At 45.9% G+C, this 288,358-nt stretch overlaps 4 protein-coding genes across 7 annotated transcripts in view; 2 read left to right on the top strand and 2 right to left on the bottom strand.

Annotated features, from left to right (window-relative positions):
• Positions 1–14,367: 14,367 nt before the first annotated feature.
• LOC139233898 (transformer-2 protein homolog alpha-like) lies at positions 14,368–46,602 on the top strand. Of its 4 annotated transcripts, none has more exons than XM_070864551.1 (8): positions 14,368–14,497; positions 20,879–21,030; positions 27,382–27,544; positions 31,677–31,865; positions 43,775–43,890; positions 44,036–44,068; positions 45,956–46,017; positions 46,116–46,602. In XM_070864551.1, the coding sequence occupies exons 1-8, from the start codon at positions 14,462–14,464 to the stop codon at positions 46,124–46,126; spliced, it is 762 nt and encodes a 253-aa protein (XP_070720652.1). In that variant the 5' UTR covers positions 14,368–14,461; the 3' UTR covers positions 46,127–46,602. The 4 variants fall into 4 exon arrangements, with proteins under 4 accessions (XP_070720652.1, XP_070720651.1, XP_070720650.1 ...); XM_070864550.1 differs by having other exon boundaries at positions 44,003–44,068; XM_070864549.1 differs by having other exon boundaries at positions 44,000–44,068.
• Positions 46,603–73,119: 26,517 nt separating this feature from the next.
• On the top strand, positions 73,120–221,219 carry igf2bp1 (insulin-like growth factor 2 mRNA binding protein 1). The gene is made up of 14 exons (XM_070864046.1): positions 73,120–73,134; positions 185,719–185,767; positions 193,321–193,372; positions 198,933–198,996; positions 201,904–202,170; positions 205,286–205,420; positions 206,257–206,379; positions 208,628–208,763; positions 211,231–211,353; positions 212,197–212,316; positions 216,608–216,682; positions 217,904–218,035; positions 220,205–220,318; positions 220,851–221,219. The coding sequence occupies exons 2-14, from the start codon at positions 185,756–185,758 to the stop codon at positions 220,944–220,946; spliced, it is 1,449 nt and encodes a 482-aa protein (XP_070720147.1). The 5' UTR covers positions 73,120–73,134; positions 185,719–185,755; the 3' UTR covers positions 220,947–221,219.
• Positions 221,220–232,750: 11,531 nt separating this feature from the next.
• On the bottom strand, positions 232,751–260,392 carry LOC139233897 (coiled-coil domain-containing protein 157). The gene is made up of 10 exons (XM_070864548.1): positions 260,324–260,392; positions 258,590–258,680; positions 257,466–257,586; positions 252,557–252,720; positions 248,271–248,321; positions 247,704–247,852; positions 246,508–246,703; positions 238,342–238,469; positions 234,408–234,582; positions 232,751–232,909 (listed from the first exon to the last, which is right to left on the bottom strand). The coding sequence occupies exons 1-10, from the start codon at positions 260,341–260,343 to the stop codon at positions 232,838–232,840; spliced, it is 1,167 nt and encodes a 388-aa protein (XP_070720649.1). The 5' UTR covers positions 260,344–260,392; the 3' UTR covers positions 232,751–232,837.
• Positions 260,393–265,072: 4,680 nt separating this feature from the next.
• kpnb1 (karyopherin (importin) beta 1) overlaps positions 265,073–288,358 on the bottom strand; it is a 47,647-nt gene continuing 24,361 nt past the window's right edge. The window contains exons 10-22 of the mRNA XM_070864547.1: positions 287,124–287,348; positions 285,650–285,841; positions 284,192–284,322; positions 283,629–283,776; positions 278,028–278,099; positions 276,735–276,879; positions 272,900–272,982; positions 271,144–271,251; positions 270,856–270,999; positions 270,369–270,474; positions 270,163–270,277; positions 269,651–269,812; positions 265,073–267,043 (exon numbers count right to left, since the gene is read on the bottom strand). Of these exons, the coding sequence (XP_070720648.1) occupies position 267,043; positions 269,651–269,812; positions 270,163–270,277; positions 270,369–270,474; positions 270,856–270,999; positions 271,144–271,251; positions 272,900–272,982; positions 276,735–276,879; positions 278,028–278,099; positions 283,629–283,776; positions 284,192–284,322; positions 285,650–285,841; positions 287,124–287,348 (1,632 nt within the window). The 3' untranslated portion in view covers positions 265,073–267,042. The remainder of the gene's footprint in view (positions 267,044–269,650; positions 269,813–270,162; positions 270,278–270,368; positions 270,475–270,855; positions 271,000–271,143; positions 271,252–272,899; positions 272,983–276,734; positions 276,880–278,027; positions 278,100–283,628; positions 283,777–284,191; positions 284,323–285,649; positions 285,842–287,123; positions 287,349–288,358) is intronic.

Raw genomic sequence — 288,358 nt, 5'->3', positions numbered from 1 at the left:
CCTTTATTACCAAGACCTCAAGTGATGAAGGTGGGTGGAGCTTCCCCTTTTATACCTGAAAGTCCAGGTTAGGAGTGTCTCCCACAATGGTCAATGTTCTCAAGGTGTACAAATTAGGTCAGCTTATACATGGGTTACAATGATAGTTGAATACATGACATCACCTCACCCCAAAGTCTTATTGGGATCACAGGTTGAGTCTCTCTGGTGGTTTACGCTCCCTTATAGAGCGCCTGAGTTGGGGCTCCGGTTGTTGGGCGCTGGCCTGAGTGTCTGCTGTTTGCGATGCCTCAGGCCTGTCCGGACTGTCCACAGTGACTGGGCTCTCCTCCACTTGGTTTCGGTGTTCGGTCACCTGTGGTGGAGTAAACTCTACGTCGTGTTCTTCCTCTGCTTCTTCTATGGGGTTGCTGAACCTCCTTTTAGTTTGATCCACATGTTTGTGGCAGATTTGTCCATTGGTAAGTTTAACTACCAAAACCCTATTCCCCTCTTTGGCAATCACAGTGCCTGCAAGCCATTTGGGCCCTGCAGCGTAATTAAGGACAAAAAAAGGGTTCATTGACATCAATACATCGCGCCCTTGCATTCCTGTCATGGTAGTCACATTGTGACTGACGCCTGCTCTCAACAATTTCTTTCATAGTAGGGTGTTTAAGGGATAACCTGGTTTTGAGCGTCCTTTTCATTAGCAGCTCTGCGGGTGGAACCCCTGTGAGCGAGTGTGGTCGGGATCTATTGGCCAACAGAAGGCGTGATAAGCGGCTTTGTAGGGAACCCCCTTGGATTCTGAGCATCCCCTGTTTGATTATCTGCACTGCTCGTTCCACCTGGCCATTTGAGGCCGGCTTGAACGGTGCCGTTCTGACATGGTTGATTCCATTTCCTGTCATGAAGTCCTGGAATTCAGTGCTTGTGAAACACGAGCCGTTGTCGCTGACCAAGACATCCGGTAGACCATAGGCGGCAAACATTGCCCGTAGACTTTCTACCGTGGCAGAGGATGTGCTTGAATTTAAAATGGCACACTCAATCCATTTGGAGTAGGCGTCTACTACAACCAAAAACATTTTTCCCATGAAAGGACCTGCGTAGTCCACATGGATGCGTGACCATGGCTTGGCGGGCCAGGACCAGGGGCTAAGGGGGGTTTCCTGGGTGCGTTGCCCAGCTGGGCACACGTGTTGCACCTGCGAACACAAAGTTCCAGGTCTGCATCTATCCCTGGCCACCAAACGTGAGACCTGGCAATTGCCTTCATCATGACAATCCCCGGGTGCTCATTGTAAAGTTCTCTGATAAACACCTCTCTGCCCCTCTGGGGCATGACTACTCGGTTTGCCCACAGTAGGCAATCGGCCTGAATCGAGAGTTCATCCTTGCGCCTATGAAACGGTTTAAATTACTCAGGGCATGCCCCGTATGTGGCTGCCCAGTCCCCATTCAGGACACATTTCTTAACTAAAGACAGTAGCAGGTCTTTATTTGTCCAGACTTTAATCTGACGGGCTGTCACAGGTGAGCCTTTGCTTTCGAAAGCTTCAATACCCGTGACCATCTCAGCATCATGCTCAGTTGCCCCCTCAGTGGTGGCTAGTGGGAGCCTGCTGAGTGCACCTGCGCAGTTTTCAGTGCCCGGTCTGTGCCGAATTGTGTAATCATAGGCGACTAACATGAGTGCCCACCTCTGTATGCGGGCCAATGCATTCGCATTTATGGCCTTGTTGTCGGCCAAAAGAGACATTAGGGTTTGTGATCTGTCTCCAGCTCAAATTTCCTGCCAAACAGGTACTGGTGCATTTTTTTTACTGCATATACATATGCAAGCGCTTTCTTTTCTACCATCCCGTAGCCCTTTTCTGCCTGGGACAGACTTCTGGAGGCATAAGCTACCGGCTGTAACTGACCATTGGCATTCACATGCTGCAACACACACCTGACCTCATAGGACGATGCATCGCACGTTAGAACAAGTTTCTTACACGGGTCATATAACGTTTACAGTTTGTTGGAGCATAACAAGTTGCGTGCTCTATCAAAAGCCCTTTCCTGGCTGTCCCCCCCAGATCGTGACCTTTGCGTAGGAGCACGTTTAGCGGTTCTAACAGCGGGCCCAATTTGGGAAGAAAGTTACTAAAATAGTTCAGGAGCCTGGGTGCTCTCTGGATCGCTTCCGTTTTGGACGCAGTGGGTCTGATCTTGTCTGCTGCTACCCTCCTCCCCAGGAATTCTACCTCTGGAGCTAAGAAGACGCACTTCGCCTTTTTCAGTCGCAACCCTACCCGGTTCAGTCTGCGTAGCACCTCCTCCAGGTTGTGGAGGTGTTCTTCAGTATCGCGACCTGTGATGAGGGTATTGTCTTGAAAAACCACCGTTCTTGGAATCGACTTGAGGAGGCTTTCCATATTTCATTGAAAGATCACGGCGGCTGAACGAATCCCGAATGGACATCTGTTATACTCAAACAACCCCTTGTGTGTCGTGATGGTGGTCAGCTTCTTCGACTCACTCGCCAGCTTCTGGGTCATGTAAGCTGAGGTCAGGTCCAATTTTGAAAAAAGTTTGCCACCGGATAACATCGCAAAGAGGTCCTCCGCTCTCCGTAGCGGGTACTGGTCTTGGAGTGACACCCGATAGATGATGGCCTTGTAATCGCCACATATCCTGACCGACCCATCCGCCTTGAGCACTGGCACAATCGGGCTCGCCCAGTCACTGAATTCGACTGCCGAGATGATGCCTTCGTCAGCAGACGGTCCAATTCGCATTCTATCTTTTCCCGCATCACGGCACTGCTCTGGCCTTGTGTGCACTGGCCTGGCGTCCGGGTTTATGTGAATCACCACCTTGGCCCCCGTGAAAGTGCCGATGCCGGGTTGAAATAATGAGTCAAATTTGTCCAGGACCTGTGAGCATGATACTCGCTCCACAGAAGAAATTGCATTGACATCGCCCCATTTCCAGTTCATAACAGAAGGCCAACTCCTCCCCAGTAGTGCGGGACCGTCCCCCGGGACAATCCAGAGTGGCAACCTGTTCTCCGAATCTTTGTGGGTCATGACTACCGTGGCGCTGCCTAGCACCGGAATGATCTCCTTTATATATGTCCGTAGCTGTGCGTCAATCGGCAATAATTTTGGCCTCCTGGCCTTGGACACCCACAACCTTTCGAACTGTTTGATACTCATCGGGGACTGGCTGGCCCCCGTGTCTAACTCCATTAATACTGGGATGCCATTAAGGAGCACTTTCATCATTATCGGTGGCGTTCTGGTATATGAACTGTATATGTGCTCCACATGAACTCGCTGAACTTCAGCTGCCAGTGATTTCCCCCAGTATTCATTTGGCCTCGTAGGGCTTACATCGGGCCCGTCCTCCTCGTGCATCAACCTGGCTGCAGGCTTCCTGCACATACGCGCCAAGTGACTGCTGACGTTGCAGTTTCTGCAGGTATATTGCTGATACCTGCAAGCTCTGGCTGGGTGTTTGCCTCCACACCTCCAGTATGAGCTGGAGGCCCTGTTGTTGGAAACAATAGGTCCATTACCAGTCGATCTTCTCTGACTGTCTCTGTAACTGTCCTTAAGTGCACCATTAACAGGTGTTGATGGCCCCATTACTGGCTGCATTGTCCATTGCGATGGCATGAATCACCGTTCAGCTAGCCATTGTCTCTGTTGAATTCCCCCTTTGGGTTCGATTACATGCTGGGGCATGTCCGATTGCCCTTGTCTGCCTAGAGAACTGTGTACCACGTTAACAATGTTGACTCCCTGGTCGTTTGCCGCATTTGAGCCAAGATTTTTGTCATACATCATTCTGGTCTTTTCCTCCCCTGAGATAAATGTCTGGGCTATCAGATCCGCCGCTTCCAAGGTCAAGTCTTTGGTCTCAATCAGTTTCCTGAAAACCCCAGCGTGCCCGATGCCCTCAATAAAAAAGTCTTGCAGCATCTCCGCTCTGCATGCATCTGGGAACTTACATAGGCTCACCAGTCACCGGAGATCTGCCATGAAGTCTGGAATGCTTTGCCCTTCTCACCGCCGGTGCATGTAAAACTGGTGTCTCGCCATGTGCATGCTGCTCGCCGGTTTAAGGTGTTCCCCGATCAACTTACTGAGCTCTTCGAATGTCTTGTTCTCTGGGCTAGAAGGTCCTTCATCAAGGAGTACGTTCTGGATCCACAAACCGTCAGGAGATGAGCTCTGCATTTGTCAGCCGAATCCTGTCCCAACCATTCCTTAGTGACAAAACTTTGCTGTAGTCTCTTAATAAGTCGTCCCAATCATCACCAACACAGTACCTCTCTTCTGTGCTGCTAGTGGCCACGCTCACGTGGTTTAAATCCCAGTTTCTCGTCGCCAATGATATGTCCTTACTATACAGTATAAATGCACATGAGGCCCATACTTGAGAGAAGGTCACTCTGTGACCAGTTACTTTTATTACCAAGACCTCAAGTGATGAAGGTGGGTGGAGCTTCCCCTTTTATACCTGAAAGTCCAGGTTAGGAGTGTCTCCCACAAGTTCACCCCGTTGTGGTCAATGTTCTCAAGGTGTACAACTTAGGTCAGCTTATACATGGGTTACAATGATAGTTGAATACATGACAGCTGTATTTAAAACATTTACAACCAAAGTATGAAGTAACAAAGGAACCGAAAGAAACTCCTGACAGATATTTAGTACATCGGGTTAATTGATCAAATAAACACGAGATTACAAAGACAGTTCAGTTATATTACAGTAATTTGATATTAACTGCTGGCTGACAGTTGAAATCAGTGTCTGAGATTGATATAAATTGGAGAAATTAATTTAGGATTAGACTCACTGGATAGCTGGCAAGTTAACAGCATTAGAAAGCCAGTCTAGTGAATAGATTAGTTAACAATGTTTACAGAACTTATGAGCTGATGTGGATGAACTGGTGACTTCGCTTTCCTCTGGGAAGATGGTGTTTGCCTTCTGAGATGTCAGAGTGATGAGCCCCAATCTTAGAGCTGCTATCCATTCCTTCTGGAACCTCTGCTCCTGATAAATTCATCTTTCACCACCACCGGATATCCCGGTGCATTTTACAGCCAATGAATTGTAGTCACTGTTGTAATGTGGGAAACGCAGCAGCCAATCTGCACACAGCAAGCTCCCACAAACAGTCATCATCAAACCGAGGAAGACTTGCTTCCACTCCAAAAGTGAGTTCTCGGGTGACTGTTCAGTCCAATACGGGAATTACAGTCTCTGTCACAGGTGGAACAGACAGTGGTTGAAGGAAAGGATGGGTGGGGAGTCTGGTTTGCCGCACGCTCCTTCCGCTGCCTGCACTTGCTTTCTGCATGCTCTCGGCGACGAGACTCGAGATGCTCAGCGCCCTCCCGGATGCTCGAACAGTAATGTGATGATGCACAACTAATCTGTTTTGGTGATGTTGACTGAGGGATAAATATTGGTCAGGACACTTTTAAGGAAAATCGGTCTATGAGATTGAGCTGCATTGTATCTGTTTCGGGATCATTATGCAAATTCATTTCAAAGGGCACGAATGTGGCTGTTAGATGAGAACAAGATAAGGCTCGGCTTTGATATCCCCCAGGGTTAAGTGACCTGTCGATATTCACCATCCAAGCACACACATCAAAAGGTGACCAACTTGGAGGGCTACTGGTGCCCAAGGAACTTGGCTGTAGGATCATAGAATCATAGAATAGTACAGCACAGAAGAAGGCCATTCAGCCCATCAAGTCTGCGCCGATGGGTAACCACTCACCACATTCAGAGAAGGAGGGGAGAAAATTGGGGAAAAACAAACCGGCTACAGTAGTGGTTATGTTACAGGACTAGTATCCCAGGCGCCTGGACTGATAATCCAACAAATGGAGATGGAACAGGGGCTTGCTCCGTCCACTCCACGCATCGACCTGGTATTGCAGTGTTTCCAGGAACGGTGCAGCTTCCCCTCTCGACCTTTTGGCTAAGATCAAGTGTAAATAGCGCAAAGTGATCTTTGGCGCTGGAGTTGATCTGACAAGAATGAACAAAAAAAAAAAGATAATCCAACAAATGTGAATACTAATCTCAATTCTAATCAAATTCTAATTTGAAAATTTGTATTCAGTTTAAATAACAGATTTGGAAATAAAATATCAGTAAGGATGACCATGAAACTGACAGATTTATTGCCACTGGTTGAAAAATAGGATCCATTTCTGCTATACCATGTTACTAAAGGGTTCTGCTCTCATCTGCCAAAACTGCTCACTATTCCAGGATCATTCTGGAATGCAAAGATAACTTTCAGCTTCTTTTCTCTACTGCAAATAAACCGTCTTCTTAAACCGTCGTCACCATCAACAAAAAGTGTGAGGAGCTCATGATCTTCTTTGTCACTAAGATTGAGACCCACTGTTCAGCTGCCTCTGCCTCTTCCCTCTCTTCCCCTAACCCACTGGGCCAAACTTCCTCTGAGGCTCCCCCCTGCCCAAGCCCTGACCTCACATCTTTCTCCAGTTTCTCTCCGATCTCCCCTCATGCCCTCTCCGAGCTCATCCTGTCCATAAGACCCACTTCCAGCTCCCTCGACCCTATTCCCACCAAACTGCTGATCACCTAACTTCCTTTTCTGACTCTCATGTTAGCTGATATTGTTAACGGTTCTCTCTCCTCAGGTACTGTCTCCCTCTCCTTCAAACCAGCCATCATCACCCCTCTCCTCAAAAAACAACCCTCGACCCCTCAATCCTTGCAAACTACTGCCCCATCTCCAACCTCCTTTTTGTTTCCAAAGGCCTTGTACATATTGTTGTCTCCCAAATCCATGCTCATCTTTCCCAGAACTGATGTTTGAAACCCTCCAATCAGGTTCCTGCCCCTGCCCCAGTACTGAAATGGCTCTTATCACAATCATAAATGAAATTCTTTGTGACAGTGACAAAGGTAAACTGTCCCTCCTCATCCTTCTTGACTTGTCTGTAGCCTTTCACACAGTTGACCACTCTATCCTTCTCCAATGCCTCTCCACCAATGTCCAGTTGGCTGGGCTGCACTTGCCTGGCTCCATTCTTATCTATCTAATCGCAGCCAGAGAATCACCTACAACGGCTTCTCTTCCCGCCCCCGCATCGTTACCTCTGGTGTCCCCCAAGGATCTATCATTGGCCTCCTCTTATTTTTCATCTACATGTTGCCCCTTGGCGACATCATCCGAAAACACAGAGTCAGTTTCCACATGTACGCTAACAACACCCAGCTCTACCTCAATACCACTTTTCTCGACCCCTCCACGGTCTCCAAATTGTCAGACTGCTTGTACGACATCCAGTTCTGGATGAGTAGAAATTTCCTCCAATTAAATGTTGGGAAGACCGAAGTAATTGTCTTCAGTCCCCACCACAAACTCCGTTCCCTAGCCACAGCAACTGTCTGAGGCTGAACCACGCTGTTCGCAACCTTGCTCTTTTTGGACCACATGGCAAAGCAGGAGTCCTCCCTCTCCACAGACCAGACCAAGAAACAAGGAAAAAGGCCTGCGAGCACCATCGGAGCAGGCCGGGCAGCGGAAGGAGCAGTGTGGCGGCGTGCCACTCCAGGGAGCAACACGTGCTGAAGCAGGAGAGCGGCAGTGAAGAGGGCGACTGGATTGGACATCACCAAGATCTAGGTTGGTGATTGCAGCGTGGGCAGGTATAGCAGTTGCGGAGAGGTCGAGGAGAAGGAGCGGTGAGAGTTTGTTGAGCAACGTGATCGGGATCCAGGAGAGGCGTGAGTTCGGGGCCCAGAAGAGGCAGGAGCCCAGGGCCAGCACGGGCCAGCCCACACTGCGACATGTGCGTGCACTAGGTCCGTGCAGCAGAACTGGTCTCCAGTCGTCTTGGTTAATCCTTGCCACTGGACCAAGACCTAGCTCTGTCAAGCCCGTGTGGTCACCACATGCTAAAAAAAATCCATGCACCACCATCTTCCACCCTTCAAGATTTGGTTCGGAATCTGGAATATTAGGTCCATCATTGAAACACCTGTGAACTTTTTGGCGTGGAAGCAAGTCATCCTCGAGGGACTGCCTATGATGATAATTGGCAACGAAATGATCTTCCGACCATATATCTGTGGCATAACTAAGACCGCCTATTTCCACCTCCGTAACATCGCCCGTCTCTGCCCTTGCCTCAGCTCATCTGCTGTGAAACCCTCATCTATGCCTTTTTTACCTCTAGACGTGACTATTTTCAACCCACTCCTGGCCGGCCTCCCATGTTCTACCCTACGCAAACTTGAGGTCATCCAAAACTCTGCTGCCCCGTATCCTAACTCGGACCAAGTCCCACTCACCCATCACCTCTGCGCTTGCTGACCTATATTGGCTCCCAGTTAAGCAACACCTCGCTTTTAAAATTCTCATCCTTGTTTTCAAATCCCTCCATGGCCTCGCCCCTCCCTATCTCCGTAATCTCCTTAAGCCCCACAACCCCCCGAGACGTCTGCGCTTCCCCAATTCTGGCCTCTTGAGCAGCCCCGATTTTAATCACTCAACCATTGGTGGCCGTGTCTTCTGTTGCCTGGGCCCCAAGCTCTGGAATTCCCTCCCTAAACCTTTCCACCTCTCTACCTCTCTTTCCATCTTTAAGACACTCCTTAAATCCTACTTCTTTGACCAAGCTTTTGGTCACCTGCCCTAATATCTCCTTATGTGGCTCGGTGTCACATTTTGTTTTATAACGCTCCTGTCAAGTGCCTCGGGATGTTTTACTATATTAAAGGTGCTATATAAATTCAAGTTGTTGCTGAGAACACAGATTCATCTCAATATGCATAACCTCCCGCTTGATGTGTATTTTTACATAGAACGTACAGCACAGAAACAGGCCATTTGGCCCAACTGGTCTATGCCGGTGTTTATGCTCCACACAAACCTCCTCCCACCCCATTTCAAAATCCTGATTTAGTTGGGAAGGTATCCTTTTGTTTTGATGGCACTTGATGCTTATCTCATATTAGAACAAAAGAAAGACTTGCATTTCTATAGCACCTTTCACGACCATTGGACGTCCCAAAGTGCTTTACAGCCAATGAAGTACTTTTTGAAGTGTAGTCACTGTTGTAGGAAACGCAGCAGCCAATTTGCGCACAGCAAGCTCCCACAAACAGCAATCTGATAGCAACTAGAAAATCTGTTTTTTTTCATGATATTGATTGCGGGATAAATATTGGCCAGGACACTGGGGAGAACTCCCCTGTTCTTCTTCCAAATAGTGCCATGAAATCTTTTACATCCAGTTGAGAGAGCAGACGGGGCCTCGGTTTAATGTCTCATCTGAAAAACGGCACCTCCGAAAGTGCAGCACTCCCTCAGTACTGCACTGGGAGTGTCAGCCTAGATTTTTGTGCAAAAGTCTCTGGAGTGGGATTTGACCCCACAACCTTCTGACTCCGAGGCAAGGGTGCTGCCCACTGAGCCTTGGCTGACACATTGTGCCCTAAAAAGAGCACTTTTTGCGATGATGTTTGTATGGTGACCCTGGGGCAACCCAGTGTCCACCTTGTATTGGCCCATCAAAAAAAATCCACCCCTCCACCCTATCAGCATAGCCTTTTACTCCTTTCTCCCTCATGTTTTGATCTAACTATCCCCATAAATGACCCTTGCTCCAATCTCTTCCCAACTTAAAAAATATTTGTTCATGGGATATGGGCATCACTGGCAAACATAGAAACATAGAAAATAGGTGCAGGAGTAGGCCATTCAGCCCTTCGAGCCTGCACTACCATTCAATAAGATTATGGCTGATCATTCATCTCAGTACCCCTTTTCTGCTTTCTCTCCATACCCCTTGATCCCTTTTGCCATCAGGGCCATATCCAACTCCCTCTTGAATATATCTAACGAACTGGCATTAGATGGGATGTGGGCATTGCTGGCAAGACTGCCATTTATTGCCCGTCCCTAATTGCCCCTTGAGAAGGTAGTGGTGAGCGGCCTTCTTGAACCGCTGCAGTCCGTGTGGTGAAGGTGCTCCCACAGTGCTGTTAGGATTTTGACCCAGCAACAATACATTACATTTCCAAGTCAGGATAGTGTGTGACATGGAGAGGAACTTGGAGGTGGTGGTGTTCTCATGCGCCTGCTGCCCTTATCGTGCTAAGTGGTAGAGGTGGCGGGTTTGGGAGGTGCTCCCAAAGAAGCTTTGGTGAGTAGATGGCATACACTGCAGCCACGGAGTCAACCACATTGCTGTGGGTCTGGTGTCATATATCGGCCAGACTGGGGAAGGACGGCAGATTTTCTTCCCTAAAGGACATTAGTGAATGAGAAGGGTTTTTACAGCAATCCGGTAGCTCCATGGTCACCATTACTGATACAAGCTTTTTATTCCAGATTTATTTAATTAATTGAATTTGAATTCCCCAGATGCTGTGGTGGGATTTGAACATGTCTCTGAATCATTAGTCCAGGTCTTTGGATTACTAGTCCAGTAACATAACCAGTATGCTACCATACACCTAGAGCTCAACTAGATGTCAATAATCTGATGTGAAGCCAACACTCTTCCTGCTCATGGAGGTTAGAACATTAGAACAACCTTAAACACTCCCTCCATTACCTGTGCACTGTGACTGCAGTGTGTACCATCTATAAGATGCACTGCAGCAACTCGCCAAGGCTTCTTCAACAGCACCTCCTAAACCCACGACCTCTACCCCCTAGAAGGACAAGGGGAGCAGGCGCATGAGAACACCATCACCTCCACATTCCCCTCCAAGTCACACACCATCCTGACTTGGACCCATATCGGTCAGTTTTTTTTTGTTCTGGGATGTGGTGTCGCTGACAAGACCCAGCATTTACTGCCCATCCGTAATTGTGCTCGAGATGGTTGGTTCTGAGCCACCTTCTTGAACCCCCTACAACTATATTAGTAGAAACATAAATCAAATGCCCCCTTTTGGCAAGGGCACCAGAACCCACAAATTAACAATTTAAACTTTCATGAAACCATAAATCAAATTAAAATTTGTTTGCCGGGGGTAATGATGCACTCCAGTCTTGAACCCCTACAGTTCTTGTGATGAAAGTGCTCCCACAATGCCGTTAGGGAGCGATCTCCAGGATTTTGACCCAGCAGCGATGAAGGAACGGCCGATACCTTTCCATCTTCCTTCATCGAACAGTGGGAGCGCCTTCACCCTACGGGAAGGCGGAGGACCACCACCGACCTTCTCGAGGGCAATGAGGAATGGGCAATAAATGTTAGGGCCTTGCCTTTAAATAAAAACATAGAAACATAGAAAATAGGTGCAGGAGGAGGCCATTCGGCCCTTCGAGCCTGCACCGCCATTCAATGAGTTCATGGCTGAACATGCAACTTCAGTACCCCATTCCTGCTTTCTCGCCATACCCCTTGATCCCCCTAGTAGTAAGGACTACATCTAACTCCGTTTTGAATATATTTAGTGAATTGGCCTCAACAACTTTCTGTGGTAGATAATTCCACAGGTTCACCACTCTCTGGGTGAAGAAGTTTCTCCGCATCTCAGTCCTAAATGGCTTACCCCTTATCCTTAGACTGTGACCCCTGGTTCTGGACTTCCCCAACATTGGGAACATTCTTCCTGCATCTAACCTGTCTAAACCCGTCAGGATTTTAAACGTTTCTATGAGATCCTCTCTCATTCTTCTGAACTCCAGTGAATACAAGCCCGGTTGATCCAGTCTTTCTTGATATGTCAGTCCCGCTATCCTGGGAATCAGTCTGGTGAACCTTCGCTGCACTTCCTCAATAGCAAGAATGTCCTTCCTCAATTTAGGAGACCAAAACTGTACACAATACTCCAGGTGTGGCCTCACCAAGGCCCTGAACATCTGTAGTGACACCTCCCTGCCCTTGTACTCAAATCCCCTCGCTTTGAAGGCCAACATGCCATTTGCTTTCTTAACCGCCTGCTGTACCTGCATGCCAATCTTCAATGACTGATGTACCATGACACCCAGGTCTCGTTGCACCTCCCCTTTTCTAAATCTGTCACCATTCAGATAATAGTCTATCTCTCTGTTTTTACCACCAAAGTGGATAACCTCACATTTATCCACATTATACTTCATCTGCCGTGCATTTGCCACTCACCTAACCTATCCAAGTCACTCTGCAGCCTCATAGCATCCTCCTCGCAGCTCACACTGCCACCCAACTTAGTGTCATCCGCAAATTTGGAGATACTACATTTGATCCCCTCGTCTAAATCATTAATGTACAATGTAAACAGCTAGGGCCCCAGCACAGAACCTTGCGGTACCCCACTAGTCACTGCCTGCCATTCTGAAAAGTACCCATTTACTCCTACTCTTTGCTTCCTGTCTGCCAACCAGTTCTCAATCCACGTCAGCACACTAGCCCCAATCCCGTGTGCTTTAACTTTGCACATTAATCTCTTGTGTGGGACCTTGTCGAAAGCCTTCTGAAAGTCCAAATACACCACATCAACTGGTTCTCCCTTGTCCACTCTACTGGAAACATTCTCAAAAAATTCCAGAAGATTTGTCAAGCATGATTTCCCTTTCACAAATTTATGCTGACTTGGACCTGTCATGTCACCTCTTTCCAAATGCACTGCTATGACATCCTTAATAATTGATTCCATCATTTTACCCACTACCGACGTCAGGCTGACCGGTCTATAATTCCCTGTTTTCTCTCTCCATCCTTTTTTAAAAAGTGGGGTTACATTGGCTACCCTCCACTCCATAGGAACTGATCCAGAGTCTATGGAATGTTGGAAAATGACTGTCAATGCATCCGCTATTTCCAAGGCCACCTCCTTAAGTACTCCGGGATGCAGACCATCAGGCCCTGGGGATTTATCGGCCTTCAATCCCATCAATTTCCCCAACACAACTTCCTGGCTAATAAGGATTTCCCTCAGTTCCTCCTTCTTACTAGACCCTCTGACCCCTTTTATATCCGGAAGGTTGTTTGTGTCCTCCTTAGTGAATACCGAACCAAAGTACTTGTTCAATTGGTTTGCCATTTCTTTGTTCCCCGTTATGACTTCCCCTGATTCTGACTGCAGGGGACCTACGTTTGTCTTTACTAACCTTTTTCTCTTTACATATCCATAGAAGCTTTTGCAGTCCGTCTTAATGTTCCCTGCAAGCTTCCTCTCGTAATCTATTTTCCCTGCCCTAATTAAACGCTTTGTCCTCCTCTGCTGAGTTTTAAATTTCTCCCAGTCCCCGGGTTCATTGCTATTTCTGGCCAATTTGTATGCCACGTCCTTGGCTTTAATACTATCCCTGATTTCCCTTGATAGCCACGGTTGAGCCACCTTCCCTTTTTTATTTTTACGCCAGACAGGGATGTACAATTGTTGTAATTCATCCATGCGGTCTCTAAATGTCTGCCATTGCCCATCCACTGTCAACCCCTTAAGTATCATTCACCAATCTATCCTAGCCAAATCATGCCTCACACCTTCAAAGTTACCCTTCTTTAAGTTCTGGACCATGGTCTCTGAATTAACTGTTTCATTCTCCATCCTAATGTAGAATTCCACCATATTATGGTCACTCTTCCCCAAGGGGCCTCGCACAACGAGATTGCTAATTAATCCTCTCTCATTACACAACACCCAGTCTAAGATGGCCTCCCTCCTAGTTGGTTCCTCGACATATTGGTCTAGAAAACCATCCCTTATGCACTCCAGGAAATCCTCCTCCACCTATTGCTTCTAGTTTGGTTAGCCCAATCTATATGCATATTAAAGTCACCCATGATAACTGCTGCACCTTTATTGCATGCACCCCTAATTTCCTGTTTGATGCCCTCCCCAACATCACTACTACTGTATGGAGGTATGTACACAACTCCCACTAACGTTTTTTGCCCTTTGGTGTTCTGCAGCTCTACCCATATAGATTCCACATCATCCAAGCTAATGTCCTTCCTAACTATTGCATTAATCTCCTCTTTAACCAGCAATGCTACCCCACCTCCTTTTCCTTTTATTCTATCCTTCCTGAATGTTGAATACCCATGGATGTTGAGTTCCCAGCCCTGATCATCCTGGAGCCACGTCTCTGTAATCCCAATCACATCATATCTGTTAACATCATATCTGTTCAAAATAATAAATTCTGGGACCTCCCTCCCCTGCCTGTCACTCTAACGTGACAGCTCAGACAGCCCCGCCCCCTCACTAAGAAAGGGGGCGAGGTCAGCCATGCCCGTCGGAGAGGATGCTGAACGCCGATTGGTCGGTGGGCACGTCAATCAGCGCCAGGCCGCGCCGCCAGCAGGGGGCGGTTGTGGCGCGGTATAAAAAGGGCCGGCGGTTGCCAGGGCGCCATTTTGTCAGCTGTCCGGCTGCGCGAGCGATTGCTGTACCTCTTAAACTCTTCGGGGCTTTATAGTGTGTGTTTAAAAACAAAATATATATTGTTTTATTTGTGTGTGTTTTTTTTGTTAAAATGAGTGACACGGAAGACTTGACTGACGAGGAAAGGGTGAGTTTAAACGGTGCAGTGCAGAGTCTGTGAGTGCTTGACATCCAGGCTTTGACATCTCGGGGTTTACAGATTCTCTGAAAATAATTACCTGCAAAAATAATTCCTTTTATGCACCAGCAGTAGATTTTATTCCCCTGTACCCGTGCCTCAGTTGCAAGGAGGTAGGTGTGTATCTGTAAAATATTATTTCCCTCCATGCTCACTTCATGTTTTAAAAATACATTCTTTTTTATTTCCAAATAATTTAAAACATAAACTCGTCTCTTCCCCCCCCCCCCCCCCAACCGCAATATTTTGCTTCCAGCCTCAAATGAAAGCAGACGGTGGGTTTATTTATTATTGTCAGCCATTTTTGTAAGGTGTCTGACGTTTCATTTTTTTCAAATTTTTTTTTTACAAATCTCTTTTTTTGCAAGAAATCTTTTTCCGAAAAGTTTAATTTAGCAACAATTTGTTTTAAGCAGTTGCCAATACTTGGGAAGGTAGTTTTTGTATCATGCATTTTAAATTGTTACTTGCAAGAGGTTGCTTTGCAAGTAGGTGCAGTGCAGTTGGTCCACAGACAAGTCAGAGCTCGTATCCGATATAAATTGTGCAGTAGATGCAAATATAAATGTTTATACTGGAGAGAAGAACTCAAAACTGCATATGTTTTTATATAGTATCCCTTTTAGAAGCAAAATATATAATGTGCAAAGTAGATGAGAATATAAATTTTTATATCCGAGGGAGCAACTCAAGATTGCTATATTGTATTGCTAATTTATATAGTATCCCTTTCAGGAGCCAGAACTTGATTAACATTCCTGTTAGCTAGGTTGATAAAACACTGGTACTGACTCGTTTGGACCAGAAGGTCCTCCGTCTCATTACAGGCCTGTGTTGAGTGAGGGGTCAGGGCAACAGTTGGGGTGCCAAAACTGGCCAGGGTCCCACTTTTGGCTAAGGGATGGGTGCGTGGGAAAGACCTCGATCCTGATCGCTGTCCAGTCACCCTTTGGAAAGTGCACGCATATGAGCAAAGGGTGAGAACGGGATGGTCTCTGTGATAAAATAGATGTTGACATTTGCACGTGAAGTATGGCGAATGGGTGAGATAAAGCGGATAGCTGATGTATGAGGGACTTGTACCCAAGTGCCTTTAAGATGAGAAACATGCTACAGTAGAACCTTGTAGCTACAAGCACTGACTTTAGCTGGCATTTTCACTGTTTTTAAAAGCACTGTACCGTACTTGTCTACTGTTTCCTTTAGTCACACATTATTCTTTAACGATGCATACATGTGCTGTACAGTGAATTGAAACAATGTGTGCAGTTCATAGTAAAATGGTCTTTAGAGCCAAATCCTTGTTTAATTGTTTGAAATTACATTTCAATGTTATACCTATTTGAGCCAACTTCAAAGTGTTTTGTATTTTTGAAGTCCTATTGTACCCCTTGTAACTAACTAACTTTTAGTATCTTTTCCTGTTTTATTCTGAACTGTCTTGGAAGAGATGCTGAGTCTGACATTGAGGGGAAACTAAATCATCAGTCATATGTCCAGGTTATTTGAAGTTTTTTTTAAGCAGCACCTTCAATTAAGCATGCAAAATTTTGCTATGCAATAGCCTGTGATGGAGGGTGCGATAAAGTAGGCTGAGGCGACTCTTCCTATGCTATCTTTTCATGCTGCCAGGATATCAGTAATGAACTGTACGGAGAATTGTGCAGATAAACACTGTGGTATAACTAACTGAAGCTCTGTCTTGTTCTTTAAGTATATTATATTGGGCACATTTAATGCATAGTCACAACATCAGTAGTTCTGCAAATAATGGTGTGAAATAGATCCTTCACATTGCAAGTGTTAATTCAGCACACTCTGTGTTGGGTGCAGTTATTTTTTAAGATCTTTCACCTGATATCCATGCTCACCACTTAGAAAATATTATGGTAAATCTACTGCTTGGTGTTGATGGTGAACTGTTCAGATCAGGAATGTACGAGGCCCAATCCCCAGTTTCTGCTGAAGTAGATTATCTTAGCTGGGCAACAGTGAGGGAATTGCAATTTGTCTGATGAACCCTGGGCTGAGGATAAAATTCAGCTCCTGCTCCTGACTGCCACCCAGTAACTGCTGCTGGAAAGTGCATGCCTCCACTGTTAGTGTTTTGTTTTTAAAAGAATGCCACTTTGCAATGAAATTGAAGATACTATTTTAAAAGTGGGCATTACTTTTACATAGAGTAGGATAATTAATATCTAAGAATTGTTTGCAGGGAAAGTGCCAACAGCTTACTATATTTATCAGATATTCAGCTCTGTCCGGCACAGTAATTCCCTTCAGCTCTTTCCCCTGATGTTTAAAATGAACAACGACAGACAAGTATTGTTTTATTCCTTTCTCACCTAATTTCTTTGTCTTGTCGGTTGTGGCTCAGGTGGGTAGCACTTTCTCCTTTTGAGTCAGAAGGTTGTGTGTTCAAGTCTCGCTCCAGAGACTTGAACACAAAATGTAGGCTGACATTCCCAGGAAGTGCTGCACTGTTGGTGTTGCGGTCTTTCAGATGAGATGTTAAATCAAGTCTGTCCTCTCGGGTGGACATAAAAGAACTGCGTGGCACTATTTGAAAGACAGCTGGGTAGTTCTAGCTGTATCCTGGCTGATATTTGTCCCTCAACCAGCATCACTAAAAAAAAAAAAAAGATTTTTTAATAATTGATCTCATTGCTGTATGTGTGATAATGCTGTGTGCAGATTGGCTGCTGTGGTTTCCTATGTTACAACAGTGACTATCTTCAAAAATACTTAATTGGCTATAAAGCACTTTGGGGTGTCCTGAGGTTGTAAAAGGTGCTATATAAATGCAAGTCCTTCCTTCCCCCCCCCCCCTCAGCTGAAGGTGTTGAGTCCTGTATCCTGCCCAATCATTCATACGTGAGCTTCCTCAGTGAGTTAGGCTATTTTACTATGTGGGGCATCACAAGCGCACCCATTCTGGCCTCATCTGTTACACGCAACTATGTGCTTCCAGCCAAGTTGTTCAATAACATTGAATAGAGGGAGTCCTGTCCAATTCCACCCGACCTAACCCAGGAGCCAATTGTAGGATCAAATCTTGGTTTGGCTGGCACAGCACAGATGGTTTAAACCTGTTGTCCCCCTGGTCTTTGTGGCTCGGGTACTAATTGGATTAACTCTGAACAATTGGGAAAGCTGTATTTAAAACATTTACAACCAAAGCATGAAGTAGCAAAGGAAACTAAAGAAACTCCTGTATTTGAATATGCAAATATTTAGTACATCATGTTAGTTGATCAAATAAGCACAAGGTTACAAAGACAGTTCAGTTATATCACAGTAATTCAATAGTAACTGCTTGCTGATTATAAATTTACAGTTGAAATCAGTGTCTGAGATTGATATACATTGGAGAAATTCATTTAGGATTAGACACATTGTATAGCTGGCAAGTTAACAGCATTAGAAAGCCATTGTAGTGAATAGATTAAAGTCTACATGTCAGCAATGTTGCCAGAACTGATACGACCCCATCCTTATGAGCTGGTGTGGATGAACTGGTGGCTTTGCTTTCCTCTGGGAAGATGGTGTTTGCCTTCTGAGATGTCAGAGTGATGAGCCCCAATCTGTAGAACTGCCGTCTGTTCCTTCTGGAACCTCTGCTCCTGATAAATTCACCTTCTGTGGTGATTGCTGTACCTGGATTAGTTGGCTTAAATCCCACTTTTTGATTTTGAAAACCGGTATGTCTAAGTGGCACATTTATATCTGCTTGTATCTAGATGACAAAGCCTACAATCTTAACTTCTGTATTCTCTCTCTTCCTCTGTTGGAAAGAAAGAAAAGAAAGACTTGCATTTCTATAGCGCCTTTCATGAGATCCGGACGTCCCAGAGTGCTTTACAACCAATGAAGTACTTTTTGAAGCGTAGTAACAGTTGTAATGTAGGAAACACGGCAGCCAATTTGAGCACAGCAAGCTCCCACAAACAGCAGTGTGAAAATGACCAGATAATCTGATTGTCATGTTGGTTGAGGGATAAATCCCCTACTCGAAATAGTGCGGTTGGATCTGTTACATCCACCTGAGAGCAGACGTTGGTTTTAACGTCACATCCGAAAGATGGCACCTCCAACAGTGCAGCACTCCCTCTGCACTGTCAGCCTAGATTCTTGTGCTCAAGTCTCTGGAGTGGGACTTGAACCCATAACCTTCTGATTTGGGTGAGGGTGCTACCCACTGAACCATAGCTGGAGATGCAGTTTCTGATTTTGAGACGCCCTACTACATATTACCAGACACAGAACTGGTACACCTTCTACTATAAAGAACTAGAGCTAAATTAAGATTGAACTTTAGTGTCAGAACACCACTTCAATGTTTAAATACATTTCTACCATTCTGTTGACTAATGTGAGTGATATTTTTGTTAGCGTTCAACCCTTCTGGTGTCAATCACCTCACAGCCTTGCTGACTTCCAAATCAATGAAACACCAGCACCTAGACACTTCATTTGCTACCTAACTTCTCGGGTCCTTTCTAGCAAAGGGATCGCAAATTGGTTCAGTTAATGCACCTTTATGCTCCCTGAATGAGCTGCCTTGTGGGCCAGTGGGCTTGATAGCTTCTTTTGTATCTCTGGTAAAGAAGGTTTTATTTGTATAAGCCATTATGGTTTTATTTGTATTCGCCTTGTCCTTTCCTAGCATTCAGTCTGATTACTGACTCCACTTTTGAGGACATATTTAAGGCAATTCTTAGAGCATTTCTCCAGAGAGGCATGACTGACTTGGTACCATTCTGTTTCTAACTGATCAATTCAGAACTGCTCTCTTAATAATAGTGCTTTGTCATGTTTATTTCATACTTGTGTTTTACTGTTCTGAGGAATTGCTGCAGAAAGACCAAGATTTATGTGAATGCAATAAAATCATAAACTGCTCAGAAAAATTAGGTCTTGGGACTTGTAATACTGAATGTTACAGTAAAACAGAGTGCTGATCTCCATATAGTCCCCTAACCTGTCCCTCCTTTCCCACCCAGTTTGTTTATAAGAGGAAAAAGATGATTCATCCCATTGTATTTTGTTCCTTTTTTATGATTTTGTTTTTGTGGATCAAGGCAGAGGATGTTAGTACAGGAAAATGAAAACGTTTTCTCATTGTAGTCGGACAGTTTTTAACATTGCAACTGTAGCATTGTTGCAGAATGGTTTAGCTTTGCGCTAGCACTTAACTTGTAATGTAACTCAGAGTTGCGGCCAAAATTGACTCCAATGAAATGGAGTTGCGGCAGTGCTACAGTTGTGTAAGTGCAGTCTTAACCCCAGTAGGAATTGAGTTGAAACTAATTTCATGAGGGGGCCCTTAAAGCCAACTGAGACAGGAGACTGTTATGCTGGATGCTGCATTTAAACCCTTGTCTTGTAAGTGACAGGGCAGTGTGATCACGCATCTAGTTCCCAGTCTAAGGTGTTAAAACCTGTGGAAATAATTCTGTTTGGGTGATCACTGGAGGTTTCTTGAATTTTTGGTTGTAGCATCTTTTTAAGAGAACATTTTTACCACGTAGTTTTTCTTAGTGGCTACTTCCTTCACCGTAGCGCTTGACTTTGCCATCTCTGACCCAAAGGAGCTTGAATACTGTCCCTAATTTATATAAAATAAGTAAAGGTTAATTTGCTTATCCCTGACCCGATAGACACTCCAAAAAAAAATCCCCAATGGGTGGGGGAAGTTTAATGGGAAAAATAAGATTTACAACAAGTTTTAATCTGAACCCATATACCTCATCATACTGAACATTCTTTTTCCATTAAGGTTAATGTACATGAAGAAGGTGGAATAATGGAAGATAATCAAGATAATGACTTTTCACACAAGTATTGCAGATCAGTCAAATAAATTTCAAGCTGAAATAAGAGCGAAGAATGGTCAGATAGAAGAGCATGCATGGTGTAAGGCATTAAGTGGTTTGGAAGGTGAAGAATACTCGGTGTGAGAAAACTGAAAAATGAAGAATGAAGAAAAGAAAAAGTAAAAACGAGTGAAGTAAATTTAAAAGAAGGTGTCTGGAGGAAAGATACCTAGGCCAAGTAACGTATATAGTCTATTTGTGTCTATGCTACAGTTCTAGTGTAAATTGCATGCTAAAATTTATAATTGGACTGATTTGTGGAGAAAAAAAAGAATTGGAACAAATATGATTTTAGGGAAGATTTAACATTCTAGCTAGGTTAATTGGGGTTTGCTTTATTAGGGAGGTGGTTGAGGAGGAATTAAGTGCTGTAGTTGAGAAGACGTTTGCCTGATTAGGGTATAGTTGGATGTGCCTGGTTTCTGTTTGGTAATGAAATGTCCTGATGCACTAGGATGGGAAGTCGACATCAAGATCACGGAGCAGGAGCCCAGCTGAGCAGGCCAAGTCCAAAAGCCGATCTGCTTCTCGTTCTTTGTCAAGGTCATCCAATCTGTCAGGATCTCGGACATCATTCTCACGTTCCAGATCAAGGTCCAGGTCACGGTGAGTGTTACAGAAGAACTTGTATATGTTTAAGACGTGTGTGTGTGTGTGTGTGTATATATGAAAATTATAATTCTGAAGTTTACAATCTTGTCAGAATGTGCACGCCCTTTAATTCTGTCTGTCAGATGTCCATTGTAATGTTGAACCCAAACACACTAAGGGCTGGATTTTCGGGGCCTTTGCGATCCGGGTTTTGCTGTGTTTTGACACCCGCAAAATAAATTTGGATTTCCAAATGGCCTTTGACAAGGTAGTAGACGCTGCTGAGTCGGTGCTGGGACCACTGTTGTTCATCATTTACATAAGCCATTTGGACTCTGGAATTGGAAGTACAATTTCAAAGTTTGCAGACGACAGCAAATTGGGGGGTGTCGTTCATTCAGAGGAGGACTGCGACAAAATGATGGAAGACGTTAATAAACTTGCAGCATGGCATGTAATTGGCAAATGAACTTCAATATAGATAATTGTGAGGTGGTAGGAAGAAACAGGAGGCCACATATTCCTTGGAAAATAAGTGTCTAGATGAGATAGAAACATAGAAAATAGGTGCAGGAGTAGGCCATTTGGCCCTTCGAGCCTGCACCGCCATAGAAGAACAAAGGGATCTGGGGATACAGATACACAAATCACAAAGTAGTGATGTAGATTAATAAGGTCATTTAAAAAAAAAAAAGCAAACAAAGTATTGGGATTAATTTCTAGAGGGATAGAATTGAAAATCAGAGAAGTTGTTAAATTTGTATAGAAACTTGGTTCGGCCACATTTGGAGTACCATGAACAGCTCTGGTCTCCATATTGTAAAAAGGATATAGAGGCACTGGAGAAGGTGAAAAAAAGATTTACACCAGAACTGAGGTTATACCTATCAGGAAAAATTGAACAGGCAGGGGCTCCTTTCTCTAGAAAAGGGAAGACTGAGGGGTGAACTGATAGAGGGCTTTTAGGATTATGAAAGGCTTTGATAGGATAGACATACAGAAGATATTTCCATGTGTGGGGAGACTGGAACTGGGGCCCTAAATACAAGATAGTCACTAATAAATCCAACAGGGAATTCAGGAGAAACTTTTTGACCCAGGGAGAAGTTGGAATGAGGATTTCACGACCATAAGGAATAGTTGAGGTGACTCGCACAGATGCATTTAAGAGGAAGCTAGATAAACACATTAGGGAGAAAGGGATATTTTGATGGGGTGAGATGAAGAGGGGTGGGAGGAGGCTCGTGTGGAGCATAAACACCGGCACGAACCCATGGGGCGAAATGGCCTGTTTCTGTGCAGTAGATTCTATGGAACCTAGCGTGTCCAATCAATTCTGACGCAATTGTGGCAGTCTTTTATGGTAGAAAAAGCACCTTTTATACTTTGTTCGCCTCATTTGATAGTGCTCTTGCCTCTGAATCAGAAGGTTGTGGGTTTAAATCCTGCTCGGGACTTGAGCTGAACATGTAGGCTTCAGTACATACCAAGGGACTGCTGGATTGTCAAATGTGCCACCTTTCAGATGAGTTGTTAAACTGTGGTCATGTCTGTGGACACAAGATCCCAGTGCATTATTTGAAAAGGAGCTGGTTGATCTAGCGTCCTGGATAACCTGCTCCCTCAAACAACACCCCCACAACAGATTAACTGGTCATTCATTTAATTTTATTTGTTGTTTGTGGGATCTTGTGTGCATATTGCTTTTACCTACCTTAGTGAATACATTTCAAAAGTACTTCATTAGATGTGAAGCACTTTGGTATGTTTGCGGACATGATAAAGAGCTACAAAAATGCATATTTTTGCTTTCCTTCATTCGTTTCTACAAGGGGATGGCTAGAGAAGATATTTATGAAGATCATTTTGAACTAGTATGTGTTTGATCCTAAGCCAACATAAGGCAGCACGTGTGTAATGCGCCTGGCTCACTATTCTGTTTGTAAACCTTATTTTTAATCCCCCCATGGCCTTGCCCCTTCATATCTCTCTCATTTCCTCCAGCTCCATAACCCCCTGCCCCCGATATGTCTGCGCTCCTCTAATTCTGCCCTCTTGAGTATCCCTGATTATAATTGCTCAACCATTGGTGGCCGTACCTTCTGTTGCCTAGGCCCTAAGCTATGGAACTCCCTGCCTAAACCTCGCCACCTCTCTACCCCTCCACACAAAGCAAATGTTACCTGGGTGGTAACTTTCCCACCCCAAAAATGGCAAACCCGAAGATCCAGCCCGTTACCTGACAATGCAAGGACACAGGTTTCTGATCGCTGGAGACTTGGCCTTGGTACGGAAAGCACCTTTTTGTTGTGAATAGAAGAAAAAGTGTGTTGTGGGAAAATTTTTGAAATGCAACACCACCCAACCCCAACAATGATGCAAGATACCTTGAACTCTTAACGGGAAGGTTGCTGGTACTCATGGAACCACACACTAAAGTATGAATCACCATCTTCAGGAAAGGGAGAACATTTAAAAAATGCAACAGAAAAATTTATCAACACTGCAGCACAATATTAGTTCTCCAAAAAGGGGATTTCTTGTTTTTAAGCAAAGAACAGTTCGTTAAGCTTCTGTTAATTTCAACCACCTCAATTAATAGGACAGAATTAATATCAACTAAAATAGTACTCGGCTCAAGCATTTAGAAATACTTATAAACTGGCTTAAAGAAATAACATATCCAATACAAGACACCTGGACACTTGGCATACCAGCAGACAGACACTTAAATCTTCAACTGTCCCCTTTCCTTCTACCTGCAGTTACCATATTTATGCTGGATATCTGAACTATGGACCTTTCCACAGAGTCTGTTAAAGCCACCTCAACATCCAGTACCCAGGTTACAGCCTCACCTAGCTTTTTCTCTCTCTCCCCTCTCTGCCACAAGATGCTGTGTTCACGGCTATAGACCATATTCATCTACACTTGCCATTTAATTCCAGCTGAGACTAGAACTCAAACTCGGGGCCCCATGGAAGGAATATAGGAGGAAAGCGAGGTGGGAAAGTTACCGCCTGGGTAACGTTTGCGCTGTGTAGACATTTTTGCCATCTGGGCCCTGCACCAGGGCGCAGCGTAAAGGGAGGTGTTATATGACTTTGGTGGCGCAAAAATGGGAACCTTGCCAACTAAAGTGCGGGGCCGGGAGTGCTCCGAGAGGGGCCTTGAGAGGGGGAACCCCCACCCAAAAAAAATCTCTTCCAAAAACATTGCCCACACCACCACAGCACAAATTGCTACAAATGAATAAGCACTGGAACTTGCCTTTTTTGCAGTTTATCCCCTTCACTGCCGCTGGCAGAGCTGGACCACTGTTTTCCCTGGCGGTCATCACAGGGTGCGCTTTGGGGCGTACGGGCTGGGTGCGAGTCCAAACTACTGCTGGTGTTGCAACCAGTCTCGTTGCACACCCGACTCCGATCTTCCCGCCGGTGCTTTTAAGCGCCGCCGCAAAACCTGACCAGAGGATCGCGACCGGATGCAAAAGACCCCACCGCCCCATTTCTCGCCGAGGGAGTCGAAACCCGGAGCGCAAAGGACCTGAAAATCCAGCCATTAGTGTGTTTGCGTTTAACAAGCTCCCAAATGTATATAATTCACTGGAGATTATGGAAGACTGATCAGAATCTTCTGTCTCTCCCGAATGGTGGAGCATGCCAATGTTACAGGACCAGTTCCTGCAGGGTAAAACAAATAGTCAAATTTATTTACATTTTACAAAAGCCAAATATTGCAGCAAGATATTGAATCAACATATAATCAAAAATAAGGAAATTAGAATCAGTCCATTGGAGATAATGTCTTCAGTGTCTGAAATGCTGACGGTTTTGGATGAAAGTCAAGTTTGTCTGTCTATTTTTGTAGACTTTCCAGATGTATTGTGAGGACAATTAGAATTTCAGTTCATCCATGGAGTAAGGATTTCCTGTCAGAACTAAAGGGAAAATTGCTGTGCGTTTCTAGTCCAAAATCCTCAAGTTAGATCCATGACTAAAGATAAGAGAAGTTTGAATTATTGCATGGAATCGGCAGATTATTTCATGTCATCTGGACTTCAAGTACTTGTTAGTGCCTTGACTGTGTACAATTCAATTAGCACCCTGCATCCCCTACTAATTTCAAGATCAAGCAATCTAGCTAGACCCTGTAGACAACATCTCTCCAAGCCTTTCATTTTGTAACTTGATAAGGGAAAGAAAACAGCTTCCATTTTAACTCTAGCTATTTTAAAATTGTTCGAAATGTCGCTCTGCCGCATCTCTTCAATCCTACCACACAGATACTGTTCTGAAAACATTACGGCTAACTTGCTCGCACACCACTGCTTCAGTGTACTGTGGCTTGCTCAGCACATTATACCTGGTACATTCCTTGCTCAGTGCTGCACTGGCACATTTATGCAATGAGCTATTGGGGGAACTTTCATCACTCGTGCTTTGATTTTACTGTTTAAAGAGAATTATCAATAATTACAATCACTGGCTGTCTATAGAAATGAGTTTAATTTGAGCTCTGCTCTTTGTATTTAAAGAAAGATTTGCATTTATATAGTGCTTTTCACAGCCTCAGGATGTCCGTTTACAGCCAGTGAAGTACTTTTGAAGTGGTAGTCACTGTTGTAATGTATCCTTATCTCGGGAGCCTTCTATCAACAAGAGCAGGCATTGACGACGAGATCCAACATCGCCTCCAGTGCGCCAGCGCAGCTTTCGGCCGCCTGAGGAAAAGAGTGTTCGAAGACCAGGCCCTCAACTGTCACCAAGCTCATGGTCTACAGGGCCGTAGTAATATCCGCCCTTCTGTATGGCTCAGAGACATGGACCATGTACAGTAGACACCAAGTCGCTGGAGATATACCACCAGCGATGTCTCCGCAAGTCCCCTGGGAGGACAGACGCACAAACATTAGCATCCTCGTCCAGGCCAACATCCCCAGCATTGAAGCACTGACCACACTTGATCAGCTCCGCTGGGCAGACCACATAGTTTGCATGCCAGACACGAGACTCCCAAAACAAGTGCTCTACTCTGAACTCGTCCATGGTAAATGAGCCAAAGGCAGGCAGAGGAAACGTTGCAAGGACACCCTCAAAGCTTCCCTGATCAAGTGCGATGTCCCCACTGACACCTGGGAGTCCCTGGCCAAAGATCGCCCTAAGTGGAGGAAGTGCATCCGGGAGGGCGCTGAGCTCCTAGATACTGTCGCCGAGAGCATGCAGAAATCAAGCGCAGGCAGCGGAAGGAGCGTGCGGCAAACCAGGCTTCCTGTCCACCCTTCCCCTCAACGACTATCTGTCCCACCTGTGATAGAAACTGTGGTTCTCGTATTGGACTGTTCAGCCACCTAAGAACTCATGCTAAGAGTGGAAGCAAATCTTCCTTGATTCTGAGGGACTGCCTATGATATGAAATAAATGTAGTTATTAAGGGTCTGTTTGAAACAATTGCTTCCCACTATCAGGGATGTTTATAATCTCCTTTTAATAGGACCGTGTAAGTTGTGAGGAGGATGCAAAAATGCTTCATCATAGGCAGTCCCTTGAAATCAAGGAAGACTTGCTTCAAGGGGATATACTCAGGCTAAGGGAGTGGGCAAGAACATGGCAAATGGAATATAATGTAGAGAAGTGTGAAGTTATCCACTAGGAAAAATAGAAAAGCAGAGTATTTTTTAAATGGTGAGATTGGAAAACGTTGGTGTTTAGACCTGGGTGTTCTTGTAAACAAATCACAAAGTTAACGTGCAGGTACAGCAAGCAATTAAGAAAACAAATAGTATGTTGGGCTTTATTACAAGATGATTTGAGTACAAGAGTAAAAACATCTTGTATAGGTCCCTGGTGAGACCACACTTGGAGTATTGTGTACAGGTTGGTCTCCTTACCTAAGGAAGGATATACTTGCCTTAGAGTGCAACGAAGGTTCACCAGACTGATTCCTGGGATGGGGGGATTGTCCTATGAGGAGATGGAGTAGACTAGGCCTATATTCTGAGTTTGGATGATATTGAAATGTAAAAAATTCTTGCAGGGCTTGACAGGGTAGATGCAAGGAGGATGTTTCCCCTGGCTGGGGAGTCTAGAACTGGGGGTTAGAGTCTCTGGATAAGGGGTCGGCCATTTAGGACTGAGATGAGGAGACATTGTTTCACTCCAAGGGAGGGCTGTGGAGGCTCGGTCATTGAGTATATTCAAGACAGAGATCGATAGATGTTTCGATATTAAGGGAATCAAGGGATATGGGGAAAATGCAGGCAAGATCAGCCATGATATTGAATGGCGGAGCAGGCTTGAAGGCCGAATAGCCTACTCCTGCTCCTATTATGTTCTTATACAGTTAATTAGATTCCTGTTTTAACAGGTCAGCATCTCGACGCAGCTCCAAGTACTACTCCCGATCCAGATCACACTCTTGGTCATACAGGAGAAGATCCAGAAGCCGATCTTACTCGCCTGTGTATCGGCGTCGGCGAAGCAACAGCCATTCTCCCGTATCAAGCCGGCGACGCCACATCGGAAACAGGGTCAGTGTACATTGTTGGCCAGCAGGGTTTTGTTTGCAATCAGTGTGTAAAATGAGTTTAATTTGCCAAGAAAACTTGCTCTTTGGGAATTCACCTTTCCACTAATGTGTGGATCTCTCATCCAATGCTTCTGGATCATTGCCGCTCAATTTTATAGAGCACAGAAACAAGTTGCAGCGGAATATATTAAATTAGGTCCTAACTATCTTACCTCTTTTCTTCTAATGTAGACCCATGGTAACATTCATAAGATCACCAATCTAGAATTGAACCTCAATGAAATGAATGAGCTAAAATCTGTATGGGGAGAAAATGTGGTGCTAAATAGCACTTGCTCCTAAATAGTCTTTACTTGTACCTCCTTTTTCCTCGAAAAAAGGAGGTAGGAATTTGCTACCACATAACTGTGACCAGTATAAGGCTTTCTATGTCGTAACTAGCCAGGGCCATAGAATGATTGGCTGGCAGCAGCATTCCTTGACAATTTGAATCTCTGCTTTTCACCAGTTCTGGGGGGTTAGCTAAGGTAGGTGACTTGGGTGGTTATATGTTTAGTACTGCTTGTCTTTCTGGGGCTGTCGATTGATTTTGTTTTTGGTTTTCCTCCCTTTTTTTAAAAAGGCTCACTCACCCCATGCCATTCTCTGGCTGCGATGGGTGGGACAGAGACCTCCCCTTGGGTCTCTGCTAGTGCTATTTTGCAACTGACTACTGTTGGGTGCATAAAAATGGCCCAGATCGACTCAGCAGCCAAGTGCAAAGTGTCTGACCTCTGTTCAACATCTTCCTAACAACTCATCTGAGATTTGCCAAACTGCTGATACAGCTCACTCCGACACTGATAGATTCCGGTGCACACGAGGCTACATTCCCACTCAATGGTTAATGTATCAGATGTGCATTCTATATGCCTAATATCCAGTATTTATTCAACAAATGCAAGTGAGTATTTTTTTAATATTCAGCCCAGTTTCTAATGGAGATTAGCCAAAGGCATTAATTTTACCTAAATTAGTGCTGTCTCAGTATTTTGAGGTGGTGGTTCAGCTTGGGTCTTCTGTTATTTTTCACTTCCCTTAAGCCAGGCATAATGTTTCGGTGGGTATCTAACCTGATTCCAGGCGTGCTGATCTTGCTCCAGTTGACCACCACAAGCAACACAAAATGCTAATATTTAGTGACACTTTTCCCTTTCCCCTCGCCCCCTGCGCCAAATTTTGGAACAGCTATTGAGTGTCTATCTGGCACTATACTGGTAACATGGCAGAGATTTTAGAAAAATAAATTTCCAAAGAAAATGTGCTGCCTTGTACTCAAACCCTTTATTCCCAGGAATATGACACGACGTGCAATTCTATTCTCTAGGGACTACAACTAGGTGTCCAATCTACACCCAAATCAATCAATCACTGTCATTACAGTTGGCCAATCAGCATCCTATTGATTGTGTATCTTAACCAATCATGGCACACCACAATACAAATGCTATCAATCAGGTTCAGAGTTCCTGACCAATCAGAGGTTGTTATTTCAAAATCCAACATGGTGCCTGGCCACAGTGTACATCTGCTATGCCTAAAACAATTATTTTCCCATGTTTTTTTAGTTATTTACATTACAATATACATGAAACCAACAGCACTTTCCAAAAAACGACAAATAAAATTGAGGAATTTCTCCAGAGATGCCGAATTGTCAAAAGTTGCAGCTCCAAGCCATGACCCACCAGTCTGAATCTCAATCCATGCAGCCTCTGGACCTCACTTCCAGTTTGGGCTTGTGTATTTGGGAATGATAACTTTCTTCTCCTCTCCTGTAGGTAATATAGTTAGTTTTATTTTCCCTTGTACTGCTACATTTCTCTTCTCTCCCGTTGCTGAAAATGTTGACGACTGGCGTATGGCTCCAAGGGCAAAGTCTCTCTCGGTTACCTTACCTGAATGGCCATTATCCACCTGCGGACCTTCATGGAGTGTTGAGAGGGTCTTTGATCCAACCCCAATTCCGCCCTCGCTTGAAATCCACATATGTATTTGTAGCAGGGGTTGTGCAAAGCCATTAAGAGCAGGAACTCTGATGTTCCCTTCTTAAAATTGGGTTGCTGGAACTAATTTTAGCACCCTTATCTTGGTCTGGCTGAGATTGGGTAATTCAGGTTGGAAATGAAAGTCGTGAGCTTTTGGTTTTTAAGAACGTAAGAAATAGGAGCAGGAATAGGCTATACGGCCCCTCGAGCCTGCTCCGCCATTCAATCAGATCATGGCTGATCTGATCATGGACTCGGTTCCATTTCCCCACCTGCTCCCCATAACCCCTTATCCCCTTATCGTTTAAGAAACTGTTTTTTTCTGTCTTAAATTTATTCAATGTCCCAGCTTCCACAGCTCTCTGAGGCAGTGAATTCCACAGATTTACAACCCTCAGAAGAAATTTCTCCTCATCTGTCTTAAATGGGCAGCCCCTTATTCCAAGATCATGCCCTCTAGTTCTAGTCTCCCCCATCAGTGGAAACATCCTCTCTGCATCCACCTTGTCAAGCCCCCTCATAATCTTATACATTTCAATAAGATCACCTCTCATTCTTCTAAATTCCAATGAGTAGAGGCCCAACCTATTCAACCTTTCCTCATAAGTCAACCCCCCTCATCCCCAGAATCAACCTAGTGAACCTTCTCTGAACTGCCTCCAAAGCAAATATATCCTTTCGTAAATATGGAAACCAAAACTGCACGCAGTATTCCAGATGTGGCCTCACCAATATCTTGTATAGCTGTAGCAAGACTTCCCTGCTTTTATACTCCATCCCCTTTGCAATAAAGGCCAAGATGCCATTGGCCTTCCTGATCACTTGCTGTACCTGCATACTATGCTTTTGTGTTTCATGCACAAGTAACCCCAGATCCTGCTGTACTGTGGCACTTTGCAATCTTTCTCCATTTAAATAATAACTTACTCTTTGATTTTTTTTCTGCCAAAGTGCATGATCTCACACTTTCTGACATTGTACTCCATCTGCCAAATTTTTGCCCACTCACTTAGCCTGTCTATGTCCTTTTGCAGATTTTTTTTGTCCTCGCGCATTGCTTTTCCTCCCATCTTTGTATCGTCAGCAAACTTGGCTACGTTACACTCAGTCCCTTCTTCCAAGTCATTAACATAGATTGTAAATAGTTGGGGCCCAAGCACTGATCCCTGCGGCACCCCACTAGTTACTGGTTGCTCAACTACCTACCACACAGATGAAAAAGTGCCAGTTTCAATTTCCAATCTGTACTGAGTTTGCTGATCTCAGCCAGGTGGCAGTAGAAGTGGTCCACTTGGCATTCCTGCACAAGGGAACAGGAAATCAGCCAAAGTCCCTGCTGCTGATCACTATCCAGTGACTCCCAAAGATGCTCTTGTCTGTGTACCTCAGGTGATGACTGAGACTTAATTTTGACACCTTCCTTGAATAGCTTTCACTGTCTATGTTCACACGTGGAGAAAGGCCACTCGAGCAAGGTAGAAGATGCCCACCAGCATTCGCTGGTGGAACTATGCCCCAGGAAGTGCCATCCTTTCAGGAGCAGAGAAGTGCAGAAAACTTCTCCAGTGCAGCCTGAGATTATACAGATAATGCAGATAGACATTCAGCAAGTATAGGTTTAATCAGGCCCATTCTCATGGGTCTCTTGGTTTCGATTAGTTTTATTAATGAAAAGTCATTTTCTTCGTGCAGTTAAAATAACTTGTGAAAATGGGCTTGCTAAAGGAAAAATAACGAAGGGTATTTTGGTAATGGAAAACATTAAACTGCTTCCTGGTAGCACTTGTTTTAATAGTTTTACCACTGTGTACTCAGCCAGTGCTGACTTGCTCAGGCATTTGACTGGCATCCAGAACCAACTGGACACTGATCTGCAGGATTGCAGATGAAACCAAGAGCCAGTGGGGCATGTTGTTCACAAGAGTGGCTCATAGCTGAGAGGAGACACCTGAATATCTCCCAGCAAGTATCCATTACATTACAAGTTTGTTCCACAGCAGCTACACGGAGGGAGGATTCTATATTTCAAATACTAATGTCTGTATTGTTCCCATTCTAAAATGAAATGTGAATGTTATCATTGACCTGTTTTGGTTTCCTCTCTAGACCAACCCAAACCCTAATAATTGCCTCGGAGTGTTTGGCCTGAGCTTGTACACCACCGAACGGGATCTGCGCGAAGTATTTTCTCGATACGGACCACTTGCAGGAATCAATGTCGTCTTCGATCAGCGGACAGGAAGATCAAGAGGATTTGGATTTGTCTACTTTGAAAATGTTGAAGACTCTAAAGAAGTATGTTTACACAGCAGTGTGGATATCCGTTAGGGTACAAGCTAAGTGTTTTTTGGTTGCCACAGTTCACGTTCAGAAGTAAGCAGAAAAACGAGGCTTTTTTTGTCAATCCAGTCTGAGCTGTAAAGGCTGTAATTTCAGACTGTCCAAAGTGAAGCAACCTCAAAAAGCTTAAAATGTTGCCTTTCCATAGTTTTTTGCTATGAATAGGATAACCAAATCTAGTACACTATTTGATAACCTTGCAAAAATCGGAAATGCAATATCTATCGCAACAATTTATTTACAGCCTTGAGGCAAACCAACTTGTATATTTAATTGTTAGTAAAAACTTCCTTTTCCTTTTTGACTTTAAGATTAGATTTTTCATAAACAAAAATATTTTTAATCGGATAGCCTCTAGTACTTGGAAGCCATGCTGTGTAGGAGATTCATTGCCAGCAAGACTCTATTTATTAGGAGAAACTATTACAGAATTATCCCATTTTTTTCCATCCTTTCTTCAAGGCACTGTTTGTTGCTTTTAGTACAGTTCCACAGGTGACTACAGTTCTTTGGTATTTTCCCCAAGTGACTACTCTTTTCATGTTCTTTCCAAAGTTGTCTTGATTCAGGAAGCCATTCAGCTCATCTTAACTCATCCATTCAGTAATCTTCTCTTTCCTCCCCCCCCCCCCCCCCCCCCCCCGTTTTAGCCCTTAATAGTTTACAATAAACCGCTCATTTAGATTGAAAAATTGCGCATGTCACTCCGCTATTTAAGAATAGTGAGAGGGAAACCAGGGAATTATAGACCAGTTAGCCCAACATCTGTTGTCGTGAAATTACCAGAGTCTATAATTAAGGATAGGGTGACTGAACAGCTCAAACTATCAGTTGATCAGAGAGCCAGTATGGATTTGTGAAAGGTAGGTCATGCCTGATAAACATAATTGGTCACCTCCTCAAAAAATTTAAAGTAGTGGACAGGGGAATGTCTATGGATGTTATTTATATGGATTTCCAGAATTGACCTAGTTAGGAAATTGGCTGAGTGGCAGGAGACAAACAGTAGGGATAATGGGTAGGTACTCAAATTTGCAGGATGTGACTAGTATCAGTTGTGGCTCAGTGGGTAGCACACTCTCCTGAGTTAGAAAGTTGTGGGTTCAGGTCCCACTCCAGGGACTTTAGCGCATAAATTTAGGCTGATACTTTAATGCAGTACTGAGGGAGTGCTGCACTGTCGGAAGTGCCATCTTTCAGATGAGACGTTAAACTGAGGCCCCGTCTGTTCTGTCATCAAAGATCCCATGGCACTATTTCGAAGAGCAGGAGTTATCCCCGGTGTCCTGGCCAATATTTATCCCTCAATCAACATAACCACAATAGATTATCTAGTCATTATCACATTGCTGTTTGTGGGAGCTTGCTGTGCACAAATTGGCTGCTGTGTTTCCCACATTACAAGTGACAACACTCCAAAAGTACTTCATTGGCTGTAGAGTGCTTTGAGACATCCGGTGGTCGTGAAAGGTGCTTTATAAATGCAAGTCCTTTTTTCTTTTAGTGTTGTCCCGCAGGGATCTGTGTTGGGGTCTCAACTGTTCACAGTATTTAATAACGATTTTGATGATGGCATAGAAAGTCATATATCCAAATTTGCTGAAGACATGAAGATAGGTGGCATTTTAGATAGTGTAAATGAAAGCATAAAATTACAAAGGGATATCAACAGATTAAGTGAACGGGCGAAACTGGCAAATGAATTTCAATGTTGGCAAATGTGAGGTCATCCACTTTGGACCTAAAGGAGATAATAGGGTACTTTCTAAATGGTGAAAAGCTAAAAAGAGTGGAAGTCCAAAGAGACTTGGGGGTGGGGGGGGTCCAGGTACATAGATCATTAAAATGTCATGAACAGGTACAGAAAATAATCAAAGGCTAATGGAATGCTGGCCTTTATAGCTGGAGGTCTAGAATACAAAGGAGATAGAAGTTATGCTGCAGCTATTCAGAACCTTGGTTTGACCACATCTGGACTACTGTGAGCAGTTCTGGGCACCACATCTTGAGAATGATATATTGGCCTTGCAGTGAGTGCAGCGTAGGCTTACCAGAATGATACCCAGACTTCAAGGGTTAAGTTACGAGGAGGTTACACAAATTGGGATTGTATTCCCTAGAATTTAGAAAGTTAAGGGGCGATCTGATCAAAGTTTTCAAGATAGTAAGGGGACCAGATAGGGTAGATAGAGAAACTATTTCTGCTGGTTGGGGATTCTAGGACCAGGGGGCCTGGTCTAAAAATTAGAGCCACATAGTCTTAAAAAAATTAGAGCCAGACTTTTCAGGAGTGAAATTAGGAAACACTTCTACACACACAGGGTGTAGAAGTTTGGTATTAACTTCCGCAAACTGCAATTGATGCATGCTAGATCAATTAATTTTAAATCGGAGATTGATAGCTTTTTGTTAACCAAAGGTATTAAGGGATATGGGTTAAAGGCGGTTTAAACGTGTCCACAGATCCCTGAAAGTAGCAGGCCAGGTGGATAAGGTGGCTACGGAATGTTTGCCTTTATTGGCCGAGGCATAAAATACAAGAGCAAGGTGGTTATGCTTAAATTGTACAATACTTTGGTTAGGCCACAGCTGGAGTACTGTGTGCAGTTCTGGTCGCTGTATTATAGGAAGGGCGTGATTGCACTAGAGAGGGTGCAGAGGAGATTTACTAGGATGCTGTCTGGAATGGAGAATCTTAGTTATGAGGACAGATTGGATAGGCTGGGTTTGTTCTCATTGGAACAGAGGAGGTTGAGAGGAGACCTCATTGAGGTGTACAAAATATTGAGGGGCCTGGACATAGTAGATAGTAAGGGCTTATTCCATTGGTGGAGGGGTCTATTACGAGGGGCATAGTTTTAAGGTGGTTGGTGGAAGGTTTTGGGGGGATTTGAGGTGGGGCTTCTTTACACATAGAGGGTTGTGGTAATCTGGAACTCGCTGCCTGGAAGAGTGATGGATGCAGAAACCCTCACCACTTTCAAGAGATGGTTGGATGAGCACTTAAAACATAGAAAACAGGTGCAGGAGTAGGCCATTCGGGCCTGCATCGCCATTCAATGAGTTCATGGCTGAACATGCAACTTCAGTACCTCATTCCTGCTTTCTCGCCATACCCCTTGATCCCCCTAGTAGTAAGGACTACATCTAACTCCTTTTTGAATATATTTAGTGAATTGGCCTCAACAGCTTTCTGTGGTAGAGAATTCCACAGGTTCACCACTCTTTGGGTGAAGAAGTTTCTCCTCATCTTGGTCCTAAATGGCTTACCCCTTATCCTTAGACTGTGACCCCTGGTTCTGGACTTCCCCAACATTGGGAACATTCTTCCTGCATCTAACCTGTCAGAATTTTAAATGTTTCTATGAGAACCCCTCATTCATCTGAACTCCAGTGAATACAAGCCCAGTTGATCCAGTCTTTCTTGATATGTCAGTCCCGCTATCCCGGGAATCAGTCAGGTGAACCTTCGCTGCACTCCCTCAATAGCAAGAATGTCCTTCCTCAGATTAGCGGACCAAAACTGTACACAATACTCCAGGTGTGGCCTCACCAAGGCCCTGTACAACTGTAGTAACACCTCCCTGCCTCTGTACTCAAATCCCCTCGCTATGAAGGCCAACATGCCATTTGCTTTCTTAACCGCCTGCTGTACCTTCATGCCAACCTTCAATGACTGATGTACCATGACACCCAGGTCTTGTTGCACCTCCCCTTTTCCTAATCTGTCACCATTCAGATAATAATCTGTGTCTCTGTTTTTACCACCAAAGTGGATAAGATCACATTTATCCACATTATACTTCATCTGCCATGCATTTGCCCACTCACCTAACCTATCCAAGTCACTCTGCAGCCTCATCGCATCCTCCTCGCAGCTCATACTGCCACCCAACTTGGTGTCATCCGCAAATTTGGAGATACTACATTTAATCCCCTCGTCTAAATCATTAATGATTTAATGTAAACAGCTGTTAACATGTCAATACATGTTAAAGTGCTGTAACCTGCAGGGTTACGGACCTAGCGCTGGTAATTGGGATTAGACTGGATGACCTTTTGTTGGACGGCGCAGATATAATGGTAAGTACTGCAGGAAATCGAATACGGCCAGGGTGATCTCCTGGACTAATTTCGATTGCCTGGATGGGTCGGAGAGGAATTTTCCCAGATTTTTTTCTCCCTAAATTGGCCTGGGTTTTTATCTGGTTTTTGCTTCTCCCAGGAGATCATATGGCTCCGGTTGGGGTGGAGTGTAGAATGTTTCAGTATAAGGGGTGTTGCAGTTGTGTGAGGCGGACTGGTTAGGCTGGGTGTTCTTGCCTTTCCGTCATTGTTCATAGGTTTATATGTAACCTTTCGGGCTGCTAACCAGGGGCCATGTGGCTCTTTGTCGGCCGGCGTGAACACAATGGGCCGAAATGGCCGCCTTCTGCGCTGTAAATTTCCATGTTTCTATATGGAGTTAGGTCACAGATCAGCTGCCGCCTTCTTAGGCGGTCCCTTGTTTCGAGGGTGAGTTGCTTCCACACCAAAATGTTCATGGGTGTTACAATGAGGGATCTGAGATTCCAGGTCCTGAACTCCATGTTGAAGGGTGGAAGATGCCTGTGCGTGGATATTTTTAACGTGTGGTGGCTTTCGCACACCAGTCACCACACGGGCTTGACCGAGCTAACCATAATCTAATTGAATGGCAGAACAGGCTCGAGGGGCTCAATGGCCTCCTCCTGTTCCTATGTGTGAACCAAGAATGGGATTGTAGGTTGTTGTGTGTACCACAGTTGAGCCTCATAGAAACATAGAAAATAGGTGCAGGAGTAGGCCATTCGGCCCTTCGAGCCTGCACCACCATTCAATATGATCATGACTGATCATGCAACTTCAGTACCCTATTCCTGCTTTCTCCATACCCTATGATCCCTTTAGCCGTAAGGGCCACATCTAACTCCCTTTTCAATATAGCTAACAAACTAGCCTCAACAACTTTCTGTGGTAGAGAATTCCACAGATTCACAATTCTGAGTGAAGCAGTTTCTCTATCAGTCCTAAATGACTTACCCCTTATCCTTAGACTGTGACCCCCTGGTTCTGGACTTCCCCAACATTGGGAACATTCTTCCTGCATCTAACCTGTCCAATCCTGTCAGAATTTTGTGTTTCTATGAGATCCCCTCTCACTCTTCTAAATTCCAGTGAATATAAGCCTAGTTGATCCAGTCTGTCTTCATATGTCAGTCCTGCCATCTGGGGAATCAGTCTCATTCAACATTCCCAAGCAGGGAAAGTTACTAGCTAGCCATCAGTAATTGGACCCCTGGGACCCTAAGGCTAACTATAGTGGCTCCATCCATCTTACAAAAGACCAGGAATTGAACTTTTATAACTCAGGACTGCACCAAGTAATGCAGTTACCCACCAGACCACCATGAGTTGTACAGCTTTTAAGTTCCATTTCTTCCTGTTGCTAGCTCATTCTCGAGTAGCTTCCCCCATTTTTAAACTGGAATAGTTTGTAGCCACCACTTATCATGTGATAAGTTTTCCTATTGCTCATGGGGCTATAGATTTCCTAGTGCCAAACAGATTCCCAGGTGTTACCCCATTTTCCTAGAGGATTCGCCCAATCACCGAGCAGTACCTAGTGTGGCCTTGGAGCTCTGGAAATGGATCGGCAGCCTGGGGAACAGTGCAAGGAGATGCTAGTAAGGAACAAAGAACCTATCCAAAAATTATTTTTGTAATTTCTTGGGAGTTGGCTTCTCTCCTCCAATGCAAAATCACGTGGTCATATCTAGTAGCTCTTAACAGATTGGCCTTAGAAACTTGTGTAGGGAAATGATGTGGACCCTACCAATGTTCACTGTACGCTGCGCTTTGTTCTGCGCGGACCCTTTAAATTTCTGCACACGCGCAGTATTTACAACAGCCACGCAGCTTAGAGGGAATGTTAGACCCTACATCCTATCCCATTGTAGTGCACATTGTTAGCAGTAAAAAAAAAAGCATAGTGCCACAGTCTGCAGATTTTGTCAAATCATTAATTTTGCAATGGTGCACCTGAAATGGAAATATCATACTGCATTATAAAATGATGGAAATCTGGCTGATGATGGCGAAGGGAATGGGATAATATATCTTTTGTCTCCCCTCTTGCTCAAGGGAGTCCTGAGTTCAATCCCAGCACAGGTGACCAATCTGGCTTATTTCTACCCCCCTCCCCTGCTCCTGAGTACAGGAACATTGAAACTCCAGAGATCAGCAGGGACTGGGTATGTTAATGTAGTGGTTATGTTACTGGAATAATATTCAGAGGTCTTGCCAAATTTCAGAGAATGGGAGCTCAAATCCCACCATGGCTGTTTGAGAATTTGAAATCTGTTCTTGAAATAGAATCAGTAAAAGTGCCCTTGAAGCTGTTGAATTGTCATTAAAAACCCAACTGATTCACTAATGTTAACCCGGTCTGAATTTCTCTCCCTTTTGTCCTTTACACTGTTACTATCCCAGTTTATATTGGGATAAATGAAGTTCCCATTATAACTACTCTAGTTATTGTATCTTTCTGTAAGTTGCCTGCAACTTTGCTCCTCGATCTTCTTCCCACTATTTAGTGGCCTATAGTATACACTAAGTAGCATAATAGGGCTGTGGTAGCATAGTGTTAATCTTACTGGACTAGTGATCTGGAGACATGAGTTCAAATCCCACACCAGCTTGCAAGTTTAAATTCAGTTAATTAAAAAATAATAAAAAGCTAATATCAGTAATGGTGACCATGAAACTACCAGATTGTCGTAAAACCCAATCTGGTTCACTAATGTCCTTTTCGGGAGAGGAATAGGCCAGACCAAGACGGCAGATGTGTGACTTACAGACCCGCAGCAATGTGATCGACTCAACTGCCCTCTGAAATGGCGTAGCAAACCACTCCATTACATTCAAGGTGGCGGCTTACCACCTTCTCGAGGGCAATTAGGAATAGGCAATAAATGTTGGCCTTGCCGGCAGCACCCACATCCCATGAATGAATTTTTAAAAATAGCTCCAGTGCTATAATAGTTTTTTTGATCAATATTGTCACCCCCTCCTTTTTTTGCTGCTAGGAATATTTCATTCCCTTCTTTGAGCCAGGTCTCTGTTATTGCCATTTGGGATATTGTAACTGGTATTTAGCACTGCTTATAAGTGACCAGGACATGTTTGGACGAAGGAATTGAATGTAATATCTCCAAGTTTGCAGATGACACTAAGCTGGGTGGCAGTGTGAGCTGTGAGGAGGATGCTAAGAGGCTGCAGGATGACTTGGCCAGGTTAGGCGAGTGGGCAAATGCATGGCAGATGCAGTATAATGTAGATAAATGTGAGGTTATGCACTTTGGTGGCAAAAACAGGTAGGTGGAATAATATCTGAATGGTGACAGATTAGGAAAAGGGGAGGTGCAACGAGACCTGGGTGTCATGGTACATCAATCATTGAAAGTTGGCATGCAGGTACAGCAAGTGGTGAAGGCAAATGGCATGTTGGCCTTCATAGCGAGAGGATTTGAGTATAGGAGCAGGGCGATCTTACTGCAGTTGTACAGGGCCTTGGTGATGCCACACCTTGAATATTGTGTACAGGTTTGGTCTCTTAATCTGAGGAAAGACGTTCTTCCTATTGGAGTGCAGCGAAGGTTCACCAGACTGATTCCTGGGATGGCAGGACTGACATGCAAAGACTGGATCGACTAGGCTTGTATTCACTGGAATTTAGAAGAATGAGAGGGGATCTCATAGAAACATATAATGTTCTGATGGGATTGGACAGGTTAGATGCAGGAAGAATGTTCCTAATGTTGGGGAAGTCCAGAACCAGGGGTTACAGTCTAAGGATAAGGGGTAAGCCATTTAGGACCGAGATGTGGAGAAACTTCTTCACTCAGAATTGTGAACCTGTGGAATTCTCTACCACAGAGTTGTTGAAGCCAGTTCGTTAGATATATTCAAAAGGGAATTAGATGTGGCTCTTCTGGCTAAAGGGATCAAGGGGTATGGAGAAAGCAGGAATGGGGTACTGAAGTTGCATGATCAGCCATGATCATATTGAATGGTGGTGCAGGCTCGAAGGGGCGAATGGCCTACTCTTGCACCTATTTTCTATGTTTCTATATTTACTGTTGATAGTGAATCCCTCAAACTCGGGTCATCGTGAGACATAATAAAAAAATTCATTTGAAAGAATCCAAAGTAATTTTTCAGCAGTCGTGTTCTGTATATACTGCGAACACTGCACTACTGTTACACTAGGGTTGAGGAAATAAAGTAACATCTCCCTGGAAGGTGCTGATTGTTTAACGTTGGCTGCAAAAGATGTTAAAATGCAGTCTACCTGGCTGCAAGTAGAATGAAAGCTATGTAGTGGCATAGCAGGTTGGGTGTGCAAATGTAATGCTCTGCAGAACAGTGGGATGAGAATGCTTGTTGAGTGCTCAACCTTGATTAGAGAAACATTAAACAGATTGTACGCCTTTCCCCATAGGTAGCAGAAATGGAGAATGAGACATTGGGATAGGCCCTGCCGTGTTTTGCCTGCCTATCCAATTTGAGCTGCAGTATGGTACGGGGGGGCGGGGGGTAAAATTGTAAAGCTCCACTCGCGCGGAAGTAAATATTTAACTCAATTGTATGCAGTGCCCTTGACAGGAGACCCTGGGCCTTGGAGGTAGAAGGTGGTGCAATTGGTCCAAGACCTTTCAATAGCAGTGTGTCTGGTCTGGTCCGGCGCTGCGGATGTGCGAGCACGTGATTTATCGGGCACCCCCTCGATTGGCTGGAGTGGTGGGGCGCTCAGATTGTTGCAAAGTGGAGCTTCCTGATTGGCCGGCGCGGCTGGATTTTTATTTGACAATGGCGCGCGTGACCCATTCAAGAAGCGGCTGCAGGGCCACGCCTCGCCCTCCAGGGGACAGACAGCAAAGCATCACAGGGAGCTGGGGTGCACATGTAGATTGTCGATGTTTTAAGTTTGTTTTTGCTGTAAGGCGTTGGCCCTGCTTGTATCTTGTTTTTTTTCACCCAATCCCCACGTGCATTTACTAGTTTTTGTTCTTTAAAAGCATCTAATTGTCACCAATCAGCTGAACAACTTTTTTAAACTTCACATTTGGAAAACAATTGAGTCCCCACTCCCCCCAAAAAATACATTTGAAAGGTTTATTTTCGGTTGCAGTTAGTTAGAACTGAAAACACCAGCGGGCGACATAATGGCAACTTTTAACTGTTGCAACAATTTTTCTGTACACTATAACGTGTCTAATTTGTCCAGATGTGTAGCTTGTTTTTATCTTGTGGGGAGGAAGATGAGTAGTAACAAGTCAAGGATGAGCAGAGGAGTTGAAGCGGAAACCCAGAAGCCATGTTGTGTTTTGATAGAATTCACTGAAAGGCGCGTTTTGTCCTTGCTCGTCATAAGGATCCGGACAAGACGCGGAGTTTCATAAATACATGTTTTTGCCAATCTGCTCGTTATTATGATTGCCCCAATCAGATGCTTTTTAAAAAAAAAAGAAACTAGTAAATGCACAGTGCGTGATTTTTAAAAAAAAGACAAAATCTTAATGGAAAAATAGACGATCTTGAAAAAATAACGTCACAGGATGGAAATGTTCAGTTCACGTACACATCGACAAAGGAGAAACGGCCCTGTGGTTTATTTTTGTGGTATCTACAATTTTGGAACTTTTTGTGTTGTGATTAGCAACATGTTCAGCATTTCCGTATTTTGTGAAACTGGGAGCGGGCAAACTGCTGAAGTGTTTCAATTCGACTTCCAGAATTCCAGACTTCGACATTTAATCAGAACTACAAGTAGATCTCCAGATTACTGCATGCTTCCCGAGCTAACGTGTGCCGAACATAAATAGTTTAATCTACAAATTCACGTTATTTATTGTGTTGGAAGAATGTATTCAATCGTGAAATTCCAGATTACACTTATCCTGCTGTTCTGTAGTTACTTTGTCTAATTTTAAATCGCTTGTACATTTTGGGGGAGGGGTGATGACCTTTATTTTCATAACGAGATATACTAGGTGGAATTTGAAACCGTAGGCCTTGGTATCAATTTTTAATTGTGTATAAACCAGAAAAATGTCTTCAGTCATTTTCCCTTCTCTTTTCTCTTTCCCCTCCTCCATTTTATAACACATAGGAAAGAGCAGTTCTTTTTAATTAAATGATTTTATTGAGTTTCCCAGCACCACAAAGTGGTCATAATGCTTTAAATAAATGACCTTATTCCTAATTTTACCATTTTCAATCATAGAATCTTAGGTTACAGCACAGAAGGAGGCCATTTGGCCTGATAAGCCTGTGCCGCCTCTCAGCTAGTTTCACTCCCCCATCCTTTCCCTGTAGCCCTGCAAATTTTTTTTCTTCAGATATTTATCCAATTCCCTTTTGAAAGTCATAATTGAATCTGCCTCCACCACCCTTTCAGGCCGTGAGTTCCAGATCCTAACCACTCGCTGTGTAAATAAGTTTTCCTTCATGTTGCCAATCACCGTAAATCTGAGCCCTCTAGTTCCCAACCTTTTCGCCAATGGGAACATTTTCTCTATCTACTCGGTCTAGGCCACTCATGATTTTGAACACCTCTATCAAATCTCCTCTCAACCTTCTCTGCTCGAATAAGTCACTTAAGTCCCTCATCTTTGGAATCATTCTTGTAAATCTTTTCTGCACCCTCTCGAAAGGCCTTCACATCCTTCCTAAAGTGCGGTGCCCAGAATTGGACACAATACTCCAGTTGAGGCCGAACCAGTGTTTTATAAAGATTCTTCATAACTTCCTTGCTTTTGTACTCTGCCTCTATGAAGCCCAGGATCTTGTATGCTATTTTTAACCACTTTCTCAATCTGCCCTGCAACCTTCAATGATTGCACATATACCCTCAGGTCTCTGTTCATGTACCCCCTTTAGAATTGTACGCTTTAGTTTATATTGCCTCATTTTTCATGTAATTTAATTTTAATAATGTCTTTCTGCAAATTTTACGCATTTCAATTGGACTAAAAGGAAAAGCAGGAAAGATGTGGATTTATATAGCGCCTTTCACGACCACGATGTCTCAAAGCGTGTACAGCCAATGAAATACTTTTGGAGTGTAGTCACTGTTGTAATGTAGGAAATGTGGCAGCCAATTTGCGCACAGCAAGCTCCCACAGCAGCAATGTGATACTGACCAAATAATTTATTTTTGTGATCTTGATTGAGGGATATATATTGGCCAGGATACCGGGGATAACGCCCCAGCTCTTTGAGATTGTGCTTTTGGATAGAGAAATAATATCACAATAAAGGACAATGCAGCTCAGATAGTTTTGACGACATTTTCCAGCATTTTGTTGTTCATGCTAACATAATATTGGCTGCAGGATCAATTCCAACCAGATAATGTCCTGGTTATACTCCTTGGCTCCAGCTGCGGTTCTTCTATGCCAAAATAATATGCCTGTTCAGAATGTCACTCCCAGTGGTTTAAAATTTGAATGTAGAGACTCCACACACTAAAACATTTAAGTCAACGCCAGGTAAATTTGTAAAGTGGCCAGCATGAGCATTTTTTAATCTGATGTGATTGCACTGAAGTTAGTCTATGCAAAGTTGGATCCAAACACCGAAAGCGTTTCACACCACTTCTTCCCAGTTACGGAGTGAGCACGCCTTACATTACATGGATCAACTCCAGCCACATTACTTCTGTGAAAGTTGCAAGTTTTTCAGTTAATCATTGAGATCTACACTTGATTTGTTTTGTTGTTGTTGCAAAGCACAACATTGTGAATAACTGCACCAAGTAATGCTTAGTTTCTCCTCTACAGGCAAAGGAACTTGCGAATGGGATGGAACTTGATGGCCGACGCATTAGGGTAGATTATTCCATTACAAAACGACCCCACACTCCAACGCCAGGAATCTACATGGGCAGACCGACAACGTGAGTGCTGTCTTTTTTCATGTCGTACCTATTTTTTGCGCAGTGCTTTACTTTTATAGCAGTTGCATATTGAATTGGGCGCATGTCCCCATTTTGTGACATTTTACAGCAGTGTTGGTTCTTCCCATTACAATGACTCTTACAGTGACCGATACGATGAGCGGGATTGCAGCTACAGGTAATGCTTGATTCAAACTAGATATGGTCTGTTCATGGACATTATTGTCACTAGTTTTGACATTCCAGCGCATGCCTTCCACTATTCTGATTCTGGCTGCGTCCCTCCCTCTGCTCCACTGTTGAATTCTCTTCCTAAGCCTTGCTGAATCTCTCCCCGCCTTAAAGCCTCCTGAAAACTTTCTTTGTTGTTGCGTTTGGTAAATTCCTTCAACCCTTCTTCTAATTCCATCTTGTGCCTGACTTCCCCCATCCCTTTGGTAAAGCACTTTGGAGCATTTACCAAGTTAAAGGTGCTTTACATATGCCTATTGTTCTTCTCAAATCTTAATTTGAAGGGAAAAGAGTGAATTAATTGGATCATTAGATTTTAGTAGGACTTTCTCAACGGTTGTCATCCGTGCCTTTGTCACTTCCAGCCTCAAATACCAATGCTATTCCGGCCAACCTCCCACCCTCCACGCTCAATAAATCTCAGCTTATCCTAAACTCTGCTGCCCATATCCCATTCTGCACCATTACACTCACCCCTGTCCTTGCTGTCTCTTCCTCTCTCTCGCTCTCTTTTTAAGATGTCCATTAAAACCTATCTCTGACCAAGTTTTTGGTTATCTTGCATTGCTCGGTCAGATTTTGGTAATAATTTTGGTAACTACACTCCTTGTAGTAACTACACTCCTTGTAGTTTTATATAAATGCAAGTTATTGCTGATCTCCATTGGTTCTTGGTCCCCAGTGCTTTCAATTTAAAGTTTTCATCCTTGTATTTAAATCCCTTCATGGCCTTGGCACTCCCCTCATACCTCTAACTTCCTGTAGCCTTGCAGCTCCCCACACTTCCTCTGTCCTTCCCACTTTGGCCTTTTCATCCCCTTCCTCCCCTTGACCCACCATTGGTACCATTGTCTTCAGCGGTCTAGGCCCCACACTCTGGCATTCTCTATACTCTGAAATTCCCTTCTTAAATCCTTCCGCAATTTACCTTCCCCACATCCTTTAAGATCGAACTTAAAAGCCAGCTCGTTTATCAATCTTTTATTAACCCCCTCGTAATATCTCTTCCTTTGGCTCAGTCATATTTTTTGTCTAATTGCACTTCTATGAAGTGCCTTGAGCTTTGTTCTACATTAAAGGTGTGTACATTAAAGGCCATTTAGTACTGAGGTGAGGAGAAACTTCTTCACGGAGTTGTTAACCTGTAGAATTCTCTGCTGCAGAGAGTTGTTGATGCCAGTTCATTGGATATATTCAAGAGGGAGTTAGATATGGCTCTTACGGCTAAAGAGATCAAGGGGTATGGAGAGAAAGCAGGAAAGGGGTACTGAGGGAATGATCAGCCATATGATATTGAATGGCGGTGCAGGCTCGAAGGGCCGAATGGCCTACTTCTGCACCTATTTTCTATGTTTCTACCATATAAATGCAGCTGATTGTTGTTGAAATTGATCATTGTGACTCATTCTTCCAAAAGCCGAAAGTGGAACATGATGCCATAGAGATCAATTTTAATTTCATAATTATTAGGTGGACCTCTGGCTGCATGTCAGAAATACTCACTTTAACCTTCAAATTGGCATTGCACAACTGTAACTTGGAAATTAAACACAAATTTTCACCTGGAATCAAACCAGCTTGCTGAATTATGAGGGAAAGTGAAGCAGTCACATTTGCATGGTAAAGTTCATTTTCATACAATTTGTATTGTAACATTGCAGCAACAACTGGATATCTTCTGTTGTAAATTTCTAAATAAAATGGATGTGGGCAGATGTTTCTTTAGCTTGCCTGCCTGTTTGGTGTTTGTAGGAAGTGAGGTTGTGTGCTGATAGTAATCAAATTGCTGGTTATATTCTGGATTTATAAAGTAAAACGTTTGTGTTCTTCCTAGAAAACGTTCAACTTCACCCTGTTACAGCAGATACAGATCTCGATCTCGTTCTTACACCCCACGTAAGTGTTGTTGCCTGTAATTTCCCCCCTGCCTTGCAAGTCTACTTTATTTTAAAAAAAAAACAGATTTTGAAGTGATGTGTATTTTCTTTCTCCAGGTCGATACTGATGACACCCACCAAGTATTTCCTACCAGTTTAAGCGGATGGGAACCTTTTCAAACCTACAGGGATTTTTTAAAATCTAAAATGGGGATTCTTGGGCATTATAGTGCTTTTTTTTTAAAAAAAAAAGCTTTTAAAATTATTTTAAGCAAAGCGCTATAATCAGAAGTATCTCTCATTTTAAGATATAATAGTTTTTGGGTGCTTCACCAAGTGGTACTGCTTTTATGGTGAGGGGGAAGCCTGTCTTTTTAATGGGAAACCTTCATCCAGTATTGTGTTGCATTAAATCATCATTGCAGCACAGGTAGTATAATTTCTACTATGTATGTACTCAAAATTACTTTTGGATATTAAGCAAAGTGTCTTGACTTTCTTGTGCACATTATGTTTGATTATGCAGTACTTTATAAGGAAATATTCAATTATAAAGCTGCTTTGTGGGAAGCGGTGACATGCAATAAATGTCTTGGACACGGAATGTATGATCTGATTTCCTTCTGCTCAAAGGGTGGTGAAGACTATCTGATGCAACCATAACCCTTTCGGGCTGTAATGCAGCTTTGTGAAAATTCTCGCATGGCTCATTTTAAAGAACCTATCTTGTGACCATCATACATTGTATCATTTGGTGTTCCAGTTTATCGAAAGTGTACCAGATGGGGAGGTAGAATCCTTTTTTATCACCCTGAAATATTTTGTGCCAATTTCAAAGGGATGATCTAGGAAGCCAGTCACCACTGCCTACTCCCTCAGCATGGCTTAATGTATTTTTCCAAGAGCAGCGGAGTGCCACGGGTAGGAAAGTCCCAGATTTCAATCCTAGTTTGTATTGAGTTGACGGATCTTGGGCAGAGTATACCTCTATCATTGTGGTAAGGATGGGGAAGGGGGAAATTGGCCAGAGGTTTCCCTCCTTGCTATCCTGCACCCTTTGCTGAAAGTGCGCATTTGTTGAGTTGGGTCGAGGCAGATCAGGCATAATCGCCTACTGGCACTCATTGACCCAGCCTACATGTGAATAATGACGACCTGCCTGGGCGAGCAGGGCAACCGGTGCCTATGGAATCTTATCCCAGCAAGGTGCCAGTCAGGGAGGAGAGAGGAAAAAATTGGCAAGAGGGAGATACAGGAACTGAATAATTAAGTGGTTCCATAGCAGCGTAAAAGAAAAGTAGTTGCATGCAGAAAATAAATCGCTTGTTCGCAAACAAAACGGTGAAGCAAATGATTAGGTAGGTACTTTGTTTTTCTTCCTTAAGATTTGAGGCTGTAACTTAGCTTCTTTGAAAAGATCTTTAAAATGATGAAGAGATAGGTTAGATGTTGAGATGATTCCACTTTTGTGGGTGGGGGGTGGAAAGAGAGAATTCAAAACCAGGGGTCTCAAATACAAGATGGTCACTAATAAATCCAAGGAAGGAATTCAGGAGAAACTTTTTACCCAGAGAATGGTTAGAATGTAGAGGTTGCTACCACATGGAGTAGTTGAGGCGAATAGCATAAATACATTTAAGGGGAAGCTAGATAAATATTGGGGAGAAAGAGATAGAAGGATATGCTGATACGGTGAGATGAAGTAAGGTGGGAGGAGACTCGTGTGGAGCATGAACAACTGCATAGACCAGTTGAGCCGAATGACCTGTTTCTGTGCCGTACATTCTCTGTAGTTTCAAAAAAAAGTAATTTGCCACAATACCTAGGAATTTGCATTGGGAAACTTTTGAGTTTGGCATATTTATAAGTGCGATATTTAATTATATTGTATCATAGATCACCTGACGATCCAAGTCACGGTTTGAGAAACTCCGGACTCTAAACTAAGTCACACAATATTAAACAAACAACTTTTATTTATATCGCACCATTAACATAGTAAAACATCACAAGGTGCTTCACAGGAGCATATTAAGACAAGAATTTGATACCGAGCCATATAAGGAGAAATGAAGGCAGATGACCAAAAGCTTGGTCAAAGAGGTAGATTTTAAAGGAGAAGAGGTTTAGGCAGGGAATTCCAGAGCTTGGGACCTCGGCAACAGAAGGAAAGGCATCAGTCACCAACACATGTTACATTTTATAATGTGACTATTACAAGTGGAGACTGAATAGTGCTCTCCCCAATACAAATAGTCATAGTCTCATAGTATTTGTTTTTTTTTCCCTCTTCATATTGCTCTGTAAAGCACCAGAACTTAGATGAATTTAAAAGCATGTTTTGCTCCACACTACAGCAAAATGTGGCTGACAACCAATTCTCCAGAAGGACACTTGTACCCATTAACCTAGTAAATGAGAGGGAGGTGGGAGGGCAGGTTTGCAACTTGGAACATGTGGAATGTATAATTTGTTCATAAATGAACGTGATAAAGATTCATAACTAATACAGATTTCACTTTTTAAAGCATTCTTTATTTCTGTGCCGTGAACAGATGTTCATAGAATCATAGAATGGTTATAGCACAGAATAAGACCATTCGGCCTGTTGAGCCTCTACCGACTCTCAGCTAGTCCCACTCCCCCACCTTTTCCCTGAGCCCGCCGATTATTTTTCCTTCAGATACTTATCCAAACTCCTTCTGAAAGATAATAGTCTGCCTCCTCCACCCTTTCAGGCAGTGCATTCCAGATCTTAAACACTCACTCTGTAGACAAAGTTTTTCTTGCATCTTCCTTTGGTCTTTCGCCAATCCCCTTAAACCTGTGTCCTCTGGTTTTCGACTCTTCAGCCAATGGGAACGCTCTCCTCTCTCTCTCTCTCGTCTCTCTCTCTCTCTCTCGTCTCGCTCTCTCTCTCTCGTCTCGCTCTCTCTCTCTCGTCTCGCTCTCTCTCTCTCGTCTCGCTCTCTCTCTCTCCTCGTCTTCGCTCTCTCTCTCTCGTCTCGCTCTCTCTCTCTCGTCTCGCTCTCTCTCTCTCGTCTCGCTCTCTCTCTCTCGTCTCGCTCTCTCTCTCTCGTCTCGCTCTCTCTCTCTCGTCTCGCTCTCTCTCTCTCTCGTCTCGCTCCTCTCTCTTCCCTCGTCCGCTCTCTCTCTCTCGTCTCGCTCTCTCTCTCTCGTCTCGCTCTCTCTCTCGTCTCGCTCTCTCTCTCTGTCTCGCTCTCTCTCTCGTTCTCGCTCTCTCTCTCTCGTCCTCGCTCTCTCTCTCTCTCGCTCTCTCCTCTCGTCTCGCTCTCTCTCTCTCGTCTCGCTCTCTCTCTCTCGTCTCGCTCTCTCTCTCTCGTCTCGCTCTCTCTCTCTCTCGTCTCTCTCTCTCTCTCTCTCTCGTCCTCGCTCTCTCTCTCTCGTCTCGCTCTCTCTCTCTCGTCTCGCTCTCTCTCTCTCGTCTCGCTCTCTCTCTCTCGTCTCGCTCTCTCTCTCTCGTCTCGCTCTCTCTCTCGTCTCGCTCTCTCTCTCTCGTCTCGCTCTCTCTCTCGTCTCGCTCTCTCTCTCTCCTCTCTCTCCTCGTCTCTGCTCTCGCTCGCTCTCTCGTCTCGCTCGCTCTCTCGTCTCGCTCGCTCTCTCGTCTCGCTCGCTCTCTCGTCTCGCTCGCTCTCTCGTCTCGCTCTCTCTCTCGTCTCGCTCTCTCTCTCGTCTCGCTCTCTCTCTGTCTCGCTCTCTCTCTCGTCTCGCTCTCTCTCTCTCTCTCGTCTCGCTCTCTCTCTCTTCGTCTCGCTCTCTCTCGTCTCGCTCTCTCTCTCTGTCTCGCCTCTCTCTCGTCTCGCTCTCTCTCGTCTCGCTCTCTCTCTCGTCTCGCTCTCTCTCTCGTCTCGCTCTCTCTCTCGTCTCGCTCTCTCTCTCTCGCTCTCTCTCTCTCGTCTCGCTCTCTCTCTCGTCTCGCGCTCTCTCTCGTCTCGTCTCTCTCTCTCTCGTCTCGCGCTCTCTTCTCTCGTCTCGCTCTCTCTCTCTCTCGTCTCGCTCTCTCTCTCTCTCGTCTCGCTCTCTCTCTCTCTCGTCTCGCTCTCTCTCTCTCTCGTCTCGCTCTCTCTCTCTCTCTCTCTCGCTCTCTCTCTCTCTCTCTCGTCTCGCTCTCTCTCTCTCTCGTCTCGCTCTCTCTCTCTCTCGTCTCGCTCTCTCTCTCTCTCGTCTCGCTCTCTCTCTCTCTCGTCTCGCTCTCTCTCTCTCTCGTCTCGCTCTCTCTCTCTCTCGTCTCTCTCGTCTCGCTCTCTCGTCTCGCTCTCTCTCTCTCTCGTCTCTCTCGTCTCGCTCGTCTCTGCCAGATTTCCATTTTTTCCTCTGTCCCTGTGGGGAAAGTATCCAACCATCTCTTTAATCCTTTGTAAAAGTACGGCTGAGATTGTATGGTGTTTGTGTCACGTCATGTAGGTGTGAATCTATGTTCTAATGGTGTACAATAATGGATCTGAATTTGTGGTTGGAGGCTTCTCGCGCCGAACCACAAGAAAAATGGTCTTGGAGGTTCGTAGACTTGTGTTTTTGGGCCTGCAGGCATAGGCATATGGAAAGGCGCACGTATTTCAGGAACACACAGTTCGCAAACACTCCTGGGATCACGTGGGCCAGCCCAACCAATTAAAAAGGGGAATCCCCATTATGCTTATATGGAATTTAAACATTTTAAAGGGGCTAAAAATAACCTATAACTTTTTTAAAATGTTTGTTTAATTATTTTCATAGTTAAACTCTTGTGCTACACTGGTAAAAGAAGGCCCCATGCCTGCTTTTACCAGGTGTAAGTGTTTCATGGGCATTTGCTGGGCAGTAGTTGGGCAAATAGCCCAACTCTCTGCCAGCGAATGTCCATTGCCCAGGGATGAGGTGGATCGCTCGAGCTGAAACTTGATGGATTGTAATTTCCGGGTTTTCACACATGTACAGTCCGTGCAGAAACCCGGAACTTGCAGGGCACTTGAGGCCATGTACGCAGTCATAGGCCCCAGAAAATCAGGGCCAATATCTTGGAGCACCAGTGGTTCAATTACACAGAACAATCTATATTTAATAATATAGGAGTTTAAAACTCCTCAACGGCTCTGCCTGTTTAGTAATCAGGTGAGGTCATGATTGAGCTCAGCTATCAGTTGTGGTCGAATAGTCTGCCTGCATTCTCTTTTGGGCTCATGTGAAGGATGGCCACTTGGGTGAGGTATGGGAGGGCTACTGGTGCCTGCAGAATCTTGACCAGCACAAATTGATGCCTTCTGGGTGAAAATTATAGGTCAGTGTCCCTGGTGCAAAAAGAAAACCTTTCCATTTGGACAAAGGGATCCATCTCCAGAAAACAAGAACAGGAGTAGGCCATTCAATAAGATCATGGCTGATTTGATCTTGGGCTCAGCTCCACTTCCCTGCCTGCTCCCCATAACCCTTCACTCCCTTATCATTCAAAAATCTGTCTTATCTCCACCTTAAATATATTCAATGACCCAGCCTTCACAGCTCTGGGGCAGAGAATTCCACAGATTTCAGGCAGAAAGAGGGATGAGGTCCTGCAGGCAGAATTTAGGAAGCTAGGAGGAAAATTAAAGGGTAGGACCTCAAAGATAGTAATCTCTGGGTTACTACCGGTGCCACATGCTAATGAGTAGAAGGATAGAGAGGATGAACGTGTGGCTGGAGAGTTGGTGTATGAGGGAGGGCTTTAAATTCTTGAGGCATTGGGACTGCTTCTGGGGGAGATGGGACCTGTACAAACCAGACAGGTTGCACCTTAACAGCGCAGGGACCAATATCCTCGCGGGGAGTTTTGCTAGTGCTGTTGGGAGAGTTTAAACTAGTTTGGCAGGGAGATGGGAACCTGAGAACAAATTCAGTAGGGAAGGAAGTAAAGCTGAAATTGGATAGCAAGAATATAGAAAGTGAATCTGTAAGACAGAGGAAACATGGGTTAGTATGTAGTAATCAAGGAGGTCTTCCTGTGCCAAATGGTGTATACTTTAATGCAAGGAGTATAGTGAATAAGGTGGATGAGCTGAAAGTACTTGGGAGTATGACGTTATAGCCATTAGAGACCTGGCTGAAAGGGGCAGGTTTGGCAGCTCAATTTTCCTGGTTACTGGATTTTTAGACGACAGGGGGGGTTTAAAAAAAGGGGGTGTAGCGGTATTGATTAAAGAATCTATTACAGGAGGGATGATATGTTAGAGGGATCATCAAATTAGGCTATATGGGTCAAATTGAAAAATAAAGGGGCAATCACACTACTGGGCTGTATTATAGACCCCCCAAACAGTGGGAGGAAGATAGAAGAGCAAATATGTAAGCACATTTCTGTCAAGTCCAAAAACCATAGGGCAGTAATAGGGGATTTTAACTATCCAAATATTGATTGGGACAAATATAGTGTGAAGGGTATAGAGGGTGCAGAATTCCTAAAATGTATGAGAACTTTTTTTAGTCTGTATGTAACGAGCCCAACACTGGAGGGGGTGGTTCTAGATTTAGTTTTGGGGAATGAAGTTGGGCAGGTGGAAGGGGTATCAGTGGGAGAGCACTTGGGTGCCAGTGACCATAATTCAGTCAGATTAAAGGTAGTTATGGATAAGGACAAGGATAGACCAGGAACAAAAGTCCCAAATTGGGGAAAAGATAACTTTGCTAAGTTGAGAAGTGATTTGGCCACAGTGGACTGGAAACAGCTACTTTTAGGTAAATCAGTGTTGGAACAGTGGGAGGCATTCAAGGAGGAGATCCGGTGGGTTCAGGCCAAACATGTGCCCTTAAAGGAAAAGGGTGGGAATAACAATTGTAGAGTCCTGTGGGTGTCTATGGACTTAGAGGAGGATAAAGAAAAAAAAGAAAGCTTATGTCATATACCGACAGCTAAATACTGTAGAATCTTTGGAAGAATATAAAAAGTTGATGTAAAATTAAAAAGGATATTAGGAATGCTAAGAAAGCATGAAAAATTCTTGGCAACTTAAAATTAAGGAAAACCCAAAGATGTTCTATAAATATATCAAGAGCAAGAGGCTAACTAAAGAAAGGCTCGGGCCTATTGGAGACCATGAGGGTAATCTCTGGAGGCCGGAGATTACCCTCATGGTATGGTTCTTAATGAATACTTTGCGTCTGTTTTCACAAAGGAAAGGGGCAATGCAGATACTGCTATCGAGGAGGAGTGTGAAATTCTGGATGAAATAAACATAGTGAGAGAGGAGGTATTAAGGGGTTTAGCAGCTTTGAAAGTAGGTAAGTACCCAGGCCCGGATGCAATGCATCGCAGGCTGTTGAGCAAAGTAAAAGAGGAAATAGCAGAGGCCTTGACCATCATTTTCCAGTCCTCTGGATTTGGGCATGGTGCCGGAGGACTGCTAATGTGGTACCCTTGTTGAAGAAAGAGATAGGCCAAGTAATTACAGGCCTGTCAGCCTAACCTCAGTGGTGGAAAGAAATCCTGAAAGACAGGATAAATCTACATTTAGAAAGGCAAGGATTAATTGGAGACAGTCAGCACGGATTTGTTAAGGGAAGATAGTGTTTGACTAACTTGATTGAATTTTTCGAGGAGGTAACCAGGAGGGTTGATGAGGGTAGTGTGTACGATGTGGTGTATATGGACTTTAGCAAAGCTTTTGATAAGGTCCCACATGGTAGACTGGTCACGAAGGTAAAAGCCCATGGATCCAAAATTGGCAAAGGGTAATGGTTGATGGATGTTTTTGTGACTGGAAGGATATTTTTAGTGGGGTTCAGCAGGGCTCAATACTGGGTCTCTTGTTTTTTGTGGTATACATCAATGATCTAGATTTGAATATAAAGAGAGTATGATTACGAAGTTTGCAGCTAACTAAAATTGGCTGTGTGGTTGATAATGAAGAGGAAAGTCATGGACTGCAGGAGGATATCTATCTTGCTGGTCAAGGTGCAGAACAGTGGCAAATGGAATTTAATTGAGAAGTGTGCTAATGCACTTGGGGAGGGCTAATAAGGAGAGGGTATACACATTAAACGGTAGGCCACTTAATAGTGTAGATGAACAAATGGACCTTGGAGTGCTTGTCCACAGATCCCTGAAAGTAGCAGGCCAGGTGGATAAAAAGGCATACGGAATGCTTGCCTTTATTGGCCAGGGCATAAAATACAAGAGCAAGGAGGTTATGCTTAAATTGTATAATACTTTGGTTAGGCCACAGCTGGAATACTGTGTGCAGTTCTGGTTGCCGTATTATAGGAAGGACGTGATTGCACTAGAGGGTGCAGAGGAGATTTATTAGGATGCTGCCTGGAATGAAAAATCTTAGCTATGAGGACAGATTGGATCAGCTGGGTTTGTTCTCTTTGGAACATAGGAGGCTGAGAGGAGACCTCATTGAGGTGCATATAATTTTGAGGGGCCTGGATATAGTGGATAACAAGGGCCTATTACCCTTGGTGGAGGGGTCAATTACAAGAGGGCATAGTTTTAAGGTGGTTGGTGGAAGATTCAGGGAGGATTTGAAGGGAAGCTTCTTCACGCAGAGGTTGTGGGAGTCTGGAACTCGCTGCCTGGAAGTGTGGTGGATGCAGAAACCCTCACCACATTTCGAAGGTGCTTGGATGGACACTTGAAGTGCCGTAACCTGCATGGTTACAGACCTAGAGCTGGTAAGTGGGATTTATAACCTCTTGGCTGGCGCAGAAACGATGGTAAGTATTGCAGGTAATCGAATATGGCCAGGGTGATCTCCTAGAATAGTTTTGAATGCCTGGATGGGTCGGAGAGGAATATGCCCATATTTTTTTTTCCCGCAATTGGCCTGGGTTTTATCTCTCTTTTTGCCCCTCTGGTTCGCTTGGAGTGTAGAATAGAAACATAGAAAATAGGTGCAGGAGTAGGCCATTCGGCCCTTCGAGCCTGCATCACCATTCAATAAGATCATGGCTGATCATTCACCTCCGTACCTCTTTCCTGTTTTCTCTCCATAACCCTTGATCCCTTTAGCAGTAAGGGCCATATCCAACTCCCTCTTGAATATATCCAATGAACTGGCATCAGCAACTCTCTACGGTAGGGAATTCCAGAGGTTAACAACTCTTGAGTGAAGAAGTTTCTCCTCATCTCAGTCCTAAATGGCCTACCCTTTATCCTTAGACTGTGTCCTCTGGTTCTGGACTTCCCCAACATCGGGAACATTCTTCCTGCATCTAACCTGTCCAGTCCTGTCAGAATTTTATGTTTCTATGAGATCCCCCTCTCATCCTTCGAAACTCCAGTGAATACAGGGCCAGTCGATCCAGTCTCCTCATGTCAGTCCAGCCATCCCGGGAATCAGTCTGGTGAACCTTCGCTGCACTCCCTCAATAGCAAGAACGTCCTTCCTCAGATTAGGAGAGCAAAACTGAACACAATATTCCAGGTGAGGCTTCACGAAGGCTCTGTACAACTGCAATAAAACCTCCCTGTTCCTATACTCAAAACCCCTAGCTATGAAGGCCAATATACCATTTGCTGCCTTCACCGCCTGCTTGTACCTACATGCCAACTTTCAATGACTGATGTACCATGACACCCATGTCTTGTTGCACCTCCTTTTCCTAATCTGCCGCCATTCAGATAATATTCTGCCTTTGTGTTTTTGCCCCCAAAGTGGATAACCTCACATTTATCCACATTATGCTGCATCTGCCATGCATTTGCCCACTCACCTAACCTGTCCGTCATCCTGCAGCCTCCTAGCGTCCTCCTCACAGCTCACACTGCCACCCAGTTTAGTGTCATCTGCAAACTTGGAGATATTACACTCAATTCTTCATCCAAATCATTAATGTATATTGTAAATAGCTGGGGTCCCAGCACTACCCTGCGGCACCCCACTAGTCACTGCCTACCATTCTGAAAAGGACCCGTTTATCCTGACTCTCTGCTTCCTGCCTGCCAACCAGTTCTCTATCCACGTCACTACATTACCCCCAATACCACGTGCTTTAATTTTGCACACCAATCTCTTGTGTGGGACCTTGTCACAAACCTTTTAAAAGTCCAAATATGCCACATCCACTGGTTCTCCTTTGTCCACTCTACTAGTTACATGGAGGGAAAGAGAGGTGAGAGCGAGAGCAGTGTTGTGGGGCTGGAAGAGATTAGAGATAGGGAGGGGCGAGGCCATGGAGGGATTTAAAAATAAGGATGAGAATTTTGAAATCTGGACGTTGCTTAACCGAACTGGGAGCCGATATAGGTCAGCGAGCACAGGGGTGATGGGTGAGTGGGATTTGGTGCGAGTTAGGACACGGGCAGCCAAGTTTTGGGTCACTTCTAGTTTATGTAGGGTAGAATGTGGGAGGCCGGTCAGGAGTGCATTGGAATAGTCAAGTCTAGAGGTAACAAAGGCATGGATGAGGGCATCAGCAGTGGATGAGCTAAGGCAAGGGCAGAAACGGGCGATGTTACGGAGGTGGAAATAGGTGGTCTTAGTTATGCTGCGGATATGTGGTCGAAAGCTATTTTCCGGGTCAAATATAACACCAAGGTTGCGAACAGTGTGGTTCAGCCTCAGACAGAAGTTGGGGAGAGGGATGGAGTCAGTGGCTTGGGAACAGGATTTGTGACTGGACTCTGATCCTTCATAAAGTTCAGTTCTAATAACCTGTTATGAGGAGTACAGCTTCTAAAGATCGGTATGGTTAGTGTGTGACTCTCTCAATTGAAGAATAGTGACAGAGTGTTGGGACAATTATAGATAAGATGGGATTAAGCGGCAATGTTGGTTTTTGTAATTCTACCAACGGGCAGCAGGAAATTGAAGAGATGGACAAAAATCAACTCATCTGAGAGCGGTGGGAGAATCCAGCACTAGCCACCAGGAGGCCTAAATAAATGTCGAGTGCTGTAATTGGAATAATAAAAAAGCACTGAGTCATGAAATGGAGAGAGCGAGTGAGGATTGTGTTGAGGAAATGACTGGGGTTAATGTCTTAGTTTTACATTGTGCAATTCCATAAATTATGCAGTGAAAACCATATTGGATGGTTTCCCATGTAATGCTGTTGTTTTTAACCTCTGCTTCGTGTCACATCATGTTTTAAAACTAAGTGAACATTTTTGTTTGGAACATAACCAGCTGAGCACTCTACTTATTTTAAGCAGTTATATGTACTGTAATCTCAAAATACTTCAACTACTTTTTAATGTATTTAAAAGGCGGTGTGACAATTTTTCACCTCATTCATTTGTGACTTTACATATTTGGGCTATTTTTGTCTCCTTGGGAAGCTTCCAATCTTAAGAAACAATTTCTATTTATACAGCACCTTTCATGCCCTCAGGATGTCCCAAAGCGTTTCGCAGCCAATGAAATACTTTTGAAGTGTAGTCACTAGTAATATAAAGAAACATGGCGAGCAGTTTGCACACAGTCCCACAAACAGCAATGAGTTGAATGACCAGGTAATCTGTTTTAATGTTATTTGAGGTAAAAAAATATATATTATCCAGGACACTGGGAGAACTCCCCTGATCTCTAAATAGTGCCATGGGACCTTTTACACTACTAAGAGGCAGACAGGGCATTAGTTTAAAGTCTCATCCAAAAGAGAGCACCTCTGACAGTGCTGCACTCCTTCAGCACTCCACTGTCGACCTAAATGATGTGTTGAAGTCTCTGGAGTGGGGCTTGAGCCATAGACCTGACTCGGAGGCAAGAGTGCTATTACTGAGCCACGGTTTGTCAAAGATACTAATATAAATACAAGTTGTCTTGTGTAATAAAATTGTCCTAGGAGTTACGCAGTTTGTCCAGTTTCAGTTGCAGATCAATGGAACTTTTAAATTAATCAGTTTTTCTCCAGCATATTGTGCAACTTAATAACTGGTCACTGAATGAACACAAACGTTTATAAGCAAGTTATCTGTTAGACATAGATTGCAAACTCACCAAATTCTTAATATTTATCTCCCTCTGGCCTAGTGAGTAAAGCACTGGTGTAGCTCAAAGGCATCTGGAGCAGAAAATCCCAAGTTTGACTCCTGCCTGGTCTGTGCTGAGTTTTTTGGTCTGTCAAGGCAGCAATTGGAATACTACAGTTGGCTTCAGTACTCCTCATTCGGGGCGAGAGGAAATCTGTCGTCTTCCTGCTGTTAATTGCAATCCAGAAACTCCTGGAACATTTCCATTCATGATCACAAACCAATGAATCTTAGCTGGAAAGTTGCATTTCCAGCGAGAACCAGATCAAGCTGAGCTATGATGCCTTCCACGATCAAATAAATAGTGAGGACAGAAGTTAGCAGTAATCTTGTGACAGTTGTTGGAGCAACTGAGGGGGATTGACTGAGAAGCTATTTCCCCTGACTGGAGAGTCGAGAATTAGGGGGTCACAGTCTCGGGATAAGGGGTCGGCCATTTAGGACTGAGATGAGGAGGAATTTCTTCACTCGGGGTTGTGAATCTTTGGAATTCTCCACCCCAGAGGGCTGTGAATACTGAGTTGTTGAGTATATTCAAGACTGAGATTCATTTTTTTGAATTTGAGGAATCCAAGGATATGGGGATCAGGCAGGAAAATGGAGTTGACGTTGACCATCAGCCATGATCATCTTGAATGGCAGAGCAGGCTCGAGGGGCCGTGTGACCTACCCCAGCTCCTAATTCTTATGTAATACTTTGCCACAACGAGTGTTTGAGATTGAGGCCAAGACTATTTGGATAAATATTTGAAGTGGAGGCAGATATGGGACAATGGGCAGTTGGATTATTTTTGCATGGCTTTAGTAAAAAGCAGGCATGTGTATGATAGGCCAGGTGGCCACCTCCTATGGTTTAAACTGGTGTGATTCTATGGGTTCACTGTCTAGACCTGTGAAAAATGGTCAGTTATGTGAGCTAGTGGAGCAATGCTAATGTTTGTGGAGGATTTCCAAAGTAAGTCAGTCCTTGGGTAAGAAAATGATGGGGGGAGTGGGTGGGAAAGAAAGACATGGAAATCTAAGGTTTTACTGAGGAAACTGTTCATTAATCATTCTCTGGAAATAATTGCTGTTTACAACCAATGGTAAATAAGTATGTAAGTATACAGTCATTGTTTTCCGCCCCCCCCCCCTCCCCACCACCCTGCTCCAAAGTTTCCTATCTCTAGCTCTCATCTCTAATACCACTTCCCCCCCCCCCCTCCCCCAATATAGAAAATAGATTCAGGAGTAGGCCATTTGGCCCTTTGAGCCTGCACCACCATTCAGTATGATCATAGCTGATCATGCCACTTCAGTACCCCATTCCTGCTTTCTCTCCATACCCCCTGATCCCTTTAGCTGTAAGAGCCACATTTAACTCTCTTTTGAATATATCTAATGAACTGGCCTCTACAACTTTTTGTGGTAGAGAATTCCATAGGTTCACAATTCTCTGGGTGAAGAAGTTTCTCCTCACCTCGGTCCTAAATGGCTTACCCCTTATCCTTAGATTGTGACCCCTGGTTCTGGACTTCCCCAACAGCGAAAACATTCTTCCTGCATCTAACCTGTCCAATCCCGTCAGAATTTTATGTTTCGATGAGAACCCCTCATTCTTTTAAATTCCAGTGGATAAAAGCCTAGTCGAATCAGTCTTTCTTCATATGTCAGTCCTGCCATCCTGGAAATCAATCTGGTGAACCTTCGCTGCACTCCCTCAATAGCAAGAATGTCCTTCCTCCGATTAGGAGACCAAAACTGTACACAATATTCAAGGTGTGGCCTCACCAAGGCTCTGTACAACTGCAGTAAGACCTCCCTGCTCCTATACTCAAATTCTCACTATGAAGGCCAACATGCCATTTGCCTTTTTCACTGCCTGCTGTACCTGCATGCCAACTTTCAATGACTGATGTACCATGATGTACCATATCTGCACTTCTCTAATTCTGCCCTCTTCAGCATCCCTGATTTTAATAATTTCACCATTGGCAGCTGTGCCTTCAGCTGCCGAGGACCTAAGCTCTGGAACTCTATGCCTAAATCTCTCCACTTCTCTACCTCTCCTCCTTTTAAGACGTTCCTTAAAACCTACCTCTTTGACCAAGCTTTTGGTCACCTGCCCTAATTTCTGTGTGGCTTGGTGTCAATTTTTTTGTCTGGTAACATTCCTGTGAAGCTCCTCAGGATGTTTTACTATGTTAAAGGCACTATATAAATACAAGTTGTTCTTGTTGAAGGTTCTGACTATTTGCTGGCTGTGGTTCAGGAATGTCACTCGTGGTCCAGTACTTCACCCAAGTGGCCATCCTTCATGGGTGAACCTGGAATGAGTGTCAGCATTTCACAGCCAAGCCTGCTGCTATCCTCACTGATGTGTTCACTGTCAGTTGTGGCTCAGTGGGTAACACAATTACTTGAGTCAGAAGGTTGTGGGTTCGAGTCCCACTCCAGGGACTTGAGCACATAAATCTAGGCTGACACTCCAATGCAGTACTGAGGGAGTGCTGCACTCAGAAATACTGTCTTTTTGATGAGCTGTTAAACTGAGGCCCCATCTGCTCTCAGGTGGACGTAAAAGATCCCATGCCACTATTGCAAAGAAGAGCAGGGGAGTTCTCGCTGGTGTCCTGGCCAATATTTATATCTCAGATTATCTGGTCATTATCACATTGCTGTTATGGGAGCTTGCTGTGTGCAAATTGGCTGCCACATTTCCTACATTAAAACAGTGACTACACTCCAAAAGTACTTAATTAGCTGTAAAGCACTTTGCAATGTCTGGTGGCCATGAAAGGTGCTATATAAATGCAAGTCTTTCCAGCAGGTGTCATGGTTGATTTATTTTCCCATAACCCAGAGAGCGAGAAACCAACTGTAATTGCACAACTGCTGATCAACTTGCAGCAAAGACCAATGGTTCAACCTGGAGTTTTCCGGTCCAGCTATCAGCTATGCACACTGCCGTTCCCAACCAAGCCAATAATGGAGCTGAGGATTTATGAGGAGGAAGGAATTGAGTGTAATATCTCCAGTTTTGCAGATGACACTAAACTGGATGGCAGTGTGAGCTGAGAGGAGAATGCGAAGAGGCTACAGGGTGATTTGGACACGTTAGATGAGTGGGCAAATGCATAGCAGATGCAGTATAATGTGAATAAGTGTGAGGTTATCCACTTTGGTGGCAAAAACACAAAGGCAGAATATTATCTGAATGGTGGCAGATTAGGAAAAGGGGAGGTGCAACGGGACCTGGGTGTCATGGTTCATCGGTCATTGAAAGTTGGCATGCAGGTACAGCAGGCAGTGAAGAAGGCAAATGCCATGTTGGCCTTTAGATAGGGGATTTGAGTATAGGAGCAGGGAGGTCTTACTGCAATTGTACAGGGCCTTGGTGAGGCCTCACCTGGAATATTGTTCAGTTTTGGTCTCTTAATCTGAGGAAGGACGTTCTTGCTATTGAGGGAGTGCAGCGAAGGTTCACCAGACTGATTCCAGGGATGGCTGGACTGACATATGAGGAGAGACTGGATCAACTGGGACTTTATACACTGGAGTTTAGAAGGATGAGAGGGGATCTCATAGAAACGTATAAGATTCTGACGGGATTGGACAGGTTAGATGCGGGAAGAATGTTCCCGATGTTGGGGAATTCCAGAACCAGGGGACACTGTTAGGATACGGGGTAGGCCATTTAGGACTGAGATGAGGAGAAACTTCAGAGTTGTTAACCTGTGGAATTCTCTGCCGCAGAGTGTTGTTGATGCCAGTTCATTTGATATATTCAAGAGGGAGTCAGATATGGCCCTTATGGCTAAGGGGGTCAAGGGGTATGGAGAGAAAGCAGGAAAGGGGTACTGAGGTGAATGATCAGCCATGATTTTATTGAATGGTGGTGCAGGCTCAAAGGGCCGAATGGCCTACTCCTGCACCAATTTTCTATGTTTCTATTGAGGGCAATTGCTACCCACAAATCTGTAGCCCAGCAAGGAATCTATCTGAAAATTGGTGATAGGAACTTTCAAAAAAAGATTTCAGCAGAAAAAGGGGTTAGAGACCAGAATGCAAGAAAGGTCATCTAGGCAACAATCGTTTTTTTAGTTCTAAGCTTGTGACCAAGGGATTCGGCTCTCTGGGTATGGGAGCAGCATCCAAATCTTGGGCAGGTGAAGAATCAAGATTTGAGAGGAGGGGAGAAAGACCAGCTTTCTGAAGGTAACTTTAAGCAATGGTGGAGATGTGCATTTCAGCTCCTAGAATGTTAACAGAGGAAGGGTGATGAATGGAGCAATGAAAGGTAATATATGGCACCTGTTGGTTGACATAGAGCAGATTGGGCAATTTAAAATCTTGTTTCTCTCAAAGTCTGTTGTAAAACAGCACACCCCATAGCTCACTCCATGCAGTATTTACTCAACAGATCACTGATGCCCATCTTCTTCTGTTGTCCCCATCTGCCATCTTCTCTGTCTTCAGTGCCAAAATATGAACCGTTTTATGTTGTGAATTAAAAAGAAAGACTTTCATTTATATAGTGTCTTTCACGACTACCAAATGTCTCAAAGCGCTTTACAGCCAATGAAGTACTTTTGAAGTGTAGTCACTGTTGTAAGGTGGGAAATGTGGCACCCAATTTGTGCACAGCAAACTCCCACAAACTGCAATGGGATTACGACCAGATAATCTTTTTTTATGATGTTGATTGAGGAATAAATATTGGCCAGGATACCGGGGATAACTCTCCTGCTGTTTGAAATAGTGGGGGATCTTTTACGTCCACCTGAGCAAGCAGACGGGGCCTCAGTTTAACATCTCATCTGAAAGATGGCATCTCCGACAGTGCAGCACTCCCTCAGTACTGCACTGGGAGTGTCAGCCTAGATTTTGTTTTTATGCTCAAGTCCTTGGAGTGGGACTTGAGAACCACAACCTTCTGACTCAGAGGTGAGAGAGCTGCCCACTGAGCCACTGTAAAGAACTCAATGAGGTGGTTTTGAGCCTAGTCCTGAGAAATGAATGGACCAGTTAGCCAAAGATTTAAATTCCTTTACCTTAAATATACTGCAATAGGCATTTCTAAATCATGTCCTTGTTCATTTCAAGTGAGCCTGGGAGATGTCTCTGATGGTTGAGCTGACAGTTACCCCAGTGTCCTGTGAATATCCCTCAATGCCACCAAAGATGGACCAGCTAACCCCCTCTGCCGTCGTTCTAATGTTGCTGCCCCTAATGGTGACCGCTTTTGCCTACATCACAAGAGTCACTGCTCTTTAACAAAAGTGTGGCATTGACTGAATCATTTTGAGATATTTCGACGCCTTGAAGGGCTACCTAAATTTGTCTTTTCCCCGATTCCCACTCTCCCCGACCACCAGTCAAAAGTGGCTTCTAGTGCAGTACCTCAGTTCCACCTGTTCTGTTGCCTCGTCTACCACACTTGCACGGATGGATAACTTTTAATGTGCGTGTGGGACATTCCCTTATTCCTTCCTCGCGGTTTTGTATTTGGGTTTTACATAACGTGCCCTCCGTAGAGAAACGGTAAGTGATTTGCGTGAGAGTGACGCCCGCGGAGAACATCTGCCGCTATCGCCTGGGATCGGATGACAAGTGATGTCCCCAAAACCACGGAACGACAACGCAACGGGTGCTCGACCTCTATAACCACCACGTTTTTATAGCAGCACTCGGCATTTCATTTGTGAGCCTAGCCAATAAAGAGCATTTGTAGAAGGGGACGTACAAACATTCATTTTTTAATAATTATTTCATTTAAAAGGGGTTTTTAACTTGCCCCCTACGTTATGCTTAAGATCTAGGCTCCATTGGGAAGTTCAAGAATTACATGGAATTTACAGCCAGAAAGAGGCCATTCGGCCCCACTAGTCCATGTTGGTGTTTAAGTTCCACAGCAGCCTCCTCCCGCCTTATCAGCATACCCGACTATTCCTTTCTCCCCCGTGTATTTATCCAGCTTCCAAATCAGAAAAGAGCTTCCGATTAATAATTTATTCGCGAAATATCAGCATTTTTCTCACCGGTGTCATTGTTGCTGGCCTCGAGCTCTGTGGCGCAGGTTAGGGAATGGAATTTTGGCAGGAGTGCTCGATGCTGAATTGGGACAATTCGCCCAAAGACTCTTAACAAACGGTGATGGGCAGAAGCGAAGTGGAGCATCGGTTAAAGTTTAATCGTTTATATGGCTGAGAAAATTAAAATATTTCCTGCACAATGCAAAAATAATTAATCTCGCCTAAACGAAAAAAAGGGGCACAGGAGGAGGCCATTCAGCCCCTCTAGCCTGTTCTCTCATCCCCCCCAATTCAGTTGGCTGAACTAAACCTGAACTCCATTTACCTAGAGGAATACATTACACCGGATATATATTGTAGAAAACTCTATTCGCGCCCCCAAGTCTCAGTCCCAGTTTACCCAGTGGGTAGGTGAGTCCACTGATCAGGATCATCCCGGGCCTGTACTGCGTTGCATGATCTCGGTGAGGAGCCGGGCAATTTAATCCCCGGGTTGGATTGGGGGATGGGGGTGGAGTGGGGTTGAACAGCGGCCGGGGTTCTTGATCCTGATGGCGATGCAGTCACGCTTTGAACCTGTTTGATTAAAGCTGGAATAATCTGATCCTCCCTAACTGGCGAATCTAACAAGCCATCCTGGACAAGAGGTCCTGGCACCCGCAGATTGGGAACCAAGGAACACCACCAGTTTTGGAGGAGAAGGGAGGAACTTGGTCAGAAGAACGAGAGAGCGGTGTGTGACACAGCTTGTTGCTGCGATTAACACATCTGTTTTGTGCGATTTCCATCATCATTGACACTTTTTACACCCCGAAATTTTGTTTCAAAGTTGGTTATTTTCAAACTGAGTTTAACCTGTTCAGTCTCACCCATTTTGGTTTAAAATGTGACCCATTTTAATGTATAAAAAATAAATAAACGCCGCTCCAGGTGGTTAGCTGGGTTTCAGATCTCCCGCGGAGATTAAACAAAAATCTTGCACCTAAAATTTCCCCAGTGTCGAGAACTCTGTTCAATTCACTAAAAAGTGTGTAATCTTACTTTGGAGTGTGGTCTGAATGGGAGGGTGGGTTGGAAGTTGGGGAAGAGATGTTGTATTGTTGGAAACGCGGCAGCCAATTTGCGCACAGCAAGCTCACACACACACAACAATGTGATAATGACCAGATCATCTGTTTTCGTGATCAGATCCTTGGCATTCAAAGAGTGAGAGCTCTCGCCTTTACAATGAAGGTGGAATGTTTTAATGTCTCCTTTTTGAAGTTCCTTGGCAAGTTTTTTTTTTCTTTGTTACTTTGAGATTTTAATTTTGAATTTAAAACAATCTCTAGTATCCCATCCCAAATGAAAGCGTGAATCTCCAATCCTTAAATGTTTATCGAAAGTTCAGAATTCCGATTGCAGTTGGTCTGTTCTGCGGCGCAATTGTCGCCAATTATTGATCTATAAAACATAAAGAGCCCTCGAAAATTCATGTTCAAGGTGTTCCGGGTGAGATCTTTAGCCCCCAAAAATAGGTAGTTGGGGAAAAAATTGCTCAGGCGGGTTTAGAAGATGATCACAAAGCGAGAGACCAGAGTAAATCCGTCGAAATAGTCGCTCTACCTGCGCCAAATATTCCTCAGACACCACTACCTATCGTAACGAAACGGCTCGGAGTCTCTCTTCTAAACAGCGTCTGTTCCAGAGGGATTACACTTGGTGAAAGTTTATAGATTTTACATACAAAGTTGTTAAAAACTTGAATGCAGTCACAGTGGTTTCTTCCAAGTCCGTTCTGTTAATAATAACGGTCAGTTTAATTGCACAGTTCTACAAGTCAGACACACATTGTGCCTTCAAGTAGCAATCACATTATCTCGCTGTGACTTCTGCAGATACTGACCCAGACACATCAGTCAGTATTCCCCAGCCTCCAAAGTACCGTTCGTGTAAATATACGAAGTTGTGTTTAGTTAAACTGGTCAAGGTTTGATGCAGAAACTCGCCTCTCCCTCACTGCCCCAGCACTGCTCTTCAATCCCAACATTCCGCCTGATTTTTACACATCCCCAGTTATAGGAAATGTGATGTGAAGTCATTGAGTCACTTTCCCAAACCCATTTCACTCAAGATCTTTAATAGAGCAGAGAGAGAATGAAGATGTAGACTTCGAATCCTACTCCCCTCCCATGTACAACTATTTTAAGTTGCACCTGTAAATCAAGTGCCCCCTGGTTAAAGGGGAGGAGGGGCACTAAAACCGACACAATTAAACTTTGGATAGTCAACTGGATCAAATTAAAATGTGGCCTCCCATGTACGTCCCAATTCCCATCCCCAATCAACCAGGAAACAACACGTGTCTAACTAACCCTTGCACTATAGCAGATGGCGTGCACTCCCAAGTACAGAACCCCTCTAATCCCGGAGCAGCCAATGGTTCCGTTAAGCACTAATTAACCGGTGACACAATTATTCCATCTGCAGTTCATTTGCTGGTTTAAGTACATGATGCAAATGTGTAACCATGCACAGAGGGTGACGGTCAGGGAGGCCTGACATGGGTTGCACTGCCGCCTAATCGCCCAATGAAACAGTTTGCGGCGCCAGAATCCAAGGCTGCAGACTCGATTACACCGGCCCTCCAAAATCTCGGTCCCCTTAAATGCCGAATTATAACTGGAGAGAGAGGCAAGGGGGAATGTTCCTTCATAGAGCGCATCTCTCCCTCCCCAAATACCAGATATTAAGAAAGAATTTGTATTTATATAGAGCCTTTCACGATCCCTGGACACCCCAAAGCGCTTTACAGCTAATGAAGCAGTTTTTGAAGTGTAGTGACTCTTGGAATGTCGGGAACCCGGCAGCCAACTTGCGCACAACTCTTTTGATAAGACAAAATTAAACATTTAAGTCAAGTGCCCCCCCAATCTGGGGGACACTCGAAACACTTTTCACATGTCCTTTTTTTTGTTGTTTTCCAACTTGCGCACAGCAAACTCCCACAAACAGCACTGTGATAATGAATCTGTAGTCATGTTTGGTTGATTTAGTGATGATGACGTTGATATACAAGACATTTAGCCCCCAATTGGTCTGAATGACCACGCCTGAATAATGTAACTGGTTAAAGAAAGAAATTAAAAATGAGGCTGTCAGAAAAACAGACGGGGGGCACTTGATTTACTGTTTATTTTGTCTCCTAAAAAGAGTTGCAAGAACAACAGAAAATGCTGGAAATACTCAGCGGGTCAGGCAGCATCTATGGAGAGAGAAACCGAGTTAACGTTTCTGATTGATCAGAACAGCGATCTGGAAATAGGACTTATTCTCCATTAAAAGTCTAAGCAGAGCGCGTTTGGAGTTGGCACTGGTGCTAGAGCCTGAAACGAGTACCCTTTTTTATTAGGTTGAAGAGCCGGAGAAAGCAGCTCAGAGTTCAGCTGACTCAATGCAAAACAGTGTGTTTTATGAGGGAAAAGGTTCAGCCTAAACGCCAGAGGTGTAAGCAGCGTCTGTCGCAATTCTGCCGATTCAGCGGCGAACAGATTATTCACCAGCCCTGGCAATTACTTTGCAACAAAATGTGACATGAACCAGAACTCTTTTGGGAGGAAAAACTAAACATTAAATCGTGCCCCCCCACCCCCGATCTGGGGGACACACCAAACATTTTCAAGGCCCTATTTTTTGTTTTTTTTTGGATTTTTTTTTTGTGTTTTTTTTGGGCACTAAAATCATTTTTTCCCCCCCAAGTGCCTCCTATAAAAGGGGTGACATGAACCACAACTCTTTTGGGAGAAAAACATTAAATCGTGCCCCCCGATCTGGGGGGACACACCAAACATTTTCAAGGCCCTTTTTTAATGTTTTTTTGGGTTTTTTTGTATTTTTATTTTGGGCACGAAAATCAAATTTTTTTTTTCCAAGTGCCCCCTATAAAAAGGGTGACATGAACCACAACTCTTTTGGGAGAAAAACTAAACATTAAATCGTGCCCCCCCCTCCCCGATCTGGGGGACACACCAAACATTTTCAAGGCCCTTTATTTTGTGTTTTTTGGGGGGGGGGTTTTGTATTTTTTTGTTTTTTTTGGGGCACTAAAATCAAAATTTTTTTTCCCAAGTGCCCCCTATAAAAGGGATGACATGAACCACAAGACAAGGGGTAAGTGTGCAAATGGTTCACTAATGAGGGCGTCGCCAGAGAAGCTGGTGGGGACCTAATAGTGAGATGTCACACGTGACAGCTTGGTTTGTGTGGTTGCAGTGTGTGGATAGATCACCAGTTGCAACCTGTACAGCTGTGAGAGCCCCTGCACTGTTGATAGCTCCCGCTTTCCACCAGTACGCTCGCGGCCTTCCATGAGAGGTGGGCGCCGGAGGGACTGGAGTGCATCATTACCCCCGGCAACCAAATTTTAATTTGATTTTATGTTTTAAAGATTAATTTGTTTTATTTGCCGGTGTTTTTAGTGTCCGCCTCCACTTTTATAGGGGGCACTTGGGGAAAAAAATTGATTTTAGTGCCCAAAAAACCCCCCCCAAAAATACAAAAAAATACCAAAAAAAAACAAAACAAAAAAAAGGGCAGTTGAAAAATGTTTGGAGTGTCCCCCAGATTGGAGGGCACTTGACTTAATTGTTTTGTTTTCCAATCAAAAGAGTTGATAGCTCCCGCTTTCCACCGGTACGCTCATGGCCTTCCGCGAGAGGTGGGCGCCGGAGGGACTGGAGTGCATCATCACCCCCGGCAACCAAATTTTAATTTGATTTTATGTTTTAAAGGTTAATTTGTTTTAATTGCTGGGGTTTTTAGTGTCCCCTCCCCTTTTATAGGGGGCACTTGTAAACTTTATGATTTTATTGCCCAAAAAAAATCACAAAAAAAAGTATTAAAAAAAACAAAAAAAAAGGGCATTTGAAAAGTGGCTGGAGTGTTCCCCAGATTGGGGGGGCACTTGATTTAATGTTTATTTTGTCTCCCCCCCCCCCCAAGAGTTGTAGAACTGTTGGGGGCAGTTAAGTGTCTGGAGTGTCCCCCAGATTGGGGGGCACTCGATCTAACGTTTATTTTTGTTCCCCAAAAAGAGTTGATAGCTCCCGCTGTAATCCACAGAGATTTGAGATTGGGGCAGGGTTGATTCGCTTGTGGATATAAAATACCCTCTGAAGTGATGCTGGTGCGGTTCTGGCGCGGGTATTCTCTCCTTGTTATCACTACAGCAATCAGCATCCAGAGGCGCTGAGGGCGGCAACAGAGGGACAGGAGGAGGCCATTCAGCCCCTCGAGCCTGCTCCGCTATTCAATCAGATCCTGGCTGATCTGCAACGCAAATTCACCCGCCGTTGCTGCATATCCTTCAATACCCAATAAAAAAAAAACGATCACAAGGGCCAACATAGTGATCATTCAATGTAAGATTTAACTCCCCACCGCTCACGGTGACGTGGTCTGGGTAACTGATTGCTGAAGAACTCGACGTCTTTTGTTTAAAACGAAAAGTTGGAAAAGTTATAAAATACAAGGTTTGTGTCAATATAAATAATTCCTTTGATTTAGGCACAATTATGCACAACTGCTCACACCAACTTGTGGAAGAGCTGACATTGAGCGGGTCCTGGCCCTTTAAATGGAGCACCCCAATCTCAGGATCCGCTGTCTGCAGTCGTGTTTCCGATTGCATTAACACCCAGTGCCTGCATAACACCCTCTTCTGGAATTCGTCCCAGCAATCCAATTGGCATATTTGTTGAAAACGTGTTCGAGAATGAAACGAAAGTTTCCAAATTATCTCTAAACGAACATTCCTAAATGCTCCGTACGAGACTTGAATGTTAAACTCCACCCTGAGCTGCCAATGGACACGCTGCAAGTTTAAATATTCGGCATGTTGCACTGGTCTCGTCCCAACACACAAAAGGTTGGGGGGAGGGGTTAAATGACCTTAATTTTAAGGACTACATCCCTTCTCAATAAGACCATTCAACACAATAGCCCGTCCAAATGTATCAGCACTTCTGCAGAAATAAAAAAAAACTCCTGCAGAACCTGCAAGTTTGTTGACACCTGGAATTTGAGTCATTTAAAAATATTTTAAAGCGATTCCTTTGCACGATGCTCACAGATTGTTGGCGGTATTTTCGGAGATGCAAATTGGACCGCACAAAGTCAGATTTGGTGCAGCCACCGGACTCTGAACTCTCGGTAACTTTTTTTTGTGGATCCATTGTATCTGTTGCACGGTCTGTAACTCCTTCCATAAATAAAACTCAAACCCCTGAAGACATGAATGATAACGGGGGTCGCTTCAGATCGCATGCATAAATATCCTACGACCCGCTTGCAAACTTCCAACGGAGAATCCATCCCACCATCCGATTTAGAGCCACGTGGAGTGTTTCCCGTGCGGAGTGTGTAATTGGTGACCTCCCGCTCGTTTCATGGGACTGCGGGGTGTTCTCTGCAGATTCAATAATTTCTTTATTTCTTCATCTCAGAAGTGACCTGACATGTTACTTTCTGATCAAGCCGAAAGTGTGTTATCAGCTGTCCCATTTTCTACCCCCTCTCCTGCACCAGTTAGTTTCCCTCGAAATAAAAAGTCTGAGAGGGAGGGCGACACTTGGGAATTTATTAGGGGGGCGAGAGGTTAGAGGGGGCAATTCGATTTAAAATGAAATTTCACTTTCTGTGAAACTGTTCATTCACTTCCTGCTGAAGAACCATCGGTAACTATTCGATAATGACCACAATTGTTTGAACTTTTAATTCTATAACCCATGGCTCCAGTACTGAAGGAGCCAGGAGTAAAGTGCTGGGTTTAGGGTTGGGTGGGTAAAAGGGGTATTCGAGCTGGAAAGTCTACATTGTGGATTTTAAACTGTGCGAATGGGTGCAGTGAAAAGTTCCAGGGACTTTTTTCCCCCCCTTACAAAGCTCAAGATTTTTTTGGGCAAAAAAAAACGACCCCGCACCAATCCCCCTCCCCTCCCCTCGACCACACTGGGGAAACGGACCATGAGGAACTTTGGCGCCAGATCGCCATAGTTCATTGATAAAAAAAAATATAGGGAGTCACCACCCATGAGCTGCTCATTCAAAAAAAAATGAGGAGCCCTCCCCTGATAAACATTCTCCTGCATCCGGCCCCGGAGCTTCGGCGTCAGCAACCAGCACCAAAAAAAAAAATTGGCCCTTATTTAACAAACATTATTTATTGTAGAACCGGCGCGGAGAGGGGCTGCAGAGCAGGAGGGAGAGGGCAGTGAGCTGGGGCTCATGTTGTGTAGTAAACAAAAGGCTGCGAGGGATTTCAGCCTGTGTGTGTGGGGGCAGAAACTGACGCGCTCTTTACACGTGAGGGGCTGGCCGTGTGTAACCACGTGGACCTCTCCCAGGCAAATATTTCAGTCATTTTTTAAGGTTGATTTTATTCGGAGGCGGTGCCACCACCAAACGTCCTGTGACATTTTCAGTCTGACTCAACGGGGTTTGGGGGTAGGAGACAGACTTTCAGAGCCCGCCATACCGTTTCACAACTCCCTGTTTCCGGCTAACTCTTTTTTTTTGGCTTTCGTTTTTTTTATAAATATATATACCTCCCTCCGCAACAAGCCGCGATCCGTTTACCATCATTTATTTTTCTGCTGGGGAAAAGATTTTAAGGTGCTGTGTGTGTGTTTTTTTTTAAAAGAAAAATTTCCTTCCTGCCTTCTTATCTATAAAAAAACACAATGAACAAGCTTTACATCGGAAACCTGAGTGACAGCGTTACCGTGCCAGAGTTAGAAACTGTCTTCAACGACTGGAAGATTCCTTTTACTGGACAATTTCTGCTAAAAACTGGCTATGCCTTTGTAGATTGCCCAGACGAGAGCTGGGCTATGAAAGCCATCGATACCTTATCCGGTAAGCGATTTCAAGCAATATCGAAAATAGAAACAAGAGTTGAACCTTACTTCAGTGTGCCGATCACTCGATATTCTGTGTTCCTAACCAGCTCCACAAATGGCCTACCTATCTACCACTTCTCCACTCCAGCAATGGGGCTCTGGACAGTTGCTGGTGTCTCGCTCTTTTTGCTATCTGACGAACATGTTAATGATGCGCGATCCCTAAAGCGTGGGATTGTGATTTTATATATCTATATATATATATATATTTTAATATAAAGATTAGAGAGAGGGGGGTGGGGGAAGACGCGCCAATCCCTCCTTTACGTGAGGGGGATTTATATTTCTAGAAATCAGCAGGTCTTTAGTCAATTGCACTGAACACACGCAGCGTTTGACCCCAAAAAAACAGGATCAATTTTCCATTCCGCACTTTGGCGAAGAGACCGCGGGTTAGAATCCCGGTCGGATCTTTAGCTCACATCCCTGCCTCTGCTGCGGGCTCTACCCCCCCTTTGGAGCTGAGTGTCTCTTGGACAGAATGGTTCGATGCTGGTCCTCCCCCCTGCACTGATAGTAGGCCGTCATTTGCAAGCTCCGGAATAATACCACGTTTGCAGTTTTAATCCCGTATCTCGTTTTTGTTGACCGCGGCCGCACCAGAGTCGGCGGTCCTGCGAACTATCGCCGCGATCGCCCCAACACGCGGCCGCCCTAAATTAATACCCTCTCCCCACCATTCTTTAAATTTAACCATGAGCCTATGATGGGGGCACATACTGAACCGAGGTCGGCCATGCTGATTGTGAAAATACTACAGGGCTGGAAACGTGCAAATGCCCAGTGTGAAGAAACATTCTAACCATACAATGATATATAACTTTCCTATGTAATATATATATATATGCTTGCATATGTGTGGGATGTGCAATGCAATCAGCTCCACTATAAAGTTGCTTAGTAACTTAAGAAAAATATTTCTCAATTCTGTATATAAAGATACACACACGCACACAGATTTTGAAAACACATTATTCCCTCCGCCCCCCCCCCCCCCCCCCCCAACACACACACACACTCTCATAATAAATACAAAAAGGACAGAAATAGACTCCCACTCCACCCTGTTAATAACAGGCGGTTCATTTAAACCGCTGTATGTGTTTGGGTGAGCTGAAGGAGATTGAACACTAATTCTACAAAATTAAATATAATACAATAAACAATTCCCTTACAGGTAAAGTGGAGCTCCATGGCAAACACATAGAGGTGGAACACTCAGTCCCCAAGAGGCAAAGGTATTTCAATGCTTGTTTTGCTTTTAATGTTTACCTTGATCTGGAGTGTTGTGTAAAATGATTCGGAGGCTTGTTTGTGGTTCCTGGTTGGGAGCGTGTTTGTTTTTTAAAAGCAACTTTCAAAAGTTGTGAGGCTCTCTCAGTGATGCTGTTTTAAAAATAATGGTGGCTATGTTTCGTTACAAAATTATATATATTAAATTAATTATTTCCTCTACATATGTGTATAGATATATGACGTTGAATTGAGATGGCAGATTGTAGCAATCCGTGGCTGAAATTGCAATATTGTGGAGCTGGTTTAAAGCGGGGGTTTGGAAAATAGGATCAGTTTTGAGGAATTGAAGTTTGTGATTGTTAGGTTCAAAGACCTCCTTTCTGTTTCGCTGCTCTTTGCATTCAAAGCTCGCGATTTGCGAATGGGGAAAGGGCGGATGGTTAGTGATGCCCCCCCCACCTCCCCCCTCCACCTCCCCCCTCCCCCCTCACCTCCCCCCTCCCCCTCCCGAACCCGATCACGTTTCCAGCAGCTGAAATGTTACTTAGGGTTCAAACCCCATTTGATTCCGAGCCCGGTTGCGGAGAGGAGTTGGGAAAATTCTCCTTATTCGGGAACTTCCAACCCATCGTCCCGTGGTCGCTTTAAACCGATAAGGGACGCGCTGTGTTGGGACTCTGCCCCAGCACGGTTCCGGATTGGCATTTCATGGCCCCGACCTTGCTCTTGTGTGCAATCCTTTAACGAATTCTGCTCGGTCTGATTATTTCTGGCACAGCCCTTTCAAAAAGCGATCCCCTCTTTCAGCAACGAAGTTTGATTTAGCTCTCATTGAGAAACAATGTAAACCTTTACTCAGAACCCAAGGTGATGGCTGTTGATGTAGGTGCCAGGCTGGAGCAGTGGGTGGGTTGTTGATATACCTGTTAAAGTGATTGCTTGTTCCTGCTTTAAAACCATTGAGTGTGAGTGTGTGTGTTTTTAAATTGAAATGGTTACTTGTTCACTTATTTGGTAAACTGGATGGTGCCTGTGGTAAAATGTCGAAAAATGCTGATTGAAAAAAAATGCCAGAAAAACAAGTTAAGCACCGGTTTAAAAAACAATAAGTTTGTATTAGTTCATGTGATTATCTGCTGAGAATGATAATGGGGAAAGCAAGTTACTGATTCAGTTAAACTGAAGTTATTTAGCATTTTAACCAGGTAGTGCTTTATAACCAATATTAATTAATATTGTTAAATACAATCCACGGAGGTTTGTAAACCAAACTGTGCCCCTCTTTATTTTCAAAGGGTTCAAGCTGACGTTTGAATCAGCCAATTTGAAAGTTTTGAAAAATAGATTTAAAATTCAGCAAAACAAAATGAAAATCAGTTGGCAGGGCTACAGTGGTTCATAAAGAGCTGTGATCATGACTTTAAAAATCTAATTACGAAAGATTGTGTTTTGTTTTCTGATTATTAATCAGTCTGTTTCAGAAGAAGTAATAAGTAAACATTAATTAAACTGTGTTGAATGTAAGCACAGTTTTTTTTTGTTTTGGTGACCAATTTAGTTCAAAAAAATTTCAACTATTAAAATCCAAATGCTTTGTTTATGGTGAACTGCCCACCTTCCTGCATGCTCTATTTAAAATATTCTAGTGTGCCTCAAGATACAAAATGGAAACGTTTTGTCTTTGCAATCTTAACCTCCTGTTTTCCTGTCACACGTGTAACTCTTATTTATTAAAAAACAGCTTGCATTCTTTCAGTAAAAGTTTTATATGGAATTCCGAAGCTCAAATACAATGTGTGCGGTGATGTATATTTGGAGTTTTGGTAATGTTTTAATTGGGAAGATGGTTATGATGTAAATCTATCTAGAAATCCAAGTTGAAGTTAGAACAAGAATGATGTTATCACTCAATGGGGTATTTGTGTGTGTGTGTGTGTGTGTGTACATAAATGGTTAGTCGGATGATCCTGTTTACTGAAATAAAAAATGTTTAAATCCTTGAGATGCACAAAAGGTCATTTTGTAAGAGATTTAGTAAAATTATCGTTGTAGTGTTTGCTGTCAATCAGTCATTACAAAAACTGATGTCTTCTTGTATTTCATGAGACTATTTCTTGAAGCAATATGCAGTTCCTAGTTTTGTTTAAGTTTATTTCCTATTGTTAGAAATGGTTTCATGTAACCAAATAAAAGTTGAAACTGGTTTTTGACATATACAAGAGTATATTTTTGCATTGATCAAACAAATGATCATTTTATAAAATTCAGCAATTATCTTTTAGGTTGGAGATGAGAGGGAATCTTTTTAATTCTACTCAATGAATTATTTGTCCAGGATTTAACTATAAAAAGATGTTTTGTGTTGAGTTGAATCTAGAGCTATTTTGTTCAGTAAATAAGCCGAGTAGCAGGTTGTTTGTTTAAAATGATAATACCTTTTAACTTGAGGCAAATATACTCCTGGTAACGGATATAAAAAGTTATCCAATGTTCAGCACTCATTCACAAACTAAACCAGCACCCCCTCATAGATATGTGTGCCCTACTTAATTTTGATAATCACATTAACAAACAGAACTTCATCTTTAACTATATAAAATGTAATTCAAAATAAATATCGCAAAATACATGCAACAGTCTTCTTAGTGAAAATAAACTTCATGCTGTAAAGATTAAAATGCTGGAAATTTGAAATAAAGGACTGAAATGCTTCCATTGGCTTCTGAAAAGGGAAAAGATCAGTTAACATTTTGGATAAAGAACTACTTCCCCTCCCCCAACCCAACCTACCCCACCCCAGAAAATGCCAGAGACACACAGGAGCTCTGTCAGGATCTGAAAAGGGAAGAGACAGGTTAGCGTTGAGGATGTCTGAAACATTAATCTGTCTATTCCCCATTCAGATACTGATGTCCTGGCTGTGTTTCTCTTTAACTTAATTTACCCATTTACAGAAAGCGTAGTCTTTTATTTCTTTAATGTAAAGAAAATAATAACTTTGGAGAAATCAGCAATGTTTTTAAAAAAAACAAATCAGATATTGAATATCTATATTACTAGTAAAGTTTAAAATTAACTCTTGGAAAACATGGGCTAAATTTTAAAAATATTTTCCAGAATCAAACAAAAATACTTTTACGGTTACAATACAACTTGTAGAAATCCAGCACAATTTATTCTAATGTCAGAAGTAGAAAAAAATATTCACTGACATTTTATTATGTACAAGTAGAGATGGCCGAAATATCTTATGAAGCAATGTTTGGTTGATGTAGTTCGTAGATCTAGAAATACTTGTCATGGCTGGAATGTTGAAAGGAAATTGTTATAAAGGAATTTTTGTCCTGGTTTTGGAAATATGGTGTACAAAGAAAGAAAGAAAATGTTCCATGAAAAGATATATAAAGATTAAATTAACCAATAGATTTGATGAAAAAACAATATAAGAAATTGGTCTGTACATCTTGCAATGGAGATGGTTGGTGAATTCATTTGTAACTATGTGTAGCTTATATATTTTGAATTGTTTGGCAAGGCACCATGATTAAAACAAACGGATAAAAAAATAATTTTTAATAGTCCTGTATGTTTAGACAGTTGCAATGCTGCAATTAGCAAGAGGTGGAAAAGAAACAAAAATAATGATTTCTCCAATTTTCGAAAGTAGTTTAAGCAAAGGGCTTGATGCTGGTGGCTCAACAGTTTTATCCAGAGTAGCTGAGACAAATGGATCAGCAAGGTTCCAGATTCCACTCCGAATCTATGCTGAGCAGTCTCATTGCAGCCAGTGTAGTGTGGGGGGAGTGGGGTGCGGATGGGGAGAGGGGGCTGCAGAATTAGCCTCGATATCACTGAGGAGAAAATTGACTAGTATTCTTACTCCTGATAACTAATAACTCCTGGTGCAAGGATGAAAGTGTGGATTGTGGGTGAAAAAAGGACTGGGTTTAGGTGTGGCGTCCTCCACGGGTGACTGCGCTGCCAACATTTACAAGCAAGGATATAACACATGAAAGAAAGACTTGCATTTCTATAGAGCCTTTCACGACCACCGGATATCCAAAAGTGCTTTATAGCTGGTGAAGTACTTTTGGAGTCACTGTTGTAATGTGGGAAACGTGGCAGTCAATTTGCGCACTGCAAGCTCCCACAAACAGCAATGTGATAATGACCAGATAATCTGTTTCAGTGAGGTCGATTGAGGGATAAATATTAGCCAGGACATGGGCTAAATGGTTACTTTCGGGTGAGGGACCTAACGGCACCCAGTGCCCATGGAACTGTACCCGAGCAAGGAGTCCGGGCCGAAAAGAAGGGAGGGCAAAAGAAAAACATTGACAAAAAATTCCCCCCTCTAAAATGACAAAAGAGCATCTTATGTCAAAGCCGCCTTTTTAAAAAAAAATGTTGAATTCATCATTTTGCAACAAGTTGGAGTTTGTATGCAACTAAAAACTTTTAGCAGAATTTAGAAAATTTCTGTCATACTTATGTAGAAACTTGTTTCTTTTCAAATTGCTCTTTGGTACTGGGATGTTTTGTAGATTCCTTGCACACAAAGCACACAGTGGGTGGGGTTGTTTGTGACTGAGAAGCTTTTGCCAAGATGTAGTAGTTTGCTGACTTTATGAATGGGGGGATCCCCCATTGGTGTTATAAGCTGTGTGTTGCAAACTTGTTTTTTTTATACAAGAGGGGGAATCATTTCACTGATTTTTCATAATTTGTAAGAAATGATACCATCCATCTTTTAAAAATAAAGTTGGATCCATTATTTTAAAAAAAATCTTTCTGCTAACTTGTCACACAAAATGGTGGCAGACATTTTCCCATTTCTGCATAGGTCATTATTGAGCAAAGCATGACCTTTGACCCAGACTGGAAGCACATACCCTACACTGCTAAATGGATTCCAGAGCTGTATTGCTCTCCCTTTCACTCAAAACCTGCAGAAAATTAATAATGTTACACATCTCTTAAAGAGAAACGGGGGGGTGGGGGGGGGGGGGAGAGAAAGAAATGGTTTGAATCTCAAAAGGCCTTTGAAGTTTCCTCTTTTCCATATGCACACGTGTGTATGTGTGGTGTGTCTTTTGCGACCCCACCCCCACCCCCATTGTAATTTGCAGTTTCCCTCCTTTATGCACCCCCCTCGCCCCGAGGCCTTTTAAGTTCAATAAGCAGAGCATTCCTAATCTATATGCTCATCGCGTAAGAGAAGGTCAAGAGGTGGTGTCAGGACTGTCATAAAGTGTAATTGAGCCTAGTGGATTAATCGGGTGGGGGTGGGAGAGGGGGGGTCGAAAGGAAGATATTTGGTTAAAATTCTTAAGCCACACGATCATCGTAATAAAGATACAAGTTTTTATCTTTTAGAGAACAAAAACGCTGCTCGAAGTGGATATGCCCACTGTTCAAACAGAATAACCTTTGAACTCTTGTTCAAGGAGGTGGGGGTTGTGTGCAGAAAGACATTTTGTGAAGTCAGTTGTGTGCTTCTTTAGTGGGGGTGGGGTTAAGCAGAGGAAGGAGAGAAAGCAAGAGAGATTTAATATCAACTTTGAAGGTGCATTACTAATTGGGAGGTCCATTCAGGTTCCTAGTCATGAGACCACAGACACAGCACAAACCTTTAGTTGTTCCAGTTCAGCCTCTGAATGCCTTGAGACAATTTCTCAGTTTTCAAGGCATTTCCAATTTAATTTTGGCAAATTAATGGTAGAGTTTAGTAAACCAGCGACAGCAAATGTGAGATAGACCGGCTTCGCATTGTACGAGTTGCAGGCTCATTTGAAATAATGCAGAAACAAATGGGGGGGTGGGGGGGGGAAAGCAAAGGGAAAATAATCTGTACAGATTGATGTGAGGTGAACTGCAAGAACCATTCTTCTTATAGACCGAAACACAGACGATCCACATAGACGTTAACTGGTGGGCTGGACAGCTTTTCCTTAACATTGCTCTTTGCAAACTTTTCAGAAGCAGACAAACTTTTCAGACACATGTCCGGGTTTGTTCTTCATCTGGAATGGTTATAGTTAAAGGGATTGTTTTCAGTCAGCCAGCAATTCCTTTAAGACTTCCAGACAGGGGAACATTGGTGAGAGGGGGGTGGGGGGAGGTGAAATTGCCTTGAACTTTTTAAGGCTTTTTAAATCTAGAGTCCAGGACTTTTGTCTCTCTCAACACAACACTTCAGTTGATGCAATGGGTAGGAATCTGTTAAATGATCACTGGTTTCCAGTGACTGAATGAGTCAAATTCTGCTTTATTGCATGGGAATCTAGGATTCTTACCAGTGTTTTTCGATCACATATCACAATTCCATATATTTTTTTCATGAAAGCTGAAAACTAGTTGCCTTTTTATTTAATTAAAAGCCTATACAACAATATATTTAGAACCACTCATATAAGCACCTTTTATTTAATTTATTGGTACCAATGTACTAATGACTTCAACCAATACATTTAGTGTTGTAATTCATCACTGCAAATTGCTCTCTTCCAAACCAGCATTAGTGACAGAGCTGTACCCACCATTACTTCACCCTCGTGTTAAACAGCTCAACATGCTGTACACAACCCATGTTTGAAGGAACAGAATTTATTATAGTACTGCTGGCTCTTTGTCACAGTTCAATTAGATACAGTATGAAAACTCCCCATTGCCCATCTCTGCATTGTAGCCAAGTCCTGGTGACATTACTGAATCAGGCACAAACCCAGAATAAGATCCTAATAACTAAAACTCCTTTTAAGATAATTATAAAAGCAAGTTGTTAGGAACATTCACCATCCAAAGATGTTTAAATTGTAAGTAACTGAACCTAAAAGGCTGAAGCATTTTCTACCATTAAACATAAAAAAAAAAATTATGACCAGTGCCTGCGATTGCTAGGTGGAAAATATACAAAGAGTTTTGGGGAGTTTTGAGTGTAACTGAGGAAAAAGGAGCAGGGACAATGAGCCAGAACAACAATTTTCTCTATTTTTTCAACAAAGGGATAGCCTTTATGTTTTAGGTCAGAATTCAGAAAGCTGACACCACAATGGATTCCTTTTTATTGTATAGGACACTCCTGGTAGTGTGCTTTTGAGAAGACCATGTTTAACACCATGCACTGGTATGGGGGCTGAAAGTATCAGAGCTTCAAGTGTATTCTGCTTTCTTTTCTGCTACGTCTTCATCTGTTACACCACCTTAACTGCACTCCGAGCATCAATGCTTATAAATAACGGATAAAAATGTCTACAATATATATTGGTTGCGCAGTCACCTCTTGGGTCCTGATTTGCATCCAGCCAAGCCTTTTTTGGTTGAAACTCCTCACTCTGTTGGCTACAAGGGATGTTACGTGAGTTTGGGTCATCTCAACACAGCTTTTCATTGCGGAAGATGTGTAGCTAAAAGCAATCTATAAGCATGAAACAAGAGAGGTCATCAGGATGATTGCTTGTAGGAAGTGGCCTACTGAAGTTGCTGGATTAGAGGGAGCTTTGCCCTTACTTTTGATTTTTAAAATGGTCAGATTGTGGCCTCAAACAGGTCCCAGCTGATGAAAGTGGAGCTGAGCCCAAGATCAGATCAGCCATTCATTATCTTATAGAATGGCAGAGCAAGCATGGGGGGAGGGGGCAATGGCCTACTCCTGCTTCCATTTCCTCTGTTCCTATGAAACCGTAATTTGCTCTTTCCTCACTTCTATCTGACCCATGCAGTACCTGCCCCAGGATAGATTAATACTGAGAATGGATAAATACAATGGAAAATGTCCCATTCTCAAGCATTATTACATCATGATGATTATAAGGTGATACGTGGTGTGATGATAAGGTTGGAGTGATTTTAAGAAAATAATCCAATTGAGGTGTTAAGATGATGTCATAGTCCAGAAGAGCAAAGCTGGAACAATTTTATATGTAAACTGAGTTTATAATTGCAATCTATCCTAAAATCAATCAGTTGTAAAATAGACACAACAGTGATCTATATAGCTGTGCTTTATATCGTTATGTTACAATAAAGATAATTAATTTTAGAAAATTGTTAGTTTGTTGGTTCTGTGGTATGGCATTCCTAGCAGCATACACCAATGCCGTGTTATTTGTTGCAATGTCATGTTGTAGCCATCTGTGTTGCTATATTTGTATCAAGGCGATTTAATATCTTGTATCTGGAGTGCTGCTCTTTTGTATCCAACATTTTGTAATTAAGTAGTGCTATATTGTATCTAGGAGTGTTCCTATTTTGTATGTAACAGTTTTGGAATTTTGTGTTAAAACGGTCTCATAATTATGAAAAAACAGTGTTGCAATTTTGCATCTAATAACGCTAAAATGTTGTATCTAACAGTGTTAACTTTTCTTTCCAAAAGTATTCAATGTTTCTTTCTAACTGGATACAAAATTGGTAACACTATCGTTGGGCAAAATTGTAGCTAGCCATGCTACAATATTTTATCTAACTGTGTTGCTATATTGTATCTAACAGTGTTGTAGTTTAATAAATCTTAATAGTTTTGTAATTTTGTATTCACCAATATTAACATTTTGCATCCAATGATGGGGCAATATTGTATCTACCAATGTTGCAATATTATATCTACCAATGTTGCAATATTATATCTAACTGTGTTGCGATATTGTATTAAACACTGTAGTAATTTAGTAAATCTTAATAGTTTTGTAATTTTGTATTCATCAGTATTAAAATTTTGTATCTAATATTAAAGTTTTGTATTTCTTTAATGTTTTATTGATTTGACATGGTTTCCTATATTGTATCTAGTAGTTTTACAACATTGTACCCAATAGTGTTGCAATTTTGTATCTAACAATGTTACTATATTATAGCTAACAGTGTTGCTATATTATATCTAACCATGTTACAATATGTTATCTAAATGTTACCATTTTGCTTTATTCAGTGCTACAATTTTGTAACGAACAATGTTGCTGCATTGTATGCAACAGTATTACAAATTTGTTCAAAATGTATCAATATTGTGTCAAACATTGATATAATTTTGAATCTAGCAGTGTCTTAATTTTGTATCTAACAAGGTATAGTATCTAACAATGTTCATATATTGTAACTAACAATGCTCTATATAGTATCTAATTCTATATTGCATCAACAGCACCTCTCTACCTCTATTTCCTCCTTCAAGACACTCCTTAAAACCTACCTCCTTGACCAAGCTTTTGGTCACATGTCCTAATTTCTCCTTATGCAGCTCGGTGTCAATTTTTTTGTCTGCTAACACTCCTATGAAGCACTTTGGGATGTTTCACTATGTTAAAGGTGCTATATAAATACAAGTTGTTGCATAGTATCTAAGTGTTCCTATATTGTATCCAACAATGTCATAACATTTCATCTAACTGTGTTGCTATATTGTATATAATAGTGCTGTAATTTAAATCTTTATAGTGTTGTAATATTGGATTCATGTGTGACAAGTTTGCAACTAATAATGTTAAACTTTTGTACTTTATTATTGCTGTGTTGATTTGCTGCTGTTTAATATATTGTATCTATTGTATCTATTAGTTTTGCAAAATTGTACTTAATATTGCAATTTTGTATCTAACAAAGTTACCATAATATATTTAACACTGTCCTGATATTTTATCTAAAACTATCGCTATATTATATGAAACAATGTTGCAATATGTTATCTAAATATTATCATTTTGCATTATTCAGTGATACAATTCTGTAACTAGGAATGTTTCAATGTTGAATTGAACAGTGTTACAAATTTGTATCGTAATTTTGTATCTAACACTGATGTTTCATAATTTTGCACCTAACAACTTTTCTATATTGTATCTAATGTTTCTGTATTAATGTTCTTATATTGTATCTAAAAAGTTCTGATATTGCATCTAACAATGTTCCTATATAGTATCTAACAATGTTCCTACATAGTATCTAACAGTGTTCCTATATTGTATCTAACAATGTTCCTATGTTGTATCCAACAACATCGTAATATTTCATCTAACTGTGTTGCTATATATTTTATAAAAGTGCTATAATTTAAATCTTTATAGTTTTGTGATATTTTATTGATGTTACAATTTTGCAACTAATAATGTTAAACTTTTGTATTTTGTTATTGCTGTGTTGATTTGATGCAGTTTTGCAAAATTGTACTTGACAATATTGCAATTTTGTATCTAACAAAGTTACTATAATATATTTAACAATGTTCTGATATTGTATCTAACACTGTCGTGATATATTATGAAACAATGTTGCAATATGTTATCTAAATATTATCATTTTGCATTACTCAGTGATACAATTCTGTAACTAAGCATGTTCCAATGTTGAATTCAACAGTGTTACAAATTTATATCAAAATGTAATTTTGTACCTATCAACTTTTTTATATTCTATTGAATATTCCTATATTGTATCAAACAATGTTTTGCTTTTGTCTCTAATGATTTTCTGATATTGTATCTAATGTTACATTATTAATGTTACTATATTGCATCTAATAATGTTCCTACACTGTATCTAACACAGTTCTGATATTGTATATTAAATGGTTCCTATATAGTATCTAACAATATTTTATATTGCATCAAATGTTCCGATATTGTATTGCACAATGTTCCTATATTGTATCGCACAATGTTCCTATATTGCATCGAACAGTATTGCTATATTGTATCTGATGTTCCTATATTGTATGTAACAGTATTCATATATTGAATCCAACAAAGTCATAATATTTCATCAAACTATGTTTCTATATTGTACATAAGTGCTGTAATTTAAATCTTAACATTTATAATATTGTATTCATCTGTTACAATTTTGCAACTAATATCGTTAAAGTTTTGTATTTCATTGTTGTATTCATGCGCCATGGTTTCCTATATTGTATTCGTTTTGCAAAATTGTACTAAACAGTATTCCAATATTGTATCCAACAATCTTCCAATATTGTATCCAACAATCTTCCAATATTGTATTCAACAATCTTCCAATATTGTAACTAACAATCTTCCTATTTTGTGTCTAATGTTTCATTATTGCTGTTCCTATATTGTAGCTAATAATGTTCCCATATTGTAACTAACAGTGTTCTGACATTGTATCTAAGTGTCGCTATATTATATCAAACATTGTTACATAAATGTTACCATTTTGCATTATTCAGTGATACAATTCTGTAACTATGAGTGTTGCTATGTTGTATCCAACAGTGTTACAAATTTGCATCTAAATATTCTAATTTTGTACCCAACAACTTTTCTATATTATATCAAATGTTCCTATATAATATCTAACAATGTTCCTATATGGTATCTAACAGTATTCCTGTATTGTATGTAACCATGATCCTGTTATTGCACCAATATCACCTCTCTATCTCTCTTTCCTCCTTCAAGACCCTTGAAACCTCCCTCTTTAACCAAGCTTTTGGTCACCTTCCCTAATTTCACCTTATGAGACTTGGTGTCAAATTTTATGTCTCATAATAATCTGTTAAAGTGCCTTGGGACATTTCACTACGTTGAAGGCGCTATACAAATAAAAATTGTTGCTGTTGTTACATTGTATCTAACAATGTTTCTATATTGTATCTAATGTTCTGATAATTGTATCTATGAATGTTCCTATATTGTGTCTGATAGTGTTCCAATATTGTACCTAAAACTGTTACTATATTGTATCTAACAATATTCCTATAATTGATCTAATGTTCCTACATGCAGCCAATGTCCTAACTCGCACCAAGTCCCAATCACCCCTCACCCCTGTGCTCACTAACCTGCATTAGCTTCCGGTTAAGCCTCGATTTCAAAATTCTCATCCTTGTTTACAAATCCCTCCATGTGCTCCTCCCTATCTCTGTAATCTCTTTCAGCTTCACAATGCTATGAGATTGGTTGTAATCTGCCAAAATTCCCTGGATTCTGGAGAGGTCCCAGCGGACTGGAAAACCACAAATGTAATGCCCATATTAAAGAAAGGAGGGAGACAGAAAGTAGGAAAATATAGACCAGTTAGCTTAACATCTGTCATTGAGGAAATGCTGGCGTCCATCATTAAGAAAGTATTGGAAGGGCATTTTGAAAATCATAGTGCAGTCAAGCAGAGTCAGCATGATTTTTATGAAAGGTAATCATGTTTGACAAATTTGCTGGAGTTTTTTTGAGGATGTAATGAGCAGGGTGGATAAAGGGGAACCAATAGATGTTGTATTTGGATTTCCAGAAAGCATTTGATAAGTTGCCATATAAAAGGTTACTGCACAAGATAATAGCTCACGGGGTTGGGGCTAATATAATTAGTGTGGCTAACTAATGGAATACAGAGAGTCGGGATAAATGGGTCATTTTCAGGTTGGCAATCAGTAACTAGTGGGGTGCAACAGGGATCAGTGCTGGGGCCTCAACTAATTACAGTCTGTATTAATGACTTGGATGAAGGGACCGAGTGTAATGTAACCAAATTTGCTGATGATACAAAGATAGGTGGGAAAGCAAATTGTGAGGAGGACACAAAGAATCTGCAAAGGGATATAAATAGGCTAAGTGAGTGGACAAAAATTTGGCAGATGGAGTATAATGTGGGAAAATGCGAGGTTATCCACTTGGGTAGGAAAAAAAAATCAAATTATTATTTAAATGGGTAGAGATTACAGAGGGATCTGGGGTCCTTGTACAAGAAACACAAAGTTAGCATGCAGGTAATTAGGAAGGCAAATGGAATGTTGGCCTTTATTGCAAGGGGAATGGAGTATAAAAGTAGGGAAGTCCTGCTACAACTGTAGACGGCATTGGTAAGGCCACACCTGGAGTACTGCATACAGTTTTGGTCGTCTTATTTAAGGAGCGATATACTTGCATTGGAGGCAGTTCAGAGAAGGTTCACGAGGTTGATTTCTGAGATGAAGGGATTGTCATATGAAGAAAGGTTGAGTAGGTTGGGCCTATACTTATTGGAGTTTTGAAGACTGAGAGGTGATCTTATTGAAATGTATAAGATTCTGAGGGTGCAGAGAGGATGTTTCCCCTCGCGGGGGAATCTGGAACAAGGGGGCATAGTTTCAGAATAAAGGGTCATCCATTTAAAATGGAAATGAGGAGTAATTTCCTCCCTCAGAGGGTCGTGAATCTTTGGAATTCACTGCCCCAGCGATATTCAAGGCTGAGATAGACAAATTCTTGAACTAAAGGGGAGTCAAGGGTTATGGGGAGAGGGCAGAGAAGTGGAGTTGAGGCCAAGATTAGATCAGCCGTGATCGTATTGAATGGCGGAACAGGCTCAAGGGGCCAAATAGCCTACCCCTGCTCCTATTTCTTATGTATTGAACAGTGTTTTGATATTGTATCTTACAATTTTGCTATATTGTTTCAAACTTTGTTCCTACATTGTACCAACAGCGCCTCTCTACCTCTCTTTCCCCCTTCAAGATGCTCCTTGAAACCTACCTCTTTAACCAAGCTTTTGGTCACCTGTGCTATTTTCTCCTTATGTGGCTTGGTGTCAAATTTTGTGTCTCATAATACTCCTATGAAGCACCTTGAAATGTTTCACTGCTAAAAGCACAATATAAATACAAGTTGTATAGTATGCAAAAGTGTTCCCACATAGATACTATTTAGGAACATTGTTAGATACTAACAATAGAAACATAGAAAATAGGTGCAGGAGTAGGCCATTCGGCCCTTCAAGCCTGCACCACCATTCAATATGATCATGGCTGATCATGCATTTCAGTACCCCATTCCTGCTTTCTCTCCATACCCCTTGATCCCTTTAGCAGTAAGGGCCACATCTAACTCCCTTTTGAATATATCTAACGAACTGGCCTCAACAACTTTCTGTGGTAGAGAATTCCACAGGTCACAATTCTGAGTGAAGAAGTTTCTCCTCATGTTTGTCCTAAATGGCTTACCCCTTATCTTTAGATTGTGACCCCCTGGTTCTAACAATGTTCCTATATTGTATCTAACAATCTTCCTATATTGTACTGTAATTTAACTATTTATAGTTTTGTAGTTTTATATTCATTAGTGTTACAATTTGTATCTAATATGATGACAATTTTACATTTCTTTATTGCTGTATTGACTTGACATGGATTCCTACATTTTATCTAGTAGTTTTGTCAGATTATATTTAAGTGTTGCAATTTTGTGTCTAACAATGTTTGTTTCGATATTCTAGCTAATATTCCTATATTAGATCTAAATTATATCAAGTATTGTATCTAACAATGTTCCGATATTGCATCTAACCATGTTGCTATCATCATTATCATCAGCAGTCCCTCGGGGTCGAGGATGACTTGCTTCCACACTAAAAATGACTGATGAACTCATTTTAAATGGTGGATATGTGCATGAATTCTTTTAACGTGGAGTAGCCATTGCACACCAGTCACCACACGGGCTTGACGGAGCAAGATCTTGGTATAGTGGGAAGGGAATCCAAGACGACTGGAGACCAGGCTCCGCCTCATGTGCCAATACACACACTCACAAACTCAAACATACTCCTACTGTCCTCCTTCCTTCCTCCTCCTCACAGGACCTCTCTATGTGGAATTCATAGTCAGCCTCACAGCCTCGCTATTGGTCCATGCTGCGCCTTCCCTTGGTCTTGCCACTCTGCTCCACCTCTGGGCTCTGACCTGTCTGCTCCTCCATGCCTCATCCATCCTCTCCTCGTCGCTTCTGACCTCCGCTCCTCGCCGCTTCTGACCTCCATGTTGTTGATTCTGCTGCTGAGGTGGCTAGCTGTTTTTGATTTGCCCGCAGCTCCAGCCTTGTGCTCCAAACTGTTCCTATGACTCTTTTGTATCTAATATTGTCACTATCTTGTATCTAACAATGTTACAATATGTTATCACTTCAGTGACACAATTTTGTATCGAAGAGTGTTGCTATGTTGTATTCAACAGTGCAAATTAGACTCAAAATTACATTTTGATACTAACATGGATGTAGTTTTGAATCTGACTGTTTAACATTGTTTCTAACTGTAACAATTCTGTATCTAAAAGTGTCTTAATATTGGATCTAACAATTTTCCTATATTGGATCTAACAATGTTCCTATATTGGATCTAACAGTGTTCCGATATTTTATGTAATGTTCCTATGGTCTAATGGTCTGATGCTGTACCTAATCAGGAAGTTATGCTAAACCTGTATCGAATCTTGGTTGGATCACACTAGAGCACTGTGTACAGTTCTGGTCGCTATATAAAAAGGATATAGAGTCACTGGAGAGGGTGCAGGCAAGAATTACAAGGATGATGCCAGAAATTCGAGGGTATAAATATCAGGAAAGGATGAACAGGCTGGGTCTCTTTTCTCTGCGGGGGAGGGGGGGGGGGGGTGGCGGGGTGAAAGAAGGCTGAGGGGGTGACCTAATAAAGGTCTTTAAAATTATGAAAGCTTTTGATAGTGGATACAGAGAGAATGTTCCCTTTGTGAGGAAGAGCATAACTAGAGGCCATCAATATAAGATAGTCAACAAGAAATCCAATAGGGAATTCTGAAGAAACTTCTTTACCCAGAGAGAGGTGAGAATGTGGAACTCGCTACCACAGGGAGTGGTTGAAGTGAATAGTAAAGATGCATTTACGGGGAGGCTAGACAAGCATCGGTTTCTGTGTGGTATGTTAGATTACATAGTATAATGTTCCTATATTGTATCTAATGTTCAATATTGCTGGAGTTTATCTGACTGTTGCTAGATTGTATGGGTTAGTTCTGTCATTTAAATATTAATTTTGTAATTTTATATTCATTAGTGTTACAATTATGTATATAATATTGTTAAAGTTCTGTATCTCTTCATTGCTGTATTGATTTGCCATGATTTCCTGTATTGTATCTAGTAGTTTTGCAACATTGTACTTAACAGTGTTGCAATTTTGTATGTAACAATGTTACTGCAATGTATCTAACAATGTGGCTATAGTGTTGGGAGTGTTGGTATTTTTGGTCATAATTTGCTACAGCAGGGCATCTAACTGTGGCTGCTGTTAGTTAGGCTTGCCCTTGCATGCTTAGGTGTTTACATCTTTTGTATGGCATACAGCTGAAATTGCAAATTGATAATACTCTTGTGAAGCGCTTTGCGACATTTCACTGAAAAAGGTGCTATATAAATAAGAGTTGTTGTTGCAGCAAGAGAATAAGGGCATCTGGTACCCGAGTGAATCAGAAAAGCAACCTTTATCTCCTTAACCAATCAGTTTGAATGATTGTGAAATTAACATCACAAGGACCGAGAAGGAAATGCTAAATTAGACTGGGTAAATTCAATGTCAGATGAGGTGTGGAAGGAGAGGGTAAGAAAGATTGGATTAAGTGAGGGAGTAAAAGACAGACCTTTTGTTTAAAAAAAAATTAAAGTTTACATTTTAAAAATCTCCAACAACCACTAGAACCCAAATGGAATGTGACTCCTCACTTGTAGTATTTAATTTTCAGTGCCAAGATGTTGACTGGCAGTAATGAACACTTATCACGTCATTAAATAGAGAAGACTAAACTTTCTGTGCCACATTTAGTTCTTAGCTAGCTGAGCAAATATGGCAACTTCATGCCGTTCAATGCATATCAATGGCAAAGTAGGCAGTGAGATGCTGTTTCCACAAATCTAGCCACCAAGCGATGCAACTCAGAAAGCAATCTTGGTATACCCGTATTTTACTGCGCATCTGCCCTTCACTCAGACCTGCTGTAGTGTTTGCACATAAATAACAGCAATCACTATTAGCCTCACTGTTACTTTGACAGCAAATTCTGTCTTGTTGCATCTAACAGGACTTTTACATTGTTTCTAACAGCGTTGCTATATTGCATCTAGGACTGTTGCTGTATATATATATAATTGTGTTGCAAAATTGTATCCAACAATGTTGTTTCTTGCAGACCTGCTCTACTTTATCTTGTGATGTTGCGATATGGTATATTGGAACAATAATACATGTTATATTGTTGTCTTGCTATATTATATTGAACAGTGTTGCTATTTGTATCTGGGAGCATTTGTTTCATGGTATGAGTGTTTTGTTGTTATTGTATCTAATTATTGTATCTTGAAAAGAGAAAGTTGAGGGGTGACCTAATAGAGTTCTTTAAAATTATGAAAGATTTTGATAGAGTGGATACAGAGGGAATGTTTCCACTTGTGGGGAAGAGCAAAACTAGAAGCCATCAATATAAGATAGTCACCAAGAAATCCAATAGAGAATTCAGAAGAAACTTCTTTACCGAGAGAGTGGTGAGAACATGGAACTTTCTACTGCAGGTTGTGGTTGAAGCAAATGGTATAGATGCATTTAAGGGGAGGCTGAATAAGGGAATAGAGGGTTATGCTGATAGAGTTAGATGAGGAAAGACCGGAGGAGGCTCAAGTGGAGCATAAACACCGGCATAGACTGGTTGGGCTGAATGGCCTGTTTCTGTGCCGTATATCTGATGTAAACATAGAAACATAGATGTAATCCTATGTAATAATGTTACTACATTTGTAATGCATGCACCTGTGAATATGCTCACAGATTTGTAGAGCTGTTACATTGTGAGTGGCTTAGCCAGTTACATGATGTTCACAAGACTCAATAAAACCCCAGCCAGTTGGTTCTAGGTTATCCACAATGAGGTATGCAGTTGTGAGCCTAGTGGATGAACTGGTAATGTGTAGTGTGATTGTTAAACCGTTGTTAATAAACCAACTAGTTCATAATAGCAATATGTTGCAATAAGCAAAGAACTCATGAAGCAAATGCATTACAATATTGACATAGATTCTCCAACTGGTGTTATGTTAACATTGATGGTGGTATTAAAGTAACATCAATAGGTAATCTGGGCTATAGTATTTAGCAGTGCTCCTGTAATTTGGTGCATTGTATGCATTGTAATATAGAGAAAATCCCGTGGGTCGTAGTGAATTCCCAATATACGCTCATCAAGACTAAAGCACTACATGATTTCATAAAATAATACGTCTTGTTTTTAACAGTTTAGCTATATTGTGTCGAGTAATAGAAACAAAAAAAAATGATGGAAATACACAATGGGTCAGTCAGCAGCACCTGTTTAGTTTATGTAACATTTTATCAAAAGTAGAATCATAGAATGGTTACAACATGGAAGGCCATTCAGCCCATGCCAACTCTCCAAGTGTACTTCATCTAATCCTACTTCCCCCTTTCCCCGTAGCCCTGCAAATTTTTTCCATCCACGATAGCAACAACTTATATTTATATAGAGGTACTTATTCCCTTTTGAAAGCCACAATTGAGTCTGCCTGCACCACCCTTTCAGGCCGTGCATTCCAGATCCTAACCACTCGCTGTGTAAAGTTGTCTTATGTCACCTTTGGTTCATTTGACAATCACCTTAAATCTGCGTCCTCTGGTTCTCGACCCTTCTGCCAATGAGAACAGTTTCTCTCAATCTACTCTGTCCAGACCCCTCACTTTGGCAGAAAAAAATCAAAGAGCAAGTTGTTATTTAAATGGAGAAAGATTGCAAAGTGCCGCAGTACAGCGGGACCTGGGGGTAATTGTGCATGAAATGCAAAAGGATAGTATGCAGGTGCAGCAAGTGATCAGGAAGGCCAATGGTATGTTGGCCTTTATTGCAAAGGGGCTGGAGTATAAAAGCAGGAAAGTCTTGCGACAGCTATATAAAGTATTGGTGAGGCCACACCTGGAATACTGCATGCAGTTTTGGTTTTCATATTTACAAAAGGATATACTTGCTTTGGAGGCAGTCAGAGAAGGTTGACTAGGTTGATTCTGGAGATGAGCGGGGTTGACTTATGAGGAAAGGTTGAGTAGGTTGGGCCTCTACTCATTGGAATTCAGAAGAATGAGAGGTGATCTTATCGAAACCTATAAGATTATGAGGGGGCTTGACAAGGTGGATGCAGAGAGGATGTTTCCACTGATGGGGAAGACTAGAACTAGAGGGTATGATCTTAGAATAAGGGGCCTCCCGTTTAAAACTGAGATGAGGAGGAATTTCTTCTCGGAGGGTTGTAAATCTGTGGAATTCACTGCCTCAGAGAGCTGTGGAACCGGGATATTGAATAAATTTAAGACAGAGATAGACAGTTTCTTAAACGATAAGGGGTTATGGGGAGTGGGCAGGGAAGTGGAGCTGAGCCCATGATCAGATCAGCCATGATCATATTAAATGGTGGAGCAGGCTCGAGGGGCCGTATGGCCTACTCCTGCTCCTATTTCTTATGTTCTTATGATTTTGATCACCTATCAAATCTCCTCTCCTTCTTCTCTGCTCTAAGGAGAACAACCCCAGCTTCTCCAGACTATCCATGTAATGAAGTCTCCCATCCCCGGAATCATTCTCCTAAATCTTTTCTGCACCCTCTCTAAAGCCTTCACATCCTTCCTAAAGTGCGATGCTCAGAATTGGACAGTTGAGGCCGAACCAGTGTTTTACAAAGGTTCATCATAATTTCCCAATTAGAGGAATGGGGTACTCATTCAAATAATATAAATTGCTTTTTATGTGTTTAGGTGCTGACTCAGTGACCTGCTGCATATTTGCAACATTTCTGTCTTATTTTAGGTGTTCAGTATTCCGTTATTTCTTTTTATTGTATATAGGTTGATTTGCCGTATTGTCTATAGAATGTTTGCTATACAATTAGGTGAAAATTTGGTCGTGCCTCTGTTGTGATGTTAACCCAGGCGGAGCAGTAAATTTTGTTCCAGGAAGTGGTTTGCGTCTCCAGTAGCAAAATTCACCAATTGGGCCCTGAGTGTGGAGCGGCATGCTGAGGGTGCTTGGTCGCCTGAGCAACTGAAAATCCCCAGCTAAAGAGCAGGCCTCGGAACTTCTGTGGAAAACAAAATCTGGAGGAGAAAAAAATCACCCCCAACATTCCCAATACATTACTGATGCCACATCAACATTACATTTTTTTTTTTTTTTAAAACAGTCACACTTGCCCCTGGTCAACATTACTTCACTCTCTGCGGCTGGTATAGCTCGGACCGGCAGCTTTCACAGGCGTTCCCAGCAGGGCCGCTATGGATTGGCACGAAACAAATATCGAGCTGATGTTGCAACCAGGGGCGTTGCACACTGCCTCGCCTCTTTTGGGTGGTAATGCTCTGCGCCCCCTCAAAAATCCAGCACCGAATGTCCCGGCGTGGTGCTGGAAGCTGGTCGTCCACCCGGAAATGCTTTCCGCTGCCATTACCACCCTTCTAGGGCAAAAATGGAGGCGGTAACAAGCCAAAATCCAGCCCCTTGTATTTCATATTGGTATGCTTTATTTAGTAGCACTGTAGTCTTTTAGCAGTGTTGCTATATTGAAATTCGGCTCTATTATATCGAACAGTGTTGTTATGTTGCATCTTAAGTGTTTGCTACATTGAATCCAGCAGTGTTGACTATATCTAAAAATGTGTCTATATTCTATCCACCAGTAACATTATTTTGCATCAAGCAATGTTGCTTTACAGTATCAGCCAGTGTTCTATATTATATGTAACAGTGTGATATTGTATCTGGCAATGTTCCTATATTGTAGCTAACAATGTTGTTATGTTGTATCTAGCAGAGTTAATGTATTGCATCTAGAGGAGTTGCTATTGTACCCAGCTGTGTTGCTATATTGTATCTAACAGTGTTCCTATAAATGTATAAAGCAATGTTGTTGTATTGTATCTAACAGTATTGATAAATTAGGGCAAATTTTCTGAATTAAGAATCTTGATGTGGGGATTTGGCTATTGTAAGCGCATATTATGAAATTGGGATAGAGTTTAGGATTTTATATTCATTCATTTTAAGTTTACAATTCTTCTTCCTAACAATGTTTTATTGCATCCAGCATTGATACTATATTTTATCTAACCACGTTGTTCTATTGCATCTAAGTAGGTTATTGTATTGTCTCCAACAGTGTTGCTATATTGTATCTAGCAGTATTGATACATTAGGGCAAATTTCATGAATTAAGAATCATGATGTGGGGATTTGTCCATTGAAAGCACATTATGAAATTGGGGATAGAGTTTAGGATTTTATATGAATTCATTTCAAGTTTTATTGCATCCAGTGGGAATATCTAACAATATATTGTCTCTTCCTCTCCTCCTTAAGATGCTCATTAAAACCTACCTCTTTGACTAAGCTTTTAGTCATCTGACTTAATATCTTCTTATGTGGCATGGCGTCAAATGTTGTTTTTATAATGCTCTTGTGAAGCACCTTGGGATGCTTTACTGCACTAAAGATGTTCCAGGTATATAAATACAAGTTGGTGGTTTTTGTATCTAGGAGTGTTGCTCTATTGTATCCAACAGTGTAACTATATTGTACCTGAAAGTGTTGCTTTATTTCAATGTTATTGCATAGTCTGTAGCTATGTTGTTATGTTGTATCTAGCAGGTATGATAAATTAGGGCAAATATTATTAAGGCTCTTGATGTGGGGGTGCCATTGAAAGTAGATATGAATTTGGGCAGGGAGTTCAGGATTTTATATTCTTCTAACTAACAGTCTTTATTTATTACAGTGATATTGTATTGAACTAACAGTGTTGCTATATTGCATCGAACATATTAGCATATTGTATCTAGCAGCTACAATGTATTACAAAGTATTTACAGCACAAAAACAGGCCATTTGGGCAACAGGTCCGTGCTGGTGTTTATGCTCCACACAAGCCTCCTCTAACTCGGTCAACATATCCTCCTCTGTCTTTCTCCCTCTTGCACTTATCCAGCTTCCCCTTAGATCCATCAACACTATTCGCCTCAACTACTCGCTGTGGTATTGAGTTCCACATTCTCACTACTCTCTGGGTAAAGACAATTCTTCTGAATTGCTTATTGGATTTATTAATGACTATCTTGTGTATATATATATAGTTCTGGTCTCGTCCACAAGTGAAAACCTCTTCTTCTCTACATCTACCCTATCAAACACTTTCATAATCTTAAGATCGCTATCCGGTCACCCTTCTGTCTTTCGAGAGAAAAGAGCTCCAGCCTGTTCAGTCTTTGCTGATAGGCAGCCTCCCAGTTCTGGTATCATTCTAGTCAATCTTCTTTGCACCTTCTCCAGTGCCTCGATATCCTTTTTATAATATGGAGACCAGAGCTGTTTATAATGTTCCAAGCTTCTATACAAGTTTGACATAACTTTTCTGCTTTTCAATTCTATCCCTCTAGAAATGAACCCCAGTTACTTTGTTTGCTTTTTATGACCTTATTAACCTACGTCACCACTTTTAGTGATTTGTGTATCTGTACCTCAGATCCCTTTGTTCCTCTACTCCTTTTGGGTCAACTATGCAGTACCTTATCAAAGGCTTTAGGAAATCCAAATATATTACATCTACTACATTACCTTTATCTAACCTTTCTATTACTTCAAATAATTCAATAAGACTGGTCAAGCAGGACCTTCGCTTTTGCAATCCATACTGACTACTCTTTATTATATTTTCAGTTTCTAGATGTTTTTCTGTTACATCTTTGAATAAGGATTCCATTATCTTTCCAACCATGGATGTTAAATTAATTGGTCTATAGTTCCCTGGACTTGTTCTATCTCTCCTTTTTTATATATAGGAATCACATTAGCTGTCCCCCAGTCCTCTAGCACTATTCCCTTTTCGAATGATGTTTTATATATATGTAATATTACCTCTGCTATATCTTCCCTAACTTCTTTTAATATGCATGGATGCAATACCTCTAGACCAGGGGTTTTGACCTCTCTAAATTTGATTAGTTTATCAATTATCTCCCCCTTTCCATGTTAATCTCCCTGGTAAATAATGAAGCAAATAACTATTTAATATTCCTGTCATTTCGCTGTCATTACCTGTGAGTTTATCGTGTATATATTCCTTTGTGGTCCGATCCCTATCCTAATTTTTCTTTTTGTTATTTATGTGTCTGTAGAATACTTTATTCTTTTTATATTCATAATTTAATTTTATAACTTCTCATTCCTTCCTAATATTTTGGTTGACTTATTTCCTAACCTTTTCATAATGAGCGATAAGGGAGTAAAGGGTTATGGGGAGCAGGCAGGGAAGTGGAGCTGAGTCCATGATCAGATCGGCCATGATCTTACTGAATGGTGGAGCAGGCTTGAGGGGCCAAATGGCCTACTCCTGCTACTATTATGTTCTTAATCTATTTTGTCATCACTTGCCTTGTTATCTCTCTGTTTAGTGTATGTCTTTTTTCGAGTTTCAATTTTGACCTTTTTTTATTCATTTCATCACTAGCTAATTTGTTCTTGCTTTTTAGTGGGATATATGTCTCCTGGACACTCTCGTTCACCATTTTAAATGTTTCCCACTGCTGTTCTATTTCTTCGTTTGTCAGTAAATTTTTCCGGTTTATTTTCTCTAGTTCCCTTCTCATCCCCTTAAAATCAGCTTTTTTCTCCAATTTATCGCTGTCTTATGTCCTTTTCAATCTTTATCTTAAACCATATTATGTTGTGATCGCTATTGCCCAGATGTTCCCCTACACTGACTTCTCTTATCCGTACTGGTTCATTTCCCATTACTGGATCCAGCAGTGCTCCCTCACCCTTTTACATACTGAGTCCTGCACCCTTTCCAAAAATTCTATTCCCTCTACCCCATTTTCTTGTCAGTTTATTTGGAGAAAATTAAAATCACCCATGATTTTTATTTTGTCCTTTATCATTTCACATATTTGCTTACATATTTCTTTCAAAGTCACCTTTCTTCTATTGGGTGGTCTGTAATTATACTCCCATTTGTGGAATTGATCACTTATCTTTTCTTTCAATCCACACTTCTTGCCTTCGGTTAGTTATGTCACATTTTATACTGTTATCTCTAATTAGTACAGCTGTCCCACCCCCTTATTCCTTTCCTATCTTTTCTGGTTGTGTTATAACCTGCAATATTTAGTTGCCAGGCCTGTTCTTTATGTAGCCATGTTTCAGTTCTTCCTACAACATCTGTTTCCTCACTACTGACTATTGCCTCCAGTTCCCTTGTTTTATTTTGGATGGTGTGTAGTTACTGTACAAGTAGATTAATTCATTTTTAGGTATTGTTTTTACTGTATTTTTAACAGTCCTTTTATACTTCTGTTTTAGAACTGTATTTGTTCCCTGACTATTTACATTACCCATGTTCCTTACCCTGACCTTTACTCTCATCCCCTATTTCTTCAGTGTCTAGCAGTGTTCCTACATTGTAGCTCTCACCGTTGCTATATTGCCATATTCCCATTTTGTTGCCATACCGTATCCAGCAGTATTTCTACATTGTATCCAACTGTGTTGCTATTTTATATCTTAAGTGTTTATTACATTGACTCTAGTAGTGTTGTTATACTTTTTCTAAAACTGCATCCATATTCTATCAAGCGGTAGGGCTATTTTTTATCAGGCAATGTTGTTTTACAGTATCAGCCAGCATTGCTATATTGTATCTAAGTGTTCCTACAATGTATGTAGCAATGTTATGTTGTATCTAGCAGAATTGATACATTGGGGCAAATTTCATGAATTAAGAATTTTGATGTGGAGATTTGGTCATTATACGCACATAATCATGAAATTGGGATAGAGTTTAGGATTCTCTGATCATTCATTTCAATGTTAAGATTCTTATTCTATCTAACAGTGTTTTATTGCATCTAGTAGCATTGTATTCTATTGAACAATGTTGCTACATTGTCTCTACCTCTCTCTATCCCTTTTAAGATGCTCCTTAAAACCTACTGTTATGACCATGCTTTTGGTCACCTGTCCTAATGTGTGGCTTGGTGTCGAATTTTGTTTGATAATTGCTCTTGTGAAGCACCTAGTGATGTTTTACTATCTTAAAGGTGCTCTATAAATGGAAGTCGTTGTTGCTAGATTGTATCGAGGAGTGTTGCTACTTTATATCTAACATTGTTGCTATTTTGTATCTCAAGTGTTTGCTATATTGAATCCATTAGTGTTATATTTTATCTAAAAATGTATCCATATTCTATCTAACAGTAGGGCTGTTTTGAATCAAGCAATGTTGTTTTATAGTATCAACCAGTGTTGCTATATTGAATGTAGCATTGTTGTTATATTGCATTGAGCTGTATTCCTATATTGTATATCGAGGTGCTATGTTGTACCTAGCTCTTTCCTTCAGTACCCAGGCTTAAGAGCTTGGTGGGGAAGAAGCACATGTTGCAACTTTGGATTTAGCTGGCCATGACTTTTGGTCCATTGAAATTAATTGTGCGTACTTGTACTTGACGTTATGATAAGTGCTCATGCACAAGTGCTAACCTTTTGTCTAGTATTGCTGATAGTATCTAATATCTACGTGTCAGTTATGGCTCAGTCAGTAACACTTGCCTCTGAGTCAGGAGGTAGTGGGTTGAAGTTCCACACCAGAGGCTTGAGCACAAATTCTAGATTATCAGTCTAGTGCAGTAGTGGGGGATTGCTGCACTGTCGGAGGAGCTGTCTTTCAGACGAGGCGTTAAACTGAGGCCATCTTAGGTGGATGTTAAAAGTTCCCATGGCACTATTCAATGAACAGGGATGTGCTCACCAGTGTTCTGACCAATATATATCCCTCAACCAAAATCACTTAAATCAGATTATCTGGTCATTATCACATTGTTGTTTGTGGAATCTTTTTGTGTGCAAATTGGCTGCTGCATTTCTGACATTACAATAGTGACTTCATTGGCTGTAAAGTGCTTTGGAATGTCCTGAGGTCATGAAAAGCGCTATATCAATAAAGACTTGCATTTATATAGTGCCTTCCATGAACACTGAATGTCTCAAAGTGCTTTTCAGACAACTTTTGGAGTATAGTCACTGTTGTAATGTGGAAAACGTGGCAGCCAATTTGTGCACCGCAAGCTCCTACAGACAGCCATGTGATAATGATCAGAGAATCTGTTTTTGTTTTGTTGAATATTGGTCAAGTCACCGGGATAACTCTCCTGCTCTTCTCAAGGCACTATTTCGAAGATCTTTTAGGTCAACTTGAGAGGGCAGATGGGACTTCGGTTAACGTCTCATCCGAAAGATGGCACCTCCGACAGTGCAGCTCTCCCTCAGCACTTTACTGGAGGGTCAGCCTAGATTTCTGTGCTCTAGTCCCTGGAGTGGGACTTGAACCCACTACCATCTGACTCACAGGTGAGAGTGCTAACCCCTGAGCCACAACTGACACTTCAGCAATTATTTAGTAATGAAGCCATCATTGCAATATTACAAGAACTTAATGATAGATTACTGGTTGATGACTGCACTTGGTATGTGGGAATAAACTATTGATTATATTGTATAGAGAACAGGCAGTGTGTGGTAAACAATGAGCAATTCGATCAAGTAGTTCTGTGTACATTCAAAATCAATTCAAAGTTTGCCTCTTGCCATCTCAGAACTGGTTGAACTACAGCATACTGTAACTCATTGCTCCATATCTGCCACGGGCCATTATTCTCCATTTAATGCCATCCCCTCCCACAGTAGCTCTTGTAAGTCTGTACATAGAAACATAAACACATAGAAAATAGGTGCAGGAGTAGACCATTTGGCCCTTCGAGTCTACACCACCATTCAATATGATCATGGCTGATCATTCAACCTCAGTGCCCCTTTCCTGATTCCTCTCCATACCCCTTGATCCCTTTAGCCGTAAGGGCCATATCTAACTCCCTTTTGAATATATCTAATGAACTGGCCTCAACAGCTTTCTGCGGTAGAGAATTCCACAGGTTAACAACTCTGAGTGAAAAAGTTTCTCCTCATCTCAGTTTTAAATGGCTTACCCCTTATCCTTGGACTGTGACCCCTAGTTCTGGACTTTCCCAGCATCGGGAACATTCTTCCTGCCTCTAACCTGTCCAATCCCATTGGAATTTTGTATGTTCCCCTCTCATTCTTCTAAACGCCAGTGAATACAATCCCAGTCGATCCAGTCTCTCCTCATATGTCAGTCCTGCCATCCCGGGAATCAGTCTGGTGAACCTTCGCTGCACTCCCTCAATAGCAAGAACATCCTTCCTCAGATTAGGAGACCAAAACTGAACACAATATTCCAGGTGTGACCTCACCAAGGCCCTGTACAACTGCAGTAAGACCTCCCTGTTCCTATACTCAAATCCTCTAGCTATGAAGGCCAACATGCCATTTGCCGCCTTCACCGCCTGCTGTACCTACATGCCAACTTTCAATGACTGATGTACCATGACACCCAGGTCTCGTTGCTCCTCCTCTTTTCCTAATCTGTCACCATTCAGATAATATTCTACCTTCCTGTTTTTGCCACCAAAGTGGATAACCTCACATTTATCCACATTATACTGCATCTGCCATGCATTTGTCCACTCACCTAACCTGTCCAAGTCACCCTGTAGCCTCTTAGCGTCCTCCTCACAGCTCACACCGCCACCCAGCTTAGTGTCATCTGCAAACTTGGAGATATTATATTCAATTCCTTCATCTAAATCATTAATGTATATTGTAAATAGCTGGGGTCCCAGCATTGAACCTTACAGCACCCCACTAGTCACTACCTGCCATTCTGAAAAGGACCCGTTTATCCCGACTCTCTCTCTGCTTCCTGTCTGCCAACCAGTTCTCTATCCACGTCAATACATTGCCCCCAATACCATGTGCTTTAATTTTGCACACCAATCTCTTGAGTGGGACCTTGTCAAAAGCCCTTTGGAAAGTCCAAGTACACCACATCCACTGGTTCTCCCTTGTCCACTCTACTAGATTTGTCAAGCCCTTTCAGTATCTCGAAACACAAGTGTCAGGCAGAAACTCCTTAAAAATGACAACTGGATTGCTCTTCGACAGAGCAGGTGCAGACTCAATGGGCTGAATGGCCTCCTTCTGTGCTGTACTATTCTATGATTCTATAAATAAAAACAGAAAATGCCGTAAACACTCAGCAGGCCAAGAAGCATCTGTGGAGAGAGAAAGAGAGTGAAAGTTTCAGGTCGATGACCTTACATCAGAAGATGTTCGAGATGCAAAAATTTTTAAGCAAATAATCAAATCCTAAACAAGACATCATTAACGTTTACTTACAAAAGCAGTATCCTGGCTCAGGGTAGCACCCTTGCTTCCGAGTCACAAGGTTGTCGGTTCAAGCCCCACCGTAGAGACGTAAGCACAAAATCTAGGCTGACACTACCAAGGGAGTGCTGCACTGTCGGAGGTGCTGTCTTTTGGATGAATCTCTCCCCCTGCCTGTTGAGGTGGATAGAAAAGATCCCATAGCACTATTTGAAGGGGAGGGTACATCTGGTGTTCTGGCCAATATTTATCCCTGAACCAATCACCCTTTCTGATTTTTTTTTTTCCAACCCTAAAGATTTGTCCTTTTTAAGTGAACTGGGAAGGGAGACACTTGCAATTTGACATTTTTCATTTAATGCAAGTGAAAGGGAATAGTTTTGTATTGTAACAATATAAGAACATAAGAATTAGGAGCAGGAGTCGGTCATTCGGCCCCTCGAGCCTGCTCCGCCATTCAATAAGATCATGGCTGATCTTCTACCTCAACTCCACTTTCCCACCCGATCTCCATATCACTTGATTCCCCTAGAGTCCAAAAATCTATTGATCTCAGCCTTGAATATACTCGGAGACTGAGCCCCCACAGCCCTCTGGGGCAGAGAATTCCAAAGATTCACCACCCTCTGGGTGAAGAAACTCCTTCTCTCAGTCCTAAATGGCCGACCCCTTATCCTGAGACTGTGTCCCCTAGTTCTAGACTCTCAGCATCTACCCTGTCAATCCCCCTCATCTATAACTAATGCAGTGATAAATGTCCGTCCGGTGAGTGACCGAGTAAAATTACAAATGTTTAGTTCCACGATTATTTGTGGTACTTGCACATTGTTAACTGGACAGCAGGTGGCCCTCTGATGGGAGTAACATATTGTTGCAATCACTCTTCTCTTGTATTCCTTTATTATTCTTTGACCGGACTATTTTAGAGAGAATAATAATTTTATTGTGGAAATTAAAACTGTTAGTTAGCACCATGACAATTAGTGTTCCCTCAGAATTGCAGATTTGAAATATAGTCAAATATTTCCAATGTGTGAAGTTTCATTCTGTAGTGGTTTGATCCATGGTTCTTTTGCTACCATGGGCTTTACTTCATGAACATTGGTACCATTGAGCTATCCGAGAAGAAATACGTGCATTTATATAGCGCCTTTCACAACCTCGGGACGTCCCGAAGCACTTTACAGCCAATGAAGTACTTTTTGGAGTGTAGTCACTGTTGTAATGTGGGAAACGCGGCAGCCAATTTGCGCACAGCAAGCTCCCATAAATATGATGATCTATAGTTATTTTTAGTGACGTTAGTTGAGGGATAAATATTGGCCAGAACACCGGGGATAACTCCCCTGCTCTTCTTCGAAATAGTGCTGTGGGATCTTTTACATCCACCTGAGAGGGCAGACCGGGCCTCGGTTTAACATCTCATCCAAAAGGCAGCACCTCTGACAGCACTGCACTGGGAGCGCCAGCCTAGATTTTTGTGCTCGGGTCCCTGGAATGGGACTTGAACCCACAACCTTCTGACTCCGAGGCGAGGGTGCTGCCCACTGAGCCACAGCTGACACCTGGAGTTGGATTTTCGGTTGGAGGCTTAGGGCACTAATGTCGGTGGGACGGTAAATGTCGCGCCAGGAAATGGTTTGCGTCGGCAGCCACAAAATTCAGCAGCTGGGCCCTGAGTGTGGAGCAAAGCTCTAAGGGGGAGGCGTTCCACACCTCTCTCAGGGTCCGAGGCCAGGTGAGCGAGTGAAAATGCTTTGCTAAAGAGCCAGCTTCGGAGCGCCCTGAGAGAGGCTTCCCTGGGGGGGGAAAAAGGCACAAAAAACATTCCGAATGCATTGCTCAGCGCACATAATGGTAAATCGCCAAAATTTTAAAATCCCACATACCTCGCACAGTTATTCCTTCCCTCACCACCGCCAGGACAACTCTGACCGCCTGCTTTCTCTGGCGGGTTGGTTACAGGAGCTACAGGGTCAGCGCGAAACAGAAATCACAGCAATGTTGGAAGCGGGGGGTGTTGCTCACCAGCGCGATGCTCCTGGGCAGTACTGCTCAGCACCTCTGCAATCCCAGCACCAAATCGCCACGCTCGGAGCCCAGCAACTGAATTTTGTGGCTGCTGGCGCAAACCATTTCCTGGCGTCAAATTTACCGTCCCGCCAACATTAGTGCCTGAAGAAGCCTCCAACCGAAAATCTGGCCCCAGTTGTCAGCCGGAAATCATTTGCTTACCCGTTACTGCCCCTCTGGCTCGCCAATATAGACGCATGTCCAATGAAAATCCAGCCCCTGAAGTCGGGGCGGCGTTGGGTCTGTGCACAAGCCAGGAGGATGCAGCCCCCAAACCGACCCTTTTACAAGAAGCCCCCCCCCCCCCAGCCAAAACCACTACAGGGCAAAGATCACCTCTGAGACACATTGTGTCCCTCTGTTTGCACCAGTGATCATTTTCCAACAGTCTATCGACTCTGGATCAGTTCCTATGGATTGGAGGGTAGCTAAGGTAACATCACTTTTTAAAAAAGGAGAGAGAGAGAAAACGGGGAATTATAGACCGGTTAGCCTGACATTGGTAGTGGGGAAAATGTTGGAATCAATTATTAAAGATAAAATAGCAGTGCATTTGGAAAGCAGTGACAGGATCGATCCAAGTCAGCATGGATTTATGAAAGGGAAATCATGCTTGACAAATCTTCTGGAATTTTTTGAGGATGTAACTAGTAGAGTTGACAAGGGAGAACCAGTGAATGTGGTGTATTTGGACTTGCAATAAGCTTTTGACAAGGTTCCACACAAGAGACTGTTGTGCAAAATTAAAGCACATGGTATTGGGGGTAATGTATTGATGTGGATAGAGAACTGGTTGGCAGACAGGAAGCAGATAGTTGGGATAAACGGGTCCTTTTCAGAATGGCAGGCAGTGACTAGTGGGGTGCCGCAGGGCTCAGTGCTGGGACCCCAGCTATTTACAATATACAACAATGATTTAGATGAAGGAATTGAATGTAATATCTCCAAGTTTGCAGATGGTGGTGTGAGCTATGAGGAGGATGCTAAGAGGCTGCAGGGTGACTTGGACAGGTTAGGTGAGTGGGCAAATGCATGGCAGATGCAGTATAATGTGGATAAATGTGAGGTTATCCACTTTGGTGGCAAAAACGTGAAGGCAGAATATTTTCTGAATGGCGGCAGATTAGGAAAAGTGGAGGTGCAACTAGACCTGGGTGTCATGGTACATCAGTCATTGAAGATTGGCATGCAGGTACAGCAGGCGGTGAAGAGGAAAATGGCATGCCTTGAGTATAGGAGCACAGGTCTTACTGCAGTTGTACAGGGCCTTGTTGAGGCCACATCTTGAATATTGTGTACAGTTTTGGTCTCCTAATCTGAGGAAGGACATTCTTGCTATTGAAGGAGTGCAGCGAAGGTTCACCAGACTGATTCCCGGGATGGCAGGACATATGAGGAGAAACTGGATCAACTGGGCTTGTATTCACTGGAGTTCAGAAGAATGAGAGGGGGTCTCATAGAAACGTTTAAAATTCTGACGGGTTTAGACAGGTTAGATGCAGGAAGAATGTTCCCAATGTTGGGGAAGTCCAGAACCAGGGGTCACAGTCTAAGGATAAGGGGTAAGCCATTTAGGACCGAGATGAGGAGAAACTTCTTCACCCAGAGAGTGGTGAACCTGTGGAATTCTCTACCACAGAAAGTTGTTGAGGCCAATTCACTAAATATATTCAAAAAGGAGTTAGATGTAGTCCTTACTACTAGGGGGATCAAGGGGTATGGCTAGAAAGCAGGAATGGGGTACTGAAGTTGCATGTTCAGCCATGAACTCATTGAATGGCGGTGCAGGCTCGAAGGGCCGAATGGCCTACTGCTGCACCTATTTTCTATGTTTCTATATGTCTATGTTTCTTCACTCAGAGAATTGTCAACCTGTGGAATTCCCTACCGCAGAGAGTTGTTGATGCCAGTTCATTGGATTTATATTCAAAAGGGAGTTAGATATGGCCCTTGCGGCTAAAGGGATCAAGGGGTATGGAGAGAAAGCAGGAAAGGCGTACTGAGGTGAATGATCAGCCATGATCATATTGAATGGTGATGCAGGCTCGAAGGGCTGAATGGTCTACTCCTGCACCTATTTCCTATGTTTCTATGGCCCCAAGTTTCCACATGATTTGCTCCTGATTTTTAGGAGCAACTGGTGTCGAACGGAGGAGCTTAGAAATTGGAATTCTCCACATTTAGTTTGCTCCAGTTCTAGTCAGTTAGAACAGTTTCACTATGGAACAGAATTTTTTTTTCAAAAGGGGGCGTGTCCGCCCACTTACGCCTGATTTGAAAGTTTCGTGAGTGAAAACTTACTCCAAACTAACTTAGAATGGAGTAAGTGAAGATTTTTGTATGCTCGAAAAAACCTTGTCTATACTTTAGAAAATCAGGCGTAGGTTACAAATTAGGCGTAGGAAACGAGGTGGGGGGTGGAGGGGGGGGGGGAAGGGAAGTCATTAAATTCTACAATCAATCTCTAGTTAAACTTATACAAATATTATACAAATAAATCCAACCTGAATAAAAATTTATAAGCAAAGAAAAGATTAAATAAACCATGTTCCGACCTGTGTGAAAGTGCTTCAGACAGGCCTTTCATGTTGGAGACAGGCAGCGGTGTTGCGTCAGTGTCTCGACGGCAGCGGCAGCAAGCTTCGAGCTGAGCTGCAGTGCTTGAGGCAGGCCTTCATTCTCTTCATGGCTGGCCGCAAAGAAGCAGCACCGGACGGACCCGAGGCCATTCGGCCATGAGATAGCAGCGGCGTCAGTGGCTGGCCGGCAGCCGAAGAATCAACGCAGGACACACGCAGCTCATTAAGGTTCTTGAGGCCATTCGGCCACGCTTTAGGGGCAGCGTCAGTGGCTGGCCGACAGCCAAAGAATCAGCAGCGGACGGACGTGAGGCCATTCGGCCATAGGATATCAGCGGCGTCAGTGACTGGCCGGCATCCGAAGATACAGCAGCAGCCTTCGAGCTGTGAGGGGGACTGAGACCATTTGGACAGGGAGAGGCAGCCACATTGACAGTTTTATATTTAAATTTGCAGAATGGGTGCTGCATTGTCAGCACCACGTATTATTACAAAGTTGAATTGGTACTCTTATTTCTCCAAAACACACAGTCCTTAATTTGCATGCACCAATGCAGCACCAGTTCTGCAAATTTAGCAGTGAAAAGCTGAACTCACTGATTTCAGCAGGTGATTTATTCAGCAGTGCTGCTAAAAGCGCTCCCTCACACACAGAAATATCAAAAAAAATTAAATTACAAGCCTTTGCAGGGGTCCAAGAAACAAATCTTCACTTTTTCTGCAGTATTTTTAAAAATGGCCGAGTGCCAATGTTTGTTGAGACTGCGCATGCTCCAATGCGCACGCGCAGGGTTGCCGGGACCACGAAGGCTAATTTAAATTGTACCCGCCCCCTGCTACTTAGAAAATCGGCGCGAGTGTTAGGCTCCGCACCAAGCAGACATCGAGCTCCAAGGAGCTCGAGAATATCCGACTTTTTTTTAGGCGCAGTTTTCGGCGCGAAAAACAGGCGCCCAGCTCGGAGGTGCGCCGTTTTCACCGCGGCACGAAACTTGGGGCCTTAGTTTCTAATCACTGCAGACCTGGCACTTTGTCTTTGCTCTGAATCCCTCGGTTGCTCGCTGAATGACCGGAGATGCCCAAAATGATTTTGTTTTAACAGCGGTGAATGAAACTAAGCAGGAATCTCCACTCGCACAGTGGTGTGTGGGACACTGACATCTGAAATCAAAGGCAAAGCTGGATTTGCAAACATTGGATATTTTGATTGGGAATTTAAGGAATGTATAATCATGAAAAATTCATCCAATTTATTCCGTGGGCTATAACTGCTCATTTATAAAATCTGATTTTAAAAGTTCTGTTTGAAAAATATCTGTACATAAATATGTAAATTGTTTATTTTGTCAAACAGAACTTTTTAATCATAGATTTGAAATATTGAATAAGGTTTAATACATTATTTACAATTATTTCTTGTGAGTTAATAAATTAAAACTTACTTCCGCTCATTTGAAATGCTATTTCTTTTGTCCTTCGAATTCCTCCTCCCCCTCCGGAGGATGTGGTTATTGCTGGGATATGGGTTCCAGGTGCTCACAGTTTTCTAATTGCCGCCCCGTGGTCGTTCTTCATGTGCCAGATTTCACACTTGTCGACAGGCTTTTTGACAATGAAGGCCGTCAGCTGAACTGGGTGCTGTCCTCGTCACAACATTCTCCCACCCGCGGGTTCCTGCAGGAATTGTGATCAGGAGCAGGAACTCTGGCCGATCCTCCCCCCCCCACCACCCACCTCCCACCTCCCGGCGACATTACTAAAAAGACTTAAATTTATATAGCGCCTTTCATGACCACCGCTCAGCGCTTTACAGCCAATGAAGTACTTTTGGAGTGCAGTCACTGTTGTAATGTAGGAAACATGGCAGCCAATTTGCACACAGCAAACTCCCACAAACAGCAATGTGATAATGACCAGATAATCTGTTTTTGTTATGTTGATTGAGGGATAAATATTGGCCAGGACACCAGGGATAGTGCCATGGGATCTTTTACATCCACGAGAGAGCAGACGGGGCCTCGGTTTAACGTCTCATCTGAAAGACGGCACCTCTGACAGTGCAGCACTCCCTCAGCACTGCAGTGGAGTGTCAGCCTAGATTTTTATGCTCAAGTCTCTGGAGTGGGACTTGAACCCACAACCTTCTGACTCAGAGACAAGGGTGCTACCCACTGAGCTACGGCTGACACTGACTAATACCAATTGTAGAACCCCTATCACTGCCATGATTTGGATCAGATCATTCAACACAAATTCATAGAATCATAGAATGGTTGCAGGACAGGTATTTATCCAGTTCCCTTTTGAAAGCCACGATTGAGTCTGCCTCCACCGCCCTCTCAGGCAGCGCATTCCAGATCCTAACCACTCGCTGCGTAAAAACGTTTTTCCTCATGTCGCCTTTGGTTCTTCTGCCAATCGCCTTAAATCTGTGTCCTCTGGTTCTCAACCCTTCCACCAATGGGACCAGTTTCTCTCTATCTACTCTGTCCAGACCCCTCATGATTTTGAACACCTCGATCAAATCTCCTCTCAACCTTCTCTGCTCCAAGGAGAACAACCCCAGCTTCTCCAGTCTATCCATGTAACTGAAGTTTCTCTTCCCTAGAACTATTCTGGTAAATCTTTTCTGCACCCTCTCTAAGGCCTTCACATCCTTCCTAAAGTGCGATGCCCAGAATTGGACACAATTCTCCAGTTGAGGCCGAACCAGTGTTTTATACAGGTTCATCATAACTTCCTTGCTTTTGTACTCTGTGCCTCTATTTATGAAGCCAGGATCCTGTAAGCTTTTTTAACTAATTTCTCAACCTGCCCTGCCACCTTCAACGATTTGTGCACATATACCCCCAGGTCTCTCTGTTCATACACCCACTTTAGGATTGTACCCTTTAGTTTCTATTGCCTCTCCTCATTCTTCCTACCAAAATGTATCACTTCGCACTTTTCAATGTTAAATTTCATCTGCCACGTGTCTGCTCATTCCACCAGCCTGTATATGTCCTCTTGAAGTCTGTCACTATCAACAACAACTTGTATTTATATAGTGCCTTTAACGTAGTGAAATGTCCCAAAGCGCTTCACAGGAGTATTATGCGCCCAAAAATTTGATACTGAGCCGCAGAAGGAGAAATTAGGGCAGGTGACCAAAGCTTGGTCAAAGAGGTAGGTTTTAAGGAGCACCTTGAAGGAGAAAGAGAGGGAGAGAGGCGGAGAGGTTTAGGCAGGGAGTTCCAGAACTTGGGGCCCAGGCAGCTGAAGGCACGGCCACTAATAGTTGAGCGATTATAATCAGGGATGCTCAAGAGGGCAGAATTGGAGGAGCGCAGACATCTCGGCGGGGAAGAGATTACAGCGATTAGGTGGAGGGGGGGGTGGGGGGAGTGGGGAGTCCATGGAGGGATTTGAAAATAAGGATGAGAATGTTGAAATCGAGGCATTGCTTAACCGGGAGCCAATGTAGGTCAGCGAGCACAGGGGGTGATGGGTGAACGGGACTTGGTGCGAGTTGGGACATGGGCTGCTGAGTTGTGGATCACCTCTAGTTTATGTAGGGTCAAATGTGGGGGGCTTCCCTCCTCACTGTTCACTACACTTCCAAGTTTTGTGTCATCTGTCATTTTGAAATTGTGCCCTGTACACCCATGATATATATCAAGAAAAGCAGTGGTCCCAGTACCGACCCCTGGGGAACGCTACTGTCTACCTTCCTCCAGTCTGAAAAACAACCGTTCACCACTACTCTGTTTCTTATCACTTAGCTAAATTCGTACACAGGCTGGCAGTCAAATGTGTGACCATTGTGATTTATGCCACCATACCATAACTCACACCAAGTCCTGTTCACCCATCATACCTGTGCTCACTGACCTACATTGGCTCCTGGTCCACCAACCCCTTGATTCCGACATAGCCTCAGCCCCCTCCCTGGCTCTGTCACCTTCTCCAGCCCATCCACGCTCCAAGATCTCTGCATTCCTCCAATGCTGACCTCTTCCATATCCCTCACTTCCTTCGCTCCACTATCGGTGGCCGTGCCTTCAGCCGCCTCGGTCCTGAGCTCTGGAATTCCCGTCCTAAACCTCTCTGCCCCTCTACACACCTCTCTTCTGTTAAATTGCTCCTTAAAACCTACCACTTTGACACAACTTTTAGCCATCTACCCTACTTTTTCTGGGCGGGCAATCGGGCGTTGAGAGGCTTTCGGGGAAAGCCTAGCCCATGGTGTCAATTTTTTGTCTGATTTCACTTCTGTGAGGCCAATTTGGATGTTTTTCTCTGTTAAGGATGCTATATAAATGCAAGTTGATGTTGTGGTATCCCAGCTCGGAGCTGATGCCTGGTGGGGATGGGAGAGAGAGAGAGTTAATTGACATAGAAAGGGTGGGGGGAAAAAGTACAAAAAAAACCATTACATAAAAATCCAATTGTACATATGTGGCGCTTTTAAGCAATGCGAATGTTGCTTATGATGGGATGGTGCCAGTACAGGGTGATTGCAGATAAATTCAAGCCGGCTCCACAGTGTAGAATTCCAGTGTATCGAATCACTTCCCATTCAATCCGTTACACAGAATTCCGGAGGCCTACAGACCACGTCAATGTGTCATCCTGACCCAAGTTATTTTTCCATGTGTGCGCCTTAACAATGAGCGGCGGCAGGGAGTTGGACCCGTGGCTGGGCCGGAGGGGCCTTTACAGCCGATCTGTCCTTGTCTAATGCCCTGATACTCTCAATTCGAGAGGTGTGGGGGGTTCATGGGTATCAATCGCCAGCAGGCACCCGGGCTGTTTACTCCCCTACCTCAACCCAGGCCAATTGTAAATGCCACTATAGCCCGAAGTCTTGGGTTTGACATAAGAACATACAACATAATAAATAGGAGCAGGAGTCGACCATTCATTACGATCAAGGCTGATCTGATCATGGACTCAGATCCACTTCCCTCCCTGCTCCCCATAACCCTTTATTCCCTTATCGCTCAAAAGTCTGCCTGTCTCTGCCTTAAATATATTCAATGACCCAGCCTCCACAGCTCTCTGGGGCAGAGAATTCCAGAGAAGAAATTCCTCCTCATCTCCATCTTAAATGTGCAGCCCCTAGATCTCAATTCCCCACTGCCCTGGACAGTGGCTCAGTTTCACACCATCAGTACATTTATTGACTGGCACACTTTTGCCATGCCTGCTGCAGAGGTGAGGAGCCTGTTATCGCGGGATCAGTTAGGAGCACGGTATTTATAGTATACCGTGGGGTGGAAATTCGGTCGCGCCTCTGTTGCACCATTAATCCAGGCGGGGTGGTAAATTTTACGCCGAGAAATGGTTTGCGTCTGCCGCTGCAAAATTCATCAGCTGGGCCCGGAGTTTGGGGCGGGGCGCTAAGGGAGGCGTTCCTCACCTCTCTCGGGGCGCTAGGCTGGCTGAGCATGGGAAGATCCCAAGCTGAACAGCCGACCTCGGAGCACTCAGAGAAGCCTGGGCGGGAAGAAAAAAAATGAAGAAAAACCTACCCAAAACATTCCCAATACGTAAGGAGGTGGCCTTGGAAATAGTGGATGCATTGACAGTCATTTTCCAACATTCCATTGACTCTGGATCAGTTCCTATGGAGTGGAGGGTAGCCAATGTAACCCCACTTTTTAAAAAAGGAGGGAGAGAGAAAACAGGGAATTACAGACCGGTCAGCCTGACATCGGTAGTGGGTAAAATGATGGAATCAATTATTAAGGATGTCATCGCAGTGCATTTGGAAAGAGGTAATATGATAGGTCCAAGTCAGCATGGATTTGTGAAAGGGAAATCATGCTTGACAAATCTTCTGGAATTTTTTGAGGATGTTTCCAGTAGAGTGGACAAGGGAGAACCAGTCGATGTGGTATATTTGGACTTTCAGAAGGCTTTCGACAAGGTCCCACAAAAGAGATTAATGTGCAAAGTTAAAGCACATGGGATTGGGGGTAGTGTGCTGACATGGATTGAGAACTGGTTGTCAGACAGGAAGCAAAGAGTAGGAGTAAATGGGTACTTTTCAGAATGGCAGGCAGTGACTAGTGGGGTACCGCAAGGTTCTGTGCTGGGGCCCCAGCTGTTTACACTGTACATTAATGATTTAGACGAGGGGATTAAATGTAGTATCTCCAAATTTGCGGATGACACTAAGTTGGGTGGCAGTGTGAGCTGCAAGGAGGATTCTATGAGGCTGCAGAGCGACTTGGATAGGTTAGGTGAGTGGGCAAATGCATGGCAGATGAAGTATAATGTGGATAAATGTGAGGTTATCCACTTTGGTGGTAAAAACAGAGAGACAGACTATTATCTGAATGGTGACAGATTAGGAAAAGGAGAGGTGCAACGAGACCTGGGTGTCATGGTACATCAGTCATTGAAGGTTGGCATGCAGGTACAGCAGGCGGTTAAGAAAGCAAATGGCATGTTGGCCTTCATAGCGAGGGGATTTGAGTACAAGGGCAGGGAGGTGTTGCTACAATTGTACAGGGCCTTGGTGAGGCCACACCTGGAGTATTGTGTACAGTTTTGGTCTCCTAACCTGAGGAAGGACATTCTTGCTATTGAGGGAGTGCAGCGAAGGTTCACCAGACTGATTCCTGGGATGGCGGGACTGACCTATCAAGAAAGACTGGATCAACTGGGCTTGTATTCACTGGAGTTCAGAAGAATGAGAGGGGACCTCATAGAAACGTTTAAAATTCTGATGGGGTTAGACAGGTTAGATGCAGGAAGAATGTTCCCAATGTTGGGGAAGTCCAGAACCAGGGGACACAGTCTAAGGATAAGGGGGAAGCCATTTAGGACTGAGATGAGGAGGAATTTCTTCACCCAGAGAGTGGTGAACCTGTGGAATTCTCTACCACAGAAAGTTGTTGAGGCCAATTCACTAAATATATTCAAAAAGGAGTTAGATGAAGTCCTTACTACTAGGGGAATCAAGGGGTATGGTGAGAAAGCAGGAATGGGGTACTGAAGTTGCATGTTCAGCCATGAACTCATTGAATGGCGGTGCAGGCTAAAAGGGCCGAATGGCCTACTCCTGCACCTATTTTCTATGTTTCTATGTAACTCACGCCACCACAACATAAATCACAAAAATAAAAAACTATCGCACTTACCCGAGGTCGGCATTACTGACCTCATTGCGGCCGTTACAGGTCGGACAGCCCGCGTCCACAGGCGTTCCCATTAGGATCGGCCACCAACCCCATCATCATCATCATCATAGGCAGTCTCTCGGGATCGAGGAAGATTTGCTTCCACTCCTGAAGTGAGTTCTCAGGTGGCTAAACAGTCCAATACGAGAGCCACAGACTCTGTCACAGGTGGGACAGACAGTGGTTGAAGGAAAGGGTGGGTGGGGAGGCTGGTTTGCTGCACGCTCCTTCCGCTGCCTGCGCTTGGTTTCTGCATGCTCTCGGCGTTGAGACTCGAGGTGCTCATCGCCCTCCCGGATGCACTTCCTCCACTTAGGGCGGTCTTGGGCCAGGGACTCCCAGGTGTCAGTGGGGATGTTGCACTTTATCAGGGAGGCTTTGAGGGTGTCCTTGTAGCGTTTCCACTGCCCACCTTTGGCTCGTTTGCCATGAAGGAGTTCCGAGTAGAGCACTTGCTTTGGGAATCTCGTGTCTGGCATGCGAACTATGTGGCCTGCCCAGCGGAGTTGATCGAATGTGGTCAGTGCTTAAATGCTGGGGATGTTGGCCTGAATGAGGACGCTGATGCTGTCCTCCCAGGGGATTTGTAGGATCTTGCGGAGACATTGTTGGTGATATTTCTCCAGCAACTTGAGGTGTCTACTGTACATGGTCCATGTCTCTGAGCCATACAGGAGGGTGGGTATTACTACAGCTCTGTAGACCATGAGCTTGGTGGCAGTTTTGAGGGCCTGGTATTCAAACACTCTTTTCTTCAGGCGGCCGAAGGCTGCACTGGTGCACTGGAGGCGGCGTTGGATCTTGTCGTCAATGCCTGCTCTCGTTGATAGGAGGCTCCGGAGTTACGGGAAGTGGTCCACGGTGTCCAGAGCCGCGCCTTGGATCTTGATGACTGGGGGGCAGTGCTGTGCAGCGAGCACTGGCTGGTAGAGGATCTTTGTCTTACGGATGTTTAGCGTAAGGCCCATGCTTTTGTACACCTCAGTAAATATGTTGACTATGTCCTGGAGTTCAGCCTCTGTATGTGCACAGATGCTGGCATCGTCCGCGTACTGTAGCTCGACGACAGAGGTTGGGGTGATCTTAGACCTGGCCTGGAGATGGCGCAGGTTGAACAGGTTCCCACTGGTTCTGTAGTTTAGCTCCACTCCAGCGGGGAGCTTGTAGACTGAGGTGGAGCATGGCAGCGAGGAAGATTGAGAAGAGGGTTGGGGTGATGACGCAGCCCTGTTTGACCCCAGCCCGTACGTGGATTGGGTCTGTAATAGATCCATTGGTAAGGATCACGGCCTGCATGTCGTCGTGGAACAGGCGGAGGATAGTGACGAACTTTTGGGGACATCCGAAACGGAGGAGGACGCTCCATAGACCCTCGCGGTTGACATTGTCGAAGGCCTTTGTAAGGTCGAAGAAGGCCATGTATAAGGGCTGGTGCTGTTCCATGCATGTTTCCTGCAGCTGTCGCGCTGCAAAAATCATTTCCGTTGTGCCCCGTAGGGGACGAAATCCGCACTGTGACTTCGGGAGGAGCTCCTCGGCCACAGGAAGAAAATGGTTGAGGAGGACTCTATGGACGACTTTCCCAGTGGCTGATAACAGGGAGATTCCTCAGTAGTTGCCTCAGTCGGACTTGTCCCCTTTTTTAAAGATAGTCACGATTACTGCATCTCTGCGATCCCCCCCAGCATGCTCTCCTCCCTCCAGATGAGAGCGATGAGGTCATGTATTTGCGCCAGCAGTGCCTCTCCGCTATACTTCAATGCCTCAGCAAGGATTCCAGCCACATCCATTGCCTTGTTTTTAAGCTGCCTTATGGCTTTTTCTACCTCGTGCAGTGTTGGAGTCTCACTGAGGTAGTGGCGGGTAGCATGCTGCAGGATGGAGTCGAGAACACTCAAGTCAAAGGCAGAGTCTCAATTGAGGAGATTTTCTAAGTGCTCCTTCCAGTGGGCCCTGACTGCCTCGGTGTCCTTGATGAGTGTTTCCCCATTCTTGGCCAACAGTGGGGTGGGGCCTTGGGTGTTTGGCCCGAAGGTGGACTTGACTGCGATGAAGAATCCTCGCACATCATGGTTGTTGACCAGCTGCTGTATCTCCTGTTCTTTCTCCATCCACCAGCTGTTCTTTAGGTCCCGGGTTTTTTGTTGGACCTCAGCCTTGAGCCATCTGTAAAGTTGCTTTGCTGCCCCCGCGTTGGGTTGTTGTTTAAGGCTCAGAAATGCCCCGCTCTTGCAATCTATTAGCTCTTGGATCTCCTGATCATTCTCATCAAACCAGTCCTGATGTTTCCTGGTTGAGTAATCGAGCGTCTCTTTGCAGGCACTGGTTATGGAGGCCTGGAGGGCAGACCAGGCGCTGTGGGCATTCTGCATCTGCATCTTGGGGTCGTCAAGGTGCGCCAGGTTAGCTGTGAGGCGCTGGCTGTATAGGGCTATCTTAGCTGGGTCTTTAAGTGCTCCGGCATTTACTTTTTTGCGACACTGCTTCTGCTGCCTCCTTCGCTTTGGGGCTATGTTGATGTCGATGATGGATCTGATTAGGCGGTGGTCCATCCAGCAGTCATCAGCTCCTGTCGTGGCATGGGTGATGCGCACATTCTTGTGATCCCTGGCTCGGACGATGACATAGTCGAGCAGGTGCCAGTGCTTGGAGCGAGGGTGTTGCCAGGGTGCCTTGTATTTGTCCCTCCGGCAGAACAAGGTGTTGGTGATGACAAGTTCGTGCTCTAGACATTGTCAGGAGTAGGGTACCACTGGAGTTGGCTTTCCCGACCCTCTCTATGCCAATCAAGCCCCCTCAGAGATCTGTGTCCTTGCCGACCCTGGCATTGAAGTCACCGAGGAGGATCAGTTTGTCGCCTGCGGGGACGCAGGACAGGGATTTTTTGAGGTTGGTGTAAAAACCCTCTGGCCTCATCAGTTGCATCGAGTGTTGGAGTGTATGAACCGATGACTGTGGCGCACTGGTTCCGGGATAGGGTGAGTCGAAGAGTCATGAGGCGTTCGTTAGTCCTGCAGGGGGAGTCTTTGAGGCGGTCGACCAGCTCGTTTTTGATGGCGAAGCCGACTCCGTGGAGGCGGAGTTCTGCCTCTGGTTTCCCTTTCCAGAAGAAGGTGTAACCTCCACCTTGTTCCTTGAGCTGGCCTTCCCCTGCCCGCCGGGTCTCGCTTAGGGCGGTGATGTCGATATCAAAGCGTCTAAGTTCCCGGGCAACTATGGCAGTGCGGCGTTCCGGCCTGTCGCTGTTGGGGTTGTCCATGAGGGTCCTGACGTTCCAGGTCCCGATCTTCATGTTAACGGAGTGGAAGATGCCTGTGCGTGAGTTCTTTTAATGTGGGGTGGTCGTTGCACTCCGGCTACCGCTCGGACTTAGCTGAGCAAGGTCTTGGTCCAGTGGCAAGGGGGTGCAAAATGACTGGAGACGAGGCTATATGGGCCTAGTTGCCTACGGCGAGATGTTGGCCGCAGGCTCGGCGCTGGGTAGCGCCCTTGGTGGTAGGCCAACCAAATATCGAGTCGGTGTTGCAACCAGGGGGCGTTGCACACCGGCTTACCTCTCCCGGGCGTAATGCTCCGTGCCCCGCTGAAACAGGCACCGAATATCCCAGGCGCCCGGAAGTGCTTACCATCGCCATTGCCGCCCCTCTGGGTGTTAACAGGGGCGGCAGAAGACCGAAAGTTCAGCCCCGGGTGTGTTTAGAAATTAGACGGGGGCAAGTACCAACCTCCAGTGACTTCCAAGCAATAACATGAGATATAAATCAAGATGTCGTTGGAGGTTGAAGGAGATTTGTTTGTATTAGTTTTGATTTAATTCTCAGTACTAGAAACATAGAAGGTGCAGTGGTGTAGTTCAGTGTCATGTCCCTGGGGGTAAACAGCCACACGGGGAGGTAACCAGGGCTCCTGGCACCTGTGGAACTCTACCCAACATGCAATAGTGACTTCAGAGAAGAGGAGAAAACTGCAGTAAAGACATCAGAAAGGGTATTCGAGTGCCTTTTGAATTGAGCTGTGTTTAGATTCTATTACCGTTATGTTTGTTTCATGGCATTAGTCTTGTGTTTATATTGTGTTAGTGTGTTGGTGTTGTGGTAGTGGTTGTATGTGTTGTGCTTATAAGAACATAAGAATTAGGAGCAGGAGTCGGCCATTCAGCCCCTCGAGCCTGCTCTACCATTCAATAAGATCATGGCTGATCTTCTACCTCAACACTTTTCTACACTATCCCCATATCCCTTGATTCCCTTAATATACAAAAATATAACTGTGACCCCTGATTCTAGACTCTCCAGCCCGGGGGAAACATCCTCCCTGCATCTACCCTGTCAATCCCTGTAAGAATTTTGTGTGTTTCCATGACATCACCTCTCATTCTTCTAAACTCTAGAGAATATAGGTCTAGTCTGCTCAATCTCTCCTCATAGGACAATCCCCCCATCCCAGGAATCAGTCTGGTGAACCTTTGTTGCACTCCCTCTCTGGCAAGTATATCCTTCCTGAGGTAAGGAGACCCAAACTGTACACACTACTCCAGGTGCGGTCTCACCAGGGCCCTAGTTTGTGTGGGGATTACCAAGAACCAACATTCCGTCTCATTATAACTGCTCAATCATCTTTGGCCCTGCCTTCAGCTGTTTGAGCCCTAAGCTGTGGAACTTCCTCCCTAAATCCCTTTCCTCCTTTTTAAGACGCTCCTTAAAACCTACCTCTTTAAACAAGCTTTTGGTCATCTGCCTTAATTTCTTCTTTTGTGGCTCAGTGTCAAATTTATCTGTTTGTCTGTAACACTGTTGTGAAGCACTGTGGGATGTTTTACTACATTAAAGGGTGTTCCATAAATAAAATTTTTAAATTTTTATTAATTTGCGGGCTAAGTGCGCGGTCCCTTTAAATTTGCTGAGCGGCTGCACGGGACCTCCCGATTGGTGCGTGGCCTGACGCCAATGCTCCCGCTAAGGTGTGTGCTTGCACGGCCTCTAAATTACCTGAATGGTCCCGCGCAGGCCGCTCACCAGCTTTTCCGTTGTAAATCCTGCGCATGCGCAGAAATTTAAAGGGACCGCGCATTAAAATAAACTGGCCGCGCAGAACAAAGCACAGCTGACGGGGAACATTGCCTGCCCTGTGTTATGATGCGTTATGTTGCTATGCATACCAAATCTATAGACAGTGTGTAATTAATTTTAATAAAATAGCAAGCACACAACCAGCATTTATATAGTGGCTTTAATGTTTAAAAAAACCTAAGGAAATAAATGGCAAGATCAATCATTTTATCTTCACAAGATGAACATATGTTAAATATGACGGCGTTGAATTTGAATGGGAGGGGGGAGGGGGGAGGGGAGAGGGGAGGAGGTGAGTGTGGGCGCGAGCTCAAGGTGACGCACCTAACAATGTTTTTTGAAAAATGTCACCGTTCATGAACGTAGACCGTCCCCGAGAGCATCAGTCAGTGACGTACTGTGTAAGCGCCGTCACTGTTGAAATGTCGGAAATCAGGCAGCCAATTTCCCACTGCAAGGTCCCTCAAACAGCGATGAGTTTAAATGGCCAGATAATCTGTGTTAGCGATGTTGGTCGAGGAATAAATATTGGCCAGGACACACCGCTCTTTATTGAATAGTGCCATGGGATATAGCAGTTCCCCCCCGAGGGGACAGACAGGCTTAACATCCCATCTGAAGGTGGCATCACTGACAGTGCAGCACTCCCTCAGTATTGCACGGGAAGTGTCCGCCTTGATTACGGGCTCAAGCCTCTGGAGTAGGACTTGAACCCACGATCTTGAGTCTGAAGAAGGGCAGGGGTGTCTGTGGGGGGGAGGGCGAGGACAAGAGGTGTGGTGGGTGGGAGGGCGAGGGCTGGGGTGTCGGTAGGAGGAGTGGGTGAGGGCTGGGGTGATAGGGCAGGCTAGTGAGGGGAGCAATTTGTGGTGATGGAGCAGGGCAATGTGTGTCTGTAGAAGGGAGGCGTGTGTGTGTGTCTGGGGGAGGGGAGGTGTGTGTGTGTGTCTGGGGGAGGGGAGGTGTGTGTGTGTGTCTGGGGGAGGGGAGGTGTGTGTCTGGGGGAGGGGAGGTGTGTGTGTGTCTGGGGGAGGGGAGATGTGTGTGTGTCTGGGGGAGGGGAGGTGTGTGTGTGTGTCTGGGGGAGGGGAGGTGTGTGTGCGTGTCTGGGGGAGGTGTGTGTCTGGGGGAGGGGAGGTCTGTGTGTGTCTGGGGGAGGGGAGGTCTGTGTGTCTGGGGGAGGGGAGGTGTGTGTGTGTGTCTGGGGGAGGGGAGGTGTGTGTGTGTGTCTGGGGGAGGGGAGGTGTGTGTGTGTGTCTGGGGGAGGGGAGGTGTGTGTGTGTGTCTGGGGGAGGGGAGGTCTGTGTGTGTCTGGGGGAGGGGAGGTCTGTGTGTGTCTGGGGGAGGGGAGGTCTGTGTGTGTCTGGGGGAGGGGAGGTCTGTGTGTGTGTCTGGGGGAGGGGAGGTCTGTGTGTGTGTCTGGGGGAGGGGAGGTCTGTGTGTGTGTCTGGGGGAGGGGAGGTCTGTGTGTGTGTCTGGGGGAGGGGAGGTCTGTGTGTGTGTCTGGGGAGGGGAGATGTGTGTGTGTGTGTGTGTGTGGGTATTTGTGGAAGGGGGTGGGGGTGTTGCAGATGAGATGGGACGACTGCGGAGCTGGGAGTATAAAGTCGGTAATCCACAGCAAATGGAGCTGGTGATCGGAAGACGTTTCCGAGATACCCTGTGTGATATTTAAACCTCCAACCAGCAGTCACAGTGGCCCCTACATCTGTCGAAATCCGAGCTGTAGCTCGCGAGGCAGATGGTGGGAATTCATGCTCTGTACCATTCTCAGAACAATCTATTCCCCCCCCCACCCCCCGCCCAGCCCATCGAAGCTCGTGGCCACATTCTACTCTAAACTCTATCGGCTGTTTCCCCTCTCGTTCCCCCTGGAGTTGTGGACTCTCACTGGGCACTGGTTGCCCTCCAGTAACCTGCCCGAGTGGTCCCAACCCCCACCCCCATTGGGGGGGCCCAGTCAGTCAGCGTTGGTTGGTTATTCGGACATGGAGACCATCACAGTCAAGCCAGTCCTTGTCCTTGCCCAGTATCCCTTCACGGGTCGTTTCCAGTGCGGGATGCTAACTGGCAATTGAGAGCAGGAACCCATGCTATTATATTACATTGATTCGTTTTCAAAAGGCCGCCATTTATTGGCCATCCCTAATTGCCCTTAAGAAGGTGGTGGTGAATCGCCTTGAACCGCCGCAGTCCGTGTGGTGAAGGTGCTCCCACAGTGCTGTCAGAGAGGGTGTTCCAGGATTTTGGGCCAGTGACGATGAACAAATGGATGCTATATGATCAGTTCAGGTCTGTTCCCTTAGGTTCAGGATGATGTATTTCTTCACTGTCGATTGAACACCCCAATCCCAACATGATGGTTCCTGAGTGAACTCCTCCCTCGTGAACAACTGATTTTCTCCAGAAGCCTTGCATTTATATAGCGCATTTCACATCCTCAGGATGGCCAAAAGTGCTTTACAGTCAATGAAAAACTTTTTGAAGTGTCGTCACTCTTGTAGGAAATGCGGAACCAATTTGCGCACAGCAAGCTCCCACAAACAGCAGTTAGATACAAGACCAGATCGTCTGTTTTAGTGGTGTTGTTTGAGGGATAAATATTGGCCAGGACTCTGGGGAGAACTCCCCTGCTCTTCACATAGTGCCGTGGATCTTTTATGTCCATCTGAGAGAGCAGACGGGGTCCTTGGGTTAATGTCTCATCCGAAATACGGCACCTCCGGCAGTGCAGCACTCACTGGAGTGTCAATGAGATTTTGTGCTCAAATCTGTGGAGTGGGACTTGAACTCAGTGTGCCGCAGGTTAGGGAAGTGAAAGTTGACCAGGAAGAGAGTGGCAGAGACATAACACAGAGTTCAGTAAGCAGCCCCTCAACTAACAAGATAGAGAGCTCGTATCGTCATTGTTTAATGTGGGGGGAAGATTTGTTCAGGACGGTCTCCTTGTAATGCTGCTCCTTCCTGTTGTTGGAATAATCGCTTAAAGACCAGACACTCCATCTTCGTGGGTACCACACCTGTCCACACCTGTCCCAACACCTACATTCCTACATTCTGCCATAACACAAAGGGTGGCGTGTTTCACTTGAAAATAAAAAAATACAGACCTCCCCCACACCTGTCCCAGACCCCTTCCCCCACCCCCCCCCACATCTGCCCTAGACCGCCCCCCCCCCCTCCACACCTGTCATAGAAACATAGAAAATAGGTGCAGGAGTAGGCTCTTCGTGCCTGCACCACCATTCAATAAGATCATGACTGATCATTCCCTCAGTACCCCTTTCCTGTTTTCTCTCCATACCCCTTGATCCCTTTAGCTGTAAGGGCCATATCTAACTCCCTCTTGAATATATCCAATGAATTAGCATCAACAACTCTCTGCGGCAGGGAATTCGACAGGTTAACAACTCTCTGAATGAAGAAGTTTCTCTTCATCTCAGTCCTAAATGGCCTACCCCTTATCCTAAGACTATGTCCCCTGGTTCTGGACATCCCCAACATCAGGAACACCTGTCCACACCTGTCCCAGACCCCTCCACACTTGTCCACATCTGTCCCAACACCCGCCACACCTGTCCCAGTGCAATATTTTGTACTCTGCAATTTTTTTCACTCCTCCCAGTCGTTCCATAAACATTTTATTTAAATCTCTCCGCCCCAACGTTATGATGGCGCCGAGCTAACGCGATGAAGGGACTTAATAGCGGCTTTCTCTGGTGACAGTCCCTCGATACATGGAGCATCAGATAGATGAAGATTAGTGTTCGGCGTGGAGAAGTCAAATCAATTTGAATGTACTGTGTTTTGTAGTCATCCGTTACCCTGGTTACTGGCACAATTGGAGCTTGGAGTGGGCCCAGCACCTGCCTAAATCCAGCTTCCGATTGTTGCTAAGAGCTTGCCAAACTCTTGTGCTCTGATCAGACTGAGTACAGTCTCCCCCTCCCTCCCTCCCTCCCTCCCTCCTCCGCTTGTGGGTGAATCTTGGGGAGGGTCAGACTCAGACTTTCTGGATCATGGGAGCCCACTCCTGGCTCTCCCGGCACCTGACTTCCGCCTGTTCCCATTTTGACAGGCTTGTGTAAAGGAAAAGAGCAAAGTTTGTTCATACACTGTACCCACCCACACACATAGTATCACGCGTGTCCCCCTGTCAATATCCTCCTTTTAATGCGGGGGTACAGTAGTGTAGTGGTATTGTTACTGAATGAGTAACCCAGAGGCCTGGACTAATAATCTGGAGACGTGAGTTTGAATCCTACCACCGCAGTTTGTGAATTTGTATTCAGTTAAATTAAAAAACTCTAATAAAGAACTAGTACCAGTAATTGTGACCATAGAAACATAGAAACATAGAAATTAGGTGCAGGAGCAGGCCATTCGGCCCCTCGAGCCTACCACCGCCATTTAATAAGATCATGGCTGATCATTCAACCTCAGTAACCCCTTCCTGCTTTCTCTCCATATCCCTTGATCCCTTTGGCGGTAAGAGCCATATCTAACTTCCTTTTGATTATATCTAACGAACTGGCCTCAACAACTTTCTGCGGTAGAGAATTCCACAGGTTAACCATTCTCTAAGTGAAGAAGTTTCTCCTCATCTCAGTCCTAAATGGCTTACCCCTTATTCTTAGACTGTGACCCTGGTTCTGGAACTCCCCAGCAACGGGAACATTCTTCCTGCCTCTAACCTGTCCAATCCCATCCGAATTTTATGTTTCTATGAGATCCCCTCTCAATCTTCTAAACTCCAGTGAATACAAGTGCAGTTGATCCAGTCTCTCCTCATATGTCAGTCCTGCCATCCCAGGAATCGATCTGGTGAACCTTCGCTGTACTCCCTCAATAGCAAGAATGTCCTTCCTCAGATTAGGGGATCAAAACTGAACATAATATTCCAGGCCAAGGCCCTGTACAACTGCAGTAAGACCTCCCTGCTCCTATACTCAAATCCTCTCGCTATGAAGGAAGGCCAACATGCCATTTGCCTTCTTCACCGCCTGCTGTACATGTATGCCAAACTTCAATGACTGATGTACCATGACACTCGGGTCTCGTTGCTCCTCCTCTTTTCCTAATCTGTCACCATTCAGATAATATTCTACCTTCCTGTTTTTGCCACCAAAGTGGATAACCTCACATTTATCCACATTATACTGCATCTGCCATGCATTTGCCCACTCACCTAACCTGTCCAAGTCACCCTGCAGCCTCTTAGCATCCTCCTCACAGCTCACACTGCCACCCAGCTAAGTGTCATCTGCAAACTTGGAGATATTATATTCAATTCCTTTGTCTAAATCATTAATGTATATTGTAAATAGCTGGGGTCCCAGCACTGAACCTTGTGGTACCCCACTAATCACTGCCTGCCATTCTGAAAAGGACCCGTTTATCCTGACTCTTTGCTTCCTGTCTGTCAACCAGTTCTCTATCCACGTCAATACATTACACCCAATACCATGTGCTTTAATTTTGCACACGAATCTCTTGTGTGGGACTTTGTCAAAAGCCTTTTGAAAGTCCAAATGCACCACATCCACTGGTTCTCCCTTGTCCATTCTACTAGTTACATCCTCAAAAAATTCTAGAAGATTTGTCAAGCATGATTTTCCTTTCATAAATCCATGTTGACTTAGACCGATCCTGTCACTGCTTTCCAAATGCACTGCTATTACATCTTTAATAATTGATTCCAACATTTTCCCCATTACCGATGTCAGGCTAACCGGTCTATAATTCCCTGTTTTTTCTCTCCCTCCCTTTTTTAAAAAGTGGGGTTACATTAGCTACCCTCCAATCCATAGGAACTGATCCAGAGTCTATAGAATGTTGGAAAATGACCACCAATGCATCCACTATTTCTAGGGCCACTTCCTTAAGTACTCTGGGATGCAGACTATGATAGGCCCTGGGGATTTATCGGCCTTCAATTCCCTCAATTTCCCTAACACAATTTCCTGACTAATAAGAATTTCCTTCAGTTCCTCCTTCTCGCTAGACCCTCGGTCCTCTAGTATTTCCGGAAGGTTATTTGTGTCTTTCTTAGTGAAGACAGAACCAAAGTATTTGTTCAATTGGTCTGCCATTTCTTTGTTCCCCATTATAAATTTACCTGATTCTGACTGCAAGGGACCAATATTTGTTTTCACGAATCTTTTTCTCTTCACATATCTATAGAAACTTTTGCAGTCATTTTTTATGTTTCTTGCAAGCTTCCTCTCATACTCTATTTTCCACCTCCCATACTCTATTTTCCCCCTTCTAATTAAACCCTTTATCCTCCTCTGCTGAATTCTAAATTTCTCCCAGTCCTCAGGTTTGCTGCTTTTTCTGGCCAATTTATATGCCTTTTCCTTGGATTTAACACACTCCCTAATTTCCCTTGTTAGCCACGGTTGAGCCACCTTTCTCGTTTTATTGTTACGCCAGACATGAATGTACAATTGTTGAAGTTCATCCATGTGACCTTTAAATGTCTGCCATTGCCTATCCACCGTCAACCCTTTAAGTATCATTCGCCAGTCTATCCTAGCCAATTCACATCTCATACCATCAAAGTTACCTTTCTTTAAGTTCAGGACCCTAGTCTCTGAATTAACTGTGTCACTCTCCATCTTAATGAAGAATTCTACCATATTATGGTCACTCTTCCCCAAGGGGCCTCGCACAACAAGATTGCTAATTAATCCCCTCTAATTACACAACACCCAGTCTAGGATGGCCAGCTCTCTAGTTGGTTCCTTGACATATTGGTCTAGAAAACCATCCCTTATACACTCCAGGAAATCCTCCTCCACCATATTGCTACCAGTTTGGTTAGCCCAATCTATATGTAGATTAAAGTCACCCATGATAACCGCTGTACTTTTATTGCACGCATCCATAATTTCCTGTTTGATGCCATCCCCAACCTCACTACTACTGTTTGATGGTCTGTACACAACTCCCACTAGCGTTTTCTGCCCTTTGGTGTTCCACAGCTCGACCCGTACAGATTCCATATCAAGCTAATGTCCTTCCTTACTATTGCGTTAATCTCCTCTTTAACCAGCAATGCTACCCCACCTCCTTTTCCTTTCTGTCTATCCTTCGTGAATGTTGAATACCCCTGGATGTTGAATTCCCAGCTTTGGTCACCCTGGAGCCATGTCTCCGTAATCCCAATTACATCATATCCATTAACAGCTATCTGCACAGTTAATTCATCCACTTTATTACGAATGCTCCTTGCATTGAGACTTCAGGCTGTGTTTTTGGAATTATGTTGTAATGTGGCCCTTTTTGATTTTTGCCTTTGATTTCTCTGCCCTCCACTTTTCCTTATCTCCTCTCTACCTTTTGTTTCTGCCCCCATTTTACTTCCCTCTGTCTCCCTGCATAGATTCCCATCCCCCTGCCATATTTGTTTAAACCCTCCCCAACAGGACTAGCAAACACTCCCCCTGGGACATCAGTTCTGATCCTGCCCAGGTGCAGACCGTCTGGTTTGTACTGGTCCCACCTCCCCCAGAACTGGCTCCAATGTCCCAGGAATTTGAATCCCTCCCTCTTGCACCATTCCTCAAGCCATGTATTCATCTTAACTATCCTGCTATTTCTACTCTGATTAGCACGTGGCACTAGTAGCAATCCTGAGATTACTACCTTTGAGGTCCTACTTTTTAATTTAACTCCTCGCTCCCTAAATTCAGCCTAAATAATACTGGCCTCTACCCATCAATACTGTGCCCACTAATACTCCACCTTGCTGTTCTACAGCTTCCACATTTGCAAGGATAGAATCTATCTTGGTCACAGTTCATGTGGACATGGCAGGAAAATGTTAGTCTGTCCCTATTGCACTTTTCCGGAGTCCCAGCAACACGCAAGCTTCAGTCGAGCAGCCTGGAGGACTGCTGCCAAGTTGCCATCAGTTTAAGGACATTATCTGAACCCATCGATTCATCGATTGCCTTGTCCTTGCTCTAATCTTGATACTTTCAGTAATACCAGTGAAATCAAAGCCACAGTAAGCACGGTTTAAACAAAGCAGAGCTGAAGTGACATTGATTGAAGACTGGGAGAGTCTATTGTGATCACAGCAGGATACTACAGTCACACCATTCACAGAGGTATAATAGGCGGGTGTCAGTCAGCACAATATAATCTCGCTGAGCATTCATGAACCGTAGGAGTGAACCCTGAGCACTTTATTGTCTACGTCCCAAGGTACGGTTATGTTCAGTGCAATCACCCCCCACATATCCAACGTCTTTCTTTACTCCCTTCTCCTGAACAAACTATTCCCATTCAATGGGGGAGGGAGCAGGCTGGTCTGATGAAGCAGCAAATAAGCTACAGAAGGAGTGAGACAATATTTGAAAATGAGCAGAAATTTGCCAGAAGAAATTCAATACAACAACAACAACTATTATTTATATAGCGCCTTTAATGTAGTAAAATGTCCCAAGGCAGTTCACAGCAGTGTTACAAGACAAAACAGATAAATCTGACACCGAGCCACATAAGAAGTAGATGACCAAAAACTTGGTTAAAGAGTTTTAAGGAGCGTCTTAAAGGAGGAAAGAGAGGTAGAGAGGCGGAGAGGTTTAGGGAGGGAGTTCCAGAGCTTGGGGCCCAGGCAACAGAAGGCACGGACACCAATGGTTGAGCGATTTATAATCAGGGATGTTCAGGAGGGCAGAATTAGAGGAGCGCAGACATCTCTGGGTGGTTGTGGGGCTGGATGAGATTACAGAGATAGGGAGGGGGCGAGGCCATGGAGGGATTTGAAAACAAGAATGAGAATTTTGAAATTGAGGCATTGCTTAACCGGGAGCCAATGTAGGTCAGCGAGCACAGGGGTGAGGGGTGATGGGTGAGCGGGACTCGGGTGCAAGTTAGGACACGGGCGAGCGAGCACAGGGGGTGATGGGTGAGCGGGACTCGGTACGAGTTAGGACACGGGCTGATGAGTTTTGGATCACCAAGTGAAGGGTGTTGAACAATGTTTCCTTTTTTTTATTTTTGGGTGCGTGGCCCATTCACATTTCCGCGCATGCACAGTGTTTCCTGTTCTAAAGCTGGGGAGCAACTTGCATGGAATCTCCCTTGTGCAGTTTAACGGGAACATTGGTGTTGGAAGAAAAAAACGAGGAACCTACTGGTTTGGTTGTCAACTCTGGTTGGACATATTCCTGGAGGATAAGGGGGATTCTCAAAATTTGATAATGTGCCACATAAGAGTTTATTACACAAAATTAGGGCTCTTGGGATTGGGGTAATATATTAGCATGGATTGATTAACGGACAGAGAATAGGAATAAACGGGACTTTTTTTGGCTTTGCAGGCTGTAACTGGCATGGTATTACAGGGATCAGTGCTGGGACCTCAGCTATTTACAATCTATATTAATGACTTGGATGAGGGGACCAAGTGTAATGTATCTATGTTTGGTCATGACACAAAATGAACTGGGAAAGTAAGCTGCGAGGAGGATGCAAGCAGGCTGAAAAAGGATTTAGACATGTTAAGTGGTAGGGCAAGAACATGACAAATTAAATGTAAACTGGAGAAGTTTGAAGTTATCCACTTTGGTAGAAAAAATAGAAAAGTGGAGTTTTTTTTAAACCGTGAGAGACTGGGGAGTGTTGGTGTTCAGAGGGACCTGGGTGTCCTTGTACATGAATCACAGAAAGTTAACATGTAGGTACAATTACAGCAAGTAATTAGCAAAGCAAGTGGTATGTTGGCCTTTATTACAAAGAGATTAGAGTATAAGAGTAAAGGGGAGGGGGGGGCTTATTTTCACCATAGGGCGAAAGCAGACGTGAAACGGATGCTGTGCTAATAAGAAACGCATGTTTAAAAGTCACGATTTAGCCCGCAATTTTCGAATTAATTCATAATTGTCATGATTTGAGTGTACCTGCAGGCGCTGAAACAGACAATTGCAGGTTTAACATTCGGAGAGCTGCGGATGCCAATCGCTGAGTATATTCAAGCCTGAGATCGATAGATTTTTGGATACGAAGGGAATCGAGGGATATGGGGATATGAGCAGCAAGGTGGATTTGAGGTCGAAGATCAGCCACGATCTCATTGAATGGCAGAGCAGACTCAAGGGGCCGAATGGCCAACTCCTGCTCCTAATTCTTATCTTGTATTCTAAGGAAAGTATATCCTTCCTTAGGTATCATTAGAATGATAGAAATTTACAGCACAGAAGGAGGCCATTCAGCCCATCGTGTGTCCGTGCCGGCTGACAAAGAGCTATCCAGCCTAATCCCAATTTTCAGCTCTTGGTCCGTAGCCCTGTAGGTCACGGCACTTCAAGTGCATATCCAAGTACTTTTTAAATGCTATGAGGGTTTCTGTCTCTACTACCCTTTCAGGCAGTGAGTTCCAGACCTTCTGGGTGAAAAAGGTTCTCCTCAAATCCCCTCTAAATCTCCTTCCACTCACTTTAAATCTATGCCCCCTGGTTGCTGACCCCACTGCTATCTTTCCTATCCACTCTATCTCGGTCTCTCAATTTTATACACCTCAATTAAGTCTCCCCTCAGCCTCCTCTGCTCCAAAGAAAACAACCCCAGCCTTATCCAATCTTTCCTCATAACTAAAATTCTCCAGTCCAAGTTGTATCCTCGTAAAACTCCTCCATACCCTCTCTAGTGCAGTCACGTCCTTCCTGTAATGTAGTGATCAGAACTGCACGCAGTACTCCCTAGCTGTGACCTAACCTATGTTTTATACAGTTCAAGCAAAACCTCCCTGCTCTTATATTCTGTGCCTTAGCTAATAAAGACAAGTATCCCGTATGCCTTCTTAAACACCTTATATACCTGTCCTGCTACCTTTGGACATGCACTTCAAGGTCCCTTTATTCCGCTACACTTCTCAGTGTCCTACCTGTTTATTGTATATTCCCTTTCCTTGCTAGCCCTCCCCAAATGTATCACCTCACACTTCTCTGGATTGAATTCCATTTGCCACTGTTCTGCCCACCTGACCAGTGCATCGATATCTTCCTGCAGTCTACAGCTTTCTTCTTCATTATCAACCTCACGGCCAGTTTTTGTATCCTCTGCAAACTTCATAATCATACTCCCAACATTCAAGCCAACGGTAAAAAGAAAACTGGGAGGATTGAAACAAAGATAGCAATTCAGACATTTTCCCCCTGTCTCACTTCACACGGGTTGCAAGGGTGAAGGTAAAGGTGTAAGAGCATTAAGGGTTACGGAACCAAGACGGGTAATTGGAGATTAGCCACAATTGAATTGAATGGTGGAACAGGCTCGAAGAGCTGAATGGCCTCCTCCTGTTCCTATGTTCACATTCCACAATCTTAGCATTGGTGAGAACCAGTTCTGGCTTTACACCGATACTAAACTTTGAGTGTAAATCGGGTATGAAGGCCCAAAGCGGTTCTGAAGCAAAGTGGCGTGAAACTTCTCCCCCTACAGAGTCTCATTCCACCTCATTCTGGTGTCTGGCACCGCGGTGCTTGACACTTGATTCCGGATGCATTTACACTACAGCTAAGGAAGGATATACTTGCCATTGAGGGAGTGCAATGAAGGTTCACCAGACTGATTCCTGGGATGGGGGGGATTGTTCTGTGAAGAGAGATTGAGTAGACTAGGCCTATATTCGTTAGAGTTTAGAAGAATGAAAGATGATCTCATTGAAACTTACAAAATTCTTATAGGCCTTGACTGGGTAGATGCAGGGAGGATGTTTCCCCCGGGCTGGGGAGTCTAGAACCAGGGGTCACAGTCTCAGAATAAGGGGTCGGCCATTTAGGACTGAGATGAGGAGAAACTTCCTTCACTCAGAGGATGGTGACTCTTTGGAATTCTCTACCCCAGAGGGCTGTGGAGTCTTTTGAGTATATCCAAGACAGAGTTCGATAGATTTTTGGATATTAAGCAATATGGGGATAGTGCAGGAAAGTGGAGTTCAGGTAAAAGATTAGCGATGATCTTATTGAATGGCGGAACAGGCTTGAGGGGCCGAATGGCCTGCTCCTAATTCTTATGTATAGCTGAAGTTTTGTGCCAAGTAAAATCATTTCACACCAGCAAGCTTTTGGTCATCTGTCCAACTATCTCTTTATGTGAGCCCGGTGTCAAATTTAGTTAACACTACTGTGAAACGCCTCAGGACATTTTACTATGTTAAAGGCGCTCTATAAATGCAGGTTGCTGTTGACACTACATGCTTTTTGTACCTCCAGATTCGATAATTCCAAGGCTCTCCTGGCCAGCCTTGCACCCTCAGTAGAACTTTAGCTCATCCAAAATTCTGCTGCACGTGTTCTAACTCGCACCAAGTCCCGCTCACCCATCACCCCCTGTGCTCACCGACCTACATTGGCTTCCGGTCTGGCAATGCCTCGATTTCAAAATTCTCATCCCTGTGTTCAGATCCCTCCATGCCTTGCCCCTCCCTATCTCTCAGATCTCTGCGCCGCTCCTCTTCTGTGTTCCCCGAAATCGTTCACCCCACCATTGGTGGCCGTCTAGGAATTACTCTCTGGAATTCCCTCCCTTAACCCCTCCTCCTCCTCCTCTCCTTCTTTAACAACAACAACTTGTACTTATATAGGGCCTTTAACGTAGCGGAACATCCCAAGGCGCTTCACAGGAGTATTATGAGACAAAAAAGTTTGACACCGAGCCGCACAAGGAGAAATTAGCGCAGGTGACCAAAAGCTTGGTTAAAAAGGTAGGTTTTAAGCAGCGTCTTGAAGGAGGAAAGAGAGGCGGAGAGGTTTAGGCAGGGAGTTCCAGAGCTTGGGGCCGAGGCAACAGAAGGTACGGCCACCAGTGGTTGAGCGATTATAATCAGGAATACTCAAGAGGGCAGAATTGAAGGAGCGCAGACATCTTGGGGCGGGGGGGTTGTGGGGCTGGAGGAGATCACAGAGATGGGGAGTGGTGGGGCCATGGAGGGATTTGAAATCGAAGCGTTGCTTAACCGGGAGCCAATGTAGGTCAGCGAGCACAGGGGTGATGGGTGAGCGGGACTTGGTGCGAGTTAGGAGACGGGCAGCCGAATTTTGGATCACCTCTAGTTTACGTAGGGTAGAATGTGGGAGGTCAGCCAGGAGTGCGTTGGAATAATCAAGTCTGGAGGTAATAGGCATGGATGAGGGCTTCAGCAGCGGATGAGCTGAGGCAAGGGCGGAGATGGGCGATTTTATGGCGGTGGAAATAGGCGGTCTTGGTTATGCTGCGGATATGTTGTTGAAAGTTTATTTCGGGGTCAAATATGACACCAAGGGTGCGAATAGTTTGGTGCAGCCTCAGACAGGAGTTGTGGAGAGGGATGAAGTCAGTGGCTGGGGAATCAAAAACAATGACTTCGATCTTCCCAATATTCAATTGGAGAAAATTTCTGCTCATCCAGGACTGGATGTGGGACAAGTGGTCTGACAATTTAGAGACCGAGGAGGAGTCAAGATAGGCTAAATGAGTGGACAAAAATTTGGCAGATGGAGTGTAATGTGGGAAAATGTGAGGTTATCCACATTGGTAGGAAAAATAAAAAAGCAAATTATTATTTAAATGGGAAGAGATTACAAAATGCTGCAGTGCAGAGGGACCTGGGGGTCCATGTACATGAAACATAAAATGTTAGTATGCAGATAGAGCAAGTAATTAGGAAGGCAAATGGAATGTTGGCCTTTATTGCAAAGGGGATAGAGTATAAAAGCAGGGAAGTCCTGGTACAACGGTCATCATAGGCAATCCCTCGAAACAAGGATGACTTGCTTCCATGCCAAAAAAGGATGAGTTCACAGGTGTTTCAATGAAGGACCTAATATTCCAGGTCCTGAACTACATCCTGAGAGGTGGAAGATGCCTGTGTGTGGAATTTTTTTTTAACGTGTGGTGGCCGTTGCACACCAGCCACCACACGGGCTTGACAACTGTACAGGATATTGGTGAGGCCACACCTGGAGTACTGTGTACAGTTTTGGTCTCCTTATTTAAGGAGAGATATACTTGCATTGGAAGCTGTTCAGAGAAAGTTCACGAGGTTGATTCCTGAGATGAAGGAGTTGTCTTATGAAGAAAGGCTGGGCCTATACTCATTGGAGTTTAGAAGAATGAGAGGTGATCTCATTGACACGTATGGGATTCCGAGGGGGCTTGACAGGGTAGATGCTGAGAGGAGGTTTCCCCTTGTGGGGGGATCTAGAACTAGGGGCCATAGTTCCAGAATAAGGGGTTGCCCTTTTAAAAGGGAAATGAGGAGGAATTTCTTCTCTGGGGGTTGTGAATCTTTGGAATTCTCTGCTCCAGAGAGCTGTGGAGGCTGGGTCATTGAATATATTTAAGGTGGAGATTGACAGATTTTTGAATGATAAGGGCATCAAAGGTTATGGGGAGCGGGCGGGGAAGTGGTGGTGAGGCCAAGATCAGATCAGCCGTGATCTTATTGAATGGCGGAGCAGGCTCGAGGGGCCAAATGGCCTACTCCTGCTCCTAATTCTTATGTTCTTATAAGAGAAGTGGTGGTGAGGTAGAGCTGGGTGCCATCAGCGTACATGTGGAAACTGACGCCGTGTTTCCGGATGATATCGCCAAAGAGCAACATGTGGATGAGAAATAGGAAGGAGCCAAGGATAGATCCTTGGGGGACACCAGCGGTAACGATGCGGGGGCGGGAAGAGAAGCCGTTGCAGGTGATTCTCTATACGAATAGATAGATAAGAATGGAACCAGGCGAGTGCAGTCCCATCCAGACTCTCCTTAAAACCTACCTCCTGTAAACCAAGTTTTTGGCCTCTGCCCAAATGTCTCCTTCTTTGGCTCGGTGTCAATTTTCTCTGTCTGATTACACTTCTATGAAGCGCCGTGGGACATTTTGACGATGTTAAAGGCACGATTTAGAAGCAAGTTGTTGTCATTGAGAAAACCAGGAAGAAAGCAGGAGAAGAGAATTCTTAAGGTCTTCAGCAGTGAGCTACGGCAAGTGGCAATCTTGTGTAAATCCGTCGGTCGGTCTCGGACCCAGAGCCCAGTCTAACAGCGGCACAGAGTAAAGTGAGAATTCTGAACTTCTGACGTCGGGCTTTGAATAAGGAAGCTATTAGCTGCCAGAATTGAGTAAGCGTGCTGTTTGGCTGCCTGATGCAGTATCTCTGATAGTCTCGATTGTTATTTGTTATCCGCGATCAAACCACAGGGCTGTAAAATGGGAAGTTGTCGCACCAGAGCTCCCCGGGACCAGAATTCACAACCAGTCACAGCCAGGATGATTCGTGCTAATGAATGAGTTACTGGAGTGAGGGGGGGGGAGGGGATGTGTGAGAGAGTCGGAGATGCCAGTCACTGACTTGCCCCCAGTGGGTACCGATTCCACTGCGAGTTGGTGCCAATGAACAGCTTTAACTGGTGTGTGTTCTAATCTCTACAGTCTTTTCAAACTACAACAACTTTCATTGATATCTATGTAATGTATGCACCTGTGTGTATGCTCATAGTTCCCCCCCACCTTTTAGTTAGGGGGCACTTATATAATTTGTGTTCTTAGTGCCCCCCCCAAAAAAAACAAGGGGGCACTTGAAACATTGTTGGAGTGTGCCCTCCCCCTTTAATCAGGGAGCACTTGATAATTTACAACAAAATAGTTGTAGAGCTGTTGAATTGGGAGTGGCTTAGCCAGTCACGTGATGTTCACAAGACTCAATAAAACCCCAGTCAGTTGGGTTCGAGGGATCCACGATGAGGCAGGTGGATGAACCGATAATGTGTAGTGTGATTGTTAAACCTTTTGCTGATAAACCAACTAGTTCTTAATCACAATGTGTCGCTATGGATTCTTAAGCAAAGAACCCATGAAGCAAATAAATTACAATATATTCCTCCTGCAATTCTGGCCTCTTGAGCAAATCCGATTTCCATCGCTCCACCATTGCCGGCCATGCCTTCAGTTGCCTGGGCCGTAGCCTCTGGGATTCCCTCCCTGATGGATTCCAGATTTCTGCTACCCTTTGTGTGGGATTAGTGCTTCCTGATTTCACCAGCAATTGTCCGGATTTTAATATTAAACGCGCCTTGTTCTGGATTCCCCCAACCGTGGAAAGGTGAGATTTTCCCGAGTCCCGGGGGGGAGGAGGAGGAGGAGGAGGAGGAGGAGGAGGAGGAGAAGAGAGAGAGACCGTGGGAAACCCGGAAGGTCAGGTTTACCGGCATGGAAACTCCATAGCGTGCATGCGAAGGGAAGAGGGAGTTCCTCGTCTGGAAGCCAACCTGATTGACGGGCTGGCTACCAGCCGTGTGGGGAGCTCGGAGAAGGAGAAAGGGGTCCGCTCCCCGGGGAGGAGGGTGGTCTCGGATTGGGGAGGGGGAACGAGGGGAGGACGGGGTGGGGGGGGGGGGTTGTACGATCCCTGGGGTGGAGAGAGCGTTACAATCTCTGGGGTGGGTCTGATCACCAACCCCGGGGAGAGCCAGGATGGGTGAGCCTGGTGGGGTCGTGAGGAAGCACTCCGGCTCCTCCCGGCCTACTCGCATTGCTCCCCGAGGCTGAGGTTGTCTTGTTGCAGTCACCGGGAATCCTGAGCCCCGGGATCCCCAGTAAAACCGGAAAAGTCGGTTAGCGGTGAGGCTTCCAGCCTCATTATAATATTTAATTTTCCAACCCGCCTCCAGGCAGTGGGTGGCAGAGCCCACCCCACCTCTACCCCACCCCTTCCCCACCCCCACCCCCATCCCCACCCCCACCCCACTCTACCCCACCCCTTCCCCACCCCCACCCCCACCCCCACCCCCACCCCACTCTACCCCACCCCTTCCCCACCCCCACCCCCACCCCCACCCCCACCCCACTCTACCCCACCCCTTCCGCACCCCTACCCGACCCACCCCACCCCAACCGAGTGAAAGGTAAAAGTGGGCGTGGCGGGGCACACATTTTTTCAATTTTCCCTCCCCCTAGCTCCCCCACGTCTCCAACTCTTACTCCGCTCTTACCTCAGAAAACTCCGGCCAGTATATCTCTCTCTCGAATCCCTTTGACATTTCAAACACCCCGAGTAGACGAGGGTCCAGACCATCGCTGGAATCTTGCCATGCGCAGATTGGCTGCCGTGTTAGCCATAACAACAGTGACTGCACTTCAAAGTAATTGGTCGGATGTAAAGTGCTTTGGGATATTAAAAAAAAGACTTGCATTTATATATCGCCTTTCACATCCACCAGACGTCCCAAAATTCCCTACTGCCAATGAGTTACTTTTTGAAGTGTAGTCACTGGGAATGTGGGAATCGCGGCAGCCATTTTGCGCACAGCAAGCTCCCACAAAGCAATGTGATAAAGACCAGATAATCTGTTTTTTTTTTTAAGATGTCGATCAAGGGATAAAATTTGGCCAGGACACCGGGGATAAACTCCCCTGCTCTTCTTCGAAATAAGTGCAATAGTGATGTCCTGGGAATGTAATGGAGTGTTTGGTGAATCGGTAACTAAAGATCGCTCGTTTAGGATCATTACCCAAAGAATGAGAGTGAGAGGTTAGGAGAATTTTTTTTTCACGCAGCAGTTGTCAGGACATGATGGAATAGCAGGAATAGTAGTGGAAGCAGAATCGATAATAGCTTTTAAAAGGGAAGTGGATAAATACTTTAAAGACATTTGGAAATACAAAGGAGTTTCTGGCCACAGACAGTAGCGAAGCCAAATTAGTCGAAGCTCTCCTGAGTGTTAAGTCTGTGACTGCTGTTTAGAGGCAAAACGTAAATTGTTTAATAAATCAGTACAAGTATAGCCCGTATCTTGATTGAAATTGTGTAATAATTTATTATTCACAATATCCCAATTAAAAGAATTCAGGTACAGAAAACAATCAAAAGGTCTAGTGGAATGCTGGCCTTTATATCCAGAGGACCAGAATACAAGGGGGTAGGAGTTATACTGCAGCTATACCAAGCCCTGGTTAGACCACACCTGGAGCACTGTGAGCAGTTCTGGGCTCCAAACTTTAGGGGAGGATATACTGGCCTTGGAGGGAGTGCAGTGTGGGTTTACCAGAATTATATTCAGACTTCAAGGGTTAAGTTACGAAGAGCGATTACACAAATTAGGGTTGTATTCCCTAGAATTTAAACGGTTAAGGGGTGATTTGATCGAGGTTTTCAAAATGTTAAGGGGAACAGATCGGGTAAATCGGGGATACATAGGACACCATTGGAGGGGTGCAGATATCTTGGGGCGAGGGAGGGGGGGGGGTGTTGTGGAGGAGGTTACGGAGAGAGGGAGGGGCGAGACCATGGCGGGATGAGAATTTTAAATCGAGCTGGTGGTGGCCTGGGGATGATAGGTGAGTGGGACTTGGTGCGAGTTGGGACACGGGCATGACATGAGCTCAAGTTTACGGAGGGTGCGACTTAGAAGGCCGAGCAGGAGAGTGTTGGAATAGTTGCGTCTGGAGATAACAAAAGCACGGACGAGGGTATCGGCAGCAGACGGGCGATGTGACGGAGGTGGGAGTCGGTGGTCTCTGTGATGCGGAGAATGTGAGGGTGGGAGCTCTGCTCAGAACCAACAAACCAACTTGAACATTAACTCAGAAAACTGCTCAGTTCACTTCCCGTTCATGTTCTGGCACAAACATGCTGGTATACTGATTCCGACAGCCATCGAGGCATTAATACTTCCGGCCCTGTCAAACTTCGAACTCTGAACTTTGCCCCTTGTGGTGGGCACGGCAGTGAAGCTGAACTCAACCCGTTTAATAACAGTAGCCTCTCCTGCATTATGCCTGGATTTACTTTTACTTAAACAATGATAAATTGATCATGCTGTGAAGGCACCCTGTGAATAAAACACTCAGGATGTTTAAAAGTCGTATAACAGTAGCATTATCATTATATAACGATTGTGCACCAGGATGGCTCAATGAATCTGTATTAAAAGAAAGGCTTGCATTTATATAGCGCCTTTCATGACCACCAGAGGTCCCAAAGGGCTTTACAGCCAACGAAGTACTTTTTGAAGTGTGGTCACTGTTGTAATGTGGGAAACGCAGCAGCCAATTTGCGCACAGCAAGCTCCCACAAAGCAGCAATGTGATAATGTTTTCGTTATGTTGATTGAGGGATAAATATTGGCCAGCACACGGGGATAATTCCCCTTACTCTTCTTCGAAATAATGCCGTGGGATCTTTTACGGCCACCTGAGGGCAGATGGAGCCTCGGTTCAACGTCTCCTCCGAAAGACGGCAGCTCCGACAGTGCGGCGCTCCCTCAGCACTGGGAGTGTCGGCCTGGAGGGACAAAGGAGGCTAATCCAAAAGACTATCAATCTCTGCCTTGAATATGCTCAATGACTGAGCCTCTACAGCCCTCTAGGGTAGAGAATTCCAAAGATTCACCACCCTCTGAGTGAAGAAATTTCTCCTCATCTCAGTCCTAAATGGCTGACCCCTTATCCCAAGACTGTGACACCTAGTTCTAAACTCCCCAGCCCGGGGGAAACAGCCTCTCGGCATCTACCCTGTCAATCCCCCTCAGAATCTTGTATGTTTCAATCAGATCACCTCTCGTTTTCCTAAACTCCAGAGAGTGTCTGCCCATTTTACTGGAGGAGAATGGCCACTGGACTGAGATATCAGCAGAACGCGAGCAAACCAACACCGGTTTCCGTTCCAATGGTCAGTTTCACCAGTTTTCCCAGCTTCCCTGTCCACCTTCCTGAGCCCCCCGCCCCTCTAGCTATTCACACACCCTCTTGTGTCTTGTCTATGTCTTTGATTTCTCTCATTATGTCCCCTTGTGTCTCATTGCAACATCACCCCTGACGGTTGACCATCGCCCATTCTCCATGCACCATTTTATGGCCCTTTCTAATTCTTTTTCTGTATGTGTTTTCCCCCCTCCTTCCCCTTCTTCTGCTCCTTTTGAAAATTCTGCTGATGGAGAGATACCACTAAAGCGTGTACACTCGAACATCGACTTGTACGATCTCTCTCCACCTGATTCGTTGAATGTTCTGATCATGATCTGTTTTTACACAGGATCTACGGCACAGAAACAGGCCATCCGGCCCAACCAGTCCATGCCGGCGTTTATGCTCCACTCGAGCATCCTCCCGTCTTTCCTCATCTAAATCTATCAGCATAACCCTCTATTCCCTTCTCCCTCATATGTTTGTCTAGCCTCCCCATAAATGCATCGATACTATTCACTTCAACCACTCCCTGTGACAGCGAGTTCCACATTCTCACCACTCTCTGGGTAAAGGAGTTTCTCCTGAATTTCCTATTGGGTTTCTTGGTGACTATCTTATTGATGGCCTCTAGTTATGCTCTTTCCCACAAATGGAAACACTCTCTCTGTATCCACTATCTCAAAACTTTTCATAATTTTAAAGACCTCGATTAGGTCACCCCTCTCTTGTTTCTCTCTCTCTGTTGTAACGCTCCCCTGCCCAGCTTACAATCTTCCACTCTCTGTAAACTTGACCTCATCCAAAGCCCTGCTGCTCCATGTCCTAACTCACCCCAAATCCCGTTCATCCATCACCCCTGTGCTCCTGGTTAAGCAACACCTCGATTTCAAAATTCTCAGCTTCATATTCAAGTCCCTCCATGGCCTTGCCCCTCCCTATCTCTGTAACCTCCTCCAACCCAACAACCATCTGAGATCTCTGCATTGCTCCAATTCTAGCCTCCAATTTTCATTGCCCCATCATTGACGGCCGTGCCTTCAGCTGCCTGGGCCCTAAGCTCTGGAATTCTCTCACTAAACCTTTCTGCTTCTCTCTACTCCTTTTATGACGTTCCTTAAAACTGCCACCTGTCCCAATATCTCCTTATGTGGCTCGGTGTCAAATTTTATTGGGTAACGTTACTGTGAAACTCCTTGGGATGTTTCACGGCATTATATAAATGCAAGTTGTTGTTTGGTGCATTCTTTGCCCATTTGTCTTTCACAGAAAGGACTCAGACACAAGCGATGTGTTTTTTATATAGCTGAAGCTAGCCTCCGATAGGCTGGCTTCTCTCGACAGCTCCGTGTTAACTTACAGATCAGACAGACAAATGATAATTACAGCGAGCCATGGGAAGTGTTTGAGATCCAAACATTGGGCAATTACTTCACCATATCGGCTCATTCAGAAGGACACTGTGTGTTGGGAACCTTCTGTAATCCCGGTGGGTGGCTGTGAGGGAGGCTTTTTAAAAAAAAAAAATCAGAACACAAACATCAAGTGGGAGTCGAGAATCAGTACGCTGCGCAAGGCAAACTCTGCCCCTCATCGGCAGGTCAGGTAATAGAGAACCTTATCACTGGACCAGGAACATAGGAGCAGGAGAAGGCCACTCAGCCCCTCAAGCCTGTTCCGCCATTCAATTAGATCATGGTTGGTCTGTATCTTAACAACAACAACTTGTATTTATATAGTGCCTTTAACGTAGTTAAATGTCTCGAGGCGCTTCACACGAGTACAGACAGACTTGGATTTCTTGGACCACCGGACGTCTCGAAGCGCTTTACAGTCAATGAAGTACTTTGAGCGTAGTCACTGTATTATGAGATTTAAACATTAGACACTGAGCCGCATAAGTAGAAATTAGTGCTGGTGACCAAAAGCTTGGTTAAAGAGGTAGATTTTAAGGAGTGTCTTGAAGGAGGATAGCGAGATAGAGAGGTTTAGTCAGGGCATTCCAGACAGAGCTTGGGGCCCAGGCAACAGAAGGCACGGCCACCAATGGTTGAGGGATTATAATCAGGGATACTCAAGAGGGCAGAATTAGAGGAGCGCAGACATATCGGGGATGGGGGGTTGGTTGTGGGGCTGGAGGAGATTACAGCGATAGGGAGGGGCGAAGACCATGGAGGGATTTGAAAATAAGGACGAGAATTTTGAAATCGAGATGTTGCTTAACCGGAAGCTCCGTCTACTTAACTCCATTTACCCGTCTTGGTTCTGTAGCCCTTAATACCCTTGCCCAACAAAAAACGATCAATCCCAGTTTTGAAATTTTGAGTTGAACCTCGGCCTCAACGGCTTTTGGGGGAGATGGTTTGCGAGCAATTTTCCCTCTAATTTTTGTTGCCGCTGTGTGGGCCCTTCAGAATACTGCGCGTGCGCGTTTTTTGCATTGAACAGGCGGCGAAGTCAGCTCGGCGCGATTCCTGGAGCACTGCGTGCCCACTTGGTCGTGCAGCTTAATGGGAACATTGTTTGCAATGTACCAGTTTGTAACAGTGCACAAGCAGAAATCAAACCGGTGTGGTGCCACGGATGGCAATTTTTATTTTCCGTTGCCCTTCACCAATGTGGCGGGCACTTTATTCCTGGCTCGTACTGAATGGGCGCTTCGTGCCCGCCATATTGGAGGCCGTTTAGCGACGGAAAATCGGGGGCGCAGGGCGTTCAAATTTCTAGGCCGAGCTCTGTAACTCTACACTACAGAAAATGGCAATCGAGTGTCAGCTATGGCTCAGTGGGCAGCACTCTCACCTCTGAGTCAGAAGGTTGTGGGTTCAAGTCCCACTCCAGGGACTTGAGCACATAAATCTAGGCTGACACTCCCAGTGCCAGTACTGAGGGAGCGCTGCACTGTCGGAGGCGCCGTCTTTCGGATGCGACGTTAAACCAAGGCCCTGTCTGCTCTCTCGGGTGGACATAAAAGATCCCACAGCACTATTTCGAAGAGCAAGGGAATTATCCCTGGTGTCCTGGGCTAATTATTCATCATCATCATCGGCAGTCCCTCGAAATCGAGGAAGACTTGCTTCGACTCTACAAGTGAGTTCTCAGGTGACTGTACAGTCCAATACGGGATTTACAGTCTCTGTCACAGGTGGGACAGACAGTGGTTGAAGGAAAGGGAGGGTGTGACTGGTTTGCCGCACGCTCCTTCTGCTGTCTGCAATTGTTTTCTGCATGCTCTCGGCAACGAGACTCTAGGTGCTCCGCGCCCTCCCAGATGCTTACTACTAGGCGGATCAAGGGGTATGGCGAGAAAGCAGGAATGGGGTACTGAAGTTGCATGTTCAGCCATGAACTCATTGAATGGCGGTGCAGGCTAGAAGGGCCGAATGGCCTACTCCTGCACCTATTTTCTATGTTTCTATGCTCTTCCTCTACTTAGGGCGGTCTAGGGCCAGGTGTTGGTGGGGATGTTGCATTTAATCAAATTATTATCCCTCAATCAACATAACAAAAAAATCAGATTATTTGCTCATTATCACATTGCTGTGTCATCATCATACACAGTCCCTCGAAGCGAGGATGACTTGCTTCCACGGCAAAAAATAAGTTTGCAGGTGTTTAATGAAGGACCTAATATTCCAGATCCCGAACTACATCTTGAAGGGTGGAAGATGCCTGTGTGTGGATTTTTTTAACGTGTAGTGGCTGTTGCACACCAGCCACCACACGGGCTTGACCGAGCTAGGTCTTGGTCCAGTGGCAAGGATTACCCAAGATGACTGGAGACCTGCTCTGCTGCACGGACCTAGTGCGCACACATATCGCAGTGTGGCTGGCCTGTGCTATCCCTAGGCCTGAACTCGTGCCTCCCGTGGGCCCTGATCACGTCACTCCACTGTCTCTTGCCGTTCCTTCGCCCCACCCTCGCTGCTCCTGCTGTATCTGCCCACGCTCCAATCACCGACCTGGACCTTGATGATGTCACTCTTTGCTGCCATTGCAGCTCGTGCTGCTCCCTGGGGTGGTATGCCTCCACGCTGCTCCCAGGCCGCTGCTCACCACTCCTTTTATGGCCCCGATCTGCCGCAGGTGTTCTCACGCAGGTCGGGGCCTCCATGCTGCTCCCAGGCCACTGCTCACCACTCCTGGGCAGCGGCCTGGGAGCAGCTTGATTGCTATGTAGTGACTAGGGTTCATCGACCCGAAACTTTAACTCTGCTTCCTCTCCACAGATGCTGCCTGACCTGCTGAGATTTCCAGCATTTTCTGTTTTTATTCCAGATTCCAACATCCGGAGTATTTTGCTTTTATATCACATTGCTGTTTGTGGGAGCTTGCTGTGCGCAAATTGTCTGCCGCATTTCCCACATTACAACAGTGACTACACTTTAAAATAAAAGTACTTCATTGGCTGTAAAGCGCTTTGAGACATCCGGTGGTCATTCTACATGCTATATAAATGCAAGTCTTTTTTTTACTTACTTTGGTAGAGTCATGGTCATGACGGAACAGTTTATAAACCGAGACTGAAATAAAAGTTTACTGCGTGATAACCTGCGTTGCCAAGAGGCACCTTTAAGCCTACCTCTTTGACTAAGCCTGTCCCAATAGCTCGTTATCTGGCTCGGTGTCAAATTTTGTTCGATAATCGCTCCTGTGAAGCACCCTGGGACATTTTACTGTGTTAAAAGTGGTATATAAACGCACATTGTTAAACTATCGGCCTAATGCCGGGCCCCTTGATGTTCGCAGTTTCCCACGACATGCCTGTGGGCAGATAACTCTGGAGAGGCAGGAGGTTCTCAAATGTTTTATTATTGGAATTCATTTTGTTGCTGTACTGAATTAAGAAGTGGTTGCAAATTAAATTATTGCTTGTTTGAGTGAATTTATAACTGGGAAATATTTTGGTGGAGCACTTTGAAATGGCATCCATATTCTGAACACAGAACAGTCTCTATTAAAGAAAGACTTGCATTTATATAGCGCCTTTCATGACTTCAAGATGCCCCCCAGCGCTTTACAGCCAATGAAGTACTTTTGGAGTCTGGTCACTGTTGTAAAGTGGGAAATGCAGCAGCCAATTTGCACACAGCAAGCTCCCACAAACAGCAATGTGATAATGACCAGATAATCTGTTTTGGTTATGTTGATTGAGGGATAAATATTGGCCCCAGGACACTGGGGATAACTCCCCTGCTCTTCTTCGAAATAGTACCATGGGAACTTTCATGGCCACCTGCAGACAGTGCCTCGGTTTAATGTCTTACCCGAAATCATAGAATCATAGAAATTTACAGCCTGGAAGGAGGCTATTTGGCCCACAGTGTGAGCCAGCCGACAAAGAGCCACCCAGCCTAATCTCACTTTCTAGATCTGTAGTCCTGTAGGTTACGGCACTTCAAGTGCATATCCAAGTACTTTTTAAATGTGGTGAGGGTTTCTGCAGTGAGTTCCAGACCCCCACCATCCTCTGAGTGAAAAACATTTTCCTCAAGTCCCCTCTAAACCTCTTACCAATTACTTTAAATCTATGCCCCCTGGTTATTGACCTCTCTGCTAAGGGAAATAGGTCCTTTCTATCCACTCTATCTAGGCCCCTCATAATTTTATACACTTCAATTAAATCTCCCCTCAGCCTCCTCTGTTCCAAATAAAACAACCCCAGCCTATCCAATCTTTCCTCATCGCTAAAATTCTCCAGTCCAGGCAACATCCTCGTAAATCTCCTCTGCACCCTCTCTAATGCAATCACATCCTTCCTGTAATGTGGTGACCAGAACTGTACACCATAATCTAGCTGTGACTTAACTAGTGTTTCATACAGTTCAAGCATAAACTCCCTGCTCTTATATTCTAGGCCTCAGCTAATAAAGGAAAGTATCCTGTATGCCTTCTTAACTACCTTATCTATCTGTTCTGTTACCTTCAGGGATCTGTGACCATGCACTCCAAGGTCCCTCTATTCCTCTACACACTTCTACCGAGCGGTGTCCTACTATTTATTGTGTATTCCTTTTCCTTATTAACCCTCCCCAAATGCACATTTTTCCAGATTGAATTCCATTTGCTTCTTTTCTGCCAACTGACCATTGATATCTTCCTGCAGTCTGCAGCTTTCATCTTCATTATCAACCCCACAGCCAATTTTTATATCATAATGCAAACTTCTTAAAGATGCCCCCTACATCGAAGTCTAAATCATTGATATAAGCCACAAAAAGCAAGGGACCTGTTACTGAGTCCTGCGGAACCCCACTGGAAACATCCTTCCAGTCACAAAAACACCCGCATTACATTACCCTTTGCTTTCTGCCACTGAGCCAATTTTGGATCCAACTTGCCGCTTTCCCTTGAATCCCATAGGCCTTTCCTTTCCTGACCAGTTTGCCATGTGGGACCTTGTCAAAAGCCTGGCTAAAATCCATGTAGACTGCATCAAATGCCCTACCCTCATCAACCCTCCTCGTTACCACTTCAAAAAATTCAATCAAGGTAGTCAGACACGACCTTCCCTTAACAAACCAATGATAACTGTTCTTGATTGATCCGTGCCTTTCTAAATGACGATGTATACTGTCCATGTAATAATTCACATGTAAATGTGGGATTCAAAGCGATTGGTGTGGAGCCTTTTACATGAATCACAGAAAGTTAACACGCAGGTACAGCAAGCAATTAGGAAGACAAATGGTATGTTCGGCTTTATTGCAAGAGGTTACAAGAGGGTATAAGAGTAAGGAAGTCTTGTGCAATTGTACAGGGCCTTGGTGAGACCACACCTGGAGTACTGTGCACAGTTTTGCCTTTCCTACCAAAGGAGGGACATACTTGCCTTAGAGACGGTGCAACTGAGGTTCACTAGATTGATTCCTGGGATGAGAGCGCTGTCCTATGAGGAGAGATTGAGTAGATTGGGCCTATACTCTCTGGAGTTTAGAAGAATGAGAGGTGATCTCATTGAAAGATATAAAATTCTTCGGAAGCTCGACAGGGTAGATGCTGAGGGACTGATCCACTGGCTGGAGAGTCTAGAACCAGGGGTCACAGTCTCAGGATAAGGGGTGGGCCATTTAGGACTGAGATGAAGAGAAACTTCTTCACTCAGAGGGTGGTGAATCTTTGGAATTCTCTACCCAAGAGGGCTGTGGAGGCTAAGTCGTTGAGCATATTCAAGACAGAGATCGATAAGATTTTTGAACTCTTTAAGAGAATCAAGAGATATGGGGATCAGGCAGGAAAGTGGAGTTGAGGTTGAAGATCAGCCATGATCTTATTGAATGGCGGAGCAGGCTCTAAGGGCTGTATTGCCGACTCCTGCTCTTAATTCTTAGGTTTTTATGTTTATATTTAAGGGATTTATTTTGCCACCTATCTGATTTTCACAACAATGTGTAATTTTATTTTACTGAATAAACAAAGATTGCAACCAAAAGATTGTCACTATTTTAGACCATTTATTGGTTTGATTTCTCCACTCTTTTATTGGTTACGTAAGAACATATGAAATAGGAGCAGGAGTCGGCCATACGGCCCCTCGAGCCTGCTCTGCCATTTAATAAGATCATGGCTGATCTGATCTTGGCCTCAACTCCATTTTCCTGTCTGTTCCCATAACTCTTGACTCCCCTTGAATATATATATAAATACTCCATCCCCCTTGCAATAAAGACCAACATTCCATTTGCCTTCCTAATTACTTGCTGCGTTCTAACTGTTTGTGTTCCTTGTACAAGAACCCCCAGATCCCTCTGCACTGCAGCATTCTGTAACCTCTCTCCATTTAAATAAGATTTTGCTGTTCTATTCCCCTACCAAAGTGGATAACCTCACATTTTCCCACATTGTACTCCATCTGCCAAATTTTTGCCCACTCACTTAACTTATCTATATCCCTTTGCAGACTCTCTGTGTCCTCCTCACAACTTGCTTTCCCACCTAGCTTTGTATCATCAGCAAACTTGGCTACAATACATTCGGTCCCTTCATCCAAGTCATTAATATAGATTGTAAATAGTTGAGGCCCCAGCACTGATCCCTGTGGCACTCCACTAGTTACAGATTGCCAACCTGAAAATGACCCATTTATCCCGACTTTTTGTTTTCCATTAGTTAATCAATCCTCTATCAGGGGTAATATATTAGCCCTAACACCATGAGCACTTATCTTGTGCAGTAACCTGTAATATCTTTGCTTAAGAATTCATAGCAACACATTGCTATTAAGAACTAGTTGGTTTATTTACAAAGGCTATTTACAATCACACTACACATTACCATTATCAAATGCCTTTTGGTTGACCTTGATGATTGCCCAGTCTTGATTTGTCATTTTCATGTGTTCTCACCAGCTCCTCATTGGTCGCCTCCGTGCCTTTCCCTCTTCTAATTGGTTTGGGACTGACTTGTTCCATCTGGGTATTTTTGTTTTTGCGTGTAACGAGTGTGAAATGTGATCCAATCACACGGAAATGCGATGTTAATTTGCATCTATTCACGCCATGCCACCCAACGTGTGATGGACATAATATGTCGGCTAGAAGATTCTTAATTATAATAAGAGTGCCAGCCGTGGCTCAGTGGGCAGCACTCTCGCCTCCGGGTCAGAAGGTTGTGGGTTCGAGTCCCACTCCAGGGACTGGAGCACGTAATTCTAGGCTGACCCTCCCAGTGCAGTGACTACACTCCAAAAGTACTTCCTTGGCTTTGCAGACTCTGTGTCCTCCTCACAACTTGCTTTCCCACCTATCTTTGTACTATTAGCAAATTTGGCTACAATACATTTGGTCCCTTCATCCAAGTCATTAATATAGATTGTAAATAGTTGAGGCCCAGCACTGAGACGTCCAGTGGTCGTGAAAGGCGCTATATAAATGCAAGTCTTTTAATCATATAAATAGATTGTACGTAACCTGCAGCCATCTGCACAATGTAATCGACACCCCCCCCCAGAGTGCCCAAGTCAAGGGAGGGATCAAAATGAACACCTCCCTCTTCCCGTGTGAAGTTTAATCATTAATCTGGGGTGTGCAGCCACACTGCACACCAACAGCAGACTCCATGCTCGCATGTGAGGCACATGCAGGAGACAAATGGAAACGTTAAAAACAGAATAATTAATTTAACACACTTTAACAGTCAATTGGCTGTGTATAATAAGGGTAATTTTCACTTAAGTGCTGTGGAGCCTTTGCTGCTGCTCCACGAGCCACATACAATCAGGCAGCTGCAGTGGGAAGGGCTTTGAGAGGGCGGTTTGTGTGGGCTCGCTATTAATAGGGGAGCCGCAAAGAAAATTGCTTGTTGCATCCAAGACTGCTGTATGGCAAAGTGTTACAGTGAGGGATGTGAGGTATATCAGTATGTTACAGTGAGGGGTGTGGGGTATATCAGTGTGTTAAAGTGAGGGGTGTGGGGTATATCAGTGTTACAGTGATGGGTGTGAGATATATCCAGTGTTACAGTGAGGGGTGTGGGGTGTATCGGAAAGGTGGTGTGCATCGGAGAGTTGGACTGTGAGCTGTATCAGTGAGTCGGGGTGAGGAGTGTGCTGTGTATCAGAGAGTCAGGGTGTGGGGTATATCAAAGTTACAGTGTGCGGTGTATCAGAGAGAGTTTACAGTGAGGGATATCGGAGAGTCAGGGTGAGGGGTATATCAGAGTTAGTGTGTGGTGTATCAGAGAGAATTAGTGAGGGGTATGTCTGGGTGAGGGGTATATTGGAGAGTCGGGGTGAGGACATGCACGATATTTATGGGCTGTAGTGAAACGCTGCCTGCACCAGCAGCACAAAGGGAAGCGGTTCCTGATGGGGGTGTCACACGGTGCCTTTTGGCACCAGGCCGTCAGCGAGAGTCTTTAAGGTAACCATGGTTACGTAGATTTAATGTGCGCTGCTCCGCAGAACGCCGCCTTCCTCTCGAGTGTCCCAAGGTCACAGGTCAGAGGGCAGGAGAAAGGTCAGAGTGCTGTGCAAATCACTTCCAGGGTTTGTGGTTGAGACGACAAACTATGTCAAAACATCCCCTTCTTAAACCCCTCTCCCTTCCCTTTAAGACGTTCCTTAAAACCTCCCTCTTTGACCAAGCTTTAGGTCACCTGTCCTAATATCGCCTTATGTGACTCGGTGTTGAACATTGTATGATAATTGCTCCTGTGACGATTCACTACGTTACAGGCGCTAAAGAAATGCAAGTTATTGTTGGTTCGAGTGGATGAAGGAAAAGTGGGGGGGGGGGGGGGGGGTTTAAGGGATCTGGGATCAGGGTGGGTAAACGTCGTAAGGGCTGTTTGATCGTGGTGAATACCGACCCTTGCTGGTTGGCCCCAATGGCCAGCTCCCGTGTTGTAACTTGGAAGCTGCTTGTGCCTGCTGGGTCAGTAAGTAAAAGGGGAGATGGAGTAATATTGAGCTCAGTGGAGGGGAATGAGTCACTCACTCAGCAAACAATCCCACCTTCCTGAGTCATCCTGTGTTTACAGATGTTCCTGTGACAGCCCGGCAGAGTAGTCGACTCACCAAAGACACTGGGCAATGGCACTGCATTATTTGTGTGTGTGTGTGTGTTTTATGCATGTAGTTTTTTATTCTCTGCTTGTGGGGGTTTTCTCCGCCCCCACCCCCTTCTGAAGATTGAGCTGTGGTGCATTGATCACAAGGACCCGCTGTGGCCGCTCACCAGCTGGAAAACACACCACACATGAAAATAAAATTAGAGGAATAATAATGTGGTTAAGAAGGCATATGGAATACTTTCCTTTATTAGCTGAGGCATAGAATACAACAGCAGGGAGGTTATGCTTGAACTGTATCATCATCATAAGCAGTCCCTCGAAATCGAGGAAGACTTGCTTCCACTCTAAAAGTGAGTTCTCAGGTGACTGAACAGTCCAATACGGGAATTACAGTCTCTGTCACAGGTGGGACAGACAGTGGTTGATGAAAGGGGTGGGTGGGATTGGTTTGCCACACGCTCTTTCCGCTGCCTGCGCTTGTTTTCTGCATGCTCTTGGCAACAAGACTCGAGGTGCTCGGTGCCCTCCCGCCTGCTCTTCCTCCACTTAGGGCGGTCTTTGACCAGGGACTCCCAGGTGTCAGTGGGGATGTTGCATTTTATCAAGGAGGCTTGAGGGTGTCCTTGAAACATTTCCTCTGCCCACCTGGGGCTCGCTTGCCGTGAAGGAGTTCTGAGTAGAGCGCTTGCTTTGGGAGTCTTGTGTCAGGCATGTGAACAATGTGGCCTGCCCAACGGAGTTGGTCGAGTGTGGTCAGTGCTTCGATGCTGGGGATGTTGGCCTGATCGAGGACACTAATGTTGGTGCGTCTGTCCTCCCAGGGGATTTTCAGGATCTTGTGGAGACATCGTTGGTGGTATTTCTCCAGCGATGTATAAAACACAAGTTAGACCACAGCTGGAGTACTGCGTGCAGTCTGGTCACCACATTGCAGGAAAGATGTGATTGCACTAGAGAGGTTGCAGAGGAGATTTAAGAGGATGTTGCCAGGACTGGAGAATTTTAGCTATGAGGAAAGATTGGATAGGCTGGGTTTGTTTTCTTTGGAACAGATCAGAGGAGGCTGAGGGGAGACCTTATTGAGGTGTATAAAATTATGAGGGGCCTAGATAGACTGGATAGGAAGGACCTATTTCCCTTAGCAGAGAGGTCAATAACCAGGGGGCATAGATTTAAAGTAATTGGTAGGAGGCTTAGAGGGGATGAGAGGGGAAATATTTTCACCCAGAGGGTGGTGGGGGTCTGGAACTTATTGCTTGAAAGGGTGGTAGAGGCAGAAACCCCCACACATTTAAAAAGTACTTGTAGTCTTGGTCCGTAGTCCTGTAGGTTACGGCACTTCAAGAGCTGGAAAGTGGGATTAAGCTGGATAGCTCTTTGTCAGCTGGCACGGACACGATGGGCTGAATGACCTCCGCCTCCTTCCGTGCTGTAAATTTCTATGATTCTATCGTACTTTTATTTTGAAATGCAGTCACTGTTGTAATGTAGGAAACGTGGCAGCTAATTTGCGCACAGTAAGCTCCCAAGAACAGCATTGTGACAATGACCATTATTTTTGCAATGTTGGTTGAGGGATAAAAATTAGTCAGATGGGGGATAACTCTCTTGCTCTTCTTTGAGGTATTACCATGAGATCTTTTACATGTACCTGAGAGGGCAGACGGAGCCTCTGTTTAACGTCTCAGCTGAAAGACGGCACCTCTGACAGTACAGCACTCCCTCATGGCCCGTAAGCCTAGATTTTTGTACTTAAGTCTCTGGAAGGGGGACTTGACTCCAAGGTAAGGGTGCTACCCACTGAGCCATTGGCTGATGGCCTCGAAGGCCATCTTTGAAATAGTGCCATGAGATTTTTACATCCGCCTGAGAGGGCAGATGGGGCGTCAGTTTAACGTCTCATCCGGACATAATAAATGCACTGGTGAGTAAGCTCAAGTTTGTAGAGCTGTTGCATTGTGAGTGGCTTAGCCAGTCACGTGATATTCATAAGACTCAATAAAACCCCAGTCAGTTGAGTCCAGGTCATCCACGATGAGGTATGCAGTTGTGAGCCTAGTGGATGAACTGGTAATGTGTAGTGTGATAAACCTTTGTTAATAAACCAACTAGTTCTTAATCGCAATGTGTTGCCATGACTTCTTAAGCAAATATATTACACCAACAGTGCAGCACTCCCTCCATACTGCGCTGGAGTGTCAGCCTGGATTTTGTGCTCGAGTCCCATGGGGTGGGACTTGAACCTACAACCTTCTGACTCGGAGCAGTGAGTGCTGCCCACTGATTAGGTAATGGAGTGCAGACTACGATTAAAAAATATAAAGGGAAAGTAAAAATCATGGCACGAGTTCAAATGGATTCTGCATCAACTACATGTAAAGAATTCCATCGGACCAAATCACTTCCCATCCACCCCACTTTATGGGATTCCAATAGCCTAAATCACTTCCCATTTGCCAACTTTTATGAAATTCTAACGCAATCTCTCACCGGTTATATGGAGTTCTTGCAGCATTTTGGATGCGATGTTAAACCGAGGCCCCGTCTGCCCCCTCAGGTGGATATAAAAGATCCCATGGCAGGATTGGAAGAAGAGCAGGGGAGTTATCCCTTTAATGGGGCCAATATTTATCCCTCAATCGACATCGCTAAAACAGATGATCTGGTCATTATCACAATCACTGTTTGTGGAACCTTCCTGTGCACAAATTGGCTGCCATATTTGCTACATTACAACAGTGATTATACTTTAAAAAAAAAAAGTACTTCATTGGCTGCAAACATAGAAACATAGAAAATACGTGCAGGAGTAGGCCATTAGGCCCTTCGAGCCTGCACCGCCATTCAATAATATCATGGCTGATCATTCCCTCAGTACCCCTTTCCTGCTTTCTTCTCCATACCCCTTGATCCCCTTAGCCATAAGGTCCATATCTAACTCCCTCTTGAATATATCCAATGAACTGGCATCAACAACTCTCTGCGGCAGGGAAACAATGTTAGAGACCTCGCTGAGGATGTGAAAGGCGCTATATAAATGCAAGTTCATTGATGTAATGGAGATCATATTTGATTTTTTAATTATACGGGGTTCCGGGATTTTCCTGGCATTGAGATCACATGCCACAATCAGTCTGTTTCCGTGGAAGCCTCGGAATTATGTTTAGCCTTCCATGGCCTTGCCCCTCCCTATCTCTGTAACCTTCTCCGACCCTACAGCCCTCCGAGATCTCTGCGGTCCTATAATTCTGGCCTCATGCGCATCCCTGATTTACATCGCTCCAGCATTGATGGCCGTGCCTTCAGCTGCCTGGGCCCTAAACTCTGGAATTCCCTCCCCAAACCTCTCCTCCTCTCTCCTTTTAAGACATTCCTTAAAACCGACCTCTTTGACCAAGCTTTTGGCCACCTGTCCGAATATCTCGTTATGTGGCCCAGGGTCCAAGTTTCTTTGAGAATCGCTCCTAGGAAGCGGTTGGGGTGATTTTTACTACAACAACAACAACTTGTATTTATATAGCGCAGTTAACGTAGTGAAATGTCCCAAGGTGCTTCACAGGAGTGTTTTAAGACAAAACAAATAAATTTGACACTGAACCACATGAGGAGAAATTAGTGCAGATGACCAAAAGGTCACATAGGTTGGTTTTAAGGAGCTTCTTACAGGAGGAAAGAGAGGTAGAGAGGTGGAGGGGTGTAGGGAGGGCGTTCCAGAGTTTGGGGCCCAGCAACAGAAGGCACGGCCACCGATGGTGGAGTGATTATAATCGGGGATGGTCAGGAGGGCAGAATTAGAGGAGCGCAGACATCTCGGGGGAGGGTGTTGTGGGGCTGGAGGAGATTGAGATCGGAAGGGGTGAGGCCATGGAGGGATTTATAAACAAGGATGAGAATTTTGAAATGGAGGTGTACAGCGCCTTCACTACGTTACAGGCGCAGTATAAATGCAAGTTGTTGTTTTCTGCCGCCGGTTTGCTGCTGCTTTCGTCACCAAGAACCTGAGCCTCTTTATTGTCACCGAGCAACATCTGCTGCGAGGCCAGGCTTTGTTCCTACTGCTGAACTGCAGGGTCTGCACAGCACAAAGCGGGGCCTCGGGGTCTTTGTACACAGCCTGGCGCCCAGTGAATGGGGTCAGAGAGAGAGAAAGAGAGGGGGGGGGGGGGTGGTCGGAGAGAGAGAGAGAGGGGGAAGGGTCGGAGAGAGAGAGAGAGAGAGAGACAGAGACAGAGAGGGGGGGTCGGAGAGGGTCAGAGAGACAGACAGAAGGTCAGAGAGAGGGGGAGTCAGAGAGGGAGAGAGAGACAGGGGGTCAGAGAGAGGGGGGGTCGCAGAGAGAGGGGGGGTCAGAGAGAGACGGAGAGGGAGAGTGAGAGTGAGAGAGGGGGAGGGGGTCAGAGAGAGAGAGAGAGAGAGAGAGGGGGGTGGCCCTCCCACCCCATGCCCTGATCACCCAGCCGATGCAATCGGATTATGCAAATCGGCTCACCCATTATTGTTGTGAATTGTTACGGGGGGGGGCACGATTGTACAATCAGAGCCAGGCCATTTCGGAGTGAAATCAGGAAACACCTTTTAATACACATAGAGGGAATCTGGAAGTGTCTCCCCCCCGACCCCGACCCAAGGCTGTAGATGCTGGGAGTCAATTGGATCGTTCAGTCCTGAGACTGATAGATTTTTGTTGGGTACGGATATGAAGGGAGATGGAGCCGAGACGGTTAAATGGAGGTGAGGTGCAGATCAGCCAAGATCTGACTGAACAGCAGAATAGGCCCGAGGGGCTGAATGGCCTTCTCCTGTTGCTAAGAAACACGGGTTTGATGCGGGAGGGGAAATAGGTGAGAATGCAAAAATGGGGAGAACAGAGGATATGCCACCTGCGGCTGAGAAACTGAAATGGCGTGCGTGTGAGAGTTTGTGCGTGTGCGTGCACGTGTATGAGTGTGTTTGTGTGTATATTGTAATTTAGTTGGCGGGTACCTGGCCTGCATACGGAGCAGAATAAAAAATACTGTGACATTGTCAAGCTTTTAACTGTGAGAGGGCAGTGGGTCAGTTACAGGCTGTGAAACATACGCTGAGTTGTGTTGTACATTAACTTCTTGATGGAAACCAATTTCCTGCAAGTTCCCCGAACATCACTGGAGAAATGCACGAACCGGCTGAATTTGAAGATTAAAATCCAGCACTGGTGTTTACCAAAACGTATTTTGTGTAGACTTGCTTTCGGTATTGGATGGGTTAAATCACAGCTCCCTCTCTACAGAGGTACTGATTTAACCCTCGCTCGCCCTGTTTACTGCTGATTGGAAATGTGAGGCTGAAAAGTTGCACCACGGTCACCTCTGGTGCACGATGGCCGTGTGAGAAAGGTCAGCGCGTCCGGGCCAGGTTCCGGGTCCGCCCTGGCAGCTGCATCTGAGAGCCCATTGTGTGATCGAACGCGGCAAACAGGGTTAACCATTCTAGGGTGAGCTTCTATGGGGGCGGGTGAATCACAGCGGGCTGTGGAACTGCGATATTCATCCTGCTCAATTCTTCCCCTGCCCCATCAATATTCTCCCCTCCTCTCTAAAGGTATTGCCTCAACAACATCTTGAGTAAGGTCGCACAAAGGTTATGTTACTGGGCCAGTAATCCCGAGACCTGGGGTAATGATCCCGAGACAGGAGTTCAAATCCCACCACGGCAGCTTGGGAATTTAAATTCAGTTAAATAAATCTAGAATTAAAAAGCCAGTATCAGTAATGGTGACCATGAAACCACTGGATTGTCGTAAAAACCCATCTGGTTCGCTAATGTCTTTTAGGGAAGGAAATCTGCCGCCCTTACCCGGTCTGGCCAATGTGTGACTCCAGACCCACAGCAATGTGGTTGACTCTTAACTGCCCTCTGAAATGGCCCAGCGAGACACTCAGTTGTACCAAACCACTATGACAAAGTCACTGTGGGAGCACCTTCACCACACGGACTGCAGCAGTTCAAGAAAGCGGCTCACCACCAGCTTCTCGAGGGCAATTAGGGACGGGCAATAAATGCCGGCCTTGCCAGCGACACTCAGAGATGCACGGTATGGTGGGGATCCTGTCTACCGGTCTGAAAGTGTGGTCAGGCCGGGAGTGAGACATCCAATATGTAGAGGGGGTGGGGGTGGGATGGGGTGGGGAGGTGAAGAAATCCCTCCCCAAACCCCTCCGCTTCCCTCTCTTCCTTTAAGACGTTCCTTAAAACTTGCGTTTTTGACCAAGCTTTTGGTCACCTGCCCAAATATCTCATGTTCCTCGGTGCCAAATTTTGTCTGATTATGCTCCTTTAAAGTGCTGTGGGACGTTTTACGATGTTAAAGGCGCTATATAAATTCAAGTTGTTGTTGAGAGAGAAATGGCCGAACAGCTGTTCAGAAAGCCTTTGGTGGTGAAGCGCTTTGTGACGCGCTGAGGTGCTATATAAATGCAAGTTCGTTCTTTGTTTGAGAAGCATCTGGGAACAATGGTCTTTTCTTCTCCGGCAGTCCCTCGGAGTCGAGGATGACTTGCTTCCACACCAACATGAGTTCTCAGGTGACTGATAAGACCAATGTGGGACCTACAGTCTCTGTCACAGGTGGTTGGAGGGACGGGTGGGTGAGGTGCTTGGGTTGTCGTATGCTCCTCCCTCCGCTGTTTGTACTTGGCTTCCGCGTGCTCCCTGTGAAGAGACTCGAAGTGTTCGGCGCCTTCCTGGATGTTTCTCCTCCACTTTAAGCGGTCTTGGGCCAGGAATTCCCAAGAGTCAGTGGGGGTGTTACATATTTTTCAAGGATGTTTTGAGGCTGTCCTTGAAACGTTTTCTGCCCTTCTTGGGCTCGCTTGTCATGGCGGAGCTTGGAGTAGAGCACTTGCTTGGGGAGTCGAGTATCGGGCATGCGGACGACGTGGCCCGCCCAATGGAGCTGATCGAGCGTGGTCAGTGCCTCGATGCTGGGGATGTTGGCCTGAGAGAGAACGCTGACGTTGTTACGCCTAACCTGCCAATGAATTTGCAGGATTTTGCGGAGGCAGCGTTGGTGGCCAAACAAAGGCAGCTCTTTGCTCCTTCATGAATGCAAAAGTGGTGGCAAGAGGTAACTGTCGTGCAGCCTAGTTACAGGTGGACGTGCAGCTACTACTCGGAGTCACCCAAATCCAGGTTGCTGATTGGAGCGTGGGCAGGTACAGCAGGAGCGGCGAGAGTTCTTAGAAGGATGTGATCGGGGCCCAGGAGAGGCGTGAGTTCAGGGCCCTGAAGAAGCGGGGGCCCAGGGGCAGCACGGGCCAGCCCACACTGCGATATGTGTGCACACTAGGTCCGTGCAGCAGAGCTTGGTCTCCAGTCGTCCTGGTCAACCCTTGCCACTGGATCAAGACCGAGCTCTGTCAAGCCCGTGTGGTGGCTGGTGTGCAACGGTCACCCCACGTTAAAAAAATCCTTGCACGGGCATCTTCCACCCTTCAAGATGCAGTTCGGGATCCGGAATATTGGGTCCTTCATTGAAACGCCTGTGAACTCATTGAACACATCCCTTTTTGACATGCAAGGAAGTCATCTTTGTTTCGAGGGACTGCCTATGATGATGTACATTCTTACAAGTCATGAACCAGGGAGAGAGTGAGAGAAGCGACTTATTATAAACAGTAAATTAACTAACACAGTTCTGGTCGCCGTATTAGCAAAACGATATAGAGGCACTGGAGGAGGTGAAAAAGATTTACAAGTTGATACCAGAAATAAGAGGTTCGACCTATCAGGAAAGATTGAACCAGCGGGGGCTCTTTACTCTTTTAAAAAAAAAAGACTTGAGGGAAGACCTGATAAGGGTCTATAAAATTATGAAAGGGTTTGATAGGGTTGACGTAGAGAAGATGATTCCACTTGTGGGAGAAACCAGAACTAGAGGCCATAAATATAAGACGCACTTGGATATAAATCCAATCGGGAATTCAGGAGAAACTTCTTTATCTAGAGAGTGTTGAGAATGTGGAACTCACTGCCATAAGGCGAATAGTATCGATGCATTTAAGGGGAGGCTGGATAAACACGTGAGGGAGTAAGGGATAGAAGGATATGGTGATAGGGTGAGAGGAAGTAAGAAAAAAGAAAGACTTGCATTTATATAGCGCCTTTCACGACCACCAAACTGTGCGGCCAATGAAGTACGATTGGAGTGTAGTCACTGTTGTAATGTGGGAAAGTAGGGTGAGGGGCAGCTTGTGCAGAACATAAACACTAGTGTAGACCATATGGCTGGAATGGTCAGTTATTTGCTGTGGATTCTGTGTGATTCTAAGCCTTTCTGATGCATGGCTGCCGAGTGACTTTAACTGTGGGTTGTTTAAAGGTGCTCCAGCTCTGACTGACACCCCACTTTGCACGACCAAATTTTCGCCTGATAAGTGTTCCTGCGGGGCATTTTACTGTGTAAAGGTGTGTTGGATACCAATCACTCTGAGCTCCGTAAAACAGAGACTCGACGGCTTAACAGAAGGGACCAACTAATTTGACCTAACAAAGGCTGGAGAAAAAAAAGAAAGACTTGCATTTATGTAGCACCTTTCCAGCCAATGAAGTACTTTTTGAAATGTAGTCACTGTTGTAATGTGGCAAACGCAGCAGCCAATTTGCGCACAGCAAGCTCCCACAAATAATGTGATAATGACCAGATAATGTCTTTTTTTAGTGATGTTGGTTGAGGGATAAATATTGGCCAGGGCACCAGGGCAAACTCTCCTACTCTTGCATAACATAAGAAATAGGAGCAGGAGTAGGCCATTTGGCGCCTTGAGCCTGCTCCGCCATTCAATAAGATCACAGCTGACCTGATCATGGACTCAGCTCCATTTCCCCGCCCACTCCCCATAACCCTTTATTTCTTTATTGCTCAAAAATCTGTCTATCTCCGCCTTAAATATATCCAATGACCCTCCACAGCTCTCTGGGGCAGAGAATTCCACAGATTTACAATCCTCAGAAGAAATTCCTCTTCATCTCAGTTTTAAATGGGCAGCCCCTTATTCTGAGACTATGCCCCTAGTTTTAGTTTACCCTATTAGTGGAAATATCCTCTCTGCCTCCACCTTGTCGAATCCCGTCATTATCTTATATGTTTCAGTTAGATCACCTCTCATTCTTCTGAACTCCAATGAGTATAGGCCCAACCTACTCAACCTAGCTTCATAAGTCAATGTCCTCATCTCCGGAATCAACCTGGTGAACCTTCTCTGAACTGCCTCCAATGCAAGTATACCTTTCCTTAACTATGGAGGCCAAAACTGTAAGCAGTACTCCAGGTGTGGCCTCACCAATGCCCTGTATATTTGTAGCAGGACTGCTCTGCTTTTATACTCTATCCCCCTTTGCAATAAAGGCCAACATACCATTGGCCTTCCTGATCACTTGCTGTACCTGCATACTAACTTTTTGTGTTTCATGCACAAGGACCCCCCAGGTCCCTTTGTACTGCAGCACTTTGCAATTTTTCTTCATTTAAGTTATAATTTGCTTTTCTATTTTTCTGCTAAAGTGGATAACCTCACATTTTCCCACATTATACTCCATCTGTCAAATTTTTGCCCACTCACAATTTGCTTTCCCACCATCTTTGTACCATCAGCAAATTTGGATACATTACACTCGGTCCCTTCATCCAAGTCATTAATATAGATTGTAAATAGTTGAGGCCCCAGCACCGATCCCTGCAGCACCCCACTAGTTACTGTTAGTTAGCCAAATCCTCTATCCACACTAATATATTACCCCCAACCCCGTGAGCTTTTATCTTGTGCAGTAACCTTTTATGTGGCACCTTATCGAATGCCTTCTGGAAATCCAAATACACCACATCCACTGGGTCCCCTTTATCCACCCTGCTCGTACATCCTCAAAGAACCCATGCAAATTTGTCAAACATGATTTCCCTTTCATAAAACCATGCTGGCTCTGCTTGATTGAATCATGCTTTTCCAAATGTCCTGCTACTGTTTGCTTAATAATGGACTCCAGTATTTTCCCAACGACAGATGTTAAGTTAACTGGTATATAGTTTCCTGCTTTCTGTCTGCCTCCTTTTTTAAATCGGTATTGGTTACATTTGTGGTTTTGCGATCTGCTGGGACCTCCCCAGAATCCAGGGAATTTCGGTAGATTACAACCAATGCATCCACTATCTTTTTGGCTAAAATAGTGCCATGGGATCTTTTACGTCCACCGGCGAGAGCAGATGGGGCCTCGGTTTAATGTCTCATCCAAAAGACGGCACTTCTGACAGTGCAGCACTCCCTCAGTACTGCACTGGGAGTGTCAGCCTAGATTTTTTGTGCTCGAGTCTTGAACCCACAATCTCCTGACTCCGAGGCGAGGGTGCTGCCCACTGAGCCACGGCTGACACTTTTTAATGAGAAGCTTTTAGAAGGGGAGAAGTCACCGAAACAATGACGATTGTCCTGCTCAAATGCAAAACAGTCCACTAGCCATCGGTTTGCGAAGAAAAGGCCTCGAGGCAATTCAGCCCAAGGCTGTTCAGGGGCCCTGACTGCGTCTGATTTGCTGGAAAGCAAGAGCCTGTATCGAGAGGTTAACTAGATGTATTTCACTGGGCCGACAATCTGCTATTGTTCTTTCTGCTTGGTAACGTCGGTTAATAACACCAATCGAGGAATCTTGACTGTTTTCAGCTAAGCATCCAAACCATTTCTATCAGCTTTCATGCAGCTAGTAACTAATAATTAACTGGGGGCCCCCTCCGCTCTGCTACAGTCCATTAGGCCTGGGATAGAGATCGGAGTCCAAACCCTTTCTTTTACATTTATTTAATTTGGAATTAAAAAAATGTGGGTAGCTTCTTTTATTCCTGGACAGGAACCCACAACCTTCTGACTCAGAGCATGAGTGTGCTACTCACTGAGCCATGGCCGACACTCATAAGGGTATCCTGTCCTCCGTCTGAACTAAAATCACTGAAAATTGCTTAAACTATACTGAACCGTTTAATAGTTTCATTGTTGCGCATTAGTCAGTTTCGTAGTAAATGGAATATTTTTTGATAGAAAAATGTTTTCAAACGTGCCAACTGGTGCCGAAGAAACAGAGCACACCATGAAGAGCCTTTCCCGAGCCAGAATTGGTGGTTATCGAGCAATGCCAACCTGCGGCAGCAACCAGATCCGGAGATTTGAACCTTGAACCAGCGTGAAAGAGCGCAGAAAACACCAACAAGTGGTTTTGGGGAGCACCTCACCTAGGTTTAAAATTCCCCAATCTTTTGCGCTGATTCGGCCGATTCCGCCCGGATTGCGGTGATCTTGCTGGAATAAAGGAGCAGAAAGTCGAGCGCAAGGTGTTGGTGGTGTTGTCAGTGCTGCCACTACTTCCCTGTTGAATCATGTCAGTCTCCTGCTCCGTGTTGACATGTGCTGTACGTGTCAGTGTCCTCTCCGTGTTGATATGTGCTGGAAGTGTGTCAGTCTCCTGATCCCATGTTGACGTGCTGTACGTGTGTCAGCCTCATGTTCCGTGTTGACATGTGCTGCTCCCGTGTTCTTTTTCCGGTTTGTTTCCCCCGCACTGTGTTTTCTCTGTGAGTCATCCTTGGGCAGGAGGCCATTGGAAAGTGGAAGTTAAACTTCAATCATATCGTGGGATATCCTGTAGAAAGCACTTTAATAATAAACACACTCCCGATCGGCATTAGGTGTTATTGTTGGACATTTTTTTTCTCTTACCAGTTTTCTTAGAACCATAGAACAGTACAGCACAGAAGAAGGCCATTCAGCCCTTCGAATCTGTGCCAGCTGTTTTGATGAGCAACCCAGTCAGTCCCACTCCCCGCTCTTTCCCCATATCCCGGCAATTCTTTCTCCTTCCACTATTTATCCAATTCCCTTTTGAATCTGTACCCAGCGCCCTATCAGGCAATGCTTTCCAAATCCTAATCACCTGTTGTGTAACAAAATTTTCCTCACGTTGCCTCTGGCTATTTTGCCAATCACCTTAAATCTGTGACCTCTGGTTATCGACCCTTCAGCCATTGGAAACAGCTTCTCTTTACTTACTCTATCTAAACCCTTCTTCATTTTTAACACCTCTATTAAATCTTTTCTTAGTTTTCTCTGTTCCAAGGAGAGCCTTTCTGCCCGTTCAACTCTCCTGAAGCCATTGAGTGGGTCCAGGGGCACAATTCAAAGGCTAGTACCTCACCTGAGTCTTTTGTGGTCGAGCACAGTTCAAGTCCACCCAACTACACGGCAGCGTTCCATCTCAAACACTGCGCTGCTGGAGTTGGGGTCGGGGGTGAGCCCATGGTTTCCCCCGGGCTAGGAAGTCTAGAACCAGGGGTCACTGTCTCAGGATAAGGGGTCGGCCATTTAGGATTGAGATCAGGAGAAACGTCTTCACTCAGAGGGTGGTGAATCTTTGGAATTCTCTGCCCCAGAGGGCTCAGTCGTTGAGTATATTCAAGACAGAGAGCGATAGATTTTGAATATTAAGAAAATCCAGGGATATGGGGATCGGGCAGGCAAGTGGAGTTGAGGTCGAAGATCAACCATGATATTGAATGGCAGAGCGGGCTCGAGAAGCCGAAAGGTCTAATCCTCCTCTTTGTTCTTATATACTTATGTGAAGCTGTTGGATGTGGGGGTCTGGGGGGGGGGGGCTGCTGGAGGTAGGATCGGGGGTCGGGGCTGCTGGAGGTGGGGTCGGAGGTCGGGGCTGCTGGAGGTGGGAGGGGTCGGGGCTGCTGGAGGTGGGATCGGGGGTCGGGGCTGCTGGAGTGGGGTCGGGGGTCGGGGCAGCTGGAGGTGGGGTCGGAGGTCGGGGCTGCTGGAGTGAGGTCGGGGGTCGGGGCTGCTGGAGGTGGGGTCGATGGGAAGAGGAGTTCCTCACTGTTGTGCACCAGCCATCGTCAACATCTTCACCGAGGCGTATGAAAGCATGAGCCTTACACTAAACATCTGTAAGACAAAGGTCCTCCACCAACCTAACTGTGCCACACAGCACTGCCCCCCCTCCTGGTCATCAAAATCCATGGTGCGGCCTTGGACAACGTGGACCATTTTCCATACCTCGGGAGCCTACTATGAGCATGGGCAGACATCGATAACGAGGTTCAACACTTCCTCAGTGCGCCAGTGCAGCCTTCGGTCGTCTGAGGAAGAGTGTGTTTGAAGATGAGGCCCTCAAATCTGGCACCAAGCTTATGGTCTACAGGGCTGCAGTGATACCCGCCCTCCTGTATGGATCAGAAACATGGACCATATACAGTAGACACCTCAAATCGCTGGAGAAATACCAGCATCGCTTTCTCTGCAAGATCCTACAAATCCCCTGGGAGGAAGACGCACTAACATCAGTGTGCTCGATCAGGCCAACATCCCCAGCATCAAAGCACTGACCACACTTGACCAGCTCTGTTGGGCGGGCCACATCATCCGCATGCCCGACACAAGACTCCTAAAGCAAACTCCTACACGGCAAGTGATCCCCAGGTGGGCAGAGGAAACGTTTCAAGGACACCCGCAAAGCCTCCTTGATAAAGTGCAACATCCCCACCGACACCTGGGAGTCCCTGGCCCTAAGTGGAGGAAGAGCATCCAGGAGGGCTCTGAGCACCTCGAGTCTCGTCGCCGAGAGCATGCAGAAATCAAGCGCAGGCAGCGGAAGGAGCGTGCGGCAAACCAGACTCCCCACCCACCCTGTCCTCCAACCACTGTCTGTCCCGCCTGTGACAGGGAGTGTAATTCCCGTATTGGACTGTACAGTCACCTGAGAACTCACTTAGAGAGTGGAAGCAAGTCTTCATCGTTTTCGAGGGACTGCCTATGATGATGACACCAGCATCTCCTGTGAGGCAGTTTGAGTGTCTCACCGTTGTTTTGGTGACTCTAGGCAGAGAGAGGCATAGGCGCAGTGACATCATCGCAGCACCATTGACTCTTGCATGAGCTGTAGCTTGCTGTGGAAATGCATATCACCTGGAGATAATGACCTCTGTTTCATAAACGGCCTTATCCCAGGTGTGATCAGGAACCATTTCACATCAGCATGATTTTAGGAATAAGATGGCTGTGAAACACTGGATCACTTTGCTGATGATTGAGAGTACGCTGATGGGGCAGTAATTGGATTGGATTTGTCCTCCTTTTTGTGGACAGGACATACCTGGGCAGTTTCCCACATTGTCCGGGTAGACACCAGTGTTGTAGCTGTAATGGAACAGCTTGGCTAAAGGTGCGACTAGTCCTGGAGCACAAGCCTTCAGCACGATGTTGTCGGGGCCCATAGCCCTTGCTATATCCAGTGCAATAAACTTAAAGGGGCCATAAATATAAGATAATCACCAATAAATCCAATGGGGAATTCAGAGAAACCTCTTTACCCAGAGAGTGGTGAGAATGTGTGACTGAGGTAAATAGTATAGCTGTATTTCAGGGGAAGCTGGATAAACACATGAGGGAGAAACGAATAGGCGGATATGGTGATGGGACGAGATGAAGAGGGGTGGGAAGAGGCTGATGTGGAGTATCCCACCCCAAACTTGATGGTCTGGATCTCCCTCCCTAAACCTCTTCACATCTCTCTCCCTCTCTCCCTTCCTTTAAAATGCTCATTAAAACCGACCCCTTTGACCAAGCTTTCTGTCATCTGCCCCGATATCTCCTTATGTGGCTCGGTGTCAATTTTTGTCGGATTGCGCTCCTGTGAAGTGCCTTGGAACGTTTTACTACGTTAAAGGCGTTATATAAATGCAAGTTGTTGTTGTGAAGCCAAGTTGGGTCCCGCAGTTGGGTCTTGGGCTCACCACTAGGGTCTCCCACTTTATAACAAAAATCCAACAGGGACAAAAGAAAAAAAAGGAGGTCTCCAGTTTGGCTCACTCATTATATCCTCAGGACATCCCAAATCGCCTGACAGCCAATGAAATACTTTTGAAGTGTAGCCACTGTTGTAATGTGGGAGACAATTTACAAACAGCAAGCTCCCACAAAACGCAATGGCCAGATAATTTGTTTTTAGTGAAGTTGGTTGAGGGATAAATATTGGCCTAAGATACTAGGGAGAACAAAATAGTGCCATGGGATCTTTTACATCCGTCTGAGAGAGCAGACGGAGCTTCGGTTTAACGTCTCATCTCAAAGACAGTGCGGCACTCCCTCAGTACTGCCCCTCCGACAGTGCAGCATTCCCTCAGTACTGCACTGGAGTGTCACCTTGGATTATGCGCTGAAGTGGGGCTTGAACCCACAACCTTCTGACGCAGAGTGGAGAGAACGCCCTTTAAAGGGGCATTGTACGTGAGAGTGGATATCCACAGCAGCTTCCTGCTGTCTGAGGAAAAGAGTGTTTGAAGACCTCGCCCTCAAATCTACCACCAAGCTCATGGTCTACAGGGCTGAAGAAGGCAAATGGTATGTTGGCCTTCATAGCTAGTGGATTTGAGTATAAGAGCAGGGAGGTCTTACTGCAGTTGTACAGGACCTTGGTGAGGCCTCACCTGGAATATTGTGTTCAGTTTTGGTCTCCTAATCTGAGGAGGACGTTCTTGCTATTGAGGGAGTGCAGCGAAGGTTCACTAGACTGATTCCCGGGATGGCAGGACTGACATATGAGTAGAGACTGGATCAACTGGGCCTTTATACATTGGAGTTTAGAAGGATGAGAGGGGATCTCATAGAAACTTACAAGATTCTGACGGGACTGGACAGGTTAGATGCGGGAAGAATGTTCCCGATGATGAGGAAGTCCAGAACCAGGGGACACAGTCTAAGGATAAGGGGTAGGCCATTTAGGATTGAGATGAGAAACTTCTTCACCCAGAGTTGTTAACCTGTGGAATTCCCTACCGCAGAGAGTTGTTGATGCCAGTTCATTGGATATATTCAAGAGGGAGTTAGATATGGCCCTTACGGCTAAAGGGATCAAGGGGTATGGAGAGAAAGCAGGAAAGGGGTACTGAGGGAATGATCAACCATGATATTATTGAATGGTGGTGCAGGCTCGAAGGGCCGAATGGCCTACTCTGCACCTATTTTCTATGTTTCTATGTAATACCCACCCTCCTGTATGGATCTGAGGCATGGACGATGTATAGAAGGCACCTCAAGTCCTGCAAATCCCCTGGGAGGAGAGGCGCACCAACATCAGTGTCCTCGTCCAGGCTAACGTCCCCAGTATTGAAGCACTGACCACACTCTATCAGCTTCGCTGGGCAGGCCACATAGTTTGCATGCCAGATACGAGACTCCCTAAGCAAATGCTTTATGCGGAGCTCCTTCGTGGTAAACGAGCCAAAGGAGGACAGCGGAAACGTTATAAGGACACCCTCAAAGCCTCCCTGGTAAAGTCTCAACTCAAAGAGCGTGAAAAGGCAAAGCGCAGACAGCGGAAGGAGCGCACGGCAAACCAGCCACACCCACCCCTTCCCTCGACGAATGTCTGTCCCACCTGTAGTGGAGTCTGTGGCTCTCGTATCGGACTGTTCAGCCATCAAAGAACTCACTTAGAGAGTGGAAGCAAGTCTTCCTCGATTCCGAGGGACTGCCTATGATGATGATGAACGTGAGAGTGAATATCCACAGCAGCTTCCTGCCAGCACCAGTGTCTTTAAGAGCAGATCTTCCTTTCCTGAACACCCACCAGCCCCCCTCCCCCTCTGTGAGTGTGTTGCAGGCTGGCGAGGTGGGGGGAGGGAGTTTGAAGAAATCTCTGATGCTGGCAGGAAACGGCAGTGCAATATTCACTCTGCTCCCTTTCCTTCTGAAATGTGCTTACTTCCTGTGTGACCTTTGCCCCCCCGAGCCTGCAATGGTGGCCCCCAGTGCTTGCCTGTGATGCAACGTAGCCACGTTGCTCCCTTGTCTCGACTGAGTTATTCATGAAGTATTAGTGTCTCAATCCCCTCCCCCACTCCCTCGCCACACACACAATAAAACCCACACACGCTGTCTTTAACAAGACCACTCGTTTCACCCAGGCCTCTGTTCACTGGGAGGGTGAGGAGCCCCAGACATTAACAATGCCCGGCACATAGTTGCGGTGATAAAGGACGAAAGAACTTGCATTTATTTAGCGCCTTTCACAACCTCCGGACGTCCCGAAGCGCTTTACAGAAAACAAATGAGTTTTGAAGTGTAGTCACTGTTGTAATGTGGGGAACGCGGCAGACAATGTCGCGCACCGCAAGCTCCCACAAACAGCAATGTGATAATGACACAGATAATCTGTTTTTAGTCATTTAGGGGTTGAAAGATTAAATATTGGCCAGGACACCAGGGAACACTCCCCTGCTCTTCAAAATAATGGCCGTGGGATCTTTTATGACCACCTGAGGGGTCAGACAGAAAGTTGATTCAGGGTCTCATCCAAAAGACGGCGCCTCCGACAGTGCAGCACTCCCTCAGCACTGCACTGGAGTGTCAGCCTGGATATTATGCTCTCAAGTCTCTGAGGTGGGACCTGAACCCACAACCTTCTGACTCAAAGGTGAATGTATTACCCACTGTGCTACCTTTTTAACACGTGCTCCATCTTCGCTTAAACGTGTACCAACCCCATACAGCGTAATGTTTCCCACCTCAAACCCACCATCCCAAACTTGATGGTCTGGATCTCCTTCCCTAAACCTCTTCACCTCTCTCTCCCTTCTTTTTAAGATGCTCATTAAAACCGACCTCTTTGACCAAGCTTTTAGTCACCTGTCCTAATGCCTCCTTATGTCAGATTTTGTGCAGTAGCTCACAGGCGGGAAAATGCAATTGCGGTAGAGATAGAAACATAGAAAATAGGTGCAGGAGTAGGCCATTCGGCCCTTCGAGCCTGCACCACCATTCAATATGATCATGGTTGATCATGCAACCTTAGTACCCCACCCTAGCCTTCTCTCCATACCCCCTGATCCCTTTAGCCGTAAGGGCCACATCTAACTCCCTTTTGAATATATCTAACGAACTGGACTCAACAACAACTTTCTGTGGCAGAGAATTCCACAGCTTCACAACTCTCTGGGTGAAAAAGTTTCTCCCCACCTCGGGCCTATATGGCTTACCCCTTATCATTAGACTGTGACCCCTGGTTCTGGATGAGCCGTGATCTCATTGAATGGTGGAACAGGCTCGAGGGGCCGAATGGCTTCCTGTTTCTATGCAGTGTGCAGTCCGGTAATGTAAGCCCACAGAGCGGGTTCTGTGCGTTCACGCCCGGGGTCACGACATTACGATGAAGGCCGGCAGGCGGTTGTTAAATGTAACAGAGGGAGCGCGATGGATGAGCGTTTGCACCACCCCGGGTTACGAGACCTGGATGGCTAAAGGACCTTTCGTTTTTATTGACCTAGTGATGCTGATCTCTGTCTCCAAGCCTCGTGCAACTGGCTGTAGCCTGGAAGAAGTTTCCTCTCTCACTTTAACATAAAAGCAGTTTAAAGTGTCCCAACCAGAACGCTTCAGACTAAAGTTTGATAAAAGAGAGCGCTGTGCCTGGAAGCCAAGGAAATTGGCCACATCTGTGTGTTTGTTCCTGATGGTTGATAATCGCAGCCCAATCACAGGCTGTGATGGGGGATGGGGGATGGGGAGTGGGAGGTGGGGGTGGTGCTGAAACAAACAGCCTGAACTCCATAAACAATGGCCACATTCCTCGGGGCAGCTTAAAGTGTTGCACCGTTGAGGACGTGCTAACGAAGCCATTCAGTGTTTCTTTGTAAAGGACCCGATTCATTCAGATTTACAACACACACACACACACACACACACACACAAAGACCATCTGTGCATCACATTCAGGTTGGAAAATCCATGCTGCACGTGAGCTCATTGCCCGAGTGAAGGTATCTGGATGGCCAGTCGTGTCCCCCCCCACCCCCACCCCCTCCCTCTGTCTAACCCGGCACCATAAGGGGGTCGCTCAGCCCGACTGCCCACCTCTCTTCCGCGGTTGCGTTCGAGCCAGGGTGTCCCTGGAGATGGAGCACGCGGTGTCCACCGGTACGCTCGCGGCCTTCCGCGAGAGGAGGGCGCCAGAGGGACTGGAGTGCATCATCCCAACAGGGAACAGAATTTTAATTGAATTTGATTTGATGTGGTTCCCTTTAATGATTAATTGTTAATTTGTGGGTTTTGGTGCCCTCAAAAAAAAAAAGAGGGGCACTTGATTGAAAGTTACTTTTAAAATAGTTGTAGATCTGTTGAGTTGTGAGTGGCTTAGTCAGTCACGTGATGTTCACAAATTAAAATTTTTTTAAAAAACAGGCATCATTGGAACGGGAGCAGCCCCTCGAACCTGTTCAACACTTCCACTCCATTTACTCGCTTTTCATATCCCTTGATCCCCTTACCCCAACAAAAATCTATTGATTTCAGACTTAAAAATTTCAATTGACGCACTACATCCACAGCCGTTTGAGGGACCAAGTGCCCGATTTCTCCGACACTCTGAATGCCCCACCTCTAAATGTAAGGCTATGTCCCACTGTGCTGGAACCCCCCCCCCCCCCACAACCAGAGGAAATAGTTTCTCTGTAACTGTCCCATCGAATCCCGTTATATTAAAAACCTTGATTAGATCGCCCTTTAGCCTCCCAAACACAAGGGAATACAAGCCAAGATTATGCATCGTTCCATTCTTTTTGTACATTAATGTTGGTCCTGAACGTTTGCTAGTGTTTGCAGTCCTGGGATTAGCTCAGTGAAGCGGGCATGATGGTTGGTGGGGCTGCTAAAGTGTCCTCTCGGTGAGGGAAGGAGTTTATCAGCCAGGAATCCGATTCCCGATTGCCACTGATGGTCCTGTGCTGGAATGTGTATAATTATGATAAGCAAAGAGATCATGTGAGAACTTTCTAAATCACTGGTTCGGCCTCAGCTGGAGTCTTGTGGACAGCTCTGAGCTTCAGAAAGAGCAACTTGCATTTATATAGCGCCTTTCGCGACCACCAGACATCTCAAAGCGCTCTACAGCCAATGAAGTACTTTTGGAGTGCAGTCACTGTTGTAATGTGAGAAATGCGGCAGCCAATTTGCGCACAGCAAGCTCCTACAAACAGCAATGTGATAATGACCAGATAATCATTATTTGTTATATTGGCCTTGCCCCTCCCTATCTCTGTAATTTCCTTCAGCTTCTCCACAAACAGCAATGTGATTATGGCCAGATCTGTTTTGGTGATGTTGATTTGAGGGATGAATATTGGCCAGGACACCGGGGATAACTCCCATGCTCTTCTTCGAAATGGTGCCCTGGGATCTTTTATGAGTAGATGGGGCCTTGGTTTAATGTCTCACCCAAAAGACGGCACCTCCGACAGTACAGCGCTCCCTCAGTACTGCCTCTCTGACAGTGCGGCATCCTTCAGCACTGCACTGGGAGTGTCAGCCTGGATTCTGTGCTCAAGTCTCTGGACTGGGACTTGAACCCACAACCTCCTGACTCAGAAGGTGAGAGTGTGACCAACTGAGTCACAGGTGACACTTCAGTAAAGATATAAAGGCCTTAAGACAGGATACAGAGGTGGGTTTACCAGGATGTTAGCAGGATGAGGGACTTCTGTTATGAGGAGAGGATGGAAAAGTTAGGGCTATTTTCTTTGGAACAGAGAAAGGTAAGAGGTTATTTAAAGAAGAGCATGTGGAATTCTTCCCAGCCAATATTGTCCTGGCTAATATTTATCCCTCAACCAACATCGCAACAGATTATTTGGCCCATTATCACAATGCTATTTGTCAGTCCTTGCCATGTGTAAATTGGCTGCCGCGTTTCCTATGTTATAACACCAACTACACTTCAAAAGTTCACATGAGCTGTGAAGCACTTGCAAATGCGGTCTATAAGTCCTTTCTTATAGTGTTTTGGTGACCACCTAATACACCCCACTCCCACCCCCAATCAGCCTCAGTAAACACACCCAGCAGTCCTATTGTTCCTTCTCTAATGGGAATTCCCATTAATGTGCCCCATCAAATTGACTCAGATTAAACATGTTACAGGGCCCCAGTAACTTAATTTGAGGATAATCTGGCTCGTTTCAGTAAAACAATGAATTGACTTGAATCTGAGAGGCTTGGACATTAGCCCTTTGCTGAGGTAAATACACATGCAAAAATGAAGGTAAATAACTCTTTGTTACACGTTCTTGGGGCTCAGTACAGCTCACTGGGGAGAGGGTGATGTCACTCGTGATATGCACGACGTTGCCTCCCTGATAAAATGCAACATCCCCACCGACACCTGAGAGTCCCTGGCCAAAGACCACTCTAAGTGGAGGAAGTGCATCCAGGAGGGTGCTGAGCACCTCGAGTCTCATCGCCGAGAGACTGCAGAAATCAAGCGCAGGCAGCGGAAGGAGCGTGCGGCAAACCAGTCCTACCCATCCTGTCCCTGTGACAGAGACTGTGGTTCTCGTATTGGACTGTTCAGCCACCTGAGCACTCATGTTTAGAGTGGAAGCAAGTCTTCCTCGATTCCGAGGGACTGCCTATGATGATGACGTTGGAATGTGAAAATGGTGTTGCAAGATGTCTTGCCGAGAACACCGCAGAATCGGATGAGGGGGGGCGATAACCGTATTATCGTGTTGCCCAATAGAAATCGCTGACTGGCCCCAGGTGTGACTACAGCGACAGTTTTAACCACATGCACTCATTTTAGTAGAAACCGTCTTACAGGCAAAGCAGGTAAACACATCACGCATATATTCACTTAACAAACAAGTCTCACTGCAATTATACAGGGCTTTGGTGAGACCACACCTGGAGTATTGTGTACAGTTTTGGTCTCCTTACCTAAAGAAGGATATACTTGCCTTCATCATCATAGGCAGTCCCTCGGAATCGAGGAAGACTTGCTTCCACTCCTGAAGTGAGTTCTTTGGTGGCTGAACAGTCCAATACGAGAGCCACAGACTCTGTCACAGGTGGGACAGATATTCGCTGAGGGATGGGGTGGGTGGGACTGGTTTGCCGCGCGCTCCTTCCGCTGCCTGCGCTTGGTTTCTGCATGCTCTCGGCGATGAGACTCGAGATGCTCAGCGCCCTCCCGGATGCACTTCCTCCACTTAGGGTGGTCTTGGGCCAGGGACTCCCACAATGGTTCACCAGACTGATTCCTGGGATGGGGGGATTGTCCTATGAGGAGAGATTGAGTAGACTAGGCCTATAGTCTCTAGAGTTTAGAAGAATGAGAGGTGATCTCATTGGAACATACAAAATTCTTACAGGGCTTGACAGGGTAGATGCAGGGAGGATGTTTCCCCTGGCTGGGGAGTCTAGAACCAGGGGTCACCGTTTCCGAATAAGGGGTCGGCCATTTAGGACTGAGATGAGGAGAAATGTCTTCACTCGACAGGTGATGAATCTTCAGAATTCTCTGCCCTAAAGGGCTGTGGAGGCTCAGTCACTAAATATATTCATATTCAAGGATAAGATCGCTAGATTTTTTGATACGAGGAAAGTAAAGGGCTATGGGGATAGTGCGGGAAGGTGGAGTTGAGGTAGATCAGCCATGATTTTCTTGAATGGCGGAGCAGGCTCGAGTGGCCGACTCCCCTGCTCCTATTTGTTATGTTCTTATATACCGCCATTAGTACCCAACGAAGTGAAGTACTCTGATCCAAAAAACATCTGCACACTCTGCTTTTCCTCTCAGCATTTTACCAACAAACGCTCAAAAAGGTTAATGTTCACAATATGAGCGTTGAGATCACAAGCCCAACGACCATTTCTATTACTCATTTACTAATCGGAAATGCAGTTAGCCACATCTGGATGTCCGCCCATGGCCCAATGACCCTGCAGCAGTGGGACGCCTCAGAGTGAGGAATCCTGATCACCATTTGAGATTCTGCGTGAGGTTGAACCACGATGACAAAAAGGATAGATCCCCCACAGATCTATCCATGGCCCCTTCCTAGTTCTCATCTACATGCTGCCCTTGGGTGATATGTGTCCTAATAGCTCCTTATGTGGCTGGATGTCTGATTTTAAGGATTATATCGGATATAGGGCACAGAAACAGGCTATTCGGCCCCACCAGTCCATGCTGGCGTTTATGCTCCACTCGAGCCTCCTCCGGTCTTTCCTCATCTAAACCTATCAGCGTAACCCTCTATTCCCTTCTCCCTCATATGTTTATCTAGCCGTCCCCTTAAATGCATTGATACTATTCGCCTCAACCTTTCCCTGTGGTAGTGAGTTCCACATTTTCACCACTCTCTCGGTAAAGGAGGTTTCTTCTAATTCCCTGTTGGATTTCTTGGTGACTATCTTATATTGACAGCCTGTAAGAGCATCTTGAAGGATGAGACAGAGGTAAAAAGGCAGAGAGGTTTAGGGAGGGAATTCCAGAGCCTAGGACTGTGGCAGCTGAAGGCACGGCCTCCGATGATGGACTGATTAAAATCGGGGTCGCTCATGGAATCGGAGGCTTTTGGGGCTGGAGCAAATTACAGAGATAGGGAAGGGCGAGGCCATGGAGGGATTTAAAAACAAGGATTAATATTTTAAAATCAAGTTATATGTTTAACTGGGAGCTAATGTAGTTCAGCAAGCACAGGGGTGATGGTTGTTTGATAATGCCCCTGTGAAGTATCTTGGGACATTTTTACTACATAAATGGGGCTATAAAATGCAACTTGTTGTTGAAAGACTTGCATTTATATATTCTCAAGATGTCAAGTGGTTTACAGCCAATGAAGTACTTTTGGAGTGTGGTCACTGTTGTAATGTGGGAAACGCGGCAGCCAATTTGCGCACAGCAAGCTCCCAGAAACAGCAATGTGATAAAGACCAGATAATCTGTTTTTGTTATGTTGGTTGAGGGATAAATATTGGTCAGGGCACCGGGAAGAACTCCCCTGCTCTTCTTCGAAATAGTGCCACGGGATCTTTTACATCTGCCTGAGAGCAGACGTGGCCTCAGTTTAACATGTCATCAGAAAGACGGCACCTCCGACAGTGCGGCGCTCCCTCAGCACTGGAGTGTCAGCCTGGATTTTCTGTGCTACAAGTCCCTGGAGTGGGACTTGAACCCACAACCTTCGAACTCCGAGCCGAGGGAGTGCATCCACTGACCTTACTGGAATAAAAGCACAGTTAAATTAAGTGAAAATCTGTAACAAATAATTCAGAGTGAATGCAGGAGATGGGAAGGAAAGCTGTCGTGAAAGAATGATACGGCACAGAAGGAGGCCATTCGGCCCATCATGCCTGTGACGGCTCTTTGAAAGAACGATCCAATTAGTCACACTCACCCCCCCCCCCCCCCGCCCTTTCCCCGTAGCCCGGCAAATTGTTCCCCTTCCAATTCCCTTTAGATTCTTTGGTGCGTTTTTAAACACTTTTCCGCTAAACCAATATTTCAGGGAATTAACTGGAGAAGGAGCTGGCCTTGTCTTCCTCCATGTTGTGCGCCCGATGTATGATCACAGCCCTTTCGTTTTCCACCCCCCCGAGCAGAGCACAGAGCGGCCATGGGTGCGTTACGCGAATATCTATATGTTCTGTGAGACCCTACCTTACCAAAGGCATTCCTAGCATTCCTGATTTCTTTATTGTTGCTTCTGGCAAGGCTGAATGCTTTCATTGGGCCAGACTGACAGGCCGGGAAACAAAGGCAGAGGCATGCACAGCTGCCTTGATTCATTGGGCTGGGGGAGATTAAAGGCAAACTCATATATATGCAAATCTGCCATTAGTCAACTCCCGATACAGGCACTAGGTGCTTTTACATTGTTTGGTTTGGGCGGTGTCTGCTCACCCGCTCCCCGTATGGGGGTCTGCGTTCCCACCGTCTGGGTGAAGATGTCAGCTGCGCCTCAGTGGGCCGCACAGTTGCCCGGGAGTCAGAAGGCCGAGGGTTCAAGTCACACTCTGGAGACTTGAGCGTAAAATCTCGGATGACCCTCCCAGTGCCGGGAAGACAGATGTGGCCTTTCTCAAATGAGATGTTAAACTGAGGGCCATGTCTGCCTGCTCAACTGGACAACAAAAATCCCACTGAGTGCTGGCACAGGCATGATGGGCCGATTGGCCACCTTCTGTGTTCTATAATACTATAATAAGAAAAAGAAAGCAGGACTTGCATTTATATAGCGCCTTTCATGGCCACGGGGGTCTCAAAGTGCTTTACAGCCAATGAAGTACTTTTGGAGTGTAGTCACTGTTGTAATGTGGGAAACCCATGAGAGTTCTTTCCAGTATCCTGGCCAATATTTATTTCTCAACCAACATCACTAAAATACTTATCTCATTGCTGTTTGTGGGAGCTTGCTGTGCACAAAATGGCTGTCATGTTTCCTACATTACAACAGTGACTGCACTTCAAAAGTACTTTATTGGCTGTGAAGTGCTTTGCGACGTCCTGAGATCATGAAAGACGTTGTAGAATTGCAAGTCTTTCTTTTACTGGATCAGACTCTATTGTGGTGGCCTCCACTGCGGAATAGCTTGTTGTTACTTGCCCCCCCCCCCCCATCCCCCCTTCAGTGTCCAAAGGAAACTCTGGCACTAACACAAACCCCTCTTCCACCAGACCAGCTCCCAGACATGATAAAAAGAAAGACTTGGATTTATATAGCGCCTTTCACGACCACGGGACGTCTCAAAGTGCTTTACAGCCAATGAAGTGCTCTTGGAGTGTAGTCACTGTTGTAATGTGGGAAACACAGCAGCCAACTTGCGCACAGCAAGCTCCCACAAACTGCAGTGTTTTTGTTAAGTTGATTGAGAGATAAATATTGGCCCAGGACGCCAGGGATAACTCCCCTGCTCGTCTTCAAAATAGTGCCATGGGATCATTTCTATCCATCTGAGGGAGTAGACGGGGCCTCGGTTTAGCATCTTATCCAAAAGATGGCACCTCCGACGGTGCAGAGCTCCCTCATCATCGGCAATCCCTTGAAATCGAGGAAGACTTGCTTCCACTCTAAAAGTGAGTTCTCAGGTGGCTGTACAGTCCAGTACGAGAATTACAGTCTCTGTCACAGATAGTGGTTGAAGGAAAGGGTGGGCGGGGAGTCTGGTTTGCCGCATGCTCCTTCCGCTGCCTGTGCTAGCTCTTGGCGACGAGACTCGGCCCTCCACTGGAGTGACAGCCTATAATTTTTGAAGTCTCTGGAGTGGGACCTGAACCCATGACCTTCTGACTCAGAGGCTAGAGTGCTGCCCACTGAGCCACGGCTGACTGTAACTGTTGGGTTTGTTGTGAGAATGTTGGGTTTGGCGGGAGATTGTTAGTTAGACTGCTGGGTTTAGCGGGACCCGAGCTGTCTCTTGTTAGAAGCTCCCACAATTCTCAGTAAGCAGATACGACTGGGATGGGCAGACATCCGACCGGATTGATGCACTCTACAATTGGGCTTTGCTTTGCTTATTAGTGACTGGGTCAATATCCTGGGCCAGAATCTCCCATGCACAGTGCACCGCCAATCCAACATTACATTCCAGAAGCATCTTCAAAGAAAAAATGAGCCCACAAGAAATTAAATCTTTGTCATGCCAAGGACCCAAAAAAGAAGGCACAGTTCGTGAGCTTCATTCCATTGGTTTGAGTGACTGACACTGGAGGCCTTCAGGGGTGTAATGTATTTGTTTCATGGGTTCTTTGTTTAAGAATTCATAGCAACACATTGCTATTAATAACTAATTGGTTTATTAACAAAGGTTTAACAATCGCACTACACATTACCAGTTCATCCACCAGGATCATAACTCCATACCTCATCGTGGATGACCGAGACCCAACTGACTGGGGTTTTATTGAGTCTTGTGACTGGCTAAGCCACTCATAATGCAACAGCTCTGCAACTATTTTAATAGAACTTAAAGCCAAGTGCCCCCTTTTGGTAAGAACACTAGAACCCACAAATTTACAAATAAAACTTTAAAGGGAACTTGGAACAAATAAAAATTTAATTTAAGGGGGTGATGATGCACTCCAGTCCCTCCGGTGCCCATCTCTTGCGGAAGGCCGGGAGCGTACTCCATCTCCAGGGACACCCTGGTGCGAACCTAACCACGGAAGAGAGGCAGGCAGTCGGGCTGAACGACCCCCTCGACCGCCTGCTGCCTTGTGGAACAGTTCAACAAACCTGTGAGCATACTCACGGGTACATACACAAGGGAGAGTATGAATTGTGAGCACAGGACTGAGAAATTCAGTGTCAGAAAATACACTGGGTCTATCTGTGCCTTTTGTTCTTAAAGCAGGGGGGGGGTGGGGGAGGGTGGGGTCACGTTACTAACAGGCCCCTAGGTATTGTGATATCTGGTCTCTGTGCTTACAGCAACTCACAGCTACTTTTTACATTCGGGAACAGTGGTGTAGTGGTTCTGTTACTGGACAAGTAATCCCGAGCCCTGCACTAATGATCGGGTGACACGAGTGCAAATCCCAACACGGCAGCTGGGGAATTTAAATTTAGTTAATTAAATAAATCTGGAATAACAAAGATAGCATTGGTAATGGTGATACTGAAACTACTGGATTGTTGTAAAAACCCATCTGGTTCACTAATGCCCTTCAGAGAAGGAAATCTGCTGCCCTTACCCGGTCTGGCCGATATGTGACTCCAGACCCACATGTAGCTGACTCTTAACTGTCCTCTGAAATGGCCGAATTAGGGATGGGCAATAAATGCTGGCCCTGCCAGCGACGACCACAGCCCATGAACGAATAATTTTTAAAAATTCAATTCGGAATTCAGGAGAAATTTCTTCACCCAGAGAGTGGTGAGAATGTGGAACTCGCTTCGGAGTGTTTCAGGCAAAAGTATAGATGCATTTAAGGGCAAACTAGATAAAAACATGTGGGAGAAAGGATTGGAAGGATATGCTGATTTGTATGAGATGAAGTCGGGTGACAGGAAGCTGGTGTGGAGCATAAACATTGGCATAGACCAGTGTACTATATGTATCCGTGAGCATGTTCACAGGTTTGTAGAGCTTGTTGCATTGTGAGTGGCTCGGCCAGTCATGTGATGTTCACAAGACCCCAGTCAGTTGTGTCGAGGTCATCCACGATGAGGCAGGTGGTTTTGAGCCTGGTGGATGAATTGGTAATGTGTAGTGTGATTGTTAAACCTTTGCTAATATACCAAATAGTTCTGAATAGCAATGTGTTGCTATGAATTCTTAAGCAAAGAACCCAGAGAGCAAATACATTGCAACCAGTTGGGCTGAGTGGCCTCTTTCTGTTGTGAATTCTGTGCAATTCTTTGCATTGCACTCCAATATATAGTGTATATTAGTGGAATGATATCGGAAGTATATCTCTTCCCCCATACTTCACCAATATGATAAAATTAGATTGGGATCCAATGGTTTTATACCTAAGGCCCCAATTGGGCTCACTCCAGACTGCCCTCCTAACCCAGTCCAATGGATATTGAGTATTGACCAATGTAACTCCTTAACCAGTGGCATCAAAGGCTGAGGTGGCCCCTGAGATGCATCTCTAACACTAGATTCTATTTTCATTCATTCACGGATGTGGATGTCGCTGGCAAGGCCGGCATTTATTGCCCATCCCTAATTGTGCTTGAGAAGGTGGTGGTGAGCCACCTTCTTGAACCGCTGCAGTCCGTGTGGTGAAGGTGCTCCCACAGTGCTGTTAGGGAGGGAGTTCCAGGACTTTGACCCAGCAACGATGAAGGAACGGCCGATATATTTCCAAGTCAGGATGGTGTGTAACTTGGAGGGGAACGTGGAGGTGGTGGTGTTCCCATGCACCTGCTGCCCTTGTCCTTCTAGGCGGTAGAGGTCACGGGTTTGGGAGGTGCTGCCGAAGAAGCCTTGGCGAGTTGCCACAGTGCACCTTGTAGATGGTACACACTGCAGCCACGGTGCGCCGGTGGTGGAGGGTGTGAGTGTTTAAGGTGGTGGATGGGGTGCTGATCAATGGGGCTGCTTTGTCCTGGATGGTGTCGAGCTTCTTGAGTGTTGTTTGAGCTGCACTCATCCAGGCAAGTGGAGAGTGTTCGATCACACTCCTAACTTGTGCCTTGTCGATGGCGGAAAGGCTTTGGGGAGTCAAGGAGTTAGGTTATTTCATTACAACTATAAGGATACTGTTATTGCCAATACAGAGGTTAAGTATGATTTTTAACAAAAATCAAGTGAATCTAAATCACCATAAACACATGAATAACTAAACTAAGCTTCACAGTTGTAATGTATTTGCTTCATGGGTTCTTTGCTTAAAAATTCATGGCAACACATTGCTATTAAGAACTAGTTGGTTTATTAACAAAGGTTTAACAATCACACTACACATTACCAGTTCATCCACTAGGCTCACAACTGCATACCTCATCGTGGATGACCTCGGCACAACTGGCTGGGGTTTTATTGAGTCTTGTGAACATCACGTGACTGGCTAAACCACTCACAATTCACCCGTACTACAACTATTTTAATATAACTTTAAATCAAGTAACCCCTTTTGGTAAGGGCACTAGAACCCACTGAACTGGGAACTTTGCCAAATTAAATTTAAATTCTGTTCTCGGGGGTGATGATGCACTCCAGTCCCGCCTGCGCCCACCTCTCACGGAAGGCCGCGACACCGCGTGCTCCATCTCCAGGGACACCCTGGCTCGGATGTAACCGCAGAAGAGACGTAGGCAGTCGGGCTGAACGACCCCCTCGACCGCCCGCTGCCTGGACCGGTTAATGGCCACCTTGGTCATGCCCAGGAGCAGTCCCACGAGGAGGCCTTCCGACCTGCCCGCTCTCCTCCGCACAGGATGCCGAAAGATCAGGAGCATGGGACTGAAGTGCAGCTAAAAATCAAGGAGCAGCCCCTTCAAATAATGGAAGTGGGGCTGCAGCCTCACACATTGAACATAAACGTGGATCACGGAATCCTGCAGACCACAGAAATTGCAGGCGGCCCGGGAGCCTATGAGCATACTCGCAGGTGCATACATTGCAACAGTCTCTCAGCACTAGTTGTTATTTATTTAGTAACAGTGTAACAAAACTACAGTCTTAGTGGGTTTAAGTTCAAACTCTATATCCAGTGCATCACTGGTAGACCTCTATGCTTGAGGCTGTCTCTTCGTGAAGTTCACCCATCATCCCCTGTGTTCACTGACCTACGTCGGCTCCCGGTCCGTCAACGCCACGATTTAAAAAATTCTCAACCTTGTTTTCAAATCCCTCCATGGCCCTTGCCCCTCCTTAGCTCTGTAATTTCCTCCAGCCCCACAGCATCCCTGAGATGTCTGCGCTCCACCAATTCTGCCCTCTTGCGCATCCCCAATTACAATCGCTCCACTATTGGCGGCTATGCCTTCTGCTGCCTGGGCCCCAGGCTCTGGAATTCCCTCCCTAAACCTCTCCGCCTCTCTTTCCTCCTTTTCAGTTCTTCTTAAAACCGACCTCTTTGACCAAGCCTGTCCTAATATCTCGTTATGTGGCTCTGTGTCAAATTGTGTTTGATAATCGCTCCTGTGAAGCACCTTGGGACGTTTTACAATGTTAACGGTGCTATATAAATGCAACTCAAACCATGTAAAAACCATACAACCAAATTTTTCCTCTAATTATTTTTCGTGCCCGGTCCCTTTAAATTTGCTGCGTGGCCGCGTATGTGTGGTATCTTTCCCGTAAAGCGGAGGCAGGGGACATCCCGATCGATGCCCATCCGCCTACCTTAGGGCGAATGTTGGCTGCAACCAGTCCGTTAGTCGCGGGACAGCGACATTCTCCGCACTGACAGGTTTAGAAAAACCTTGGCGTGTTCTCCTGATGGGAATGATGCAGCAAGTGACTCCCCCGGTACAACACGTCATGCTTTATTCAGGATTGTAAGCTATTTGTGTCTGAGGGTGATGTGATGCAAGGTACGGAATAAAGGAAGGAAGACGTGCATTTTTATAGCACCTTTCACGACCTGAGGCCCTCGCCCAAAGCGCTTTGCAGCCAATGAAGTACTTTTTTGGAGTGTAGTCGCTGTTGTAATGTATGAAATGCGGCAGCCGATTCGTGCACAGCAACCTCCCACAAACCGCAATGAACCGATCATCTGTTTGTTAGGTGTTGGTTGTGGGATATACATTGGCCAGGACACCGGGGAGAACTCCCCTGCTCTTCTTCGGAATGGAGATATTTTCGTACTGTGTGGGGCTTAATGTAGCAGTTGTAGTCTGCACTACAACTAGTCTATGACTAAGTGCTATGGTATTATGTCATACGGACCACAGAGGTCGTGGGTTCAATCCTCAGTCAGTGCTGACTGGCTGATTACGTTATTAAACAGCCTGTGCTGCCCCCTTTGACTGGATGGAGGAGTTGCTGTGCCAGCAAGAGTAAAAAGACAGATCAGTAAATAAAACAACGTGACTCACAGCCTTGTCCACTGCTCAGAACTTGGCAGAAACCCCATTATAAATGGAGGAGCTGAGGAAAGCCGAGATTAGAGCAGTGTCTGTACGCACAAGGCGGTGTTAACGAGGTTTTACCCTGCGTGGGTCTATAGGCTTGGGGTTGGGTCTGACTGTGTCTATGTATGGTACACACTCCTGTATTATCTTCCTAGCTTTTCGAATAGGAAGGCTGCTGGAGTGGATTAAGTGTCGGCCCTGGTTTACTGGTAGCAGTCTTGTCTAAGACGTTAAACCGAGGCCCCGTCTGCTCTCTCAGGTGGATGTAAAACATCCCATGGAACTATTTCAAAGAAGAGCAGGGAAATTATCCCCGGTGTCCTGGGGCCAGTATTTATTCTCAATCAACATAACAAAAACAGATTAACACTTCAAAATGTACTTCGTCGGCTGTAAAGTGCTTTGGGACGTCCTGAAGTCGCGAAAGGCACTATATAAATGCATGTTCTCTTTATTTCTGTATAGTATATATTCCTCGCTTTTGGAATAGGTTGGAATAGCTAGGTATATTCTTAACTAGCATAGGCTAAAGAAAGAGAGTCTTGCATTATACAGCACCTTCAGTGTCAGCTGTGTCTCAGTGGGCAGCACACTCGCCTCTGAGTCAGAAGATTGTGGGTTCAAATCCCACTCCAGGGACTTGAACACAAAAAATCTAGGCTGACACTCCCAGTGCGCTGCTGAGGGAGTGCTGCATTGTCGGAGGTGCCGTCTTTCGGATGAGACGTTAAACTGAGGTCCCGTCTGCTCTCTCATCAAAGATCGAAGAAGAGCAGGGGAGTTCTCCCAGGTGTCCTAAGGCCAATATTTATCCCTCAATCAACATAAACAAAAAAACAGATTATCTGATCATTATCACACAGCTGGTTGTGGGAGCTTGCTGTGCGCAAATTGGCTGCCGCGTTTCCCACATTACAACAGTGACTGCACTCCAAAAGTACTTCATTGGCTGTAGAGTGCTTTGTGACGTCCGGTGGTCATGAAAGACGCTATATAAATGCAAGTCTTTCTTCTATGACCTCAGGACCTCCCAAAGTGCTTTACTGCCAATATTTACAGGCAAGGATAACACAGGAAAGAAAGACTTGCATTTATATAGCGCCTTTCACGACCACTGGATGTCCCAAAGTGCTTTACAGCCAATGAAGTGATTTTGGAGTGTAGTCACTGTTGTAATGTGGGAAACACAGCAGCCAATTTGCGGACAGCCGCTGTTATAGTGTAGGAGGTTAGGTTCAGAGGCAAAGAGTTAAACTGAACTGTTAGCATGGCCACTGGTTTTATTGAGCGTATTGCTATTGATACGCTGTAGCTGCTGGCATCTCCTGAGCGGCTCTTTTGTGGCTGAAGTGTAGGATCTTTGAATGCTTTCTTTGGCTGTCCTGCCCACACTCTCTCGACATGAGCGGTGTGGGGCGAGAGAGAATGCAATCAGCCACAATCGAGCAGCCAGCCTCCCGACCAGTCGGCAGTGATTCACCTGCACCTTTCCCCAACTAATGGTCGTGCATTAACGATTTATTGGCGGGTGTGAAAACAGTGCAGTTCTTAGCCATGTCACAAGTCACTCCTGACAGTCGCAAACCACCATGCTGAATTCAGCTTCCTGAATGTTTATTTGTTTTCCAGCAAATGCTCTTTATGCTTCTTAACTCACCCCACCTTTCCTTCCCTCAGAACGTAATGTGGGGATTCATTCAATATTTTCCCAGAAGTGTTCCCTGCATTAGTTGCAATACTGTATTACATTGGAACAGTGACTACGCTGCAAAAGGACTTCATTGGCTGTGAAGTACTTTGGGGCGCCCTGAGGTTGTGAAAGGCGCTATATAAATGCAAGTCTTTCTTTCTCTCAAATGCCTGATTTCAGCAAAATTACGTGGGCCCGTGGGCAACAGGAATTAACAAACACAACTTCTCATACACAAGGGCTGGAGCTCCATTCTCTCAAAGACATGGCTGAGGGATTTGGTGCTGGTAGAGGTCTTTTAAGATTACAAAAAGGTTTGATAGGCTAGACCTGGAGAAAATGTTTCTACTTGTGAGGGAGACCAGAACTAGGGGTCATAAATATAAGGACAGTCACTAATAAATTCAATGGGGATTTCAGGAGAAACTTCTTTACCCAGAGAGCGGTGAGAATGTGGACCTCGCTGCCACAGGGCGTGGTTGAGGCGAATAGTATCGATGCATTTAAGGGGAAGCTAGATAAACACATGAGGGAGAAAGGAATAGAAGGATATGGTGATAGCGTGTGATAAAGAGGGGTGGGTGGAGGCTCGAGTGGAGCATCAACGCTGTCATAGATCAGTTGGGACAAATGGCCTGTTTCTGCGCTGTACACTCGATGTAACATCTAGTGCAGAGATATTGAACATCAAGGCTTAGTGTCAGTTTGGCATTACTCCACACAAACCTCCTCCCACCCCTCTTTATCTCACCCTATAGGCATATTCCTCTCTCCCTCGTACATATCTAGCTTCCCCTTAAATGCATCTATGCAATTCGCCTCAACTACTCCTTGTAAGAACATAAGAAATAGGAGCAGGAGTAGGCCATACAGCCCCTCGAGCTTGCTCTGCCATTCAATAAGATCATGGCTGATCCGATCATGGACTCAGCTCCACTTCCCCGCCTGCTCCCCATAACCCCTTATTCCCTTATCGTTTAAGAAACTGTCTATTTCTGTCTTAAATTTATTCAATGTCCCAGCTTCCACAGCTCTCTGAGGCAGCGAATTCCACAGATCCACAACCATCAGAGAAGAAATTCCTCCTCATCTCTGTTTTAAATGGGCGGACCCTTATTCTAAAATTATGTCCTCTAGATCTAGTCTCCCCCATCAGTGGAAACATCCTCTCTGCATCCACCTTGTCAAGCCCCCTCATAATCTTATACGTTTCGCTAAGATCATCTTTCATTCTTCTGAATTCCAATGAGTAGAGGCCCAACCTACTCAACCTTTCCTCATGTCAACCCCTCATCTCCGGAATCAACCTAGTGAACCTTCTCTGAACTGCCTCCAAACAAGTATCTCCTTTCATAAATATGGAAACCAAAACTGCACGCAGTATTCCAGGTGTGGCCTCATCAATACCCTGTATAGCTGTAGTAAGACTTCCCTGCTTTTATACTCCATCCCCTTTGCAATAAAGGCCAAGATTCCGTTGGCCTTCCTGATCACTTGCTGTACCTGCATACTAGCCTTTTGTGTTTCATGCACAAGTACCCCCAGGTCCCGCTGTACTGCAGCACTTTGCAATCTTTCTCCATTTAAATAATAACTTGCTCTTTGATTTTTTTTCTGCCAATGTGCATGACCTCACACTTTCCAACATTATACTCCATCTGCCAAATTTTTGCCCACTCACTTAGCCTGTCTATGTCCTTTTGCAGATTTTTTGTGTCCTCCTCACACATTGCTTTTCCTCCCATCTTTGTATCATCAGCAAACTTGGCTATGTTACACTCAGTAGCGAGTTCCACATGCTTTCCAAGTCTGATATCTAGAAGAGGGTGTGTCCAAACTGGGGTCACATGCAGCCCCTGCTCTTGGCAAGCCAGCCCTTGAGTCCCGGGCAACACTGTCCTATTTGAACTTATTTCCTGTTCTCTGGTTTGTACTGTTGCTACATTGATGAATAAATCCTAAATCACAACAACAACTTATATTTTATAGCACCTAGGAAAATGTCCCAAGGCCCGTCATCGAGGCGTGATCAAAAATAAAATGACGGAGATATTGGGAGGGGTGACTAAAAGCTTGGTCCAAGAGATGGGCTTTAAAAGAGCTGGAAAGCTGGAGGAAAATTTCAGAGCGTGGGACGTAGGTGTCTGTACGCACAATGGTGAGCGGAAGGGAAGGGGGATGCACAAGAGGTCAGAGTTAGAAGAACCGAGAATTCTGGGGATTGTAGGAAGTTATAGGGTGGGGCGATGGCCATGGAGGGATTTAAACATCAGAATGAGAATTTTAATTTTGTGGGGTGGGAATGGGAACTAACATAGATTAATCAGTAAGGGCGGGGTGATGGGTGAGCGGGACTTGGTGCAGGAAAGCATACGGACAATAGAGCTTTGGATGAGCTGAAGTTTATGTAGGGTGGAGGATGGAAGCTTGGCCCAGAGAGCATTGGAATAATGCTGTCTGAATGTAACATGGGTTCTGCTCAAAGATACGCTCAAAGCAATGCCTCTTGAATCTGAAGGAGTGAGAATGGGACCTATATGTGAGACAGTAAAGGTTTGTTTACAGGAGACAAAGGCATCAAAAGTGGAGATGAGGAAGTGGTTGAGCATTTCAATGGCGGGAGAACTTATCATCATCATAGGCAGTTCCTCGAAATCGAGGAAGACTTGCTTCCATCTAAAAGTGGAACTTAGAACTTAGGTGAATGGATGGCCAAGGGCTAGCATCAAGATCGGCAAGTTGAAATAATTGGAAATGATTGAGAACCTGGATTAAAAATTGACATGACCACCAGATGCATCATGGGACACAACTAAATGGTCATTGAAGACGGGAAGTTGTTCAATTGATAGTGAAAATATCAGAGAGTTATCTTAGTGTACAATTAACAGTGAACATACTAGTACTCGAAATGGTTAAGTACACAATAACAGTGAATGCACTAGTATACTGCATAGCTTGCTATACAATATCAGTAATTGTGCACCAGTGTTACACAGCTGAAAATGCACCCGGCAGACAAGCCAAGTTTGGCACAATCTGCAGTTGATCTTCTTGGTGTTTTGACTCTGTACGGGGGGGGGGGGGGGGCGGTGGTGGAATGTCACTGTACGGTGGTGGGGGGGTATCACTGTACGGGGGGTGGGGGTGGGATGTCACTGTACTGGGGGGGGGCGGCGTGTCACTGTACGGGGGGGTGTCACGGTACGGGGGTGGGGTGTCACGGTACGGTGGGCGGGGGTTTTACGGTACGGGAGGGGGTGTCACTGTACGGGGAGGGGCGGGGGTGTCACGGTACAGGGGGGCGGCGGTGTCACGGTACGGGAAGGTGTGTCACTGTACGGGGGGGTGTCACGGTACGGGGGTGGGGTGTCACGGTACGGTGGGCGGGGGTTTTACGGTACGGGAGGGGGTGTCACTGTACGGGGGGGCGGGGGTGTCACGGTACGGGGGGGTGTGTCAATGTACGGGGGGGGCGGGGGTGTCACGGTACAGGGGGGCGGGGATGTCACGGTACGGGAGGGGGTGTCACTGTACGGGGAGGGGCGGGGGTGTCACGGTACGGGGGGGTGTGTCAATGTACGGGGGGGCGGGGGTGTCACGGTACGGGAGGGGGTGTCACTGTACGGGGGGGCGGGGGTGTCACGGTACAGGGGGCGGGGGTGTCACGGTACAGGGGGGCGGGGATGTCACGGTACGGGAGGGTGTGTCACTGTACGGGGGGGCGGGGATGTCACGGTACGGGAGGGTGTGTCACTGTACGGGGGGGCGGGGGTGTCACGGTACGGAGGGGGGTGTCACTGTATGGGGGGGTGTCATGGTACGGGGGGGGTGTGTCACGGTACGGGGGGGGTGTCACTGTACGGGGGGGCTGTGTCACTGTACGGGGGGGTGTGTCACGGTACGGTGGGCGGGGGTTTTACGGTACGGGAGGGGGTGTCATGGTACGGGGGGCTGTGTCACTGTACGGGGGGGCGGGGGTGTCACGGTACAGGGGGCGGCGGTGTCACTGTACGGGGGGGTGTCATGGTACGGGGGGGGTGTGTCACGGTACGGGAAGGTGTGTCACTGTACGGGGGGGCGGGGGTGTCACGGTACGGGGGGGCTGTGTCACGGTACAGGGGGGCGGGGGTGTCACGGTACGGGGGGGGTGTCACTGTACGGGGGGGGGCGGGGGTGTCACGGTACAGGGGGCGGGGGTGTCACGGTACGGGGGGGTGTCACTGTACGGGGGGGGGCGGGGGTGTCATTTCATCAAGAGGGAAAAATAAAATCTTGTCACAAAACACACAATTGTGCCATTGACTTTTAGAAGCAGCCTCCGACCCTGTTTATTAACCCACCCATTTTGTTTCTTTAACAGAAGTCGCAAAATCCAGATCCGGAACATTCCACCACATATGCAGTGGGAAGTAAGTAACAAAATAATATTTCTTATTTTTTGCTCATATGTAATTTTTTATTTTAATTCTCTTCCCCAGCTTCTCATGGGCTTTCTCCCATTTCCTTTACACTGTCAGATCAAACACTCCCAGGGCAGGTACAGCACAGGTTAGATACAGAGTAAAGCTCCCTTTACACTGTCCCGTCAAACATTCCCAAGGTGGAAGCAGGAACCTTGACTGGTGTTTCCCAGAGCCCAGGGCAGTGACCCAGGTGAAGCACTGTTATTGCCACCCTGGCTACGATCAGTTGCCTCGGCACAGACCGGGGCTGGAACTTGGGACCCTTGCCTGGTCATCGATTAAACTTGCTGTGAGCCACCAGGGGAGCCACTTTCTAACCACGAAGCAGTCACTGTTGCCAGGAGAGGATGAAGGGCTATTTTGATGCGACTCGAAGTGAATGCGTGGTAATGGACTGAATTATAATCGTGGATTTTGGCAGTGCAAGGGGACCGCAGTTGGTTGGCTAAAACCTTTTATTACTGGGGCTGGTTCCATGTGAGTTTTGCTAAATTGAGCTCCCTTACCCCAGCCACACACTGTGTATTGGTAACGCTAGTCTCTCTGAGGATCTTTTATATCGCTGGGCTGCTTTCTATTCGAGGTCATTTAACACATCGGGGCGGAATTTGGACCTCGTTGCTCCTTTTTTTAACGGGAGCAAAATGGGTGCAACGGGGCCCAATTTCTGGTGGCCACCACGTTCAAGGATGGCTGAGACGTCCGACCAGGGATTGTGTCGAATTGATGTTTCAGGCATCCCGAGCGTCTGCCACAAAATGGGTGTCGAGCTGTGCACCATCATCATCATAGGCAGTCCCTCGAAACGAGGATGACTTGCTTCCACGCCAAAAAGGGATGAGTTCACAGGTGTTTCAATGAAGGACCTAATATTCCAGGTCCTGAACTAGATGTTGAAGGGTGGAAAATGCCTGTGTGTGGATTTCTTTTAACATGGGGTGACTGTTGCACACCAGCCACCACACGGGCTCAACAGAGCTTGGTCTTGGTCCAGTGGCAAGGATTACACAAGACAATTGGAAACCAGCTCTGCTGCACGGACCTAGTGAGGACACATATCGCAGTGTGGGCTGGTCCATGCTGCCCCTGGGCCCCCGCCTCTCCTGGGCCCGGAACTCACGCCTCTCCTGGGTCCCGATCACGTCCCTCTACAATCTCTCGCCACTCCTTTGCCCCGACCTCGCCGCTCCTGCTGTACCTGCCCACACTCCAATCAGTGACGTCGGGGCTGTACATGGGAACTGCCCCAAAGGTGGTGGTGAGCCGCCATCTTGAACCGCTACAGTCCGTGTGGTGAAGGTGCTCCCACAGTGCTGACGTTGTCGCAGCAGTTTGGTACAACTGAGTGTCCTTTAGGGAAGGAAATCTGCCGTCCTTACCCGGCCTGGCCTATATGTGATTCCAGACCCACAGCAATGTGGTTGACTCTTAACTGCGCTTTGAAATGGCCCAGTGAGGCACTCAGATATAAGGCGGCTCATCGCCACCTTCTCAAGGACAATTAGCGATGGGCAATAAATGATGGGCCAGCGACGCCCACATCCCGTGAATGAATTTTTAAAAATCCCGCCTTATGTAAATGCCGTTGTCGTCCCGAGAAGCGGAGCAGACCCCAGGGCCTGCTCACCACAGTTTCACTTGTCGCTGGATTTTCAAATCCCTCCATGGCCCTCGCCCCTCCCTATCTCTGTAAACTCCTCCAGCTCCACAACCCCCCGAGATGTCTGCGCTCCTCTAATTCTGCCCTCTTGCGCATCCCTGATTATAATCACTCAACCATCGGTGGCTGTGCCTTCTGTTGCCTGGGCCCCAAGCTCTGGAACTCCCTCCCTAAACCTCTCCGCCTCTCTACCTCTCTTTCCTCCTTCAGGACGCTCCTTAAAACCTACCTCTTTGACCGAGCTTTTGGTCACCTGCTCTGATTTTTCCTTATGTGGCTCGGTGTCGACATTTTTTGATCTCCTTACTCCTGTGAAGCACCGTGGGATGTTTCACTACGTTAAAGATGCTAAATAAATAAAAGTTGTTGTTGTCGGATTTGGCCTAGCAACCGGCTGGAAACTCCACCGAAAGGGCCTGTTTTTGAATTCACAGGAAATTCGTTCATGTGGATGGGAGAGCTGCCTGTGGCAGGCAAAGGCAATTCGCCCGTTGTTTAGATAAGGCCTGAGGCCCAAATCTGGGCCTACCTCGGGCCTCCTGGCTTGGTCACGCGTCGTGGACGCCTTGCTGTTATCGACCCCAAATGTGGGCCTCCGTTCCATTAACTCCCTCTCTGTGATTAGTTTATCTGTTGCTTTTCTTCTCTGTTTTTCCACCCTTTACTAAAATGCCTGTTGATTTCTTAACAACAACTTGTACAGCGGCTTTAACTAAAGAATCGTCCCATGGCGCTTCACAGGAATGTGTGCCGAGCCCAAGAAGGAGATATTTGGACAGGTGATCAAAACCTTGGTCAAAGGGATAGGTTTTTGTTATGTCTTTAATACTCTGATGAATGACTCCACGAGGTCTAGTATTGTACTTGAGCTGTTGTGACAGTAGTCCCATTTATTGTAACTCCAGGGTGAGGCACAAGCATGGTGGGCAGCCTTTTATACTGGGCCCTGCACACCTATGCAGGTGACCCTCAGGTCTCCCACCGCAGTGCCCTCTGGTGGCACACCTTATGTGACTATACAGTTACTATACATGGCCTATATACATGACAGTTTTAAGGAGCGTCTTCAAAGAGGAGAGAGCGTAAGAGAGGCGGAAAGGTTTAGGGAGAGTGTTCCAGAGCTTGGGGCCCAGGCAAAAAGAAAAAGGAAGACTTGCATTTATATAGCGTCTTTCATGACCATCGGACGTATCAAAACGCTTTACAGTCAATGAAGTACTTTTATGAAGTGTAGTCACTGTTGTAATGTAGGAAATGCGGCAGTCAATCTGCGCACAGCAAGCTCCCACAAACAGCAATGTGATAATGACGAGTTAAAACTGCTTTAGTGATGTTGATTGAGGGATAACTATTGGCCCCAGGACACCAGGGATAACTCCACTTCTCTTCTTCGAAATAGTGCCCTGGGATTTTTTACATCCACCTGAGAGAGCAGACAGGACCTCGGTTTAACGTCTCACCCGAAAGGCGGCACCTCCGACAGTGCGGATCTCCCTCAGTACTGCCCCTCTGACAGTGCAGTGCTCCCTCAGTACTGCCCCTCCGACAGTGCAGCCCTCCCTCAGCACTGCACTGGGAGTGTCAGCCTAGATTTATGTGCTCAAGTCCCTGGAGTGGGATTTGAACCCATGACCTTCTGACTCAGAGGCGGGTGTGCTACTCACTGAGCCACAGCTGAAAGCAGAAGGCACGGCCGCCAATGACAGTCAGAGATGCGCAAGAGCCAGATTCACCGAGATCTCGGAGGGGTGTAGGGCTGGAGGGGGCTACAGAGATAGGGAAGGTTGTGGGGCTGGAGGAGGTTACAGAGATAGCGAGGGGTGTAGGGCTGGAGGAGGTTACAGAGCTGGGGAGGGGGTGAGGCCACGGAGGGATTTAACCGTCACCGTTTCTACTTTTGAGGTAGGGGTCATAACCCATCTTGTCCTTTTATCAGAGGCTGGCTGACTGGCTGTGTCCTCCTAGAATTATCTATTTTTATTTCAGCTTTCTAGCATTTGCAGTTTTCCTTTTTATTTTCTGGGGTAAAGGATTTAACGGCGTAACTCCCAGGATCCATCTCCGAGCTGCCGACTCCGGCAATGTGATGCAACGCCCGCAATCTAAAGGTGGCTGATAGTTTGCGGTTTAGTGTGGGGAAGATGGTGCTACAGCCCAAGCCCCTAAGATTATACCTGGACTGTGCGGTGATGCGCGACCTGACCCCCTCTCCCCTCTGAAATTTGAGAAGCAAGCCATGCGTTTGTGCTTCTGAATGGACTGCTCTTGGTCTCGCACTCATTGATAGCTTCGCAAACAGTGCCCCCTTTATATGGGACAGACAAAATCACAATCGACCTCCTCCTGCCTCCCACTGGCTCAGCCCCCCCCCCCCCCCCCGAATTCTTAATGTGCCACCCAGCTCCTCACAGACACATACGGACACACACGCACGCACATTTACCAACAGTCTATCGACTCTGGATCAGTTCCTATGGACTGGAGGGTAGCTAATGTAATACCACTTTTTAAAAAGGAGGGAGAGAGAAAACGGGTAATTATAGATCGGTTAGCCTGACATCAGTGGTGGGGAAAATGTTGGAATCAATCATTAAGGATGAAATAGCAGCACATTTGGAAAGCAGTGATAGTATCGGTCCAAGTCAGCATGGATTTATGAAAGGGAAATCCTGCTTGACAAATCTTCTGGAATTTTTTGAGGATGTAACTAGTAGAGTGGACAAGGGAGAGCCAGTGGATGTGGTGTATTGGATTTTCAAAAGGCTTTTGACAAGGTCCCACACAAGAGATTGGTGTGCAAAATCAAAGCACGTGGTATTGGGGGTAATGTATTGACGTAGATAGAGAACTGGTTGGCAGACAGGAAGCAGAGAGTCGGGATAAACAGGTCCTTTTCAGAATGGCAGGCAGTGACAAGTGGAGTGCCGCAGGGCTCAGTGCAGGGACCCCAGCTCTTTACAATATATATATTAATGATTTAAATAATGGAATTGAGTGTAATATCTCCAAGTTTGCTGATGGCACTGAACTGGATGGCGGTGTGAGCTGTGAGGATGACGCTAAGAGGCTGCAGGGTGACTTGGACAGGTTAGGTGAGTGGGCAAATGCATAGCAGATGCAGTATAATGTGGATAAATGTGAGGTTATCCACTTTGGTGGCAAAAACACAAAGGCAGAATATTATCTGAATGGCGGCAGATTAGGAAAAGGGGAGGTGCAACGAGACCTGGGGGTCATGGTTCATCAGTCACTGAAAGTTGGCATGCAGGTACAGCAGGCGGTGAAGAAGGCAAATGGTATGTTGGCCTTCATAGCTAGGGGATTTGAATACAGGAGCAGGGAGGTCTTACTGCAGTTGTACAGGGCCTTAGTAAGGCCTCACCTGAAATATTGTGTTCAGTTTTGGTCTCCTAATCTGAGGAAGGACGTTCTTGCTATTGAGGGAGTGCAGCGAAGTTTCACCAGACTGATTCCTAGGATGGCTGGACTGTCATACAAGGAGAGACTGGATCAACTGGGCCTTTATTCATTGGAGTTTAGAAGGATGAGAGGAGATCTCATAGAAACGTATAAGATTCTGACCGGACTGGAAAGGTTAGATGCGGGAAGAATGTTCCCAATGTTGGGGAAGTCCAGAACCAGGGGACAGTCTTAGGATAAGGGGTAGGCCATTTAGGACTGAGATGAGGAGAAGCTTCTTCATTCAGAGAGTTGTTAACCTGTGGAATTCCCTACCGCAGAGAGTTGTTGATGCCAGTTCATTGGATATATTCAAGAGGGAGTTAGATATGGCCCTTATGGCTAAAGGGATCAAGGGGTATGGAGAGAAAGCACACAAAAACACGCACAGACACGCACACCAATACGTAAATACTGTGAGTCTCCCTCACCTGCAGTAATGTTGGGCTCCTATCACCACACACACAGGCGCTTGCACGTACAAACACACATGCACACTGACACACGCATGCTCAGTCACACACGCTACACACAGGCAGACAAAGACACATGCTTCACACATGCATTCACATTGTGAGGTTCTGTCACATGTCATAATGCGGGGCTCCCATCACCTCCCTTTCCTTTGAGGCAGATGAAGGTACACTGCTTTGGGGAGAGAGTGGGGATTGAATTAGGTTTGGATTGCTCCAGCAAAGGGCCAGCACCGGCATGATGGGCCAAATGGCTTCTTTGTGTCCTGGAAATGGTTCCAACAAGGTATGCAGATGTACTGGATGCCTTTCTCTTGCCTTCACCAGGTACGGTAGCAGAGCGGACCAGTAATCCAGAGGCCTGGACTAATGATCCAGAGACATGAGTTCAAATCCCACCAAGGCAGCTGGGGAATGTAAATTCAGTTCATTAAATAAAATCTGGAATAAAAAGCTAGAGTCAGTAATGGTGACCATGAAACCACCGGAATGTTGTAAAAACCCATCTGGTTCACTGATGTCCTTTAGGGAAGGAAGTCTTCTGTCCTTACCCGGTCTGGGCCTATGTGTAACTCCAGACCTACAGAAATGTGGTAGACTCTTAACTGCCCTCTGCAATGGCCCAGCGAGACACTCCATTGGCACCACCTTCTCGAGGGCGGTTAGGGATGGTCACATTCCAGGAATGAATAATAAGAACTCCAGTATTAAGAACATAAGAACATAAGAAATAGGAGTAGGCCATATGGCCCCTCAAGCTTGCTCCGCCATTTAATAAGATCATGGCTGATCTGATCATGGACTCCACTTCCCCGCCCGCTCCCCATAACCCCTTATCCCCTTATTGTTTAAGAAACTGTCTATTTCTGTCTTAAATTTATTCAATGTCCCAGCTTCCACAGCTCTCTGAGGCAGCGAATTCCACAGATTTACAACCCTCTGAGAGAAGGAATGTTTCCTCATCTGTTTTAAATGGGTGGGTCCTTATTCTAAGATCAAGCCCTCTAGTTCTAGTTTCCACCATCAATGGAAACATCCTCTCTGTATCCATCTCGTCAATCCCCCTCATAATCTTATACATTTTGATAAGATCACCTCTCATTCTTCTGAATTCCAATGAGTAGAGGCCCAAACTACTCAACCTTTCCTCATAAGTCAACCCCCTCATCCCCGGAACCAACCTAGTCAATCTTCTCTGAACTGCCTCCAAAGTAAGTATCTCCTTTCGTAAATATGGAAACCAAAACTGCACGCAGTATTCCAGGTGTGGCCTCACCAATACCTTATATAGCTGTAGCAAGACTTCCCTGCTTTTATACTCCATCCCCTTTGCAATAAAGACCAAGATACCATTGGCCTTCCTGATCACTTGCTGTACCTGCATACTATCCTTTTGTGTTTCATGCACAAGTACCCCCAGGTCCCGCAGTACTGCAGCACTTTGCAATCTTTCTCCATTTAAATGATAACTTGCTCTTTGATTTTTTTCTGCCAAAGTGCAAGACCTCACACCTTCCAACATTATACTCCATCTGCCAAATTGTTGCCCACTCACTTAGCCTGTCTGTGTCCTTTTGCAGATTTTTGTGTCCTCCTCACACATTGCTTTTCCTCCCATCTTTGTATAGTCAGCAAACTTGGCTACGTTACACTCGGTCCCTTCTTCCAAGTCGTTAATATAGATTGTAAATAGTTAGGGTTCCAGCACTGAGCCCTGCGGCACCCCACTAGTTACTGATTGCCAACCAGAGAATGAACCATTTATCCTGACTCTCTGTTTTCTGTTAGTTAGCCAATCCTCTATCCATGCTAATATATTACACCCAACCCCGTGAACTTTTATGTGGCACCGTGTCAAATGTCTTGGTATCTCAGTGAATCTAACCGTGTGCGTGTCTGTTCGACAGGTGTTGGATGGATTGCTAGCTCAGCACGGAGCTGTGGAAAACTGTGAGCAAGGTATGTGATCATTTCATTCAGTGTTAACCACCAGGCTGGCCTTTGTATCTCTGCCCTGTTTTAGCCCCCCTAATCTCTGGGCTCAAGGTGCAGGTTACTGGTGAGTGGTGTAGTGCGAGGGATAATCAGATCTCTCTAGAGACGCCAACCTATTTGTATCCTTTTCTCTCTTGTAAAATGTCTCGGCTCAGACACATGCTCTCGATTTCACGTGCGTGGTGTTTAGAGAGGGTTTGCCCCCTGAAACCTCAGCGTGTAACTGCGCCAACGAGACTGTCACTGAGCTAAACAGGTTAGGTCCTTTTGCCAAGTTAATATGATCGCAGGTGAGGGGCGTTTCAATTAGCTTTCATACACCTGCTCAGAGAGGGAGAAATCAGCCGGGGCTCCTGACATAGTGCTGTTCAGTGATCCCTCCGGAACAGTTGTGCGTACACCATGTGTGAGTGTCTGTGCTTGTGTGTGTGAGTTTGTGTGTCTGTGTGCGTGCTGGTGCGTGTCAGTTTATATATGTGTGTGTGTGTAAGAGTGTGTCTGTGTCTGTGTGTGAATGTGGGTTTGTGTCTGTATCTGTGTGTACGAATGTGGCGTGTGTATCTGTGCATGCGCACGTGTGTGTGTATCTGTGCACGTGCGCCTGTCTGCGCGCGTGCGCGTGCCTGTCTGTCTGTCTGTCTGCGCGTGCGTGTCTGTCTGTGCGTGTGTATGTCAGCCTCCGGGAGCTGGGTTTCCCTCCTCCTTTTCTAATTTTTCTCCCCTCTTCTACCGAAGACCCCAACTTCCAGCTGAGGGACAGTTTTGCCATTGCCGACGTTCACCGATGGCCCACCCAAGTGGCCATGCTTTCTGCATGAGCCTAGACCGTTAGGCGGTCAATTTGGGCGCAGCAAGCTCCCACAAAGTAATGTGATAATGCCGAGATCATCCGTTTTGTTATGTTGACTGAAGGATAAATATTGGCCCCAGGACACTGGGGTAACTCCCCTGCTCCTGACACTGGGGTAACTCCCCTGCTCCTCTTCAAAATAGTGCCGTGGGATCTTTTATGCCCACCTGAGAGAGCAGACGGGGGCCTCGGTTTAATGTCTCATCCGAAAGACTGCACCTCCGACAGTACGGCACTCCCTCAGCACTGCACTGGAGTGTCAGCCTTGCTTTATTTGCTCAAGTCCCTAGAGTGGGATTAGATTAATATTGGGCGAGTGTCCGCTGGCTATTCAACCCTGGGGGGTATCACAATTGACGATGACCCCATGTTTGAATGAATTGCAAATACTCGCTCACATCCCAAGATAGCAATCAGGAGCAGGTGGGGCATGCCGGATAGTTTGACCTTCTGTAGCGCCAGGGCCCTGCATCCCATTGTAGCTCTGGCACCCCGAGACACGACGCTTTCTGCATCAACAACAACAACAACTTGTATTTATATAGCGCCTTTAACTTAGTGAAACATCCCAAGGCGCTTCACAGGAGTGTTATGAGATAAAAAATTGACACCGAGCTGCATAAGTAGAAATTAGGGCAGGTGACCAAAAGCTTAGTCAAAGAGGTAGGTTTTAAGGAGCGTATTGAAGGCAGAAAGAGAGGTGGAGAGGTTTAGGGAGGGAATTCCAGAGGTTGAGGCCCAGGCAACAGAAGGCACAGCCATCGATGGTGGAGCGATTATAATCAGGGATGTTCAAGAGGGCAGAACTAGAGGAGTGCAGACATCTCTGGGTGGGGGGGGTTAGAACATAAGAACATAAGAAATAGGAGCAGGAGCAGGAGCAGGCTATATGGCCCCCTCGAGCCTGCTCTGCCATTTAATAAGATCATGGCTGATCTGATCATGGACTCAGCTCCACTTCCCTGCCCGCTCCCCATAACTCCTTATCTCCTTGTTTAAGAAACTGTCTATTTCTGTCTTAAATTTATTCAATGTCCCAGCTTCCACAGCGAATTCCACTGCCCTCAGAGAAGAAATTTCTCCTCATCTCTGTTTTAAATGGGCGGCCCCTTATTCTAAGATTGTACTCTCTAGTTCTAGTCTCCCCTATCAGTGGAAACATCCTCTCTGCATCCACCTTATGAAACCCTCTCATAATCTTATATGTTTTGATAAGATCACCTCTCAATTCCAATGAGTAGAGGCCCAACCTACTCAACCTTTCCTCATAAGTCAACCCTCCTCATCCCCGGAATCAACCGAGTGAACCTTCTCTGAACTGCCTCCAAAGCAAGTATATCCTTTCGTAAATATGGAAACCAAAACTGCACACAGTATTCCAGGTGTGGCCTCACCAATACCTTATTTAGCTGTAGCAAGACTTCCCTGCTTTTATACTCCATCCCCTTTGCAATAAGGGCCAAGATACCATTGGCCTTCCTGATCATTTGCTGTACCTGCATACTATCCTTTTGTGTTTCATGCACAAGTACCCTCACGCCCTGTTGTTTGTGGGGCTGGAGGAGATTACAGAGATAGGGAGGGGCGAGGGCCATGGAGGGATTTGTAAACTAGGATGAGAATTTTGAAATTGAGGTGTTGCTTAACCAGGAGCCAATGTAGGTCAGCGAGCACAGGGCGTGATGGGTGAGCGGGACTTGGTGCGTGTTAGGACACGGGGCAGCTGAGCTTTGGATCACCTGTAGTTTACGTAGGGTAGACTGTTGGAGGCTGGCCATGAGTGCGTTGGATCCAGTGCGTTGGAAGGTAACACCAGCGGCGGGGGTGGGATTGGCAGCATGTGGGGAACGCGGGTGGTCGCGGTTAGGTGCCGCGGGTGATGCTGATCTGGCTTGCGATCTTTGAATGAGCGTCGGAGAGAAGAAGTCGGCTTGTTGGCTTTAACCCAGACTGACTGTGTCCCATTGAACTCTGAGCCAGATCCTAACCACAAGCCACTGAGCCCAAGTCAACACTACAGCTGGGATTGGCTCCACTCCACAAACTCAGAACTTTAGTTCAATGAAGAGAGGGGGAGGAAAGGAGAAAAAAAAGCCGCCTTTGATAAGAAATCTGAACTCAACATGTAGATACAGCAATTGATCAGGAAGGCGAATGGAATGTTGGCCTTTATTGCAAGGGGGGTAGAGTTATAAAAGCAAAGAAGTCCTGCTACAACTGTACAGGGTATTGGTGAAACCACACCTGGAGTACTGCGCACAGTTTTGGTCTCCATATCTAAGGAGAGATATACTTGCATTGGAGGCTGTTCAGAAAAGATTCACGAGGTTGATTCCTGAGATGAAGGGGTTGTCTTATGAAGAAAGGTTGGGCCTCTACTCATTGGAGTTTAGAAGAATGAGATGTGATCTTATTGAAACATATAAGATTCTGAGGGGGCTTGACAGGGTAGATGCAGAGAGGATGTTTCCCCTCGTGGTGGAATCTAGAACTAGGGGGCATAGTTTCAGAATAAGGGTGCGCACATTTAAAATGGAGATGAGGAGGAATTTCTTCTCTCAGCCGGTTGTGAATTTTTGGAATTCTCTGCCCCAGAGAGCTGTGGAGGCTGGGTCATTGAATATATTCAAGGTGGAGATAGACAGATTCTTGAACTATAGGGGTGTCAGGGTTATGGGGAACTGGCAGGGAAGTGGAGTTGAGCCCAAGATCAGATCAGCCATGATCATATTGAATGGTGGAGCAGGCTCGAGGGGCCATATGGCCTACTCCTGCTCCTATTTCTTATGTAACTGAATAAATTCACAGCACGAACTGTTTGGGGAGAGGGGCATGAATGGTACCTCATTTTGAGCGAAATAGGTTAGAAAAATGAGAGGTCATAGAAGAAAGAAATGGAAAGTCTTGCCTTTATATAGCTCTTGTCACGACATCAGTACAGCCAATGAAGTACTTGGTGCAGTCACTGTCGTACTGTAGGAAATATGGGAGCCAATTTGCGCACAGCAAGCTCCCACAAACAGCAATGAGATAACTGGCCAGATAAGTTGGTTTAGTGCTAAATATTGGCCAGGACACCGGGGATAACTTCCCTGCTGTTCTATCAAAATAGTGCCATGGGATCTTTTACGCCCACCTGAGAGAGCAGACGGGGGCCTCGGTTTAACATCTCATCTGAAAGACGGCACCTCTGACAGTGCGGCACTCCCTCAGCACTGCACTGGAAGTGTCAGCCTAGATTTTGTGCTCAAGTCTCTGGAGCGGGACTTGAACCCACGACCTTCTGACTCAGAGGCGAGTGTGCTGCCCACTGAGCCACAGCTGACACAGAACTATCAGGTGCACAGGCACAAGACTAGGTCAGGGGACTCACTTTGCGCACAATGCTGTTTACACTTGAAACAAGTTGCCGGATTGAGCAGTGAGTGCGGACTCAGTGAGTGAGTTCGAAAAGGAACTGGATTAATTCCTTGGGTTGAGCACTATCACTACATGTCGAAGGTAAGTGGGATTTAAGCTTGCACCTCATGGTCGCTGTGATCTCCTGGGATCTGTTTTTGATTGACGTCGGGGACGGAGAGTAATTTCCCTGATTTCATTCCACTGAACTTGATCGAGTCTTTAATCTGTTTCTTCCCTCTCCCCGGAGACATTGTGACTCCAAGTGAGAGGGAACATTGGTCGTCACGATGTTTTAGTGTGTCGTGACTAAGCGGGCTCGCTACACCAGCTGCTCTTTACCCGTCCCTTCTGTTTGTATCTACATTTAGCCCAGATCAGGTGTGGCAAGTACGGGCCAACACCGAGTGAGAGAGGGATGGGTGAGCGCGTGAATGAGGGAGGGAGAAAGGAGGGAGTGAATGAGCAAGAATGGGAGGGAGTGAGTGTCTGACAAATGGAGGGGGTGAGTGGGGGAGGGAGGAAGGTGAGCAGGGAATGAGGGAGTGAATTACAGTGAGTCTGAGCGAGTGAATTAGGGAGGGAGTGAATGAGTAGGTGAGGGAGGGTATGAGCATCTGACGGGGGGAAGGAATGAGTGAATGGGGGATGGAGGGAGTGAATGAGTAGGTGAGGGAGGGTGTGAACATGTGACGGAGGGAAGGAATGAGTGGGGGAGGGAGGGAGTGAATGAGTGGGGGAGGGAAGGAGTGAATGAGTAGGTGAGGGAAGGTGTGATCATCTGACGGAGGGAAGGAATGAGTGAGGGAGTGGGGGAGGGAGGGAGGGAGTGGATGAGCGAATGAGGGAGGGTGTGAGCATCAGACGCTCACAATGATTGAGTGAGTGGGGGAATAATCTGATGGAAGGTTTCGTTTCGTTTATTGAAAGTTGGTCACACCTAGACCCATTCCCAGCTCTTGCCCACTCTCCTGGGTGAATGCAGCTTGATTCTGTGCTATGAAGTTCAACTGAATATTTTTGTCTTCCCGCTCCCGGAGTCTACATTTTTTGCGTCCTTTTTTACTGTGTTTTTAAAAAAAAATCTTTGAATATAAAGTTCTCAAACCTGCTGCCGGGGTGGGGGCAGCTCTTGGGTTTGAAATGCACGTCCGCTCCCTGGGACTCAGGAGCCCTGTGTCGGTCTGCGCTGTCTGGGGAGGTCCATGCCTCCAGGAATTTACATGGACAAGGGCGAGACTTGACTGACATCTGCTTTCCTCTCTCTGTCTCCAGTTAATACAGAAACCGAGTCAGCGGTGGTGAATGTTACATATGGAACCAAGGACCAAGCCAGACAGTAAGTACCAGAGATATAAAACAAAACCTGCTGGAAACACTCAGCAGGTCGGGCAGCATCTGTGGAGAAAGGAACAGAGTTAACGTTTCCGGTCGATGACCCTTCGGCACAGGAGGAGGCCATTCGGCCCATCGTGTCTGTGTCTGCTCTGTGACAGAGCGATCCGATTAGTCCCACTCCCCTACTCTTTCCCCACAGCCCCGCAAACATTCCCTTTTCCAGTATTAATCCAATTCCCTTTTGAAAGTTACTATTGAATCTGCTCCCACCGCCCTTTCAGGCAGCGCGTTCCAGATCATAACAAGTCGCTGCATAAAAAAATTCTCCTCATCTCATCTCATCTCTGGTTCATTTGCCAACCACCTTAAACCTGTGTCCTCTGGGTTACCCGCCCTCCTGCCACTGGAAACCACTGTCCTTATTTTCTCTATCAAAGCCCGTCATAATTTTGAGCATCTTTATTAAACCTCCCCTTAACCTTCTCTGCTCTAAGGAGAACAAGACCAATCTCTCCATCTCCTGAATTAACTCCACTCCCACTCTGACCTCTCCGTCCTCGGCCTCCTACACTGTTCCAACGAAGCTCAACGCAAGCTCGAGGAACAGCACCTCATCTTTCGTTTAGGCACTTTACAGCCTTCCGGACTCAACATCGAGTTCAACAATTTCAGAGCGTAACCTCTGCCAATCTTTGGTTCACTTTCCCCCTCCTCGATATTATGTTATTTTCTTTGTCTCCAATGACAGCTGGTCATTATCTCGCTATTCACATCCTATCGAGACTAACCTTTTTCTAACTCGGGCCATTATCATTTCAATTCGGCCCATCGTCCCTTTTGTCTCTCTAATCTCTCCTGCCTTCCACCCTATCACAGACCTTCCCTTTTGTTTTTTCCTCCCCTCCCCCTCAGTGCTCCTTAAGAATCTGTTCTTTTCGAACATTCTGATGAAGGGTCATCGACCTGAAACGTTAACTCTGTTTCTCTCTCCACAGATGCTGCCTGACCCGCTGAGATTTGCAGCATTTTCTGTTTGGATTTCTATAGCACCTTTCACAACCACCGAATGTCTCAAAGCGCTTTACAGCCAATGAAGTACTTTTGGGGTGTAGTCACTGTTGCAATGTGGGAAACGCGGCAGCCAATTTGCGCACAGCAAGCTCTCACAAACAGCAATGTGATAAGGACCAGATAATCTGTTTTTGTTATATTGATTGAGGGATAGATATTGGCCCCAGGACACTGGGGATAACTCCCCTGCTCTTTTACATCCACTTGAGAGAGCAGATGGGGCCTCGGTTTAACGTCTCATCCGAAGGACGGTACCTCCGATAGTGCAGCGCTCCCTCAGCATTGCACTTGCAGTATCGGCCTAGATTTTTGTGCTCATGTTCCTGGAGTGGGACTTGAACCCACAACCTTCTGACTCAGGCAAGGGTTCTACCCACTGAGCCACAGCTGACACGCCCAATTGGTACGGTAGCACGGTGTTTATGTTACTGGACTAGTAACCCAGAGACCAGAGTTCAAATCCCAACATTGCAGCTGGGGAATTTAAATTCACTTAAATAAGTTGGAAATTAAACAGCTAGTGCCAGTAATGGTGACACCGGATTGTCGTAAAAACCCATCTGGTTTACTAATGTCCTTTAGGGAAGGAAATCTGCCGTCCTTACCCGGTCTGGGCCTATATGTGACTCCAGACCCACAGCAATGTGGTTGATTCTTAACTGACCACTGAAATGGCCCAGCGAGACACTCAGTTGTATTGAAGAATCATAGAAGTTTATAGCACGGAAGGAGGCCATTTCGGCCCATCGTGTCCGCGCGGCCGACAAGAGGCTATCCAGCTTAATTACACTTTCCAGCTCTTGGTTCGTAGCCCTGCAGATTACGGCACTTCACGTACTTTTTAAATGTGGTGAGGGTTTCTGCCTCTACCACCCTTTCAGGCAGTGAGTTCCAGACCCCCACCACCCTCTGAGTGAAGATATTTCCCCTCAAAACCCCTCTAAACCATCTACCAATTACTTTAAATTTATGCCCCCAGGTTGTTGACCCCTCTGCTAAGGGAAATAGGCCCTTCCTATCCACTATAACTAGGCCCCTCATAATTCTATACACCTCAATGAGCTCTCGCCTCAGCCTCCTCTGTTCCAATGAAAACAAATCCAGCCTATCCAATCTGTCCTCATAGCTCACCACCACCAATTTCTCGAGGGCGATTAGGAATGGGCAATAAATGCCAACCTTGCCAGCGACACTCACATCCCGTGAATGAATGTTTTAAAAAAAGGCTTCACAGGCTTAGTGCCCTTTTCTCCAGAAAAGAGAAGGCGGAGCTTGATCTAGGAGAGATCAAAGGGGTTCAATAGGGTTCATAGAAGAGATGTTTCCACTTGTGGGAGAGACCAAAAGTAGCGGCTACAAGGTAGTCACTAATAAACCCAATGGGGAATTCAGGAGAAACTTCTTTACCCAGAGAGTGGTGAGAATGTGGAACTCGCTGCCACAGGGAGTGGTTGAGGCGAACAGCAAAGGTGCATTTTGTGATCTATTCTTTATGACAACACACACACACACACAGGATGGCTCTGCAGGAACTTGTCATGTGACCCTTGTCAGATGATGCTTTTATTATATCCATCGGCAATTGCTTTACCACAGTGCTCCACTAGGGCGAGCTCTCTGTTACAGATTGAGGGGGAAGCTGGACCAGAACATGAGGGAGAGAGGAAGAGAAGGCGATGCTTATAGGGTGAGATGGATTACGGTGGGAGGCAGCTTTTGCATACACACAGACAGGGACCAGTTGGGCCGAATGGCCTGTTTCCATGCTGTAAAATTCTACATTTCTCGGGACGAAAATAAACATGGCGCCTTTTGTTTCTGCTTGTCTTTCCCCCAGAGCAATAACGAAGCTAAACGGTCACCAGTTGGAGAGCTACAGTTTGACAGTCACCTATATCGCCGATGAGCAGGCAGTGCAGCAAGGGCAGGAGATGGGCCGCCGAGGGTACAGTGGCAGAGGCCCGCCTCAGCAAGGCTCCTCCGCCCCCATGAAGCAGCAGTTCGACATTCCGCTACGGATCCTGGTCCCAACCCAATTTGTGGGTGCCATTATCGGAAAAGAGGGAGCCACCATTCGGAATATCACAAAACAGACACAATCCAAGTAAGAGACGCGTGTGCACCCGGCCGGGCTGGGCAGGGTACCGTCTGGTGGTCATCCAAATGCGGGCGATCCAGCCCTTTATTCTGCTCGTCCAGCTGCCGCTGGGGAGGGGACACTCCCAATGGTCAGGCAACAGGATAATCCCACATCCTCACCCAAGACCAATCCTGACACAGGAGCATCGCAACAGACCATTCAGCCCCTCGAGCCTGCTCCGCCATTCAAATAAAGGGAGAATGAGAGAGAGAGAGAGAGAGAGAATGGGGGGGGATGGAAGAGAGAGAGAGCGAGAATGGGGGGGGAAGAGAGAGCGAGAATGGGGGGGTAGAGAGAGCGAGAATTGGGGGGGTAGAGAGAGCGAGAATTGGGGGGGTAGAGAGAGCGAGAATGGGGGGGTAGAGAGAGCGAGAATTGGGGGGGTAGAGAGAGCGAGAATTGGGGGGGGGAGAGAGAGAGCGAGACTGGGGGGGAAGCGAGAGAGCGAGACTGGGGGGGGAAGAGAGAGAGCGAGACTGGGGGGGAAGCGAGAGAGCGAGACTGGGGGGGGAAGAGAGAGCGAGACTGGGGGGGGAAGAGAGTGAGATTTGGGGGGGGAAGAGGGAAGAGAGCGAGAGAGAGAGCGAGACTGGGGGGGGAAGAGAGAGCGAGACTGGGGGGGAAGAGAGAGAGCGAGACAGGGGGGGAAGAGAGAGAGCGAGACTGGGGGGGAAGAGAGAGAGCGAGACTGGGGGGGGGAGAGAGTGAGAATGGGGGGGAAGAGAGAGCGAGACTGGGGGGGAAGCGAGAGAGCGAGACTGGGGGGGGAAGAGAGAGCGAGACTGGGGGGGAAGAGAGAGAGCGAGACTGGGGGGGAAGAGAGAGCGAGACTGGGGGGGGAGAGAGAGCGAGAATGGGGGGGAAGAGAGAGAGCGAGACTGGGGGGAAAGCGAGAGAGCGAGACTGGGGGGGGAAGAGAGAGCGAGACTGGGGGGGAAGAGAGAGAGCGAGACTGGGGGGGAAGAGAGAGAGCGAGACTGGGGGGGGGAGAGAGTGAGATTTGGGGGGGGAAGAGGGAAGAGAGCGAGAGAGAGAGAGAGACTGGGGTGGGGGAGAGCGAGCGAGAATGGGGGGGGAGAGCGAGCGAGAATGGGTGGGGGGAGAGAGCGAGACTGGGGGGAGAGAGAGCGAGACTGGGAGGGGGGGAGAGCGAGCGAGAATGGGGGGGGAGAGCGAGCGAGAATGGGGGGGAGAGCGAGCGAGAATGGGGGGGGGAGAGCGAGCGAGAATGAGGGGGGGGGAGAGAGCGAGCGAGACTGGGGGCGGGGAGAGCAAGCGAGAATGGGGGGGGGGAGAGAGAGAGCGAGCGAGACTTGGGGGGGGAAAGCGAGCGAGACTGGGGGGGGGAGAGAGCGAGCGGGAATGAATGAGAGGGGGAGAGAGAGCATGAAGGGGAGAGAGAGCATGAGGGGGAGAGAGAGAGAGAGAGAGAGAGAGCATGAGGGGGAGAGAGAGAGAGAGGGGGAGGGGGAGAGAGAAAGAGAGAGAATGAAGGAGAGAGAGAGAGAATGAAGGGGGGAGAGAGAGAGAGAAAGAAAGACTTTCATTTATATAGCACCTTTCTCAAAACATTTTACAGCCAATGAAGTAGTTTTGGAGTGTAGTCACTGTTGTAATGTGGGAAACACGGCAGCCAATTTGTACACAGCAAGCTCCCTCAAACAGCAATATGATAATGACCAGATAATCTGTTTTGGTTATGCTGATTGAGGGATAAATATTGGCCCCAGGACACCGGAGATAACTCACCTGCTCTTCTTCTAAATAGTGCCATGGGATCTTTTACGTCCACCTGAGAAAGCAGACGGGGCCTCGGAAAGGGAGTATCAGCCCAGTCTGATCATCACCTTGTACAGGCTGTACTGTGTTGTGTTACACACTGCACTCCCTGTTGTTCCTCTGGCCTTGTGTGAACGTTGTTGAGCGACAGTTCGAGGGATACGGTGACTGGGTTGGGGTGCGACGGCGGGTCCCGGTTACTACTTTCCAGAGACAGCGCTGGAAAATGGATGGGCATCCCCCAGTCAGGTTCGGAGGTCGATAGACTGGTCTGGAAAGGGTAGTGAGGGATATGGAGCAATGGCAAGTGACTGGAGTTTGAAGTGCACGTCAGCCGTGAACTGATTGAATGGCTGAATGGGCTCGAGGGGCCGAATGGCCTACCCCTGTTCCTCTTACTGACCCATCACAGCCAGCAGACTGGAGCCAAGTATAACGTCCCAGGAGCAATGGCCTACCATGTTACTTTACAAACCATTGTTTGCAATCCGAGCTGATATGGTTGTGTAAGATGCGTTGGAATAGCAGGGGAACACTTGGAAGACAGGGGGCAAGAATGCAAGTGTGGTAAAGAGAGCGGCGATTGAGAGAAGTGTGAAGACAAAATCGAGGCACTGAGGGCACGCGAGAGGGAGGCGGGAATGGAATGGAAGAGAGTCGGAGAATAGAGGAAGAGTGAGAGAAAGGAAAGAAAGACTTGCATTTATATAGCGCCTTTAACGACCACCAGATGTCTCAAAGTGCTTCTGAAGTGTAGTCACTGTTGTAATGTGGCAAACGCCAATTTGCGCACAGCAAGCTCCCAAAAACAGCACTGTGATGATGACCAGATAATCAGTTTTAGTGATGTTAATTGAGAGATAAATATTGGCCCCAGGACACCGGGGATAATTCCCCTGCTCTTCTTTGAAATAGTGCCATGGGATCTTTTATATACACCTGAGAGAGCAGGCGGGGCCTCGGTTTAACATCTCATCTGAAAGGCAGCCCCTCCGACAGTGCAGCGCTCCCTCAGCACTGCACTGGGAGTGTCAGCTGAGATTTTTGAGCCCATAAACTTCCGACTCAGAGGTGAGAGTGCTGCCCACTGAGTCACAGCTGACAGAGTGAGAGAGAGAGAGAGGGGAGAGCGTGAGGGGGGGATGTGGGAAGTAGAGAGCAAAGAGGGATAGAGTGAGGAGTAATCGAGAGTCAAAAGAGGAGTAAGATGGAGAGAGTGAGAGACAGAAGTGTTGGAGAGCAAGAGGGCCGGAAGGAAAGAACGGATGACGACACTCATTGGGCACCCTTGTTGCTCCAGGATTGACGTCCATCGGAAGGAGAACGCGGGTGCAGCGGAGAAGCCAATCAGCATCCACTCGACAGCAGAGGGTTGCTCTGCCGCATGTAAGATGATCCTGGACATCATGCAGCAAGAGGCACAGGCAACCAAGACGTACGTACCTGTATCCCGGCAACCAGCAGGCCCAGCGTGGGACACCTCATTCTGATACACTCCACACTCCTCACTGTAACACTGATATACCCCACACCCCTCACTGTAACACTGATATATCCCACACTCCTCACTGTAACACTGATATATCCCACACTCCTCACTGTAACACTGATATACTCCACACCCCTCACTGTAACACTGATATACCCCCCACCCCTCACTGTAACACTGATATATCCCACACTCCTCACTGTAACACTGATATACTCCACACCCCTCACTGTAACACTGATATACCCCACACCCCTCACTGTAACACTGATATATCCCACACTCCTCACTGTCACATACTGATATACCCCACACCCCTCACTGTAACACTGATGTATCCTACAGATTCCTCACTAATACTCTGATATACCCCACAGCCCTCACTGTAACACTGATCTACCCCATACCCCTCACTGTAACACTGATATACCCCACATTCCTCACTGTAACACTGATATACCCCACATCCCTCACTGTAACACTGATATACCCCACACCCCTCACTGTAACACTGATATACCCCACACTCCTCACTGTAACACTGATATACCCCATACTCCTCACTGTAACACTGATATATCCCACACTCCTCACTGTAACACTGATATACCCCGTGCCCCTCACTGATATACCCCACACCCCTTACTGTATCGCTGATATACCCTGCACCTCTCACTGTAACACGGATATACCCTGCACCCCTCACTGTAACACTCTGTTGTTATCTATGTTTCCTCCCTGAATTGTTCTGTTGTAGTTTAACTGCAATCTCGTCTCCACAGAGCGGAAGAGGTTCCGTTGAAGATTCTGGCGCATAATAACTTTGTTGGCAGGCTGATTGGGAAGGAAGGCCGGAATCTGAAGAAGGTGGAACAAGACACAGAAACGAAAATCACGATTTCTCCGTAAGTGCAGCCCACCGGACCCGGCTTCCGGCCCCCCCACAGGCGAGGGAACATGATATGTCGAGCCGCACAGGGCTAGGCTGGTGTACACCAGCCTGAGTCCTGGGATTGTCCTGTGAGGAGAGATCGAGTAGACTCGGCCTATATTCTCTGGAGTTCACCCCCCTCCCCATCTCCTCTCCTCATCTCCTCCTCCCTTCCCCCTCCCCATTCCCTATCCCCTCCCCCTGCAGAATGTACGGTCGGGTTGTTCCGGACAGGCTGAGTGGCCCACATTGGGTGGGGTCGCATAGGCCACCTATTCGCCCCAGTGATTCCCGGGGCCCGATTTCAATCGCTCCGTGCGCCCAGTCCGTGCAGGCCTCGTGGCGCGGACAAATTTCTACCGCAGTGAGCGTTAGCCGCTGAATCCTACCCTGCCCCTCCCCATCTCCTGCCCTCTCCCTCCCTCAGCAATACACTGGCAGAGTCAGCCTAGATTTTTGTGCTCAAGTCCCTGGAATGGGGTTTGAACCCACGACCTTCTGCCCTCGCCCTTCCCCCTTGCAGCAGCAATGGCAAACAGAGACTCATTGGCTGGTTTCAGTACGCTCCCTGTCTCAGCAAAGCTGAAGCTGGCTTCCTCAGTCCAGGCCACGGACGGAGACCTCAGTCTATACCAGGCTGAGCCACACTTAAGGCCATGTAATTGGCAGTAGCACCACCTTCCTGCAGAGGCCGCCACCGAGCATGTTCTACAAGGTACCAAAAGTTTATTAACTTTGAGCCACGGATAGCAGCACCACCACCTGCAGGCTCCTGCTGGTATTGCAGCTCCAATCGGTCACAAGAAACCCAAAGAATATTATGTAGAATAACAGCACAGAAACAGGCCATTCGGCCCCACTGGTCCGTGCCAGGGTTTATGCTCCACTCGAGCCTCCTCCCACTCTCTCCATCTCACCCTTATCAGCACATCCCTCTTCCTTTCTCCCTCATGTGCTTATCTAGCCATCCCTTAGGTGCCTCGATACTATTCGCCTCAACCACTCCCTGTGGTAACGAGTTCCATATTCTCACCACTCCCTGGGTAAAGAAGTTTCTTCTGAATTTCCTGTTGGGTTTATTAGTGACTGTCTGTCTTATATTTATGGCCCCTAGTTTTTGACTACCCACAAGAAAAGAAAGACTTGCGTTGAGCTCCTTTCTCGGCCACCGGACGTCTCAAAGCGCTTTACAGCCAATGAAGTACAGTTGGAGTGTGCGAAACGCAGCAGCCAATTTGCGCACAGCAAGCTCCCACAAACAGCAATGTGATAATGACCAGATAATCTGTATTTGTTATATTGGTTGAGGGATAAATATTGGCCCCAGCACACCGGGGATAGCTCCCCTGCTCGTCTTCGAAATAGTGTCATGGGATCTTTTACGTCCACCGACAGTGCGGCGCTCCCTCAGTACTGCCCCTCCGACAGTGCGGCGCTCCCTCAGTACTGCCCCTCCGACAATGCGGCGCCCTCAGTACTGCCCCTCCGACAATGCAGTGCGCCCTCAGTACTGCCCCTCCGACAGTGCGGCGCTCCCTCAGTACTGCCCCTCCGACAGTGCGGCGTTCCCTCAGTACTGCCCCTCCGACAATGCAGTGCGCCCTCAGTACTGCCCCTCCGACAGTGCATCGCTCCTTCAGTACTGCCCCTCCGACAGTGCGGCGCTCCCTCAGTACTTCCCCTCCGACAGTGCGGCGCTCTCTCAGTACTTCCCCTCCGACAGTGTGGCGCTCCCTCAGTACTGCCCCTCCGACAGTGCGTCGCTCCCTCAATACTGCCCCTCCGACAGTGCAGTGCTCCCTCAGTACTGCCCCTCCGACAGTGCGGCGCTCCCTCAGTACTGCCCTCCGACAATGTGCCGCTCCCTCAGTACTGCCCATCCGACAGTGTGGCACTCCCTCAGTACTGCCCCTCCGACAATGCAGTGCTCCCTCAGTACTGCCCCTCCGACAGTGCGTCGCTCCCTCAGTACTGCCCCTCCGACAATGCAGTACTGCCCCTCCGACAATGCAGTGGTCCCTCAGTACTGCCCCTCCGACAGTGCGTCGCTCCCTCAGTACTGCACTGGGAGTATCAGCCTAGATTTTTGTGCTCAAGTCCCTGGAATGGGGCTGGAACCTACAATCTTCTGACCCAGAGGTGAGTGTGCTGCCCACTGAGCCACAGCTAACACACAAAGTATTGTATTTAAACTTATATCAGTTTCCATCCTGCTGCGACAGGTTACAGGACCTGACGCTCTACAACCCTGAGAGAACCATCACAGTGAAAGGCTCCATAGAAGCTTGCTGCAAAGCTGAGGAAGATATCATGAAAAAAGTGCGAGAAGCTTACGAGAATGACATCGCTGCTATGAATGTAAGTTTGCATCAAAAAAAGGTCATCAATTGCTCTTTTTAGAAATTGGTTTAATACTTTCTAATTTTCACTTTATTTTCACCTCCGTAACATCGCCCGTTTCCGCCCTTGCCTCAGCTCATCTGCTGCTGAAGCCCTCATCCGTGCCTTTGTTACCTCTAGACATGACTATTCCACGTACTCCTGGCTGGCCTCCTACATTCTACCCTACGTAACCATCCAAAACCCGGCTGCTCATGTCCTAACTCGCACCAAGTCCCGCTCACCCATCACCCCTTGTGCTTGCTGACCTACATTGGCTCCCGATTAAGCAACGGCTCAATTTCAAAGTTCTTTGTTTTCAAATCTCTCCACGGCCTCGCCCCTCCCTATTTCAGTAATCTCCTCCAGCCCCACAACCCCCCCGAGATGTCTGCGCTCCTCCAATTTTTTCCTTTAGAGCATCCCTGATTATAATCACTCAACACTCGGTGGCCGTGCCTTCTGTTGCCTGGGCCCCAAGCTCTGGAACTCCCTGCCTAAACCTCTTCGCCTCTCTACCTCTCTTTCCTCCTTCAAGAGGCTCCTTAAAACCTACCTCTTTGACCAAGCTTTTGGTCACCTGACCTAATTTTTACCCTTATGTGACCTGGTGTCAAACTTTGTTTAATAACGTTCCTGTGAAGCGCCTTGGGATGTTTTGTTACATTAAAGGTGCTGTATAAATACAAGTTCTTGTTAATTAAACGGCATTCATTATTGCCACACAAGTTCGGTTATCTCGGGGCAGCAGTAGCACAGGGTGCAGAGAGATACTAGTGGGGACTCTTGTTGTTCTCACAGTTTGGTTCCACATTAACAGTTCTCCACACGTCCGTCTGTCCACCCAGGTGCAAGGCTCCTGTGTCGATATCAAGGCATCTGCCCTGATGTCGTCGTCGTCGTCATCATCATCATCATCATCATCATCATCGTCATCATCATCATCATCATAGGCAGTCCCTCGAGTCGAGGATGACTTGCTTCCACACCAAAAAGTTCACAGGTGTTTTAATGAAGGACCTAATATTCCGGATCCCGAACTACATCCTGAAGGGTGGAAGATGCCTGTGTGTGGATTTTTTTAACGTGTGATGGCCGTTGCACACCAGCCACCACACGGGCTTGACAGAGCTAGGTCTTGGTCCAGTGGCAAAGATTGACCAAGATGATCGGAAATCAGCCCTACTGCACGGACCTAGTGCACACACACATCGCAGTGTGGGTTGGCCCGTGCTGCCCTGAACTCGCACCTCGCCTGGAACCCGATCACTCCCCTCTATGTAACCTGCCTAGATGTTGGCTAACTAACAGAAAACAGAGACCCGGGATAAATGGTTCATTCTCTGGTTGCCAACCAGTAACTAGTGAGGTGCCGCAGGGATCAGTGCTGGGACCCCAACTATTTACAATCTATATTAACGACTTGGAAGAAAGGACTGAGTATCACGTAGCCAAGTTTGTTGACGATACAAAGATGGGAGGAAAAGCAATGTGTGAAGAGGACACTAAAAATTTGCAAAAGGACATAGACAGGCTAAGTGTGTGGGCAAAAATTTGGCAGATTGAGTATAATGTTGTAAAATGTGAGATCATGCACTTTGGCAGAAAAAAAATCAAAGAGCAAGTTATTATTTAAATGGAGAAAGATTGCAAAGTGCTGCAGTATAGCGGGACCTGGGGGCATTTGTGCATGAAACACAAAAGCATAGTATGCAGGTACAGCAAGTGATCAGGAAAGCCAATGGAATCTTGGCCTTTATTGCAAAGGGGATGGAGTATAAAAGCAGGGAAGTCTTGCGACAGCTATATAAGGTATTGGTGAGGCCACACCTGGAATACTGCGAGCAGTTTTGGTTTCCATATTTACGAAAGGAGATACTTGCTTTGGAGGCAGTTCAGAGAAGATTCACTAGGTTGGTTCTGGGGATGAGGGGGTTGACTTATGAGAAAAGGTTGAGTAGGTTGGGCCTCTACTCATTGGAATTCAGAAGAATGAGAGATGATCTTATCGAAACGTATAAGATTATGAGGGGGCTTGGCAAGGTGGATGCAGAGAGGATGTTTACACTGATGGGGGAGACTAGAACTAGAGGGCATGATCTTAGAATAAGGGGCTATCCATTTAAAACAGAGACGAGGAGAAATTTCTTCTCTGAGGGTTGTGGATCTGTGGAATTCACTGCCTCAGAAAGCTGTGGAAGCTGGGACATTGAATAAATTTAAGACAGAAATAGACAGTTTCTTAAACGATCTGGGGATAAGGTGTTATGGGGAGCGGGCAGAGAAATGGAGCTGAGCCCAAGATCAAATCAGCCATGATCGTATTAAATGGCGGAGCAGGCTCGAGGGGTCAAATGGCCGACTCCTGCTCCTATTTCTTATGTTCTTATCTAACGCTCCTGTATCGGTATGAGTACTAATTTATTTAAACTGATTTAATTTGCAGCTCCAGGCAAACTTGATTCCTGGCCTGAACCTGAATGCTCTGGGTTTGTTCCCACCTTCATCATCCACCGTCCCCCCTCACCCTGTGGGGGTGGCACCAGCAACACCTTACGGTCCCTACGTGGTGAGTCTGTCGGGATTCTCACCTCCGCCCACTTTGGGGTAAGGTTGGGAGTGGGTGATCATTACAAAATTGGGCGGATTACAAACCCACCGTTAGTAACTGTCAGCAGGGAACTGGATCGCTCCTTAAAAAGGAAACATTTGCTGGGCTGTGGGAGGAAAGAGTGGGAAAGTGAGAATAATTGGATAGCACTCCCACAGAGCGAGCACAGGCCCAATGTGGGCCGAATGGCCTCCTTCTGTGCTGTATCATTCTATAGTGAGCTGGGTTCATTTTTAACATTTTAAAAGCAAAATTCTTCCCGGGTTTTCATTTCTAGTAAAGTCAATAACTTCGGAAGAGATGTATGCCGTGTGGCTGAACCGATATCGCCCACAGTCAAAACCTGCTTCCCTCTGTAGAGTTTTGCAAGCTGCAAATCAGAGGCTGCTCGCTCAGCCTGGTTGGAGCTTCTTCAGATTCGGTGTGTGGGGAATCTGTTTAAAAGACGTGAACGATGGCACTGAGCACGGAATGAGAGAACCGGGGGGGGTCACAGTCTCAGGATAAGGTGTTGGCCATTTCGGACAGAGATGAGAGGAAATTTCTTAAATCAGAGGGTGGTGAATCTTTGGAATTCTCTGCCCCAGAAAGCAGTGGATGCTCAGTCGTTGAATATATTCAAGACAGAGATCGATAGATTTTTGGATATTAAGGGAATCGAGGGATATGGAGATCGGACGGGAAGTGGAGTTGAGGTCAAAGATCAGCCGTGATTTCATTGAATGGCGGAGCAGGCTCGAGGGACTGAATGGCCGACTCCTGCTCCTATTTCTTATGTTCTTATGAATTTGATTTCTGCAGCAAACCTCAGACCCCGAGACGGTGCACATCTTCATCCCTGCCCAGGCCGTGGGAGCCATTATCGGAAAGAAAGGGCAGCACATTAAGCAGCTGTCTCGATACGCAGAAGCTTCGATCAAGGTGAGAATGTGTTTTTTGTAATCTGCTCTCTGGGATGGTAGCGAGCGGTCTTATTTCAAAGCCCAGGGGCGGGATATTCGGTCTTCTGACGCCCCTGTTAGCGCCAGGAGGGGTGGCTCGCTTCCAGTGTCCCGCCGGGACATTCGGTGCCGGTATTGAGGGGGCGCGGAGCATTACCGCCCGGGAGAGGCGAGCCGAGCCGGTGTGCAACACTCCTGATTACGGCACCGGCTCAATGTGTGGCCCTGGCCCGGCCCGCAGAGCGCCCCTGCTGGGAATGCCTGTGAAAGCGGGCGGTCCGAGCTGTAACATCTGCAGTGACGTTAGTAATGTCCACCTCGGGTAAGTACGATTTGGTTTTTTGAGGGGGTTTTGCGATTTAATATTTTGGTGACGTGAGTTATGTTTTGGGAATGTGTTCCGTTTTTTTTCCAGGTTTTATTTTCCACCTGAAGCCTCTCTCAGGGCGCTCCGAGGTCGGCTGTTTAGCTCGGGATCGTCACTTGCTCAGCCGGCCTAGTGCCCCGAGAGAGGTGTGCAATGCCTCCCTTAGCAGCTTGCCCCACACTCAGGGCCCAGCTGGTGAATTTTGCGGCGGCAGACACAAACCATTTGCCGGCGCCAAATTTACCGCCCCGCCCGGGACACCGCCCGAACTGCGGCACAACCGAATTTCAACCCCTTTGGTTTTATTTATAACCTGGTGGCTTGTTGGGCCACTTGTGAGGGAAGCAGGCGTCAACTGCCTCATGTGGGACTGGAGTTACATGTGGAAAGAAAGACTTGCATTTCTATAGCACCTTTCACCACCACCGGACGTCCCAAAGCGGCTTTATAGCCAATGAAGTACTTTTGGAGTATAGTCACTGTTGTAATGTGGGCCAGGTTTGGGATTGTCAAAGCTCCAGGATGCCCTCAGAGTGTCCAGGGTTTGAAAATTTACCTCCTGGGCACTGCTGCCAGCAACAACCATCGGGGCATTAAACAAAAGCACAGAGTTTATTTTTCAACGCTTCCAATTATCAGTTATAAAATTATCGGAGGAAGGGGGGAAAGGCTGGGCCAGACAGTTGGAGGTCATGTGACGACGTCCAATCCGAGCCAGGTTCCCTTCCCTCACGGACATTCGGGAACCCGTTGTTTTTTTTTTTACAACAATCTTGGCGGCTTTTGTCGTCGTGTTCCCCTCCCCCAACCTCCCATCGCCCACCCTCTCCGCATGCTGCCCCACCAATGGCCATATTTACTGAAGCCAATTTGACAATTCCCTACAGTTACCGCGGTGTCCAGTACAAGAGCCACTGATCTGCCATACCCCGGGGCACACGGCGGCCTGTAATTGGGGCACTGGCAGCGTTTTGGATGAGCTCACCTTTACGGGTGGGGAGGGTGGGGGAGACGGAAAGGTGCGAAGCCAGCCAGCAGAGCGTCAGAATAGTCCGGTCGAGTGGTAACACGGGCATGAATCATGTACATTGCATTTATTTGCTGGGCCGTCTCTTAGTTCATGAGTCAATTTGACTTTATTGAGCTTTGCTGTGACTCAGTGGGCAGCACTGTCGCCTCTGACTCAGAAGGTTGTGGGTTCAAGTCCCACTCCAGGGACTTGAGCACAAAATCTAGGCTGATACTCCCAGTGCAGTGCTGAGGGAGTGCTGCACTGTCAGAGGTGCCGCCTTTTAGATAAGACGTTAAACCGAGGCCCCGTCTGCTCTCTCAGGTGGATGTAAAAGATCCCACGGCACTATTTCGAAGAAGAGCAGGGGAGTTATCCCCAGTGTCCTGGGCCAATATTTATCCCCCAATCAAAATAACAAAAAAACAGGTTATCTGGTCATTATCACATTGTTATTTGTGGGAGCTTGCTGTGCGCAAATTGGCTGCCGCGTTTGCCACATTGCAACAGTGACTACACTCCAAAAGTACTTCATTGGCTGTAAAGCGTTTTGAGAAGTCCGGTGGTCGTGAAAGGCGCTATATAAATGTAAGTCTTTCTTTCTTTGATGCTGCCATTTTGTTACTAAGAGACGGCCAAGTGCAGCAAAGCTGTCCCATCATGCATCATCTGGTCTGTTCAGGTGATGATGTCATGGTCTGGGCTCCCCCTGGTGGCCTGGTGGGTAAATGCGGCTCAGTAGGTGCCTGGTTCGATCACCTGTCTCTTCCCCCACACCCCAGCCCCAAGCCAACAAGGGGACAACAGCTGGCCTCACTGTCTCACCCCCCTCTACCCTCGGAGCCAGACAGGGGCATTAAAAAAACCCAGCCATGGTCGCTGCTCCCGATTACAACCCAGTAATTCCCGCTGGAGAAAGCTCGCGTGAGGATATCATAGAATCATTGGCATTTTGCAGCACAGGCCATTCGGCCCATCATGTCTGTGCCAGCCAAAAAAGAGCTATCCAGCCGAAGGGAATCGGATAAGTACCTGAAAAAAAAATCTGCAGGGCTACTGGGGAAGAGAGGGGGAGTGGGACTGGCTGAGGTGCTCTTGCAGAGAGCCGGCACGGGCTCGACGGGCCGAATGGCCTCCTTCTGTGCTGTAACCATTCTGTGTAACTATCCCACTTTCCAGCTCTGGATCCGTAGCCCTGGAGGTTACGGCACTTCAAGTACATATCCAATTACTTTTTAAATGTAGCGAGGGTTTCTGCCTTTACCACCCTTTCAGGCAGTGAGTTCCAGACCCCCACTACCCTCTGGATGATAAAAGTTCCTTAACTCTTTTCTAATCCTTCTACCAATTATTTTAAATCTATGCCCCCTGGTTAACGACCTCTCGCTAGGGGAAATAGGTCCTTCCTATCCACTCTATCTAGGCCCCTCATAATTTCATGCACCTCAATTAAATCTCCCCTCAGCCTCCTCTGTTCCAAGGAAAACATCTCAAGCCTATCCAATCTTTCCTCATCGCTAAAATTCTCCAGTCCTGACAACATCCTTGTAAATCTCCTCTGTACCCTCTCTAGTGCAATCACGTCTTTCCTGTAATGTGGTGACCAGAACTGCATGCAGTACTCCAGCTGTGGCCCAACTAGTGTTGTATACAGTTCATATCGGGGTTGAGGGCCGGGGGGGGGGGGGGAAGGATGTAGGGAAGTTGAGAGGAGAGGTTTGAGCTCTGAGGTGATTCCCCAAACACTCTGCCCACACTCACTATCATGGCTGATGCGATGCGTGACCGCTTGGGTGAGAAGGTTGTGGGCACCCTGTGTGTACCCAAGAGCGGTCAACGCCAACACGACAGGATGTGAGAAAGTAAGTCAGAAAAATATCCGCCCGAAAATTCCGTTCGGAGGCTTCCTGCGGACAGACCCCTCCAACCAAAATATTTTTAACGAAAATACCCGGTGGTCCCGGAGGAACGTAGACTTGCGCTCCGAGGCCTCGATGTGCAGCCCAGCGTATGGGAACGCGTCGTCCAGGGACGTGCGCGTATCCTGGGATCACGTGGTCCTGGACCACCAATCACAGCGTAGTATTCTCATTCACAGTACTGGCAGCTCCGAGCTCCTGTTACTATCAATGAGAACGTCCTAAAATCAAATAAAACACGCACACAAATTTAAAAAAAACACTTAAATTATTTTTCATGGGCTTATAGTTTGGATTGGATGAGGAGCCCTTTAAAGGTGATTGAATTCACTAAACCATGGTTCGTGAGTCGACTGTTCCAACACACTCCTGGCCGGCCTCCCACCTTGCACCCTATATAAACTAGAGGTGATCCAAAACTCGGCTGCCTGTGTCCTAACTCGCACCAAGCCCCACTCACCCATCACCCCTGTGCTCGCCTACCTGCATTGGCTCAAGGTTAAGCAATGCCTCGATTTCAAAATTCTCACCCTTGTTTTCAAATCCCTCCATAGCCCTCGTCCCTCCTTATCTCTGTAATCTCCTCCAGCCCCACAACCCCCCGAGATGTCTGCGCTCCTCTAATTCTGTCCTCCTGTGCATCCCTGATTATAATTGCTCAACCATTGGTGGCCGTGCCTTCTGTTGCCTGGGCCCCAAGCTCTGGAACTCCCTGCCTAAACCTCTCCGCCTCTCTTTCCTACTTCAAGGCGCTTCTTAAAACCTCTTTGAACAAGCTTTTATTTACCTGCTCTAATTTCTCCTTGTGGCTCGATGTCAATTCTTTTAATCTCCTACTGCTCGTGTGAAGCGCCTTGGGACGTCTCACTACATTAAAGGCGCTATATAAATGCAAGTTGTTGTGGTTGACACAGAATGGAAGTGGTCGGCCCCTAATCTCACGCCAGGTGTAATATCTCTGTGTCCTTGCTCACAGATCGCGCCGGCAGAAAGCCCAGACACAAAGCAACGGATGGTAATCATCACGGGCCTACCCGAGGCCCAGTTCAAGGTAACGGGGTCGGCGAGCAAGAGAGGCAGAGAATCGTTCTTCCACAAACATGAGCTCCGGCCGTGGGTGATAGCGAAATCCCGGCACTGGCTGGGAACACGCTGCCTATCACTGCACCGTATTGCACTGCACGCCTTGTCTCTGATTCAGACCAGTCCAGTCCTCACCGGGCAGCAAAGGTTTGGGAGATTTTATTGATGTGATGCAGTGGGCTGTTCAGACACGGAATGCTCAGCCACAATCAGCGGTGGAAGCAGAATCGGTCAGCGCTTTTCAAAGGGAAGCGGGAGAGTATTTGAAAAATGACATTTTTAACGGTGTTGGGGAAAAGATGAGGGAATGGGAGTAATTGGAGAGCTCTTTGAGAGAGCTGACACAGGTGTGATGGGCTGTGAATGGCTTCCGTCTGTGCTGTAAAATGTCGTGATACTAAAGCAACGCCCTTGGGCTTGGGAGGTGAGGCAGCGGATTAATAATTCTGCCTTTTCACCCAATACTCCCGCTCCAATTTTGTCTGATCTGATGAGAATATATCTCTCTCTCTTTCTCCATCCCCCTCTCTCCCTCTCTTTCTACCTCTCCTTCACTCTCTCATTCTCCTTCACTCTCTCTCCTCTCTCCCCTCTCACTTTTTACCTCTCCTCCTCTCGCCCTCCTTCTCGGTCTCCCTCTCCCTTTCTCTCTCCCTCGCCCTCTTTTCTCTCCTCATCCCTCCTCTTTCTCTCCCTCACTCTCTCTCTTTTTTTCTCTCCTCCCTCCTCTCCCTTTCTCTCTCCCTCGCCCTCTCTCCCCATTTCTCTCCCTCCCTCCTTCCCCTCTCACTCTCCATCTCTGTTGCTGTTAGATTTCCAGATGAAATGAGCTTGTGCCTAAAGTGGCATTAATTAATTAAACTGGCGGTCGCCCCCAGGCATGGCCAGTGTGGAATAAGAGCCTGTGTATCCCTGGCTGAGGAAGCAACTGATCGATGTCCACAGATTCCCCCCCCCCCCCACCTCTCACCCTCCCCCACCCACCCGGCTACAAACTCCATGGGTGCGAACTCCAGTTGAGGACCGGATTGGGGTCTGCTGCGAAGCCCCCCCCATGGTCGAATAACCTGCTAACACTCAACTCGCACATGGCGAGCGGCCACATTTGTGACATCAGTCAGGAGCTGCAGGCGAGCTGGGGCGAGGGCTGTGAAGGAACTATTTGAACCACTCTTTGTTTCCCCCCCAGGTCCAGGGACGGATCCACGGGAAGCTGAAAGAGGAAAATTTCTTTGGGCCCAAGGAAGAAGTGAAACTTGAGACACACATTAAAGTTGCTGCCTCAGCGGCTGGCAGAGTAATCGGCAAAGGCGGGAAAACTGTAAGTGCTAAGTGTTGGTGATGACTGTAAGCTGGTTTGTAGGTTTCAGAGAAAGAAAGACTTGCATTTATATAGCGCATTTTACGACCACCCAAAGCGCTTTACAGCCAATGAAGTACTTTTGGAGTGTGGTCACTGTTGTAATGTGGGAAGCATGGCAGCCAATTTGCACACAGCAAGCTCCCACAAACCGCACTGTGATAATGACCAGATAATTTGTTTTCGTTATGTTGATTGAGGGATAAATATTGGCCCAGAAATAACTCCCCTGCTCTTATTTGAAATAGTGCCATGGGATCTTTTACGTCCACCTGAGAGAGCAGATGGGGCCTCGGTTTAACGTCTCATCCGAAAGACTGCACCTCCGACAATGCAGCGCTCCCTCAGCACTGCACTGGGGAGTGTCAGCCTGGACTGTTTGTGCTCAAGTCTCTGATCCCACAACTTCTGACTCAGAGGCAAGGGTGTTGCTCACTGAGCCACGGCTGACACTACAGAGAGGGAGTAAAGCAGAGGGGGGCAGAAACTCAGTCTCCTGTGCAACATGGTCCTTAGAGTGGGTCAGTTCACTGTTCGAGCTTCTGGAGAGAAAACTAACCCGGTGAGAAGGCAGCTGGATGCGTTTGAGATTAGCCATTACATGTTGTGAAAAATTCTTATCGTCTTTCTACAACCAGAAAATAAACCCCCTGCATCTGCGTTCCCTCATCATCATCATAGTCAGTCCCTTGAAGCGAGGATGACTTGCTTCCATGCCAAAAAAGGACGAGTTCACGGGTGTTTCAATGACGGACCCGAACTACATGTTGAAGGGTGGAAGATGCCTGTGCGTGGATTTTTTTAATGTGTAGTGGCCGTTGCACACCAGCCACCACACGGGCTTGACGGAGCTAGGTCTTGGTCCAGTGGCAAGGATTAACCAAGACAACTGGAGACCAGCTCTGCTGCACGGACCTAGTGTGCACACATATCGCAGTGTGGGCTGGGCCGTGATGCCCCTGGGCCCCGATCACGTCCCTCCACAGTCTCTCGCCGCTCCTGCTGCATCTGCCCATGCTCCAATCACCGCCCTGGATCTTGATGACGTCACTCTTCACAGCCGGTGCCCTCCTACACCAGCTCGCACTATACCTTGCCGTGGTACACCGCCACGCTGTCCATGGCCACCGCTCACTGCTCCTTTTATGGCCCATCGGTTAGTGTCACTGCAAAGATGTCTCTTTTTGCGGAGTATATGTTGATTTGGTTTTGAGGGTTCTAATTCATTGTCTCTGAAAATGCTGTTGATGTGTTTCTGAGACCCGATCAGACGCTCCTGCTACCTACCGACCTAAGCTTGCTGAGACAGATGTGCCAGAACAAGTTGCTATGGAGAGCGGATGCATTTCCACCTCAGGGACCTGGGCTTTGAATCCAGGCTGGAGGATGGGATGAAAGTTCCTCTAATGTTTGACGTGAAGTGTCTCAACGGGAACGAATACACGAAGCGAAACTGCTCACAGCCCAGTGCTGATTGACACTGGATTGAGCAATGTGGGAAATCGAAATATCCTCTGAGGCTGGGAGTTGAAACACGTTTGTGGACATCAGAAAAATAGCCTCACCCTTCATTCATCAATCCTGTATCCGATCTGGGGGCTCTTGATGTTTATTATATACGCCTGTGTCTATGCAATAATACTTGGCAGGTCATTCTCACTGCGATTGTGGAGAGCTCCGTACTGCTGAGAACACCACTCGTCAGAACGGAAGAGGCTGAGGGGAGACCTTGAGACCTTATTTAAGTGTGTAAAATTATGAAGGGGCCTAGATAGAGTGGATAGGAAGAACCTATTTCCCTTAGCAGAGAGGTCAATAACCAGGCAGCACAGATTGAAAGTTATTGGTAGAAAGATTAGAGGGGATTTGAGAAACTTATTCACCCAGAGGGTGGTGGGGGTCTGGAACTCACTGCCTGAAAGGGTGCTAGAAACACTCATCGCATTTAAAAAGTACTTGTACATGCACTTGAAGTGCCGTAACCTACAGGGTTACGGACCAAGAGTTGGAAAGTGGGATTAGGCTGGGTGTGGAGACAATGGGCCGAATGGCCTCCTTCCGTGCTGTAAATTTCTATGATTCTATGATACTATTCCTAACACTCTCTGCCTTTACCCTTCCTTGCTGTAGGTGAACGAGCTGCAGAATCTGTCCAGTGCAGAAGTAGTTGTGCCACGGGACCAGGTCCCAGACGAGAATGACCAAGTTGTTGTCAAGATCATCGGTCACTTTTATGCAAGCCAGGTAGGCACACATCCAGCCGCCTTCAGTGATACTCGGTGGGCCATTGCTCCTCGAAACTTCCCTCTCTCAATAAGGGACCGCCCATTTAAAATGGAGATGAGGAGGAATTTCTTCTATCAGAGGATTGTAAATCTATAGAATTCTCTGCCCCAGAGAGCGGTGGATGCAGAGAGGATATTTCCACTCATAGGTGAAACTAAAACTAGGGGACATAGTCTCAGAATAAGGGGCTGCCCATTTAAAACTGAGCTGAGGAGGAATTTCTTCTCTCTGAGGGTTGTAAATCTGTGGAATTCTCTGCCCCAGAGAGCTGTGGAGGCTGGGTCATTGAATATATTTAAGGCGGAGATAGACAGATTTTTGTCAGGGCGGGAAAGTGGAGTTGAGGCCAAGATCAGATCAGCCATGATCTTATTGAATGGCGGAGCAGGCTCGAGGGGCCGTATGGCCAACTCCTGCTCCTATTTCTTATGTTCTAATTCCCGCAGCGGGTCTCTGAAATATGAAGATGATCTGTCTCTTTGCCCCACAGCTCGCGCAGAGAAAGATCAGGGACATATTGGCTCAAGTCAAACATCAACAACAGCAGAAGGTACAAAGCAGCCAGTCCCAGCCTCGGAGGAAGTGAAGATGCCAAAATTGCCCCGTACACCGCCCAACGATGGAGACAGACGCCAGGCCAAAGAGTGGCTGTGTTCAGATCAACCTTTGGTTCACCTTTAAAACTGTGGAAGGTTAAGTAGACATTGTGGATAAAAAAAAGTATATTACAGGAGCAATTTGGTGTAATTTAAAACTTTTTCTACTTGTGCTCATTTCAACTGAGGGTTTAACGATGTAAACGATGTAGGGTATCATGGCCTCAGTTCCTTGTGTGGTCAGACATGCTCGCTAGACGTCAGCTAAGTGTCACCTGGGAGATTGGAGATCCTGTCAGTTGTGTAGGTCCCAAGCCCCTTCCCACTCCGAGATCTATGCCCCACTCCGAGACCTACGTTGGCAATCCTACTATGGAATGATTGCTACCAATTTTGGGTTTGTGACTTATTTTCGATGAGAGTTTTTCATTGCTTCTTGTTAATAGTAGAATTACTACATTAGCAACTTCTGCTGTTAACAACTCCTGTGAGAAGAAATCTCCTTTTAACTCAGTCTCTCCAACATCTACTTTCCTGCCCCTCTTAAAACCCACCACCTTTGTCCCCTCACTCTTATTCTGATAGGTTTCAGGGCAATGCAAGGCCGCCCAGGTTAGGGACAAAGTGAGACGGTGAATATGGATGGGTTTGAAGAATAGGGACATTGACAAATTTGGATTCCAGCATAAAAATTCTCTAACTCATCAAGAACATTCAAATGACAAGACTGATTAAGGGGTGTGGGAAGCCAGGAGAGAGAAACACACTATCCAGTGACAAATTGGCGAAACAAAATACCTCAAAGCTAAAAGTGTACTTGTGATGCCCATCATATCTAATGATCTGATTGGGTAGTGTTGTAGAACTCTGGAATTGAGCTCTGCCACCGGAAACCAGTCAATTGCTTCTCTCCTGTACTCAGTAATTGGAGCCAATCTAATGAATCTCATCAACCTTTCAAGCCCCAAAGAATCTGTTCACTTTCTGCTAAACAGGCTCAGAAAGGTCCCTAACAGAAAGTGCTGGGTGATATAACATTCGTAAAAATAGAAATAAAAAGGCCACATGATTTAGTGTAGGGATGATGTGGGTTTTTCTATATCATGTAACGTTATGATGTGGTCTATAGACACTGTGTGAGAGATCCACCCAATGCCACGCTACTTGGGGATTATGGACCTTTGAAGCAGGTGAGGAATACTCTCTCAATGGATGTACAGTTTCCATTAAGGTCAAATCTTTATTGTTTTGACGTGTAATGTGCAAGGGGACAGTGCAGCCAAGTGAAAGGTAAGCGGCACTGGCGATGGAAGAAGTACGTGATGTACAGAATCGTGTGCAATTCTCTTTCATAGGGGTGGCTGGTAACCAATCAGAAGGATTGCTAGCATTGTACATTGTTATTTTGGTTTGGATTTGATCCAGATTGTAGACGGCTAGACTTATGGGGGTGTTTATAAGGTTGGTGCCTGTGCTTGAGTTCCGGGATGCGAGATGCAGGGGGATTAGGTGGGGCAGGTGGATGGTTTGAGAGCAGCAGGTCTGCCAGTGTACACTGCTAGCTACATCCTGTAAACCGGCAATGAAGGCCCTGTTCTATTTCAGTTGGGGTAGAGTTGAACTTTCATTGAGTATAACTCTGGAGTCTTGTTTACATAAAAACACGATAATGTCAGAGTCCCGCCCTCGTTTTATCCCCATCATAAATGTTTAACTTTAATGGAATCTTCTGAAAAATGTTTGGAAATGGGTCAAGATGCAATGTTTACAAATACTTCCGAGGTCAATCATTGTTCTACAATCTCTAACTGGGATTTTGGGAATCGGTACAGTGCACCGATCCATACAGTGCACCGATTGCATCCTTTCTCCTCTCCATCTTACCAATAGGATGCCATGAACTGCTTGAGCTTTGCTCACTGGCTCAGTGCATTGCGGGAATGGGCAGGGGCTATTGAATGTGCTTGGGAAGCAGAGGCCCTGAGCACCATGTCTAACAATGAGCGACCTTCACGTGAGCTAAACCGATTCTTGATCTGTTTCATTTTATTTTACACTTAGCCTTCCACAGTGTTAAAACTCTTAGAAAATTGTGTATTCTTGCCAAATATTACATGAACTGTGATGATTGATAAGGTAATGCCAACCATGTGTGGTATTAACTTAAAATTTATTCTGCTTTCTTGAACTAAGAACTTCTGAACAAATTCCTTTCGGGTGGCGGAGATTTCAGCGTGGTATTTCCCGTACATCGATTGCCACTTTCTCGTACCAGAGAGTTGCAGTTGGAGCCTTGCGAGGTGGACACGAATATGCTTTGATTTTATTTCCGTGTTTTTTTCCCCCCCAACAACCCGTAGCAAAGGAAAGAAAGTGGAATGAAAAATAAGAGTCCCACATGTGAGGTGCACGATATTCACTGAAAGTGATTATAACAAGTGAATAGTTGAAAGAGGAAAAAAAATAACCAATTTCGATATCTGGTCCAGTCACTTTTCCAGGAAAGATTTGTGTTTTTTTTAATTAATTGAGTTGTGAAAAACAAATTGAGAGAGAGAGAGAGAGAAAAAAATAAATCCTAACACTGCTAAGGAACACCGAAGGAAGAATATTAACCAGCGATGGCCATGGGCATCGCTGTGCGCTTTTACTAGACTACCTCAGGCGTTTAGTACCTCAACATTTGTTCCTTTTTTGCTTGCTGGTATTTTATATACTTATAAAGCTGATAGTCTTGAATATTTTATTTTTTTAATAAAAGAAAGTAAAATTTGCTGAGTTACGTACAACAGCCAGGAACTGTGCAGGAGATACTGTGTGGTGTGGGCTGTTCCCCCCCCCCCTCCCTTGCTTCTGGTCAGTGGAAGTGTTTAAATATTAATTTAAAAAAAATACTAAAAAAAAATTACAGCAACTGCCTCGGATCCAAGGTGCCACATTGGGAACAAATTGCATGTTTAAATATTTAAAAGCAGTTGTGATGATGCAGTTATATGCCATGTTTTCTATTTTTAAAAGAAATCACATCAATCGATTTTTACAGTCGCTGTGTAAAAGGCTTGGATTTCCTACACTAACTCAGATTCGTCAGACCTCGGCTTTATTACTGTTAGCTTTTTAAAAAAAAATCCACGTAATCATTATGCCCACAATATGTTTAAAAATCGTATCTCTGCATGCAGCTTTTTTCCATAATTAATTCCTACGTTATCGAAGTTGCTTACGTCAACCGTATCACGCTGAAGTTAGTTATGCCCTCCCGCTAGTGGACAGGGTGTATGACTTTAAAATAGGGAACGGGTTACATCTGTGTCCCCTCTCCCCCACGACCTCTAACCAATGTTCCCTTTAATTTTTGGGGACGGGTGCGGCACATTCGAAATACCGTGCATGCGCGGATTTTCACGGCCAGAGACCTGGCTGGGCGGGACCTCCAGAACACCGCACCGCACCTTAAACCCCACTTCACCCGGGCACATGGTCGTGACTCACCTGTTCGCAAAACCAGCACCCCCACACAACAGAATATCTTCATCTGCTAACTTGCCAGACAGAGCACTGCTGTGATGTAGACATAGTGAGCATTGCTTTTTTTTTTAAACCTGCTGCTCACATGAGTAATTAGATCGAAATGAAGTAATGTTACATTACTGTAAAAGGGCCTCTTGTACAAGAAAGTGGTTACTACAACACAATTGAATGAGATCAAGTGAGCAATGAGATCACTCAATCAATTACTTTTGTTATATAGTGACCGTTGCCTGATGATTTCCCCCTTCCCCTGTTCCAGATTTCATTCTTCTTCTAAACTTTTTCATTTCCAACACAAAAGTTTCAAAGTTTGTTAACTATTTGAAGCTCAGCGGACGATCCTTTGAGCTTCTGGTTAAGGGGTTCATCTTAAAAATAAATTAATTCCTTACTACTTCTCGGAAATGATCTCCCATCTTCTAATCTTCCAAATGCTTTTTCCCACAACCGTGAAAACCCAAAAGGAAGAATTCGAGAGAATGGCGCCGAATTAATAAATCTTCCCTCCGAGCCCCTCCCACAACCAAGGCAGAGAATTCCATGCTACCTGGGGGGAGGAAAGGGCGATTAGGGCAACGGTAACCAGATGCCGATGGTTGTGCCGCAGGACGAGAGCCACGAGACCTGCCGGTCTGGATCTCACAGCTTTCTGCAACATTATCACCAAGAGAAATACTAATTTGAGACGTGCAGGCAGCAGAATTGTCAGATTTCAGCCTCACTGCTGGGACACCACCATGGGGAAGGAACCCCTGACCCTAATGCCTCCTCCCCACTTTATTCTTGTAGCATGGATTCTCTCCTACCCACTGCCCCCCCCACCCCCCCACATCCCACCCACCTCGTCTCCAGATCCTAAAATCACTCTTGATTTCCACCACGCAAACCATGTGAATTTGTAGTTGCCTGCACAGAGACAAAATGACCACCCCACACACACACACATGTGCGCGCACACACGTACACACACACACATGTGCACGCACACACAATCTGCAATGTCTTTAAAATAAAACTGCTTTTTATTTTACTCCATTGCATCAATCAGTCTGGGGAAATCCAAGTTCTTTTTGCACACGTCACTGCTTTTAATAAATACTCCATGTGGGAACAAAAACTAGATTCTGAAAGTGGCTGCATTTGTGCGAAGCCCGTTCAACCATTGCTGTATTTTTTTCAGGTGAAGGCACTGGCCTCTACATCCCTTCCTATTATTTACTTAAATCGTGAAACAGCCTATTCAGACTTCGGCCTATTTTTTATTTTTTTTTGATCATACAGCAAGCATCATCTCACCGACACCTGTTTGAGCCTTTTTATACCTTGAAGCTTCAGTGCTGGCAATCGACATTTGCAGTGTGTTGCTTATTACTATTGACAGTCCTGCCATAGACACAGTCTGCCTGGACACTTGAGTCCCACTGCCTCCTCCCTCAGCGGCCCGGGTTCTCAGATTTGCTCTTGACAGTTTGGAAACTTTTCCTCGGGAATCTTTACATTTCAAGAGCCATAATATTAGGGAGCTTTTGCGGAGTTGCGGGAATTAGTGAGTTTAGGGGTCTGTAAAGTGAACCTTCTGGTGGGTCAAGTTGCTTTAACGACGCCCATTACAAAGCTCTAACCCTCAAATACAGACAGAACATTCTGGAAATACAAGGCCGAGCAGTCAGCATCTAACAAGAAGAAAAACACGTTAACGTTTGGCGTAAAGACACATTTGTCAGAAATGCAGCGGGAAAGCAGGTGAGGCCGCGAACTTGTGTGTTAGAGAACTTGCCTGTTTTCCCTTTCCAATTCTGCCAAAATGTGCCTGTCAAAGAGATTATTCTGTCCGTTGCCTTTCAGATACTGACGGGTCTGCCCTGCGTTTCCAACATGTTCTGCTTTAAATTTCAGATTCGCAGCCTCCGAACCCGTTCCTTGCTTTGTGCTTTGACCGAGTCAGGCTCAGTGAGGGAGCCAGGTGCACCTCTCCGCCGTGGATCAGTGTTGGGTTTGGTGCCAATGTGAATGACCCCCAGCCCATTGGTTAGAGCTTGGAATCTGATTGGTCAATGATATGATCACCCATCCGATTGGTGCAGGTGTAACTCAAAGTGTAAATTCACTGGAGAGTCACAAGATGCCAAATGAGAGGTAGGATTTTTCGCTCCTAATTTCACATTGTGTTCACATCGCAGCCCAAGCTTGTGGAACTTAGCCATCCCACACCAAAACTGGCTTTGAATTGCTTGGCTCCAAACCTGTACATTGCCCTTGTCCAAACTGCAGCCAATGGATTTGAGTATTGGCTGCACCAGAGCCCATTGTCGAGTTCAGAAGACATCACTTTAGATTATGGGCCATAAGTTAAGGTCTTGCTTTTGTCTACCTGTGAGCAATTACTCCAAAAGTGAAAGGCCTGTCATAAACCAATTGCTGCCCCCCAGATCCCCGCCAATAAACCTTTCAATAACACGACCTTCTCCTCATTTTCTAACTCTTAAAATCACTAGATGGGCAGCCTCGTCTCATGGAGTTCATTTAGCACCGGGATATGTATATAAAAATAAATTTCATAATGGCATCACCAATGGACCCCAGAATGGCGCCAGGGATGATGGGGGGGGGGGGGAAATTTAAAAATATTGATTAAAATAAAGCGCTCGGACGGAATGGCATGGATATTGCCGTTACTCTTTTGAGTATTTTCAACAGGAAGGCAACTGGATCCCAGTAGACAGGACACGGTTTCTATGGCAGGACAGTGTTTAACTGAGATTAATACTTCAATTTAAGCTGAAAGAAAAGGATGAGTTCACATGGAGCAGGTTTTTTTTTTGAACGTCACTGGCAGGCTGTTTGGAGGGGAGTTAGGAGTCGACTATCCAACCTATGGCCTGGCCTTTGAGCTGCGAACCAGAGTTTAACTCATAATTGTAAAGATTTATAATTGTACCCCCAAAAAATGGGCCATTTTAAAAACAAGAATGCGTAACATATGATCCAGGTTTGCCAGCTTGGTGTTTGTAGAAGAGGTAATGTCCAAATGACCTGTTTGATGAGGGTTAGGGTGTTACTTTGAAGTCCCAAGTGTGTCACAATCCACAGGTTGTAGGTTCAGGTTCTGGTGTTTTGAAGCTCTTCGCCTGACGCGTGAATGGTTTGAGCACCTCCTCTCCGAGAAATAAACATTGCATCTAAAGGCAGCAGAGGCTGTAAGATAAAGAAGTCTGGCCTTGGCCTCTCAATGGTCCTCGATATCTATTGTTTTTTGATGTACTTTAATCCAAGCCGATTCCATTACTTCCTGCGCCCCAAGAGTCTGGTTATGATTCTAGCTGTTACTCATGCGGCAAGGTTGAAGCAGGCTGCTGTGTGTGAGGTAACTAGCGGTTTCTCGTAGGGTTATTAGGAACATCGGTTGAAATATCGGATTGACTCCAGTTATACGGGGAGGACTCCAGATGGGGTACAGTTCCACTGGTGCTCGAAGCCGCGCGTACCATGCTCCACCAGCCAATGTAGTTGAACATAGAAGGCTATTCAACTGTGGGGAGCATCGCGGACAGACCCGATGCCCTGCCCACCACCTTCTCAATCCCCACTCGCATACTTTCGAGCAAAAGACACCGATTAGTGAGTGACTAGTTGGAGCACAGGCTGAATTTTCACAGCCTGTCACAGAGATTTGAGACCCTTGATCTCTCCCATGCCCGTTCAGCTGACCCTGGCTAATGCAACACAGAGCAGGGATCTAATTCGGCACCTTTGGTGTCTGGCTCAGTACTACACCCTGGCAAATTTATCCCTCGGGAGGCTTTTTACAGCGAGCCTTCAGCACAATGAAGCCACTTCTGTCGAAGTGAATTCCAGGAATGCAGCAGTCCCTATTGAAAGCAAAATAATAAATATTCCACCTCCACCCACCCCAAAGAAAATTGGACATTGCCTTTATTTTCCATATTGCCAATTTTAAACCGTTCTGAGGTGCTTGGAATGAATTTGTGTATATCCAGGACAATAACTACCTCAAATGGTTTTCCATGCGAAGAACTGTTTATTTTCTGAATTATGAGTTGCTCTCTCGTTAGCTGTGCTCCAGTGCAGAACTCCTCCTGAATCTTGGATTGGTGTATGCCATGCATTGCAGGTCTGTTTCAACAATACCTGCACTGCATTCAAATCGGGGGAGGGAGGGAGGTAGGGGGAAGGGGAGGGTTAAGAACTGTATAACCGTTTAATTTTTTTTGATCTACCTCTTAGCAATTAGGACGAAAAAAAATGGTAGTGGCATCTCCACATTCTGTAGTTTAGGCTAATCTTTTGTTTTTTTTCCTCCCAAAGATTTTTACGTTAGGAATTGTTGAGTGAATTGGTGTTTTTTTTCCGTTACATTTTTTTCCCCTTAACGCTTGTTCTTAACTAGATACAAATTAAAAAAAAATTCAGGAAACAAAGAGACTGTACAGTTTTTTTTTCCCCCCAACCGGTTTCGCCGGGGAAGCTTTTTACCAACAAAGCATTTCCTGCTGAATTCCCAGTGGTCGCAATAACGACTTGTATTTACATAGCGCCGTTAACGCCCCCGAGGCGCTTTGCATTGCTGCAGAGATGTGGGAATGGGAAGGCAAGTTAGAAGTGCGAGTAGCCGAAGAAGTTGCTTTGGAAGTGGCCGAGTAGGTTTATTCCGCGCGTGCACGCGATGTTAAAGCGGGCTCCACCCCAAGGGAGGGGGCGCAATCAACTCCCTTCCGTGCAGTATTGTACCTGCACACCGCCTGCCCGGCTTTGTGTCAAACATTTTAAAAATAAACTAATGGGAGTTTTAGCAGGTTTTTTTTTTGCAGAACTTACTTGGGTACGAGTTACTATGGTTACAGCTGCCAGCACTTTGTGATTTAATGAAGGCATCATGAAAATATATCTGCACCCCCCCCCCCCCCCACCCCGGGTAACAGACCCATTCCCTGCAGCATCTGTCACAGTCACGCTTCCCCCACCCCACCAGTCTATCCCAGCGCAGGGTCCTCGCCTCTCACCCGACCAAGCTAAACACTTCCTCCCCCGTGACACAGATATCCTACTGCTAGATCTAACCGGGGGGAGATTTTACCCTTAAATAAAATCACTTAAGGTTTTGCTATGGGAGTGGGTGGGGGCAAATTCATTTTGGAACATCAGCCTATGAAAAAGTAATTGCAGTCAGGGTTATCCCACCTCCGTGGAATCAGTTTTGTCCCCATATCTATCAATCAGAGGACTCAAAAAATTGGCTGCATACATTAGATGCAAAAAGGCCAAAATTAAAAAGCAGAATACGTCAGTGCTGCACCCCAAATCTTGTGCCCAATTACTTTATTTTTTGGGGGGTTGGGAAAATCATCAGGGAAATTTTAATTTTTTTTTTCCACTGGACACACGGCCACCAGATCTGGAAGGGTCAAGAGTCTCTAAGTACATGTTCTGCGGGATCATGCAGTTATCTGACATTGTTGGACTAGCATTTTACAATTGATAAATATATATTATGTGCCTCTCCACGTGCCAGTCAGTGGGCAGTCTGTCCACAGGCAATGCACCCGTGCCGATCCCGTGTGCATCAGCAGCAAGGGGCTGTCTCGCCTTCTGATTTCCCCTCACTCTGGAGCGAGTGAGGCTCATTGTGTTCACTCGGTGCTGGGACTGAGCACAGACTTGGTCAAAAACACTCCAGAGCTCTCCCCTCCCACAGTCCGCGACACCATCGTCACTGGGCCTTACCCACAAATAAACCCTTACTTGATGGACGACCACAATATTGCAGGATGCGAATAGTCACACTAGTCTTTAATTTTTAAAAAAAAGTCAGGATTTATTCCACATGAGTTGGATAGAAAATTAGCATTTCAAATGCTAAAGACGAAGTATGACCCAGCTTTCCGCGTGTATAATAAGCCGTCTAGAAACAGAACCGGCCTTTGTATTTAGAGATGTCGTTTTTACACTGTGCAGGGCGGATTTGTAAAACGAAGCAGGAACAGAAATGACTCGTATCCCATTGTAACTTGTGATGTAAAGTTCTACTCCAAAACACTTTGAACATAAGTAGTGGGGGGGAAAACAGGGGGATTCAAAAGCCACCCCCCATCTCTGGGTCTCAGAGAGCCACGTACAATTTTTATGCATCAGTTTTTTTGATAAAACATTGGGAAGGAGTCATTTCACAGCCCTGCAGAATGTATCACGTACAGTGGTGGGACTGTCCTCTCTTGCAATATATCTGGATCGGGATCCCGCTGGCAGATGCCTCATTCCCCCACCTGGTGTGACCTAACTTGCTTTCCAAATATTGACCTGGGATTGTAATTCCGTCTTGGAAATTTTTTATTTTCTGATCTAAACAACGGAACGAACTTGCATAAAAATCCTCCACCGCCTCCTTGCTAAAAGTAGGTCTCAAATGACACAAGCTCAGCAATTTGATTTTAACCATTTATTAAAAAGCATGGGAATACTTTAGAATCAAAATTAGAAGTAAAAACAAAACGGTGGGGGCGAGGGTCTGACGTTTACATTTAATTGACAGGTTGGGATTTTCAGAATTGTTTGTCTCTCATTTACCTTGTAACAAGTTGATGCAAACTTTTGATAGTTTTAACTTTGTTTACATAATCAATCAACTTTAGAAATGTGGCCCCTGTTCCTGCTCATGGGGAGGAGAGCAGTAAAATCTGCAGGGGGGAATCTTTCTGGCTCATTAACTTGTTACAAGGCACATCAGGGAGGTGGGCAAGTGAATGGAGCCCACGACTTTGTTTTTGTAACTATTTCAAACCGTTGCTTATTTAGTTTTTATAAACTTAAAAAAAAAAATTACATTTCATGGGGCCTCTGCCATTTTATAAATTGGCTCCGGCATAGAGTGGGTCAGTTTATAAATAATAGAACATTTAAATCAAGCAAAATCTGGGCCAAAGAAGTATTTTAAGAATTGGAACCGGGGTGGGGGGAAGAGAGAGGGGAAAAAGAGATGAAATTAAAATGGTGGGGGGGGGGGGGGGGGAAACCTGAAATTTAGGAATTCCCTGCCAGACATATACTGCCTTTTGAAATGACATTTATTAGCTCCATTTGTTTGAATGTTTTTGATCAGTTGTCAGCGAGTGCTGTTCAAAGCTTGTGTTTCGCCATGCTCTGTGCTAAAAGTTTGTGCGTAGAATCCTGTTATTACTTTTGAGACCATTTTTAAAAAAGAACTTTTCCTCTTTCCCTTCTGTCCAAAGGTTCTTTATTATCGAGGCCAGTCAATGTGCTAAGTTTGTTAGAGACTGTAAGGAGCTGTCAGTTCAGCAACTTGGCTCAATTTTCATCCAACTAATTCTTTTTTTTTGCCACCAAACATCTATACTCAAATGTTTCATTACAAAATAAATTTATTTCCTGTACTGATAGATATGTGTGTGTGTTACGTGTCCTTTTATGCGTTTCAAATATATATTTTAGGTCTTTTTTCTTAATTAAATGAACACAAGAATGTTCAGAATAAGTTTGGCCCTTTTGGGCTCCTGCTTTTAAGAAAGCAAACTCCACACTGTCTCGTGGGTAGCTCTCGCCTGAGTCAGAAGGTTGTGGGTTCAAGTCCCACTCCAAGAATTTGAGCACATAAATCTAGGCTGACACTCCAGTGCAGTGCTGAGGGAGTGCAGCACTGTCGGTGGTGCCGTCTTTTGGATGAGACGTTAAACCAAGGCCCCAGTGGACGTAAAAGATCCCATGGCACTATTTCGAAGAAGAACAGGGGAGTTATCCCCAGTATCCTGGGCCAATATTTATCCCTCAATCAGTATAACAAAAACAGATTATTTGGGTCATTATCTCATTGCTGTTTGTGGGAGCTTGCTGTGCACAAATTGGCTGCCGTATTTCCCACGTTACAACAGTCCAAAAGTACCTCATTAGCTGTGGGGGTTTTAAGACATCCGGTGGTCGTGAAAGGCGCTATATAAATCCAAGTCTTTTTTTTCCCCTCATTACATCTAGCAGCTTTTAAAGGTCCAGTAACCTAGCCTTGACCCTGGCAGCTTCCTGGAACCTCACGGCGGCTGCTTATTACCGTGTGTAAAATAATCATTGCTAGTCCTAAACGTGCTCAGCCCAGCCCTAACCCCATGTCCATGTCCTTGTGTCTCAACGTGCCGGCTCCCAATTCACTTTCTCCATCCTGTATATCTGCATAAAGCCCCACATGTTTTCCTAATCTTTCAAACTCTGGTGAATTGTTAATTGGTGGTACCCTATAGAATATACCAAACAAATATTTATTAGGGAGAGAAGATCACTTTCTACAGTTCCCTAAATCCAGATATAAATTCAAACAAAAGTAAAATTATTATCCTTTCCAACACTCCAAGGTGTTAAGATATTCCAACCAGTCAGTCAGTGAAGGCTTGGCTTGCGGAGGCTGGGGAGGAAGCAAAAGGGAAAAAAAAATGTAAACTCAGTAATCACAGCAGGGGGAGGTGGAAATCATTTTATAGAAGTTGCTGGTGAATTTTCAGCGTGCGTGCGAGCGAAAGAGAGTCTGCCTTCTCCCGCTCCCATCCTCCTGCCCATCCCGTCTCCTGTGTATCTGGTCCTATGAATGAGAATGACCCTCCAGTACCACGGGTGAGTGTTGGGCAGCTTTTGAATGAAGGGGCAAGTGGACTCGCTGCCCCACACACACCCCCCACCCCCCAACCTGAGGATCTCTGGTTGCTTTCCTTCCTCTTAACCCAGAGACACAGACCGACAGCAGTGTTAGTTGCTCCAATCCCCTCACTGGCTCAGATCAGTTAACACATTATAGGTATGAACCTGGAATCTTCCTGATCTGTTTTGACTCAGTACCATAGCTGCCAGGGCCTTAACCCACACCATCATCAGACACCCTCCCCGGGTTTTTGAGTCCACCCCTCCAGGTTCTCTGCCTGCATGGCTCGAGCAGGACTACAGGAGTCTCTAAAGCTTGGCTCGAGTGAGGAACGCACTACTGTGACCCAGAGGGAACGGAACATAACATAAGAATTAGGAGCAGGCCATTCAGCCCCTCGAGTCTGTTCCGTCATTTATGGTTGATCTTCTACCTCAACTCCACTATCTCCATATCCCTTGATTCCCTTAATATCCAAAAATCTATCGATCTCCGTCTTGAATATACTTAACGACTGGGCCTCCACAGCCCTCTGGGGCAGGGAATTGCAAAGATTCACCAGCCTCTGATCGAAGAAATTTCTCATCAGTCCTAAATGGCCGCCCCTGGTTCTAGACTCCCCAGCCAGAGGAAACATCCTCTCTGCATGAATTTTGTATGTTTCAATGAGATCACCTCTCATTCTTCTAAACTCTAGAGAATATAGGGTGAGGCTACTTTATCTCTCATAGGTTGGAACAACAGCCACAAAACCATAAACACTGCTTCTCTAACTGGAGGAATCCTCTCCAAAAGAAAGAGAGAGGGGCGAGGGTGATATGCTGGATGGAGACTGGCTATCATGGGTCTGCAGATCACAGAGTGAACCACTAAATTCACAAGATACCTGAGAACTACATTAAAGGTGTTTATAAATACAAGTTGTTGTTGCACATGCAAAAGACCATCTTGTTTATCAAGCCTGTTCCACCCCAAGATGGCTGAAGCATCGTCACTAAACACCTCCTTGATCCATCTCCTCCCCCCTCTCCTGTAGCCATGTAATCTCCTGGAGAGGCCAAACAAATATTGAGCCAAAGATCATCAAGTCAGGATCCCAATATAGGGAAGAGGAGTGTTGCTAAGAGGAGCTGGAAGTTGGGTTTCTGAACAGAGTGGATGCAGTGCGAGGGAGCTGGGTTGAGGGAGGGAGAATATTAGCTCAACAAGCAAACCATTGACGTTCACCAAAAGTTAAACAGCGCTGAATTAGCTCGCGTGTCCTCACCTCAATTACCGTATCAATAGGTCCATTTTTTTCTTGAATGGAGCTCAGCTTGACCTCGCCGTTGCCTGGGTAACCAATTTCGATGTACAACGTGCAAACAATATTCGAGGAACTGCCGGCAATCGACTGCAGGAACTTCAACTTTCTTTCATTCTCCAGCCAATCGATGGCGTACCTGGAAACAAGCCAGCAAAGCCTCGCTAGAAACTGAACAATGGAACAAAAATACTCTGCGAGCTCCTGCGTTAAAATTGGAAGCTTAAAATGAATCTACTCTAGTCTGATGGCTTACTGGCACTGTCTGAATTCGAAGCTGAGCCAGAGAGCTCCAGCTCAATCTCCAGTAAAACCAGAGTTAGAATTTTACAGCACAGCAGGAGGCCATTCAGCCCATCCTGTCTCTGCTGGCTCTTTGAAGGAGCGATCCAATTAGCCCCACTCCCCCCCCACATCCCTGCTGATCCCAGGAAAGCTGAGGGCAATACTATAATTGTCCTCAGACATAAGAACATAAGAAATAGGCTATCTGGCCCCTCGAGCCTGCTCCGCCATTTAATAAGATCATGGCTGATCTGATCCTGGGCTCAGCTCCACTTCCCTGTCCGCTCCCCATAACCTTTGATTTCCTTGTCGCTCAAAAATCTGTCTATCTCCACCTTAAATATATTCAGTGACCCAGCCTCCGAGGTTCTTTGGGACAGAGAATTACACAGATTTACGACCCTCTGAGAGAAGAAATTCCTCCTCATCTCATTTCTAAATGGGCAGCCTCTTATTCTGAAACTATGCCCCCTAGTTCTAGATTTCCCCACAAGGGGAAATATTCTCCCTGCATCTACCTTGTCGAGCCTCCTCAGTATCTTATATGTTTCAATAAGATCACCTCTCATTCTTCTAAACTGCAATGAGTATAGACCCAGCCTGCTCAACCATTCTTCATAAGTCAACCCCCTCATCTCAGGAATCAACCTAGTGAACCTTCTCTGAACTGCCTCCAATGCAAGTATATCTCTCTTTAAATACGGTGATCAAAACTGTACACAGCACTCTAGGTGTGGCCTCATCAAAGCCTGTACAGTTGTAGGACTTCCCTGCTTTTATACTCCATCCGCTTTGCAATAAAGGCCAACATTCCATTTGCATTCCTGATCACTTGCTGTACCTACATACTAGCTTTTTGTGTTTCATGCACAAGGACCCCCAGGTCCCTCTGTACTACAATATTTTGTAATTTCTCTCCATTTAAATAATAATTTGCTTTTTTATTTTCCCTGCCAAAGTGGATAACCTCACACTTTCCCACATCATACTCCATCTGCCAAATTTTTGTCCACTCACTTAGCCTGTCTATATCTCTGCAGATTTTTTGTGTCCTCCTTACAACTTGCTTCCCCAACCATCTTTGTATCATCAGCAAACTTGGCTACATTACACTCGGTCTCTTCATCCAAGTCATTAATATAGATTGTAAATAGTTGAGGCCCCAGCACCGATCCCTATGGCACCCCATTAGTTACCATTTGCCAATTGGAAAATGACCCATTTATCCTGACTCTCTGTTTTCTGTTAGTTAGCCAATCCTCTAGCCATGCTAATATATTACCCCTAACCCCGTGAGCTTTTATCTTGTGCAGTGACCTTTACGTGGCACCTTATCGAATGCCTTCTGGAAATCCAAATACACCACATCCACTGATTTTCCTTTATCCACCCTGCTCGTTACATCCTCAAAGAACTCCAGTAAATTTGTCAAACGTGATTTTCCTTTCATAAAACCATGCTGACTTTGCTTTACTGTATTTTGCTTTTCAAAATATCCTGCTACTGCTTCCTTAATAATGGATTCCAGCATTTTCCCAATGACAGATGTTAGGTTAACTTGTCTAGTTTCCTGCTTTTTGTCTGCCTCCATTTTTAAATAGGGGCGTTACATTTTCGGTTTTCCAATCCACTGGGACGTCTCCAGAATCCAGGGAATTTTGGTAATTATAACCAATGTATCCACTATCTCTGCAGCCACTTCTTTTAAGACCCTAGGATACAAGCCATCCAGTCCAGGGGACTTGTCCACCTTTAGTCCCATTATTTACGGAGTTATTTTTCTTTAGTGATAGTGATTGTTTTAAGTTTCTCCCTCCCTCTAGCCCCTTGATTACACATTATTGGGATGTTTTTAGTGTCTTCTACCATGAAGACCGATACAAAATATTTGTTCAAAGTCTCTGCCATTTCCCTGTTCCCCATTATTAACTCCCCAGTCTCAACCTCTAAGGGATCAACATTTACTTTAGCCACTCGCTTCCTTTTTATATACCTGTAGAGGCTCTTATATTTCTTGCTCATTTATTCTCATAATCTATCTTCTCTCTCTCTATTATTTTTTTAGTTGTCCTTTGCTGGTTTTTTAAAATTTCCCAATCCTTTGGCCTCCCACTAATCTTGGCCACTTTGTATGCCATTGTTTTCAATTTGATACCATCCTTTACTTTCTGAGTGAGCCAGGGATGGTTCCCCCTTCTCTTGAAGTCTTTCCTTCTCATTTTTGTTGAGAGTTATGAAATATCTCCTTAAATGTCTGCCACTGCTTATCACCCCTCTTACACTTTAATCTATTTTCCCAGTCCACTTTAGCCAACTCTGCCTTCATAGCTTTGTAATTGCCTTTATTTAGAATCAGGACACTGGTTTGAGATCTGACTTTCTCACCCTCCAACTGAATTTGAAATTCAACTATGCTATGATCACTCTTTCCGAGAGGATCCTTTACTATGAGATCATTTATTAATCCTGCCTCATTACACAGTACCAGATCTAAGATGCTCCCTGGTTGGTTCAGCAACATACTGTTCAAGGAAACCATCCTGGATACACTCTTATGAACTCTTCCTCAAGGCTACCTTGGCCAATTTGATTTGTCCAATCAATATCGCCCATGATTATTGCCATACCTTTCTTACAAGCCTCCATTACTTCTTGATTTATACTCTGTCTAACAGTGTAGCTACTGTTCGGGGGCCTATAGACTATGCGCACCAGTGACTTCTTCCCCTTATTATTTCTTTAACTTCACCCAAACTGATTCTACATCTTGATCTTCTGAGGCATTATCATTTCTCACTCCTGCACTGATCTCATCCTTTATTAACAGAGCTACCCCACCTCCTTTTCCTTTCTGTATATCCTTCCGAATTGTCAAATATTCCTGAATATTCAGTTCCCAGCCTTGGTCACCTTGCAACCATGTCTCTGTAATGGCTATCAGATCATATCCATTTATATCTATTTGCGCCCTCAATTCATCTATCTTGTTACGAATGCTGTGTGCATTCAGATTAAGAGCTTTTAATTTTGTCTTTTTACCATTTTTCTCTGCTTTGACCCCACTTTCTGATACACTCTTATTTTTATACATTCTGTCCCTTCCTGTTACACTCTGGTTATCATTTCCCCCACCGCTACCCTGCTCTATTGCCTTCTCCTTCCTTTTGATTTTTTAAATTTCCCCCTCACCTGAACCCTTCCCCCACTATTTAATTTAAAGCCCTCTCCACAGCCTTAGTTATTCGCTTCGCCAGGATACTAACACCAGCCTGGTTCAGACCAGAGGAGAGGGTTAATGGAAAAGAAAATCAAACAGTATTTCTGCACCTGACATGATCTATGATAACCCCCCGGTATCCTGACCAATATTTATCCCTCAACCGAGATCAATAAAACAGATTATCCGGTCATTATCACACTGCTGTGCACAAATTGGCTGCTGTTTCCTACATTACAACAGTGTACCTTCTCAAGGGAAATTAGGGATGGGCAGTAAATGCTGGCCTTGCCAGAATTTAAAAAAAGGAAAAATTAATTTGCTAGCTCTATGAAAGAGCAATGCCACAGGAGATTGGACTCATTCTCTACAGATTCTGTAACAGTGCGAGCTCACCTGTGCTGTAGAAGCTGGATTTCACCCCAAAGTTCGGCTTGGCTCATGTAACGTTTCCAGATTTCAGCTGTAATGTTCCGTAGGTCAACAGACTCCATTTCAGATAGGTCAAGGAAGGCACAATTGGTCTAGGAGAAAGGGAATGGATATGGTGGTGATGAAAACTGACCACAGAATTAGTCTATTTTACAAATCACATAAAAAGTTGCTTCTGTGCATAGTTGTGGCTGCTGCCCTGATGGCTCACTTAAGAGTCACAACAGCACAGAAGGAGGCCATGCGGCCCATCGAATCCATGCTTGATAAAGATCAGCTCTTCAGAGAACAAGAAGGTCCCAGATTATCTGAGCTGTAAGGCAGTCACCACTGGGTTGGAATGGGGAGAGGGAAATCGGTCATGCTTAAGACCCCTATCCATGAGAGAGGATATGTTTGAGAAAATGGGGGGGAAGAGAGCGGGCAGGTGGTGGGGAGGGGAAAGAGGGCGGGCGGGGGGAGAGAGAGAGAGCGCGCGAGCGAGGGGGGGGGGGGGGAAAAGAGCGCGAGCGGGCGGGGTGGGGGGGGGGAAAGAGCGAGCGGGCGGGGTGGGGGGGGAAAGAGCGAGCGGGCGGGGTGGGGGGGGGGAAAAGAGCGAGCGGGCGGGGTGGGGGGGGGGGAAAAGAGCGAGCGGGCGGGGTGGTGGGGGGAAAAGAGCGAGCGGGCGGGGTGGGGGGGGGAAAAGAGCGAGCGGGCGGGGTGGGGGGGGGAAAAGGGCGAGCGGGCGGGGTGGGGGGGGGGAAAAGAGCGAGCGGGCGGGGTGGGGGGGGGAAAGAGCGAGCGGGCGGGGTGGGGGGGAAAAGAGCGAGCGCGCGGGCGGGGGGAGGGCGAGAGCGCGGGCGGGCGAGAGCGCGGGCGGGGGGAGGGCGAGAGCGCGGGCGGGGGGAGGGCGAGAGCGCGGGCGGGCGAGAGCGCGGGCGGGGGGAGGGCGAGAGCGCGGGCGGGGGGAGGGCGAGAGCGCGGGCGGGGGGAGGGCGAGAGCGCGGGCGGGGGGAGGGCGAGAGCGCGGGCGGGGGGAGGGCGAGAGCGCGGGCGGGGGGAGGGCGAGAGCGCGGGCGGGGGGAGGGCGAGAGCGCGGGCGGGGGGAGGGCGAGAGCGCGGGCGGGGGGAGGGCGAGAGCGCGGGCGGGGGGAGGGCGAGAGCGCGGGCGGGGGGAGGGCGAGAGCGCGGGCGGGGGGAGGGCGAGAGCGCGGGCGGGGGGAGGGCGAGAGCGCGGGCGGGGGGAGGGCGAGAGCGCGGGCGGGGGGAGGGCGAGAGCGCGGGCGGGCGAGAGCGCGGGCGGGGGGAGGGCGAGAGCGCGGGCGGGGGGAGGGCGAGAGCGCGGGCGGGGGGAGGGCGAGAGCGCGGGCGGGGGGAGGGCGAGAGCGCGGGCGGGGGGAGGGCGAGAGGGGGGGAGGGCGAGAGCGCGGGCGGGGGGAGGGCGAGAGCGCGGGCGGGGGGAGGGCGAGAGCGCGGGCGGGGGGAGGGCGAGAGCGCGGGCGGGGGGAGGGCGAGAGCGCGGGCGGGGGGAGGGCGAGAGCGCGGGCGGGGGGAGGGCGAGAGCGCGGGCGGGGGGAGCGCGAGAGCGCGGGCGGGGGGAGGGCGAGAGCGCGGGCGGGGGGAGGGCGAGAGCGCGGGCGGGGGGAGGGCGAGAGCGCGGGCGGGGGGAGGGCGAGAGCGCGGGCGGGGGGAGGGCGAGAGCGCGGGCGGGGGGAGGGCCAGAGCGCGGGCGGGGGGAGGGCGAGAGCGCGGGCGGGGGGAGGGCGAGAGCGCGGGCGGGGGGAGGGCGAGAGCGCGGGCGGGGGGAGGGCGAGAGCGCGGGCGGGCGAGAGCGCGGGCGGGGGGAGGGCGAGAGGGGGGGAGGGCGAGAGCGCGGGCGGGGGGAGGGCGAGAGCGCGGGCGGGGGGAGGGCGAGAGCGCGGGCGGGGGGAGGGCGAGAGCGCGGGCGGGGGGAGGGCGAGAGCGCGGGCGGGGGGAGGGCGAGAGCGCGGGCGGGGGGAGGGCGAGAGCGCGGGCGGGGGGAGGGCGAGAGCGCGGGCGGGGGGAGGGCGAGAGCGCGGGCGGGCGAGAGCGCGGGCGGGGGGAGGGCGAGAGCGCGGGCGGGGGGAGGGCGAGAGCGCGGGCGGGGGGAGGGCGAGAGCGCGGGCGGGGGGAGGGCGAGAGCGCGGGCGGGGGGAGGGCGAGAGCGCGGGCGGGGGGAGGGCGAGAGCGCGGGCGGGGGGAGGGCGAGAGCGCGGGCGGGGGGAGGGCGAGAGCGCGGGCGGGGGGAGGGCGAGAGCGAGAGCGCGAGCGGGGGGAGAGCGAGAGCGCGGGCGGGGGGAGAGCGAGAGCGCGGGCGGGGGGAGAGCGAGAGCGCGGGCGGGGGGAGAGCGAGAGCGCGGGCGGGGGGAGAGCGAGAGCGCGGGCGGGGGGAGAGCGAGAGCGCGGTCGGGGGGAGAGCGAGAGCGCGGGCGGGGGGAGAGCGAGAGCGCGGGCGGGGGGAGAGCGAGAGCGCGGGCGGGGGGAGAGCGAGAGCGCGGGCGGGGGGAGAAACATAGAAAATAGGTGCAGGAGCAGGCCATTCAGCCCTTCTAGCCTGCACCGCAATTCAATGAGTTCATGGCTGAACATGAAACTTCAGTACCCCCTTCCTGCTTTCTCTCCATAATCCTTGATCCCCCGAGTAGTAAGGACTTCATCTAACTCCCTTTTGAATATATTTAGTGAATTGGCCTCAACTACTTTCTGTGGTAGAGAATTCCACAGGTTCACCACTCTCTGGGTGAAGAAGTTTCTCCTCATCTCGGTCCTAAATGGCTTACCCCTTATCCTCAGACTGTGACCCCTGGTTCTGGACTTCCCCAACATTGGGAACATTCTTCCTGCATCTAACCTGTCTAAACCCGTCAGAATTTTAAACGTTTTTATGAGGTCCCCTCTCATTCTTCTGAACTCCAGTGAATACAAGCCCAGTTGATCCAGTCTTTCTTGATAGGTCAGTCCCGCCATCCCAGGAATCAGTCTGGTGAATCTTCGCTGCACTCCCTCAATAGCAAGAATGTCCTTCCTCAAGTTAGGAGACCAAAACTGTACACAATACTCCAAGTGTGGCCTCACCAATGCCCTGTACAACTGTAGCAACACCTCCCTGCCCCTGTATTCAAATCCCCTCGCTATGAAGGCCAACATGCCATTTGCTTTCTTAACCGCCTGCTGTACCTGCATGCTAACCTTCAATGACTGATGTACCATGACACCCAGGTCTCGTTGCACCTTCCCTTTTCGTAATCTGTCACCATTCAGATAATAGTCTGTCTCTCTGTTTTTAACCACCAAAGTGGATAACCTCACATTTATCCACATTATACTTCATCTGCCATGCATTTGCCCACTCACCTAACCTATCCAAGTCACTCTGCAGCCTAATAGCATCCTCCTCGCAGCTCACACTGCCACCCAACTTAGTGTCATCCGCAAATGTGGAGATACTGCATTTAATCCCCTCGTCTAAATCATTAATGTACAATGTAAACAGCTGGGGCCCCAGCACAGAACCTTGCGGCACCCCACTAGTCACTGCCTGCCATTCTGAAAAGTACCCGTTTACTCCTACTCTTTGCTTCCTGTCTGACAACCAGTTCTCAATCCACGTCAGCACACTAACCCCAATCCCATGTGCTTTAACTTTGCACATTAATCTCTTGTGTGGGACCGTGTTGAGAGCCTTCTGCAAGTCCAAATATACCACATCAACTGGTTCTCCTTTGTCCACTTTACTGGAAACATCCTCAAAAAATTCCAGAAGATTTGTCAAACATGATTTCCCTTTCACAAATCCATGCTGACTTGGACCTATCATGTCACCATTTTCCAGATGCACTGCTATGACATCCTTAATAATTGATTCCATCTTTTTACCCACTACTGAGGTCAGGCTGACCGGTCTATAATTCCCTGTTTTCTCTCTCCCTCCTTTTTAAAAAAGTGGGGTTACATTGGCTACCCTCCACTCGATAGGAACTGATCCAGAGTCAATGGAATGTTGGAAAATGACTGTCAAGGCGTGGGGGAGAGAGCGGGCGGGGGGGGCGTGGGGGAGAGAGCGGACGGGGGGCGCGGGGGAGAGAGCGGGCGGGGGGGCGCGGGGGAGAGAGCGGGCGGGGGGGCGCGGGGGAGAGAGCGGGCGGGGGCGCGGGGGAGAGAGCGGGCGGGGGCGCGGGGGAGAGAGCGGGCGGGGGCGCGGGGGAGAGAGCGGGCGGGGGCGCGGGGGAGAGAGCGGGCGGGGGCGCGGGGGAGAGAGCGGGCGGGGGCGCGGGGGAGAGAGCGGGCGGGGGCGCGGGGGAGAGAGCGGGCGGGGGCGCGGGGGAGAGAGCGGGCGGGGGCGCGGGGGAGAGAGCGGGCGGGGGCGCGGGGGAGAGAGCGGGCGGGGGCGCGGGGGAGAGAGCGGGCGGGGGCGCGGGGGAGAGAGCGGGCGGGGGCGCGGGGGAGAGAGCGGGCGGGGGCGCGGGGGAGAGAGCGGGCGGGGGCGCGGGGGAGAGAGCGGGCGGGGGCGTGGGGGAGAGAGCGGGCGGGGGCGTGGGGGAGAGAGCGGGCGGGGGCGTGGGGGAGAGAGCGGGCGGGGGCGTGGGGGAGAGAGCGGGCGGGGGCGTGGGGGAGAGAGCGGGCGGGGGCGTGGGGGAGAGAGCGGGCGGGGGCGTGGGGGAGAGCGCGGGCGGGGGCGTGGGGGAGAGCGCGGGCGGGGGGGGTGGGGAGAGAAGGCGGGCGGGGGGGATCGCGCGCGTGCGGGGGAAAGAGAGCACATGAGGGAGAGAAAATGAGAGAGAGAGAGAATGAATGAATGAGAGAGACAGACAGACACACACACTTCTGTTTGTTTTCCTCCAAATTTTCTCTTCCTTTCCAGAAATTTCTGGGAGTAGGAAATGGATTCAAGTGAGCAAATCTGTCCTGTTCCTCACTGAAAAAACTCCACCAACTATCCTACTTTCTCAAACATATTTATAAACTTGTGCCTCCTGCATTGTGTAACCTTTTGAGAGTTGCATGGATTAAACCTTGAAAACTTTAATTAAGTCACATCAACATCTCCACTTTTCCAAAGAAACAATCCCACCTTCCTTCACCTTTCTTCATAATGTAGACACACAGTACTTGCAATTGTCCTCCGACCTTCTCAAGGGCAACATCATCAATTGTCCCATGATTAGCTGACCTAAGCTTCTGAGGGGATTTCGTAGGGTCGATGCTGTCTCCCCTGGCTGGAGAGTCTAGTACCATGGGGCATTGTCTCATGATAAGGGGTCAGACTTTTAAGACTGAGATGAGGAGGAATTTTTTCATTCAGAGGGTAGTGAATGTTTGGAATTCTCTGCCCCAAAAGGCTGAGGAGGCTCAGTCGTTGAGTATATTCAAGGCTGAGATCAATTGATTTTTGGACTCCAAGGGAATCAAAGGATATGGGGATCTGGCAGGAAAGTGGAGTTGAGGTCGATGATCAGCCATGATCTTATTGAATGGTGGAGCAGGCTCGAGGAGCTGTATGGCCTACCCCTGCTCCTAATTCCTATGTTCTAAAAAAACAAGTATCGGGTTTGAAGTAAAGAAAATATTACCCACTGCTCCCGTACTTTATCGGGATCCAGTGTCTCCTCCTCGGGCTGTTGGTTTAACGGTGGCATTGGCAGGGGTCTGGAACGTGCAAGTGGGGACAGGACCACACTCCGCTGTGATTCATACAACGACTGACAGGAAAAGGCTCTCTGGTCCATTTAGCCAGTCCCACAGAACCACGATGCCTAATGCATCACAGTATATACCCTCCCCACACCACCTGAAATCCTCGTGACCTGCAGGGAGAGGCAAAAAAAAAACCCAGATTAACACGCAGGCCGATTAGGGAAAAATAAATCTGGAAAGTTCCTAATCGACCCTCTTAGGCGATGGAAACTAGTCCTGGAGACTGCTCTAGCCCTGATTAATGTTATGTGGTACCTATCTATGGTAGATGGAGAATACCTATTCCCTCTGGCGAGTGGGACAATAACCAGAGGTCATGGATTTAAAAGCATTGGCAAAAGATCTAGAGGGGAGATGCCGAGCATTTTTTTCACTCAGAGTTGTCGGGATCTGGAACGTTCTCCCTGAAAAGGTGGTGAAGCTGATCCCATCAATAATTTTGAAAGAGAGTTGGACAGGTACTGAAGGGTGAGCAACTTGCAGGGTTATTGACAAGTGGAGATGTGGGGCTGACCACGACTGCTCTTTCAAAGTGCCAGCACAGGCACAACGGGCCTGAAGGTCTCCTTCTACATAAGAAATAGGAGCAGGAGTCGGCCATTCGGCCCCTCGAGTCTGCTCCGCCATTCAATAAGATCATGGCTGATCTTCTACCTCAACTCCACTTTCCCGCCCGATCCCCATATCACTCGATTCCCTTAATATTCAAAAATGTATCTATCTCTGTCTTGAATATACTCAAAGACTGAGCCCTCTGGGGTAGAGAATCACAAAGGTTCACCACCCTCTGAGTGAAGAAGTTTCTCCTCATCTCCGTCCTAAATGGCCGACCCCTTATTCTGAGACTATGACCCCTGGTTCTAGACTCCCCAGCCAGAGGAAACATCCTCCCTGCATCTACCCTGTCAAGGCCTGTAAGAATTTTCTATGTTCCTGTGCTGCATGTTGCTACCTTTTGTACAAAGTGATCTCCGCCCCAGCCAGAACAGGCCCCCTGTGCTTGAATGGCCTGACACCACTCACTGCCGAGCTTCATACGGGAAGCTAATGTATTGACGTGGATAGAGAGCTGGTTGGCAGACAGGAAGCAAAGAGTAGGAATAAACGGGTCCTTTTCAAAATGGCAGGCAGTGACTAGCGGGGTACCGCAAGGTTCAGTGCTGGGACCCCAGCTATTTACAAAATACATTAATGATTGAGACGAAGGAATTGAATGTAATATTTCCAAGTTTGCAGATGACACTAAGCTGGGTGGCAGTGTGATCTGGGAGGAAGATGCTAGGAGGCTGCAGGGTGACTTGGACAGGTTAGGTGAGTGGACAAATGCATGGCAGATGCAGTATAATGTAGATAAATGTGAGGTTATGCACTTCGGTGGCAAAAACAGGAAGGCGGAATATTATCTGAATGGCGGCAGATTAGGAAAAGGGAGGTGCAACGAGACCTGGATGTCATGGTACATCAGTCATTGAAAGTTGGCATACAGGTACAGCAGGTGGTGAAGAAGGCAAATGGTATGTTAGCCTTCATAGCAAGCGGATTTCAGTATAGGTGCAGAGAGGTCTTACTGTAGTTGTACAGGGCCTTGGTGTGGCCACACCTTGAATATTGTGTACAGTTCTGGTCTCCTAATCTGAGGAAGGACATTCTTGCTGTTGAGGGAGTGCAGCGAAGGTTCACCAGACTGATTCCCGGGATGCCAGGACTGACATATGAAGAAAGACTAGATCGACTAGGCTTATATTTGCTGGAATTTAGAAGATTGAGAGGGGATCTCATAGAAACATATCACATTCTGACGGGATTGGACAGGTTAGATGCAGGAAGAATGTTCCCGATGTTGGGGAAGTCCAGAACCAGGGGTCACAGTCTAAGGGTAAGGGGTAAGCCATTTGGGACCGAGATGAGGAGAAACTTCTTCACTCAGAGAATTGTGAACCTGTTGTGAACAGAAAGTTGTTGAGGCCAGTTCGTTAGATATATTCAAAAGGGAGTTAGATGTGTCCCTTACTGCTAAAGGGATCAAGGGGTATGGAGAGAAAGCAAGAGTGGGGTACTGAAGTTGCATGATCAGCCATGATCATATTGAATGGTGGTGCAGGCTCGAAGGACCGAATGGCCTCCTCCTGCACCTATTTTCTATGTTTCTAAGTCACTTGGGCCAGTAAACAAACTCCTAACACAAGCCAACGGCTTTGGAGGGAGGTAGAGATGAAAAAAAAAATGTGTGGAGGAAGGGAGGGAGAAAAATTAAGTTCCCATTCTCAGCCCTGGTCCCTACCGGATGACACCAGGAGCGCGAAGCAGCGATACAGACTGCAGTGCACCGCACCCCTGAGTTTGTCCTAGTCCGGCTCCTACACAGAAGCCTAAGCGCGGAAAGTTAGTTTAGCAAGGCAGGGAGAAAAGTAGCAAAGCCAGCAACAATCTGCTCACCTCGAGCTTTACTCTCCCATCCATGGTCCAAACTACCGTCAGCTCAAGAGGACTGAGCTTCGTCAGTGGGATCAGCGCTCGAGGGTCGAATTGAAGAGTCACTTGATTTTCAGGGAGCTCCAAGATTTTCACACCTGACTGGGTTTCCATCGTCTGGTAGAGTTGCGATAGTGTATGAAAATCACAGAAGTGCACGCTTTAAATTTAAAGAACACACATAGAAACATGATTAGTTGTGCGAGAAATAGTTGCAGCCAGGTGAAAGCAACACGAGTGGACTGAAGTCAACAATCTGTCGGATCTGGTGAGTTACAAATAAGTTGAAGTCTGGGTATCCTGTGCAACCTGCTCACCTCTGACTGTTACTCCCTCCTCACTGAATCTACATTTACTCACTCGTGGTACTTTTATGGCAGAAATACAGCTACTTATAGTGACACCCCTATACCCGGTCACAATGGAGATGATTGGGTAATTCCCCCGTCAATCACTGTTATTAATGATTGGCATTGACTTTACGCACATGATTTGTATTGTGTGACTAGCTGCCACTCATTGCGTCTTGCTGGAGAAATAAGCCTGCTTTTATCGGGAGAAGTTGCTGTAGTTCCGGTTGTGAGTCTGTTTGTTGCAGTTCATAGAGATTCTTTAAATAGACTCTGTAGACTGTCTGATGTAATGCACTGTTTAAACAGACTTTGTTTTGTGTAAAATAGACTGTTTTCTGTAATGTCATAGAATCATTGAAAATAATGGCACAGAAGGAGGCCGTTTGGCCCATTGTGTCTGTGCTGGCCAAAAAAGCTAGTCAGCCTAATCCCACTTTCCAGCTCTGGGTCCGTATCCTTGTAGGTTACAGTGCTTCAAGTGCCTATCCAAATACTTTTTAAATGCAACGAGGGTTTCTGCCTCTACAACCTTTTCAGACAGTGAGTTCCAGACCCCCAGCAACCTTTGGTTGAAAAAGTTTCTCCTCGACTCCTCTCAAAGTCCTGCCTTGCCTCCAACTCATTGGCTGACACAGTGGTGCCAATACTAACTTTGCAGAAATATTTCAGTCATCTGAGACTGTACGGTACAGAAACGACCTCGCTGGTGGGATTGTCTACAAAACCATCAGCACTTGTGAACAACCTGCTATGCGGCATTTGCGCCATAAACCATTATCGATCGATAGCGAACCTAGTGGTCCTCACCAGTCAGTGAGGCTATCTTTCTTAGCCAAGAGCTGGATTGTTTGCTGTGCCTGTTGTATTGAAGTGTGACACTTGCTGATGCACAAAGAACATTCCTTGATGGCTTGTTCAATCAGGCTCTTCTCTTTTGCCAAAGTGAGTTTTTGCTCCTGGACACAAAATAAAAAAGGTGGAAGCAGACTCAAAGAGTAAGGCAGAGATTACATTTAAAGGCAGCAAAGTAACTTTTCCAAACTCCACGGTCTTGGCCTCGAGTCCTGCTGTGGCTTGCTGTCTTGGCTCTGTGACTTTTATCAACTCTCAGCTGAAATGACAAGGACAAGGAGCAAACACATTGTGGGTACGACAGCCTAGCCGTGACGGTTAACGGACTAGCAACCCAGAGGTTGCAAGTTCAAATCCCACCATTAGAATGAAACTGAATTTCAGTCAACTTGGCAATCTGTGGGTTGGCACCAGGTAAAAGCAGGAAAGCTGCCAGATTGTCAGAACAACACAACTGGTTCACCAAAGCCCTTCAGGAAATTCTGTCAATTCTACCATCGCTACAAGTCTCGACCAACGTACCTGCTTAAGTTGTAACTTCTTCTGTTGAAGAGCTTCTTCCAACTGTTGTTTCTGTTTTGGGGAAGGTGATGAAAATGAATTAGCAATGTCAAGCCTAACTGCTCATGCTGTACAATGGAAAGTAGAGACTGCGCTGGGCAGCACCGCAAGTATTTCTCTGCATCAAAATGTAATTTGTTAACTTATGAACATAAAAACATAAGAAATAGGAGCAGGAGTGGGCCATACGGCCTCTCGAGCCTGCTCCATCATTCAGTAAGATCATAGCTGATCTTCGATCTCAACTCCACTTTCCCGACCGAACTCTAACACTTGATTCCCTTAGTATCCAAAATTCTATCGATTTCAGCCTCGAATATACTCAACAACTGAACATCCACAGTCCTCTGGGGCAGAGAATTCCAAAGATTCACAACCCACTGAGTGAAGAAATTCCTCCGCATCTCAGTCGTAAATGGCCGACCCCTTATCCAGAGACCACGCCCCCTAGTTTTATACTCTCAATCCAGGGGAAACAACCTCTCAGCATCAATTTCTGATCAACAGCCACAATCCAGTGTTTTCATGTCTGAATTTTCCTCACACTGCATCAGAGAGTTTTGGGATGTGGGCCTACACTTGAAGATCTGATTTCAAAGTGCCACATAAGGAATTGCAAAGTGATAGCCAAGCACCTGCTCAAAGGAAGACCATCCCTGAGCTCGCTGACCTACACTGGCTCCCGGTCTGGCAACACCTCAATGTTAAAATTCTCATCCCTCCAGGGCCTCGCCTCTCCCCATCTCTGTAAGCTCCTCCAGCCCGACAAACCTCCGACATACCTAAACTTCTCCAATTCTGGCCTCTTACACATCCCCGATTTTCATCGGTCCACCATTGGTGGCTGATCCATCAGCTGCCCGGGCCCTAAGCTCTGGAATTCCCCCCTTAAACCTCCCCGCCTCTCCTTCTTTAAGGCACTCTTTAAAACCTACATGATCTGTCTTAATCTGTGGCTCAGTGGGTAGCACTCTTGCCTTTGAGTCAGAAGGCTGTGGGGTCAAGTCCCACTCCAGGAACTTGAGCACATAAATCTAGGCTGACATTCCAGTGCAGTGCTGAGGGAGTGCTGCACTGTCAGAGGTGCCGTCTTTCAGATAAAATGTTAAACCGAGGCCCTGTCTGCCCCCTCAGGTGGACGTAAAAAATCTCATGGCACTATTTCGAAGAAGGGCAGAGGGGTTATCTCTGGTGTCCTGGCCAATATTTATCCCTCAATAAACAGAACAAAAAAACAGATTATCTGGTCATTATAATATTGCTGTTTGTGGGAGTTTGCTGTGCAGAAGATGGCTGCTGTGTTTATATAGAAAATAGGTGTATGAGTAGGCCCTTTGGCCCTTCGAGCCTGCACCACCATTCAATAAGATCAAGGCTGCTCATTCACCTCAGTACCCCTTTCCCGCTTTCTCTCCATACCCCTTGATCCCTTTGGCCGTAAGAGCCACATCTAACTCCCTCTTGAATATATTCAATGAACTGGGTTCAACAACTCTCTGCGGCAGGGAATTCCACAGGTCAACAACTCTCTGAGTGAAGAAGTTTCTCCTCATCTCAATCCTAAATGGCTTACCCTTTATCCTGAGACTATGACCCCTGGTTCTGGACTTCCCCAACATCGGGAACATTCTTCCTGCTTCTAACCTGTCCAGTCCTGTCAGAATTTTATATGTTTCTATGAGATCCCCTCTCATCCTTCTAAACTCCATTGAATACAGGCCCAGTCGATCCAGTCTCTCCTCATATGTCAGTCCTGCCATCCCAGGAATCAGTCTGGTGAACCTTCGCTGCACTCCCTCAATAGCAAGAACTCCTTCCTCAGATCAGGAGACCAAAACTGAACACAATATTCCAGGTGAGGCCTCACTAAGGCCCTGTACAACTTCAGTAAGACCTCCCTGCTTCCATAGTCAAATCCCCTAGCTATGAAGGCCAACATACCATTTGCCTTCTTCACTGCCTGCTGTACCTGCATGCCAACTTTCAATGACTGATGTACCATGACACTCAGGTCTCGCTGCACCTCCCCTTTTCTAATCTGCCGCCATTCAGATAATATTCTGCCTTCGTATTTTTGCCACCAAAGTGGATAACCTCACATTTATCCACATTATACTGCATCTGCCATGCATTTGCCCACTCACCTAACCTGTCCAAGTCACCCTGCAGCCTTTTAGCATCCTTCTCACAGCTCACACCGCCACCCAGCTTAGTGTCACCTGCAAACTTGGAGATATTACACTCAATTCCCTATTCCAAATCATTTATGTATTATGTAAATAGCTGGGGTCCCAGCACTGAGCCCTGCGGCACCCCACTAGTCACTGCCTGCCATTCTGAAAAGGATCCATTTATCCCGTCTCTCTGCTTCCTGTCTGCCAACCAGTTCTCTATCCACGTCAGTACATTACCCCCAATACCATGTGCTTTAATTTTGCACACCAATCTACCAGTTACATCCTCAAAAAATTCTAGAAGATTTATCAAGCAGGATTTCCCCATCATAAATCCATGCTGACATGGACCGATCCTGTCATTGCTTTCCAAATGTGCAACTATTTCATCTTTAATAATTGATTCCAACATTTTCCCCACTACTGATGTCAGGCTAACGGGTCTATAATTACCCGCCTTCTCTCTCCCTCCCTTCTTAAAGAGTGGTGTTACATTAGCTACCCTCCAGTCCATAGGAACCAATCCAGTCGATAGACTGTTGGAAAATGATCACCAATGCATCCACTATTTCTAGGGCTTCTTCCTCAAGTACTCTGGGATGCAGACTATCAGGCCCCGGGGATTTATCGGCCTTCAATCCCATCAATTTCCCGAACACAATTTCCCGCCTAATAAGGATTTCCTACCGTTCCTTCTTCTCACTAGACCTTCAGTCCCTTAGTATTTCCGGAAGGTTATTTGTGTCTTTTTTCTTCCCATATTTCAACAGTGACTGCACTCCAAAGGTATTTCATTGGCTTTAAAGCACTTTGAGACATCCAATAGTCATGAAAGGCGCAATATAAATGCAAGTCTTTCCTTCTTTTCTAATACAGTGCACTCTCGTTTATCCGGATACGGATCTAACGGAAAACCCGCTGTAACGGAATTTAAAATTCTGTTGCAAAGTCACTAACAATTGCACAACGTGATACTCACCATGAGCAAGGACTCAGAAAATCTACTGTAGAAATCTAAAAATTGAATACACAAGTTCACCCTCCTCTGCCCTTGCTTTGCTGGTGTGTGTGTGCGCACGCTGTTGCAGCCAGTGTCTCTCGCGGCTGCCGCTGAAGTTGGGAACAGGGGCAGTGCCAGCACCGGGTTCCAGGCACAGAACGCAGCCCAGAGAGCAAGCTCTGGAACCCCGGAGCTAGACAATCTCCTCCTCGAGGCCACCTGCAGCCACTCCCAGTGCAGCATTCGTCCCTCCGTGATTACAGTCCGGTGGAAGTATATGCATGTTGGTAATGTCCATCTTTTGTATACTTAGCTGCCTTGTTACTGTTTGTAACTGATTTTAAAGTTACAACTTTAATCACTAAATACAATGTAAACTCGCCTTAACGGAAAATTCGTTTACCCAGAATTGCCGAATCCCCGAGCGATCCGGATAAACGAGAGTTGCTTGTATCTCCTTATGTGGCTCAGTGTTAAATTTTGTTTGATAACACTCCTATGAAGCGCCTAAGGACGTTTTAGTACTTTAAAAGTGCTATATAAATGCAAGCTGTGAAAATATTTTAGGACAAACAGCTTCGTTAGTTGAAAGATAAAGTTGCATTTATATAGCGCCTTTCATGACCTCAGGCATTCCAAAGTACTTTAAAGCCAATTAAGTACTTTTTTTGAAGTGCAGTCACTGTTGTAATGCAAGAAAACGCAGCAGCCAATTTGCGCACAGCAAGCTCCCACAAACAGCAATGTGATAATGACCAGAATTATTTTTTTTTTTTTTTTATTAGTGATGTTGGTTGAGGGATAAATATTGGCCAGGACACCGGGAGAATTCCCCTGCTCTTCTTCGAAATAGTGACATGGGATCTTTTCCATGCACCCGAGAGAGCAGACGGGACCTCGGTTTAACACCTCATCCGAAAGACAGTTCCACCTCAGTACTGACACTGAGAGTGCTCAAGTTTCTGGAGTGGGACTTGAACCCACAACCTTCTGACTTAGAGGCGAGGGTGCTACCCACTGAGCCACGGCTAACCCCATAAATAAATGAGCTCCTGCACAATCAATCTGATTACCTTTGCTTCATATAACTGGATAGCATCCGTCAGTGCTTGCTGCTTTGTCTCCAGAGCTTGGAATTTCTGCAGGATTATGGAGACGTTCTGCAGCTCTTCCTCTTGCACTCGACATTCCACTTTCAGACTCTTCCACTTTTGCCTCGTTTCAGTCAGTTTCATCTCTATTCAAAGAAATGAACTCGTGTCGTAAATAGTTCAGCTTCCACCCCCGTAGACTGTACTAAAACCCTTTCGCATTTACGCAGCGATCTTCTCAACCTCAGCAACAACTTGCATTTAACACAGTAAAACGTCCCAAGGCGCTTCACAGGAGCGTTATCAGACCAAGTTTAATATTGAGCCACACAAAGAAAAAAAGACGGATTTATATAGTGCCTTTTATGACCACCGGACGTCACAAAAGTGCTTTACAGCCAATGAAGTACTTTTGGAGTGTAGTCACTGTTGTAATGTAGGAAACAGAGATATTAGGAGTGGTGACCAAAAGCTAGGTCAAAGAGGTAGGTTTTAAACAGCGTCTTAAAGGAGAATTGAGAGGCAGAGAGGTTTAGGGGTGGAATTCCAGAGCTTAGGGCCCAGGCAGCTGAAGGCGCGGCCGCCAATGCTTGCTTGCTACGTTTTCCACATGATAACAGTGACTACACTCCAAAAGTACTTCATTGGCTGTAATGTGCTTTGAGCATCTCAAGCTATAATGGCCCTTACCTCTCCACCGACAAACTCCAGGACTATCCTGCAGGAACCCAAATTCACTTACTCTCCTACAACCCGCCAACCTACCACTGCACCCTCCACCGTCACCTCCGGCATTAGGTGCAAGCGATTTGTGGACTTCATTGTCTACAAAATTGAGGCTACTCGTTGCTGTCCCCATCTCGCCTTTTGCCAATGTCTCCCTGCCCTGACCATCCCGACACCTCCCTGCTCAGTCCGACCCCCACAACACTTCACATTTGCTCTATTGCCTCCCCCCCATGGGCTCCTTTGAAACCCCACCTTCTGTACAAAGCTGCTTCTCCCCACCGCTCAGTGCTGACTACCATTAACTGCTCCCTTTCAAAGCCGTGGTTCCCCTCTTCAAAACTGGTCATCGCTCATCCCCATATAATGGCTTGGCCCTATCCGTTACCTCCAATCCCCAACGCCTCGCACACTTCTCTTCAATGTCCTGAACCTAACTCAGTGATCACCTCCATCACCATTCTCTATTTTGGTGTCCGCTCCACCCACAGCACCGACACTGGCCTGCCCAAAGCCACTGACATTCTTTGCGATAGTCACTGGGGCCTGTTTTCCTTCCTTGTGCGCCTTGCAGCTTTTGGATACAAACTAGCCACTCCAGCCCGCTCCAAAATCTCTCCATGGTATCTTCTTTCCCTGCTTGTGGCTCCACTCCTACCTCCCACTGTAGCAAACACAGCTACTGTGGCTTCTGCTCCTGTGCCCACGTGGCTTCCTCCAGCATGCCCGAAAGTTCCATCCTTAGCAAACCACTTTTCCCTCTTCTACATGTTGCCTGGCGGTAATATCCACCAGCACCAGAGCAGCTTCTATGTGTCTGTTGATACCTCTCCACGACGATTCCTGAGCTTGTCTGTCCGAGCAATGGACGAGCTAAGACTTTCCCCAGCTTAATGCTGGAAAAAACTTAATCCTCTAGCCAAAAGCTCCAGACCCGAACCCGCTTCCATCTCTCTCCCTCTTGCTCAATAGAACCCCAAGTTTCTATCCTATCACCTGAAACATCTACTTCCGCCTCTGACACTGGCCACCTCCGTCCCCATCTTACACCCACTGCCACGCTTTAGTCACCACAGGCACCGTTTTTCCAACTCTCGCTTCACTGCTTGAGTACAGAGCTTGGAGACAGGGGTGGGTGGGTTGCAAGCAGAGCGGAAGAATTTGGTAAGAGCAGGAATTCGGTGGCGAGGAGGAAGGAGGTTTCTCACGTCCAACTCAAAAGAAGGAGTGGAGCCACAGAACCCAAGGACGCCAAATGGCCTACTCCTGTTCCTATGTGCCGGTTTGCATGGATGGCTTGCAGGAACTCCAACTCGCCCACACTCCACCACTTGCTTCCGATTCCGTACCAAGCCCATGCAGCACTTCGCTAGCCCCAGGCACTTGGGATTTCAAAACTTTTCCATGACTACAAATTCTTTCCCGGCCTCGCTTCACGCTGCCTCTGCCAGCTCCAAGCTATACCCCCCACTCTTCCAACTTTGGGCTACTCTGCATCCACCTCCCACCACTGCTCCAACACTGGATGTGCAGTGCCTCAGCTGGAATACACACCAATGCTGGAATTCTCTTCCTAAATTTTCCTATGTTGCTCTAGCTCTTCCCAGCTTCATAAACCACTCCAAAACCTACCGTATTATTTTGACCACGCCTTTGGTTATCTTCCAATATCTTACTCAGTGTCCACTCTCCTCGGAACTGCTCGGTCACATTTTGCGACATTAAAAAGCTACTCTACAAAAGATGCTTTTGTCAGAAATAATATAACTCCAAAAGAAAATTAAATTTTGTTCTGGGCTTTTAAAAATATAAACAGAACCTTCACGCAGAGGGTTGTGGGGATCTGGAACTCGCTGGCTGGAAGAGTGATGGATGCAGAAACCCTCACCACTTTTAAGAGATGGTTGGATGGGCACTTAAAGTGCCGTAAGAAACATAGAAAATAGGTGCAGGAGTAGGCCATTCGGCCCTTCTAGCCTGCACCGCCATTCAATGAGTTCATGGCTGAACATGCAACTTCAGTACCCCATTCCTGCTTTCTCACCATACCCCTTGATTCCCTAGTAGTAAGGACTTCATCCAACTCCTTTTTGAATATATTTAGTGAATTGGCCTCAACAACTTTCTGTGGTAGAGAATTCCACAGGTTCACCACTCTCTGGGTGAAGAAATTCCTCCTCATCTCGGTCCTAAATGGCATCCCCCTTATCCTTTGACTGTGTCCCCTGGTTCTGGACTTCCCCAACATTGGGAACATTCTTCCTGCATCTAACCTGTCTAACCCCGTCAGAATTTTAAACGTTTCTATGAGATCCCCTCTCATTCTTCTGAATTCCAGTGAATAATAGCCCAGTTGATCCAGTCTTTCTTGATAGGTCAGTCCCGCCATCCCGGGAATCAGTCTGGTGAACCTTCGCTGCACTCCCTCAATAGCAAGAATGTCCTTCCTCAGGTTAGGAGACCAAAACTGTACACAATACTCCAGGTGTGGCCTCACCAAGGCCCTGTACAATTGTAGCAACACCTCCCTGCCCCTGTACTCAAATCCCCTCGCTATGAAGGTCAACATGCCATTTGCTTTCTTAACCGCCTGCTGTACCTGCATGCCAACCTTCAATGACTGATGTACCATGACACCCAGGTCTCTTTGCACCTCCCCTTTTCCTAATCTGTCACCATTCAGATAATAGTCCGTCTCTCTGTTTTTACCACCAAAGTGGATAACCTCACATTTATCCACATTATACTTCATCTGCCATGCATTTGCCCACTCACCTAACCTATCCAAGTCGCTCTGCAGCCTCCTCGCAGCTCACACTGCCACCCAACTAAGCTGCAGGGTTATGGACCTAGAGCTGGTAATTGGGATTAGACCTTTTGTTGGAATGCGCAGATATAATGGTTAAGTACTGCAGGGAATAGAATACGGCCAGGGTGATCTCCTGGACTAGTTTCGATTGCCTGGATGGGGTCGGAGAGGAATTTTCCCAGATTTTTCTTCTCCTTAAATTGGCCTGGTTTTTGCCTTTCGCAGGAGATCACATTGCTCCGGTTAGAGTGTAGATGTTTTTAGTATAAGGGGTGTTGTAGTTGTGCGGGACGGACTGGTTGGGCTGGGTGCTCTTTGCTGTTCCGTCATTGTTCATAGGTTTATATGTAACCTTCAGGGCTGCTGACCAAGGGCCGTGCGGCTCTGTGTCGGCCGGCGCAGACACGATGGGCCGGAATGGCCTCCTCCTGCACTGTAAATTTCTATGTTTCTATGTTAAACTGTCCCCAAAGATTATCAGTGCCTTCGCAAAGCCTCACATGGTCAATAATCACATTTAATGCACGTAGCCAAGAAGTAAACTGAGTGGCTGGTCGTGGGAATGTTGTTTGTTTCAACAAAGTGCTGAAATACAGGCTCATGTCTGCATGGCGAGTTCCCAAATCCCAACTTGTGTTGGCGATGTGGGAGTTGAAGGAACGCTAAACAGGGATCGGGAAAAGAGAACCGAGGCCACTCTCCCACTGACTGAAGAGCAGTACAGCCACCCAGTGGTCATTGAGTCCACGTCATGTGGTTGCAAATTGGCTGGGGCATGGCTGGCATCAACCTATTTGAACACCACATCAAAACAACAGCTTGCATTTATATAGCGCTTTTAACGTAGTCAAACATCCCAAGCCACTTCACAGGAGTGATTAGCAAACAATATTTGACACAAAGCACGAGGAGCTACTCGGACAGGTGACCAAAAACTTGGTTAAGGAGCGTTTTAGAGGAGAGAGGGGTGGAGGTGTTTAGGCAGGGAATTCGAGCTTAGGACCCAAGCAACTGAAGGCACGGCCACCGATGGTGGAGTGATTAAAATTGGGGATGCTCAAGAAGCCAGAATTGGAGGAGCACAGAGATCTCGAAGGGTTGTAGGGCTGGAAGAGGTTAGAGAGATAGGGAGGGCGAGGCCATGGAGGGATTTAAAAACAGGGATGAGAATTTTATATGTTAAATCAGGGAAAGTCTTGATTTTATTGGCCATAAGTCGTTGCCAATATCGCACACAACTTGCACTGTTTGTTCTCACGTGGACCCCAAAAACCTCCATTAGAACTGCCTGTCAGTCCCAACAGGTGGCCATCACAGGCAGCTTTCACTGTAAAGCCTCCCCCCACCCCAACTCACGGATATTCTGCTGCTGGATGTTTTCTTGAATTCCCTTGACGTCACTGTTCTTCACGATGTCCAGGAAAAAAGCGCAGGTCTTCAGCTGCCGAAACGTCATCTTCTGGTTCCTCCGGAAACCCTAAATAAGACACGGTGTCAGCATTGCAAATACAGCCTCCCAACAAAGCTAGATGGTGTAGCATTGAACTAACAACCCCAAAGATAAGGCAGACTTGTATCTAATAATGTGCCTTCATGCCTCAAAAACGATGAACTACTTTATAGTGCAGTGATAAATAGGTAAATGCCGCAGCGGTTTTGCACATGGCAAGATCTCAAAAACTGCAATGAGATGACTGGTCGGTTCATGGATTTTTTTGTCGCCGTTGGTTAGGGAGGAATGTTGACCTGGACTACGGGGAAAAACTCTCAGCTCTTCTTCAAATAGTGCAACAGGATCTTTAACTTACACCCGAATCATCAGAACCAGGCAGATAGAATCTTGGCTTAACATCTCATCTGAAGAACGGTATCTCTGACGATGCTGTGCTCCCTGGACTAGCCAACCTAGATCCACATGCGGACAACACTGTCCTCGGATCTACAGGCTTTTAAAACCGAAGCAACAACAACTTGTATTTATATAGCGCCTTTAACGTAGTGAAACGTCCCAAGGCACTTCACAGGAGTATTATGAGATAAAACATTTGACACTGCTCAAGTAGAAATTAGGGCAGGTTGGTCAAAGAGGTAGGTTTTAAAGAATGTCTTGAAGGAGGATAGAGAAGTAGAGAGGTGGAGAGGTTTAGGGAGGGTGTTCCAGAGCTTGGGGCCCAGGCAACAGAAGGCAAGGCCACCAATGGTTGAACGATTATAATCAGTGATACTCATGAGGGCAGAATTAGAGGAGCACAGACATCTCGGTGGGTTGTGGGGCTGGAGGAGATTACAGAGAAAGGGAGGGGCGAGTGCCATGGAGGGATTTGAAAATAAAGATGAGAATTTTGAAATCGAGGCCATTCCAGACAGCCCACCACTACTCAAATTATCACATCTTATCTCCTACTCTCTTCAACCTTACCCTTGGACTTAGGTATTGCAGGAATGTAAATTAAAGTGTGCAATTAAGTTGCAATACTCACAACCGCATGCTGAACGACAGCCGGACCGTTCTCTGTTGCACACTCATCCTCTTCATGGATTTTTTTTGCAGCCTCAGCTTCCTTAAGAAGCCTGAAATTTAAGAAAAAGTAAGCAATGTTTTTCCCCACAGCAGCTGGCCAAAGACGATGCATAAGAATTAGGAGTAGGCCATACGGCCCCTCGAGCCTGCTCCGCCATTCAATGAGATCATGGCTGATCTTCGACCCGAGCTCCACTTTCCCGCCCGATCCCCATATCCTTCAATTCCCTTAAGAGTCCAAAATATCAGGGCTGGCTGGCTTGGGGCTGGGAGCGCTGCAGAGATCATGGGGCGGGGGGCGGAAGTTGGGTCAGGCCAGCGATTGCGGGAGTTGGCAGCGAGGAATTTGTTTATGTTGGAGCGGCCGGGAATGATGCCGGATGAGGGGTGGTGCCAGATAAGGGAGTCCCGGATAAGGGAGGTTCAACCTGTACTCAATGATTGAGCATCCATCACCCTTTGGGAAGAGAATTCCAAAGAATCACAACCCTCTGAGTGAAGAAATTCCTCATCTTAAATAGCCTACCCCTTATCCCGAGACTGTGACCCCTAGTTCTGGACTCCCTAGCCATGGGAAACAGTCTCTCAGTATCTACCCTGTCGATCCCTCTCTGAAAGGTTTCAATGAGATCACCTCTCATTCTTCTAAAGTTCAAATAGTATAGACCCAATCTACTTAATCGCTCCTCGTAGGACAACCCTCTCAACTCTGGAAACACACCCAACTGTAGGATGCATGTTTTGAGAGATCCCTTCACATTCTTCGCTACCCCTAACCAAGAGGACAGCAGGTGACCAGGCACCAGACAATTGCTACTGATGCTCTCAAATCAGTTGTTCGGATATACACAATGGTCAGCAGCATTCCCTTGGGGTACACTCTGTGCTCCCTGCAGACAACATTCATTTCAGTTCGCTCCTAAAAATCTTATTTCAAATGAGTCTCAGAAACTTCAATTACTTTTCGAAATACTTTGTTCCCCTTCCCATTGCTTTTCTCTACAAATACCAGCTGCCTAGACCCTAAGCGCTGGAATTCACTCACTAAACCTCTTCCTCCTCCTTTAACAGGAACCTCGCCCCGGGATATGGGGGGAGGGGCAGATGTTGCTCGCCACTCTCTCTCCCCCCCGCCCCGGGGCCAGGTGTGGGGGAGGGTCACTTTCTCCCCCCCAGGGGCCGGGTGTGGGGGTCACCCTCTTCCCCCCCCCTGGGGCCAGGTGTGGGGGTCACCCTCTCCCCCCCCCCCCCCCTGGGGCCAGGTGTGGGGTTCACCCTCTTCCCTCCCCCCCTGGGGCCAGGTGTGGGGGTCACCCTCTTCCCCCCCCTGGGGCCAGGTGTGGGGGTCACCCTCTCCCCCCCCCCCTGGGGCCAGGTGTGGGGGTCACCCTCTTCCCCCCCCCCCGGGGCTAGGTGTGGGGTCACACTACCCTGGGTGTTGTATATGGGGGCTGGTTTGTGTCAGGTACTGGGTCTCTCTCTCTCCCCTCCTCAGGGACTAGCTCTCGGGGTTGGGGCCGGGTGAGGGGATATCTCTCTCTCATCCCCCATTCCCCGGGTGTTGTGTGTGAGGTACGGTCTCTCTCTCGGGGTTGGGGCCGGGTGTGAGGGGATATCGCTCCCCCCGGGTGTTGTGTGTGAGGGATGAGGGGCCGGGGGCCGGGGGCCGGGGGCCGGTCTCTCTCTCTCTCACCCTCTCGCAGTCGCCGCCATTTCCCGAGCCCGCGCTCTCGGTTCAAACCCTAACTCCGCCAACCGCCGCCTGCCATTGGCTGAGAGCCGGCCGCATCACCGAGCGTCATGTTAAAGGGGAAGGCAGGCGGGGCTCTTAAAGGTGCTGCGACCTCCCGCCAACACAAAAACACTGGGAAAGGGGAAGACCTGCATTTATAGAGCGCTGCTCACCTCAGTTAGGACGTCCCAAAGCGCTTTACAGCCAATATTTTGAAATGTGGTCACTGTTGTAATGTGGGAAACGCGGCAGCCAATACGCGCACAGCAAGCTCCCACAAACAGCAATGTGATAATGACCAGATAATCTGTTGGTTGAGGGATAAATATTGGCTATGGAAGAACACCCCTGCTCTTCTTCGAAATTTATGACTATTCCTGTGTCCCTAATCTTACTGCTCAGTTACAACCCACAATTAGTGATTTGTTTAATTTGAACAAAATAGTTTAAAGTTTATGGAGTTAATAAAGACTGGATGATTCATTTATTAAAATGCATGGTGCAAGGTATAAATTTTCTCATGCTAGCTGGTTTAATTTTAATTGTACTAACTTCTAACTTTTGCAAATATAAAATCAGCCTTTGTTCCCCTAGGATGGCTTAATTGGCAACATCATCATCATCATAGGCAGTCTCTCGCAGCAAGGATGACTTGCTTCCACGCCAAAAAGGAATGAGTTCACAGGTGTTTCAATGAAGGACCTAATATTCCAGATCCCGAACTACATCGTGAAGGGTGGAAGATGCTTGTGCTTGGATTTTTTAAAAACGTGTGGTGGCCGTTGCACACCAGCCACCACACGGGCTTGACAGAGCTAGGTCTTGGTCCAGTGGCAAGGGTTAACCAAGACGACTGGAGACTAGCTCTGGTGCACGGACCAAACACACACACATATAGCTGTGTGGGCTGGCTCGTGCTGCCCCTGGGCCCACACGTCTCCTGGGCCCCAGTCACTTCCCTCTACAATCTCTTGCTGCTCCTTCGCCCCTCCTGCTGTGCCTGCCCGCACTGCAATCAGCGACCTGACTTCGCAGCTGTCACCCTCCTGCAGTAGTATGCCGCCACATGCTGCTCCCCTCTAATGCAGCCTTTCAAATCAGTTTTTAAAAAAAGGCAGTGGAGAGGTGGGACTGAGTGTCCTCAGCATACATGTGGAAGTTGACCCCATGTCTTCTGATCAATGTTGGCAAGGGACAGCCTGTAGATGAGGGAATGATGAGGGGGCAGGAAGAGGTAATTGCAGGAGATTCTCTAGTTATGACTGGATAAGTAAGAATGGAACCAAGCAACGGAAGTCCCACTCTGTCGGTCAATGGCGGAAAGGCATTGGCGGAGATGGTGCGGTCAATTATGCAGTCAGGTTAGGGTTGACTTTGGTTCATTGATGTGTCGGGGGCAGAATCCTGATTGAAGAGATTGAAACAGGGAATTGCAAAAAAAAAATGGGCACTGATTTTGGAGACGACAGCACATTGCAGGACTTGCGAGGAAAGGGAGATTAGAGATAGGGTGGATGTTTAAGGACAGTGGGGTTAAGAATGGCTTTTTGAAGAGGGGAGTGATAACTTCATCACTATTAGAATTGTTAAAAATTACAACAAAGGTTAAAAGTATGCCTTTGCACTTCTTTGTTAACTTGGCTCAGATTATAGTACTGTCGTCTGAATCAGAAAGTTGTGGATTGAAACACCACCCCAGGACTTGAGTACAGAAACTGGGTTGACTAAAGGCAGTGCTGCTGTCAAAGATGCTGTCCTTTGGAGGAGATATTGAACAAGAGGGCCTGTCTGAACAGTTTGGTTTCCTGACCAACATTCCTTTCTCAAAGAGCACATCTTATTGTTCATCCAAATCTCTGCTGCCCATATCCTATCCTGTACTTAAGTCCCACTCACCCATCCTTGCTGACCTACATTGGCTCCCAGTCCCCACTTCCAATTTAAATCCTTCGTGGCCTCACCCCTCCCAACTCTACAACCTCCTTCAGCCCTACAACCAACCACCATCAAAATTCTGCATACCTCCAGCTCGAATATACAGCACAGCAACAGGCCATTTGGCCCAACCAGCATTTATGCTCCACTCAAACCTCCCTTGTCTTTTTTCATTTATCAGAATAACCAGTTAGTCCCTTCGCCCTTGTGCTTATCTAGCCTCCCCTTAAATGCATCTATACTATGCGCCTGAAGTACTGTGTTAGTGAGTTCCACATCTTCTGAAATCAAACCCCTTCATAATTTTAAAGACCTTTAATAGGTCACTTCTCAGCATTCTCTTTTCAAGCGAAAAGACCCAGTCTGCATTCTACCCATCGGTAGTGGCCCTACACTTTAGAATTCCATGACCCCCCCCCCTCCCAAGGAACCACCTTAAAACCTTTTGGTCACACTTCCTTTTGCTCGGATTCCATTCTGTCCGATTATGCCCATGAAGCACAGGGACATTTTTTTGTCAAAGGCATTACATAATGCAAGTTGCTGTTTGTTGGACCTGTGTGTGCACAAAATGGTTATATGATTTGTCCAAGCAAGTGACAGTATTACAGAAATGCAAGTTTTCTTTTTTTTTTAAAATAGTATTGCAATGGGTATTGAACGCGATGCCCCACGATATTCTACGATCAGCAGGACATGGGTTTGTGTCCAATTCCATAATTGCAGTTGGGATAGAGGGTTTAAAAACAAAAGGAGTCAGTCTTGCATACATGAGATATAACTGGCCCGCAGACATTATCTGCCAGTAGCCATCACCCCAAGTCTTAAATTTGCTCTGCCCAAAATGGTTACTGCATTTCCTACATTATAATAGTGACACTTCCAAAAGTACTTCTGTGGTCGTGAAAGCTGCTATAGAAATGCAAGTCTTTCTTTCAACTATACAACAAGCATGTTTTAAGTGGCAACTTACATGTCAGCTGTCCTGAAGTACTACAGATTCAAGTCCAATGCCACATCCACCATTACTTAATCCAGGTCAAGTAGGGGCTTCAGCTAAGATATGTGGACTGATCGCTCACTCTCCCCACCCTCCTCAAAGCCTGTGACAAATTGTACTACGCACCTTAGCAGAGCAATTTCTGGCAACTGTTGGCATCAGCACCTGTACAGAACTGTCTGATTTAAGTTATGGAGATTTAACCACTGCCTGTTCAGCCTTCCCTTTCCTTACTTCTTACTTCCCTGATTAACCACAACCATCTTGAACCATGTCAGTGCTTCACAGACGAAAGGAAGGGTGTTAATTTCAGGAAGGTAAATTCATGTGGGTTGCAATACTTTCATTTGACAACTGGTTATCATTGTATGGAATTACATAAATTAAACCCACCAGCACTGGACTAATTGTTTAATAGATGAAGTAAAAATCCAGTGTTCCAGGAGTTTCAAAAGCAGCCTGCAATCCCAGTGGACTGCTCAGTATGCAATGGGATCCATGCACAATTTAATCCAAATACTCACCTCATTTACATGTTGCTTTAAAAAAATGTATAAAAAATCTGTCTTCACTGTTCTCATAGCAGAAACCGATTATGATTCAACAACTTGTATTTATATAGCGTCTTGAACGTAGTGAACCGTCCCAAGATGCTCCACAGTACTATGAGACAAAATTTGATGCCGAGCCACATAAGAGAAATTAGGGCAGGTGACCAAAAGCTTGGTCAAAGAGGTATATTTTAAGGAGCATCTTGAAGGAGGAGAGGTTGAAGCAGGGAATTCCAGAGCTTGGGGCCTAGGCAACAGAAGGCACAGCAACCAATGATTGAGCGATTATAATCAGCGATGCCGAGGCCAGGACTAGAGAAGTGCAGATAGCTCGGGGGGTTGTGGGGCTGGAGATTACAGCGATAGGGAGGAGCGAGGCCATGGAAGGATTTGAAAATTAGGATGAAAATTTTGAAATCGAGGCATTGCGTAACCTGAAACCAATGTAGGTCAGTGAGCACAGGGATGATGGGACTTGGTGTGAGTTAGGACATGGGCAGCCGAGTTTTGGATAACCTCTAGTTTACATAGGGTAGAATGTGGGAGACCAGCCAGGAGTGCTATGGAATAATCAAGTCTGGAGGTAACAAAGGCATGGATGAGGGCTTCAGCAGCGGATGAGCTGAGGCAGGGCGATGTTACAAAGGTGGAAATAGGCGGTCTTAGTTATGCTGCAGATAAGTGGTCGAAAGCTTATTTCGGGGTCAAATATGACACCAAGAGAATATATCGAGAAACAATTTTAAATAGGATTTATTGTCAGTAGGTAGCACCCTCACCTTGGAGTGAGAAGGTTGTGGGATTCAGGTCCCACTCCAGAGACTTGAGCACCAAAATCTAGGCTGACACACCCAGTGCAGTGCTGAGGGAGTGCTGCGCTGGCGGGAGATGCCGTCTTTCGGATGAGGCGTTAATCCGTGCTCACGTGGACACAAAAGATCCCACAGTATTATTTTGAAGAGCAGGGGAGTTCTCCCTGGTGTCCTGGCCAATATTAATCCCTCAATCAACATCACAAGAACGGATTATCTGGTCATTATCACATTGCTGTTTGTGGGAGCTTGCTGTGCACAAATTGGCTGCTGCATTTCCCATATTACAACAGCGACTACACTTCAAAAAGTACTTCATTGGCTGTAAAGCACTTTGGGACATCCAGTGGTCTTAAAAGGCGCTATATAAATGCAAGTTCTTTTAAAAAAAAATAAGACACAGAAACCACACTTACTATTCTCAGTGTACTTTATTATCCTGTTTTCTACAGCTGAAAGCCCACAGGACAGCAACAGGTAGCACTGAGGAATGATCAGAATTCCCCATCAGTACGATCTCCAAAGTACAAAATAAAGGCATGAAAAGGCCCAGACCTTTCCCAGTATGCAATTATTAACTGGATAAAACACCCTTTTGCCAGTGTAAATACATGGTGCCTCTCCTCTCAGCCTGCACTGAAGTGGTATGAACAAATGCACCAAACTGCATTCACCTTCTGACACTAAGGCACATATCCAATACCCTGTATACAGTTGTATTACATCATTGTGTGGAAGTAGTTATTTCAGCGATCACATAATGTAAGACTAAGTACAAGTTGTGCTGGGGAATGTTTTGACACTTTTTAAATTCAGACTTGGTTGGAAAAATATGCCACTTTCGTTTTACAAGTGTCTCCTCCGGTTTTAGTTAACGTCTGATACCAAGTGCAGCGAGACATCAATACCACAATTTTCCTTTTTATTTTCCTAATCAAATAAAAGCAGATAGATCACCAAGCGGTTTGAATGGCATCCTACATGCCTACTTTCAATATGAAATTTGATTTTTTTTTCCTCCAAACTCTTTAGAAATGCAAAGCATGACCTGAATACAATTAATAAATCTTTGGCACTCTACGTTGTTTCAGCTGCTACAGTACAAATTGTGGAGGGGAAAGGGGTTCCAAAGTGCTATCCGGCAGATTAGGGCATGATGCATTTTCATTTTGATTTATTTAACCTTTTCAAATCCCTCTGCATCATTTACACTTTTCACAGTTTTATTTCTCGTTACAGGGGAAGAAAGGCTTTTTTAAATTTCTTTTAAAGAGATAGTATCCTTCATGATGTGAAGAAAAAGCGACAAGCCCTCAGCCAACTGGCCACCGATTCAAAAATACCTGGTCGGCAAAGATGGTGGTGTGACAATGGTAGCAAGATACAACAAGTGGGGCTATAGTTGCCATCTTGCCCATGTAGAACTATTTTAAGGTAATTTCCGATCATTTATGTCACCGGCCACCACATTTGCTTGACCACAATCCATCCCTTTGTTAGCCTACATGCGCTGAATTTAGAGGTATGGAAAAAAAAACACCTAAACACACCATTTATTTATCTATCCCAGCCTTCTTGTAAAACACAACGCATCGTTATTTTTCAAAGCAAATGGCAGTAACACTGCTAAAAATAGGCCACCTTTTATTAAAGGTCTATACAAAATTTGTTGCATTTTAGAGAAACTATATGGATATTTTCAAAAATAGTTGGAATAGGTTAAATGGCATGTTGCGTGGATCTGATTCAACGGTTTAAAATACAGCCAATGCAAGCGATTTAAAAAGGGGATACCATCTCCTTAAACTAGGCTGAAGACTAACTGAAAGCTTCGCACAAGGAAGCTCTGAACATTCATCAGTGTTTCCCAATAAGAGCAACTCTCATTCAATTCTTTTGTGCTGCTTCAGTAGATTCAACTCTTTAATGCAAATGCTAACCATTTAAGTAAATTGTAATGAATCTGAAGTAGAGAAAGTGTATGCCTTCTCACTCACACACACTCATCCCTGACCAAGAACCTCAACCTCATTATTCATGCACGAATTTCCACGTAGTACGATTACATCAGCCAGGCTGAGGATCCAATTTTCCTCCCAGCAGCAATGTTCATAATCCTTTCGAATTTATTTTCTTAAAACGCTCCCGCTGTTTGACAGAAGGGGATTTCTTCTCGTTCTTGTTGCAGGTTATGTTGGCCTTTTTTTGTTTCGGCGTTCTGTCCAAGATACTGCTGGATCAGGTGGTGTGATGCAAACCTCACTCACTCATTCTCACATTCTCAAACATTCAACATCCTTGCACACTCCTCACTTCTGTTCCAAAGATTTGAGAATTCCAGTGGGGTCTCAGGTGTCCTCCTTATCCCAATGCTGTCAGAAATCTGTAACAAAAGACCTTGGTTGAAAATTCTCCAGTACAGGTGTCAAAACTCGGGGTGCTATAGTTCTGCCATGCCATCGAGCTCGAATCAATTCATATTTAGAATAGTTTGATTGCCTGTATTTTTTTTTTTTTAAAAACACAAAACTGCTGCTCAACAATCCAGGTGTTAAACCCGCAGTGAATCCTTTGCATCTCTCTTCCATCCCGATAGGGCAGTTGCTGGCTCTTCGGAAAAGCTTTAGGAAACAACCTGTTTCTGTTGCTCAGCTCTGACCAACGTTCGGTTTAATCCCTGACAGGGATGTCAGATCCTCTGAACTTCCCCCTACCCTACTGCTGTACCTTCAATCTATCCAGTCTACCTATTCAGTATTTGCTTGTATTCATTCTATACCCAAGTTGATCTTTCTAACCCTTCAAACCCTTACAGCATTACGATCAACTCTGAACTCATCCCCGATACAAGTGTTCGCGTAATCCATCAACATTAGTTTCCTTGCACAGCTACTCCATTAGTGATCTTGTGGTCCATTTTAAACCCCTCAAGAAATCAGCTCCAAAAAACTCTAGTGAATCAACCGTCATTGTCCTGAACATCTCCAAACACTGACAGCATATGGTGGTGTGGGGTTCTCAAAATTGCTACCTACTTTGGGTGACTTATACTCAGACGCCTTGCATGAACTCTGGCTCGCCAGAGCTCAACAACCTCCGCCAATCATCCAAATGCCATCAGAATGTAGCCAAGCCCTTGTAGCCCAATAGCTTAATTACATTTGGACATTCATTTCCTTCAATGAGCCAATGAAAATTTGCTTTCAATTCTCCAAAACGATAATTTCCTCAAGACAATCTTAACCTACAGCTTTACCAACTAAATGTTTCATAATTCCACCTTTCGTCCTTCATTTATCAACATTTTTGGCTCCATCTCCTGACCTCATGAAACCTCCACACACCACCTCCATTGATTAATTTGCCTCCAAGAGCTTGCCTTCCTCTTTCTGATCAACAATTTAACTTTCTAAAGTTCAAGTCTGTCCAAGACTGCTCTTGTATCTGGGGAGGCTGCATCCCATACAGTATGCAAAAATAGCTAGTCTGAGCTAATTTCCTTCCCTTTTAGCTCTTTCATCACAACCTCTGCCATTACTTTATTGATATCAGTGCTCGTCTGAACTTTGCTCTTGTTCTGACTTACAAATATGCCAACTCACCTTCCAATACATTGGAGATGTAAGGAAGATGAAATCAAGTCTCAATGCATAATCTCTCGTTCTAACTCATTCTCAATTTTTCACAATAGGAAGCTCTTGATTTTAAGTCTTTCCTGATTCCAACTTCTAAAACTCAAAAGCAGCATCACCGGTTAATTATCTTGTTCATGTTCCTCAACCATGGTGGCATCAAGCACTACAGACCATGGGCCTTCACTGTGACTTTTACAATATTAAAAACAGTACTAGGAAAGCTTTATTATAACAATTTAGAAATTGCCCATTTTTGAAGTAAACTATATAAAAGAATTTTAAAATAATGCATTTTGTTTTACTTAGCAGCACAGACATTTCTTAAAACAATATTCTAATAGAGTGCAAGACTGTGATATGTCAATACATGTAGTCAATTCCTCAAAAACAGCAATTTGCTTTCAGGCATCTGTGGACAGACACACATTGAGCAACGAGCTCAACAATAGAACTGCAGAGGCCTGGGGGCCACTGTCTGAGAAAGGGAATGGGACATGGCCAAGAGAAAATAAATTAAAAAGGCTTCAAAGATTTTGTACCGAGGAATCCCTCCTGAAGGTCATTTATGAGAATCCCACATCAAGTTACTATTCGGATCACCGTACTGCACAGGGACTCTGTGCCCTGCGACTGCACTCTGCTTTATTTCATACTAGTGTTAAAAGTTCAGCGCATCGTTCACAGGACTGTAATTTGATTTGACCTTTGAACCGTGCACTGAGCTTGCAGCTTAAGCGAGAGCTATGCAATTCTCGAGACAGCCCACCATCAGGGAAGCCTTTATCCAGCAATTCGCAAGAGACACAGCGGAGTGCTCAGTATGTAGATTAAAAGTGAACCGCACTAAATTATCATCAGTCACCAGAGAATTCGACCATTTTGTTAGTTTTTAAACTCAGTGCAGCAGCTTTGAAATGCCACCAACATTATGTGCAGAATGAGCTCCAAGACCCTGTGCTCATCCATCCTTTTTGGGAATGCCATGTTACAAAAGATACAAACTCTTGATGCTGCCCCACACAGGGGTATCTTTCCGAACTAGAAAATTGGAAGCTACTTAGCATTTCTTTTATCTAAAAAGCACAGATTTGTGCTCAAGTCACTTCTGCTCAAGGGCAAAAGGCATACATCATATTTCCCCATTTATGCCAATTTGCAGTAGATTGTAATGGACTGGTGCTAGAGACAGAAAGAACGGAGCAGCAATAGTGCGGAGTGGATATCTCTATAGAAATTCTCCCACTGCAAGTCACATGTATTTCAATAGCAGGTTACAGATATTTCACCATAAAAACAGGAACAAAGCAAGCACAGTTAGCCAACTTAATAACCAGACTATACAAGAGTCGCCTTACCAAGCTTGATTTTTCAGTTTTCGAAGCTCTTTAGTAGCCCATGTAGCCAAAGTTTTAGTTTTGTTCGTTTTTGATCGTCTTCCTTCAGTCAAAAGTTCATGAATCATAGGCCTGGCTTCAACTAATTTCAGTACATCCTTCCCGAATGCTGTACACAAATCTCTGAAAAAGCATGTAAAAAAATTAATGCAAAAATCCCTGAAGTTACTGAAATAAATTGATTTCTACTTAGATAGTTATTCCCCTCCCCCTTCAAACATGCACTTTTAGAATCTCTTCAGAAAACTGCAAGTTGATATGCAAAGCATTGTAACAGGCAGAGACTACAAATTAAAAGTCATCTGACATTCAGAATATTTAGAAAGAATGTGTGAATGGGGGCCATGCAGTTACTTACCGGGAAAACACACTGTGAAAGAACAGCAAATTATAAAAGTTGTAAATATGAACAGTCTCTAGTTAGTGGCTGTAACTAGATCAGCCATTTTGCTTTTCATCCCAAGCACACTTACCCTATCAGTCCAGCAGCACAAGCTACTACTCCATCTGTGTGATCTTCATCTCGTGCAATGTGATCAATAAAGGAGAGAATGAATTCTACTCTTGGTTGCACCAACATCACGTCAGCTGCAGAAATAAATTTTGCAAGCTGGTTAAAACGAACAGCTTTTGAATTTAACAGATTACAGATTTAATGACTCCATACAATGAAACTTACGATGTACATTCTCTTGGTCACCCTTCAGACCCTGAATAATGCCAGTATATGCCTCCAGACAACCTTCTCTTAGTTCGTTCAGGTAATCCACCATATCATAATCTGTCTAAAAATGAATTTGAATCTTAGCACAGTTGACAATGTATATCCGTGCCAAGGGGCAGCAGGTTAGGTACAAGCTAAATGTATCACACAACATCTTAATAAATCATGGAACAAAAAAATCTACTGCATGCAAGGAACTAGGTAGGAGATTTTGCTTCGTGCTTATTTCATTTAACAGATGAAAAACTATGGTTTTATAAACAGGATTTAGTTAGAATATAAATTCAATTACAATCTATATTTAAAGTGATGGGAAATTCCAAAGGAGTTTAGAAAAAGTTACCAACTAATTGGCTTGAGAGATGAAACTACATTCTTTTCACCAAAGGACAAAAATCAAAATTTGAAGTAGAAGTGTGCAAGATGTTTATGCTGTACTTACTTTGTCTACTTGAGCCTGTGACGCCTGCTGAAGGGTATCCAGGACAATATCGAGATACTTCTTAAATTCTCCTGCAATAGCAAGGGCAATATCGCCAAATACAGATAGAATCTGTGGCTTGACAGACCGGTGGACATTTTCATTCTGAAAAAACACACACATTTTGCCCATTGTTACAAGTTCAAATTACTGCAAAATTCTATTGCAAAGCATAAAAAAAAATACCCAGTACATTGGCATTTAAAAACGTCAACAAAATTCAGCTTGGTATCGTGTACACAAACTCACCCCCAGATTCTCCAGCAAGAGTTGCATCATTTCGTCACAGAAAGGCAGCATATTAGACTGCAGGGCCCTGCACAGGTCTCCGACTAGGCCTACTGCCGCAAGACAAACCTTCAACAACAAACCTTACAATCAGAGAGTTTCAATACATGAAGCTATCAACTTTGGCATTGCATAATTATAGTTAATCCCAGCCAGTATCCTTTACACTTGCACAATTGAAGTTAATCTACACTTCACTGCATTATAGTCAGTGACGGTATTGCTCTGCGATTCTGTAGGCATGGAATTTCACCGCTGCCAGCTTTCCCTGTAACAATATTAGAACCAGTACCAAGGGATTCCAAATAGCGTCAGGTGACATCAATCTAATCCCCATTGACAAGCATCTCCCTAATTCCCATCCTACACAATTATGTGCAGTTGAAGCCTGCAAAAATGTGAAGCTCATGGCAATTATGTAACCCCAGTTCAAAAATAAAACCAACCAATTTTACAGTTTCACCCAAACAAAAGTGAAGTTGCCAGCTATTACTGGGGGCTTGAGCCGCTTTTTGTCCCACAAGAGACGCAGGCTTCCGACATGCTGGTCTTGCAGAGCAGTCTGAAGCCTACGTTCTCACAACTTGGTTGGGGTGTTACTGAAACTGTTCTTAAAGTACTGCAGAGTACTCGGGTCTCTGGTTAGTTAAACCAAGTTAGCCATAACCAGGAGATACTGTGCTAGGTATATGAACCACAACAACAATCTGCATTTATAGAGCCTTCAACATAGTAACACATCCCACGGTGCTTCGCAGGAACATAATCATACTAAAAAAACACTATGGTCTTAAATGACTGCAAACTTGTTTCGTCATCACAAGATTACTTGCCGTCAAACCTAGCCAATACAATATAGAGAATTATCAGCTTATTTATAATCACCACCTTTAAGAATATGGTTAATTATTGTCATTGTAACATTGGAAAACTCTATCCCTATCAGAGCTAAGTGGGTGCCTGCTCAATGTGCATACCACGTTAAAGTTCTGCAGGTCAGGGTAAGCTCCAAGCAACTGAATTGGCAGGCAGGAAATGCTACATTGTCAGAGGTCCCCTCTGCCTGTGCAGGCGAACAAGATCCATGACACGAAAGAGTAAAGCAGGAAGTTTTCCCAATTTTGTGGCCAACATTCAGCCCTCAACCAACACTGCCAAAAAGGATTAACTGGTCGTTTATCTAATTTGCTGGGCAGAGCCTTGCCTGATCATTCATCAAGCATCAGAGATGAATTTCAAAGAGGTCTTCGGAGTTGGCTCCAGGTCTTTTTCTTGCCTCTGCCAGCAGCTGGGAGTGGGGCAGAGGAAGGGTTGGTACATGGGATTGAAATCTACCAAAAGATGAGGGTGAGCACTGATGGCAATCTCATTTGGCTACAAAATCTGAAGTAATTCACTGGCTGTGAAGCGTCCCAAGAATGTAAAAGATGCATAAGGAATCTATGTTTTGGAAATAAATTCGTCAAAGATAGGACCAGGTAGACAACTGGCCGTTGTTTTTTTTTTTGGGAGGGAAGGGGGGCGCGGGAGAAAAGAAAGGTAGAAAGAAAAAGAGAAGAGAGAAAGAAAAAAGGAGACGGATGAAAAAAAAAATCTAAACCGCACCTTACCTACCAAATGTCTAAACCAGGGATTAGATAGAAAATGTAATCACCAAGAAAATATACCATCTCCTCCTTCCCCCCCCACCTCCAAAAAAGAGGCAGCAGATTCTTACCTGATACTCTGCGTAATTCTTCAGTCCAATCCCTAGGTATGGTTTGAAGGCATCCATGTACTTCAAAAATTCTGAACCTAGTACTATAGGGGGGGGAAAAAAAAAGTGTTTAGTAGAGCTTGAAAATAATGGGGCATCGGGAGCAAAATAGTTGGTGTCAAAATTTAATCTGCAGGTTTAGCACGGTTGTATTCTAATTTTGCACATTTCCACACTTCAGGAGATACTTTCTTACTAAATTGAATCAACAACAAATTCCGCCGTTCGTAATACCCACAGATATATTCTTGCTTAAAAATATTATAATCAGTTATTCAATCGAAGAGGATTAGTATATTTCAGCTGTCTTCCCATAGATGCAAATGATCGAAGTAATGAATGATATTCAGCTTTCAATGCATACATTATTTAACATTCATAAGCAAAATACTAATTTATGGTCCTATTTTCAATTCCTAGGATATAAAAATAACTCAATGCTGTTCCATTTTGATGCCAATGTTCCAATTACCCAAGGTTAAAGCTCAAAGGCTCAATTTCTGTGACTATAATACTAAAAACGATCCAGTTCAAACACCAAAATACAAAATGAAACTGAAGTGAATCTGCCCTTTGAGGTGCTCATGTCTAAATCCCATTTATTATCACTGCTGTTTCATGTCCTGGTTTTCTCATCACAGCCTCCACAAAGTCAGACTGAGGTCAACTCACCACACACATTCATACTTCTTCCACTAATATTACATTGAAAGATAACACTGCAAATACACGAGTCTCAAACGTTTAACTTGATTAGAAGTGATGGAGAAACAAAAAGATCCAGCTTGCAACATTTTGCATTACCTACATAATTGAGGAATTCAAACTAATTCTGTGATCATATACAAGAGTTGGCATAGGCAGCTAGTCATTTCAGACATGTTTCATCTTGGTTCAGTTGACAATACTCAACTCTCAAGTTAGGTAGTCATGGATTCAACATTCACTTCAGCACATAATTAGTGCGGTACCCAGGGACTACTGATTGTTGGTGGTGCTATCTTTCAGATGCTACAGTAAGATAAGGTGAACATAAAATAATCTAGGGCACGATTCTACAGAAAGCAAGGTGCTCTGCCTGGCTAACATTTCTCCCTCTCGTGAAGACAAATGTAGTTCTCAGTCAGAATCAGGTGAATTTATAATGGGAAACAAAAATGGCAGACCAATTGAACAAATATTTTGGTTCTGTCTTCACTAAGGAAGACACAAATAACCTTCCGGAAATACTAGGGGACCGAGGGTCTAGGGAGGAGGAGGAACTAAAGGAAATCCTTATTAGTTAGGAAATTGTGTTAGGGAAATTGATGGGATTGAAGGCCGATAAATCCCCAGGGCCTGATAGGTTACATCCCAGAGTACTTAAGGAAGTGGCCCTAGAAATAGTAGATGCATTGGTGATCATTTTCCAACAGAAATATCGACTATCAGTTCCTATGGACTGGAGAGTAGCTAATGTAACACTACTTTTTAAAAAAGGAGAGAAAACGGGGAATTATAGACCGGTTAGCCTGACATCAGTAGTGGGGAAAATGTTAGAATCAATTATTAAAGATGAAATAGCAGCGCATTTGGAAAGCAGTGACAGGATCGGTCCAAGTCAGCATGGATTTGTGAAAGGGAAATCATGCTTGACAAATCTTCTAGAATTTTTTGAGGATGTAACTAAGAGAGTGGACAAGGGAAAACCAGTGGATGTGGTGTATTTGGACTTTCAAAAGGCTTTTGACAAGGTCCCTCACAAGAGATTGGTGTGCAAAATTAAAGCACATGGTATTGGGGGTAGTAATGTATTGACGTGGATAGAGAACTGGTTGGCAGACAGGAAGCAGAGAGTCGGGATAAACGGGTCCTTTTCAGAATGGCAGGCAGTGACTAGTGGGGTACTGCAGGGCTCAGTGCTGGGAACCCAGCTATTTACAATATACACTAATGATTTAGACGAAGGAATTGAAAGTAATATCTCCAAATTTGCAGATGACACTAAGCTGGGTGGCAGTGTGAGCTGTGAGGAGGATGCTAAGAGGCTGCAGAATGACTTGGACAGGTTAGGTGAGTGGACAAATGTATGGCAGATACAGTATAATGTGGATAAATGTGAGGTTATCTACTTTGGTGGCAAAAACAAGACGACAGAATATCTGAATGGTGGCAGATTAGGAAAAGGGGCGGTACAACGAGACTTGTATGTCATGGTACATCAGTCATTGAAAGTTGGCATGCAGGTTCAGCAGGCGGTGAAGGCAGCAAATGGCATGTTGGCCTTCATAGCTAGGGGATTTGAGTATAGGATCAGGGAGGTCTTACTGCAGTTGTACAAGGCCTTGGTGAGGCCTCACCTGAAATATTGTATTCAGTTCTGGTCGCCTAATCTGAGGAAGGCTATTGAGGGAGTGCAGCGAAGGTTCGCCAGACCGATTCCCGGGATGGCAGGACTGACATATGAGGAGAGACTGGATCGACTGGGCCTGTATTCACTGGAGTTTAGAAGAATGAAAGGGAGGGGAGGGGGGGGAATCTCATAGAAACATATCTAAAATTCTGACAGGACTGGAAAGGTTAGATGCAGGAAGAATGTTCCCGATGTTGGGGAAGTCCAGAACCGGGGGTCACAGTCTAAAGAAGAGGGGCAAGCCATTTAGGATCAAGATGAGGAGAAACTTCTGCACTCATATAACCTGTGGAATTCTCTACTGCAGAGTTGTTGAGGCCAGTTTGTTAGATATATTCAAGAGCGAGTTAGATATGGCCCTTACGGCTAAAGGGATCAAGGGGTATGGAAAAAAAGCAGGAAAGGGGTACTGAGGTGAATGATCAGCCATGATCTTATTGAATGGTGGTGCAGGCTCGAATGACCTACTCCTGAACCTATTTTTTATGTTTCTATGCATTCCACCCAAAAACAGATCAACTAGTCATTCACCTGGTTTGCCCTATATAAAACTTTGCTGACCCAAATTAGCTGCCACACTGGCCTACATTTCAAACAGCAGTTACTTGAATGCAATGAGTATGTGCTAATGCACTATATAAATGCAAGTTCTTTATTACAAATTAAACCCATCAGCAAACTACAATTCCACTCCTCACAGGTAGCTTAGTGATGTGAAGCTGTAGTTAGGCACTTGTGGCAAGGAAAATAAAAGGTCACCTAAAAGGTCCTTCACATCCCTGCAGAGGTATTGGGCATAGTAGTAACCTACTCTATGTGCCACAAGGAAAGAAAATATTATAGAATGGGGTTACGGATCCCCCAGTGGCCCAGTTGAGTAAACAAGCTGCTGGGCAGGGAAGGAGAGGCAAAAAGAAAATAAAGTCAGTCTCACATGTTGGGTTCAAGTTGCCAAAGCTTGTTGCCAACATTCATGGCCTACTGTGCTAAACAGTTTGATCTTTGAGCATTTGCTGTACCACTACATAATTTGGCTGCTGGCTAAATTATTGAGTAGCACTCAAATTCAGTTCTGTACGAGAAGAGTAGCATTTGAATTGGGAAATAAATTGATTCCAGTTTCCTTTTAATGTCTAGTATCAATTCTTAGACTGAAACAAGAAAAAAAAACCTTAAACCTGATTCATTATCCACACAGATGGGAAAGACAGAACTACCAGGAATAACAGTATTTAACATTCAGAAATCAACTCCAACAAAGCAGCCGAGCTGTATAATTCAATGGGGGGAGGGGGGGGGGAGGGAGCAAAACGGACACCAAATAATGCAGGCGAGCTGAAAACACCGATTATCTTAGTACAATCAATGCAATTCTTCTACTTCACTCCATTAAATGAGACACACCTTCAACGAGGGTGCTGACAGCCATGAGGGCATCCTCCTGCACACCTCCAGAGCCAGCAGTGCTCTGGAACATCCTTAGCAGCGATGCCATCACCACATCAGAGATCTGCAGTGCGTCCTGATGCTGAACCTTTCGCAGAACATTCTAAAACCAGACAGAAAATAATGTTTATTAAAAAAGGAAATACATTTATTTATTTTGAGAATAAAGAGACAAAAAGCCTTCAGATTCATTCATAATCACCATCATGTTTCTGCGTGGTGCATGAACTTGTCATCATTAGAAATAATCTGTTCTAAGCAACAAGTTTAAGAAAGCAATGTATCACACACAAACCCAAGTTATTGCCAAGTATTGGCCTGGAATTTGCAGTGGGTAAAAATGTCAAACTAACGCTGCTATTACCCCTTTGAAACTGACTAACGTCAGGATTTAGTGCATGCACATCCAATCGTGGAAATCCTGAAGTTGTGGTCAGTCATTCACTGTTCCCCCACAGGTTGCACTGTGCCCGACCCCAAAGAGCCAGCAATCAGTGTATTCAGGGAAACAAACTTTGGCTTTTCCAGTCATATCACTGTTAAGTTCCCCATTAAATGTTAGACCCTTTTGGATTAGGTGAAACTGGGGTCTTAACAGCGTATTGACTGCTAAACAAAGGTTCTGGCCCTGAAAAACAAAATTTAATTTTGTGGAGTGTCAAATGTATTCATTTTACTAAAAAATACCTTTAAAGAAACTTAAATATATTTGTTTTTATAAAAGTTTGTTCATCTTTATTTTAAGGTTTACCGTTCCCCCATGTGAGCCCCAATCTTTATGTTGCTCTCTGGAGCTTCTTCACTTCTTGGTTCCAATAGAGAATTCTGCATTAACTCTCACTCCCAGCTTAACCTCAGAAAAGCCAAATTTCTCACCAGAGAGCGCGAGATCTTTGTGGGCTGCTTATTGCGTGGTTAGCTGCTGGCTGCAAATTACAGGCCAATAATTTAACGGCGGTCAAACAAATGCCTTGGATACAGATAATATTCTACCTAAAGCTACAGATAATATTCAACCTTATTTTTATTTGCATTTCACCTGCTCCAATAAACTAATTTAAAACAGTCATGTCGAAGGCCACCCTGAGAGACCAAGATAGAATTTTGATGAAAAACAGGTTATCTATCTAATGACAACATCCATGGGGAGCCCGACAAAGCATAAATAGACAGTAAAGTGCGGTCCACCACAAAATCAAACCCAATCAATATCACCAGAACATAAAAATATATGGGAGAAAAACAAGTTACCTGTAGAGTAGCACACAGCAGCGATTGAAGATCATTGTACTGAATTCTGTCCGAGGTACTTTGAATATGAGACTGAATGGAACAAAAAACAAGATTAGTAATGTTGTATATCTGTAAAGCATGCACTCCCATGTTCCATCACCAGGGATCCCAGCACCCCTTGGGAGCACTGTATATAAGCTGGCCCCTAAGGCCTGTTCCTCACTCTGGCGCGTCTTAATAAAGACTGAGGTCACTGTTACTTTAACCTCCCTATGTTCAGTCTCATCTGTGTTGGGAACACAATAACTGGCGACGAGTATACAAATCCAATGCAAAGATGCAGCAAACCGTGGGCGTCCTGGAGAAGTTCTCGGAGGGCGACGACTGGGAAACCTATGTCCAATGGCTAGACAAGTACTTTGTAGCCAACGAGCTGGACGGAAAAGGAAGCGCTGCAAAAAGGAGAGCGGGCCTCCTCACGATCTGCGGGGCACCGACCTACAGCCTCATGAAGAATCTTCTGGCTCCGGTGAAACCCACAGATAAGTCGTATGAGGAGCTGTGTACACTGGTTCGGGAGCATCTTAACCCGAGGGAGAGCGTGCTGATGGCGAGGTATCGGTTCTATAAGTGCCAGCGATTTGAAGGTCAGGAAGTGGTGAGCTACGTCGCCGAGCTAAGGCAACTTGCAGGACAATGTGAGTTTGATGGCTACCTGGAGCCCAGTACAAAAAAGTCCCTGAACATTTGCTCTAGGTAACCATCAAACTCACATTGTGAGACACCGACCCTCAGTAAGGCCATTGTGATAACACCAAACAAATCTCTCAGCACACGAGTGCTAGCAATATTCATAAATTAACTGGAACTGTGTTTGCAAGCAGAAATGTACAGGGAAGAAACCACGAGTCTGCAACTGCCAGAAGGCCTCAGGTGACCCAGATGACTCAGAGTCCGCAACAAAGGATGAATGCAAGGCAACTCACACGTTGTTGGCATTGTGAAGGCTTCCTTTCAACCTATTCATGCCGCTTCAAAGGGTATGTTTGCAAGAGCTGTGGAACAATGGGGCATCTCCAACGAACTTGCAGACGAGCTGCAAGCTCTGCAAAACCTGCTAACCACCACGTGGCAGAGGAAGATTGGTCCATGGTGGATCAAAGCAATTTTAAGCCTCCGAGACGGAAGGCAGATGCTGAAGTACACGGGGTGCACACATTTTTGACAAAATGTCCACCTATAATGCTAAATGTAAAATTGAATGGCTTACCCGCAGCCATGGAACTGGACACTGGCACTAGCCAATCCATCATGAGTAAAAAGATGTTTGAGAGACTGTGGTGCAACAAGGCACTTAGACCAGCCCTGAGCCCCATCCACACGAAACTGAGAATGTACACCAAAGAGCTCATCACTATCCTGGGCAGCGCCATGGTCAAGGTCACCTACGAGGGCACGGTGCACGAACTGCCACTCTGGATTGTCCCGGGCAATGGCTCCACACTGCTTGGAAGGAGCTGGCTGAGCAAAATCCGCTGGAACTGGGATGACATCCGAGCGCTATCACATGTCGATGAGGCCTCGTGTACTGAGGTTCTTAACAAATTCCCTTCCCTTTTTGAGCCAGGCATTGGAAATTTTTTCGGTGTGGATCCACTTGGTCCCAGAGGCACGACCCATTCACCACTAGGCGCGAGTGGTACCTCACAGGATATGGGAGTGTGGGGAAATCAAGCTGGAAAGGCTTCAACGCAAGGGCATCATCTACCCAGTGGAATTCAGCGAGTGGGTCAGCCCGATTGTTCCAGTACTCAAAAGTGATGGCACGGTCAGGATTTGCAGCGATTATAAAGTAACTATTAATCCTCTCTCGCTACAGGACCAATACCCGCTACCTCAGGCAGACGACCTATTTGCGACGCTGGCAGGGGGCAAGACGTTCACCAAGCTCGACCTCACTTCGGCCTACGTGACGCAGGAGCTGGAGGAGTCTTCGAAGAGCATCACCTGCATCAACACGCACAAAGGACTGTTCATCTACAACAGATGCCCATTTGGAATTCGGTCGGCTGCAGCGATCTTCCAGAGAATCATGAAGAGCCTACTCAAGTCGGTACCACGCACGGTGGTTTTTCAGGACAACATATTGGTCACGGGTCGGGACTCCGTCGAGCACCTACAAAACCTGGAGGAGGTCCTCCAGCGACTGGATCGTGTAGGGCTGCGGCTGAAGAGGTCGAAATGCATCTTCATGGCAACAGAAGTGGAGTTTTTGGGGAGAAAGATCGCAGCAGACGGCATTCAACCCACAGACGCCAAGACAGAGGCAATCAGGAACACGCCCAGGCCACAGAATGTCACGGAGCTGCGGTCGTTCCTGGGACTCAACTATTTTGGTAACTTCCTACCGGGATTAAGCACCCTCTTAGAGCCCCTACATGTGTTATTGCAGAAAGGTGAGAACTGGGTATGGGCAAAAAAACAAGTAATTGCTTTTGAGAAAGCCAGAAAGATTTTATGCTCCAACAAGCTGCCTGTATTATATAACCTGTGTAAAAGACTTGTGCTAGCATGTGATGCATCGTTGTACAGAGTCGGGTTTGTATTACAATAAGCTAACGTTGCGGGGAAGTTGCAACCTGTCACCTATGCCTCCAGGAGCTTGTCTAAGGCCGAGAGGGCCTACAGGATGATTGAGAAAGAGGCATTAGTGTGTGTGTGTTCGGGGTAAAGAACATGCATCAGTACCTGTTTGACCTCAAATTTGAGCTGGAAACCGATCACAAGCTCCTCATATCCCTGTTCGCTGTAAACAAAGGGATAAATACTACTGCCTCAGCCTGCATACAAAAGGTGGGCACTCGCGCCATCAGCGTATAACTATACCATCCGCCACAGGCCAGGCACCGAGAACTGTGCGGATGTTCTAAGTCAGCTACCATTGCCCAACACGGGGGTGGAAATGGCGCAGCCCGCAGACTTGTTGATGGTCATGGAAGCGTTTGAAAATGATAAATCACCTGTCACGGCCCGCCAGATTAGGACTTGGACCAGCCAAGATCCTCTGCTGTCCCTAGTAAAAAAAACTGTGCACTGCATGGAAGCTGGGCCAGCATCCCGTTGAAATGCAAGAGCTAATCAAGCCGTTCCAGCAGCGAAAGGACGAGCTGTCCATTCAGGCAGACTGCCTGTTGTTGGGTAACCGCATAGTGCTACCCAAAAAGGGCAGGGAGACGTTCATCTCGGATCTCCACAGCACACACCCGGGTATAATGATGAAAGAGATAGCCAGATCCCACGTGTGGTGGCCCGGTATCAACTCTGACTTAGAGTCCTCTGTACGGCAATGCAGCGTGTGTGCTCAGTTGAGCAACCCGCCCAGTGAGGCACCACTAAGTTTGTGGTCCTGATCCTCCAGACCATGGTCGAGGATCCATTTCTCGGTAAAATGTTCCTTGTGGTGGTGGATGCTTTTTCAAAATGGATTGAATGTGAAATAATGTTGGGAACCACCGTCACCGCCACCATTGAAAGCCTGAGGGCCATGTTTGCCACCCACAGCCTGCCTGACATACTGGTCAGTGACAACAGGCCATGTTTCACCAGTGCCGAATTTAAAGAATTCATGACCCGCAATGGGATCAAACATGTCACCTCGGCCCCGTTTAAACTAGCCTCCAATGGGCAGGCAGAGCGGGCAGTACAATCAAACAGAGCCTTAAACGAGTCACAGAAGGCACATTCCAAATCCACCTGTCCAGAGTACTGCTCAGCTACCGCACGAGATCCCACTCGCTCACAGGGGTACCCCCGGCTGAGCTGTTCATGAAAAGGACACTTAAAACCAGACTCTCGTTGGTTCACCCCAACCTGCATGATCAGGTAGAGAGCAGGTGGCAGCAACAAAATGTAAACGATGGTTGCGCCACTGTGTCACAGGAAATTGATCTGAATGACCCTATGTGCTAAACTATGGACATGGTCCCAAGTGGATCGCGGGCACGGTGATAGCTAAAGAAGGGAGTAGGGTGCTTGTAGTCAAACTAGACAATGGACAGATTTGCAGAAAGCACCTGGACCAAACAAGGCTGCAGTTCACAGACTGCCCTGAACAACCCACAGCAGATACCACCTTTTTTCGAGCCCACAACACACACCCAAAGGATCAACGACACCACCCCGGACCAGGAAATCGAATCCATCACACCCAACAGACTAGCAAGGCCAGGTTCACCCAGCAGCCTTGCAGGGCCAACAACACATCAGCCCAGCAAGGGCACAGCCAACACACCAGAACAGACATTTGTACCAAAGTGGTCCACCAGGGAAAGAAAGACTCCCGCACACAGCAGCGATTGAAGATCATTGTACTGAATTCTGTCTGAGGTACTTTGAATATGAGACTGAATGGAACAAAAAACAAGATTAGTAATGTTGTATATCTGTAAAGCATGCACTCCCATGTTCCATCACCAGGGAGCGCATCCCCTGAAGTCCCAAGGGATCCCAGCATCCCTTGGGAGCACTGTATATAAGCCGGCAGCACATCTAAGGCCTGTTCATCACTCTGGAGTGTCTTACTAAAGACTGAGGTCACTGTTACTTTAACCTCCCTATGCGCAGTCTCATCTGGGTTAGGAACACAGTAAGTAAGGACTTCTATTATCATTTGCAATAGAACATCTTTCAGCATACAAAAGATAGATGGGCTATTGTGTGACGTGTCTCATTGTGGATTTTTCTATTTTATTTGCATCTCTCAGATTATGTGGTTATTGATGGGTGAGGGGTCACAATGCTCAGTTGCATCATGACTGTATGGGAAAGGCCAGTGGGTCAGTTGGTCTTTTCTTGTCCATCATATTTGCATGTTGGTATCTTTTTGCTTCCTATTTGCCAGAGGAAACGCAGCAAATAGTTCTCAGAAAGTCAGACAATAATGACTGGATCAGTAAATGTATAGGTTAAATAATATTGCACCCACTATTTTTTGTATTTAATCACTTCTTTAAATCTCCCTGCAGACTTTGTATCTACATCAATGTTACATCACTTCAAGGGAGCAATTTTAGGCATGGATGTGTGCTTTGCCATTCAGTCGCAGGATATGGGCTTTCACCTACAATTCTCAATTAATCTCCGCTCCTCCCCCCCCCCCCATTATATTTCTCAAATGCTCAAATATTTTAAAGCACTTTTGCCAAAGAAATCTCAAAGAATGTGAACGGGAATTGTGTAGCTGAGACAGGTTAAACAGCAAAAAGTACATAATGAGATTATAACTTTGGGTATTCAGTTCTCCTATTGGCACTTTGGCTGCAGTTGATCAGTCATTAAACTGTGGGAAAACATTTGTCGCCCACAGTATTCAGAACATGGAAGAATTGGACACAGAAGTATATCTGTTTAACCTCGACGGGAATAGTCAGCGAAAGCTTTTATGTACACCACACCGACTTACACCCCACACAACTCCATTTGCAATCATTTCAATCTTCCCACAGTAAAAATTTTGTGCAAGAATGGAAATTTAAGATAAAATGTGGCAGGCGAAAAGGTTTTAAAAAAACCAAAAAAAGTTAGTAGGTTGGTGTCACCCTGCACGTGTACTCCACATACCTCCATCTGCAATACTTGCTGTAGCCTTTCCATGATGACCAGAGTTGTTTTCTGCACTGCTGGGTAGCAGTCCTTGGCACTGTTCTTGACTATCTCCATCAGTGCCTCATATGCAGCACTCCTCAAGTTATTCTGGTGTCCATCAGGCCTAAAGAAGAGCATTTTATTTAGTGGAACAAATCTACATTTTCAGAACCATTAGATACAGTAAGAACAATTAAGATATAAAGCGATTCAACATCCAAATCGAAGACCACTACCAGAATAACCCAATAGTACAATAATTACATGCAGTAACTCATACGATTGCAAATTGTAACGTCAATTGTCAAACCACGCCACTGCAAAGTACTAAACCGTAAGCAGCTATACAATATTGAGAATTTGAGATTCAAAAATTTGTGGCAATTGCTCCAATGTGGTTTATGCTGTAGTAACGAAATCCAATCGTGAGCGATAATATCAGTTGCAAGAAGAAAGCTACAAATCTAACTTAACAGCAGACTGCCTAAATCACTAAGAGCGAACACACATTAAGGAAAGGAACAAGGAACTTTTCCTACCGGTCAGTAGTTTCCAACAGTTTCTGCACTATCAATTCAAATGATGACGACAAACAGTATGTTGCTGGTTCTTCCTGATCGTCTGCCACATCTGCAGCTTCATAAGCAGCTTCTGCTAAACTGGAGAATGCCTGTGAAAAATGGTCAGACTACAATTAGAGATTTTAAAAGTTTACTAATTAAAAGGGCTAATTGCAACAGTTTTGTCGGGTTTAAGTTAATCTTGCAAGGAGAAAGAGGGAGGGGGAAGAGCAATAATTGGTAGAATGATGAATTACAGGCACAAAGATCCTCACAAGGCACTAACTCTGCAGTTGACTCAGTCATTAATGTTTATCGCTCTAACCCCCAATTCCCATCTCCTCCCTCTCTCAAATACTGGCTCAAACTGGGATATTCCATGGGTACCAATGTCCCCGCTAATTTCTTCCATGGCCCCTTCAAATTATCGTACATGTGCTATTTTTGCCATTTAAAAGCTGGCAAGCGGCATGTGTGGGACCTTCAGACTGCGACGTAGCCATGCAGCTTGACGGGAACATTGATGGGTACTATCTGCCCTCTGGTATCTTGCCCAAGTGACCATTCCCCATCTATTATGATTGACAGTGAGTGCTGGCAGTCTGTATGATCTCTCAGGGTACCAGAGCAGAGCCAGATCTTGGCTTCACCCATCATCTCTTCGCACATACTTTTCCCAGAAGGAACCTGGACTGCAAACAGCTGTAAAAACTCATTTGAGTCCTGAAAATTCAGAGACAAGGATGGAACCTAGGATGCTCAACAGGTGGTGCATCACTGGGCCGTCAATGGAACTCCAATATAGTTAGTGGGCTTGTAGCACGGTTAGACTAATTTTTCTGGCTGGTAACTAGGTTACAAAGATACTTTCTTTGAAACCAAACATGTGCACAAGGAACCAAGTCACACTTGTCTTTTGCAAATGCACATCAAAAGTTGCTGGGTCATAAAATGAAATGGTATTTGCAAATACAGTTTAATAATGATACTCAATGGTTAACATTTAAATTTACAGCTAGACTTGATAGTTACACCTCCCAGCTGACATTGCTTCTCATTAATAACATTTGTTCTTCTTACATAAAATCTCTATTTAGTATCACTTCACCATAAACTCCTTACTAATGACCAGTCTTTATATAAAAATATAAACTATTTGAACATTTACAATGTAACTAATCATTTATTTGAATCAAGTCTGGAGGTAATATTTTGTAGTACAAACACTTTCTTTTTGCAAACCCGATAGAGGCATTAAATGAATGAATTGAAGTAACCTTCAAAACTTTACTCAAAAGTGTAAAGCAATTATGCCAACCCGTCACTTTTTGTGGGTTATAAAAACTCAATTTTATCAGTATAGATTAGCATCAAGCAGATGTCAAATAACTTATTAAAATAATTTCCACGCAGCTTTCTGTTCAACAAGCGACTTACCCAACAAACATTAGAAGCCACTCGAGGTTCAGCTCCCAGACCTTCGATTAGACACTGCAGTAGAGGGGCCAGGTACATGTCATTGATGGCAGCCTCAGGAAGCAGCTCACAAATCCGGCCCACAGTCCAGGCCGTAGTATCCCGAACCACGACACTAGGATCTTTCATTAGCTCTATCAGCGTGGGCATTGCCTGCAATTAGAAATTAATTTATAAACAATGACACCAACTATCGAGGACTTTTACACACAGTGGCTAACAGAGAGAAACTGTACCCATTGGCGGAAGGGTCGAGAAACAGAGGACACGATTTAAAGTGATTGGCAGAAGAACCAAAAGTGCCCAGTGGTAAAACTTAAAAAAAAATAAACGCAGCGAGGTGTTACGATCTGGAATGCACTGCCTGAAAAGGAGTGGAGGAGGCAGATTCAATTGTGGCTTTCAAAAGTGAGTTGGATAAGTACCTGAAGGAAAATCTTTTACAGGGCTATGGGGAAAGGGTGGATAGTGGGACTAGCTGAAATACTCTTGCAGAGAGCCGGCACGGGCTCATTGAGCCAAACGGCCTCCTTCTATGCTGTGACTATTCTAGAATTCTAGCCAAAGTATTTACATGTCACAACTTTGATTCTATAGTTTGAAATGACTGAAGTCTTGCAATAACTTATCACCGCTGTGAGCGTGCGCTATTCTAGTGTTACCTTTGGAGATTAACTTGAAAATTTCAGTGTAAAGAACAGTTTCAAAGCCTAATTTCACTGCCACAATAGCAAGTCACATCATCGCTCAAGAATGACTCCTCACCAAAAGTCAACGCTCTGGACAATTTCCATGCCGAAGCAGATCCTGTCAGAGGTCAGCAATCCATGGTGCAGAGAGAAAACATTCCCACCTTCAGACACACCCTCCGACTGATCATATTGAAGAAGAGTCAGAAAAATTATAATTCAATCCAGAGGACTCAAATCCAACCAAGTTAGTTTCCTGGAGCAGAAACCGACTATGTCCAGAAAGATAACCAGCTTTTAAATCAGCGTTACAATTGTAGCAAGACCTGGCAGCTCCCAGCCACGCAGTTGAAAACAGGAACTCGGCAGTGGTAAAATCGAAGCCCATCAACTTGCTTCCCACCACTTTATGGTGCTCGTGGTTCAACAAAATTTCTACTTCAGTTAACCGATAAAACGCACAATTAAATGTACTCAATCAGTCCAATCCGGCAAGACCTTCAACACATCATTCCCCTACAAACATACAAAAACATCCTAACCCAAGCAAGTTTGGCTGACTGATTTTCTGAGCAAATTTTAGAACAATTAGACGAGTACCTGTATACTCGACCCTCTTAAGATCCAAGTTTCATTTATATTTATAAACCACGGCTGCCCAATAACATCAAGGGGAAGTATTTAGGACACAGTCTAGTAGTTTCAGCAGTGTGATGACTGGAAATGTAATGGCAGTAGGATAATACCTGTATCACTAGTGGTTTTAGTTGATTGGGTTCAGGTCCTTCCAGAATAGAGCCAAATGCCATCACTGCTGCATCTCTGTACCTCCAGTCCGGATTTTTGATGTGCTCCTTGATAAATGGAAGTATGTGTGGGACGATGTCATCCTCACAGCAAGTTGCCAGCAGCATGAGGCAAACACCAGCAGCTTTGCATGGATTCCAGTCATCATCGTCATCGTTTTCATCCTAATAGTGAAAGGATGAAAGATTTTAAATAAAAGTAGTGCAACCCAGCAATGTAATCGTCAAGAACCAACTGAACATGTGCATATTCAAATCTGTCATCATGCCACCTCAGTACTTTCAATTAGTGGACACAAAAATGGAAAAAATACAATCTAACCCAATTTCGGTGTCAACTTCGATTGACAAGTTGACAACAATCGGAAAATTAGGTGGTTCAAAATAGAAACCATTATATTTATAAATGCCTTGAATTGAGGCTTACAATCTACTTGGATCTACTTGTCTTGTTCTGCATTCAAACATGGTGGGAACAAGGCCGCAATCTGTCAGAGGTTACTTCCTTGCAAAAGGATGTGGGGTGGTGCAAGAACTTGGAAAGAAGTTTATGAAGCCTTCTCAGGTCATGAAATAATTACTTTTTCAAGTACTGTACTCAACACCACACTTGCATAAATAAATCTATGAACAACTGCTTTGACCTCTAAAACAGTGGCTGCTTACATCTATAATACATTAAAAAAATATAAACGATTCCACATTCATTTGATGCATCACGCCTAACATGCTGTAAACTCCCAGAATACAGCAACACAACCGCCCCCCCACCCCCTCCAATACCCCGGAAAATCACCTGCAAAAATGTTCCATGCTTTAGCCTGTTTGATTTATGTATAAAAAGAGATTCCAGCTTCTCACTTTACAAAAAGAATGGTTCCCTGTGGCTTTTTATTAGTAATTTGTATGGGGAGAAGCAAATAGCAAGTCCTATACAAATAGCAAGTCCTGGACGGCTCTGTAAATGGTTAGTCTTGCTGGCAATCCTAACAGAAAGTTTGTATGCGCAGGTGCATGCTGGGAGCGAGAGTCTGTTAGCAGCAATCTCCTCACCTAACAGAGATGGGTCTTGGAACTTGCGAGAACTCAAAGATCAGGTTTCCTACACAAGCACAAGGTCTTCGACAAAAAACAGTGTTACAGGCATGTCGAACACAATTGTATAACTAAGTTCA

The sequence above is a fragment of the Pristiophorus japonicus genome, chromosome 21 (assembly GCF_044704955.1).
Source record: "Pristiophorus japonicus isolate sPriJap1 chromosome 21, sPriJap1.hap1, whole genome shotgun sequence".
NCBI lineage: Eukaryota > Metazoa > Chordata > Chondrichthyes > Pristiophoridae > Pristiophorus > Pristiophorus japonicus.
This window is presented reverse-complemented; position numbering and strand designations above follow the sequence as displayed.

What these genes read in the sequence shown, in the direction of transcription:
- LOC139233898 (XM_070864549.1), top strand. Translation starts at nt 14,462, where the DNA reads ATGAGTGACACGGAAGACTTGACTGACGAGGAAAGG. An exon ending in AGATCAAGGTCCAGGTCACG is followed by an intron (nt 21,031 to 27,381) that starts GTGAGTGTTACA and finishes CTGTTTTAACAG; the next exon opens with GTCAGCATCTCGACGCAGCT. An exon ending in GACGCCACATCGGAAACAGG is followed by an intron (nt 27,545 to 31,676) that starts GTCAGTGTACAT and finishes TTTCCTCTCTAG; the next exon opens with ACCAACCCAAACCCTAATAA.
- igf2bp1 (XM_070864046.1), top strand. An exon ending in ACCAAGGACCAAGCCAGACA is followed by an intron (nt 198,997 to 201,903) that starts GTAAGTACCAGA and finishes TCTTTCCCCCAG; the next exon opens with AGCAATAACGAAGCTAAACG. An exon ending in ATGACATCGCTGCTATGAAT is followed by an intron (nt 208,764 to 211,230) that starts GTAAGTTTGCAT and finishes TTTAATTTGCAG; the next exon opens with CTCCAGGCAAACTTGATTCC.
- LOC139233897 (XM_070864548.1), bottom strand. Translation starts at nt 260,343, where the DNA reads ATGGCGGCGACTGCGAGAGG. An exon ending in ATGGCGGCGACTGCGAGAGG is followed by an intron (nt 258,681 to 260,323) that starts GTGAGAGAGAGA and finishes CTTAAATTTCAG; the next exon opens with GCTTCTTAAGGAAGCTGAGG. An exon ending in AAAGATAGCCTCACTGACTG is followed by an intron (nt 246,704 to 247,703) that starts GTGAGGACCACT and finishes TTAAATTTAAAG; the next exon opens with CGTGCACTTCTGTGATTTTC.